The 288,358-nt window shown below is 44.5% G+C and overlaps 7 protein-coding genes and 1 pseudogene across 9 annotated transcripts; 3 read left to right on the forward strand and 5 right to left on the reverse strand.

The window, feature by feature from the left end:
* The first annotated feature begins 15,894 nt into the window (after positions 1-15,894).
* GJB3 (gap junction protein beta 3) lies at positions 15,895-19,491 on the forward strand. The gene is made up of 2 exons (XM_043996813.1): positions 15,895-15,956; positions 18,639-19,491. The coding sequence occupies exon 2, from the start codon at positions 18,670-18,672 to the stop codon at positions 19,489-19,491; it is 822 nt and encodes a 273-aa protein (XP_043852748.1). The 5' UTR covers positions 15,895-15,956; positions 18,639-18,669.
* Positions 19,492-31,579: 12,088 nt separating this feature from the next.
* Positions 31,580-34,748, forward strand: GJA4 (gap junction protein alpha 4). The gene is made up of 2 exons (XM_043991275.1): positions 31,580-31,703; positions 32,750-34,748. Exon 2 carries the CDS (start codon positions 32,765-32,767, stop codon positions 33,827-33,829), a length of 1,065 nt encoding a protein of 354 aa, XP_043847210.1. The 5' UTR covers positions 31,580-31,703; positions 32,750-32,764; the 3' UTR covers positions 33,830-34,748.
* Positions 34,749-42,514: 7,766 nt separating this feature from the next.
* Positions 42,515-43,029, forward strand: LOC122748117 (annotated as a pseudogene).
* A 36,912-nt stretch (positions 43,030-79,941) lies between these two features.
* SMIM12 (small integral membrane protein 12) lies at positions 79,942-84,761 on the reverse strand. 3 transcript variants are annotated; one of them, XM_043997855.1, is made up of 2 exons: positions 84,683-84,761; positions 79,942-81,061 (listed from the first exon to the last, which is right to left on the reverse strand). In XM_043997855.1, exon 2 carries the CDS (start codon positions 81,054-81,056, stop codon positions 80,778-80,780), a length of 279 nt encoding a protein of 92 aa, XP_043853790.1. In that variant the 5' UTR covers positions 81,057-81,061; positions 84,683-84,761; the 3' UTR covers positions 79,942-80,777. The 3 variants fall into 3 exon arrangements, with proteins under 3 accessions (XP_043853790.1, XP_043853788.1, XP_043853789.1); XM_043997853.1 differs by lacking the exon at positions 84,683-84,761 and adding an exon at positions 84,560-84,682; XM_043997854.1 differs by lacking the exon at positions 84,683-84,761 and adding an exon at positions 83,742-83,911.
* A 2,382-nt stretch (positions 84,762-87,143) lies between these two features.
* Positions 87,144-172,029, reverse strand: DLGAP3 (DLG associated protein 3). The gene is given in 13 exon segments (XM_043996127.1): positions 87,144-88,165; positions 96,856-96,999; positions 97,338-97,429; positions 102,489-102,979; positions 105,862-105,947; positions 109,189-109,520; positions 110,262-110,487; positions 112,312-112,384; positions 112,528-112,733; positions 135,437-135,688; positions 135,690-136,634; positions 142,090-142,176; positions 171,673-172,029. Coding segments are annotated over 11 exon segments (3,006 nt in total). The 5' UTR covers positions 136,575-136,634; positions 142,090-142,176; positions 171,673-172,029; the 3' UTR covers positions 87,144-87,946.
* A 4,359-nt stretch (positions 172,030-176,388) lies between these two features.
* On the reverse strand, positions 176,389-177,411 carry LOC122746278 (platelet-activating factor receptor-like). Its single transcript, XM_043991755.1, has one exon. It carries the CDS (start codon positions 177,409-177,411, stop codon positions 176,389-176,391), a length of 1,023 nt encoding a protein of 340 aa, XP_043847690.1.
* A 4,627-nt stretch (positions 177,412-182,038) lies between these two features.
* Positions 182,039-205,594, reverse strand: TMEM35B (transmembrane protein 35B). Its single transcript, XM_043995630.1, has 3 exons — positions 205,409-205,594; positions 187,835-188,018; positions 182,039-183,985 (listed from the first exon to the last, which is right to left on the reverse strand). Exons 1-3 carry the CDS (start codon positions 205,517-205,519, stop codon positions 183,873-183,875), a joined length of 408 nt encoding a protein of 135 aa, XP_043851565.1. The 5' UTR covers positions 205,520-205,594; the 3' UTR covers positions 182,039-183,872.
* A 33,056-nt stretch (positions 205,595-238,650) lies between these two features.
* SFPQ (splicing factor proline and glutamine rich) lies at positions 238,651-258,095 on the reverse strand. The gene is given in 14 exon segments (XM_043993261.1): positions 238,651-238,753; positions 239,749-239,812; positions 240,122-240,166; positions 243,308-246,627; positions 249,008-249,126; positions 249,214-249,259; positions 249,645-249,762; positions 250,266-250,350; positions 250,444-250,640; positions 253,997-254,092; positions 254,455-254,756; positions 256,208-256,396; positions 257,165-257,752; positions 257,754-258,095. Coding segments are annotated over 11 exon segments (2,112 nt in total). The 5' UTR covers positions 257,988-258,095; the 3' UTR covers positions 238,651-238,753; positions 239,749-239,812; positions 240,122-240,166; positions 243,308-246,489.
* Positions 258,096-288,358: the final 30,263 nt, after the last annotated feature.

A 288,358-nucleotide genomic window follows, 5' to 3' on the forward strand; every position in this document is an offset into this window, starting at 1 on the left:
CCATATGTTATGTCCCCCACCTAAGTAAAAAAGGAGGGGAGGTGCATTTTCTCACCTTTTGTTCAGAGACAAGCTTCCAACCCTCTTATAGAAGAAACTGAGACCCAGAAGAAGTCATTTGTCCAAGGGCACACGGTAGTAAGTGGTAGAGCCAAGACTTAAATATAGGCCCTCCTATTCAAAATCAGTCAGTCATTCAACAAGCACTTGTTAAATTCTTCCTATGTTCTAGGCACTGTGTGAAGCACCAGGAAGGCAAATGTAATGGGGACTGGCAAATGACTGGAGTGCCTCAGACAGCATCTACTCCTTTGGAAGAGGCTAGAAGCCCACTTCCAGAGCAGTCATGATGATGGGTAATGGAAGTACCTTGAAGAGACATTAGAGCATTTGTAGACATTTCATAACTGATTTTGGTTCTCTAACAACATGATGAATGGCAGCCCCTTTGATTGGTTGCAAAGCTAGAATTGATATTATCTTCAAAAGTCAACCAAAGTCTTGGACATTTTCCTTGGCTCCTCTCAGTTGGTGGATCTCCGCTCTTGATTCCACTCCTTTGCTAATGGCATCCAATGAAAAATGATGCTGTAAGGGACCTTCTCTCGAGGTCAACATGTGGCCCAATAGATATGGGTCATGATATTTCTGGTTTTGTTTTAGATGAAAAGCTTGGATACTACATCCCTATAAGTTTCAAAATGTCAGGAGAGTGAGCTGTCTGGTCATCCAGGATTCCTGGAGCTCAATCTATGCTAGGTTTTGCAGCCAGCCCAACATCAATTTGTATATGAACTTGGTGGAACCAGTGCTTTGTAGGAACCAAGCTAAATCTCAGCCCACTCTCTCCAGAGACTAAGGGAGAGGGAGAATGTGTCCCTGAGATACTGGGGGGTGGAGGGGAAATGCTTGTACTTTTGATATCGCTATATCTAGGAAGTAAATAAATATCCCTTGGTAAAAGCTTAATAATAAGAATGAACATTTATATAGTTCTAGGTACTAGGCACTGTTAAGCGCTTTGCAATTATAATTGATGTTAAATGGAAAAGGGATGTTAGTCATTGTTGGCTAACACTTGGGGGGGGGGTGCCCAATCAATGGGGACTCAAGCCAAGTAACATTAGAGGAAATTCACTCCAAACTTCAGGGTCCCTCTGATGCACTGAGACAAGCAATGCATGACCTGACTCTGAGTCACAGGATACTCCCTACATAAATAACTCTAAATAAGGCTCTCTGTCCATTGTACCAAAATTCATGGGAATGGGGAATGGACCCTTATAGTTCAAGAGACTTTCAGGTTAAAGAGATGATTTTTAAAATGAGAAAGAAGGAGGCCTATTGGTACCAGACTTCAGATTATACTACAAAACAATAACCATTAAAACAATTTAGTACAGGTTAAGAAATAGAAAGTTGATCAATAAAACAGATTAAGTACACAATATACAGAAGAAAATGAACACAGTAGCCTAGTGTGTTTTATCAACCCAAAGATTCGAGTTACTGGACTAAGGCCTCACTATTTTTTAAAAAAGGGCTGGGAAAACTGAAAAACAGACTTCCAGAAATTAAGTATATAGAGACCAACATCTTATACTACATATCAAGATAAGATCCAAATGGATATATGACATAGACATAAAGGGTGACATCATAAGCAAATTAGAGGAACAAGAGAGAAATTATTTTTAAAATACTATGGTTAGGGGGCAGCTAGGTGGCACAGTGGATAGAGCACTGGCCCTGGAGTCAGGAGGACCTGAGTTCAAATCCAGCCTCAGACACTTGACACTTACTAGCTGTGTGACCCTGGGCAAGTCACTTAACCCCAACTGCCTCACACACATACAAAAAAAAATACTATGGTTAGAGGAATAATTCATGACAAAACACAGACTAGAGAAGATCATAGAAGATAAAATGGACCATTCTAATTATATAAAATTTTAGAATTTTTGCACAAACAAAACCAATGCAGCTAAGATTAGAAAGGAAACAGTTAACTGGGGGGGGAAATCTTTGCAGCAAGTTTCTCTAATTAAAGGCCTCATTTCCAAGACATATTAAGGAACTGATTCAAATTTATAAGAACAAAAGCTGTTCCCTAATAGATAAATGATCAAAGCATATGCACTGAAAATTTTCAAAGAAAGCTACTAAGCTATCAACAAACATATGAAAAATGCTAATCATTAATAATAATGCAAATTACTAGTAATTAGAGAAATGCAAATTAAAGCATTTCTGACATTCCACCTCACCACCATCAGATTGGCAAAGATAATAAAAAAAGAATAATGACAAATGTTTGAAGGGCTGAGGGAAAACAAATACATTATTGCACTGCTGGTGGAATTGTGAATTGATGAGTTCATTCTAGAAAGCAGTTTGGAACTCTGCCTCAAAATTCACTAAACTATGTGACCCAGTGATACCACCATGAGGCCTCTACCCCATAAGTCACTTAACCCTAATTGCCTCACCCCCCCCACCAAAAAAAAAGATCACAGAAAGAAGTAAAGCACTCCCTTGTACAATAATACCAATAGCAGCTCTTTTTTTCAGTAACCAAGCCCTGGAAATAAGAGGTGCTCATCTATTGGGTAATGGCTAAACAAATTATAAGAATGTCATGGAATATTATTGTGCCTTAAGAAAGGATGAAATGAATGATTTTAGAAAAATCATGAATGAACTGATGCAGAATGAAGTGAGCAGTAACAGGAAAATAATTTATACAATAACAAAAGAATTATAAAGAAAAACATCCAAAGACTTGAGGACTCAGATGAATGCAATCATCAATTACACACAGTTGTAGTAGAGGACCAATGATGAAGCATGCTACTCACTTCTAGGAAGGAAGGAAGGAAGGAAGGAAGGAAGGAAGGAAGGAAGGAAGGAAGGAAGGAAGGAAGGAAGGAAGGAAGGAAGGAAGGAAGGAAGGAAGGAAGGAAGGAAGGAAGGAAGGAAGGAAGGAAGGAAGGAAGGAAGGAAGGAAGGAAGGAAGGAAGGAAGGAAGGAAGGAAGGAAGGAAGAGGGAGGGAGGGAGTATTGTTGAGGTATCTTTTATTTAATGCACAGAAGAAAGATGGAAGGTCAGAAAGAATCATAAATGACTTTAGAAGCTACAGATTGGGCAGGTAGGTGGTGCAGTGGATAAAGCACCGGCTCTGGATTCAGGAGGACCTGAGTTCAAATCCAGCCTCAGACACTTGACACTTACTAGATGTGTAACCCTGGGCAAGTCACTTAACCCTCATTCCTCCCCCCCAAAAAAAGCTACAGATTTAATGTATATTTAAAAAGAAAATAAGGTACACAAAATATAATAAAGACCTATAGTTTCATGTATGATTTTTTTCTATTCTACTATGAATATGGAAATACCCATTTTATTTGATGTTTCTTAAGTTCAGAATGAAATTTTTTCTCTCTTTTTTTTGTGGGGCAACAAGGGTCCCCTCTACTTTCCCTTAGTGTCAAAGAATCTGTCCCCCTCTTCACCCCTAGATACTATGGGTAACTGAAAGTGTCAGAAATCAACTGGGGCTTGGAAACCTTAGGTGAAAGCTATAGGATTGAGTCATAGCTTCCCAGCATTGGTCCCTGTCCCAGGCCAGGGTCAGTCTAGCCCCAGGTTTCACCCCTCAGGTCAGGGATTGCATCCTTCGCTTGAGGCTTTGCTTTTCCTGATGCTTCACTTCTGATTTTCCTTTAAAGACAAGCTTTCCCTGACTATGGTCAAGTAATTCTGAGCCTGAGGGGACCCTGAGTCATGGTAGACTCATGGCTTGGTCTATGTCTGGCTCTTTTTGCATCCCTGTTCCACCCTAGGGGAAACTCACTCTCCTGCTTGAGATGCAGAAGGAGGTGTGGTCTCAACAAAAGAATTTCCCCAGTCTGAATAAGGAAATGTGGCCCCAGCCTCAGGAACCCCCTCCCCAGGCAGATCAGATCGGGAACTTGGGCCCCAGACTTGGAGAGCCCTCAGTCTAAAGGACTTTGGGGCACACACAAGAAATTATTTAAGAACCTTGGAGCTACAGGGGTTCAGGTTTAGCATCATTTGCCCAACTTTCACTCATAAAACTAGTCTCTAAGGTAGCTTCAGGGCCCTAGCAATGGGACTTGAATCTAAAGACAGAGCTTTAACTAATATGAAGGGGCTTTGTGCCAGGTATCCTGAAGGGGGCACAGTGCCTCCTTTAATTTTATTTTTTATTTTTGCAGGGCAATGAGAGTTAAATGACTTGCCCAGAGTCACACAGCTAGTAAGTGTCAAGTGTCTGAGGCCAGATTTGAACTCAGGTCCTCCTGAATCCAGGGCTGGTGCTTTATCCACTGTGCCACCTAGCTGCCCCCACAGTGCCTCCTTTTAGCCAGTCTTCCATCTTGGAGAAGCGAAGGGAGACTTCAGGCCCCAAGTGGGCCTGTACCAAGAAAAGGAGCAGGCAGGGATGGGTCCACTAAAAAGAGCCTGTTTCTCTAGACCAGGTTCAATACAGGCAATTAGATAGATCAGCCTTTAGCCAGCCCAAAGGTGAGGAGCAGGTGAAAGTTTGGTCCCCCGGGCTACTTCCACCCTTTCTTGGGCCTTTCCTCTCTGGGGAATCAATCAACAAACATAGAATAAACACCTACTTTCTCTGAGGGCACCATGGCAGGCCCAGAAGATACAAAGACAAAAATGGGGCAGTGTCTGCCCTCAAGGAGCTCCTCTTCTATCAGGGAAGATAACATGTGAACATACAAGTAGATACAGATTAAATAGAAAAGAAATACAAAATCATTTGGGAAAGCAGGGCACTGGTAGGCAGTTGAGGGGATCAAGAAAGGTGTCAAGCAAGCAGCTGATGGAGCTTGAAATGAAGTAAGGGATCAGAAAGGAAATGAGGGATTCTGTGAGGCAGAGAGGAAGAAGGAAGGCATCCCAGGCATCAGGGACCAGCAGATGACACAGAGATGGGAGATGCGTGTGGGTACAGCAAGGTGGGTTGGGACAGAGCATCGTGTGCTTGAAGGAAGTGAAGAATGAACAATGAGCCTGGAAAGGTAAGTTGGGAAGGGGAATACTTTTCTGGACCTCTTATTGAAGAAAGTATTATAGGGGGGCCAGCTAGGTGATGCAATGGATAAAGCACCAGCCCTGGATTGAGGAGGACCCAAGTTCAAATCTGGCCTCAGACACTTGACACTTACTAGCTGTGTGACCTTGGGCAAGTCACTTAATCCTCATTGCCCCCCCAAAAAAGTGTATTATAGGGGCCCCCACACCCACCCCAAATAAATTTCCCTCAGATTCCAAAAGTCCTAGTTATGCTCTGTCTAAAGCAGAGTACATCGTGTGGGTGGAGTCAGTCCCTTTCTATGCAGTTACCTGAGGACAAAAGTGGAAGAAAAGGGAAATGAGTATGTGCACACCTGTCTAAAGACAAACTTGTCTGTACATCTGTAGATAAACATGCACATGTAGGTCTTTATTCCATACCAAGATTTCACATCCAGATGAGCGTGTTTACCTGGGAATGTCTGTATTCAGCAACATTTGTTTATAGTTACTGGCAACTAAATGACTAGTAGATAGAGCGCTGGATGTGAGTTCAAATCCATTCTCAGACATTAGATATCTATGTAATTCTAAGCAAATCATTTCTCTTCTTTTGGTCTCAGTTTCCTCATCTATAAAATGGGAGTGATTGTAGTGCCTACCTTACAGTCATTCAAATTGATAAAGTCCCTTGCAAACTTTAAAGCACCATATAAAATCTGGTTATTATCCTTATAGGAAAAGGAGAGGGCCAGACCACATGATAACTGGGGAATGAAGAGGCATTCTCCCCTTGAGTGACAAAGACCAAAGCCATTGGGAAGCATTTGCTTAATGTACAAGTCGCCTGGGAATCCAAGCGTTTGATTTCCAAAAATTCAGCTCACTCTCTCCCTGACTCATGTGGGCCTCAGGCACCTGCACCTGTTGCCTTCTAGAGAGGAGAAACCCTATGAAGGCCAAGAAGATCGGCACCGATTGTCAGTGGAGAGTCACAAAGTCCAAAATTGTGTCTGGGTCGGGTTGTAGGATTCCTCTGCAGCAGAGCCGGGCTCAAGGGATTGGAGTCGTGAGTAATTCCCAGTCCCTTTTCAGGCCAGCATCCCCACAAGTTCTCGGAGGGGAGAGACTCTGGGCTCACCAACCTCACCAGCCTCAACATCATTCTTCTCCCATTATCTCTGAGCTTGTCCAAAAACAGATGAGGATTTTTTTCCTCCTGCCAGCACCAACCTACCAGAGAATTATACCCTTTCCTGCTGCACTGAGCAGACAGGGGGTTATTTAGGATGCTGAATAGCTATAGACATCTTTTACCTACTTTGTTTGCATTTGATCACACACACACCCATTAGAATGTGACTTCTTGAAGACAGTGGCTGTTTGCCCCATTTTTTTTCAGTATCCCCAGTGCCTAGCTCCAAGTAATCACTTAATTTTTAAAAGCTTGTTGACTGACTGATTGACTAACTGACTGAGTAACATTTGGATTAGATAACCATTTAGGAATGGGGGCCAAGATGTTTCATGCTTGATTCCATTCAGTGGTATCAAAAACACTGTTTTATTATGGGGCTGGGGGGCATAGGTTGGAGCATTGGTGGAAATAGGCATGTGCCTTTGCCCTTCCAGGGGGCTACATATGCTCCAGCCCCTTGCTAAAGGACACTTTATGTTTACTTCTCAGTGTACATTCATACTATAACCCCCAAGGAGAGTATAAGCTCTTTAAGGGGAAAGACAATTTTGTTACCATCTTTCTATCTCCAGTACCTGGTACCTTTTGCTTAATAATATATGAGTTGACTTGTGTTGAATGTTATTGAATGCAACAGGCCTGGACAGCTTCTTTATACCTCGAGTCCTGGCAGAGCTGGGATCTAGGCCTGATGGGGGCCAAGAAACAGTTCTCTAGTGTGTTGAAAACTACCCTGAAGACACCGCTCCCTCCTGGGAAAGAGCCGCACCCAGCCCTAGCCCATACTCCTTACCTGAGTTTGGTTGATGAGAAAAACAAAACAACTTTTAAAATCCTAGCAAAGTCCTCTTCCTCCAGGTCCTGAAGCCTGAAAAAGGGGAGGGGGGCAGAGGCTGACTCACCCCCACCCCCTCAGCCCACCCCAGGCTCCATGTTTCCTGGGACATGTCTGGGACTTTCCTTTGAGTTCCTCACTTGTCTGCCCTTCAGTTCCTGGTTTTGTTGTTGCTGGGTCACGTCCTACTCTTTTGTGACCCCATTTGGGATTCTCTTGGCAAAGATACTGGAATGGTTTGCCATTTCCTTCTCCACACTCCCTGCTTTCCCCATCTGTAACCTCAAACACAGGGTCCTATGTTTGTCAGGGGAGGGGTTCTGGGAAAGAGAGAAAAGACAGTTCTCAAGCCTCCCAGAACTTTCTGATTTCCAGACATGAGGTGTGTTTGCCCCTAGAGAAGAGAGGATAGAAATAACTTTGAGTAGATCCTCCTCCTCTCTGTAGCCAATCTGGCCAAATGGACTAGACTCTGCCTCAGAGAACCCCTACTACATACCTGCCCCCAGAGGGCCCTCAGGCTGAAGGTAACAGTCCCTGACCTCTGGATACCCCCAGTGTGAGGGGGAGCTACTGCCCCACCCTTGGGGAGTCTTTGTCTTAGGGGGAAAGCTTCCAGGTCATGAGTTAGTATTTATGTGGGTGTTGAGGTACTCCTGAAAGGTACAACAATGGGAGGAGGCCCCTAGAACGAAGGGTGGGAACCTGTGAGTGAGGTCAGGATGTGGGGGTGGGCCTTCCTTCTCAGAACAGAGGCACACCCAGAACTGGGACTATGGGGAGTGGGAGGGAGAAACAAGAAATAGAGGGCCTCTCCATGCCCCCTGACTAGGTGTATGTGCCTGGGTCTTCACAGGGCCTACTCAGTATTCTCCTATCCTAGGAGTTATTCAGCTCCCTCCTGCCCCATTCTGGGTCTCTGTGGATGGAGATCAGGGTCCTTCTCCCTGACAAGCCCTGGAAGTTACTAAGGTTGTGAGGAAAAAAAGACTTCCACATGCACTGAAAGGCTGTACCTCAGTCCTTCCACAGAGGATGCTACATTTCTAACATAAGGAAGGAGTTGGGGCCCTAGGCTGGAAAGATTCTCAGGCCTCCTCAAGTGTTTGGACTCCCAAACACAGCCATTTTTATTTAAGTTAAGAATAAGAACTAGAGCCCTCTGCTTTATGCCTACCCCCTGGAAACCAGGGCAGCTAAGTGGCACAGTGGATAGATCACTGGCACTGAAGTGGGAGGACCTGAGTTCAAATCTCACCTTAGACACTTACTGGTTGTGTGACCCTGCGCAAGTCACTTAACCCCAATTGCCTCAAACATCTGAGGCCATTTCCAGTCATCCTGATGTATATCTTGCCACTGGACCCAGATGGCTCTGGAGGAGAGAGTGAGGTTGGTGAACTTGCACAGCCCTTCCTCACTTAAATTAAATTCACTGCAAGTCATGACAGCACCCTGATGTCGTGGTCCTATTTGAGAGCTAAGGACAAACACAACAACCCCCTGGAAGCCCTTGTCAAGTCAACTCAAGAGGCACTTTTTGAGTGCTTAGTACTGCAGAGCACTGTGCTAAACACTAGGGCTACAAAGAAAGGCAAAAAACAGTCCCTGCCCTCAAAAACTTAAGGGGTCTCTCTCTCTCTCTCTCTCTCTCTCTCTCTCTCTCTCTCTCTCTCTCTCTCTCTCTCTCTCTCTCTCTCTCTCTCTCTCTCTCTCTCCCTCCTTCCAAGTTCCAGCTACATGGGCCTACTTGCTACCTTGCTAGCTCACTCACTTGAGAGTGAGCACACACACACACAACACTACTGCATCTCCGGATTCCATGCTTTTGCACTGGCTGTACCCCATGCCTGGAATACTCTTTCCCCTCACCTCTGCCTCCCAACTTTCCTGTTCTCCTTCAGTACTCCACTCAAATCCTACTTTCCCCAAGCCCTCCCAATATAAATGCCTTCCCTCTGAAAACCCCTCCCCCTTACTCTTTATACATCTAATGTATACTGGATGATTTTAAAAGGCAGGGACTGTTTTTGTCTTTCCTTGTATTCCCAGCACTTAGCACAGTGTCTCGTTTAAAGAAGGAGCTTAATAAATGCAAATTAATGGACCAAGGGCCTCCTTTCCTCCTCTGGGTCCTGGAGAAACTGAGTTGATGATGTCTCTGTGCCTCATTTGGGGGCATCTAGATGGACGACAACTTCCCCGACTTTGACATTTTAGGGAGTCCCTGATTTTGCTGCCATGGGTACTCCCTGCACCAAGGTGGATCGCATCCCCTCCGGGTCTTTGTATCTGGTCTTGGAGAGTTGCTATGGTTGAAAAATCCATCTCGCTGCAACCTCTTTGAATTTGGCTCAGCTGCTCCTGTAGGACAGGTGTGAAGTCTCAACACCCAGCCCATCCTTTTCCAAGACTTTCCAGTTTGCTAAAACCTGCCACCACTTGCCTTGGGAAAGCCAGGGCCACCACCCTGATATAACAAGGCACCAGAAAAGGACTTCAGGGGATGAGGTCGACAACCACCCATCTTTTATAGTGTTTATTATGCACAGAAATACAACGTGTAGATAAGGCACAGTCTTTGCCTTCATGAAGTTCCAGGCATAAGATGCAAACACACACACAACTACAATACATTATGTTTCATGCTGGGGAGACAAAGACAAAAGAAAAAATAGTTCCTGACCTCAAGAAACTTACATTCTACTGGGGGTGGGGTTCAAAGTGGGAGGGAGGGAATAGTATTACATTTATATATAAATACACTTTATATGCATTTATTAAATTACCTACTATGTACTACTATCTACTACTACTACTACCTGCTATATGTTACCTACTATTACCTACTTACTATGTGGCAGGCACTATGCTAAGCACTTTGTAAATATTATCTTATTTGATCTTCATAACAACGTTTTGAGGTGAGTACTGTTATTAACCCCATCTTACAGCTGAGGAACAGTTGAGAAAACTAAAGTAAACTGAGGTTAAGTGACTCACTCAGGGTCACACAGATTTGTTGCTATGGTTCAGTCATTTTAGTCCTGTCTTACTCTTCGTGACCCCATTTGGAGTTTTCTTGGCAAAGATACTAGAGAATTTTGCCATTTCCATCTCTGGCTCATTTTTCCAAATGAGAAAACTGAGGCAAACAGGGTTAAAGTGACTTACCCAGGGTCACTCAGCTAGTAAGGGTCTGAAGTTGGATTTGAACTTAGGTCTTCCTGACTCCAGGCCCAGAGCTCCAGTCACTGAACCACCTAGCTGCCTCATTATTTTTACTTATCTCTTGTTATTATTTGGACCTATGATTTCATTGATGTGGGGAACACCGAGTAAGAAAACTCTTAGTCAGAACAGCAAAGTATATATCACCATTTTAGGTGGTGAAGACTAACAACATCGGGAATCAAGAATGGTCCCTTGTAAGAGGCCTTTTAGGGAGCTAAGGGATCCTAGCAGAGGAGGTGATAAGAGCTAGTATTCCAGGTATTACTGGGGAAAGAGGAGGGAGAGATGTTGTTTGTTAGCCCTTCTTTTTCAAAGAGGACCAATGACATCATGGGGTGATGTCTTGGCTTGCACATGAAGTGGATTAAGTGAGGTAGAGTTACACCAAGTTGGCAGCCTCACTCTCCCAGTCATCGAAATCCAGTAGCAAGACAAAAGTTGGGACTCCTGTCAAGGACCCAGGATGTGTCTTCCATGTCTGACCAAGATCTAAGAGTTCCACAGTGCCTGCTTCAGCTGACTTCATAGCTGTTGGAACGAATTGTTCTCATCTGCCCCTTCCGCTAGGAGAATTCTTCACATGCTTGGGAGTATGACGCTCCCCTAACTCACTAATGGGTTTGAAGCCCATCTGTTACCCTCAACCTGGCCTCTGCAAACACACACAGAGCTGGATGATTGGAAAGTGGGTTAGACCAGAAAAAGACTAAGTGCTATGGGAGGTCTGAGGGGGGAGGCTGTTACAGCCTAGAGGAATCAGGGAAGGCTTCCCAGAGGAGTTGGACTTTGAAAAATGGCTAAGATGCCTTCCACATCCCTGTGTTTTTGCCTGCTCTCCCCCACCCTCTGAGGACCCTCAACCCACAAAGAAACAAGGGACACCTCAATTTGAAATCAGCAGAATGATGTTTTGGGGGATGAGATTTCCTGGGGACTCCAACCAAGTCCCATCCAACTGGTGTTAGGCATGAGCCTACCAGAAGGAGATAGGGAACCCCAGGGAAAAAACCCTACCCTCCTACACTCCTGTTCTTCAGCCTTACACCAAGCATGTGAGATGCAGGTGGTCCCCACCCTGCCAAACAGGATGTAGTCCAGGATCTCAACACCTGAATCTTACCAACCCCACAGGCAGCCCACACAACTTTTCCATTTGTTGGCATTTCATTTATTTAATAGTTCCAGATTATTCTTGGGGAGGGGGGGGGAATCCTGTCCTTTATTATAAGATATTTAATTACCACTCCCTCCTCAAATCTCTAATTCAGTGCTGAAAAAAAAACAAAAAAAAGAATATTCTAAAAAGAAAAACAAACACTTAGGAGGAAAATGATAAAATATTTAAAGGGCTGCCATGTGGAAGAATGATTACATTTGTTCTGTTTAGCCCTAGAGGGGCTGGGTTAAAATCTTGCTTCTGGCACTTACCTGTATAACCTTGGGAAAACCATTCTGGAAAACAATTTGGAATTATGCCCAAACAGTCACTAACCTGTGAATACCCTTTGACACAATGACAGCACTAGTAGGTCTATACCTCCAAAGAGAGGAAAAGGACCTATATGTACAAAAATATTTATATCAGCTCTTTTTGTAGTTAGCAGAAACCTGGAAACTAAAGGCATGCCCATCCATTAGGGAATGGCTGAACACTATTGCTCTATAAGGAATGACAAAAGAGAAACCTGAGAAGACTTGCATGAACAGATGCAGAGTGAGGTGAGTAGAACCAGGAGAACAATTCATTCTAATAACAATATTGTAAAAATAAACAACTTTTAGCTGTGTGACCCTGAGCAAGTCACTTAACCCCGGTTGCCTCACTAAAAAAATAAAAAATAAAAAAATAAACAACTTTGAAATACTTAACAATGATGACTGACATAATGAGCAGTGATGATAAGAAAGAATGTTACCCACCTCTAAACAGAAAGGCAATTGACTCAACATGCAGAATGAGATATATATTGTTGAGTACTGCCAATCTGGGGATTTGTTTGCTTGTATATTTCATAGATCTTTCTTTTGTTCACTTACACATTTGTTACAAGGGTTTTGTTAGTGTTTTCCTTTTTCTTTAGTTCAGTAGGAGGAAGAAAGATTGAATCTTGGACAAATCATTTTTCTCTGGACCTCAGTTTCCCCATTCAGAAAATGAAGGGGCCAGAATAAATTACCTCCGAGGTCCCTTCCAGTCTATGGAAGTGATGACCCAGATCCTATTAACCAGAAGCAATAGGTAGAAATCAAAGAGAGGCAGATTTGGGCTCAATTCAAGGAAAAACTTCTCAACAACCAGAGCTGTCAGAAACTAGGTAAGACTTGTATGAACTGGTATAGAGTAAGGTCAGCAGAACTGGAAGAACAATTCACACAGTGATGATGATACATGTCAAGGAAAAATACATTAAAAACCCTCAAAACTCTTGTCAATGCAGTAACGACTCTTGATAGTGAAGTGTGCCTCCCACCCCTCAGCAGAGATCTGGTGAAGGAGAGACAGGAGGCAAGCATATGCAGGCACAACCAACATGCTGATTTGCTTTTCTCCACCATTTTTTTTGTTACAAGGGTAGGGTTCTAAGAAAGGAGGTGAGTCAGGAATTAATTAATGAAGCATAATTTCCATAGCACTTCAAGAACTACAAAGTGCTTTATATGTCATTTCATTTGATGCCCAGAACAATCCTGTGGGGTAGGTGCTATTATTGTCCCAATTTTACATCAGAGAAAACAGAGGCACAAGAGGTTAAGTAACTTGCCCAGGATCATCTAGTTAGTTAGCATCTGAGGCAAGATTGGAACTCAGACCTACCTGACTCCAAGTTCAGCGGTCTATTTATCTAACTGCCCCCATAATGTTAAGAGAGAAGAGAAGAGAAGGGAAGAGAAGAGAAGAGAAGAGAAGAGAAGAGAAGAGAAGAGAAGAGAGAAGAGAAGAGAAGAGAAGAGAAGAGAAGAGAAGAGAAGAGAAGAGAAGAGAAGAGAAGAGAAGAGAAGAGAAGAGAAGAGAAGAGAAGAGAAGAGAAGAGATGGAGGAAGGAAGGAAGGAAGGAAGGAAGGAAGGAAGGAAGGAAGGAAGGAAGGAAGGAAGGAAGGAAGGAAGGAAGGAAGGAAGGAAGGAAGGAAGGAAGGAAGGAAGGAAGGAAGGAAGGAAGATAAATAAAACATTTTAAATTTTTAAACAAATAGAACTGCCCAGCAGTAAAATGGGCTGCCTCTGGAGGGTAGGAATGAATTCCTAGTCACTTGGAGGTCTTCAAGGAACAATCAGAGTGGTTGCCTGTCAGGGCTATAGAAAAGATTCTTGTCCTACAAGAGAACAAGGTTGGACTGGAGATCTTCCGAGGCCCCTTGGCACTCTGAAGCTGAGGATGCTGATCTCTTGGCTCCAGAGACTTATGGAGCCAGTCCCCAGTTGGGATTGGTGAGAAAGGGGGCCACATGGGGGGGGATAGTGTAAGCTGGAGGTCCAGACTTCTGGGTCACACTCTCAATTCCACCCACCTCACCCCCATGCCTTTCCCCCCATGGATGTGGAACTCAGCATCTCCCCTGGCAGAGGAATGAAATCCTCCACAGAGTGGGAGGGGCTGGGGCCTCCAAGCAGTGCCAAGCAGTGGTGAAGGAAGTTTGGGTGAGGCATTTTTCCAAGGTAACAGGGAAGGAAGGGGGAGGGGAGTATAGATAAGTTGTTCCCTGTACTCTCCTCCCTATCCCTCTCCAGGGCACAGCTTGTTAATAGAGGTGGGCTAAGACCACCACAAAAGCCTCTCTCCCAAGCATCTATAGCAAAGAGACCTCAGGTTGGCCTGTGCCTGGGACAGAGAGGAAGGACTTCATCAGGAGCCAACAAGCCACACTGGGGGGAGGGGGTGTGAGAAGGGGGGGTCTATTTGTCCCAGAGATGGAAGCAAAAGAGTGTGAGGCCTTGACACTGCCCCCCGCCCAGTTGGAGATGCTTTGGGATGGAGAGACTAGGGGGAAGTTACCCAGATGTAATTATTACCTGTAATTATCTCTAAGTACTTTAATTCTGGCTGCTTGCTGGCTCTGCTCCCTAGAAGCAGATCCATGACATCCTGGGCCAGAAAGCCTGCCCTGTGTCCAAGGCTCAGACACCCCCTAACCACCTCTCCCAGGAAAGGGCCTAACCTGGGCACAGGTCATCCTCAATGCCCACAAGGATAGCTGCTCTGGTCATTCCTTCCCTAGGGCCCACAGAAGTCCCAAGCCAGGTCAAGCATTCTCTTTCCCATTCACTCCCTCTGAGTCTTGGGACCCCAAAGGAGGCCAACCACAATTCATTAAAGGGAAGAGTGAGATAGGGCTGGAGCCCAGCCCTACTCCACCCTCCATTACGCCAGAATGAGACAGAATAACTGAACTGTGACTAAGTTCAAGGCCAGGCAGGGGGCTCCTTCCAGAAAAATGGCTCAGCCAACAACCTTTGAACCTTACAATCTCAAGTAGGTGGAGAGTTGGAAGGGTTTTGCAGCATTTCCATGAGCCTGAGATCTCTGGGCGGGAAACTGGAGATACTGCCTGGGGGAGTCACTGGGGAGCCAGGGCAGCCAGCCTGCCCTGAGGCACCAGGGAAGGCTCAGAAATAGAGATAGGAGCCAGTTTTATTAGACCAGATCAAGCCCCTGAAAGAGAAAGTGGGAAACCCCTGAGAGAAGACCACCTGCCAGGATCTGATCCCTGAGTGACTGGCTGCCAACCCCTGAAAGAGGATGTAGGGAACTACAGAATAGTTATTCTATATTTTACATCTACTACATATATTACAGAATAAAGTGCCTGAATCCCCTTGGTTCAGGTGAAGGAAGAGAGGCAGCGAGTGCCAAAACCAGCTGCTGAAAAAGCCATCAATTTGAATCAGGGGCTTTGGCTTCCCATCCAGCCTCAAACACTTCCTAGTTTTGTGATCGTGGGCGAGTCATTTTAATTGAATCCTCATCTGGAAAATGGGGATGATCATTTTGCCCTACTGGCCTTAAAGGGCTGTGGTGAGAAAACCCTTTGCAAACCTGAAAATGCTTTGTGAATATGCTTAATTAAGGTAAAAGGGGCAAGAGGAATAGAATGAATTATCTCCCTCCTCGAAGTGGAGAAGTGAAAGACTGAGAATGCAGAATGCAGAATACACCATCAGGCATCACTTGAATGGGTCTCCTGGTTTTGCTTTTGTTTATTACAAGGGAGGGCTCGTTGGTTGGGGGGAAGGGGGATAGATCACATGATTATGACCTAAAACCCAGAAAGTATCAATAATTTTCCCCCTTTTCCAGTGCTAGAGGTCTAAGCTGAGTATGCCTCAATAAGCTGAGGAGAGAGGAAGGGGACTCAGACGTTCATTCTTAGAGAGGAGAGATGACCCCAGCTCCCCATCATCTGCACCCCCAGGTTGTGAGGGTCCTAGCCTGGGTTATCTCTCATGCCCATCAGCTTGCTGCCACTGTGGGCTGGCCCATTACATGCCTCCCCAATGGGCTGGGCAGATCAACCCCGCCCGGAGGAGGAGGGTGTGAGCTGGCTGAGAGAGAGAGAGGAAGGTGGGCGGGGAGTGCTTGTCTAAGTCTGTCCCTCACTTGCCTCCCTGCAGGGTTGGGAAGACGAGGAGCTGGTAGGTAAGTGTTACCTCTGGGATGGAGGGGGTTAGAGACATTGGCTGGGGAAAAGCCACCAGCTGAACCCAGCGGGGCATGGACACTGTTCCTGGCCTGATTAGGAAGTGGTTTCTGGATTACGACTGACTGAGGGGATCCTGGTCTCCTCCATTGGACAGGTGGGAGCAGAAGCTTCAGAGGATTCAGAGGGTCACGAGCCAGGCAGGGGCCAGTGCTCCTTTGCTTTTCAGTTCTTCTGGGAACCAGCAGGTCTCCATGCATCAGATTACAGGGGCTGGGGCTGGGGCTGGGGCTGGGGCTGGGGCTGGGGCTGGGGCTGGGGCTGGGGCTGGGGATGGGGATGGGGATGGGGATGGGGATGGGGATGAGACCGGAGAGGGGAAAAGGGGGAGGTGGAATGTTTCGAGCAAGAAAGGGGGGAGGAAAGATAGGAAGAAAGCAGGAAAAAGGGATAATGATTCCCCCCAAACCGAGGGAAGTGCTATAGGCTTCAGGCTCCTGTTCTTCCCTCCCTGAAGAAAGGGGAGCCCAGGTACTAATCCCCAAACTTTCAAGTGGGTAGTAGGGGATGTGCTGTGAGCCTGAGTTGCCATGCTTGGGGCTAGGGGGCTGAACTACAGCCTCTACACAGAGCTCAGTGCTCTGTCCCATTCCTAATTAGGGTCCAGAAGAGAGTAAGTCCAGGATTCTTGTTGATCTGTCGGACACCCCATCCCTTAGATACTGGCCAAAACCCAGAGTCTTCCCTACCACCCACCACCCCTGTCCACCACAGCTCAGTCGGAGGAGTCAGGAGCCCAGAACCTGCTCCTCCAGTCCTTGGTAGGGGTTGTAACCTTACTCCGTACCTCCCGCCTTCAACTTGAGGGAGGGTAAGCTCCGCCTGCTCCCCGCCCTCAGTCCAGCCAAGAAATTCTTTCCCCATGAATGTGGCTCTCAGTGATTCAGACAGTGTTAGAGTTTTTTAAAGGTGAGGGTGTTAAGGGGTGGGGTCTCAGAGTCAGGAAGGTGACAGGGGCTACTGAGAAGCAGTCCCCCTTTTCAGGGACAGCTCCTTGGGACCAAACCAAACCAGCAAAGAATGAGGGACCATGAAATAAGTACATGATCAAAATAAGACCAGAACCAGCCCCATTCACCTTAAGGTTCAATGACTTACTCAAGTTGACAAGCAGAAATGGGGATCATGTAGTAGCTCCCACTCTGACCCAGCCTTCTCCTAATAGATTTCCTTTTCAATGTGCACTGCAGGAAGTGCTAATGAATATTCATATCTCTAGGATCATAGATGTAGAGGGAAAAGGGATCATCACGTGAGAGGTCCAACTTTCTCGTTTTACAAATGAGCAAACTGAGGCCCAGAAAGGTGAAGTCCAACCCAGGTCATAAGTGACAGAGCCAGGATTTGATCAGGTCTTCTGATGCCAAAGCTGGTGCTCTTTCCATTGTATCATGTTCTGCCGGTATACCAGCTCAGGGATCACATGTCACAGTTAAATCTCAAGAGGCACTCCTACAGGACCACGTGCAGGAAATTAATCTTGAGGGCCACGTGGCCAAAGAGCACATACCTGCAGGCAGGGGAGCAGAGGAGGGGTTGTGGGGGGTGTAGAGGGTGAGTGCGGAGCTGACTAGAGGAGAGGAGAGACTGGGAAAAGAGAAGGGCCTGAAGCAACCTTTCCTCGCTCTGCAGGGGAAAAGGAGAGGCTGGCTCCCCCCCCCCTCACCTTCTCAGTTCCTCCTGCTCCTAGAAGGGGAGGAAGGGTGTTTCCCAAAATAAAGCCTCCAGAGAGATTGTTCCCATTGGAAGAATCTTCTTCGGGCTGCTGCTGCCGTAGGACCCCAGAATCACAGATCTAGAGCTGGGGGTGACTTTGGAGGTCATTACGTCTAACCCCCTCATTTTACAGATAAGGAAACTGAGACCCAGTGTGGTTAAGTGCCTTGCCCAAAGCCAGGCACAGCTAAGATTCAAACCCCAGGGCTCTAACTCCAAATCCAGTATTCTTTCCCCCTGCCCCATGATGCCTGCCAGTTTCACGGGCTGGTGCCACACTCCACACCCCACATCCGAAGTGACACATCACACACACACACACACACACACACACACACACACACACACACACCAGCCCCTACCCATGCACATTACACACATTACACACCACACAGTGTACAACGGAGCCTGGCCACATAGGAGACAACACACTCGATACTCTCTAGGTACATAGCACCCACCCACATATCCATATACACCTTTTCAGGAAAAGCAGCTTCAGGATGCCCCACAGCTGAACCCTCACAAGCATGCATACACAGGTGCATGCAGATTCACAAGCATACACCCAGATATATGCATGCACCGGTTCACGGACTCGTAAGTTCAATTGCACATGAAGTGGAGGAAGGGAGTACAAGCCCAGACACAAACATCCTTGGGCACTCAAGACGTTAGTGCATTTGGCGAGTGCCTGGTCACACGAAATCCTGCAGTCCTGGATCAGTTTCTATCCCTCTCAACCAGCAGCTTGCAGCCAGGGAAAAGGAATCAAGAAATCCAGAGCCGTCCAAGCTCATGCCCTGAGGCCAAACCAAGCCCCTCCCTACCCTGTGCTCTGTCCCTGAAGGAGGGGCCGGCACCATAGTCCCTCTTTGAGCCTCTCTCGTCTTTGACCTTCACAGGTGGGCCCAGCGCCCCCACAGCCCATGAGCCATGGACTGGAAGACTCTGCAGTCGCTGCTGAGCGGAGTCAACAAATACTCCACCGCTTTTGGACGGATCTGGCTGTCCGTGGTCTTCGTCTTCCGCGTGCTGGTGTACGTGGTAGCGGCGGAGCGGGTGTGGGGGGATGAGCAGAAGGACTTCGACTGCAACACGCGCCAGCCGGGCTGCAACAACGTCTGCTACGACCACTTCTTCCCCATCTCCAACATCCGCCTGTGGGCCCTGCAGCTCATCTTCGTCACCTGCCCGTCGCTGTTGGTCATCATGCACGTGGCCTATCGGGAGGAGCGGGAGCGGCGACACCGTTTGAAGCACGGGGACAAATGCGCTCGGCTCTATGACAATGCGGGCAAGAAGCACGGTGGTCTCTGGTGGACTTACCTGCTGAGCCTCTTCTTCAAGTTCATCGTGGAAATCGTCTTCCTCTACATTCTGCATACGCTATGGTATGGTTTCTCCCTCCCCCGCCTGGTGCAGTGTGCTGGAGTCAGCCCGTGCCCCAACACCGTGGACTGCTACATCGCCAGGCCCACGGAGAAGAAGGTCTTCACCTACTTCATGGTGGGGGCCTCAGCCATCTGCATCGTCCTAACCATCTGTGAGATCTGTTACCTCATCTCTCAGAGGATATGTAGAACCTTGCGCAGAGTCAAGCGCAAGGGAGCTGCTCTGCACTCACCCTCCTCCAGCAGGGCTTCCACCTGCCGCTGCCACCACCTACTGCCATCCCACGGGGGCGAGGAGGGCCTGAGCCTAGGCAAAGGGGCAGAAACACTTCGGGCATCTGCCCCCAACCTCACTCTCATCTGACCTTGAGGATGGGGGAGCAAGCAAGGCAAGGAGCCTGGGACTGCCCAGAATGGCTGGGATATGCTGAGCAGGGCAAGGTCAACCCATTTCTCCCCTGGCTCTTGTTCCTCTGGCCCCAGGAGCTGGAACAGTCGATGTGAGAGAATGAGGTTGAGGGACAGGGCTTGGGGAACATTCACTGGGAAGTGGATCCTCTTTGGGAGACAGCCCTACTCTGGAGGCCTCAGGGAAGGTCAGTGGGGGAGAGAGAAGAGGGTGGTTACTGTACCTAGCAGCTTCACCCAATTCTATTTCTAAGCCCATACCCTACAACTGGGGACTGGGGTGGGGTGGGGGAGAATTAATAGAGGCTGCAGAGCCAGATCAGTGTAATCCTCTGCTCTCCATAACCAGGTTTCTGTTGGTGGTGTTCTGGGGGGCTGGCTGTTAGTCCTGCTGCTCCCCAAAGGAGCCACCAGGGAAAAGGTTGCAAAGATGGGCTCTCCTCCCAAACCAGAGGTCACAGGATCATCATCTAAGAGCTCAGAATAGACCTCAGGATTGCAGGTAATATCAGCAGGCCACAAGGACTGAAGTGAGATTCGGCAAACCAGACCAAAGAAGAACCAGTAAGGATGCTTTGTCAGTATAAAGGGGCTCAGGCTATAGCTGCTCCCTCCAAGTCCAATCTTGTTCACCTTCCTTGCCCTCAGGAGAACTCTGTCTCTGTGTTGAAGAGACATGCTTCTTTTCCCCTGTCCCCAAACTCCAGAAGAACCCTTTAAGCCCAAGGCCATTGAGAGTTTTGTTCCCAAGCCCAACAATGGAGTCCCCATTCTGAAGCCTGTGGCCAGACTCACTAGGAATGCAGGTTTAAGGATCAGTAGAATTCACTCACCCTCCCATCCTTCCTGAGCCAAGGTTAAAGGCCAGAAGCCCACTGGACAACAATAGGTGAGAATGGAAAGGAGATGATCCCCTCCTGGAATTCAATAAAAGTCCTATTTTTTCTATAATCATGAGGTCACTGGGCTCCTCCAACCCTCCGAGGCAGGGAGACCTTGGAAATTTTGAGGAGGAGGGATGAGGTTGTGGGAATGGAGAATATTATTATTATTATTATTATTATTATTATTATTATTATTATTATTATTATTATTATTATTATTATTATTATTATTATTATTATTATTATGAGAATGGCAGACTTGTAAGCATGAGGAATGGGAAAATGGGAAATTGGGGGTATGAAAGGGAGTGCTGATTGTGAGAATGGGTCTATAATATCTGACATTTATATGGTACCTCAAGGTATTCAACACCAAGTTCAAAGAACTTGTAATACATTATCTCATTTGACATTGATAGCTTTAAGCTCTACAAATATCATCTCATTTTATCCTCACAACAACCCTGGAAGGCAAGTGCTATTATTATCCCCATTTTACAGATGAGCCAACTGAGACAGAGGTGAAATGACTTGTACAAGTGTCTTCGGTCGCACTTGAACTCAGGTCTTCCTGACTCCAAGTCCAGGGTTGTATCCACTGCACCACCTACAGCTGCCTTCCTAGAGGATGCAGGGATGGGAGATATGAAACTAAGGTCTTCGGCCAGTAGGCATGAGGGCTGTGGGGAGAGGGAATGTGGAACAAGCCAATTACAGATCCTGGTTCTCTTAGTTGTCCAGAAGAGGGCACCATCATCAAAGCTCCATGTCTATAAACTTGTGAATATGTACACAGCATCCAAATGGGAGAATTTGGGGAAACCATTATGCAAAAGTAGACGAACTCACCCTGTGTCTCCTTACACCCACAGATTCACCCAGAGACACAATCACTCCAAGAAACGCCAGCAATCCCACTACCACATGCACCCCCAGGAGGCAAAGACACTCAATCACATACACAGTTTATTTAATTAAACAACTGCCACTCTGAACCCCAGGCACTAAGGCAAAGGAATATCAGAGCTAGGAGATCCCCTAAAAATCTTACAGTCTAAGTCCTTCATTAAACAGATGAGGAGACCCAGAGCTGCCCATAAGATGTAAATGGATGGATGGATGGATAGATGGATGGGTGGGTTGGTGGATAGATGGATGGATGGATGAGTGGGTGGATAGATGGATGGATGGGTTGGTGAGTGGGTGGATGGATTGGTGGATGGATGGATGGATGGATGAGTGGGTGAATGGATGGGTGGATGGATGGATGGATGGATGGATGAGTGGGTGGATAGATGGGTGGATGGGTGGGTGGGTGAGTGGGTGGATGGATTGGTGGATGGATGGATGGATGGATGGATGAGTGGGTGAATGGATGGGTGGATGGATGGATGGATGGATGAGTGGGTGGATAGATGGGTGGATGGGTGGGTGGGTGGATGGATGGGTTGGTGAGTGGGTGGATGGATTGATAGATGGATGGATGGATGGATGAGTGGGTGGATGGATGGGTGGATGGATGGATGGATGGATGGATGGATGGATGGATGGATGGATGAGTGGGTGGATAGATGGGTGGATGGATGAGTGGGTGGATGGATGGGTTGGTGAGTGGGTGGATGGATTGGTGGATGGATGGATGGATGGATGGATGGATGGATGGATGGATGGATGGATGGATGGATGGATGGATGGATGGATGAGTGGGCGAATGGATGGGTGGGTGGATAGATGGGTGGATGGATGAGTGGGTGGATGGATGGGTTGGTGAGTGGGTGGATAGATGGGTGGATGGATGGATAAATGAATGGAATTGATTGGTGGGTGGGTGGGTGGAGATGGAGACAGAAATGGATTAGATGTTGAGAGAGCACTGGATTTGGATCAGAAGTCATGGCTTCAAATCATGACCTTATTTACTCTCTGTGTATCACTGGTGATATCCCTGACCTCTCTGAGCCTTCTTTTCTGCAGGCTAAACATTCCCAATTCTGTCAATAGATCCTCATAGGTCCTGACCTCAGGGCATTTCACCATGCCCATTGCCATCCTCTGGGTGCTCCCCACTTCATAGAATCATAAATTGCAAAATGTGGCACCCAGAATTAGTCACTACTCCAGGCGTTGTTTGAACAAGGCAGTGTATAACAGGATGATTCCTTATTCTTTGAAGCTGTACCTCTCAATACAGGCTCAGTTATCAAAAGAAAGAGTAGAACTAGATGGTCTCCGAGGTCCCTTCCAGCTCTGGATCTTATGAGCCTAGCCCCTACATAGAGAAGATTTCTGTATAACAAGGCAAGCGGGCCAGGGACTGAAGCTGTGCTGTCATTGATAGAGGGAGGGAAACTCCCTATACCAATGTAGACCACTCCACTCTCTGAAACTTACAGAGAGCCCTCGAGCTCTGAGAGACTTATTTGGCCAGGGCCACACAACTGGTGCATATCAGAGGACAGTCTTAAACCCAGGGCTGCCTGGCTCTAACCACTACACCACACTGTCTCTCATAACTGGGAGTTCAGCCAGCACAAAGTCCTCCTTACACAAAACCCCAAAGTCTCATACCACCTTCCCTCTACACTGCCTCTCAATGTCAGGCACACAGCCAGGCATGCACAGGTAAGCCCAGTGATAGCGTCTCTTTCAAGCATTTATACAATCACACCCTTTTCTTACACACGATGACACCCCGGACATTCTCATAGGATTTCACTCACAAATGCATGTAGTCTCTCTCCAGCTCTCTTCAATTCACATTCCCTCTGCCATGCTGACTCACACGCTCTGTCACACACAGGCCTTCTCATTCACTCACTTTGACTCATACAGTATCCATCCATCCCTCCCTCTTAAGAAAGCTTATCCTCCCTCCCTCCTCTCCCCTTAACCATGGGAATTCAGCCCAAGCCTCTGGCTTTTCCCCTTCAAAACCCTGAAGCCCATGCACTAAGGCATGGGATTCCCCAGAAGAGAGGGGGTGAAACCTGTATACAATCATTCTGGGGGCAAGGAATAGGTTTATCCTAGGATCCCTCTATGGGATCAGAATATGCTGCCATACCTTGAGAAGGGAGAAGCCTCCTTCAGATCCAGCTCAGAGACTAAACCTGCTATCAAAATAGTTAAGGTCCCAGTCACTCAAGAAACATTTATTAAGCACCTACTATGTGCTAAATAGTGTGCTAAGGACCAGGGATACAAATAAAAAGAAAAGACAGAGCCCAGCCTCAGGGAGCTCACAATCAAACAGGGCAGACAACACGCAAATAACCGGGTACAAACAGGTTAAATGGGAAATTATTGTTCATCCTTCATTCTCAGAAAGGATCAATGATATCAGGAGGGTGATGTCTTGACTTGCAATGAATTGAATTCAAGTGAGGCAGGGCTCTGCAAAGTCACCAACCTCACTCTCTCCTCCAGAGCCATCTGGAGTCACGATGACTGGCGAGGACCCCGGATGCAGTGAGGGACCTTATAAGCTAGGGTCTTTCCCAGGTCTCAGTTTGTCTGAAGCAACACCCATTCAGTGATTAAGGTTAGGTAGGAATTGAGGTAAAAGATGGTCTACTTTAAAATATTCAACAAAGGGAAGGTATTAGAATTAATGAAGATTGGGAAAGGCTTTCTGGAACAGGTGAGATTTTAGCTGGGACTTGAAGGCAGCCAGGAGGCAGAGATGGGCATAGCTCCATGGGGGTAAAGACTGTTTTCCTATTTCTGTCTTTGTACCTCAGCAGCTGGTACACAGTCTGACACCTTTTGGGGGACTGGCTCCTTCCATTATTGGTATAATAAACTTGCACCTCAGAAACCCCCTCTACTGATACAGATCAATACCTTCCCTGCAACTTAGTCAATAACTTCCCTGCAACTGGCCCTGGGACTCAGAGAAGTTAGGTTACTTGTTCAGGATTACAGAGTCAGTATGTGGCACAGGTGAGACATGATCCTGAGTCCTCACATCTCTGAGACCAACAGAATGTCTCCACTAAGCCAGACAGTCTGGCACTTAGTAGGTATTTAACAAATGTTTGTTAATTTTGTTGAATTGAACATCCAAATAGTCTAAGACTTTGGAAAACTGCTATACAAAGTTCCATTTAGCTATCATCGTCAATCATCCTCAGTAACATTTATATGAGCTTGCAGAGCACCTTGTATTCAGTATTTCACTGGACTTCTTCTAAATCTATTCTGCTGTAATAGGTGTTTAATAATTGTTTGGAAGGACTTAGGTGAGTACATCTAGGGAGGATTCCATGGGGTCATTTCAGTAGGTAGTGTTCTTAAGCCCTGGACTCAACTTCTGCCTCCAACAGTTGCTAGATATATGGACATGAATAAGTCATTGATTGCCTCTGTTCCTCAAGCCTCCCATCTGTAAAATGGGGGCAATATCAGTAGCACCTACCTCACATGGTGGGTGTTGGGCTCAAACAAGTTTGTATATGTAGAACACCTTGCAAACTTTAAAGCCTATATCAGTGTCAGCTGTTATTCTTTATTAAAAAGGGGTTTGGTGTTTTGTTTGGGGGTTATTGGTTTTTTGCTTTACAACAGATAGATAGACCGCGGAAACCAGGTGGAACTTATGTCCAGCCTCCTCATTGTACACAGCAGAGAGTGAAACCCAGAAAGAAGAAGTGAGTTGCCTGGGGGATAAACAGGGAGTCAGCCAGGACAAGAACTCAAGTCTCCTGACTCTTAGCAAAGGGGTCCTTCAAATACAGACCCAGCTAGGGTGTTGCTGCCCTCATCTTTCCCCTCTTCCCAACTTCCCCCAAAGGCACCACCACCCTTCCAATCTACCAACTCAGCACTGAGTTGCAACCTCAGAATTATTCTGGACTCCTCTTGCTCACTCCACAGACCCACTCAGGTACCAGATCTTGCCGTCTCTGCCTCCACAGAATCCCTAGCATCCCAACCCCACCTTCACTCCACTCACTCAGAAACCACCTTTGTTCAGGCCCCCATCACTTATCACCTGCATTATTGCAACAGCTCCATCCTAATGGATCTCCCTGCTTCAGGTCTCTCCCCATTCCTGTCCCTTCTACACAGTGCTGATAAATTAATTTTCTTTAAGCACATGAGACTCTCCTATTCAGTCAACTCCAGTGGCCCCATTTCTGCCTTTAGAATCAAATACAAGGTAGCAGCTAGGTGGCACAGTGGATAAAGCACCAGCCCTGGATTCAGGAGGACCTGAGTTCAAATCCAACCTCAGACACTTGACACCAGCTATGTGACCTTGGGCAAGTCACTTAACCCTCATTGCCCTACAAAGAAAAATTTAAAAAATTTTTAAAGAAAAAGAAAAAATAGAATCGAATACAAAAACAAAAATAGAATCAGATACAAACCCTACACACCCTAGGGCCCCATTCATCTTTTCAGCCTTATTGGACATCACTCCATCTCCCACACTCTTCAGTCTAGCCAAAGTGGCCTAGTCTCTGTTCCTCATACACAAGGCTTTACCTTCTCCCATCTCCACACCTTTGCCCCATACCTGGAAGGTTCTACTTCTTTACCTCTGCCTCTGAATCCCAATCTTCCTTTAATATTCCCATATGATTGTTAACTCCTTGAGGACAAGAACCCTCTTTTCCCCCTTTTTGTATCCCCAGTACTTAGCACATGGTGCCTTGTGCATGGTAGGTGCTTAACAAATGTCCATTGATTGATTGATGATTGACTGATTGATGATTGATTAATGAGATGTGGCTCAGGCACCATCTTCTGCCTGAAGCTTTTTTTTATTTACCCCTGGGACTACTAGTGTACTCCCTCCCAAACTATCTTTTATTTAACTACTTTGCATATATTTATGTTTATTCTCTTTATATTTATACTGTGTATATATATACATAGATATATATAGATATATAGATACACACACACATTATAGGCACTTTTCTCCCCCATTAGAATGTTAGCTCCTTACAAGTACAAATTGCTTTATTTCTTATTTTCCCAACACCTAGTACAGTGTTTGGTCCACGGTAGACACTTAATAAATTTTTATTGATTGATTGATATGGTTTATAAACATTTGGCTTATATATAATTTGTCAGAAACCATGGCCTGCATAATGGGAGGGGGTCACAGATGAACAAAGCCAAAGGGATTAGGATCAGAGACCCAAAGCTGGAAAGGATGATTCTCAGAGGCCTTCTCAACCCTCCTCCTCATTTTATGTTCTTATTTTTATTTTCTAATTAAAATAAATTTTCTTTCATTTTCAGATCTTCCTTCTCTCCCTTTCCATTGCCACCATCCCCAACTGAAAAAAGCAAGGAAAACAAAACCTCTGTTACAAATTTGTACAGTCAAACAAATAAGAGAGACAAAGACAGACAGAGAGAGAGAATGAGTGAATGTGTCTCAGTCTGTATTCTAAGTGCATCATCTACCTATCAGGACAACCTCCTCCTTTGACAAATGAGAAAACTGGAGCCCAGGGAGATTGGTTAAAAGGGACAAAAAGCCAGGATCTGAATCCAGGTCCTCTGACTCCCAAACCAGTGGAATCAATTTTCCATTGATAAAATGAGATTATATTTGTAAACTTTAAAGCACCATATACATGTTAGTTACTATTATTATTGCTGTTATTATTATTATCACATTGCTCTCCCTATATCTCACTGGGCCTCAATTTCCCCAGATTAGGAGGATGCTCTAAACTCTGCAAATAAGGACCACTTTATTCAAGGCCTGCACCTTTCTTCATTTCCTTGCCATGATGAATGGTGATTAGCAGACGCTGAGCAACCCTGAGGAAGATTTTGAGATCTGGAGATCTATGGAATAGGTCCTGTGGTCCCCTGGATATGGTGTGTGTGTTTGTAGCCCCCAAGAACCCTAATAATTTCTACTCTCCCCAAAACTTGGAGTTCAGTTCAGTAATTTTTCAGTTGTGTCCAACACTGCTTGACCTCATTTGGGGTTTTCTTGACAAAGATACTAAAGGGGTTTGCCATTTCCTTCTCCAGATCATTTGACAGATGAGGAAAATAAGGCAAACAGGGTGAAGTGACTTACCCAGGATCACACAGCTAGCAAGAGTCTGAGCCCACATTTGAATTCAGGAAGATGAGTCTTCCTGACTCCAGGTTGGGTGCTCTGTGCACTATTGGTGCCACCTAGCTGCCCATCCCAAATTGCAGAATGGGTCCTAAAGACAAGGCTCCCATAGATTTGATCTGCTCAGCTGTCGGGGGTAGTTACAGAGAGGAAGGTAGAAGCAATAGAGTGACAGATATGTAAGGAAAACCCTACCTAGTGATTAGAGCTATCTAAAAGCTGCATGGACTGCCTCAAGAGGAGTTTGGGGGGAATCCTTTTCATTGGAAGTCTCCAAACAGAGGATACATGGGCAGTGGTGATACAGTGGGGAGAATACTGGCTCTGAAATCAGGGGAGCTGGGTCCAAATCACACACCTCTGATACTTTGAGCAAATCCTTTATCTTCCTTTGGTCTCAGTTTCCTCACCTAGAAAATGAAGGGGTTTGGCCACATGGCCTCTGAGTTTCCTTCTTTTTTATTTAACATAATTTTACACCAATTACATGTTAAAACAATTTTTAAAACATTTTTAAGTTTTGTACAAACAAAAGCAATGCAGCCAAAATTAGAAGGGAAGTAGAAAGGTAGAAAACAATTTTTACAGCCAGTGTTTCTGATAAGGGCCTCATTTCTAAAATATATAAGGAACTAAACCAACTTTATAAGAATGCAAGTCATTCCCCAATTGAGAAATGGTCAAAGGATATGAACAGGCAGTTTTCAGATAGAGAAATCAAAGCTCTCTACTGCCATATGAAAAGATGTTCTAAATCACTATTGATTAGAGAAATCCAAGTTAAAACCACTCTGAGGTACCACCTCACACCTATCAGATTGGCTAATATGACAAAAAAATAAAATAATAAATGTCAAAGAAGATGTGGAAAAATTGGAGCACTAATGCATTGTTGGTGGAATTGTGAACTGATCCACCTATTCTAGAGAGCAATTTGGAACTATACCCAAAGGGCTATGGGACTGTGCATAACCTTTGACCCAGTAATAGCACTACTGGGTCTGTATCCCAAAGAGATCATACAAAAGGGAAATGGACTCACATGTACAAAAATATTTATAGCAGCTCTCTTTGTGGTGGCAAAGAACTGGAAATCAAGGGAATGCCCATCAATTGGGGAATGGCTGAACAAGTTGTGGTATATGAATGTAAAGGAATACTATTGTGCTATAAGAAATGATGAGCAGGCAGGTTTCAGAAAAACCTGGAAAGACTTAAGTGTGTACTAATGCTGAGTGAAGTGAGCAGAACCAAGAGAACATTGTACACAGTAACAGCAACAGTGTGTGATGATCAACGATGATAGACTTAACTCTTCTCAGCAATACAATGATCCAAGACAATTCCAAAGACTCATGATGGAAAATGCTCTCCACGTCCAGAAAAAAAGAACTGTGGATTCTCTTTTTTGTTTGGTTTTTGGGGTTTTTTGGGGGGGCAATGAGGGTTAAGTGACTTGCTCAGGGTCACACAGCTAATAAATGTCAAGTATCTGAGGCTGGATTTGAACTCAGGTCCTCCTGAATCCATGGCCGGCGCTTTATCCACTACACCACCTAGCTGCCCCAGAACTGTGGATTCTCAATGCAAGACTGAACTATACTGTTTCTACTTTTTTGGGAGGTTTTCCCCTTTTGTTCTGACTCTTCTGTCACAATGTGACTAATACAGAAATATGTTTAATGTGATTGTACATGTATAATCTATATCAGGTTGCTTTCTGTCTTGGGGAGGACGGAGGAAGGGAGAAAAATTTGGAACTAAGAATTTATAAAAACAAATGTTGAAAACTATGTAACTGGAAAATAATAAAATACTTTTATGATTAAAAAAACTTTTTTTAAGTTTCAAATTCCAACTTCTGAGGTGCCTTCTAGCTCTCTATATAAGACCCTGGAGTAAAAACCCATTCTGGATTCCAGAAATAAACTCGAAACCACTTTTTGAGCACACTAGAGAGGGGATTCCTTCTGGTCAGGAGTTGGACTAGAGGGATAGATGTGCTGGGACACTTCTGAAATTCTGTGATTCTCTGTCAGTCAGGCATTCATGGCTCACCTCCCAAACTGGTTTCCCACCCTTTTCAAGCAGTCTCTGCTCTCTCCCCAGTATCCCCAGGGATAGCATCGGGGTGAGGACAAACGTCATCCCCTCACTGACCCTGAGTAAGAAGCAGATTGACTCTCTGGGAATCCCCTAGGGAGGGACAAGGAGGAAGGGGTCACAAGGGAGGAGGCATGGCTGTGAAGCTGAGAAACTGCCGGCCATCTTTCTCAGGCTCCAGGAGGTCACTGAAGTAGGTTCCTCCACCAAGGTCAGGGAAGGCTGACTGCTCTTTTCCTAGAGAAGTTCTCACCACCCCCTGCTCCCTGCCCTGCCTCAAGGCTCCTATTGCTTCTGCACTAAAAATATAAACTCCTCAGGCTGGCATTTAAAGCCCTCCACAATCTGGATCCAACTTCTATTTCCTTTTTTATTCTCCCATTTCACCCCCTGCCTTGCCCAAGTCAGCCAAGCTTTCTTAATCCACCAAAACTTCCATCTCGAGGCCTTTGTATTGGCTGTCCCCCATGTCTAGAATGCACTTCCTCTTCGCCCCCATCTCTTCAAACTTTTTGCTTCCTTCAAGTCTCAGTCCAGGAGCCATCTCCTACAAGAAGCTCTTCCTGATGCTGTGGATGGTTAATGCTCTTGAAATTGCTTTGTATTTACTCATCTAGATACATGTTATGCCTTCACAACCTGAGAAGTATGCTACCTGAAGGATGCAACTGTTTTCATTTTTGCTTTCCAAATAGTTCAAGACATAACTAATGTTTGTTGAACTAAACTGGGTCGAACCAGAAATGGTCAGTTGTGAAAGAGATCTTAGAGACCACTTAGACTAGCCCCCCACACACACACACACACACTTTACAGATGGAGAAACTGAGGCATGGAGAAGGAAACTGACTTCTAAGGTGACATAGCCAGTTAGTGGCTGAACCAGGACTTGACTAAGCTCCTCCAGAGGAGGGACTGTCTTTTACTTTCCTTTGAATCTCCAGAATGTCACACAGTACCTGGCACATAGTCATCGACAACAATACTATCAGTTTATCAAGGACATCCTCATGGGAGGTAGGAGACCTAAGTTAGGTGTCATTACTCCCAGTTTTCCTACCTTCTCAGGGTTTTTTCAGTGCTGTTGACAGGACACAATGACCCGCAGCTTCTGCTGCCTTTGAGGGAGGACAGAGAGAGAGAGAAACAGAGAAAGAAAGAGACAGAGACACAGAGAGAGGAGGAGGAGGAAAAAGAAAAGGAAGAGGAAGAGGAGGAAGAAAGAGGAGGAGAAGATGATGATGATGATGAAGGAGGAGAAGAATGAGGAGAAGGAGGAGGAGGAAGAGGAGGAGGAGGAGGAGAAGGAGAAGGAGAAGGAGGAGAAGAAGGAGAAGGAGGAGGAGGAAGAGGAGGAAGCAGAGGAGGAGGAAAGAGGAGAAGAAGGAGAAGAAGGAAGAGAAGGAGGAGGAGGAGGAGAAATAAGAGGAGGAGGGAGGGAGGGCAGGAAGAAATGGTGCATGTTGACAGGTTCTCTATCTAGGAAATGAATACATGGCCACATCCATGGGAAGAACCTCTCTGTGGGGATCGGTCTATTCTCTCCGCTATGGGTATCCCCAAACTTCCCAATCCAGCCACCTACAAACTAGAGATGGATCCAGGACTAAGCAAGCTGTGGGAGGGGTCTGCTCCCTGGGCTATCTATCTGTAAGCCTAACAGGAGAGAAGCACGCTTGTCTGCTTTTCGCAATAGGAATGGGGCTCTAAAAGTGGGGGTTTTAGAGTGAGCCAGAGGGATCTGCCCTGATCCAGAAGTGTCCCTGGAACCTCTTTCTTTCAGCCTTTATCCCCTTCCCACCAGCCCTCACCTCATCACCATGAATCCTCTCCATCACCACCACCCCCGCCCCAACACGCACACCCTATGTCTTTAAAGAGTTCAGCCTATCGGGCCCCTGGCCCCCGCCCCCATTTCCTTCTCCCCGCCTTCCCCACTATTATTAAGCTCAGGACAGCTGCTAGCTCTGTCCTGCAGGGCTCAGGCTCAGACTCCCTCGGAGGGGCCACGGGAGGCCGCCTCTCCGGGACTTCTTGCTTCCTTTCCCACGTGTCGCATGACTTCCTTCCCTCTGTGGGCAGGTAAGAGATTCCCCAGCGTCTCCTGGGGGCGTCCTTGTGTCTCAGAAGATTTGAAAAACTGAGCTCACTCTGGAGAAGAAGGGGCTTCACTTCTGGGATATCAGTACTGATGAGAGTTCTAGCAATCTAGGTGTCCAGATGTGAGTTGTCTTAGTTTCGCAGAGCTGGTACCACCGCAGTTCCATCACCAGGCTGGGGGGCAGTATTGGTCATAGAATACCTTCCCCTTAACACTAATCCTAAAATGATGTGAGGGAAGGGTCAGTTTTCAACCAAACTGGGTTAGGTGCTGTTACCCCACCCTGCCCTCCCTGGAGGAGAGGAGAGCAATGCCAGTGTCATTACAGATGGTGGAAATTCTGATCAGGAAACTCCCTTTGTTTTCCCCAATCTTCCAGAGCTGTGCTGACACAGAGAGGCTCTGGAAAAGTGAGCCCAATCAGCACAGGTCCTTTCTCTGAGTAAGTGCAGGGACCCTCTGCTCAGGAGGGAACTCCTTGAAGATGCCCCCCTTGGTTGAATGGTTGAGGGGAACCCCTGGGTGAAGGCGCTGAGAAGTAGCTGCTTTAAGAACTTGGAGGTGGGAGAGTAACTAGTGACTTGGTCATTTAAGGTAAGCCCTGGTTCCCTTCTGTGGAAAGGGGCTCTTATGCCCACTACTCCTTCCCCGCCCCCCTGCTTTGAGATGGTTGGCAGGTGTGTGTCCCCTAACCATGTGGCTTCTTCATCTCTTTCTCCTACACACACAAACCTCTCTGGCCTTAGGAAGGTTAAGAGGAGGCACCGTGAACAACTGGGGATGAGCTTGCTCTAAAAGAGGCGTACCCTCCCGCCCACCTATAGTTAAAAAGGCAGGGGTGGGGAGCCCCAGGATCTCTAGAAGGAGCAATTTGAGCCTTTGACCCCTATCCCACATGCAGCTGAGTCGGGCTTACACAGCTTCTTCCCTCTGACCTCCTGGCCCCGGTGGGTAGAAGGGGAGAGGGCGTGGAGGTGGCTCTGTGTGTGTGTGTGTCCAACCTTCTCTGTTTCTTCTCCCCATACAGAAAGGCCAAGGAGCAATGGGTGACTGGGGCTTCTTAGAGAAACTGCTAGACCAAGTCCAGGAGCACTCCACTGTGGTAGGCAAGATCTGGCTGACGGTGCTATTCATCTTCCGGATCCTCATTCTGGGACTGGCTGGTGAGTCCGTCTGGGGAGATGAGCAGTCAGACTTTGAGTGTAACACAGCCCAACCAGGCTGCACCAACGTGTGCTACGATCAAGCCTTCCCCATCTCCCACATCCGCTACTGGGTCCTTCAGTTTCTCTTCGTTAGCACGCCCACACTGGTCTACCTGGGTCACGTCATCTACTTGTCCCGCCGAGAAGAGCGGCTGAGGCAGAAGGAGAGCGAGCTGCGGGCCCTGCAGAGCAAGGACCCACGAGTAGAGCAGGCACTAGCCTCCGTAGAGCGGCAGATGGCAAAGATCTCTGTAGCTGAAGATGGGCACCTGCGCATCCGGGGAGCACTGATGGGCACCTATGTGGCCAGCGTGGTCTGTAAGAGCCTGTTGGAGGCGGGCTTCCTCTATGGGCAGTGGCGGCTGTATGGATGGATGATGGCTCCTGTGTATGTTTGCCGTCGCCTCCCCTGTCCACACCTTGTGGACTGCTTTGTGTCCCGCCCCACAGAAAAGACCATCTTTATCATCTTCATGCTGGTCGTTGGGTTGATCTCCCTAGTGCTCAACCTGCTGGAGCTGGTGCATCTTGGCTTCCGGTGTATGGGGCACAAGCTGAAGGCCCGGCAGGCCCGGGCTCGGCCAGGACCTTACTCCACTGCCCTGGTGGATGGGGCTGGTGTTGGTAGTTCTGGGGACCCCTATTCAGATCGAATGTTCTTCTACCTCCCCATGAACGAGACCCCCACGTCGCCTCCGTGCCCCTCCTACAACAAGCTGTCAAGTGAACAGAACTGGGCCAACCTGAATACTGAAGAGAGCTTGGCTCCACAGAAGCGGGGCATGCTCCCTGGGCCAGGGCCCTTGCTGACTCATTCCCAGGGCCCCTACCAACCTCCCCAGAGTGGAAACAACTCCCCAAGTCGCCCTAGTAGCTCAGCTTCCAAGAAACAGTATGTGTAGGGGGCCCAAATCTTAACCCCTACCACCACAACCTCTAAGCAGAACTCTCCTTTTCAGGGAGGAGTGGTGGGGAGGTGTTTTCTCAGTCTCTTATCCTGAACTTCATCTGAGTGAATTCTCTCACTGTAGAGGGAATGATCTAGCCATAAATCTGTGGAGGCTAGCATTCCTGTGGACTGCAGAGCCTGGCTGCTCTTGGACCTCGGGCCTCCCCAGGGACCAGAGACCTCTGAGTAGTGGATGATCTTGGATCATGGCTCATTGACTATTCCTGGGACCAACAGAACTTTATCCTATCCTGGAAAGGCCAACAATGTTGACAGTACTGAGCCTATATAGACCCAGCCGTGGAGGCCCGGTGGGTCAGGCTTTCCAGATCATGTCTTTCTCTCCTCCTCACCCCACCCCCCAATATTGTTTCATTATGTCCAGCCTGTAGGTATATGGAGCGGTGGCTGCACAGAAAAAGGGACCCATTTCTATTCTATGCTATCATGGAGCAAAAAAGGGGTGGGGGAGGAGTGTGGTGTCCCTTCAGGATTGAGGTTTTTTGATGTCAAAGTGAAAGGTCCTGTTAGCCTTGGTGAATGAGCTCCTAGATGTGACTCGGGTTTAACAATAACCCCAGAGGAAGAGAGCTTGTTTTATTCTGTGTTATGTCAGCCCCCACCAAAGGGAGCCCCTCACCCACATATATATGTTGGGGCCACTGGGCCCTAGTCAGAAGCTGTGACTGCCTTGTCTGTGTCCTTACTTAGGGTTGGGTTAGCTGTGTCCTCACTCCACCCTGGAGAGAGTGAGTTAAGTCAGGGCTGGGAAAAGTGGGGTTGGAACCTTTCCCCCCCTAATGGTTCAGTTTTTTGTTCTTCTAAAATAAATAGGACTTGAACATGAGTTACAGCCTGTGTGACCTCATCTCATTAATGTGGGAAGAAAGGAGGGGAGGTGGGAAGGGAAGGTGGGGGGGGGGACAGAGAGAGGACATTCTTCACTGGCTTCTTCCTCTTCCCACCTGGTAACCCTAGGGGTATAGTTACCTCCCTCGAGGCTTTTTCCTAAAAGCTCTTCTCTCTCCTTTGATGATCTCATCCCTCCCCATGGCCTCCATCCTTACTTCTCAGATCTTACTTCCCAAATCTATCTTGATAGATGACTTTTCTCACCTCTAGATCGAGTCCACCTACATGTCCCACTGGCCCGAGCACTTAATCTGCTCAAATCTAAACACTTCTACTCCTGTAAACAATTTAATGGTGTGGTTTTTTTAAATCTTGTCCTTCACTCTCTCCCTCCTCCCCACCCCCAAATAGGAATCAGTTACCAAGTCTTATTGATTCTACTCTCTCCATCTTAGTAACAGGATCACAGATACGAAGCTAGAAGGAATGAACCTTAAAGCCATCTAGTCCAACGCTCCCCATTTTTACAAAGGAGGGAGTTAAAGGACTTTCTCAGTGTCCCCTTAGAAGCTAATCAGAAATCAGGTTTTTGAGCTCAGGGCCTCTAACTTGAAACAAAACGTGCTTTGAATTGTCATCTCAGCCTCTTAATCACCTCTTCTCCACTCTAATCCAGGCTCTCACTACCTCTCAATTGCCTACCAACAGGTCTCTCCTATTGCAGCTTGTCCCTTCTCCAATCCCACCTGTGAATTGTAAACAAATGCACGCGTGCACACGAAGGGAGGTTTCCTCAGCTGTGTCCCCCAGACCCCTTCTGAGACCTTCTGGGTCTTGAATCAACCACACTCCAGAATTACAGAACTGGGAGGGGAAAGAGAAATAGGAGATCAGGACCATGACTGCCCGTATAAGCCAAACCTGGACATCTTTCCCTTTATCTCATCTGAAACAATGTGTTGTTTTTTTGTTTGTTTGTTTGCTTGTTTTTCAAAAGAAACCTTAAGGTACAGGATTAAAGACTGAACCTATGATTTCATTGATATAGGGAACTCGGGAGAGAACTCCCTCTGCCAGTGCATGTCAGCACATTCTCAGCAATTTGTCTTAGAGTTACCTAGAGCACTGACCTACTGCCCAGCAGTGTGATTTGCCCAGGGTCATATAGCCAATGTGTAGGAAAGAAGAGATTTTTTTAGCCCAGGTCTTCCTAGCAACAAGGGGCGATGCCAAAATAATTTAATTGCTTCCTGGGTTCTAGCTTTAAAATGTTCATCTCCCTATAGGGAATAACACAGTCCTTGTTTCTGAAACCTCCGCTTGAGGGACTGGGCTGCTGGCCCAACTGCAAAGCTGCTGCCATGATTCCTTGGAATGACCCCTGTGTGGGATTTCCCACCATTGCCTTCAACACCCACTCAGTGGTTTCCCAATCAAAGCTGGTGTCCTTCCCTGACCCGAATCACCAAGTTCTGTCATCAGAGGCTTCCCAAAAAGCATTAGTCCTGTGTGATGAGTTAGCCCCTGGATGTATTCATTTCAGGTCTTACACACATATATCACAGGGATGGCAACATATGATCTCCAGTAATAGACTCTCCCCACACCCTCCCTCACTGTCAGAATTATTATCTTAACACATACACCTCTGACTATGTCCCTCCCCTGCTACAAACATACAGAAACACAAAGAAGTAACCCTTTAGAAGCTCCCACGTGCCTACTTAACCTATAGGTTAATAGGGCTTAACCTAGTTATATCATGGTCCCACTTGGGCAGGCTGGTGAAGTCCCCAGTCCATTTCTTAGAATAATATTTTTAAATGCAAGAAATACATGGGATTACAAAGGAACGCGATTATGATAAAATATAGTTATAAAAACATTTTATAAAACAGGTTCACAGACCTCAGGTCAAACAACCCTTCAAATGATCACTAAGGTCCTTTAAAAGTCTGAAAATCTGTCAGGCTATGGATAGATTAAAAAAGGAAACAATGAATAGTAATAATAAATGATAGCAGGCATTGGTATAATACTTTAAGGTTTGCAAAGTGATTTACAAATTTCTCATTTTATCAGCTAATATTAATTTCATCTCTTGTGATGGAGTTCAGATAAATACAGTACTGGGACAAGTCTATCCAGCTGTTATCCTTTTAGGTTTAATTTTTTGCCCATAGGTAGATAAAATTAATGCTTTTTGTTATCATTATTATCATTACTATTATCAATAGTAATGGCTAGTTTTGAATATGGTACTTCAAGGTTTGCAAAACACTTTACATATGTTACTTCATTCCATGCTCACAGCAGCCCTCCAAAGTAGATGCTATTATTATTCCCATTTTTATGGATGAGGAAACTGAGACTGAAAGAGTTCAATGACTTGCCCAGGATCACACAGTTGGTAAGTGTCAAGGGAAGATTTGAACTTGGGTAGACTCACTAAAAACATCTTCAGAACAATCCCAGTAACAAACGGCATGGCAGAGATGATATACACTTCATCCTATTCCCACATTGTTTTTATTTCTTTCATTAGATCTCTATATTTAGAAAGCTCTTCACTGCACATAACTTTGGAGATCAGGAGTATCAGGTATGGTGACATCTACTAAAGATGTTATTCTTACATTTTTTAGGACTAATCTCATATCTAGCCGATTGTGAACGACACTTCTTTTTCTGTGAAAATGCTCTGGCTCCAGTAAAATTTATTTGTTGATTTCTCAAGGATATTTTGAGCTCTATATTTATAGTATGAGATTTGTCACTTGTTAATTTCTGAAAGATAGCAAGCGTCCAATGTATAAGTCTAGATACCAGGTTGTGTTTTGTTAAGTATCTGCTAGGCATTAAATATTTTCAGCATGGGGTGATATGTTGCTCCATTTCTACCATTTCCTTGCATAATAATCCCTGCATTGATCACTAAATCCAGGGCTCCCCAAGGATAAACCTTCTGTAACTTCTGATATTAAAGAGCTGATCCTGAATTACATCATAAACCTTTCCATTTCAATGGCAGATCTATGTAACTCAGTTATTTGTTTGAAACTTCTTTAACATATCATTGATTGCATTCATTTGAGTGTTGCCCATGGAAGGCCTTTTAAATTCCACTCTTATCATCATCCTTATTAATGATAATGATAATTTTATTATCATTTTCATCCTATTCAATGGCATCCACATAGAAACAGTCTTGGGATATCAATATCTTGTTTTTTATATATTTTAATGTTCTACAGTTTATTGTGGTAGATTAAATGAGTGCCTTTTGTAGTTAAATAAAAGTATGAGAATATAGTGGATAGAGTGTCCTGGGGCCTTAAGTCAGGAAGACTCATGTTCCTGAGTTCAAATCTGGCCTCAGACACTTACTAGCTGCATGACCCTGGGCAAGTCATTTAACTCTGCCTCAGTTTCCTCATCTGTAAAATGAACTAGAGAAGGAAATGGCAAACCATTCCAGTAAAACCCCAGATGAGGTGACAGAGTTGGGAGTGACTGAAAAATGACTGAACAGGAGGATACATCCTAATATGCCTATAGACTTACTGAAAGCATCCTAGGTACAACCCTAGTTGCAAACAGGTAACACCAGGGATGATATGGATCTCATGCCATCCACACAATTTCAATTTTTTCTGCTAAGTCTCTATATTTTGAGAGTTTTTAGTCCCCTGGAACTTGGAGATTATTAGTGTTTGAATAGCAACATCTATTAAAAATTCATTGTTCTTAAGTTTTTATGGCTCAATGTTATATCCAGATAACCATGGGCAAGAGTTTGGTCTGTGTTAATAGTCCAGTTCCAGTTCAATTATTGATTGAGTTCTCTAAGATACTTTGAGGTTAATATCTTTAATCTGGGGATTTTTCATTTGTCACTCCGTGACAACATCTTTTGGTTGTAAATATGAGATGTCTTCTGCTAAGAAAAATGGGGTCAGAATGTGCCTAAGGGGAAGTAAAGTGCTCTACTAGTAATTCAGTGAACCAATTATCCAATAATTAGGGATCTTATCTGGCCACCCCGCTTTCAAGTTTTGCAGAGAAGTGAGAGTTCCACTCACTTCCCTTGACATAAATGTTCTAGCACTCATTATGTTAAGGATACACATGCTTTTTGTTTTTCATTTGATTCAACTGGTGTTTCCATTGTATTGGTCTTTCAACCATAGAGATAACCACATCCTCTAATGGTATCTCCTCACATAGAGATGCCTGCTTCTTGTATCCAAGAGAGTCATGATGACATGGAAATTTAGGGACTTGGAGAGAGTAGCGATTGTATAAACATTCTGTTACTTGTCCCATTCACCAAACCACACTTTGAGGAGGAGAAGGCTTTTTGATTGGCTGAGGACTCAAAGACTTGTCAGTGTCACCATCCTCCTCTGAGGCACAGTGCTCTTGAGGGAGCTCAGTAACCAGTGAAAGGGACTGGGGCGGGGTGGGGGTGGGGGCTATGAATATTGTGAGTTTGAATGGTCCAGAGGGTCCTTCAGTATCCCACCATTCCAGAGTCTGGGTTTCACAACCGGCTCAGTATTGATGTCCTATGGAGCAAGGATCAGCTTCTGGGATTAACCTTAGGGGCTTCAACCCTGTGATAGCTGAGAGGTAGGATCCCAGTAGTCATGCTGAATCTGGAAATAAATTTGGTAGGGCCAATGTTATGTAAAAACTGAGCTAAGTTTCAGGCTTACTCCACCAGAGACAGAGGAAGTGTAGGGGAACCATATGTCCTTGAGGTTGCAGAGAGGGAAAATGTCTGTCTATTTAATCTTGCTATAACTTTGAAGTAAATATTCCTTTGTAAAAACTAATACAACGTTAAGTAGTTAAATGAAATTCCTGGTGAGGGTTCAATCTGAAGGTACTGGAGAAAAAGAGGTGCCCCAATCCCATGGCACTCAGGGTACATTTAGAATTCTGAACAGGAGATGTAGCATCCTAGCCCAGAGAAAGTGGGGTCCGAGCAACCATAATATAGACAAGACAGCTAGATGACCTCTCAGTGGATGAAGCACTGGACCTGGAATAAGGAAGACCACCCTTGGAATCCTACCTATGACCCTGGGCATCTCTCTGAGTCAATTTCCTCATCTGCAAGATGGGAATAATAACTTTGTCACTTGCTACAAAAGTGATGGGCAGTTAGGTGTCACAGTGGATACTGCAATGGGGCCTGGAGTCAGGAAGAATGAAGTTCAAATCCGGACTCAGGTACTTACTGTCTGTGTGACCCTGTGCAAGTCACTTAACCCTGTTTGTCTCAGTTTCCTCATCTGTCAAATGAGCTGAAGAAGGATATGGCAATCCACTCCAGTATTTTGCCAAGAAAACCCCAAATGCGGTCACAAAGAGTGACTGAAATGAATGAACAACGCTCGATTCACAAGGAGTCTCTGGCCTAGAAATAATGAGAAAACCCTGACCTATTCTCATTTTCCAGTTCATTTTCCTCCAAGCTCTATGCAGACCCTACCTCTTTCCATCTGCAGTCACTGGCATTCAATTCCATTCAATACAACAAATGTGTATTATGTGCACCTATTATGTGCAAGGCACTGTGCTAGTGGGTTGAGATTAAAAAAAAAAAAACTATGGAGAGATGTGTAACAGGGAGTACCCAGATAAGCAGACAATGCAACTTGAAATGGAAGAGAATACTTGCCACTGGGAAATGAAGGGAGGCTTCCCCCGAGGAACCCGAAACTGATCTGAGCCTTGAAAGAACAAGGAATCTGAGGGGCAGAGATTAGGAACAATTGTATTCCAGGCAATGAAGGCGGCATGTCGAGTTCCCAGAACAACAATAGTCCAGTTTGGCTGGAAAGTTGATGGGTATGAGAGAGGGGGGATTTCCCAAAATAACTATGATGTAAAAACAAAAAAGCAGCAAACTTATTTTTTAAAGAAACAGAAAGGGGAGTAACATGAAATAGGGCATGAAAGGTACAATATGTTGGAACCAGATTATTTTATCCTCAAAGAAATAGGAAGTCACTGAAGGTTTTTGCACGGGAGAGTAAAATGGTCAGACCTATGCCTTAGGAAAATCATTCTGGCAGCTGTGTAGAGCATAATTTGGAGAGAGGAGAGATCAGGCAGGGACACCGACTAAGAAGTTAATGTGACAATATCTACTGGAGATTGAATTTGGATAGTGGTTGTATAAATTGAGAGACGGGGGTAGGCTTGAGAGAAGATGGGAAAGTAGAATCACAATGCTGTGCACATCTTAGAAACTGATACTGAAAAGTGAGAGAAAGAAGAGAATCAAGGATAACTCCAAGGTCATGAACCTAGGTGACTGGGAGGTTTTGTGGTACCCTGAACAAAAACAGGGGATGATCAGGGAAGGGAAAGGTTTTCCCACTCAAAGACTGCTTAGTTTGTAATTGGGGGGGGGGCAGCTAGATGGTCCAGTGGATAGAGCACCGGCCCTGGAGTCAGGAGTACCTGAGTTCAAATCCGGCCTCAGACACTTAACACTGACTAGCTGTGTGACCCTGGGCAAGTCACTTAACCCCAATTGCCTCACAAAAAAAAAAAAATGTTTATAATTAGGGAACCTGGGTTTGAATCTGGACTCTGCTGTTTCCTACATGTGTGTGACCTTGGGCAAGTAACCTAACCTCCCATGGCCTCAGTTAACCTATCTAGAAAATGAGGAAGTTGGGCTAGATGGCATCTAGACTTATGACCTGAAGGGAAGATGATATTTTAAAGATGTTGAGTCTGGGCTGCTTATGGGACATGGAGAAGAAGTAGAGCAGAGGTAACTGATGTTCAGGAGAAGGATGAGGGCTGGATAGAAATGTGAGTCAACTAAATCAGAATACTCATGGATCCTACATTTAGAGGTGGAAGGGGAGGTCACCAAGCTCAACTCCTTCAATTTACAAAGGCCCAGGGGGGTTAAGTCAAACAGCTAGTAAATGACAGAATTCAAATATAGGTCTTCCTGATGGAGAGGAAAAAAACAACCTTATTTTCCAAATGTTCTATTTAATTAAACCATCCCCACTCTTCTGTTATTTATTCCATTACTTATTTTTTTAATATTCTGTTACTTATTAACAAAACTTGACTGAACAACTAAATAACAAAATCTGACTCAAGCATCTCCTTTCTGCTTAGGCTGCCCATGGCACTTGTTAGCTGTCCCATGAAGGTTTGACCCAACCTGAACTCGGGGACATTCCACACCAGCTTTCCTGTAGGAGCAGACTGTGTCTCATTGGCCCCTTTAAAGGAGTAGACTGTTATTAATTTGTTGTGTCCTTTGAGCGACCTGAGGAAACTTCATAAGTCAAATCTGTACTGTAGGAAGTCAAAGCTTGGACTAGCAAGCAATCTTCCAATATGCCAATAAATTTCTTTTCCTTTCAGTTTGGCTTCTCACTTTATTTGACCTCTAGAACTTTGGAATCAATTGCATGACATGGAAGATGTTGGCAAAGGATGGCCCAGCATAGCTGCTGGGCTCAATGGGTGAAACAGAATTGCAGTAGCTCAAAGGAGACGTGAGATGTGCAATTTAGAGACATCTCCAGTCCAAATGTTCACTCGGACTGTCTGTGCCCAGCCTGTGGTAGGGCTTTCTGAGTTTGTATGGGACTGATCAGCCACAGTCAGAAACAATGTTCCTTGGTATCATTTTGGTCCTCTTCAAGAAAGAGGACACCAACCAGTCATTCAGGCCAGGTTAAAAAATTCCCCAACATTGACTCCTAGGTCCATACCCACTACACCAACTGTCTCTAAGATGAATATTATCCGCTTTTCCCCGGTCGCTTCTGAAGCATATGGGAGGCGCGAGCCAGACCGCCCCTCTAGGCAAAAATGTAGGTCACCAGGAGCTGCGCGTTGTCGCAAGACCGTGATGCCGCGGCGGCCCTTCAAGAAGTCGCGGTTTGACCAAGAGCTGAAGTTGATCTGCAAGTACGGGCTCCGAAACAAGCGCGGGTGTGGCGGGTCAAGTACAGTCTGTCCAAGATCCACCAGGCTGCTAGGGAGCTGCTGACTCTGGACAAGAAAGACCCGCTGGGCTTGGCCAAGTCCATTCACCATGCTCGGGTGAGGATCCGCCAGAGGCACATCAGGGTCCGAAAGCAGGTGGTGAACATCCCCTCCTTCATAGTGAGACTAGACTCCCAGAAGCCCATTGACTTCTCCCTACACCCACCCTACGGAGGGGGCCAGGCAGGCAGGGTCAAGAGGAAGAATGCCCAGAAGGGCCAAGGAGGGGCCGGCACTGGTGATGACAAGGAGGAATATTAAATGCGAGCCCCCCCAACCCTGCTCCCCAAATTTTGCTGCATTGAAATAAAGCTCTTTGACTTCTGGCAGGGGGAGGATGAATATTATCCAACTGATAACTGAACCCATGAGAACTGATGAGCTCACCAAGAAGAAATAATGTAGAGAAATAAGAGAAGGTCTGGGACAGAGCCTTGGGGGATACCCATACTTTACTGGGGAGGAGGATGAATAATCCAAGAAAGGGGATTAAGGACAAGGGAGGCAGTGAGAACAAGGACCAAAAGAGAGCAGAGTTACAGAAACAAAGGTGGGGAATGTCCAGTAGAACAACGTGGTCAATAGTGTCAGGTGCTGGGAGCAGCTAGGTGGCAGTGCATAAAGTACCGGCCCTGGATTCAGAAGGACCAGAGTTCAAATCCGACCTCAGACACTTGATACTTACTAGCTGTGTGACCCTGGCACGTCACTTAACCCTGTTTGCCTCAGTTCTTTGTCTGTCAAATGAGCTGGAGAAGGAAATGGCAAACCACTCCAGTATCTTTGCCAAGAAAACCCCAAATGGGGTCACAAAGAGTCAGACGCAACTGAACACCACCAGAAAAATAGTGGAGTTGAAAGCTAGATGGTAAAAAAGTGTTGAGAGGTGAGTGGGCAGTGAAGAAGCAGAGGCAAAGAGTGAAGATGACTCTTTCTAGGAGTTTTCAGTAAAAAAAAGGAGTCAAGACACAATACCAATTCAACACAACAAGCATTTGTTAAGTGCCTTACTATATACCAGATACCAAGCTAGGCACTGGAGATACAAAAGACAAAAATCAAAACAGTCCCTGCTCTCAAAAAGCTTACATTCTCCTGGGAGACCAGAATTGTACTTAAGAAATTTTTCCCCTGGGGCAAAAGCAGTTTGGGATTGGTTTTTTTTGTTTTTTGAGGGAAGAGCACAAGAATGCCTGTCAAGTGAATCCATGGGAGAAGTATAGCAGTCTGGACCTTCACTCCTCAGGGTTAGGGGAGAAGGTAAGACTCAAGAGAAAGGTGCCTTAGGAGACAGAACTCAGCCCAGTCCAGGACCAACTTGCCCCTCAAGTCCTGTGGTGGTGAAGAACAGGCCTCCCCTTTCCTAATGAGCCCAGGAGGAGTGACAGGCGTGGGTATGTCAGTCACCTAAAGGAGCCCACCAGGAAAGCAGCAAACCTGGCTTCTATCACCTTAGCATCCAGGCAGAGCCCCATTTGTCCTTACTAGCTGACTGTAGAAGAAAAGAGCTTTAGGAGGTGGCAGGGTCAAGTAAAGGTCACATGTCTGTTTTAAGGATGGACAATATCAAAAAATAAAATAAAATAATAGGTGATATCCATCACATATATTTGTAGACAGCAGAGAAGGAGATTGAAGGTCCTGGTCTTGCTGAGACAACTCTCAGCATAGTGTCACTCTCCTAAGTCCAGAAGGGGATGACTTAAGAGATTTCAGGCTACCTCTTTCCATTGAACCAAGGGGGTCTTAATGGCCAAGATCATCAACCATGCCTTAGAACAGGCATTCCAACCTGGGGTCTGTCAATTTGTTTGTTTAATCCTTTGATGACTGTATTTCGATATAATTGCTTTCCCTCACAACCCTATGTATTTTATTTTCTTCATTTATCATTATTCCAAAGAAGGATCCATAGGCTTCTTCAGAGACATCCACGATACAAAAAGGTTTAAGACCCCCCTGCCTTAAGAGGAAAAAATTTCAGGAGCGGCATCCTCTTCTCCACTTCATGTTGATTCCATAGGGTTTTCTGCCATCCATTGTGGCATTTGCTAACCCTGCCCTTAAACCATAGAAGTATGCCCTAAGCCCTGGCTACAGGAGGAGTCTCTGAATCCTTCTGTTTCCCCCTCCATGTCCTGGATCATAAAGTCCTTTGTGCAGTTCCTGACACCTAGTGGGTGCTTTTTTCCCATCCCTATTCCCTTCCCTATTCATTATCTTCTACATACTTCTCTTCGTACAGCTACCCATCCTGACCCCATTCCTGGCTTTCTCTGGATTTCAAATCCATGCCCCACTACAGCTGAACTCATCCTAGAACTTCCCAAAGTCCCCAAGGATCTCCTCACCCTGGAACAGCATACTATCCCCTGGCATGGCTGACTCATCCTGTTGGTCCCTCAGCAAGGCTCTCCCCACCCCCTTCTCCCACTGGTGAATTCCCCTGGGACCCCCGTTTTTTGGAGGAGCCCAGCCTGCCTGCCTGCCTGCCTTCATCAGCTTCTTGGCCCTGTTCCTGACTTTCCCTCCACTTTAAAATCCTGCCTTCCACAAGAGGTGGTATCTTCATTCCTCTCCCCTTTTCCATCTCCCATCTGTATGTCCTCTTCTCCCTTTGGAGTGTAAGGTCCGTGAGGACAGGAGACTGTCTCTTTTTTTTTACTTCTATTTGTACTCCATCCCTTAGCGTAGTGACTGGTACCTGGTAAGTGCTTAGGGATGGGTTGTTTCCTTCCTGCTACCCTAGTCTGCAGCGCCCTAGGTCATTGGATCACAGATGTATAGCTGAAAGGGATGTTAGAGGTTCTCTAGTTTAACCTCCTCTTTTTACAGATGAAGAAACTGAAACCCAGAGGGGTTAAGAGACTTAACCAAAGCCACACAACCAGTGTCAGGTACAGAATTTGAATTCAGGACTCATCCTCCAAATCAGCATTTTTTTTCTAGCCTGCCACATTACCAGGAAGCCCTTTCTCAGGAGACCCCTCGTGTAATGGAAGAAGAACTAACTAGACTTGGAGTCAGGGCACCTAGGCTCCAGTATAGTCTTGGACCAGTCTCGAAAAATATAAGTTCCTTGAGGGCAGGGTCTGGTTTTTGTTCCTTTCTTTGTATTCCCAAAATATGGTAATCACTTAATAAAACCTTTTTTAACCAACTGACTGTCTTGGTTTGAACAGCTGTTCTGCTACTTATTAGTCTTGTGACCTTGGACAATTTCTCTGGCCCTCAGTTTCTTCATCTGTAAAATGAGAGGGTTGGCCTAGATCAGGGCTTCTTAAACTTTTTCCACTTGTGGCCCCTCTTCACCCAAGAAATTTTTACACAGCCCCAATTATATAGGTATATAAACTAGGTATACACATCAAACATTTACCATTTTTTCTGAAATAGTTGGCAAGAGTAAAAGGATATGTGTACCTATTTTATATACCGATATACCTGGAGCGGCATAAAAATTTCTGTGGCAAAAAGGGGTCAAGAGTTAAAAAAAAAAAGTTTAAGAAGCCCTGGTCTGGATAAATCTCTAAGGTCCTTCCAGCTATAAATCTATGTTCCTATAATCTACCTCAATCTAAGCCTCACAGTCCTTGTCTATTAAAATAAAATAAAATAAAGAGGTGGAGATTTCCAGCTCTGGATGCTGTGACCTATGAAAAGAGTAGACAGACACCTTAAATCCAAGAAAATTCATCATTTATCTCAAACATGTAAAGGTTCTTAATTCTGTGCATGGGCGCTCCGCGTGTGTGTGTGTGTGTGTGTGTGTGTGTGTGTGTGTGTGTGTGTGTGTGTGTCCTGGACCCCTGAGGAAGTTTGTGGACCCTTTCTCAGAATCACGTTTTTATATACTTACAATAAAATACATAGCATTTAAAAGAAACCAAAGGTTAGGGAAAATAAAGATTTAATTTTTCCCACCCAGTTTAATGGATGGTCTATCCCCAGTCTCCTTGGTCTGTAGATCCCAGGGTTAAGAACCCCTGATCAAAGAAAGTTGCCATGAGAAAGAATCGACCAGGCTTAGGGAGTCCAGGAGAAGCTTCCATTCCCCTTCCCCAGGAGTCCCCATCCCTCGTCCAGAGCCCCCCATCCCTTCCCTGAGTTCTGCTGGCTCAGCCTGCCCTGGCTGCCGGCATGTCCAGGGCCATATCCTGCTCTCGCTATTTTCCTTGGCACAGATGGGGGGCAGGGGAGCCCAACAAGGTAGAAAACAAGGGATAAAGGAGGGGCAACACTGCACCCCTCCAGCAAATGGCCTCTGTTGCTAGGGCCAGGCCCAGTTTCACCCACCTCCCTCCCCCACAGCAACATTGTTCCCTTGTTATGACAGGGGGGGTGGGCCTCAACTGTGGCCCGCCATCCCCAGAGGTTTCCTCCCTGTCCCCTGCTTAGACAGCTGGAGGAAACAGACTGACTCCGGCTCCCGCTCCAACAACAACAGTAATGCTGGCCTGACTTGAGCACCACCAAGTCTGCCAGGGAACCTAGAGAGCCCCAGGCCCCTCCAACCCCGGCAAAACATGTTTGCTTGTTTTCCTAGGAGGAGGTGGACCCCCCTACCCATCCTGAGTAAACACCCAGAGCTGCTGATAAGGACAGACCAGAACAGGCAACCTGTCTGCTCTGAGGCACCCCAGCTCCAACCTGGGCCTCAAAGGCAGGGCATGGCTGAGAGAGACCTCAGGGGCCACCCAAGCTGGTCTGTCAGGGCTGTGATGAGGACGGAAGAAGGAAAGGTTCCAATGTTCCACTCATAGCCACTGGCCCCAGCTCTGCTTCCAAGGCCTAGCTACTCTCCCACCTTGGAACTCATAAAGAATCTGTTGAAGGAACATGGTTGACCTGGAAGAAGGTTGTGGAGGGGGGAAGGGGAAGGAGAGAAGAGGAGGGCTAGCCATTGGCAGAAGGATCAGAATAATTCTGTTCGACCCCAGAGGGCAGACCTGGGAGCAGCAACTAGAAGTTGTAGACATAGGGCATCGTATATAGGCTAGACACGTCCTAACAACCAGGACCAACCAAAATTGGAACAGATCACCTTGGGAGGTAGCAAGAAGCTCATCACTGGAGATCTTCCAGTGGAGATTATATAACCATCTGACCGGGATATTGTAGAACAGTGGTTCTCAAAGTGTCCCAGGACCCCTAGGGCTCCCCAAAACCCTTTCGGGGGGTCTTCGAGGTCAAAACTATTTTCATGATCGTAGTAAGACATTTTAATTTATAATACAGTAAATATCAGTAGATATATAAGCAACAGCTCTTTGGGAGGAAGGCTCCTCGATAGTTTTCATGAGTTTAAAGGGGTCCCAAGACCAAATAGTTTGAGAACCACTTCTATATAGGATAATAATAATAATAATGATAATAATAAGCATTTCTATGGCATTTTAAGCTCTGCAGAGTTTATTTCATTCTTGAACAAGGAAGAAAATTGTTCTAGATGTTCTCCGAGGCATCTTCTTACCCTGAGATTTTATAACTTCCTATTGAAACAAGGGCCCAAGAATGTAGATTTGTTGCTGTTAACTCTCTAATCTGTCCTCTCACCCTCTTCCGCTCCATATAGCACTAGTCATGTCACACTTACGGGTCAGGCATCCTGACATTCAAAAACTGCATTTGTTAGTGAGAAGATCTCAGGCCAGACTGGATCTTGGTCATCGATGAGAGATTCACAGAGCCCAGTCTTGTTCATCTAAGGAGACCAAGTCACTGAGAAATACTCCAGTCTTGGGTCCCTCTGTCTGGCTCCTTTCCAGCCCTTGGCCTTGTCTTCCTGATTCCTCCAGAAGGATGCCCAGGCCAGCTATGTCTTCATTCATCTTCAGACTGTACATCCTAACTCTCTGGACTTCCTCCCCACCCCACTTTCAATTCCCTTTTATGTCTTATCTTCTCCCCCTAGAATTTAAGCTTCTTGAGGGTAGGGACTATCTTTCTGCTTGTATTTGGATTCCCAGCACTCAGCCTTGTGCCTGGCCCCTAGTAAAGTGCTTAATAAATGCTTGTTGACTTGATTTGATTCCCCTGTCTGTCCCGGGCCAAAGTCTTTACACTAAGCTCTACAGGTCCTCAATATTAGAAAGTATAGCCTCATAAAGAAATTGTTTCACCAAAGAATGCAAATGGGGGAGGAGAGGAGTACATGCAGTCCCACCCAGAGGTGCATTTGTAGCAGAAAGAGAACGTGGGGGAAAAACAGGCCCAGGAGAGGGCTAATACAGTGGCTAGACTCTAAGGCTGGTGAGTGTGCTAGAAAATCAGCCTGTGTGGGACACTGGAAGACCACAAGGCAAGTGGGGAGTGTGGTCAGTGGGGAAGAAGCTGACCATACCTATGTCAGCACCACAGGACAAAGTCCCATTCACCTTATGCTAGATATGAATCTGGCAAAGGGCACTGGTTTTAGAGCGCCTACTCTGGCTCAAATCTTGCTACCTAAGGGACTGCAAGCCAGCAATTTCCCTTTCTTTGGCCTTGAGTTTCCTTATCAGTAAAATGGAAAGGTCAAACCAGATCAGTGGAGTCAAACTCAAATAGAAACATGGGGGCTGGGGCGGGGGACTATTGCATAAAGAGTATTCCTGTGGGCAGCATATTGACTTGGTTTTAAAATGTAATCTTTTCTATCTTTTATTGTATTTTTATTTATTTTGTCAAACATTTCCCAATTACATTTTAATCTGGTTCTGCCACAGGGAGTGTATGTCGCAGTCCTGGGTTTGACATTTCTGACAGATGATCTCTAAGGTCCCATACAACATTAGGTTGTATGCTAGGTCCTAGGAAATAAATTTCTCTCATGTACAAATAGTCTCCCTTTCCCCCAACTGCATCAAGTTGTTTTTTTTTTCCCTAACTTGTTTTTTTTCTTTTTAAGTGGAAATTTTTTGACATCACTATCACTTCTGACTTCCCCCTTCCACAAAACTCTTCCTTACAACAAATAAATACAATCAAGCAAAACGCAAAAACACATCATCCAAATCTAAAAACGTATATCTCACTTTGCACTGATGGTCTCCTACCCCACTGCTGAGAAGTGAGAGGCGTACTTTGCTATTTTTTAACATGTGGGATCTTTCCCTCTGCCTTTTACCTCCTTGAGCTATATGCCTGGTATTCTATAAAGCCTGTTCTTCCCAGGTTTTTATAAGGAAAGAAAAAATTAAATTGCAGAAAATATTACCATTACACTCTAGTCATTAAAAATGCATAGAGGGGGTAGCTAGGTGGTGCAGTGGATAAAGCACTGGTCCTGGATTCAGGAGTATCTGAGTTCAAATCCGACCTCAAACAATTGACATTTACTAGCTGTGTGACCTTGGGCAAGTCACTTAACCCTCATTGCCCTGCAAAAATAATTAATTGGTTAATTAATTAATTAGTTGATTTAAAAAATAAATATTTTAAACGCATAGAGACATCTAGGACACTAACCGGTTGGTTTCCAAGCTCCCTAATCTCCCTCACTCAAGTCTTTCCGCAAATACTTTGTGGTTTACTTCTTGTACCGTGTTGTATGGCTGCCTTCATCCCAGGTACAGACAGCATTACCTCTGTTCCTGACTCCCACTAGAAGTTCTCTCTGTCCCAGGATTCTTCCTGCATGAAGTTGACTCCACCCAACTTCCAGCCACCATGGTTTCCATTTGAATAGGATCAGGCTGGTGGTTACTAGTACCACTTAGTGGTTTTACTCCATACCTCAAAATTTGTCCTATGATTTTCTGCCTCCAAGTTGTTCCCTATTCCTGTAATGTCCTCCTCCCTTTCTTCATCTACTGAATTCCTATCCATCTTTTTGTAGCACCTTGGGACACTCCCCCAACTCAGAGAGTAAGTCCCCCAAGGGATAACTATCCCAAATTCAAGGGGAGAAGAGAGACAGAAGGACTACCATCCTACAGGTTCAGATTATCAACAAGGATTAAGTATAAACATATATTCTCATCCCCTAAAAAAAGAATGCTTACCCCCCCCAATAATGTTCCCCAAATCTCTTTGTAGCCATCATTCCATTGGGAGTCCCACAGGCAATTCAATTAAACAAGTACTGACTAAGCACCTACTATGGGTAAGCCAAAGTTCTAGGTGCTGTTGGGGATTTTTTTCCAGACGCATAATCCTTACATATAGCAAGGTCTTAATAAATACTTGCTGAAAAGGCATCAACACTCATTGCCTCCACTGCTCTCCTCACTCACCTTTTGACTCCTTGAAAATGGCTTCAGATTGTTTCATCACCAAATAAATGATCTGCTCTCACCACTCATCCTCCTTGACCTCTCTGCTGTGTCTAACACTATAGATTGCCCTCTGCTCCTGGATACCCTGTCTTCTCTGAGATGTTGTGACACTACTCTCTCTTGGTTCTCTTCCTCCTTATAAACTCTCTTTACTGAATCATCACAAGGGCCCTTTGTAGGAAGGGAGAGAGGAAATAAGCATTTATTTAAGCACTTACTGTGTACCAGGCATTGCACTAAGCACTTTATAAATATTGTCTCATTTGAGTCTCGTAACAAACCTGGGGGCGGTGCTCTTATATTATCCCCATTTTACAACTGAGGAAACTTGAGTCAGACAGAGGTTAAGTGACTCACCCAGGAAACCAAGCTAGAAAGAGTCTCAGAGGCTAGATTTGAATTCAGGTCTTCTTGACTCCAGGCCCAATGTTCTATCTGCTGCTTCAAATCACTGCTTTCCTTCCTAGACATTTACTGATCATTTCTTTAACTATCTGTTCTAGCATTTACCCAGGAATCACAATCAAGCTCTGTTCACAGTTTCTGGTCCACAGTTTCTCTTTCCTTTTTGTACATTTTTCCTTGTTCAGTTTTGTGGTATCTCTCCCATCCTTCCTGCACTGACTTCCCCTGAAGTATCTTACTCCATGGGATCCTACCTCTCTTTTCAATGAGCTCTTTGACATTTGCTTTTAGACTAGGCCCAGACCTCCTCTCTTCTATCACAAATTCTAGGTCCCTTCCGGCCCAAAGTTCCCAAAAGTTCTTCCCTGTTAGTCAGAATGAGATCCAGAATAGAATTTCCCTTTCTTGGTTCCTCCATCTCTAAGGTAAGACAAAAAGTTATTAGCTTCTCTGTTTTTGGCAGAGAGATATCTCCAGCAGATGTTTGGATAATGGATGACCTCAGTCATAGCTCTGTGCCAGATGTGATCTGTTTCCCAACCTCTTCCTCTTGTTTCTCTTTCTGCCCAGGTGTTGTATATTGTATAATCCAATGACAAACCACTCCTTTTTTCTCTCTCCTTTGGCCTTCACCCAAATACCCTCCATCTTGCTTCCCCTTCTGGTTCTTGGATTTACTCACATAAGTATACCTTCTCGCTATATACCTCCTTCCTTTTAATTAATCTGTTTCTTTTTAATAAAGTATATCCATCCAGAGCCATGGCCCAGTCATAGGTTTCATCCCACAAAGTTCTAGTAATATCTATGAGGGCAAATTTGCCTCCTTGAATTAGCACCTAGAGTATAGAAGCAGGGTGCAGGGCTTGGAGTCAGGAAGATCTGAGTTCAAATGTGGCCCCAGATATATGATCCTGAGCAAGTCACTTAACCTCAGTTTCCTCAACTATAATAACACCTACCTCCCAGGGTTGTTGTAAGGATCAAATTTGATAACATTTGTAAAGCATTTAGCAAGCTTTAAAATGTCATAGAAATGATAGTTATTATTTTTATAAGAGAAATTTGGAAAAGTGGAAGATTTGGTGGGGGCAGGAGGGAAGAATAATGTGTTCTGTTTTGTTGAATTTGAGATCCATCCAGTGTGAAATGTCCAATAGGTGATTTGAGAGTGGGGCTCAGAAGAAAGACTAGGGCTGCACTATTCACTGAGCCACCTTGCTTGTCCCTTTCTATCAATGGCTGCCAGCATTCTTCCAGTCACCCAGGTTCAAACCTTGGCATGATCTTAGAGTCTTCGCTCTCCTTTACCCCACGTATCCAATCACTGGATGAGTACTACTGAGGATACTTCCTCAGCATCTCTTGTGTCTCCCAGCTTCTCTCTACCCATTGGGCCACCACCCTCGTCCAAGCCCTCATTACTTGCAGCCTAGATGATTGCAATGACATGGTCGGTCTCCCTGACTCACACCACTTCTCTAATGCATCCTCCACACCGCTACCAAAAAGCACAGATGTGACCTATTTAGGAAAGCTCCAATGGCTTCCTATTCCTTCTAGAACCAAGTACAGAATTCTTTGGCACTGAAAAGGGACTGCAAGAAGCATTTATTAAGTACATAATATAATTTTAAGCATTTACTATGTGCCAGGAACTGTGCTAAGCACTTTCCAAATATTGTCTCATTTGATCCTCACAAACATTCTGGGAGGTAGGTTTTATTATTATTATAGAAAGGGGCAATCCATTTCACAGTTGAGGAAACTGAGGCAGAAAGAGGTTAAATGGCTTGCCCGGAGTCACACAGCTAAGGTCTAAGGCCAGATTTGAACTTAGGTCCTTCTGACTCACAGATAGTGCTCCATCCACTGGGCCAACTAGCTGCCTCTTAAAGCACTTCAGAATCGGACTCCAATCTACTTCTCCAAACATATTACTCCCTTTCACATACTCTGCGTTATTCTCAAACTGTCCTGTGGATTGTTCTTCTTACAGAACATTACTGGAGACTGGATCTCCCTATCTCACTCAGACTGGAAATGCAGCAGTCACCCGTAGGCCTGGATCCCCCTGCTGATCAGCTTGGGTGCTTTGATCTGTTCCATTTATGACCTAGGCTGGTTGGTCCTCATTAGGCAGCCTAACAGCCCCTGCTCTAGGGGATTCCCATAAATAAGTGCCAGACTCAGTGAGGGCACACCACTTTAGCTTGGTTTTAGCCCCATTGAAGCTAGGAATTACTGAAGTCAAGCAATCCACCAGTTAGCTTCCCCAGCATCAGGGATTATATACAGGTACACAACACCACATAGAGCAGAATTCCCTGCTCCTTCAAAATTCAGTTCATGGCATCTCCTACGTGAGGTCTTTCCTGATCTCACCCCCCCAAAAAAAAACCCTTACATAATGACCTACATTACTTTGCATAGCTTATATATACATATATGTGTGTGTCTATATATGTGCGTGTGTCTGTATATGTGTGTGTATTTCCCCCCAGTGGAATATAAACTTCTAGAGAGCAGGATTAGTTTCCTTTTTGAGTCAGAGTATTCCCAGAGTGTGGCATATCTTGGCACTTAATAAATTATTTTTGACTGATGACTTTGTTGAATTGAATTGAATTTATAGCCTTAGAGAGTTCTCTCAGGCACCAAAAGGTTAAGTGATTTGTCAAAGTTCACAAAACTAAAATATGTGCAAAATAGTACTTATGTCTTCCTGGCCCACTCTCCAACAGGCCAGGCTATCTCTCAGACACTGAGGATAAACACACACACATACACACACACACACACACACACACACACACCCTCAGGAACTTCTTCAGGACAGTCCTGGCTTTCCCAGGGCCCTGACCACCTTGCCTCCAAATAGGGAGAGGATGAAGCTGGCCCTGGAATGGGAGGGACTGGGCAAAGTCCCAAGTGAAATTCAAGGAAGAGAAGGTACAAGGCCAGAGTGGGGTTTAATTTTCCTATTTTGAGCAGTCTTCTCTGCCCATTTTCTGAAATGATCTCACTCCTCAGGTGCAAGTGAATAATTCCCTTCTCTCCCTCCCTGCCCCATCCCCCTTGCTTCCCCAGGAAACTCGTTCCCAATAAGAATCAGAAAGGTAGCCTCTAGACAAGGACCAGTGGCTCTGACTCCATCTATTCCTGAAGGCCAGGCTCTCTGTTCAAACACAGGACTGCTGGCAAGAGTGACATTAGTTAACCCAACCCCAGCAGTGATAAGCTCCAGACCCACATGCTGTCATCAAAGTCTAAGCTTTTAGGAAAAGGAGGAAGCAGGGCACATTCCAGTGGGCACTGTGATGTGTTAGCCTCCCTTCCTCTGATCTCCGCCCCCCAGTCAAAGACATAACTAGAACAAGGCAGCTGGAGCTCTGTCCTAGGGTACCATATTGAGAAGCACTCTGAGCGTTGCCCCTCAGCTCCTTAAATACAGCACAGCTTATCACCTAGTTAGCAAAAAGATTTAGCTAAAACAGCAAGCTGCTAAATGAGCAGTTTCTTCTCCACCCTTGCCTGGCATACCAACTGCCTTCCCTATTTGCCCCTGTGGAGGCCACCTTAGCAGCCAGTGTCCCAGTTTTAAAAACTGGTTTAAGGTTGAGTTTCATGCTGCTTATCCCAGGCAAGGTTTATGTTGCCCAGAAATGACTATTACTCTGTCCCCAGGAAAAATGATAGCAAAACCCAGCTGGTTTCTGCCCATTTTGGATAGTATGTAAGATGGGAGCTTCTTCCCTCTCTTTTGTAAATGTGTGGTTGAGGAGGGAAGGGTAAAGGTGGGCAGAGGAGAGGTAGTAGAACTAGAAGGGGATGAGAGGGAAGAGGAAGATACACCAAAGAGACAGATATAGACACAGACACAAATAGAGGGGAAAGGAAAGAGAGAATAAGAAAGAACCAAAGAAGGAGGCCAAGAAGAAGTTGGGAGTGGAAAGTGTAGCAGGCCTATTGCTACACTTTGGTGGTGGCACTGGGGAGACATCCTTCCCAGGAGCATTCTGACAGGATAGGAAAGGTTGGAATAGTCTACTAGGATCCCAATACCCAGACCTGGCACCATCCTATGACTACAGAAATAGAACAGGTTAGACCAGAAACCAGGAGGCCTTTGGAATTCCTAGATTTCTGGTCTCCATGTCCTAGGTCAGAGCTAGGAGAAGAGGAGACTCAAGAGGAGCTACAGGGGACCATGGGAGCCATGTCCTCCCCACATTCTGCTTATTCATGTCCTAGAAGGGATCAAGGTCTATTTGGGGGTTTTCCCGGGTTCCCAGACCACAGCTTTCTTGTCTTCCTTCCTCTGCACCCCAAATCTTATGTACACACCAAGGATTAGAAAATACAATGAAAGAGAATGAGGAGAGAGAGGGAGTTTGATGGTGATAGTGGCACATAGAAAAAAAGCAAATTTTTAAAATAGGGAATCTATGTGGGGGGAGGAAAGGAGATTGAGGGGAAGAGACAGAGAGACAGAGACAAGACAGAGAGGCAGACAAAGAGAGAGAGACTTGAAGATGAGTAACAATGTGTTAGTTGTAAAGCACTACAGTGTCTGGCACATAGTGGGCTCCTTACAAATGCTTGTTCCCTTCCCCTAACAATGGCAGGGACAGAGAAAGACTAGGATAGAGAAGCAAAAAGAAATAGTGAGATAGAGTGTCAGAGACAAGAGACAGAGACAGAGACAGATAAAAGAACCAAGAAAAAGAGAGAGATTAAGAGGCAGAGAAAACAAAAGAAGAAAAAGACAGGAGATAAAGTTTTATTTACTATCGGTCACAATCACTCTTTTGTGTTGTTTTCCTTTCATTGTTTTGGGGGGGTTGTACAATGTGAGGAATTATGTCAGACTTATACTGGGGGGGCGGGTTGTGCATAATGTATTGAAACAGAATGTTTCAATAAGGACTTTTTAAAACAAAAACAGAAATAGGAGAATAGAGAGACAGAGGGAGAGACAGAGACAAAGAGAGACAGAGAGGAAGAGGGGGGAGAAGAGAGAAAGAGAGACCAAAGAAGAGAGAGGGAGGGAATGAAGAGAAACACAGAGACAGAGAGGAGAGGAAAAACAGAGACAAAGGAGAGAGGGAAAAGACAGAAACAGAGAGAGAAAGACAGACAGAAGAGAGCAAGAACCTGACACAGGAGAAGAAATAAAGGAATAGACTTATATTTCAGAGATAACAGACAGATGGTGGGACAGAGACACTAACAATGGCAGAGAAAGAAAGAGACCCAGGACAGAGAGATGGTGACAGCCAGAAACAGCGAGACTAGAGCCTTAGTGGCAGAGACAAGACACAGAAAGGAAGCAGAGAGCAGCGGAGGGCAAAAATGCCTGTGACCAGCAGGGCTGACCTCCCTCAAGCCCTGGGACAGAAAATAGCCTGTCTCGTGCTGCAAAGCATTTCCTGTGGGGCTCTGGGGACCCCGAGAGCTGTACTTTCTCAGGGCTGGGGCCAGGCAATGGAAGTGTGTCCTCTTGCTGGGACCTCCTCTCCAATAAGGCTCAGGAGAGTGAATGGGGCTGAGGCAGGGCCTGAAATAGGCCCCGGCCCCCCCTCCCCTCTGCCCAGCATTCCCTTTCCTACCCCAAGCCCAGGGAGCTCTGTGCCTCAGTGCATGGCTGTGTAACCTGGGTAGCTCCATGCAGGAACCCCAGCCTGGGTGAGCCTAAGGTCATCTTAGTCATGCCCCTGCCTCCAAGAAGATCCGTACCTCCCAAAAAACAATCGCCCCAAATCCCACCCTCTCTGGCCCCTCTGACCTGCTCCCCAGTCCCCACTGGGGAGATGGTCAGAGGGAGAAGAATCATGGACTTGGAGTCAGAGGATCCGGGTCCAAACCCTGCCTCTGCTACTTGCTCCCCATGTAACCTTAACCTTGTCACCTCTTTCTGTCTTATTCCTCCCTCTATAAAATGAGGGGGTTGAATCTGATTAAATTTATGATCCTAAGACCACTGGACTTCAAGTAAGGAAATCAAGATTCAAGTGCTGGTTTCCCTTTGAATCAAAATTACTAGCTATACCGCCTGTCCAAGCCTCAGTTTCCCCTTCTGTCAAATAAAGGGGTGGAAGGAAAATTTAGTAACCTCGAGTTCTTAACCTGAGGTCCATAAACTTTTAAAAATATTTTAATAACTGTACTTGAATATAATTGATTTCCTTTGTAATTTTAAGGATTTTATGTTATACATTTAAAAACATGATTCTGGGGGGCAACTAGGTGGTGCAGTGGATAAAGCGCCATCCCTGGATTCAGGAGGACCTGAGTTCAAATCCAGCCTCAGACACTTGACACTTACTAATTGTGTGACCCTGGGCAAGTCACTTAACCCTCATTGCCCTACAAAAATAAAATAAAATAAAATAAACAAAACATGATTCTGGGCAGGGGTCCATAGGATTCACCAGAATGTCAAAGGGTTACAGGACACAATAAACATGAAAAGGTAGCCTGGAGCCAGGTTGGGAAGCACTGTACAAGTCAAGCTAAAGAGTTCAATTTTATTCTCAGGCACTAGGGAGCCATTGAAGGTAGCTGAATAGAGCATTCCATGATATGATTCCATGTAGTATATAGGAAGAGTATTTTGTTACCTGTGCAGAGGACAGATAGGAGAAGGGAGACACTAGAAGCCAAGAGGCCAGTCAAGAGGCTATTTCCAGGCAAGAGATGATGAAGGCCTGAAATTCTCCCAAATTAAAATAAATTGAAGGAGTTGGATATATTTAGCCTAAAGAAGAAAAGACTTGGGGTGGTGTAGAGATGGAGACGAGATTCAAGTATTGAAATATTAGACTTCCACTTAACCCCCAGAAGCCAGACCTTGGACCAATGGAGAAACTACAGGGAGATAGATTTCTGCCTAATAAAAATAATTAAAAGTATTTATCAATGAAATGGGCTATCTCATGAGGGAGTGAGTTCCCCATCTCTTGGAAGCATGCAAATAAAGAGTACTCAGTCACCTGTCACTTAACGGGATTGCTGCCACAGGCAGGAAGATGGACCACACAGCCTCTAATGGCCCTTCTGGCTTTGAGATTCATAATCATAGGCTCATAGAATCAAAAAAAAGCTGGAAAAGACCTCGGAGATCTAGTCCCACACCTTTATTTTAGAGATGAGGAAACTGAGGCCCAGAAAGGCAAAAAGATTTGCCCAAGAAATTAGCAGAGCCAGGATTCCAACGTCCAAGGCCTCCTTACTCCGAATCCAATACTCTTTCTGGCTCCTGCATCCCCATTCCTTTTATTCCAGGGAAATAATTTGCATTGAACTTTGGTGGTTACATATCACTCCCCTCTTCATGAACTCTTGGAGACTGGCCCATTTGCTATTCGCTTCTCACACGCAATATTCCATCTCCCATCTCTGCACCTTTGCACAGGCTGAGCCTCTCATGCCCAGAATGTTCTCCCTCCTCATTTTTGCCTCTTAGCATCCCCAGCTCTCTTCAAAGCCCAGCTCAAGTGCCACAGTCTACTTGAGGCCTTCCGTGCTTGCCAACCACCTCCACCAGACGCTATTGCCCCTTTCCAAGGTGGTTTTGTGTATGTTTGGTATTCATTTTTATGCCTCTGTGTTTCCCTGATAGAATGTCGGTTCCTCGAGGTCGGGCATTGTTGTTGTCCCTTTTGCCTCTAGATTTCCAGTCTCTAGCATAGAACCTGGCACACAGGTGGATGGTAAATGCTCGTGGATTGCTTGCTTGATTCCCACCAATCCCATCCACCGTTCCTACTCCAGCCCCCTTCTCTGCTTTAGACCAGAATCTCCCTGTGTTTCCCCACTCCATCTGGGTTCCCTTCTTGCCTGAGACTATATTGAGGACTTGAGTCAGTGCCATAGAGGGAATGGGGGGAGACAATGATGCATATTCTGGGATATCCTACCTCCCTACAGTCCAGTCACCAATGAATCAGTCTCTTTTCTATATTATAGACCTTTCTGAGGCCAAGAAAAGTAAAGTGCAGTTCTGCACCCGGAATCCCCTTAATCACCCCTGGCAGTGGCAGGAACAAAGGGCATCAGGGATTATCCCAGAGAAGGGCTCCTTGGAGCCAGCTCAGCATGTCCCTTGTACGGGGCACAAACCTTGTTTATTTCCTGACTCTGAGACAACTCCCCGGAAAAAGTTTCCCCTTGGGCCAGGCCTGGAAAGAATACCAATCTCCTTCAAACCATTCCCAGTACAGCTGTGCTGATTACAACTCTGGCCCTGACCCCAGCCGTTCAGAGGGAGGGGAGAGGACCAGGAGACCAGGAGAAAGTTGAAGAACAGCTTGTTCTGTGCTGAGAAGGAAGGGAGGATCTCAGGGCTCAGTTTGGTGAAAGTGCCAGAAGATATTCTACTGTAGCCCAAAGAGGGGTAGGAGTCCAATCCCTATTGCCCCCAGAGCAACCAGGACATGTGAAATACACATATGTGATGTAGCACCTCGGGTTAGCTGTGTGACCTTAAACAGGTCACTTCCCTACTCCATCATTCATAAAAGGGAAAAATCCTTCCTACTCCTTTTTATCTAAAGATGGGGAGAAGCCCAATAAGCCTGTCTTGCTGGAACAGTTTGGGATAACCTCTGACCAATGATAATTACAATGATATTAACTTTTCCTTTCAATTCCAGCACATAACGGTCTAGGAAAGCCCTTCTGATATATTTACTGATTGATGAGTTCATCAGCTGCATCCCTGTGACCAACAAATCAACAAGCACTGATTAAATCCCCACTGTGTGTCAGGCACTGTGCATGCTTGGGTACCTGCTCTCAAGAAGCTCTCTCTCAGTCTAATGGGAGAGCCAAAATGCAAACAGCTATGCACCAAGAAACAGAAAGATGGAGCTTCAAAGGGGAAGACACTAAGATTGAGGAGGCCTGGGAAAGACTTCTTACAGCAGGTGAGACTTTAGCCAGAAGACAGAGATGAGGAAAGAGCAATCTCCAAGAATGGGGGACTGCCCCAGTGAAAATACCTGGAGTCAGATAGAGTATCTTGTGAGAGGAACAGCCAGTGTCACTGGACGGAAGAGTTGGTGGAAGGGAGTAAGATATAAGAAGACTAGAAATGGGGGAGGGGGCCAGACAAGTTATGAAGGACTCTGAAAGCCCGGAGATAATAGGAAGGCATTGAAATTTATTGAATATGGGGTTGATGCAGTCAAATCTGCGCTTTACAATTTGGCAGCTGAATGTAGGCATGTCTGGAGTGGAGACCTGAGCTAGCAGCTACTGCAATAATCCAGGTGTGAGGTGAGGAGGGCCTGCAGCAGAATGGGGGGGGGGGGGCAGTGTCAGGGGAGAGGAGGGAGGCATATGTGAGGGATGTTACAGAGGTAAGAAGCAGAAGGACATGGCATTTGATCGGACATAGATGATGAGAGAGTGAGGAGCTGAGGATGAGACCTAGATCTGTGAGTCTGGATCACTGGGAAGATGGTGGCACCCTCTGCTGCCCCAAAACACCAAACACCTGAACCACCCAGCCCTGCGCTCTGCTCCCTTCTCTGTGTGGTCCCTCCCTAGCAGAATTCAGGATGCTTGAAGGCAGGAACTGTGCTTATCACAGTGTTCGACACATAGTGAGTGCTTAGTTCTTCATTAGCAATAACAATATTAATAGCTAACACTTAGATAGGACCTACTATGTACAAGGCCCCTTGCTAAGAGCTTTACAATTATTATCTCATTTGATCCTCACAACAACCCTTGGAGGTGGGTGCTCTTATCATCCCCATTTAAAGATGAGGAAAGCAAACAGAGGTCAAGTAACTTGCCCAAGGTCACACGGTCAGTAGTGTCTGAGGCTGGATTCTAACTCAGGTCTTTCTGACTCCAGGCCCAGCATTTTATCCATTGGGTCATTTTACAGAAGAGGAAACTGAGTCTTAGAGAATTTAACTGACTTGCCTGTGGGGATCCTTACAATGACCCTGTAGTGTGGCTTCTGATACACCCATTATACTGATATGGAAATTGACTCCCACAATAGGGAAGTGACTTGCCTAAAATTACATAGTAAATGTACATGGCACTCAATCCCAGGTCATTGAAGTTCTAGTCTCATGTCTTTTTCACTGCTGGCTTGATTTTTCCAGGATATTAGGAAAAGACACTGTGGTATCATGGTATAGAGACTAGTCTTAAAGCAAGGAAGATAAATACAACCAAAAAGGACTAGACTTGGAATCAGGAAGACCTGAGTTCGAATCTTACCTCAGATACACATACTAGCTCTATGATTCTGGGCAATTTCCCTCAACCTCAATTTCCTCTTCTGTAAAATAAGGGGATTGGGCTCCATGGCCTCTAAAGACCCTTTCAGTTCCAAATCTGTGACCCTGTGAATCAAATCCTATTTCTGACACTTGCTAGCTGCATCCCTACAGGCAAGTCAGTTAAATTTTCTAAGCCTCAGTTTCCTCTTTTGTGGGGAGAGGGGGAGGGCAATGAGGGTTAAGTGACTTGCCCAAGGTCACACAGCTAGTAAGTGTCAAGTGTTTGAGGCCAGATTTGAACTCAGGTCCTCCTGAATCCAGGGCCGGTGCTCTATCCACTGAGCCACCTAGCTGCTCAGTTTCCTCTTCTATAAAATGAGGATAATGATCTGTATTGAGAGATGGTACCGCATACAAGATAAAGAGCTGGGCTCCAGGTCAGGAAGACCCAGGCTCAAGTATCACACCTGATACCCACTGGCTACAAGTCACTCATTGTCTCAGGGGTCCCACACAACTCTCTAGAGACCACAAGCCACAAAGCAGGTAAAGCTATGCATCCAAGAGGGAGATCCTTACCAGGTGCATCCATCCTACCCTGACAAAATAACTCACAAGGATGTCATGAGATAATATGCAAAGTTCTGAAAGCCTTAATTCTATAGACATCGGCCTATGGGTTGGCTTGTTTGAGTTCCCTTGAGTCTGCATCCTGGATAGAGCTAACACTCCATCGAGGCCACAGATGGAGGAGAAATGAAACAAACAAGACAAAACCAACAGACAACTCCAAAATCTACATGATTTAGGAACATATTGTAATTAGTTGTGATCAAACAAGATAACACATAAAGTGCTTTGCAAGCTTTAAAGTGCTTTATAAATGCTAGTTATTACGATTTCTCTACACCCCCAACACCCCCACCCCTTTGCAGCACACTTCCCAGGGCACTGACAAAGGCAGCAGGTAGCACCCACCTGCTTCTGCTTTGCCGCTGGATGTGTCCCTGCTCCTGATGCTTCACATTCTCCATCTAGTCTTCTTTTACAGACTCTCCTCTGATTTCTGAGGAAGAGCTGGACGTTTTCCTTGCCACAGCTAACTGCTTGACCTGTGCCCCCCATCCCAATCCCCTCATGTCTTTTCTACGAACTTGCCCCATAAATCATCTCCTCTCTCTCATCTTCAGTATCTCATTGTCTCTTACTTAGGTGTTCAGGTCTACCCCATTCATAAAAACCCCTCATAGGGCCTTGCGATATGCTCGACAGCTCCTCCTCTTTTTCATGGCCAAACTTCTAGAAAGAATTGTCCACACTGCTGCTTCCATTTCCTCATCTTCCACTCAGCTCTCAGCCCCTTGCAATCTGGCTTCAGACTCTATCATTTGATGGAAACTGCTATCTCCTAGATTACCAAGGATCATTTAGGTGTTCAATTATATGTCGTATACATGTTTGTATATGTATAATGTAAAGAATTGTTATGTGAGGTTTTTATGCCTCCGTGCGCACTGGCCTGGGGCTCCGCAAACCGCACGGTGCTCCACCCACTGGTTGTAGTCATTGCCAGGGCTCTGGCACCTCATGTCATCACCACTTGCCAACACCTACATGGGCCTGGCAAAATTATAATGACTGGAAGCCTAGTGAGGGCAGTCATGTGATTGTCAGAGCGGCCATCCCATTGGCTGGGACTGTGTGGGGTGTTTCTAGGTTTGGGGGAGGAGAATTGGGCATTCTAGGTGGAAGCTGGAAAGCCACAGGCGTTCTGCTGCATATTTTCAGCTGATTGCTGGGCGGTGGTATTTTTTCAGGTATTATAATTTCCCTTTCCCCATTTTATTTCCTTTCCCTTGATCCTACTAATCCTGTTTGTGTGTGTGTGTGTTTTTTAAGTTCATTCTTGTTAAAATAAATCCTGTTCTGTTTTGAGGGAGGCTGCCGGTCTCCTTCCTTGCCCCAATATTGTGGCAAGCTGCTTAGCTAACACTCCCCAATTAAAAATTGGTCCCCACACTCCTCTGCCATCACCCTGGTGCAGGCCCTCATCATCTCATGCCTAGACTATTAACATAGCCCATTTATTGTTCTCCCTGCTTCAAGCATCTCCCAAATCAAGTCTACCACTCAGTTGTCAAACTAATATTCCTGTGACATTTTAAAAGGTTCAAGAGACATAGTTTCTGGGTAATTTAATCATTTTATTAATAAGGCCAGCAGGTTATTAAGTAAGTGTCTAAGGACAGATTTGAACTTAGGAAAATGAGTTTTCCTGGCTCCGGGCCCAGTGTACCACCTAGCTGTCCCATATGTGTATATATGTCGGTGTATGAATATTAGCAAGGATTGCTTAAATTCAATTCCATGTCAATATAGAGAGATTTTCCACAATGGCTGTGTCTTCTTGACCCTATTTCTATAAGCTCTCTTGCACCTGCCCCATTCTGTGCTTTCAAACAGCCACTGACTCAGTTCAAGTCCTCTCCACTCCTTGACTTTTGTAATAAATAACTTCCTAACTAACATGTAGACTTCCTGTCTGTTATCTCTAATTTACCCTCCACACAACTGCCAAAATTATCTTCTGAAGGCACAAGTCTGACTATGTTTCCCTGCTTGAAAACCTCCAGTGGACACAGCAGAGTAAAACACAAACCATCCTCTCCTCAATGTTTTCCTCTCTCTAGCCTGGTAAGCCCCCTACCTGTCTGACCACTCTTTCTCAGTCTCCTTTGCTGCATCTTCATCCACATCATGGATGTCTCCCACAGTTCTTTCCTCGACCTTCTTTTCTTCTCCCTCTGTATTATTTCACTTTCAGCTCCCAAAGATTCGATTATCATCTCCATGCTGATGATTCTCAGTCTTACTTAGCCAGCCCCCAACCTCTCTCCTAACCCTCAGACTTGACTCTTCAGTTGCCTACTGGACATCTCCAGTTGGGCGTCCCATAAATATCTCAAACTCAACGTGACCAAAACGGAACTCATTCTCTTTCCCCGCAAACTTTCTCTCTTCTGAATTTCCCTATTACTGTTGAGGGTATCATTAATATCTCCGTCACTCAAGCGGGAAAACTAGTTCTCATCCGTGACTCTTCAATATCTTCCCCCTGCCACATCCAATCTGGTGCCAAGTCCTTTCAATTTTATCTTCCCTAAATTCGGTTCCCCAGAATTGGACACAGAACTCCAGATGACCAGGACAGAGAAAAGCAGGAACTATTTTTGTCCATTACATGCCTTTATTAATGTGACCTAAGATCCAAAGAGTATTTTTTTGGCTGCCACCTCATAATGCTGACTCACATTTGCCATGAGAGAGGGAAGCCCTTTCTAACTAAAACACTTAACCAGGTCATTATTTCGGGAAAGATTAGGCTGGGACCAATAGATAGAAAAGAGAGAGAAAGTCAGCATGGAGAGGATCAGATGGGGCATTATGGGGAGAAAGCATGGGAATAAACCCTGGACACAGATGCTACACCCAGTGAATGGATTACCTGACAATAGTTCATTGAGGAGGTGACCCTTTCAGTTACATTTGGAAATGTGACTAAAAGTAGGATATGGCCCTACCTTCCCCCTCTGAGAAATCCAGGGTCCTTAGGGGAAGGGGCCCCTCTATGGAACTGAGGTCCATTGTGTAGCCAGAAATAACAACAACTGAGAACAACCACTGGGCGCCCGTCCCTCTCCCAGAGAGCTGCCAGCCCAGTACAATGATACATTGGGTCCAATAGCTATCACCCACCCCCAGAGTCCCTCCTCACCAGCTGGTCAGTCAGCTCCCAACCCCCTCAAGACAATGGCCAGGCCCCTAAGCCCTGATAGCAGCCGTGGACAAAACTGTATGAGTGTCTATTCACAGGAAGTAGCCTTCAATAGCCGATAACTTCCTGTATCCTGACATTGTGAAGGCCTACTTCCTGCCCACAGTCTCCCAAAATACAGCAAGGCAGAGTTGGGGCACGATGACAAATAGGGCTTTTCCCCACTACTCCAACCTCCAACTGCTGGATTCCCACCCCCCACATTACCCCCCATTCTTAACCAGAAGCCTTTTCCTCACCCATCATACATGCCAAATGACTATCCTAGGATCAGAGGTCATCTGGTCCATCTCTCTGTCTCCTGGCCAAATTTCCCACCCCTGCCTCTGACACAACCAGACCCATATCAGTTGTGCTTCTAAAGCTCATCTAGGAAGAGACTCTGTAGCAGTCAACCTGTTCCAATTATCTCATCAATGCCAGAAACATTTCCTTCAGGTCTAACTTAAATCCCTCCTGCTGCACTTTAAGCACTGTTCCCTTTGTTTTGTTCCTCCCTCTAAAAGAAGGGAAATAATCACATTCTTCCAGGTAATACCCTTTCACAGACCAAAAAAAAAGTTGTTATCACCTACCAACCTCTTCCTCTCCAGGTCCCTCAGCTTCCCTTGATCCTACAAATATCAGAGAGGGGGTCAGTCTAAGAAGAAAGTAGGCAAAACCTCTGGGAACCCTGGCCACCCCTCTTTGTTCCCCCATGTACACCCACTTTCTCCCATCCTGATGCCCCTTCCCACTTCTCTGGTGTAGTGGAACAAACACTGCCTCAAAGTCCCAAAGGTCACCCAATAAGTCAGTGGGGAACAGAGCCACAACTAGGGATTCTTGTACTTAGGATGTCAGGAAGCACAGGGAAATGTCATCTGATAACTTCATGTTTCCTCATTCTTGCTAAGTAAATTAAGCTGAGTTGTTTCTACAGGCGAAAGGAATGTAAATGTGGTCATCACCATCTAAATTTTAACACCCCAGGGCAAAGCTCCAGTCACCCTACCCTAGTCAGTTCTGGAGGAAAACTGGCAACATGAACCCAGGACCCTTGATTTCTAGAATCAGGTCTCTACCACTTCCCCAAGCCCCTGGTTTTCCATTCAAAGCTGAACCAAGTAGTCAAAATTACCTGCTACCACCTTAGTTCAGGCTGTCATTAACTCTCTCCTGGATTATTATGATAGCCTTCTAAGTGCTCTCCCTGCCTCAAGTCTCTCCCCACTCCTCTTCATCTTCAACTAGGACGGCAAAGTGATTTTGCACATCGCCATCACTTCCAACTCAAAAAATCCCAGTGGCTACTCTAGGACCAAATAGAAAATCCTCTGTTTGGCATTTCAAGCTCCTGATAACCTGGCTCCTTCCTACCTTTCCAGTCTTCTTACATGACACATACTACAATCCAGCTCCACTGGCCTCAAAAACAAAATACTCTGGCTCCAGTCGCTTTGCTTTTGTGTTGCTGCCCCTCACACCTGGTTGGTTCTCTGTCAGCCCCAACTGCTAGTACCTTTGCCTCTGATATTATGCTGCATCTACTCTGAAAATATCTGGGATGTATCTAGTGGTTCTCCTGTGTTGGGAAGTTTTGAGGACAGGGCTGGGTTTTTTTATCCCAGGCACTTAGTGCAGAACCTGGCACATGGCAAGCCCTTACTAAGTTCTTGTTGACTGACTTACTGCTAACCTCAGACCAGGAAATAGGGTTGTTGGAAACTAGTGGAAGAGAGGCGAGTGGGATGGGAGGAAACCCTGATTATCTTTGCCCTCCCATCCTCATCCTCTCCCATCTCAGGCAATGCTCAGGGCCTCCCCTCCCCTTTAGGAGTGCTGCTGGCCACATCTAACAGCTTGGATGTTGGACTTCTGGCTCCCCCTTGTTTTCCATCATCCTTCTGTCTCAGATTTCTACCATGAAATAAACTTTATGGTAGAAATGGAGTGAAAAGAATGAGGAAGGGGAAGGGGAGAAAGGGAGAAAAGGAAAGGGATGAGAGGAAGAGAAAGGATACGGAAGGAAAGGTATGGTGACAGGAAAAGAGAGACAGAAAAGGCTGCGAGGAAGAAGATGAAGAAGGAGAATGAGAGAAGGGGAAACAGGGAAATGATAAAGGGAAAGGGAGAAAACAAGAAGGCAAGAGGGAAAGAAGAGAGAGAAAGGGGGGAAGGGGAGGGGAAAGACAGGGAAGGGAGCCAGGAGGCCCACTCTTTCTTCCAGATATTGTTCTCTACTTTCTATGCCCCTGGCATTGAGCCACAGGCGATCCATTGTACAGGCTAAGGGAGGGAAGCCCCCAGTGGGCAGGGGCCCATTCATCCCCCTCCCTGCCAAGTGAGGGCTCTCAGCCTGCTCCTTGGTCAGACTGGAGCCTGAGGAGGAGAATGTCTGGAAACTACGGAAGAAAAGGAGCAGAGGAAGTCCCAGGGGAAGAAAGCCCAGTCACTTTCCCAGCCTCCACCCACAGCACAGCAAGGAGCTACAGAGGGTAAGGGGAGTCTGCAGTGTGACTGAGGACAGAGACCTTGAGACTTCCCTTCACTGTGGAGCTGAAGCCAAGCTGGATCTAGGTTCACTCACCACCCTCCGACCTATCTAAGCTGTGTGATCAGGGATCAGTCGCTGCACTTCCCTAAAGCTCAGTTTCCCTATCTCCAAAATAGGTGCAACATTTTTTTTTTTTTTTGCAGCACCATCTTCATGGGGATGTTAGGAGTGCCAAATGAATGGATAGAACGCTTTGAACACACTAAAGCCTTATATAAATGTCAATTCTTAGTCCAACTATCATCATTCCAGCGACTAACTGGGGCCTATTGGATTTCACCTAATCTATGATTCCTATGAGGGGTGGGTCTGACACCCCAAGGATGTTCTATCAATCCCTCCTCAGAAATAAAGCATAACAGAAGCCTGTGCCCTTGGCTACAGGACCTCCTCTCTGAGCTTGCCGCTGTAGGCCTCAGTTTTCCCATCTCTAAGATGGAAGGATTGAATGAAATAGTCTCTAAAGTCCTTTCCAGCTCTGACATAGATTCTATGGGGATCCTTGGTTGGGTGCTGGTGGTGGAGGGAAGACATCCCAACCTGAAAGGCAGCTCTTCATCCTGCTTCTCACACAGCCTTGGGTCAGAGGGTGCCTGAGGGGATCAAGAAACCAGTTGTGGGGCAGCTAGATGGCGCAGTGGATAGAGTACCGGCCCTGGATTCAGGAATACTTGAGTTCAAATCCGGCCTCAGACACCTGACACTTACTAGCTGTGTGACCCTGGGCAAGTCACTTAATTCCCATTGCCCCGCCAAAAAAAAAAAAAAGAAAAGAAAAGAAAAGAAACCAGTTGTGACCACCTCTGTCCACTCTACCACAAAGTGCTGCCTGTAGAGTAGGAGTTCTTGACCTTTTTTTTTTTTTTTTTTGAGGCAGCCAGGTGAAGAGTTCCGGACCCAAGTCAGGACACACCTAAATCTGCATGCGGCCTCATCCTTAGCTGTATGACCCTGAGCAGGTCATGTAACCCCTCTCAGCCTCAGGCTCCTCTTCTCTAAGATGGGGATAATCACAGCACCTACCTCCCAGAGTTGTGAGAACAGAATGAAGTAACATATTGAAAGCACTTTGCGAACCTTGAAGGGCCAAAGAAATGCTACTTATTATTGTGTCCTGGACCTGTGGGGGAAGCCTATGGATTGCTTCTCGGAACAGTGTTTTTAAATGAACAAAATAAAATGCATAAAATTACAAAGGAAGCCAATTATACTGAAAGTTATCAAAATATTTTTAAGTGACGGACCCTAGGATTAAAAACCCCTCTCATGGGGCAGCTAGGTGGCGCAATGGATAGAGCATCGGCCCTGGATTCAGGAAGACCTGAGTTCAAATCCGGTCTTAGACACCTGACACTTACTAGCTGTGTGACCCTGGGCAAGTCACTTAACCCCAATTGCCTCACAAAGAAAACAAACAAACAAACAAAAACCCCTCTCATAAGGGCTCCATCTTCCTTTAAAAGGAATCAGAGAGCAGAATCCCTAGGGAAGTTGCTCCCCAACATGCTGCTCCCAAAACAGGTGATGCAGACCCAGAAGGGGTCAGTACCCCCGCATTACAACTGGTAATAGAGATCAGCTTCCGAGAGATTCCATTCCCCTGCCAAGGAGTCCCAAGTCCAATGGGGCAATGGCCTGGAAACTCCTGGGTTAAAGATCCCCCAGTGAGAAGGAGCCAATGATATGTCTCCCTGTCCTAAAAACAAGCCAGTGTCTGGTGCTATGATGAGTCTTGGGAAGCTTTGCAAACAGCCTCAGGAACATCCAATGAGGCTGAGAGAGAACATGGGAGCCATGCACCAAGGAGACAGCTTAGCTACTACAGTCCCCTCTATCACCCAGGTGTGGGCTCAACTATGGTTGGTTCTGGATCCCAGGCACTTTGCTGGGCCAACCCCTCCACTGCTCCTCCCCCCGCCCCCATCCCCATGCCCACTGCAGTCAGATGGTATGAGTTCAGGGAATGGAGACTCACTGAGCCAAGTATAATTAGGAAGGTAAATTTGCTGGCATCCGCTGTTTCCCCCCTCAACTAACTGTAGGGATCCTCCAGAGGCTATAACATAACAGCCCATGGATTGTTATGGCCTCTTTAAAAGTCAGGCTGGGAGAAAAAAAATGAAAAAAATATATTTTTTTAATTAAAAAAAAAGTCAGCTGGGAGAAAGGAAGAAGCCTGGCCCTGATAAGGCAGGAGGGGAAAGAGGGAAGGACAGAAGTAGTGACTGGGCCCTCCGACTGTTCCTTCACCCAAGAGACCATGGCCTAATCAGGCTACCCCGACTTTCCGCCCAGGGCCCGGCTACCTTCTCCCAACCCTGAAAGCTTGCCCTAGCTGGGCAGAGGTAGAGAAAGCCAGCCCCTCAAGGTCCACTTCACCAAGACCAAGAAGACAGGTCTCCAAGGATTTCCCAGGGAAGGGCCCACAGGCCTCCCATTTTCCCCACCCGCCCCCACTCAGACAGCTCTCCTCATTGCACTCTGCAGCAGTTCTAAGGAGCAGCCTTTTCCAGATGTTACACACTAGTGATATGTCTATACAGCTAAGAGGTCTGTGGTAAATACCCTCTTCTCTCCTGCCCTGGGGATGCCAGGAGTTCCTAGAACTGCTAAGGAGTATGAGCCAAATGCGACTTCCTTCAAATGCGCCCCCCCCCCCCCCAAGCCAGGTCCCGGACACAATGGGAGAGGATCCCAAGGGCAGTGATAAGGTTGGGAGGAATTCACTTTCGACCCTTGTGACCTGATAAGACTCTATAGGTTTCTGAGCCTCCCCACTTCAACCAGACTTCTGTGGAAGGGTCAAGCTCTGACTGAACAGGGGCCCATGGGCCTTGCTGAAAGCCAATCAGAGACCTCAGAGGGAACCAGGGCAGAAGCTGACCAGGTACTCTGTACCCAAAGCAGAGCAAAGGGGACAAGGGGAAGAATGGATGCAAAGCAGCAAGGCACAGCCTAGAGGGTTAGAGGGAGGAGAGACTTTAGAAGTCATTTATTTCAACCACCTCATTTTACAAATAAGGCAACTGAGGTCAAATACAGGGAAGTGACTTGCACAAAGTTGCACAAGTGTAAATTGCAGAAGTGGGATTCAGACAGAGATTCCCTAGAAGCAGGTGGCATACAACCCAAGGGATTCTAAGGGTTTGGGTCACATCACACTCTTCCTCTTGCTCCCCAGCCTTGAACTTGCTTTGTAAACCTGCTACATCTACAATTCTATTTTCCCTCTCTACCAAGGGAATGGTCATGTCAGACTTCCTCCTATACTTAGAATCACTCCTGACTACCACCACCCACCCCCAACTCCTATAGCCTTTCCATCCCCCACACTGGTTCAACTTTACTCTTTTTAGTATCTCTGAGAGCAGGAAAAATAAGTGCTTTACAACTATGTGGCCTCGAGTAGTTCATTTCCACCCACAGGGCCCCCCTATATTTCTCCAACTGTAAAATAAGGGGTTGGAAAAGATGATCTCTCAGGTCCCTATGATTCTATAAGCTTACATTCACCTCCTGGATCCCTGAGCACAGGCAGAACCCCCAAAAGGGTATCATTAAGAGGAAGGCTGGCCAAGGCCAGGAGATGTAGGGGACGACATTAGGGGCAAAACAATCCACCCTGTCATCACCGAGTTGAAATCAAAACACACACCAGTCATGCCTGTGGGAAACACAGTGACCTCCCGGCCTCTGGCCGCTCAGGGAAACCAGCCCAAAGGAACAAAGCCCAGGAGTTGCCAGGAGAGTCCATCCGTCTTTGGCCTGAAACAATAAAGCTTCAGCCTTTGGTGGGGAGGAGGGAGCCCTGGGCAAGAGTTGTGGGGTGTCCTAGGAAGGACCTGGGTCGGGAACAGGGACAGGCAAGTAGAACCTGGTGAAGCAGTTGGAAGAAAGTTCTCGGGGTTCCTAGCCAGGGTGCTAGTGCAACTGTGACCACTCATGTATTTGAGCCTCTGGAGAAGCATCACTGGGCACAGCACAGGTGGGGTCTAATGGCTGCTAGACCAGCCAAGGAAGGTCAGGAGAGAGGGTTCTAATCTGGCTTCTAGCCCTAACTCAGAACCATAACTAAGAATGTCTGCACCTGAAGCAATCAGGAGCAAGACAGGCAGGGAAGGGAGTGCTTGGGGGCACGGCTGGCATAGGTGTGGATGAAGTAGGCCCAGGGACACAAAGAAAGCTTTCTACAATGCTGAGGGATTGGTTGCTTGGCTGCTGCTAGGAAGACTAGGAAAGCAAGGGACAGAGGGGTCCCACCAAAGGGGAGAGAGAACATGTACTCTAGGATGGTGCCTGGTGGCATCCCCAAAGCACAAATCAGCTCGCCCTAGCCATAGTTCTGCACTAACTGATGTGTGTCCTTGGACAAGCTGGGGTGCACCTTCATTCTCGAAAGAGGATTGATGATGGACTTGATATTTCTCTTTGGAAGACCCGAGCTTCCCCACCCATATCTTGAAAAGAAGTAGCATTGTTCTCTAGGGGAGGTTTTAGTAGCAGTCTTTGAGCTTCTTGAGGGTGATAGGAAGGCATTATGTAAATATAAGAAAGTTAATCCCAGATTTCCTGAGGAAATGGGGAAACTGGAGGAAACCAGGGGTCTGTCCCACCAATAAGGGTCCCAGATCTTTTTTAAGATTCCTATTCCTATGGGAACTGGAGGGGAGGAGTCAGAGATAGAGAGGCAGCCTCTCCCATACCAAATCATTCATTATACCTCTCTCACCAGAAAAAAGCAGGTAAGAAAATTGAGGCAGAGATACAGCAGAAACTGCTGACCAGCAATTCTCCACCTACTCCACCCCCTAGGTCCCAGAACCAAAAGCTATATACCCAGTGAGTTCACAGTTGGAAGAGACCAAAGAGGACATCTAGTCCAAACCTAGTCCAAACAAACCCAATCAGAAGCAAGAATCCCCAAAGAGTTTGCCTAGCCTTTTCTTGAACACCTCCAGCGATGGAGAACTCACTACCTGCTGAGGCAGCAAACTGCATTCTTGGACATCTTTCATTTTTAGGAAGTTTCTCTTACTTGAAACTCCACCATGACTCCTTGTAACTTCTACCACTGGCCTTACTGCTTGTCCTCCAGAACCAAACAGAATGACTCAGACATTCACCACCTGGTAAATGCATTAAGAGTCTCCTTGGGCTCAGGCCCAGCTCCTTGCTGGACTCCTCGGTGTTTCCCACAACCCAGACCCTGCTGAGCAGCCACAGACAGAGCTTTGATCACTGCTACACGAAGGGTTTCCTGAATACTTTCCTGAGGACATTGTTCCCTTCTGCAGAGTCATCAAGGTCAAATTCATCATGGGCTTCACTGGCTCTGGTCTCACCAGGGCCCTGGCTCAGTGGGCCTCCAATTCCTCATTTGTGGGGAGTTCAAGTCCCTGGCCCCCACAGAACTTCTTATACCGGCATACCTGGCTCACCAGCTGGGGCCTCCAGGCAGTCCTGAGTAGGACACTATCAAAGGACGATCATATCCCTCCAAGGTTTGTTCTCACCAACTACATAACCTGTCCAATGAGGGCTGTCCTTGACCCCAACTATGCCCCAGAACCAGCTGATTCAATGCAGCATCTGCCTTTGGGCACATGCAGAGTGGGGGGTCATGGGCCTTCCTCAGCCCATGCAGCCAGCACTGGGATCCTTCTGCCTAGAAAGTGGATTTGGAAACTGTAATAACAGGAATATTTTAAAAATAAAAACCTCATTGTACAGGATGCACTCAGTCAAAGCTTTGTGATTACTTGGAGACTGAAGGTTAGCCTTTGCAATATCATTGAAAAAAAGAAAAACATTGTGTTAAGCAGAGCAATAGTGTAAACTAAAACAAAGTCCCAGGGACAAAGTTAACCTGAAGCTCATTGTTTTCAAGTGTGTAAGAGCACTACTCCCATTACATTAACGACAAATCACACTTATGTAGTCATTAAAAGTTCCTGAACAACTGGGCAACATTTTGTACTTAAAAGTAACCAAATTTCATTTCTTTAAAACTGTTTGATACTTCAGACAAGATTTTACTCTGATCAGTCAAAATTAGTGAGGTTTTTATAAGTTGCAATAATGTTTGGTATTTTCAAAGATGGTACCTTTAATAGTTTCAAAATTATTAGCTCATTTTTCCCAGACCATTCTTTTGAGGTTGCCACAATTTAGTAGCATTATCCCCATTTTACAGAAAAGGAAACTGAGGGGCAGCTAGGTGGCACAGTGGATAGAGCACTGGCCCTGGAGTCAGGAGTACCTGAGTTCAAATCCGGCCTCAGACACTTAACACTTACTAGCTGTGTGACCCTGGGCAAGTCACTTAACCCCAATTGCCTCACTAAAGGAAAAAAAAAAGGAAACTGAGGCTCAAAGAAAATGTGGTTTGCCCAAAGTCACGCAGGTGATAGAAATGGGCACTGACTTCAACTTTTTACCTCCAAGTCCCAGCCTTTTTCTAGGTGAGCTGTTTCTCTCTCTTTCTCTCTGTCTCTGCCTGTCTCTGTCTCTGTCTCACACACACACACACACACACACACACACACACACAATTTATTGCTTGAGGCTTACGAAAACCCATCTTCCACAGTGTCCCTCTCCAACCTTTTAGGCTGCCCCTTTAGATCACATCCCATTCTCTGCAGGATCCAGCCCCCTGCCTGGTTGAGGGTCTTGAGGAAGGGAGGTTTTTGTACAACAAGGTATTTAGTCCTCCAAATGTTTCCCAGAAGCCATCAGCCCTAAACACTGTACTTGGAAACACTGAGCCCCAGCCTCCACCTGTATTCCCTAGGCCACCTTCTCCCACTCCTTCCCATTCTTTCTCTTTCTCTCCAGTTTACCAGGCTCAGAGGGTGCTGCTATTCCAGAAAAGTTTCTCAGCTTTCCTCATTCCACTCCACATTTACATATCACACATGTTTTTGGACTTTCTCAACGCATCAATCAGTTGTGCTGTTTTGTTTTGTTTTTCCTTTCTGAAAACAATACTATTTGTCATATGGAATGGCTCTCTGGCAGGGGGAGCAGAGGGGAGGGTATGTGAGATACTATGGTTATGGAAGAAACAGAATACATCAATAAAAGTTTTTGTTTTTGTTTTAAATACCTCACATTGGTATCCCTTTTCAAAGTACTTTCAGACCCATTACTTCATTTGACACAAGAAAATGTAATATCTTTGAGAGCAGGGATTTTCAATTTTGCCTCTGCATTTCTAATCCGTATATAGCACAATAATTATAAAAGCCAACATTAACATAGTGCATTAAAGTTTATTTATCTTATTTGAGTCTCACAACAACCCTGTGAAGTGCCTGCTATTATTATCTCCATTTTAAAGATGAAGAAACTAAGGTTGAGAAGCTAAATGTTCTGCTTCAGATCATACAGCTAAGTGTCTGAGGCACCATTTGAAAGTAGCACTGTCTTCTGCAGCTTTTTGTATCCCCAACGCTTAGTGCAGTGCTTGATGCATAGTAGGCACTTAATAAAGGTTTATTGATTAACTAAGTCCAAAACATATACAGAGTGTTACCTAGCTGCTGAATTTCTGGTACACACGAGGCACCTGACAAATGCTTCTTAGGTTGGATTGGTTTGCATTGGGTTAGAATCTGAGATTGGCTCCACCCCAGGAAAAAGCATCAATTGGACTTTGGTGAAAGAAAGGAAAGAAGGAGAAAGGAGGGAGAGGAGAGAGGGAGAGAGAAAGAGAGAGACAGAGACAGAAAGAGAGAGAGAATGAATGAATGAATGAATGAATGAATGAATGAATGAATGAATTTAATGTTGAAAGGGAGAACGTGGTGAGATCATCATGCAAATAAATGCTACGTGACCATTTGTTCAAGTGTATGGTAGAAAGAATTCTTGTTCAGATATGTATTGGACCACATGGTTCTTAGATTCTGAGAATAATTCTCTCAGTCATCCAGCCCAACCCCATTTCACAGTAGAAGCCTCTAAGACCTGGTCAGAAGCCAAGAAAAGCCAGGATTTAAACCCAGTCTTCTGATTCTCTATCCAGAGTTTGAGACAAGGCAAAGGAGAGGCTATTCTTTTAGGAGTCCAGCTGTCGGGCACTCCTCTGCCCAGGGGCAAAGGCAGAAGCCAGAACCAAGTCCAGAAGAGGCCACTCCCAAAGGCCATAGCCTGCAGGAGGCCTCCAGTGTCCCTGGCAGGTCTGGCCTGGCCACTGCCCAGTTCACACACTCTCTTGCTAACACAGCAGCAGGCACAGGAAAAGGACAAGAGACAGTGGAAAAGCACCAGACACAGAGCCGCTCAGAGTGTGGAGAAGTGATTCCTGCATGCTTCAACAGGATAACCCCAGCAGCAGCACCAGCTGAGTGACCAGTGCACAGTCAGGGGGAGACTGAGAAGAGGGGGGTGGGGAAGCAAAACAAACCATCCCTGATGTGTTTCCAGTGAATTGTGACCAGACCAGTGAGAAAAGGAACAAGGGCACCCAAGGGAAATCAACAGGCAAGAGAAAGCCCATTCTGATCCTAGCTCGTGCTCACACAAAGTTGGTACAATGGAAAAGACAATGGATTTGGAGTCAGGGATCTCAGCTCTCCTGAAGACTGCCTGGGTGGCTTTGACCAAGCCACTCAAGCACTCTGGGTCTCATCTGTAAAATGAAGGGGTTGGGGGAGATGGCCTCTGCTGGATCTCTTCTGGTTCTAGATTTATGGTCCTGTGGGTTCTGGATTTATGGTCCTGTGTCCACTCGGTTCTCTCATTCTGCTTCTCACATAAATGCATGGGAACTTTTGGAAAGGGACCAAACTGGAGCAGGCCCACGTTAAGTCAAGGATATAACAGCAGCATGAGATCCCAGCCAGGTCATGGGCTAGGCCACCTTAATAAAGAATGTTATTAGTGCTGGAGAGATTTAGGACAATTTGGATTTTTAACAGCCTCTATGGGCCTCGGTTTACCACCATTAGAGTGGAAAGAACACAGGATTTGGTAAGAGACCCAACATTGGAATCTTGCCTATGTCACTAGTTAGATGTATCATCTTAGGCAAGTGGCTTCCCATTTGGGAGCCCATCTTCCTCACCTCCAAAGTGCAGACTTTCCATCACCCTTGCATAACCCCTCAGAATTGTTCTGAGGAAACAGCTTGAGAAATCTGTGCTTTAGTTACAAAAGTACAGGGACTTTCACTAAGTTGTTGTTCGTCCTTCCATCTCAAAGAGGACCATGACATCGGGCTGATGTCACAACTGGCGATGAATTGTATTTTTAAGGGCTGTGCAAAGTCACCAGCCTCACCCTCTCCTCCAGAGCCATCTGGGTCCATTGCCAAGATATAGATCAGGACGAGATGGCCCTGGATGTTTTTTAAGGCAATTGGGGTTAAGTGACTTGCCCAGGGTCACACAACTAGTAAGTATCTGGGGTGAGATTTGAACTCAGGTCCTCCTAACTTCAGAGCCAGTATGTTACCTAGCTGCCCCAACTTTCACTAGTATAGGGAACTCCTAGGCGAGGAAATCCCTCTACAATGCAAGTTGACACCTTCTCTGTAGCTAATAGCTTGAATTGCCTCAGAGCAGAGAAAGGTTAAGTGATTTTCCTAGGGGCATACAGACAAGGCTCTTAAGAGGTGGGATTCCAACCGAGGTCTTTCTGGCTCTCCATCTGGCCAGCTCTCCATCCACTACACTGAAGTGTTTTCTATTTGTTATCTCATTTGATCCTGTAGCGCCCTGTATCCAATAAAGCTTCACCATTAATAAGGGAAATTGAGGCTCTAAGGGGATTCATTGACTTAGCCGAAGTTATACTATGAGCAGTTGAGCAGGGACAACGGGAGAGCAGCTTCTAGGAAATAAGATTCCAAAAGCATCAGAAACAATCTGGGGAGAAGAGAGAAGGGGAGATTCCAATCCCAAAGGTCCGATTGGCACAAAATCATCTTTCATCAAGGGCTGCAATCGGCAGCTAATCCAAGGTCATCATTCAGTGTCTAGCATCACCTGGTGTTTTGGCAGGTTCTCTCCCCCTCAAGCGGTGCTTTATTTATTAAGCTGGTATTCGGATGAAATCTCCTGTCCCTGAGCTCATGCTTGAGGGGGAAAAAGCTGCCTAGAAGTAGACCCCAATGCAGGGAAATCATCTCAACTAATCCAAAAAATGCCTAATCAAGGTCATTATGGCTTCCTTTAAGAACCAGTGTAACCTGGTAGACAGAGAGCAGACCTCAGAACCCACCTTTGACAGGAATGGTTGTGTGAGCACAGGCAAGCCACTTAACTCCTCAGTGCTCTAGGCCAGCGGGGCCACTAAACCCTGTGGAAGGATCCCTTCAGCCCCTGGAGCCAAGGACAGGCTTAGAGAACCACGCAGTGATGTTCTCTGTCTTTTATTGTATTTTGTTTAGTTAGATATTTCCCATTTACATTTTCATTTGGTGTGGCAGGCACCTGGGAGTATAATGGGTCACATGCAATCAGCACACTCAACCCCTCTGTTCTAGGCACAAGTTGCAAAGGTGAGAACCTGCCTTGCTTAGGAGTGCCCTCCATCAACTAAGTCGCAGATCCAGCCCCTAACCCTGAGCAGGCCATAGAGAACATGGCCCTTATAAGCCTGGTGAAGCATCATGGAGCTATTAAAAGAGCACTGGACTTTGAGTCAGAGGACTTGGTTTCAAAGCTCAGCTCAGCTAATATGTTCACATCTGTGAACCTGGACCCGTCTCATCACCTCTGGGTCTCAGTCTCCCTCTAAGGGGTGTTCCTGATATGATCCTATGTACCTCCTAATGAATGGTAAGCCTCCTGGCACTTGCTACCACCACAAGGGGGCAGCACTGGCCCACTACACAAACAGCAAGTGGTGGGGGATGTGGAGGACTGGTACAAAATAAATCTTCCCTTTGCCCCCCAGACTAACCCCCAGCTCCAGGGCCTAAAGAAGGCTCTTCAACTCGCGGCAGATTCCCTATGCACTCTTCCAGCTCTAACATACTTTATAAGCCCTAGGCCATGAAGGATCGAATGAGGTGGAAGGGAAGGATCGAATGAGGTGGAAGGTTCTCCCGGGGCCAAGATGCCCCCAAGAGCCAGAGGCGGAGCTCCCCAGATGATGATGCAAGGGCTTCAATGACTGGCCTGAGACCACATCCTATTTGAACAGAGCTGTTTGCATGCTGTCTACCCCCTGACAAGGTGAGCTCTTTGGGGGCAGGCACGTTTTTTCAGACTGCCAGAACTAAAACAGAGCCTGGCACAGGGTGAATGCTTAATCAACGCCTGCCATCTGCATGACAGCCTGCCTTGTGCTCTCTCAGCCTCTGCTTCTGCCTCCCTCCCTCCCAGAATACAGCCCCAGCCATGTCAAACTCCCCCCCTCCCCAGCCCAAATCTCCAGGGCAGATGCTAATTTGGGGCTAAGAGGCATCCCTTTGACTGCTAGAGTGCCTTGTCTTCAGATTTCAACCCCACCCCTCTGTCCTTGCAAATCCTGGCCAGATGGATGAAAAGTAGCATGGCTTGTTAAGGGCCCCCTCCTCCCAGATGCCTGACTCAGTCTCTGGGGTGGTGCTGACTGATGGGCTAACGTTACACACAAGAGTTGATCTTATAAAATCTGTCATCAAGTACAGCAACTTTTCAGCAGGAAAAACAATTTCCGCCATTTTCCCCAAGCCTCCCTCCAGGACCTTGGTGTGACGACAATGAGCATAAGCACCAAAGTGGTCAGAGCAGTTTGGGAACATCTGCCCCAGAGACCTACCAAGGGATCCCTGGAGAGATGGCCACCACTCGTCCAGCAGTGGGCTGCAGGCCCCCTCGGTCACCACAGGGCTTCTCCCTCGTGCCCTCCCCCTCCCCCCCCACCCCGCCCCCACCAGGGAGAATGGAGGCAGCACAGTTCTCAGGCTCCAGTTTAATTGGGTTTGTACTCTACAGGAAAGGGGGTGTTTCCAAGCCAATTCAGCAGAGACGCTCCCCCTCCTCCCAGCAGGAACAGCCTGGCCTCCCTCTAACAGCAATGGCTCTCCTTCCCTTGAGAATGCACTCCCCTTCCAGAGCACAAAGGGAGAGCTCCCAGGAAGAATAAGAACCGGGGAATGGATGGGATGGGAGAAGAGACAGACTGGTTTTAGAATTCACCCCAATGCATTCTGGGCCCAGGAATGCCAGTGACATCCCACAGACATCCCACTAAGCAGCCTCCAGAATGAGACAAAAGCCAATCCCAAACGCTGACTGTGCTCGCACGAAGCCAAACTCAAGACTCCCCCTGGAGACCGATAGCTGATCTTTCACTAGTCATCAAAGGGCAGTCACAGGGCCAAGGCCAACCTCGTACTGGGGGCACAGTAAGCCAACTCCCCCATCAGCAGAGTTCCAAGCTCAGGAAGGCCAAGCAGTTGTAGCCACCTTGAAACAAAGGGCAGCCTCCCTGGCCAGGAACATGAGTTTCCTTTGATAGTGTCTCTCCACAGGCTGGACAGCAGCATAATCATCGGGTGGTAGCAGCAAAGTGCCCACAGAGACTGATGGAGCCAACCTGGCAATCAAGAGGAGGAAGAGTGGATACAGGGGAGGAGGAAGAGTGGATACAGGGGAGGAGGAGGAGGGGGAGGAGGAGGAAAGAGGGCCAGAACAAGAAGCCAAGTAAACCAGATGCAGGTTCTAGGAAGGGTGGGGCAGAGATGGTGGCCGTGGACTGCCACTTATACAGGCCTTTGGAAGGGCCCTCCATTAACTCTTTTCAGGACGGTTTCTGTTCAATACAGCTTTAGGAGCAAATTCAAGCTTGTCCTTAAGGCTCACCACCTGCGTGAGGTCCTTGCCTAACAGCTCTTCCAGCTTTCGGTCTTCCCGACGCTCTGAGATGCTCTTCTCCTCCTCCACAGGCTGGGGTGACTTCCCCCTGATGAACCACTCCAAGTGGTAGCCCACAGCCCCCACCACAAAGGCCACAGGGAAAGTGACATAGGGGGCATAGGCACGAATCGCTGTCCAAAACAAAGGCCACATGGCATCTGCAAGACGGTATGAGACAATGTTAGGGACAAACCACCATCTGCTGAAGATGAAATAACAGACGTAAAGTACTTTGTAAACCTTAAGGGCTACATGTCACTTGCGATAACTATTAATACTAGGGTGTCTCAATCACCTCACTAAAGGAATTATTTTAGAAAGAAACCCACTACTCTCTAATTTAGCTGTCCTATAACTTCACATTTGTCAGGCGTTCGACAAATACTTTTTGATGACAGATAAATTCCCATTTATCAGAAAAAATTCAAATCACCAGAACTTGTGTTAACCTTTTACACTATATTTTTAAGAGAGACAAATGAAAGGTAAACAGCTAAGGTTTATTCCAAAAATGCAATTTCCAGGGTATGTCATGTGGTCAGTATAAGATTCAACCTGATCCCAATTCCTACCGTCAGAAAATACTGTCCTATAAGGCCTGAGCAGAGTAGGGTTGGAGACCCTCAACTACTGTAGTCAGGCATTTTACCATCCCCATTGCCCCTTCTCTGCAAGGGACTTTTCAGTCAATACACCATCCTCACTCTATCCCTCCCCTGTGAACTTCAAAATCACAGGGAACAAAGAGTCACTACTCTCAAATATAGCCCTAGTATATATGACCACTTTCCATTAGCCAGAAGGTAGAACGGGCCAGGACCCTAACCCACCTCTCAACCATTGTGAATACCAACCAACCACACTTACTAGACACCAAAGGGCTTGAGGTCCCCTGTCCTAAGCAGTGCTAGAAGGAAGAGGAAAAGGAGGGAGGTCTGAGGCTCTCCTAGAAAGAGATAGATCAGCCCCTAAGTGACCTAAGGGCACAAGAAATACCTAAATAGGTCATACCATTAGTCCATCCAGTCCACTGTTTTCTGACAGTAGGGCCATGAGATGATTTGTTCACCATGATAATTACCTCAAAAAGCAAAGGGCAGTTTCCAAATAACGCCAAAGTTAATTATGAAGCCACCATACAGTTATCTAAATCCTTCCGAAACCTAGTTTTTGGTCTATGTTGCTTGCTAAGGTAAAGACACCCTTAAGTTTACTATCGTTTAGATGAGTACTTCCTTCTGCCCTACAATCTGCTTAAACCCAAAGCTCCCTAGTTCTACTTTCCAGAACTTGGTGAACAAGCCCTGTTTTACCCCATCCCTTCTCTTCATGACTAAATAGCCTTCAATCACATTCCCTTCTCAGTCTCTCTTTTTAAGGCATTTAATTTACACCCTCCAGATGCTCCTCTACTCCCATAATCATTTTAGGGGCTTTTCCTATATCTTTTGCCAACTATGTCACAGCTTTATTCAGGTGCAGCAACCAATATCAACACAAGATCCAATCTCTAACACAAGATAATGCTATTTTGTTTCCAAACCCTTTTCTGGGGATGCACAGTATTTGCCCAACCTTCCTGACTCCATTGGGTTATAGTCACAGAAGAGAACTCAATCATGATTCCAAGATTCCCTCTGTATAGAGAGCATAACAAAGTAGTGGGGTTTGAGGTTCTCTCCTCCCAGTCCCACAAAGTTCAGCCACCACTTCTCATAGCCCGGGGAGATTTTCCTGATATTACCCCTCATCAGTTTCTGTAAAAGATTCTCCCGGGATAGAGCACGCTGAGGCCAACTTCATGGAATCCCAGGAACAATCCAAGGAATTCCTACCTTTGGCTTCAAGGTTGGGTTTTGTGTGTGTTTGGGGTTTTTTAACTATTTCCCACATGTCTCTGATCTCTAACCCTGGGTTAAGACATGGAATCCCTTGCATTCCTAGCACTTAGCCTAGCGCATAGTGCTTAATAAATTCTTGCTGACTGACTGGATCCTTGACTTGAGAACTGCTACACAATATCTGCGCTTTTCCTGCCAGTGTCCCCATCTTCAGCAACTTGAAAGCAGGAAGTATTTTCATTTTTTTCTTTGTACCCACAGCACCTAGCAAAAGGCCTGGCACATAGTAGGTGCTTAATCAATGCTTGCATTCAGTTTGCTTGGTGCCAGATTCTAGCACCCTTCTCTCCCTTCTTACTCTAGCCACAGTATATGTCAGACTACAAGAATAACCAGGGAATTGGGCAACAATATTTTGTCAAGGGCCAAGGATTAACCTGTCTTTTTCTACGTGAAAAAGCATAGATGGTGGGGTTTCCCAAGTACCTTCTTAGTCAGTATTTCTACAAATGACCCAGAAGGAGGACAAGTGAAATCTCAGATTATGGAGGGAGTGCTAAATGCTTTCAAAGCATCTGGATCCAATCATGGTCCTCTTCAAACAAGCATAAGGCAGCACCTTCCTTCTGACTTCCTTCTATGAGAAAGGAAGAAGTCTTTGTATGGTGCCTAGTATGTGCCAAACACTAGGTATCCCTATTCCCAAAAGGGTCGGGTTCACCGAGTGTCCTTAAGGAACAGGGAGGAAGAAATTCCAGTGGAATAGGGCTCTCTGATGTCCCCTTCTGCCCCCATCACCATAAACGTTTATGGTCACAGCTAAGGTCAAAACCCAAGGACACCAACACAGACCTGTGTTCTGCAGTAACACAGGGCAGAAGCATCATCCGCAGAAAGGCTGCAGGGTCCCAAGCGCCCCCTCCCATCATTTTAGGATCCCAAGACTCTTAGGATCTGAGTTGGAAGGAGTCTCATTAATCATCTGGTCCAGTCCTACCTGAGGAAGAATCTCTTCTATAAGATTCCCAACAAGGGTTCGTCCAATTTCCAGTTGGATACTTCCATCGATGGGGAGCTCACTACCTCATGAGGCATCCCATTGCAATTGAAGGGAGCTCTCCTCCCCCCCCCCAAGCTGGTTATGGCTGATCCTCCTGACTTCCGGTTTAAATGGGCCCTTTTGCCAATTCCTCCCGCCGCCCCGGCCCCAGCCCTGGCCCCGCACTTCCCACTGTTCCAGATTCCAGTCTCGGTCAATAAGCATTTATTAAGCGCCTAGGGTGACACCAGGGGCTTCCCTGAGGAGGTGCTTTGGCCCCACCAGACAGCAACAAGGGCGGCCCTGGTCCCCCACCCTCAGCCTTCTCTTTTCTGGGCTCAACAATTCCACTTCCTCCGAGGGCCTCTTGGAAGACGTGGCTTCTGGTCACCGGCGGGGCCGGGCCTTGAACTCTCCGGGTCTCTGGGCTGGCACAAGCAAGCCCGAGATAAACTGAGGCATAGAACTCCGGGAGCGTCCGGGCTTTGCCCCACCCCCTGGCGGTTGCCACGGTAACCGGGGCGGGTCAAGCAAACGTGACAAACTAGGGAGAGGGGAGAAGCAGCGCGGCAGCAGCTGGAGCTGGGAGTCCCTCGTTCCCCCCCACAAACTCCCCACAAATCCCCATAGTAGCCATGGTAACCGAGCCAGGCAAAGGGGCAAAGGTCATGAAGTGGAGTTGGGGGAGGAGAGGCAGTGCGGCTGCCACTGGAGTCGCGGCTCCCTCATTCCCCCGACACATACACTCCTCGCGCCCCGGGAAGCCCCGCGCTCACCTGTGACTCTAGGCCCCGCTCCGGGCCCGGCTCTGCACCCCCTCCACCCGCCAGCAGGCCTTGCGCAGGTTTCCTCCCCCCACCCCCCCACCCGCTCCCAGCGGCCCGCGGGGCCGGACCCACCCGCAGAGCACGGATTGGTCAGGTTCCGGGAAGCTGCGTGAGGAGAGAGCAGGGCGCTTGCGCCTGCGCCTGCGCCGGCACTGCCCGCGCCGCTCTGAGGGAGGGCGACAGCGCCACCTGACGGTGTGGCGTTGGGGGGGGGTTGCCCTTCGGAGCCCCGGGGATTTATGAATGGGTGTGCACGTGGTACAGCCCTCCCGGCAACTGGGCACCTTGAGCTGGAGAACCCTGGGCTGAGCGGGATTTCCCCGGGAGAGCGGAATGCCCGGTGCCTACCTAGTAAGCGCTTAAGAGGTGCCTACCAGCAGGGCATAGAATCCTCCAATATCTACGTACTGAATCGGGGTTACCTGGGGCTTCAGTAAGGGTTACCAAAGGTCATCACAGCCAACCCTTTGGCTATCTGTCCTAGCCTGCCTGAGGCGGGGGGGAGGGGGGGAGGGTCTGTTTGTCAGAGATCCCCTTCTCCCCGCCCCAGCAAAGCTCCAAACCCTGAGCCAACTGCCTGGACGGAAGAATCTAGATCTGAGCACAAAAAAAAAAAAACCCTCAATGGCCAGGTGTACCCAGGAAAATCGGGCTTCCCTAGAAATTTCCTACCTTGTAGAAAGCCTAGAATAAGAAGAAACAGGCCCTGGGAAATGGGCATCTGTCGCCCAGGTGCAAAAGGGACGCCCTGGACAATCCCAGTTCTCAGGCCAGGACTCGGATAGCCTGTGGCTGACAGCCAATCTGTACCCCCTCTTCCCTGAGGGCCAGGGTCTATCACAGGTCAGTCGCTACTGATCGGATGCACCCATCTGACTTCCTAAGGGGTCTTTGGTTTCTCTCGATATTCTACTATGCCCATCAGGGCTCCCCCCACAAACACAAGCACATGCCTATGTCACCCACACACAGTGTCCGGGTTTTCTCCTCATCCTTACCTCTGCCTCCCAAGTTTACCCACTCTCTGATTATTAGCTAAGTGACATAGAATCTAATGGATCACGAGTTTCCCAAGGGCAGAGACCTCAAGGGCAAAGGACTAGATCTTCATTTCTTTCTAGTCTCATCTCCCAAAGACAGCTGTGCACTCAGGAAGCCTCAGGAAAAGTTTTAGGAAATACAAGAAATGCATTTGAATTGAAACCCTGTTCTCTTTACACTCCTTCCAGCACTTGTTGGGTTTGGTTCTTCTTAAAGAATATATAGGGGCAGCTAGGTGGTACAGTGGATAAAGCTCTGGCCTTGGATTCAGGAGGACCTGAGTTCAAATCTAGCCTCGGACACTTGACACTGGCTGTGTGACTCTGGGCAAGTCACTTAACCCTCATTGCCCCACAAAACAAAACAAAACACACACAAAAAAAGAATATATAGGGGCAGGCAGCTAGGTGGCCCAGTGGATAAAGCACCAGCCCTGGATTCAGGAGGACCTGAGTTCAAATTCGGTCTCAGACACTTGACGCTAACTGTGTGACCCTGGGCAAGTCCCTTAACCCTCACTGCCCCGCAAAATAAAACAAAAAGAATCTATGAATGTTGGAGATGGAAGGGAACTCAGAAACCAGCCAGTCAAATCCCCTCATCGTAAGGTGCCTAGAGGGTAAGAGACTTGCCCAGGGTCACACAGAAAGGGGATATTAGCCAAGACTCAATCCCAGGCTTCCTGGATTTCTGAGCTAGAGCTCTCTCCACTGCATAAGCTGCCCCTGGCTTTGCCTGCTCTGACATGGGCAGATAAAGGGTTTTGCTCTTCCTGATAGAGGGAATTGGGTTGTAGCAGCAAGTTGACAAGGTCAGAGGCTGGGGGGGGGGGGGGGAAGTAGATTGAAAGTCAGGCTGGGGGCAGCTAGATGGCACAGTGGATGAAGCACTGGCCCTGGATTCAGGAATACCTGAGTTCAAATCCAGCCTCAGACACTTGACACTTACTAGCTGTGTGACCCTGGGCAAGTCACTTAACCCCCACTGCCCCGCAAAAAAAAAAAAAAAAGAAAAAAGAAAGTCAGGCTGACTGAGGATGTTAACCCCTTCCCACCTAGGCCGTTCAGGGCTTCCTGTGAAAGGAGGAGGCAGCATCCTTGTGGAAGTGTGGAAGCTGTAGGCCTTGGAGGAGAAGGGGTGATTTTTTTTTGGTAAAGGGATTTCTTAATCTCAGGGACCATCCTGGGACTTAGAATAAGCAGGGGATCCAGTCTTCAGCCTGGAGCAGGGATAGCCCTGTCCAAAGATTACTGGACTGGAAGAGGAAGGGGAGAAAGGACATAGGTGGGTTCCCATCAGGAGAAATATCTGCTGCCCAGCCCTTGCTATACCCCTTACAAACACACACACACACACACACACACACACACACACACACACAGACCCACAGAGCAGATGCCCTCTTCCAGATGCCCCAGGGAGAGGGGTGTAGGCTCCTCATTGAGAGAGGGAGGAAGGGTCCCTGCTGAAAGAGAGAGCAGAAGAGTGTGGCTCCTGTGCTGCGCGATGCTTCCACCGCCGCTTTATTCCTCCTGGTATAGTCAAGGTGGGTCCAGGGAATGGGAGTTGAGGGGGAGGGGAAGCCTCCCACCTCTCCCAGCACCCTCCCCTCCCTGCAGCAGGTGGAGAATGGGGCATGGCATCTCCTGGGTTGGTCCAGCCACTGTGGTCCCCAGCAGGCCTGGCAAGGGAGGGTGGGGATTGCTATCCCCAGCCCATTAGGGTAGATGGCTGGGTTTGGGGATTCCCCTCTGCTGGGGGGAGGTTCAGAAATCTTCATAAAAAGGGGGTGTTAAAAGCCACAAAGCTCGGTCCCCACGAAGCCCAGCCCCGCGGGGAGGGGGGGACACGGAGCCTGAAGGGCAGGGGGGCCTGGCCCGGCCCGGCCCAGCAGGGAAGGGGACAGGATGGCAGAGATAGTGCCTGAGGCAGCCAGTGGAGGAGAAAGCAGAGAAGGGGACCCTGGCCCAGAGGGGAAGGGAAGCAAGGGGGTAGTTCTAGGTGAGGAGGTGTGTGTTTGGGGGGGAGACTCCCCTCCTCCCCAAAGGAGTCTTAGCTTGGGACCCAGAAGGTAAAAAAACCAAACCCAGAAACTGTGATGGGGCCAGACCAGGCCAGGGTCTGGAAAGGCAAGGGGCCATGGGGCTTCCTGGGGTGACACAGAGGGCCGGGCCCACCTCTGCCCTGGGGGGCCCCGATATCACAGTGACCTCTACGCTGTGTATGTACAGTACAGATAGAAAACAAGGGGCCGCAGGTGGCAGGCGGGCAGGGCCTTGGGCAGGGTCTGGCAGGTCACAGTCTGGTCTGGGCCTCGGGGATATAGATCTCTATGCTGTCCGCACTTTCTGTGGCTGAGCTGTGGCGGAAAGAGGCTGCCCGCTTGGCTGCTAGGAGCCTCTTCCGAGCTTCCTGCCGCTGCCGGTCCACAGAGTCCAGGGAGCGATCCTTCACTGGGACCCCCCGCCCCCGAGAGGGCTTCTTTGGTATCGGGGGAGGGACCTTCTTCTCCTCCTGTGAGGGGAAAAAGAACAACATGAGTTGAGAGGCAAGGATTGGGATTAGGGGGAGGTTCCTAAGGGGTACCCAAGAAGGAAACCCAAGGGTTGGGGATATAGAAAGGGCACCCCAGTGCCTTTCCTCGACAATCACCTGCCATTTATTTATGCCCCACGTATCTTGTATATTCAGTCAGCTGAATATTGCTTCCCCCTTAGAACATGAGTTGCATGAAGGCAGAGACCTGAAAAGCAAGGATGGCAATGATCTAAGGGACAGAGATGGCAGAGAATGGGAAGGTAAGCAGAGAAGGAGAAGGACAACAAAGCCCAAGCACAGGAATGGAAAGAAAGCAAGAAGACAAGGGACAAAAATGAAGAAAGAGCTTAAAGACCCAAGGGAAGGGAGAAAGTGCATAGGAAAATATGAGAGCAGGGATTGAAGAGGGGAGAGAGTAGAAAGTCACACAGAGAAGCAGAGATTGGAAAAAATAAGGGAGACCTGAGATACAAGGATGGTACAGAACTGAGAGAAAATAGTGGCAGAAACTACAAGCAGGGATGGGGAAAGAGCATACACATGCAGAACAGGGTAGGGAGAGAGGAAAAGGAGAGTGGAGAGAGAGGGCCAGAGACAAAAAGACAGAGAGGAAAGGGGGCAAAGGAAGAAAGAGGGGAGAGGGGGGAGAGAGAGAGGGGAGATAGAAGAGAGAGGAGGGAAGGGAGGAGAGGGGAGACAGAGGGGGAGACAGAGAGGAGCAGTAAGAAGTGAGAGAGAGAAAGAAACAGAAACAGACAGACAGAGAGAACAAGAACAACTGAAGGGAAAAGATGAGAGGGAAAACTGGAAGACCTAAAGGGCAGGGGTGAGGGTAGACAGCAGGGAAACTTAATGGGAAGGAATAAGAAGGCTGAAAGATAGGAAAGCAGAAATTGCAAAGGCAGAGATGGGACAGATCTGAGGGGCAAGGACAGCAAAAATTCAGGAGACAGGAATGCAGAAAAGAGACCATATAGACACCTGGGTGGCAGATAGAATGAGAGCAGAAAGTCCTAAGAGTCAGGGGTGGGAGAAGAGGAAAAGCTGAGAAGCACAGATCAGAGGGAGAAGAACTGAGATAGAAGTAAATGGTGTGTTTGTGTGTTGGGGGCAGACATGAAGGGCAGGAATGGTAGAATTCAAGGGCTATGGACATTGCAGATAGAGACAAAGAAAGGGAGATAACAAGAAAGAGGGAACCCAGTACAGAAAAATATGACAGACAGATGAAAATAGGAGCTATAAATACAAACATATTGACCAAGATCCTCTGAAAACCATATCAATCCCAAGAATGACACATCAACTAGTAGTGGGGACCACCTGTCCCCACTTTACTACCAATGGAATGTCTTCTCCCATGTCCAAAGTATGACCCAGGATAAAGACTTGACCCAAGAGAAATGACCTTGAGACACCCCAGAATGAGTGGCTGTCAGTGGTAATGATTGACCCTAAGATATGAAGGGTCCCCCTACAACCTCCCAGAGAAGAGAGTCATTGTTGGATACCCATAACTTCTACTAGCTTCCCTTTAGAATGACACAAAAAAGTCTGATCCCTTCATCCCTCCTTCTCCACTCTCACCCCAGTGGCTTTCCTCTATGATTGCCTTCCATTTATTTACACCACCTATATCTTGTATATTCGGTCAACTGAATGTTGTTACCCCATTAGAATGGAAGTTCCATGAAGGCAAACACCATGTTTTGCCTTTCTTTGTATCCCCAGAATTAGCACATAGTAAGTAGTACTCAAAAAATGCTTGTTGACCTGACAACAGACCTTTGACCTTTTTTCCCCATCGACTGAACTGAGCTACAGGAAAAGTTTGGGACTAAGGTCGGGGACAGGCCCTCTACCTCACCTCCCCTAGGGATCAATGGGAATTGGCTCAGTTGAGGGCTGAGGAGCAAGGCAAGGAAGAACTAATAACCAGAGCTTTCTCAACCAAGAACTAAAGGTTGGCCATGTGGTCAAGAAAGGGGTGTCCAATGAAGACCAGGGTGTGGTCCTTTTCTATGACCAAGCCCACTGGGCAGGGTAGTGATGATACTAACTCACATTTTCCTGCCACTTTAAAGATGTCTCTCCTCACCACCTCTCTGTGAGGTCAGTGGGATGCAAATTGTTATCTCCACTGTACAGATGAGAAAAACTGAATCTCAGGAACTTGCTCACAGTCACACAACTGGTAAAAGCAGAACTAGCATTTGACCCCAGGTCTCCTGACTCCAAGTCCAGCACTCTCTCACATCACAACTACCCTACAGAGACTAGGGGAGGTGGATGTCCAGCCCAAAAAAGCTTCCAGGGTCAGTCCTCCTCAAATCCTACCATGGGCTCAATTGGGGTCAGTTTGGCGACAAACACAGTTCTACAAGTCAGTGTAAAATGACTGGGACACTAGGGCTGTCCCTCTCCTTGGTTGCCTCTCATCTCTGTAACTCTGTTTGTTTCCTCAATGCAGGCAAAGCAGGGCTCCATTCTGGACTCAGCCCTGGGCCATACTTATCCGTGTCTTGAAGAAAGGCAAGGCAGTTCATAGATTCTAAGCTGGAAGGAATCTTAGAGTCCAACCCCTTCAAAGAAATTAAGACCCAGAGATATTAAGTGACCTTCCCAAGGTCACACAGGTGGCAAGTAGCAAAGCCAGGTATTCAAATCCAGGTCTTCTTGGCTTCATGTCTAATAGTCTTCAAACTATGCCATGTATATAGATGCCAAGCTGATCAAAATCAGGGTGACAGTCTCAGGTTGGGGTAGAGGGAAATCACTTTAGGCTGAAATCATGGGTCAAAATCTAATAAGAGGATATTTGTGCCTTCATTTCAATACTTCAAGGATGCATCATTTCATCAGCATAAGTCCACTCCCCCCCCCTGCCCCATCCACAAACACAGATCTTTACCATTCTACACTTTGATAGACAGTTTTCTGGGTTGCTCCTCCATGGTACCCTGAAGACTTTCCACCGTGGTAGAACCTGCCAAAACCTTTGAGAGCCTGAGGTCACCTCACCCACCAAAACAGGACAAAGGAGGACTTGGAATTTAATAGGGATACCTGCAAACTCCTGCACTTGGCTTTGAAAGAAAAACAACTGTGCCAGCAGAGGGTGGGGCTGATGTCACTGGATAACAGTTCATGTGAAAAAGATCTCAAGCTCTTGCTGAATCTCAAGCTAAATTTGATTCTACTGAGTGATGTAGGCAAAGGATCTCCAGCACCAGGAGTAATGTCCAAAAGGAAGGAAATGTTTAACTTAAAGATAAGATGACTAGAGGAGTGAGGGTGGGGTGAGGGAAGTTACCAGAAAAGCAGAGCCCATTTCTTTATTATCTTATCTTATACTTCTGGGTTGTCCTAGGGTCAGGACCTGCAGGACAGAAAAATCAACTACCTTTTCATATGATGGTCAGCCTCCAGGTGTGTATGGGGAAAGACAGTAGCCTTCCATGGCTAAAACAGACAGGGATGAACCAGTGTACTGAGGGGGCATGGGAAAGAAGCCCGCCTATAGCAGAGAGATTAATCAGAAGGAAGCAAACTAAGAAAAAGCCTCAGGGCAAATTGGGTCCAGATGAAAACTCACAGAAGAATGTGCTGAAATCATCTTCTAACCAAGAACGGCTTGGAAGGTCAGAAGGAGGGAGCTACTGTGCTGATACAGGAGTCAAGCCCAACCCCACAGTCACCCTGACACAGATCCAGTCCCAGGAAGGCCTCACCAGAGAAGCAGACCCCCAGAGCCTCTGAATCAGCTAAAGCGCCAGTGTTGTCTGGAACTAAGCTCACAGTCTGGTGAGTGGGCTGAACCCTGGGCAGGGGGGAGACTACAGGGGTCTATGCTGATGCTAAGGCAAAACTTGGATTTTACACCCCTGCTGAGAACCAGGAGGTAGGCTTGAGTAGTAGTTGCCCAGGTGGGGGAGAGGCACAGGCTCTTTGGAGCTGAAAATCACAACACTCAAAGCTGGTTGATTAGCAAGTTGGTCTGGGGTCATCTAGGACCAGGAAACAGGCTGGGCGAGGGAAGAACCTGATTCTCCTTAAATCATACCACCTGGGACTTCTTAAGCTTGGGATACTGCAGCCTGGAAACAGTGCCCCACTTTAAGGAGCTAAAAGTCAAGTAAAAGGCAAGATGAGCAGACAGAGAAAGGTTAGGACCATAGAAAGTTTCTTCAGTAACAAGGAAGACCAAGGGGCACCCTCAGAGGAAGATGTCAACATCAGGGCCCCTATATCTAAAGCTTCCAAGAAAAATACGAATTGGTCTCAGGACATAGAGGTGCTCAAAAAGGACTTTGAAGATAAAGTTAGAGAAGTAGAGGAAAAAATGGAAAGAGAAATGAGGGTGATGCAGGAAAGACATGAGAAAAAAGTCAACAGCTTGAAAAGTCAAATTGGCCAAATGGAAAAGGAGGTACAAAAGCTCTCTGATGAAAATAATTGCCTAAGAATTAGGATTGAACAAATGGAAACCAGTGACTTTATGAGAAACCAAGACACAATAAAGCAAATCCAAATGAATAAAAAAAATAGAGGACAATATGAAATATCTTCTGGGAAAAACTGCTGATCTGGAAAATAGGTCCAGGAGAGATAATTTGAAAATTATTGGTCTACCCAAAAACCATGATCAAGGAAAGAGCTTAGACACCATCTTCCAAGATATTCTCAGGGAAAATTGCCCTGAAATTCTAGAAGAAGAAGCTAAGATAGAAATTGAAAGAATCCACCGATCACCTCCAGAAAGAGATCCCAAAAAAGAAAACTCCTAGGAATATTATAGCCAAATTCCAGAGCTCTCAGGTCAAGGAGAAAATATTGCAAGCTGCCAAAAAGAAAAAATTCAAGTACTGTGGAACCCCAGTCAGGATAGCACAAGATCTAGCAGCTTCTACATTAAAGGAGAGGAGGGCATGGAATATGATATTCCAAAGGGCAAAGGAAATGGGATTACAACCAAGAATCACCTACCCAGCAAAACTCAGCATAATCTTTCAGTGGAAAAAATGGGACTTTAACAAAAAAGAAGACTTTCAGATATTTGTGATGAAAAGACCTGAACTGAATGGCAAATTTGACTTTCAAATACAAGACCCTAGAGAACCATAAAAAATTGGAGCTGGGAGACATACCTGGGGTCGTACAGGAGGCGACTGTCTTGTGTTTGAGGCCGGGTTTTGGCTGGGATTCCCCTGGGTCCAGGGGTGATGCTTTGTCCACTGTGTCACTTAGCTAGGTGATAACATCTTTAGGGTTAAATTGAGGGGTGAAGGGAATTCACTGGGGGAGGGGGAAGGGCAGAGATGAAATCCTACATGAAAGAAACAGGAAAAGGCTTATGGAGTGGGGGAAAATATGGAAGATCAGGGCAGTAAATGAATTTTATACTCATCAGAAAAGGCTCAAAGACCTTAAAATCATCAGAGCTGCCTCAAGGAGGGACTAACAGACACACCCAACTGGGTGGAGTAATCTATTTAATCTGGGCAGTAAATAAACCTAACACTCATCAGAATTGGCTCAAAAACCTCAATCTCATTAGAATTGGCTCAAGGAGGGAATAATGGACACACTCAATTGGGTGGAATAATCTCTCTAACCCTGCAGGAAAATACATGGGGAAGGGGATAAAGAGAGAGGGGCAAAAGAAGAAAGGGCAGAGTGAGGGAGGGGACAGACAGAAGCAAATCCCTTTTGAAGAGTGATAGGATGAAAGAAGATGGATAATAGAATAAATATCATGGGGAAGGGAATAGGATGGAAGGGAAGCAGTTAACAATAGTAATCATGAAAAAGAGAAAAGGGGGAAAATTGTACCAGAAATATTTATAGCAACTCTTGGTAGAGGCTAAGAATTGAGAATCAAGGGAATGTCCATCAATTGAGGAATGATGGGAAAAGCTGTGCTATATGATTGCAGTGGAATGGTCTTGTGCTACAGGAAATGACAAACAGTATGATCTCCGAAAAACCTGGAAAGACTAATGAACATTGATGTATAGTGAAGTGAGCAGAGCTGGGAGCAAATTGTGCATAGTGACAGCAGTATTGTTCAATGAGCAATTGTGAATTACTTAACTACTCTCAGAAATGCAATGATCCAAGACAATCCCAAGGAACTAATGAGGAAGCTTACTGTGCACCCCTATAGAAAGAACTGATAAAAAGAACACTTGTGGATTGTACATATATAACCTGGTTGCAATCTTGTGGAGGAGGGAGGAAAGGGAGGGAGGGAGGGAGAAAAATTTGGAACTCTAAATCTTATCAAAATGAATGTTGAAAAGTACCCATACATGTAACTGGACAATAAAATAAATAAAGAGTATACCTTAAAAATAAATAAATATATATATTTTAAAAAAACAAATTGGGTCCAGATAGAATGCACTAAGGTCAAGAACAGTGAGGGGATCCAAAGGCACAGGTTACTGCATTCTAAGCAAGGAACACTGGTCTTGGAGCCAAAAGAACTGGTTTCAGGTCCTGGATCCAACTCTTACTTAGCAGTGTGACACTGGATAAGTCACCTCTCTGAATTTTGTTCTCCTCATCTATAAAATGGGGTGGGTGGTGTAATGCCAGGACTTACCCACCTCAAAGGATGAAGCCTATTGGAAATTTTCTGCAACTGTAAAGGGTTATCATTACTATCACCTGCATGAGCCCAAGTAGACATACCCTTTTGAACTGGTGATCACAACCTTTCCATTGGGCTCCATGAACTACGGATCCCATTGCAGATGGCCAAAGAGTTATCTTTTCTATCTCCTCAGAACCTACCTAGCACAGTATTTGGTACATAGTTGGTGAAATGGTTATTTAATGAATGAATTATATGATGCATTGTCTTCAAATACCTGAAGGCTGTCATACATAGAAAGTGATTAGACTTGTTCTACTTGGGGCCAGAGTTGAAAAATAGTAGCAAAGGCCCTTTCCCTTATTCAAATCCCAGCTTCCACCACTAACCAACCATGTAATTCTGGGTAAGTGACTGATTCTCTCCAGGCCTCAATTTCCCTATCTATAAAATGAAGGAGGATTGTGACTAGATCTCTAAGGTCCCTTCCAGTTCCAAATCTATGTATATCAGTGATGGATTTCAACTCAACATAAGAAGGAATTCCCTTACAATGAAAGTTATAATAATTGTTGTTTAGTTGTTGTCAGTCATGTCTGACTCTTCGTGGAGCCCATTTGGGGTTTTCTTGGCAAAGATACTGGGTGGTTTGCCATTTCCTTCTCCAGCTCATTTTATAGATGAGGAAACCGAGACAAACAAGGTTAAATGACTTTCCCAGGGTCACACAGCTAGCAAATATCTGAGGCAACTTAGGAAGATGAGTCTTCTTGACTCCACGCCTGGTACTCTATCTACTGTACCACCTAGATACCCATATAATAATAATAATAGCATTTCTATAATACTTTAAGGTTTATAAAAAATGTTATCTTAGCTGGTCCTCAAAACAACACTGCAAAGTAGGTGTTATTATTATCATCACCATTTTACAGGTGAATAAACTGATCCTGAGAGAGGTTACATGACTTGTCCATAGACATGCAGTTGTAAGTATCTGAGGCAGGAAAGATATATCACTCTATCTACATCTGCGCTTTGTAGTTATCCAACAAAGGAATAGGCTGGCTCAAGGTATGACCTTTGAAATTAGGAACCTTTCATTTAGGTCTTTGTGTCCCTAGTGCCTAGTAAACTGCCTGGCACACAGTAGGCACTTAATAAGTGCCTGTTGACAAAATGATCACCAGAAGTATTTGAATATAGAAATGGCATCTGGGAGTTGTCCGTGGTGCTGCTCAGAACTACTGTTATGAACAGCTCCTGAAAGGCAGAAACTGTGTAACAGCCACAGCACCATGTGCCCCAAGGAATACATGTTGAGCTTGTAAACAAATTGCCTTTGCCAGGCAACTTTCTGATTATCTTGACTGGCTGCTCCTGAGCTTAACTGAGAAATTTCATTAGAGCAGGACTTTGAAAAAAGCTCTCATGATGGAACCATCTTTTTGAAGTGTCCTATCCTTGTACTACATAGAAGTGAGTCTTGACTGAGTACATTTTGCTCCCAGTCAGAGTCCTGGGTACTGGTTCAGGGGAGGCATGATTTTGTCTCTTGTATCTCTGAGATGGCAGAATTCTTCTTCAGAGATTTATACATCTCTGTGCATAGGCATGGAGCTGATCAGGATGTCAGGGCTCAGACACGAGTGATTAGAACTGATCTCAGGCTTCATGATTCTGAGACCCTAAATCTCTTAATTGCTATGGGAAGCAATCAGGAAGAAATGAAACTAGTCGAAGTGACTGGATGACACCTATAAAGGAGCCTGTAGAGGACTTCTGCACTGGTAGGAAAGGTGGACCAGTCCCTTCCCCACCATATTCCCAAGTTCTATATAGCTCTAGGAAACCTTTTTATAAAAGCTCCCTGGAATGTGTATTATATGACAGGAGAAGTGAGGCTGTTTTCAGTGCCGCAGGAGATGAGAGAGAAGAAAGTCTTCCAAGGAAGTTGCTGGTGGTAGAAGCTCAGCAGGGGAGTAGGTAGCCTCTCCAGGGTATCTGAGAAAGAACCAGAGCCTCAGGAGGCTATCTCAGGAGGATTAGTTTGTCTGAGACCACCCACCTCAGGCTCCAGGGGTTTCCAGCTGTTGGCCTTAAGCTGCTGCAGCTCCAAAAATTTGAGGCTCACATCCTCGATGGCAAGTTGCAGAAGGTCCCAGAAGCCAGCCAGGTCCTGGGAGGTGGGCACAGGAAATGAGGCTGGGTCCTGCAAAGGTAAGGGAAGAGAGGGATGTCCCAGGCCCAGGCAGAGGGCAAAGTTGAAGAAGCCTTCCTCAACACCCATCCATCAGGAAAGTAGGAAGAATTCAAGGGGAACCCAAGCACTCCTTTTATAAGCTGGATCAGTCAGCCTGAGGGTAGTCAGAAGGGAAGCTACTCCAACCCTGATAAGAACTACACTTCCTGCTCAAAGGCTCTTACATCACCATGGGGCCCCTCCCTATTCCACAGATAGAATTCTCACATTTCCTTTGGCAAGGCATAATAAGCCTTATCTGATAGAGATTCCAAATTCTGGCCCTAGAAGAGAAGGAGGGCACTCACCATGCTTTGCTGGCACAGCCGGAAAAACTGCTGCACCTTCTGTGACATAAGCAGCTGGGCACTGCCTACTGCACTCCGGATCTTCTCTAGGACTAAGAAGGACAAAAATAAATCATCAATTTTTCTTAAAAAAAGATACCTTGAGCCCCAGCCTCAGGCATCCTCTCCCACCTATGATCTTCACCATCTCCAAATGTCAAGCTTAATTCACTAATGTCTACTGTTTGCCCCTATTACCATGTCAGTCATTGCTCACCACAAACCCTTGATTCTCAACATGCACCCATTTTTCAGCTAAAGGACCTCATCTAGTTCACTAAGAAAACCAAGGTCATTGGGAAGAGCTCTCCTGTCTATCCTGATGCTCATTTTTACCTCTCTGCCTATGTGGAAGATGAGGTGGTTTTCCTTTGTGCTAAGGCTAACCTTCTGCCTGCAGTTATGGCCCCATCTCCTGCTGCTTTCTATGAGACCTTAATCCATTCATCATCTCCTGTCTCTTGCACCCCCAATCTCCCCCTTTTTTTGGGCTCCTTCTCTTGGTCGACAAACATTCACATGTTCTGTTTATCTTGGAGAAGGGGAAAAAGATCATTTATCTCAGCTGCTACTATCCAGTTCTTTTTTATTTTATGACCACACTGGGGCAGCTAGGTGGCACAGTGGATAGAGCACTGGCCCTGGAGTCAGGAGTACCTGAGTTCAAATCCAGCCTCAGACACTTAACACTTACTAGCTGAGACCACCCACCCTGGGCAAGTCACTTAACCCCAATTGCCTCACTAAAAAAAAAAAAATTTAAAACTATTTTATGACCACACTTTTAAAAGTAGTATTCTAATCCCCCCATACCCTAATCCCTGCTGTCACATCTTCAACCCCTTGAATCTGCCTTCCATAGCCACCACTCTTTCTCCAAAGCCACTGATGACCTTCTAACCAAAATAAATGACCTACCTACCTTAGTTCTCATCCTCCATGACCTCTCTGCCACATTTGACACTGTTGGACGCTCCCTCTTTCTAAAAGCGCCTTCTTCCCTTGGCTTTGGTGACACTGATCTTTCCTGTCCTCCACCCTCCTCTTTAACCGTGATTTTTCTATTGCTTTCACTAGATTTTCTTTTCCTTCTTGGTCTCCCTGGCTTCACTGAAGACTCAGTTAAAGTCCCACCTTCTGCAGGAAGCCTTTACTGATCCCTCTCAGATCACCTTCCATCTACTCTGCATATATGTTGTTCTAACCTACTTATTTATGTTGCCTTCCCCATTAGAATGTGAGCTCCTTGAGGACAGGGACAATTTTTGCTTTTCTTTGCATGCTCAGTGTTTAGTGCTTAGTACCTAGCCCATAGCAAATGATTTTTGACTGAATGACTCCTCCTATCCCCTAAATGGCATCATTCCTCACAGTTCAGTCGGCAGTCACAATCTGCACATCTCTCAGAGGGAAAGTAGAACTCCCTCAGAGAGAAGAAACACTCTCTGTACCTGCATCCACAGCAGCAGAAGAGATTTTGAAGAAAAGTCCAGGATTGCAATTCAGAAGACATAGGATGCTGGTCCCAGCTTTGCCACTAATTAATGTGTGACTTCATCTTAAGTCTCTTCCTCTCTCTGAGCCTCAGCTTCCTCCTCAGTAGAATGAAGAAGTGGGAGTAGATGGTCTCTAAGGACTCTCCCACTTGTAACATGGTATGATTTTTTAAAAAACCATTTTATGTGTGAAAATCTTGTCTCCCAAATAGAATGTAAGATCCTTGAAGGCAGAGACCATATGGTCTTCCTGTGTGTCCACATGGGAACCTACAGAGGATCAGGCAGGGCGAATTATATAAACACTGGCTTCAGGGAATGGGAATCCTCTGTTTTATGCTTAGCCTGATTCTGCGTCATTCCATGTGCCTATGACCTGTGTCTCCCCTAAAATGGGGAAAGGAGGTTTTAAGAATAGGTGCCTGTAAAGAAAGAAGCTTTTTTCTTTGAACTTTTGGGATCAAGTGGGTATTAGGCTGATTTATCCTTTCTTCAAGTGATGGAAAACACTAATAAGATTTTTAACAAGGTCTCCTTTCTTCCCTCCTTTTTCTCAAAAAGAGAGGCAGTAATCAACTAGCAAGTGATTCTGTTGGAACTGAAAGCTATACTCAAAGCCTGCCATTAGCCAGAGGCTTCCTAATTGGCTAAGAGTAATGCTGGGATTATGAAGCTGGCAAATGAGTTTGGTCCAAAATAACTGGCTAAAGTCTAGCATTCAATAAACCACAAAACCCAAACTACTGGGGTGGGGAAGGACTTGGTATTCATAAGAACATATCTTCAGGGCTAGAAAGGATCTCACAGGCCATTTAGTTCAATTCTCTCATTTTACAGAGGAAGAAACTGAGGCTCAGAGATATTAAATGACTTGCCCAAGGTCACACAGGTAACAAAGCATCATAGGTGGAATTTGAATCCTAGGTCCTATGACTCCATAGCCAATGTTCTTTAGGAATTGATGGGAGAACTGGAAAGTAGTTTAGCATAAATTACATTTAGACAAGTATTTTACCCACATATTATAATGATCTCCAAATGGATATTGACCCAAATATACAAAGTGACATCATTAAAAAAAATTAGAGGAGAATGAGAAGAGATAATTTTTAGATCTGTGGTTAGGGGGAGGATTCCTAACCTATCAAAAGGTAGAGATTATCATAAAAGATAAAATAGACAGTTTGATCACACAAAATTTTAAAGATTATATATAAGCAAAATCAATGTAGCTAGGAAAAGAAGAGAAGCTGTCAATGAGGGAAAAATCTTTGCATGAAATATCTCTGATAACAGTTTGATATTCAAGATATCTAGAGAATTTATACAAATATATGAGTAGACTGCCTGGCTTAGTCATCAATCAATCAATAAACATCTATTAAGCACCCATTATGTGCCAGGCTAAGTGCTAAGCTCTAGTCATGTTAAATCACTAGGAATATCCTATGGAAAGAAAGGGTATTTTCATTTGAATCCATATTGAAGGAAATACATGATCCTGAGCTTCATATCTTGGGAAATCCAGCAGAACAATTTGGCAGAAGGACTATAGCTAAATAAAGTGGGAACTACTGAGTCATAACTAGGTAGAGTCTTTTATATATATTTATTATTCCCTTACCTTTCTGAATTTATGTTCTCTTATCTCTTTTTAAAGTAAGTTTTAAGAAGTACACATTTGGTCTAGAATTTGTGGTAGCCAGGAAGAAAGAGTAGGGGCGTAGGAGAAAGGATACCCAGAGGGAAGATGGCAGTGACAGAAAAAGGAGGGAATGTTATTATAAATTAGGTATGGGGGGGGCAGCTAGGTGGCGCAGTGGATAGAGTACCGGCCCTGGAGTCAGGAAGACCTGAGTTCAAAACTAACCTCAGACACTTAACACTTACTAGCTGTGTGACCCTGGGCAAGTCACTTAACCCCAATTGCCTCATGAAGAAGAAGAAGAAGAAGAAGAAGAAGAAGAAGAAGAAGAAGAAGAAGAAGAAGAAGAAGAAGAAGAAGAAGAAGAAGTTAGGTATATTCAGGGATCAACAAGGTCAGGGGCTTAGTGCCCCTCTTGCTACATGAAAGAAACCAGAATAGTTGAGTTGTGAGGGTGGGAGGGCAGCAGCCATGGCCAGGCTGCATCACACATACTCTCTAGTGCCATAATATTGCTAATGCAACAAATAAAGCAGGAAAAAGCAAAGCTTCTGAGTTGATATTATCAATTGGACTATTTCAGAGGTAATTATTTTCACAATAAGGGTGGGGGGAAGTCAGGTAATAACTCTGTGGCAGAAGAGTCTGGTTCCAGGGGTTCCCATAAGTCTCTTGTCCTTCATATGGTATATGTACCTAAGGATGCCGTGTGTGTCAGACTGTGCTGTGAATTGCCATGGGTTTTTTTTTTTTTGGACACGGAGAACATGAAAAGGTTTGGCAATGATGACTATATCACAAAGACAATGAGAGCTGCAAGAGGTATGACACCTTCTAAGTCCTTCCTCCATTCTCTTCAGTAGAACTATCTCTGAGATGGTGGGACTGGAACAACCAGAAATCACAGCATCCCATCTCCTCAAACCGGGTAAGGCTTAGATTACCGGAGGGTAAACTCCTTAAGGGCAGTGGTGTGATTTGCTTCCTCATTATCACCATCTTCCGTGCCAAGCACTGATCCTATACCTAATAAAGATTTGTTGAATTCAGTGGAATTTGTCAAATTGAAAGAATTTGTGAGGAGAAGGCACAGCCCCTCTGGGTCAAGTCCTAGATATGATTTTCTCAAAGCTGAAGCCCTCGGCTGGGCTGTAACCCTGGAAAATTCTTTATAGCGCACCTCAGACCAAAGGCTCTCAAAAGGTGTGACTTTTGGGGGCAGCTAGGTGGTGTAGTGGATAAAGCAGTGGCCCTGGATTCAGGAGGACCTGAGTTCAAATTCGGCCTCAGACACTTGCCACTAACTAGCTGTGTGACCCTGGGTAAGTCACTTAACCCGCATTGCCCCACTGAAAGAAAGAGAGAAAGAAGGAAGGAAGGAAGGAAGGAAGGAAGGAAGGAAGGAAGGAAGGAAGGAAGGAAGGAAGGAAGGAAGGAAGGAAGGAAGGAAGGAAGGAAGGAAGAAAGAAAGAAAGAAAGAAAGAAAGAAAGAAAGAAAGAAAGAAAGAAAGAAAGAAAGAAAGAAAGAAAGAAAGAAAGAAAGAAAGAAAGAAAGAAAGAAAGAAAGGAGAAAAATTCTCTGGTCAGAGATAGAGTGATACCTCCCCCAGTCAATGGAACCATAGTTAATCCATGTATCCATATGTCTTCATTCAAAGGACAACTGAGAGTTGGCTATAATATCATTAAAGTAATGCTAACATTCATAGCTTTATAAATATTATCTCATTTAATCCTCACAACAACCCTGAGGGATAGGTATTATTATTATTCCTATTTTACAGATGAGGAAACTGAGGCAGAGAAAGGTTAAATGACTTGTCCAAGGACATACAGTAAGTGTCTGAGTTTGGATTTGCACTCAAGTCTTCCTGACTTCAAGTCTAGTGCTCTATCCACTGTGTCACCTAATGAGATGCAAATGAGACCCCCATCACCAACCCATGGCAGGAATCCCCTCAGCCCACTTACTCTCCTCAGGCAGGTCATAGTCCTCTGCCTCCCGCTCCATCTGCTGGCACCAGTGCTCCATCTTCTCCACCTCTGCCTGCAACATCTTGATGAACCACTCCCCATCCCTGGGGCAGGGGGAGGCACGGCCAGAGTCAGGGAGGCTGCGGGAGCCACGCTCCATCCACGAGTCTCGACGACCATGGGTAGGGGCCGGAGTCGGGGCAGGGGCTGGGCCAGAACCGGGAGGCCCATCTGGAGCAGGTGGCTCATAGGACAGCGGGTAGCCCTCACGGTAAGCCCACTGGCCCTGCGTGTGGACAGTGCGGAAGACAGAGTAGGCAGGACCTCGAGGCCCCGGCTGGGGTTCAGAAGCATGCCGCTGGAAGGAGCGGCCGAACTGCAGAGCCTTGTCCTCTGTGGCCACGGTAGCCAGGCCAGCAAGGCCTTCCAGCTCCAAGTCTGCCTGGACTCCAGCAGTCACACTATTGGAACGCTTGAATCGGGCTCGCCTGGCCAGGGAGATGCGTATCAGTCATTGCTCAGCTGAGCTCTGCTCCCCCAAGGGCCCTGCAAATCTGCCCTTCTCTCTCCCTGGCCACCTAGTCTAAGTGCCCCAGGCCCTGCCCCTTCTTCCTTCCCACAGCGGCCTCTCAGTCTGATCCTCCTCATTTCCCACTCAGGTTCTTCCCATTTCATGCCCCTGTTTACCTAGGGATGCTCTCTTCCCATATTCTCCCTGTATCTCTACTCCACCTCATCTCCTCTCCTTTCTCTTCCCCCTCCAGCCACCTCCCTCTTCGGGCCTTGTTCTTTGCCCTTCTATAGCCAAAGCCCACTCCCACAAGTCCTAGAGACCCTTCTCCCTCTTCCCAGGACTCTCTCCAGCCAAAAGGAACAAGGAGATTGGAAGGAAATGTGCACCTCCAATGGAAAGAAAGCCAGATGGACTCTGCCTGACAAAGGTCTAGCTCATCCTGGTATTTAAAAAATCAGGCTACCAAAGCCCAGAGAGTTTCAGTGACGCCCGAAGTCACAAAAGCTGTAAATAGCAGAGGTGGAATTCAAACCCAGGTCTCCTGACTCCCAGTCAGGGACTCTTCCCACTACAACTCATGAATCTGAACTTCCCAACTTGAGTTCTCTTCTTATAAAACAATGGAAAGGTCCCTAGATCGGGAGGCCAGATATCTGGGTTCTAGTCTAGGCTCTACTAGCAACTCACCACAGGCACGCGTGAGTCACTGAAACTCTGGGCCTCAACTCTCTCATCTGCAAAACTGGAGGTGAGGGGGAAAGCGCAGGTGGATATTCCTTAAGGCCTCTTCCAACGGTGATATTCTGTGGTTTCCATTTCCCCTACAACGCCCAGCACTGGGTTGGGTGCACGGTAATTGTTTATCATATTGAATTCAATTACTGGAAGAACTGAAAAAGGACTTGGGAAGAACTTTTCCTAACAAACAACTCTCCCCTCCCCTCCCCTCCCCGTGGTAGGAGGGGGGGACCTCAAAGAACCTAAATTTGAATTCCATTTATGCCACTTGCTAACAGTGTTGTGACCTTGGGCAAATCACAACTTGTCTGGGCCTCAGTTTCCTCCTCTGTAAAATGAAAGCATTGAGTCAAGCCATCTCTAAGGGGCTTTCCAGTTATAGATCCTAGGATCTTATGAGGTGGGGACAAAGCCAAGGACCCAGGCTAGCGAGAAACGGGGGACAGGCAGCAACATAAGGGGGTGTCTGACTCCTTGGCCTCAACCCGACTGCCTTTTAGAAGAAAATGGTTTGGGAGCCAAACTCTGGGGCTCCCTTCTGCTCCCCACCCAGTTGTTCCCTCCCTCTCTCCTTCCCTCCCTTCCTCCCTTGCAGCTGCCTAGGAGCCTGTCACCATGGCGACCAGCCCTGGATGGAGGCCACAGAACCTAAGGAGAGATGTGCTGCTGGCATTCGGTCTCCAATCTCTGCCTCATGGTATCCCAACTCTCCCCCACACCCCAAAGCCAAGAAGATCCCTGGATCCGGAAATGGAAATGGAGTTGGGCGTGGGGGAGGGAAGACGGGGGTTGAGAGTGCAGAAGGAAGGGTCAGGTCTAGGACCATGGGAAGACACACAAGTAAGCCCATGAGTGGGACAGTAGCCAAGCCTGTGGCACTGTTGTGCTCCTGGTCACCTGCGCATCGTCACCGACCCCTCCCTTTCCCTCACCCTATGTGCCCAATCTGTTGCCAAGATTCTCCTTCTAAAAACACTCTCCCGTTCATGTCATCCACCCCCACCTCTCCACTCACACAGCTACCATTCCAGTATAGGGCTTCATCACTTCTGGCATGGACTAAGGTAACAGCCAGGTCCTAATTGGTCTCCCTGATTCAGTCTCTCCCCCTCCATTGCATCCTTCATGCAGTTGCCCAAATAATCTTGCTAAGGTACAAGTCCGACTATGTCCCTCCTCCACTCAAAGTAGCTTCTCATTCCCGACCTACAGGATAGAATTCAAATTTCTTAGCCTGGCATTCAAGGCCCTACGGGTACAAATTGTCCCCATCTTTACAGTTCTACCTTCTTCAACACTCGAATCCCAATCCAGGTTAAGTAGTCCCCACACTATTCTCTTAACATGCCATTGACCTTCTGTAGCAATGTGGTATAGTAAAAAGAGCCCTGGACTGAGAGTCAGTAGACCTCGTTTGAAATCCCAGCTGCTTAATAGATGGGTGGTATTAGACAAATGACGTCCTTATCCCACCTCTAGGAATCTCAATTTCCTCATCTGCAAAATGGGGATAACATCTGAATTCGTGCTGTTCCACCTACTCCCTATACACATCCACATCCTTCAAAGCCCAATTCAAATGTCACCTTCTCCTGGAAACCTCCTTTGACTACTCTCACCCACAGTCACCTTTCCCTTCTCAGGAACTTCATGGTTTCTGCTTATTTCCTGCCAGTAGATTGTGAGCTCTGGATGGTTACCATATCTGAATATTCTTTGTCTCTGGCCACATGACTGGGCACACAGGAGACATTAAAAAAAAAATGTGTTGATTGGAACTGCAAATAATGTTTTGTGGTGTCGTTGATGGTTATTCACTTTAGAATAAATAAAAATAAAATCTGTTGATTTATTAAATGACATGCCCACTGATGTCCTTGGCCATCATTGACTCCACACTGCCATACAGGGCCTAACCTCTTTTATAACAAGAGAGGAAGAAAAGTGAAGCTGACTCATATGTTACTGAGAAACTGGTCTTTCTCCATGCTTAGGAGTCAACTGTCTTTGCCCCAACCTGACACCTCTCACACCTTCCCTCCAAGGTAGCTGAGAAGACCTCCCAGGGTTAGAAGATGAAGAATGAGGAAGTGGAAGGAGATTCCCACATTAACTTACCTCTTATCCTCCTCTACCTGTACCCCAATGGAGTGGAATTCCCTCCGACTTCTTGTCTCTGTGTCAGAGTCTGAGATGGTCTCTACCTGAGAGGGAGAGTAGACATGGAGTAACAACTCTGCCCTGTATCCAACAGGTCCTTTCTTTGGGGGAGTAAGTAATTAAAGTTCCCTGGGGAAGAGTCAACTAGTTAGGGGCTGGTGCCCCAGAATCTCTCTGGCTAAACAGAATATCAAATGAAGATAAGACGTATGTGACAAATCTCTCATGATAGCCTTGTGGATGAGATGGAGGTATATAAGCTAAAGGAGCATATAGTGTGGCAGATTTGGAATGGATGGAATGACTGAATCCACTCAATGGTTGACCTGGAGGGAAGTTTCTAGTAGAGTGTCCTAGGTCTCTGCTCTTGGCCCCATTCTGTTTATTTTTTATAAATTAACTTTGCTAAAGGCACACATGATATACTTATTACATTTGAAGATGGAAGACATGAAACTGGGAGGGGCTGGGTTAGGACCCCCAAAATCTAAGGGCAAATGATGGTGGTAGTGGTGGTGGTGGTGGTGGTGATGATGACAACTGTAAAGTTTCACACAGGTTCAAAATATCAACTTCACAGGTATAACATGGGAAAGGTATGAGAAAATAGCAATTCATCTGAAAAAGATTTAAGGATTTAGTGGAATGTAAGCCAAAAAAATGAATCAATAGCAAGACATGTCAGCCAAAAAAGCGAAGAGAGTGTTAAAAGAGGCATGATGTAGAAAGCAAGGAGGTGATAATCCTGCTATATTTTGCCTTAGTCAAGCCATACCTAGAATACTGTGTGGAATTCTGAGCACTATATTTTGTGTGATGAAGGTTTATATCCAAGAATGTGCTGGAAACAAGCTCTAAACAGGTTGGGAGAGCCAATTGTTAAATTCCCAGTGTGAGCATTTATGTCTCAGAAATCGACAATTGCTACAAATCAAGATTTGATTTATTGCTTCATTATCTAGACTTAAGAAAGTATTAGTAATGAAGATTAAACTTAAATGTGTGGGTGCAGACATTTTTCCAAGAGAGCCTGGTTGTTAAACATTTACCAGCACACTCCTATGCTGCTCTATAAATATTGCTTGAGCCCAACAGGAGGGCAGCAGAAGGCCCAGGGAATGAAGTCATCACCAGATAGAAGGCCTGGTAACTGTAGGCTGAGAATAACAGTAACTGGTATTTATATACTGCATTAAGATTTGCACAGGGCATGATATCCATTATCTCATTTAAACCTTGCAACATCCCTGGATACACCTATGCTCCGGTTGATTGGCTATCAACCACAAATAGCCAACTATCTTCAATTATCTGAAAGGCTATAACAAGGAAAAAGGAACCAAACCAGAAGTAATAGCTGGAGTTGCCAAGAGGCAGATTTTTGAGCTGATGTACAGAAAAACTTCCAGGGGAAGCTAGGTGGCACAGTGGATAGAGCACTGGCCCTGGTGTCAGGAGGACCTGAGGTCAAATCCAACCTCAGACACTTGACACTTACTAGCTGTGTGACCTTAGGCAAGTCACTTAACCCTCATTGCCCAACCAAAAAGTAAAAACTTCCTAACAATTAGAGTTATCCCAATATTAAATATGTTGTTGCTATCATTCAGTCATTTCAGTCGTGTTTGACTCTTCATAACCTCACTTGAGGTTTTCTTGGCAAAGATACTGGAGTGGTTTGCCATTTCCTTTTACATATGAGGAAAGTGAGGCAAACAAAGTGAAGTGACTGGGGGCAGCTAGGTGGCACAGTGGATAAAGCACCGGCCCTGGATTCAGGAGTACCTGAGTTCAAATCCGGCCTCAGACACTTGATACTTACTAGCTGTGTGACCCTGGGCAAGTCACTTAACCCCCATTGCCCCGCAAAAAAAAAAAAAAAAAAAAAAACAAAGTAAAGTGATTTGCTCAGGGTCACACAGCTAGTAAGTGTCTGAGGCCAGATTTGAACTCAGGAAGATAAGTCTTCCTGACTCCAGGCCAAGTGCTAGCCACTGTGCCCCTTGTTGCCAGTAAGATACCTTCCACTCCCCATCATGGCTCATCTTCAATCAGAAGAAAAAAACCCACTCACCAGCTATGGTCACAGGGGCCTGGTCAGGAAAAGATTAGACTACATGCCCTCCAAGGGCCTTTCCAGCTCTCATATCCTATAAGTCATGAGGACCAAAAATCTAGAATCCAGGGAGAGGGAAGAAGGCCAAGGTTCTAGCTTTGGAAGCTATCTCAAGCTGAACAATACAAGAAAGGTACTTTCAGGTTGGGATAGGATCAGTTTGCTCCCAAGGCAAGATGGTAGAGTCATGGGTCAGTCAGGCTGAGATCATAGCCACTCCCATTTCTATAGCATTTTAAATTTAGGTCATAAAATAACCCCATTTAACATATGAGAAAACTGAGTCTCACAGAGGTGAAGTGACTTGTCCAAGGTCATACATCTAGAACATTATAGAGCCAGAATTTGAATATGTTATCTGACAACAAATCTAATAATACTCTTTCCACTAAACCAGGTGAAATGTAAGCTGGGTAAGAGGGATATTTAGTTTAGAAGTTGTGTTGGACATTAACGGTCCATAGGGATATCTCAATATGCAATTCCTAGACTATGAATTCAATTCGATTCGGCAAGAATTTATTAAGGGCCTACTACGTATGAGGCACTGAGCTAGGAGATGAGGTTACAAAACTGAAAAACAGCTCTCACATTCTGCTGGGAGTTAGAATATGTAAATAGATAAGAAAATACCCAAAAAAATGACACTATTTTTGAAGGCTATGAAAAATTGCTTCAGTCTGAGAATTATGTAACTAAGAGACGATCTTTAAAGTTGCTACATTTAAGGACTTATTAAAACAAGACACAAAGTGTTGGTGGCAGAATTCTTAGAACAAAATTAAGAAAATGCAAGACAAATTGTTGAGAAGGAAATTTCTAACTAGGGGGCTCAGGAAAGGCTTCCCATGGGTGTAATAGCTAAGCTGAGCCTTGAAAGAAGCAAAGGATTCTGAGAAGCACAGATAAAGAGGGAGTGAATTCCAGATATGAGGAACCAACTGACTGCCAACACACAGGCCCAGAGATAGACTGAATGTCAACTTCAAGGAAGAGAAAGGTGGCTCAATTGGCTAAAACACAGAGTGCGTGAAGAAAACTAGTGTCAAGTCAGGAAAGGTAGGCCAAAGCCAGGCTGGAGAGGGCTTTAAATACCATAGAACTCTTTGTATACTATCCTGAAAGACAGAGAACCCAAAATAAAATGAGCTCAGTCGGTACTCCCATACCTGTACCCCAATGGAAGGTCTCCACTTGCGCTGCCTGGCCAAGCTACGAAGCTCTTCCCTCCCAGGGATGGTCTTGATGATGAGGGTGGGGGGTTTGGGACTAGCCCGAGCCGGGACTGGTGCCAGCTCAAGGGTCCGGGTCCCTGCGGGGGGGCCGTCCAAGCCATCGGCCGAGCTGCAGCGCCGGGTGGGCTCGGGAGCCCAGGCGGGGCCCTCGGGGGGTGGGTAGCTCTCGTGGGCAGAATCAGTACTGCTCTGGGCTGTGATGGAAATGCGCGGTGGGGTCTGTCGTCCTGCAGGGACGGGTGGTGGGGCTTTTCTGAAGTTAAAGGCTGTGGCAAGAAAATGAGATTATGGACACACTGTTACCTGCCCAAGGAGGCACACGTGACCACATGGAAGAACACTCATATAACCCATGGATAGAAGAGCCAGCAACATGCAGGCCCCAGGTGGCTTAGTAAAAGATGTGGTTTCCAATTATGAAGAGCCACTCTGCTGTGACGCATCTTCCCACCCATACCCTCATCCGATCTTCACAACAGCCTGGTTGGAGATGGGGAGAAGGGGTGGGAAGGTCAACAAGACAGGCATGTTATCTCCAGGTGACAGATGGGAGAACCAGGTCTCAGGGAAGGGAAGTACATTGCCCAGAGTCACATAGCTACTAAGTAAAAGACATGGGACTGGATCCCAGTTCTAACCCCAGCAGGTAGGGGTGGCAGGTGTTATATTCCAAGAGAAGTCCAAGGTTGAACTTCTATTGGCCTCCATAGGCAGACAACAAGACCCAGCCCTGCAGATGAGTAACAAGCTATCCTTCTTAAATAAGTTGTCCAAGACACAGAAACATGCACATGCATAGCATTCTCCCGTTCTGTCCCCTTGTCATCCCTGGGAGGCAAGGGGGAGATTGCTGATAGTCTCCATTTTGCACATGGAGAAACCAAGGCTCAGGGAGAAGTTGCTTCCCATCACCACACAGCAGATGAGGGATAGAACTAAGTCTACATTTCAGGTTTCCTGGTTTTCAGCCCAAGGTTCCTTAATCATCCCCAGCTCATAGTACTCACAGGTGCTGGTCTTCAGGACACTGCTTGGCCCTGCTCCCATGGGGGCAGTGAGGAGGGGCAGGCAGTCGTCATCCTGTGAGCAGCCGGCCTGGATGGCCCGGAGGTAGCTGTGGCTCCTCATACGGAAGCAGCCGGGTAGGTCCAGGGCATCCACTGCCTGGGACTCAGGCTCCCCAAACACTGACCCACACACGGCCTCAAACTGCTGGCTCAGCTCCTCGCTGAGCTGGTGGAGGTAAAGGAAAAGGGGGGGGGTCAGGGAGGCAGCAGCCTGAGTAGGGCAGCCCATACCCCGACGCTCCTACAGACTGCAGTTGGACGTTGTTAACATATTCATGTTCACGGTCTGCATAAATTATAGATCAATCTGTACTCTTCTCCCCCATTTAGGTTACGCGAAATTGTTGGGGTTTTTTCCATGAAGAGGAGAGCAAGATTTTGCCTATCCCCGTACCCAGGGCAGGCCCATCTGCAACGAAGTCCCCGACCCCTCAGCATTCCCCTTGAGAGTGCCTGACCTCAATCAGGCAATCAGTACCATCATGCCTCCCTTTACACACACCTCCCAGGGCATCCCAATGTCCCATCTAAACTCCTGCCCTGTCAGAGCCCTGTTCTTAGTTTGCTGACCAGCAGAACACAAATTCACACTGAATCTTGAATGACTGATACCCTTTCCTTGACATAACATCCCTTCCGGGGGACCTTGAGTTTTAAAAGGCACTCCTTATTCTTAAACCCAAAGACATGAATCTCTAATAGTGAAAAAATCAAGCCTAATTTGGCAGGGAGAAATAATAGGGGCAGGTCTTAGCACTCCCTTCAAAATGATAATTCTGGCATGATTTGGTGGAGGTCTATATCCTAGAATGGGGTTTCATTACCCCTTAACCAAACACAACAGCCTTCTAATGAGTCCCCTCATCTCTACTGACCTTCCCTTGCCACCCGTCTTTAATGCTGACACCAAAACAGTCTTTTTTATGCAATGATCTGATTGAAAAATATTTGCCTTTTGGTAAAGTAAACTATTTACTGACATTCAAGGCCCTCCAAAATCTGGCCCCACCCTTTCTTTAGAGGCTTCCCCCTCCACATACCATGTTCAATTCCTGCTAATCCTTGAAAATCCAACTCAAATGCCATTTCCTCCATGAAGCCTTCCTGATTTCCTCTCAATGAGGACCTTCCCGCCCATCCCCCATAGATCTTACATGACATTTGGTCTGTACCTCCCTAATTATAGAGCAACGTTATGTCTTGGAGTGATGCCTGTATGTCTTATCCTCCCACCAGACTTTAAGTTGCCTGAGTGCAGGATCCATGTCCTATTTAAACCACTATATCTCCCCCAGCCGCCCAGCACTTTGACCTGCAAACAACAGATGCTTCATAAACGCTTGCTGTTTTCCACATCTAATCCTGTAATATTTTGGGAGGGAGAGGGAGGAAGGAGCAGAGGAACCAAGGTGAGTGGATGCCAGGAACAAAGGGGTAGCAGGTGGAACTGGACAAATGTGGCTGAATCCTGGCCTGGGGAGCTCAGCCTCAGATGGTGATGGGCCCAAAGCTTCTTGGGAACAAAAAAGAGGCATTTGTCATTTGGCCTGGGCACAGCTCCCAGATAGGAGATAACAGGTGTCGTTTGAACACAGGGGCCGGTCTGGCAGTCAGATGGGAGTGGGTCCCAACATTCAGTGACACTCGCTCAGTGGCAAGATTTGAAGAGGACACCTTTCAATCAGGTTCTTGAGACCCTTCTAGCAAAGGAAGTCTATCTCTTAAGTATTCCATAGCCCTCTGTAGAAGGTGTAACTTGCCCTTCCCTTAATGACCAGGGAACAATCTTAAATTTTTGTTTCTAGAAGGGAAGAATCCAAAAAGACCTGGAAAGGGGTTGGAGGAGGGTGTGAAACTGGAGGGACCCCAGCGGGAGCTCAAAGGCCTAGTTTACCCAGTTCTAACCTGACTCCTGCTGCCCACCAAGATGGAAGTGGCTTCTTCCTCCCTCTCTTAAGGCATCTATTAGGGGAGAGTCTCAATAACTTACCTGTCCTGTGGTAAGGGAGCGGCCATAGCCAGGGGCCCCAGTCCGGGGGTGAATCCGGGGTGGCACACAGCAGCTGGAATGGGTATAGACACAAGAGTCACAATGGGGTTTGATGGCAGGTCCCCAAAAAAGACCCCCACAGTAAAGAACCCAGAGAGAGCCCACAGAGGGGTTTGGGTTGCCTCCTTGCCAAACCCCTGTTGGCCACCTCCTTACTTGATCCGAGCCTGATCCACACTGGATGAACGGCGGTAGGCATAGCGGCGGGCAGCTCCCTTTGGAGACATCTTAGGGCTGCCATCTGAGTCGCCGCTGTCCTCATCCCCCATGGCCTTGATGTAGCTACCACTTCGCATCCTTCGACATGGGATCTCCCCATCCTTGCCCCCAGTTGGGTAACCCCCCCATTCATCATGGGGCACCTGTAAAGATCAAGGGAATAGGGCGCAGCTCCTTTAGAACAAAAGAACCTTCTCCTCCCTGCCCCTCCTCAGAGTTCATTTATTCTGCCCAATCAGAAAATAGGGGTCAAGGATCAAGTTCCTAACCTTGGATTCATTCTTCTTCCCTCCTTCTCCATCATCTCCATAATACTCATATGACAAATTATGTTAATGCTTCCTTTTAATCTTCCTAAGGCATAAGTCTGACCATGTCACTCCTATGCTCAAAAACCTTCTCTGGCTTCCTATTGCCTCTAAGATAAAAATTTGTTGTTGTTCAGTCATTTCTGACTCTTCATGACCCCATTTGGGGTTTTCTTTTTTTTTTTTTAAGTGAGGCAATTGGGGTTAAGTGACTTGCCCAGGGTCACACAGCTAGTAAGTGTTAAGTGTCTGAGGCCGGATTTGAACTCAGGTACTCCTGAATCCAGGGCCGGTTCTCTATCCACTGTGCCACCTAGCTGCCCCATGGGGTTTTCTTGACAAAGATACTGGAGTGTTTTGCCATTTCCTTCTCCAGCTCATTTTACAGATGAAGAAACTGAGACAAACAAGGTTAAGTGACTTGCCCAAGATCACACAGTTGGCAATGTCTAAGGTCAAATTTGAACCCAGAAAGATGAGTCTTCCTGATGCCAGGTACAGTGCTCTATCTACTTTGCCACCTCGCTGCCCCTCTAAGATAAGATACAAACTCCTTATCCTGGCATTCTAGGCCCTCCTGAATAAGATTCCAACTTTATTTTACCCTGTGCTCTGTGTTCCAGACAAACTGGATGACTCACCAACCTCTGGACACATCTGGTGTTTTTCTGCCTTTAACACTGCTCATTATGTGTCTTCCTCTATCCATTCACTCTCTTGAATTTCCGACATAGCTCTCTATGATTATCCATAGCCTACCCATCCTTCAAGTCTCAACTCAAGCCTTTCCTAATCACATTAGCCTTCTGCTATGTCTCTGTCTACAGACTCCTATTGTCCATATTGTCTGTGTCTCATAGTTGGGGACTTCACTTTTATCAGTCTCTGTTTATCTCTTTCTGGTCCACTGGTGTGACTCTTGTCACCCCATGTGGCTTTGAACTCCCTAAAGGCAGGATATGGATTTTATACTTCCCATAGCATAGCCCAAAACAGGACTGAGGACATTATAGGCCTTAGTAAAGGTTTCTTAAAAGGATGGATGGGCTGATAGTTGGATGATTGAATGGATGAATGGATGAATGAATGGGAGGATAGAGGGAGTAAAGGAGGGAGGGACAGAGGGAATATATCAACAGCAGTGAAGTCTCCATAGCTGATGACTGCTGTTCAGTTTTGGTCCAGAGAAGTCCCAAGGATTCCAAAGTGAAAACAGTCAGCTGTAAACAATCAGCCATAGGACCCAGCTGTAAGCCATGGTTTTAGTTAGTCGTCATCCACATCCAACAATAGTAAACCTGACACTATAATCCAGCACCAGGAACTTCGATAGTGCTGCTAAATGGACTGGCTGCTCCCCTGGCCCTGCTGGGAGAGTTCATGCAAAGTCGTGGATAGATCAAAGAGATTTATATAGGACCCATACCACAAAACATTCCAGCTCTGCAGTATTTTATGGTTGGCCCCGTTCCCCCCCCCCTTTTTTTAAAATAAATCCATGTTTCTTTTTAGGTCAGTGACTCAGACCTTTTTAGTCAAAGGAAGACAGAACTTGATTTCCCTAACCCTGGAAGAATGGCAAAAACTCTGTTGAGAGACCCATTAGTTTATGTATGTCTATGGATAGCAGGAGGGAATTGGGCTTGGACTGGGCCAATTAAAGGCAGCATGATGTAGTTGATAAGTGCTGAATTTGCAATCAGAAAAGCCGGTTCAAATCCCCATATGACCATAGGTAAGTGTCTAAGCTTGTTTGGCTATCTACAAAATGGGGATAATGTAACCTGTATTACCTACCTCACAAGGTTGTGTAAGGCTCAAATAATCTGTTCTGCAAACGTTAAAGCCCTATTTAATGTCAGTAATTATTTGTATTATGTTTGCAAGGGTCCTAGTTCTGATGAGAACCAGCCCCAGACTGGCCTTTTTGGACTTACATGTTCCTTGGTTCTAAGGCCTCAGCTATTTCTAATTGTGAATGAGAGCTATGAAGGAAGAGGAAGCCACTTCACAGAATGAAAAAATGAAGATCTGAAAAGAGTTAAGTTGGAGGTGCCCCTGGGGACCCTCTCTTACTCTCCAGGCCTTGTAAAGGGCTGACTGATACAAAAGAAGGGAGGACGAGCAATTGGGAAAAGGGGTACAATGAGACCCTTAATTATCCCAGGAGGCTGGAGCGAAAAATCACTGGCAGAAAGAAGGGATGATAATTTTTGTAGAATTGGAGTTCTCCCAGAAGTATCCAGGGCAAAAGAAGGAGAGTCTTAGGTTCCTTTGAGCCCCACCTCCACCTAGGACTGAATGGTTTCCTGCATCCTCTAAGAGGGAGTTTGCCCAAGAAAGTCACTAAGGAAATTGAGCACGTAAGCAGTGGGACTCAGCCCAGAGAGGGTGTCTCCGGCTCCCCTACTGCTCCCCACCAACTCACACCCATCTGGACTATGGCTTAATATACAGGAATGATGGGCTCTTGGCCACAGATGGAGTACAGCTAATGAGGGTTTGGAGGGATATATTTGCCTGGAGATTTGCTGATCTAGTCAAGAAAGCTTTAAACTGAAAATTGAGGAGGAGGAAGAAAAAGAAACTGCCCACATTCAACTGCTAAGCCAGACACTATAGAGAATGTAGGTATAATGCAAGAAGAGTGGTAGTAGAGGTTCTCTTTAATTCCCAGGAGACCGAGGGCATAAATGATTCTTATGGCCTCACTCAGTCATACACCAATAACTGGTGAATTAGAGATCTTCATAAAAAAAGGAAAATATGACCTAACATGTATCACTGAGATTTGACCAAATGTAACTAATGACTAGAATGTGGCAATAGAAGAGTAAATCTTGTTTAAAAAAAAAAAGAGGGGGCATCTAGGTGGCACAATAGATAAAGCACTGGCCCTGGATTCAGGAGGACCTGAGTTCAAATTCGACCTCAGATGCTTGACACTTACTAGCTGTGTGACCCTGGACAAGTCAGTTAACCCTCATTGCCCCACAAAAAAACAAACAAACAAAAAAGAAAGAAAGAAAGAAAATGGAAGAATTAATGATAAAACTGTGATATTTCAAAAAAAAAATTACTCCTATGTGAGAATCTACAAAACAAAATCAAGAAACAGTGAAGAGCATTCAGGTAAGACCCAAAAGAGGGAATACAGAAGCAGTATTGTGGGAGGAGTATGTCATAGTTCACTCAACCAGATGGAGGAAATGGATGATGTACAAATATATGGCAGACACATAAAGGTAGGCTATAATGCTGATGGGAAAGTACAACTGGAAATCTACTGGAGGGCTCCACCATTATTAAAAGCAGAGCAGCCATTGCTCTCTGTGGCCACTCTTTACTGTGTCTAGAAGGTAAAAGACACAGTTCACTCAGAGCAGGGACACCATGAACTGAACTGGTGAGAGAAGGACTTCATTCCCCAGCTCTCCCTCTTTTATGCCAGTTGGAAAAATGAGCCTGGTAATATCTGTTTCTGTTCTATGTCATTCATTATTCCTGGTTTTGGGTGCCAGAGGTAATCTCCATCAGACCTGGGAGTTAGAGGCATGGTGACCTTAAAGGAAGGACTCCAGAAAGGATGGTAAGTTAGCCAACCCAGGAGGGAAACCCTGAGAAACCAGGGTGCCTGGGACTCAATCTCTAGGTAGGTTTTGGACTTGGAACTGGGTATGTGCTCTCTAGGAAATGAGCTAAGCTATGAAGCTAATCCCCTTCCCCTTCCCAGAGGCTGATGTGGTACAAAAAGGGAATGAGGGGTAAGGGAGATTATGCCTCTCACATGTTTGGGGAGGGAGACTAAGTTTAGATGTTAGTGATTATACCTTCTGAAGTAAGTATATCTGTGTAAAAGCTTTAAAAAGCAGAGCAACTGATAAATTATTTTATTAGTGTGATGATAATTTCATTCTTCAGAAGACAGAAGAGATGATGAGAATGGTTGGAATGGCTATTCTGTATTTGATTTTGCCCAGAAAGCACACAGTGGTTACTGAAGAGAAAACAAAAGCAACTTGGAGGAAGTGACCACTCCATCTTAGAAATCATGATAGACAAGGAGGACAAAGTCTGACAGCCATATTAGGCTTTGGGAGAATGGATTTCTTAAAGTTGAATTTCATCCTGAGCCTGAGAGTCTAAAAGGGAAAACGGATCATGAGAGAAGGGAGAATATGGAGAACAACATTCTGGTGATGAAAACATAAGCCATACCAGACTGCACTCATTTCCATTCTTGATAGGTTTACCAGGCTGGTATATCAGGGCAATGACATTTAACATAATAAATTGGATTTCACTAAGATATTTGACAATATCTTTCTGGGCCAGATGACTGTATGATGAATTCAAACTCATTGAATGATTAGGTCTAAAGAATATTGATTAATGAACTTATTTAAACAACTAATAAGAATGCCACAAGGCTTTATACTTGGACTTCAACAATATGAAGGGTGTACTACGTTGGCTATGTTTAACTCTAGAAGGCTCCACTAGTACCAATGCTAAGAGAAAGATGGCAGCTCAATGTAAAGAGCAGCCTACTTATATTCCATTAGACTGCTTTGGGAGGAGTTCCCCCATCACTGGAGGTCTTCAAACAGAGGTTGGATGGCCATTTGACAAAGACGCATGAATCTTTACATGTGACAGTATAATAATAGCATTTACATAGCACTTTATGTACATGATTTCATTTGATGCTCACAACAACCCTTTGAGATAAGTGCTATTATTATCCCCATTTTACAGATGAGAAAACTGAGAGTTCGAGAAGGTAAGTTGCTTTCCCAGGGTCAGACAGCTAATAACTATCTAAAGCAAGATTCAAGCTCAGGTCTTCCTGACACCAAGTCTAGCATTCTATCCACTGAACCACCTAAGTGCCAATTTTAATTTACCCAAGAGATACGTTTTATTCATTGAATCAAATTCCTTTTTAAATCCAGTAACTAAGGTTCTATTTTCTACATCTTTCACTTTGTGTTATCATAAAGATGTGTTCTGTTTGAGAAAATAATTGATGAAAACATGCCTCTCACATTCCCATGTTTTAATCAAGGGAATCTCATAAAAATTGTGTAAACTTATGGGATATGTAAAATCACATTTCTAAGCATCTCACTGCAATAAGAAAAGCACAATGTGGGTCAATAGTGTTTGTCATCTCAGTTATCTTTTTAAAAAATGGTACCCTCAGTGACTTTTTCTATTCTTTTGGAATCTTCCCTTCTTTGAAAAATCTTAAGAATAGCTCTCCAAATGCCTTTAAAATTATATTCCCTCAAGCATGGGTTTCTCCTTTTTAAGTACTTGTTCAGATCCACTTTTCTTATCTTCATAGAATTATACATTTTCAGAGTTTGAAGGGACCTTCAGGTCATCTTGTCAAAATCATCCCTTAACAGGAATATTAGCGACAACATCCCAAATAAATGGTAAGCCAGATTCTGGTTGATGCCCTCCCAGAAATATGTACTTACTACCTCCCAAGGTCCCTCAGATTGTTAGAAAGTTCTCTGCTTTATTGACCCAAAATCTACCTTCCATCCATTGGTCCTCATTAGGCAAAGAAAAATAAGTCTATTCCCTCTTCCACATAGCAAGTCTTAAATGTTAAACAGTACAAACATCCTTTCAAAATGACATTAATCGGGGGCAGCCAGGTGGCACAGTCGATAAAGCACCAGCCCTGGATTCAGAGGTACCTGAGTTCAAATCTGGCCTCAGACACTTGACATTTACTAGCTGTGTGACCCTGGGCAAGTCACTTAACCCCCATTGCCCCACAAAAAAAAAAACAAAAAAAACAAAAAAACAAAAAAAAATGACATTAATCTTTCCTACAATGATCCAAGACAATTCCAAAAGATTAATGATGAAAAAATGCTATCTACCTCCAGAAAGAGAGAAGTGATGAAATCTGAGTGCAAATTGAAATATAATTTTCTCCCTTTTTCTTGCTTTTTTTCATATATGGCTAACATGGACATTTGTTTTGTATAATTTCACATGTATAACTAATATCATATTGCTTGCCTTCTTAGTGGGGGGAGGGAGAGAATTTGGAGCCCAAAATTTAAAAAGAAAAGATTGTTTAAAATAAATAACATTTTTAAATGACATTGCTCTTTATTCTAGTGACATTGCCAGTCTCTCACATCCCTTACTGAAGAGGGAGAGTCTAAAGGTGGTGGTTCCACTATGAAAATAGATATCCAAAAAAATACCAACAGATCTGTCATACTTTGTGTCTTTCTGTTGTCCTCCTTCCAGTTTCATCTATAAATGTACTCTAGATAATCTAGCTCAGCTCCCTCAAATGCTTTTCACTGTCTTATGAGGAATGTTATTCATAACTTTCCATCTTCCTCCTCTTTAAAGATTTGAAAATGAGTTTAAATTCTAAACTGGTACTTTTCTTGGATGCCATGTCACTCTTCCTGGAAAGGAAACCAGGTACTTGTTGGTGGAGGCAGTTTCTAAATTCTTCCAACCTCCTCATTGCTGATTGTTCAGTATCAGTTAAACTTCGCTTTAAAATGGCAATAGAGTCAATGTCTTTTCTTTTATCCATTTCCCATTTTTTGAATCAATAACTTGTTTAAACAGGTCTTTCAGGGGTCAAACTCCTATAATAACTTTTAATGTCTTTTTATCTTTATCTTTTTTTCTAAGTTGGTGTTTACTTTAACCTTAGCTCCAACAGGCTGTCCACCTGCAGTTAGCCATTTCTTATCTAATAAGATTTAATCATTTCTACTTTTCACAGAGTCAAGCGCTCAACATGTCCAGTATCCTATAATTCTTGTCTTTAAAAAAGTATGATAGGAGTGCTATTCCTGCTCAAAGTGCAGGTTGATTTCCCTCCTGAAAGATAAAGGGGCTGGAGGAATCATTTTCCATTTTCCATGTTATTAAAGAGAAAATGAAGAGAGAACAAATGTCCCTTTGAAAATGCAAAAGAAGGAATTCAAGGCAAAAAGTGGAAAAGGGTGTCTGAAGGAGCAGAGAGAAATTATTAGGAGGTTGGAGAATGGAAGAATATGACAGGTAAAAAAGAAACAGGAAAAGATCAGTGGATGATTGGAGTTGATTAATAAATAGATACTTCTTGTGTAGGAGAGACCTAGACCTTATGATAAAGCAGCAATTGCTTATACTCCAAAGAATAATATCCATAAGTACCATCAAGAAAGAACTCACCCTGTAAGGGTTAGGGGTAGAAGAGACAAAAGTGGTGATTCCTGGATGAAGAAAAATGTTGAACTGATATTAACAATAGTAATGTCCGCTGCCCTCCTGGGGCATGTCCTCAAGACATGACAAAGAACTTCACAACATTGATGAAGCCAAATGACTACTGCTCACTTCTGGTGATTGATGCAGATTCAAATGATACTTATTGCCAAAAGGAATCTAGAGAGCATTTTTTAGGGTTATGAAATCCTGGGCAAAACAAAAAACAAAAAATTGGAGACCTTGAAGGCATAGGTATGGCATTCTCATCACTGATGGTGAGCAAAGACAAAAACTTCAGAAGAAAAAGACAGTTTTGGAAAATGAACAGTTGGTTAAGAAGACAGTGTCTGGGAAAGGGATTTGGATTTCTGGACTATGGTTTAAAATACAGACTCTAGGCCAGGGATTTGGATTTTTAGATCCCAACCGAAATTACAGGCTTTTGGCACCTGACAAAGACTGGTAAAAATGTATTTGCTTGGAGTCTTGCAAATACAATCAAAAGGGAAAGAGTGATGGGGTAAAAGGGAAAGTGATGGTGATGCCAAAAAGAGAAGGGAGAGAGAAAGCGAGTGAGAGAGAAAAGAAAGAAAAGAGCATCAATGAATCATTTTCAAAATACATTGAAGAGAACAGAAGGAAGTTCAGAAGGGGACACAGATAAGCAGGGCCATGTTGCAACTACCATGTGAAATTAAATGTATACTTTAAAAAAAACAAACTCTACAAGATGAAGATTTGTGGTTTCATACGTAATCCATTTTTGTTCTTTTTTTTTGGCAGGGCAATGAGGGTTAAGTGACTTGCCCAGGGTCATACAGCTAGTAAGTGTCAAGTGTCTGAGGCCAGATTTGAACTCAGGTCATCCAGAATCCAGGGCCAGTGCTTTATCCACTGCACCACCTAGCTGCCCCCATTTTTGTTCTTTGAATAGAAATATTCATATCTGTTGACACCTGTTAAGTTCATAATAAAAAAGAAAATTTTAAAATAAAATCTCAGCAAAAGGCTTTAAATTTTCTTCCTGAAAATGGGGGAAAAAAACTGCCTATAAATATCTTCCAAGCTAGATGCTATGGAGATTAGCTACAATGTAGGAAGAAAACTAACAATAGGGATGTTCCAGCATTCCCAAGAGACAAAATTCAAGAAAAGAACAAGTTATGAAACCCATAGTTTCAGATGGTCAGATGGACAAAATATGGGTAACAAATAAGATGCACTCAAAATTCTAACACAAGGAGGCAACTCTGACCTCATAGTTACTGACCCACCTCCTGATAGAGAGGTGATGGAGAGGGGACAGATTGAGTCACATTTTTTTTTGGACATAGTCAATGAGGGAAACTGTTTTTCATGACTACACTATGTGTGTAATAGAGGTTTCGTTTTTCTTGATTTCTTATTTGGGGCAGAGGGGAGAGTAGGAAGGAGAGAGACTTGGTGGGATGGAACCCATGAATATAATATGGTTCTAAAACACCTCACTGTGGAGAGAGCAGAGTAGCATTATATATTAAGAAGAAATATTCATGTGAGAAAATCGAGGAATCAGAGTGAATGGGTATGATAAACATTCAAAGAAAAACAAGTGATATTTTCATTAGAGTATACTATAGTCCACCTGGACAGGAAAAGAAAATAGATGATAGAGGGCCTGTGTTAAAGAAGACGGATATCCATCAGAGATTCCAAACCTTAAGAAACCAGAGATACCAGAAGCCCTACCATCAGACATACCTAGTCCCAGAGCGCCAAAGAAACTAGAAGGTCTCTGCTTCCAAGGACTTAGAAACTAGAAGCTGAGTATTTTTTCCATCTTCTGGGTACCTTCTACATATGCTTCCTCCCTCTGCCATTTTGGGTTGAGGCTGCCTCTACCACCTACTTTCTCCATGCCAGCTTCTGTGTTGCTAGAGAAAGGCATACAACAGAGCTAACTGGATCCACTACTGTATGAATCTCAACTGAGCCCTCACTGCTGCTACAAGCATGCCCAGGTCTCCCTTGTCTTTGAAAAAAAAACAAAAACCAATATATATAACTTATATTGGATTGCCTGCTGTCTAGGGGAGGCGGGGGGGAGAAAAATTTGAAATTGGAAATCTTATATAAACAAATACTGAAAATGATCTGTACATGTAACTGGAAAATAATAAAATACTTTTATTTTTAAAAAAAGAAAGAAAGAAAGAAAAACAAACCTGTACTCTTCTCCCTTTCAGAGCCAAACTCCTAAAATTAAAAAAAAACAACCAACTATACCCCCATCTCCTTTCCATTTGCTCATCTCTCAACTTCTTGCAGTCTAGCTTCTGATCCCAGCCCTCAACCAAAATTGCTCCCTCCAAGGTTACTAATAACTTCTTAAACTGCTAAACCTGAAGACATTTTTTTCAACCCTTATCCTACTTGACCCCTCATCCACTTTCTCCTCCTGGATACTTCTTGCCCCTTAGCTTCTGTAATATTGCTCCCTCCTAATTCTCCCCCTATCCATCTACCTACCTACCTACCTACCTACCTATCTACCTACCTACCTATCTATCTATCTATCTATCTATCTATCTATCTATCTATCTATCTATCTATCTATCTATATCTATCTATCTATCCAACTGTCTCATTATGTATATCCTTCCCTCTAAATTACCAGTGTCCCCTAATGCTCTGTCCTCTCTCCACACTCTTTCTTGGTGATCTCTGCTAACATGGGACTAATGATTATTTCCATGCTTTAATTCGATATATGCAACACTAATAATTCTCTTGAGTTCCAATCTTGCAGTTGCCTGCTGAAAATTCCTACCTATCTGTCCCATTAGCATCTCAGATTCAACATTTCTAAAATAGATCTCATTACCTTCCCCTTAAATTCTCCCCTCCTCCAAACTCGCTTATTTCTGCCAAAGGCACCACCATTCTTCTTTATCACCTAGACTGGAATTCTCAGAGTCATCCTGGACTATTCCCTCTATTTCTTCCTCCATATCTAGCCAGTTTCCAAGTCTTATCTATCCTGCCTCCACTGTATCTCTCTTCACCCTCTTTCTCCCCACTTAAATGGCCATTACCTAATTCACATCCTCATCACCTCACCACTTCCTGATTGGTCTTTCCCTCCCTTCAAATGTTCCAAATCCACTTTCAGAGAACAAAGGTCTAGCCATTTCACTCCCCTCCTCAAAACCCTAAAACCTCTAAACCAAAATACAAAGGCCTTAGCCTGACACCCAAAGCCCGCCTACCTGGGGCAGCTAGGTGGCACAGTGGATAGATAGAGGACCGGCCCTGGATTCAGGAGGACCTGAGTTCAAATCCAGCCTCAGACACTTAACACTTACTAGCTGTGTGACCCTGGGCAAGTCACTTAACCCCAATTGCCCAGCCAAAAAACAAAAAACCAAAACAAAGCCCTCCTACCTTTCCAAATGTATTTCATATTCCTCGTTTTCCCATACTCCATGTTTCAGACAAACTGGCCTACTAGATAGAATCACAACTGGGAATGTTTGTGCCCAAGGCCAGTGCTATAAACTACGTCCAGGGAAAGGAACATGGAACACATCTTCAGCTGAGGTTGCATAGGTTGAGGGTTAGTACTGAACAAGACACTGTACTGCAGAAGGGAGAAAGAAGATAGGGCAAAAAAACGAACTCACCCTAGTCTATCCACCTACAGCTGAACCCTTTGTAAACTCTGCTCTCTCTAATTCTACTTTAACTATTAGTACAGACTAGGTTCTAAGCTCCCTTTGTTTCTATGCTGCTAAAGCATGCATATGCTATCAGTGTCCTTTAAATTCAATACCTTGGGGCAAAATTCTAGTCACTCCACCCTAGTTGTGCTTCTGCTAATAGCTATTTTCTGAATTTAGCATTCCCTTTTCCTTCAAACCGCCCATCCTAGATTCCTAAAGGTTCTCTCCTCACCTCACATTTTAAAATAATCCTTGGATTCTTTTAAGGCTCTTCTGAAGTGCTACCTCCCATACAAGGCCTTTCCCAATCTCCCCAGTACTTTGTGCTCTCTCCCTTCTCAAATTATATCATATTTACTTATTGGTGTAAAGGGCGTATCCCTCCAGAAGAATATAAGCAACTTGAGAGCAGGGACTATTTTTGTGTTTGCCTCCCCAGCACCCAGAAACATACTTTGCATATACAAGGCATTTAATAAATATTTCTTGGATTGAATTATGAGTTTGGGAACAGATTTCAAGCCTCGCCTAAGGGCTAGTAGTGGTGAAGAACTTCAATTATTCAGACAGCTGCAAGAGCTCTCTATCTTTGCACAAATCAGAGCAGCTAATAATAATTCTTTGACTTGCCTAATGATAATTTCTTCTTACAGAAAGAGGAAGAACTGTAGGGATAACTGCTATTCTGGACTTAATTCTGACCAAGAAGGAGGAATTGGGTGCTGAAGTAGAAATGATGGAAACTTTGAGGAGAAGTGAGTATTCCAATTTAGAATTCGTAAAGGAGAAAAGTTAGGCATAGTCTGACCCACACACTAGAATTAGAGAAAGCAGAGTTTTTGAAGGGTTCAGATGTAGAATAGATAGAATCCCATAGTCATCCTGGAAGGGATGGGAAGCTCTCAAGAATGAAATTCTGAAAACACAATAAACAATTCTGATTAAGGAGGAAAATAGGGAGTTGTCGAAAATGGCAATAGACTTGAATTTTTAAGATACGGACAAATGAATGAAATGGAATACTGATTTGTTAAACAATGTGGAGTTTGGGAGATTCAAAGAAGCATGGGTAGAGTTGTTTGTAGAGTGAAGCAAGAAAGGCTAGGAAAACAAGATAAACAATAATATAAATGGTGAGAACAAAAAAGAAGAAATTGAAAACTATAGGTATGCAATACTGTATATACTGTCAGACTTTCTGTGATGTATTACTTAATTTTGTTGAACTGCTTTTTTCCTATTTTTTAAAATTATTTGTTACAAGGAATGGACCACTGGGTATGGGAAAGGATATATTTGGAAATAAGGCAACATAAAAATGAAAACATCAATAACAACTTAAAATGTAAGATAAAAGAATAAATGTTATGGGGTTAGGACTATTAAAATTTAAACTGACCAGCTGACACAGATCTTCTCCTTGAGAAGATAGACACACCTTGAAGCAAGAGAGATAAACCCATTAGGCATAGCTGCTGCCTGAGATGGCTGGAGAGATCAGAGCTGCCCAACTTCCTCCAGCCACCACCAGTTGGGGACAGTCCTCCCTTGGGTGATCATTCCCAATAAGAAAACCTTCCAGAGTCAGATGATCACCCCATTGGTCCCTCCACCATCGGTCTTCTATAAAAATATTTGCCTTTCGGGGCAGCTAGGTGGCGCAGTGGATAGAGTACCAGCCCTGGATTCAGGAGGACCTGAGTTCAAATCCAGCCTCAGACACTTTACACTTACTAGCTGTGTGACCCTAGGCAAGTCACTTAACCCCAATTGCCTCACCCCCCCCCAAAAAAAATGCCTTTCTTCTGTTCAAGGAAATAGGTATCTCAAAGAACCAAGTCTCTGTGCCATGCCTTCTCCCCATGAGAAGTCCAAGGACTTCTCTCTTTCTTTCCTTTCTCTAGTGCCTAATAAAATATTATTTTATTCTAAATAGATTTGTGTGTGAGAGGGTGTAATTCTTTGAAGAGGAATTCCTAAGGACCCTTACCCCAACCACACCCCTACCAATTTCCTCTGTAACATAAACACATATTGGGCAAACTTAAAGACAGGTACAAAAGATGGAAGCAAGGGCAGGAAACAGAATGAATAACAAAGTATGGCAAAGTTTTGTTTAAAAAAAAAGTGTCAGCAATCATAAACAAATTAGAGGAACAAGGAAAAAGTCTAAAAGTAGGAAAAAAATTCATGGTAAAAAAAAAGGATCACAGAAAGTTAAATGGGCAATTTTTATTACATAAAATTAAGAAGTTTTTGAATAGACAAAACTAATGCAGCTAAAATCAGGAGAGAAGCAAGTAAAGGGAGAAAAATCTTGAAGCAAGTCTTTCTGATAAAGGTCTCATTTCTAAAGCATATTCAGATTCATCATAAGAAGAGCCATTCCTCAACTGATAGTCAAAGGCTATAAATAGGTATTTTTTTAAAGGAAAAACTCAAACTATCAATACCCATGTGAAAAAAAATGCTCTCAATCACTAGTAAATAGAGAAATAAATATTAAAATTACTCAGGTGCCACTTAATACCTATCATATTGGCAGAGGTAACCAAAAAAGAAAATGACAAATGCTAGAGGGGCTGTGGGTAAACAGGTATATTCATGCATTATTGGTGGAGCTGTGAACTGATCTGAACCATTCTAGAAAGTGATTTGGAACTATTCCCAAAAAGCTATTAAACCTATGCATACCTTTTGGCCTGGTGATACAAGGGCTATATTCCAAAGAGAGGGGGGAAAAAGAACCCATCTGTACAAAAATATTTCTGTCTAGCAGCTCTTCTTGTAGTGACAAAGAATTAGAAACTGAGGGGATGCCCCTCAATTGGAGAATGGCCAAACAAATTATTGTATAGGTATGTGATGAAATTCTATTGTGCTGTAAGAAATGATGAAGGGGATGGTTTCACATGGGAAGATTTGTATGAACTGATGCCAAGTGAAGTGACCAGAATCAGGAAAATGACATTTACAATAAATGTATACAATTTGTACAATAACAGCAGTATTGTAAAGACAAACAACTTTAAAGGCCTTATGAACGCTGATCAAGAAAATGACCAACCACAATTCCAGAGGACTGAAGCTGAAAAAGGTTACTCAGCTCCTTACATGAGATGATGAATTCAGAGACAGATTAATACGCATTTTTTTGAGGTGGTCAATGAGGGAATCTAATTTTCCTTGACTATATATGTGTGTAATAGGGGTTTGGTTTTTCTTTATTTTTTTAATTGGGGCAGGGGAGAGGGTGGGAAGGAGAGAATATAGAGCTGAACATTTTTTTAAATTAATTTTTTTTCTACCTTTTTTTTGGCGGGGTCATGAGGGTTAAGTGACTTGCCCAGGGTCACATAGCTAGAATATGTGAAGTGCCCCCCTAAAAATTAATTTTAAAAAAGGATAGTGGAGGCAGCTAGGTGGCTCAGTGGATAAAGCACTGGCCCTGGATTCAGGAGGACCTGAGTTCAAATGCGGCCTCAGACACTTGACACTTACTAGCTGTGTGACCCTGGGCAAGTCACTTAACCCCCATTGCCCCACAAAAAAAAAAAAAAGGATAGTGCAATATATTTGAGCACTAAAGCTCAAAAATGAGATTGGCAAAGAATATTAAAGACATCAAAAAAAAAAAAGGTTTTAAGCTTTACTGCGGGAAAAAAGAATAAGAAAGAAGGAAGAGACCCACTTCTTGACACAGATGAGATGATGATAATGGATGATGGAGAGAAGACAGACTCTTATTTTCCTTCTATTTTCTCTGCTAAAGATATTAATCTTTTGACTGGAAGAGACAGAATAAAAATGAATAATGAAGCATTAAAAACCCAAGTAGGGGAACCGTAAGAGAGTGCCTATATGTCTGTGAACTCAAGTCAACCTGGACCAGATGAACTATATCTCAGGGTTCTAAAGGAACAGGCCTAGGCACAGACTCTGCTAGCAATCTGTGAAAAGCTGTAGAGAACAAGAGATTCACTCTATGATAGAAGTGAAAATATGCTAATTTTTTTTAAAAAAAAAGCAAATTAAGTCTGCAAACTATAGTCCAATGAGCTTGACTTTGGCTCATGGCAAGTCTCCAGAATGTATTATTAAAGGAATGATTAATGAACATTGAAAAAAGGAAGCAGTGATTACAAAGAAAAAGCAGGACTTCATCACGAAGCCATGGGCAGCAAGGTGGCACAGTGGCTAGAGAGTCAGGCCTGGAGTCAGGAAGACCTGAGTTTAAATGGGACCTCAAACACTTACTGTGTGACTCTGGACAAGTCTGTCTGCTTCAGTTTCCTCAACTGTAAAATGGGATAATAATAGTACTTGCCTCCTAGGATTGTTGTGAGGACCAAATGAGATAACTGTCAAGTGCTTAATATGTTGTCTAGCACATAGCAGGTATTGCATTAATATTAGCTATTATTATTATTAAGAGAGGTAATATCAGACGAACTCCATTCACTTCTTTTACAGGGTCATTAAACTGAGAGATCAAAGAAATACTATTGTCTTCTGAGATTTTAGGAAGAGGGAGGGGAGGGAGGGAGGAAGAGAAGGAAAGAGGGCAAAGAAGGGAAAGAAGGAAGGAAGGAGGGAGGGAAGGAAGGAAGGAAGGACAGAAATTATATCATTTGATCCTGACAAAAACCCTGGAAGTAAGGTATTATTTCCATTCCATAGTCAAGGAAACTAAGACAAACAGAAGTTAAGTGGCTTCCCAGGGTCACAGGCTGGATTTGAACTCAGGTCTTCTGACTCTAGGCCCAGTGCTCTATCCATTGTACCACCTACCCAGATGAATAAAAGGACAAAATCTGGGCTTGATAAAAGGAAAAACTCCCAGAGAGTTAAAGCTTTTCATATATGACATGGGCTACCTGAGAAGCAATTGATTCTCTCTCACCAGAAGTCTTCAAGCTAAGACTGGATGACCACCAGTCATGGATATTATAAAAAGGCATTGTTGTCTGGGTAAAGGTTGAACTGGATACCTTCTGAGGTTCCTTCCAACTCCGATACTTTGCACTAAGCCAGTGCCTTCCTTCTTTCCTTGATGCTGAAGTGTACTTCACATATTTTTAAGCATCCATCCTTCCCCCCTGCCCTGCCCACACTTGGACTGACATCACCAAACAGAAGGGCATATGTTGGTGAGTTAGAGCATTTGGTCAAGTTCTTCACAGAACTTGATCACCTTGTCTTTATCCTCTTCAACAGATGTCAGCATACAAGCCACAATTCTCTTCAGGAGATTTATTCGCTTCCCCTATCAATCAAGATGACCCAGTACCCCATGAAGTAACACTGCCATTATGGCAAAGGATGAAGCCAACTTTGTCAGTTCCTTCAATGGACTCTCCAAGGAGAACTTCTTCATCCTTCCTTTGAGCTGTAACTTCATCCTTCTGGTTTCATTTGCAAAGCTACTGCCAACAGAGGTGGGTATGAGTCAGTCCCTCTAGTAATTTATCAGCCAGTTGGTCATTGTAGGAAAATTACACATTAAGAATACCAACAGTTAAATCGATGTATGTAGATGACCTTTTTAAAAAATGGTGGCCCCCTTTTCTGACATGCCCTGGAGGACTTAACCTTTCACATCTGGAACCTGGAGCCCAGCTGTCCTGAGAGCCATCTCACATTGACTCACTACACCCGAGTGTAGACTTCAGCCACAGTTTATTCCCCAGGCATCTTCTCCCTGCTACAAGCACTTGAGCCCTCCAGCCCCACCCCCCTTTTCTAGTTCTGGAACGCTAATCAAATCAATATCACCATTGCCTTTCCAAAGGATGTGTTCATTCCCTAAGTCTCCTCCACTTACCACTCCTGTAACTTTCCAAACCATAGCCTTGGTTTGTATTCCCAGCTCTCAGCAGTGCTTGGTATAAAGTAAGTGCTTAATAAATGGCTTCTTATTCATTCATCTCACCACTATGACTGTAGAAGCAGAAAAGGGACTCACAGGACCAGGGGGTCAGTTTAAATTTGTATCTGCTTCATAGGCAACTATGCCCAAAGAATTCATTTCTAGGTGAACAAATTTCTGCTAATGAGCCCTTCTGCATTTGTCCTCAAGTGGCAGACCGACAATCCATCACTGGGACTAGTACTTAAAGCCTATCCAGTTTGATAGGACCACCAAAGTTTGGAAACCAGGCTCACCTCCACGTTATGATAAGGCATCATTGGACTTTAGGTTTCTGACTGTATACTTCTATTATTCTGTGACACCCCAGAAAGACTGCCCTAGAATCTCTCCTTTCTGCTCTATGGACACTGGATCTTTTGGGTTATATTATCCAGGAAGGTGGTAGCTGATCCTGCCATTCTTTCCAAAGCAGAGATACCAGGCAGGCCTGAGGTTGAGTAGTTAGGCACAGAGCTGGGAATCAGTATGAAGAACATTTTTCAAATCTTTGGATTCCCACACAATCACCTCCTCAACTACCTGTTTATCTAATGGAGAAGAAGAAAAAACAGGAGAGGAGTAAGAAAAGGATGGGAAGGGATAGAGAAAGGGGAAAGGAAAAGAGGGTGAGGAGGAAGAGAATTGGGAGCAAGGGAAAGAAAAAGGGGGAGGAAGAGAATGGGAAGAGAGCGAAGGACAATGTAGGAGAAGAAAGAGAGGATGGGGAGGAAAACAGGAGAGGATAAGGAAAGAGACAAGGGAGAAGGAGATCAGAATGAGGAAGAGAGAAGGCATAAAGGAGGAGGAAGAAGAGAGTGGACACACAAGGAAGAGGAAAAGGTCAAAAGAGAGGAAGAAAAGGGAAAGAATAGAGAAGAGACAGAGGAGGGAAGAAAAGTTTCTTAGTTTACTGTTCTCTCTCTCTGTCCAAGGTGTCCAGGCATTTGGCCTTCCCCATGATCCCCCTCACCCCACCCCCCACACGTCCTCTCTTCCTTGCCTAAAACCCAGCATCCTCATCCCTGCGACTTTCTCCCCACGGGCCAGCGCGGTCCTTTATCAAACACATAACGATAGTAAATGGAGTTGGATTGCAAGGATTGAGGTTAGAAACGAGGAAGAGCATGAACGAGACCAAAGAGCCCTGCTAACACTTCTTCCCCAGAGATCTTTGGCAACAAGAGCGAGTCTGGGGGGGAGGGGGCGGGGGAAGGAAAAGATGACTTCAAAGGTCTTTCTCTGCCTGCGGACTGGGCATGTGTATCAGACCCAGGCCAGGGAGCAGGAGGAAAGCTGACAAGGTCATTAGGTAGGCTGAACATTTGCATATTTCCAATTTGTGTGAACTGGTTTGAGACAAATAGGGGGGTGGGGGATGGGGATAATTCATAGCCCTGGTAAGGCAAAGGGCCAAGGCAGCTCACTGAAGGAATGGGCACTAAACAAGGACATGTGGGCTGAGTAATGAGATAAGGGTCGGCTCGGCAAGGAGATGGGGGGATCGGTAAGGGGCTGATGTCTCAAGAAGACTTTTTTCAGGGAGCAGAGGGGGCTCCGTAAGCAGAAGCCTTGTGAGGGAGACAGTGAAGGGGATGGAAGAGACTGAGAAGGATGAGGACTCAGTAAGGTAATAAGGGGTACAGTAAGGTCATGGGATGTCAGTGAGAGAAATGGGGGTTTAACCAAGGGGCTCAATGAAAGGAAAAGGGCCACAGTGAGGGAGAGGGGGACTTAGCACAACAATGGAGGTTCAGTGAGAAAAAATGGAAGCCAAGGGGTGGGAAGGTGGCTCGGAATTCCAGATGGACCACAGGTTCAGTGTCGTCTCCCCCTCTTTGGGGCAGAGAGGTTGTAGAGAACAAGCCCACACTCCAGAGTAAGCTTGGGGGTCTGGATCAAAAGGAGCCCCACCCCGGAAAGGTCCTACCTCCTACTCCATCCTTTTCCAAAAAGGAAAACCTCATGGTGAGGGTGGGAGGGAGGGGGAGGAAAAGAGGGGGAGCAGAGACAGGCCAGACTGAGAGAGAGGGAGGAAGGGAAATCCAGGAAGAGAGCCGGAGCAGCCAATGTGTCCCCACTCCTCCCCGCTGCTCGGATCGCTGGCAGCTGCTTCTCTCGCTCCCCTCTGCAGGATCCTGTGAGGTGCATGTTAAGGAGGAGTGCCCGGGGAGACCAGGAGTCCATCCCCCCTCCATCTGCAAAAGGCCCTAGAGACAATCAGGAAGAGAGCCCCTCTCTCCTTCCCATCTCCCTCCCCTCTTCCCCATTTCCGGTGCTGGGGAAATCCCTACACAGCCCAGACTGCCTCTACCTGAAAGGTAAGGAAACAATTATGGGGGTGGGGGGGAGAGCACTGAGTATGATGGGGGGAGAGGAAAAGGGAAGGAGGCAACCCCCAAACACACTAAGAAGCCCTGAATCTCAGCCCACAAGATGGCCTCTGGGGATCAGGAGATGCTTCTGGTTTCCCATCTAGGACCTATCAGCCCATCCCACCTGACCTCTCCAGCCCCAGTAACCACCGGAATTCTTGCTAACCCAAGCACAAGTCTAACACAATCCAAAATACTTCCATACCCATCTTCCCATTCACCTGTACCTATTGTCACATGCTCAGCCTTGGCCCTGCCCTTTACCAGGCGAAGGAGCAGGGGCCCTCTGCTCTAGATTCCTCACCCAACACCTCTCTGTGGTCCTCTCCTACCATCTTGGGCCCCCTCTCCTCAAAGAGCTCAGTACCCTCCCTCTGGTCTTTCTGATGACTTGTCAGCAGCAAGGTGGGAAGCGTCTGCCACATGCATCCCTTATGGTCCCAAAGCAGGTTACTCCAGGCATTTCCAATCAACTTTGTTAGGCCTTTTATTTGACTAAAACACTAAACCCAAGCCCACTCGGTGTTTGGTCTGCTAATCCCTTGGCAAGGCTTCTGGGGCAGGCTTTAGAAGACCTGAGGCAGAGGAAAACAGCAAAAGGGGCCTCAGCAGGTCCTCAGGTCTGCCATCACCACTTAAATGATATGAACCATTGAGGAGGGAAGGACTTGCGATGAAAGCACCAGTCCCGTACTGTTGGTAGACTTCTGTCCTTCCTCCAGCTGTGTTGTTGTCACATTTGTGAATTAGAAGAGGAGAGAGTACCAGGTTCGGAATAAAAAGATCTGGTTTCAAATCCTGGCCCTGCCACTCGCTCCCCATGTGACCTTGGGCCAGTCCCTCCACCTGGCTAGCAGGCAAAAGAAGTCCACAGGCTTCACCAGTCTTCCAAAGTGGTTGATGTTAGCAAAGTCTAGGTATTTCTCTAAGGTTGCTTCCAGCTCTAAACAAGCATGCTGAAGCCAGCTCAAACCAGAGAGCCAAGTGTTACCTGAGGAATGGGTAAATGCTACAAATCAGCAGTGAGAGGTGGTAGAGGGCAAGACACTGTACCACAGAGGGAAGACAGAGAATAGGGCAAAGAAGCACTCACTCTTATCTACCCATCTGGTTGATTTCTACTTTAACTATTAGTACTAAGTAGGTTCTAAGTTCTATTGTTTCTATGCTGCTGAAGCACAGCATATGCCATTAGTGCCCTTTAGATTCAGCACTTTGGAGCAAATTCCTAGTCACTCCACCTTAGTTGTGCTTCTGCTACTAGCTATTTTCTGAACTCAGCATTTCCCTTACCTGAATTCTCAGGTGTTCCCCCTCTCAATTTCACATTAAAATCCTACTGTGTTTCCCTAAAACATCTAAATTAAAAGACAAAGGCCTCAGCCTGACACCTACAGCCCATCATAATCTGACTCCCAACTACCTTCCCAAATACATTTCATATTCCTCCTTTTCCTGTATTCTATGTTTCCTACCAGGTGGAATCATAACTGGGAATGTCTGTGCCCAACAAATGCCATAAACTATGCCCAGGGTAAGGAGCATGGAGCACACCTTAAGTTTAGGTTGGGTGAGTTGAGAGCCAGTTGTTAAACATACTGCTGGTTCTAGATCATATGAAATCATGACCCTTTCATTCTAGGATTCCCATCACTCACCTGCAGGAAAAATGTCTGTGCTTTGTCAGATTAGGACTGTGTGTGCGCATGCTTGCTGAGCCCAATCCTGAAACTAGAGAGGAACGAGGTGCGAGAGGGGTATCCTCTCCAAAGCAAGAAAGACCAGGGAGTGGTCAAAGATTCAAGGAGGAGAAGGGAATGCTACGTCTTCTGGCTGAAGCTGTGTGTTAGTGGTGGGCCTGTGGGAGGGCAAGGCCTGTCACGATTAGAAGGGAGAAGGGCTGATGAGACAGGGCATCTATGTTGAGCTGTCAGGGGAAGCCAAGGCATCTTAGAACAGGAATCCAGACTATGACTCAAGCCTTCTGGGGTCTCTAAGCTGGTCTAGTTCATTTCCTTTCCCCTCCTAAGGAAGGCCAGGTAGTAGATCAAAAAGCACTGCATCTAAAGTCAAAGGGCTTGGGTTCAAATTCTGGCACTGCCCTGACCTCTAAGGTGCTTTCTAACTCCAAATACTCTGATCCTTTAGAAATTAGTCAAAGCCCATCTGGGTGAGCTCTGGGTGGCTAAGATTAAGGAAAGGCTCCCTGGTGGCCCAGCTGGGACTAATGGGACTGAAGCCAGAAATGGAGTGTGAAAGCTCCCTCCAGAAGATCAGTATGGTAAAGTGGAAATAAGTCTAGATTTGGAATAGGACCTGGGTTCAAATCCCAGCTTGCCTCAGTTTCCACATCTGTAAAACTAGACTAAATGACATCTGAGACTGCTTCCAGCTCTAAGTCTGTGATCCTATGCTCCTTTCTACTTTAGGTTTCTTTAGGGTAGGCTATGGCCTGTGATGTCTGGACCTGGGATGGCAGAGACCAGCCTGGCTTAGCTTTAGGGGAAGGGGCTTCTCAGCAGCCCAGCCAGGGATGAACCAAACAGAGGCACAAAACCAGGCTCTCCCCTAGTTTCCAGTGGAGCTAGACTGGCTTTCCTCTCAGGAAACGGCACACTGGGTAGACTTGCCACAACCTAATCCAGATTACAGACCACCCCCCTTCCTGGCTGGGAGCCCCATTAGCAACAGGCAGCAAGTGGGGTTGGAGAGAGGTGGAGACTGCAGGGAAAGAGGGAATGAAATGATGTCACATCAGTCCAAGGATTCCCTTACTCCCAACTTAATCCCATCAGAGGCTCAACCCCAGTTAGGCCACTCCTTCACACTGAGGAGCCAGAAGGCCAAAGAAATTCACATCTGGGAAGAGCTGAACAGTAATCCAGCCCAGACCTCCATGTATTTTTTCCCACCCCTACCCCCTCCCAAATTCCTCAGCCAAAGAGGCCTTTCCTTTCCTCCTCCTGCCCCACCCAAACACACACACACACACACACACACACACACACACACACACACACACACTCCCAATCCACACTACCTCATCTCACACATATACCAGAAAATGCCGAGAGCACTGTTATTTTCATGGGAGGGGTAAAGGAGCCCAGACCAGTGGATATTTAAACTTTGCCAAGTGGATAATAGAGAGAAGACTATATCTGGAGCAGGCTCAATACTCCCCCTTCCCAAGGACAGGAAGTGGGAAACATAGTGGGGCGTGGGCAGGGAGGGACAGGGGTGGCTATATCCAGTACCAGCACATCTCCCCAACACAGGCCACCACCCACCCCACTAGAACCTCACCTGAAGGTAGTGGTAACTCCTATCCTTGGCCTTGGTCTCAGGCCCCAGGAGCCCCTTGCCTGGCCCGGACCCCTGGAACCCATCCCGGCCCTGGCTGACCATCATGGTGTGCCAGGCACTGCGCTTCACCGTCTGCCCATCCAGTGACATGGACATGCCGGTACAGGCCAGGCACCGGCCCTCAGGCCCGCCTGGGAGCCCCTTGAAGCTCAGGTCCCGGAAGGTCCCATCAGGTGCCTCTAGGCAGAAGGGGGGCACCAGCCTCTCCTGGGGGCCTCCCACCTGCCAAGAAGCCACTGTCGCTGTCCAAGTTGTCATCCGAGCTCCACCAGCCCATGGACTTGGGTGTGTGCCGCCCATTGGCCTTGCGGTCCTTGCTCTTGCTCCTTTTGCCATGGCGGGACTGGTGGTGGTGGTGGTGGTGATGGTGGTGGTGGTGGTGGTGGTGTGGGGGACCGTGTGGGGAATGGTGACCTGCATATCCCTCACTCCCCGACCCGGTTCCAGACCGGCTCTCTGCCTTGGGCCCATTGTAGTCCCGCTTCCCTGGAGCCTCCAGAGAATGGGACTTGGCAAAGAGCTTTTGAACAGAGTGGACCAGGTGGCGGATGCGACTGGGGCTCTCGCTTCGGGGCTCAGGGGCACCCCCACCGGTGCCAGAGCCAGCCCCAGTCCCACCGCTGCCACCCGCCACCCCACGTGGGTACGGCAGGGTGTGGAAACCGTCCTGCTGCAGAGGCAGCTGCTTTTCAAACTGGTCCAGGAGCGTCGGGGGCAGGCGGGCGGCAACCTTCCCTGGAGGGTGACCCACGCAGTCTTCACAGCCATCAAAGGGGGCCTGCCCAGGGAACATCCTGGGGAAGGTGCTGCTGCCTGCCCCGCCGGGCCCTGGCCCAGGTCCCAGCCCCCCGTCAGGACCTGCAGAAGGTGGCTCGCTCAGACTCAGGGGGCCGTCAGGTGAGAGGTGGCCTGGACCAGCCCGTGAAGGGCAGTATCTGGGGTCCGTGGGGTAAGGTTCGCCAGGGCCCAAGAGGTATGGGGGTCGGGAGCCCGGGGCCGTGGGGCCGTAGTCCATGGGCGAGTCAGGCAGGCGGGCAGGGCGGGGCTGGCTGCCGCGGTCGCCATGATAGCCCCTCATGGCCTCAGCAAAGATGATTCAGACTCTCCATGGCGTAGCAGGCCAGGCCCTGGGGGCCACCTGAGCATATGGGAAGAGAAGAGAGGTTAGTGGAGCCTGACATTCAATCTCCCCACTAACCTTCCTGTATGTAACACCATGCCCAACATCCCTACCACACACACACACCACAAATGCACACATTCGGCTCCCAGTTATCCATCCAAGGGCAACAACAGAAACCATAATGATATATGAATAATAATAGCTCACAGGAATGTAGCCCAGGTGCACACCTGCAATATTTGCATAAAACATCCTCATTAGTGGAGAGAATGATGACTCCATGCTATATGACACCAATGAGGATAAGCTATGCAAATGATTCAGGCTTGAACCTGGGTTACATGCCCAGAGAGCTTGATGGTTCACAAAGTGCTTTCCTTACAACAAACCTATGACAAAAGGAGTGAGCATATTTTTATCTGAATCTTACAGAAGGGGGAACTGGAGTCAGAGAGATTAAATTTGTCCAGAGCTGAGATGGTCTCTCAAGCTTCCTGACTCTACTGCACTGTTGTTGTTCAGTCGTTTCAGATATGTCTGATTCTTCAAGCGTGATCTCAGCTGGGGTTGTGTTCTCACCGCATGGTTAAAATTCACCAAAAACTCCTTTTCCTGGCCACAACTTCTCTATATGTCCTGTCGCCCCCTTTTAGACTATAAACCTTCTGAGGGCAAGTACTGCTTTGGTTTTAGATTTCTATTGGTGGGGGCAGCTAGGCAGCTAGGCAGTGCAGTGGATGAAGCACCGGCCCTGGATTCAGGAGGACCTGAGTTCAAATCCGGCCTCAGACACTTGACACTTACTAGCTATGTGACCTTGGGCAAGTCACTTAACCCTCACTGCCCCACCAAAAAAAAAAAAATTCTATTTCTATTGGTTCCCAGAACCAAGCACAGTGCCTGGAGCACAGAAGGCATTGAATAAATGCTTATTCATTCATCCATTCTTCCCCAAGCAACCTTCAACTTCACTCCCTCCTACTCCCAAGATGGATAAAAGTCTAAAGAATAAAATCCTAGAGTCCTGAATCAGAAAGACCTGGATTCAAATCCTGTTTCCAACTCTTACTCACTGTGATAAAGAGTCACTTCAACTCTGTTTCCTCATCCATAAAATGGGGATAACAATACCTATAGAACCTATTTCACAGGGTTCTTGCAGGACTCTAATGAGATTGTAAAACAGTTTGCAGACTTTAAAGCACTTTAAAAGTTTTACAGGCTATGTAAATGTCAGTTATCATTATTATCCTCAAGATCATGGGGCCTCTAAACCCTCCACATGAATCTTCCCCTCTCCTCCCACCATCCCTGGAAGACGTGATTCCCCACTTTACGGAGGAGTGTACAGATTCCCATAGAACAGGTGAGCAGCTGAGCACGTTTCCAGGAAGCCCCAGAGCAACACTGCATGGAAATTGGAATGGGAACCAGGCATCCTAGCCCCCGGGCTGTCACTCATAGGATCCTACAGTTCTAGGACCAGAAGAAAGAATCAAGCTTAACCTCTGGCTTTCCAAATGGGAAAAAGGAGTCTTGAAGAAGGGAAGTGATTTGTCTAAGGTCACATAGCAAGTTAGTAACAGAGTCAGTATGTGAACCCAGGTCTTTCGACTCCCAGGTCAGTGCTTTCTCCCAAAATGCTAGAAATCTCCAATGTCACTCCCCTTCCACGTTCTACCCTCCGACACGGTGAGGTCTTCTCAAGCTGGGGGGAAAAAAAGTAAAAAAACTTTTACTTTGCTACATAGTTCTTGTCTACTCTTGCCTTCCTTTCTTAAATTCTTCATCAACCTCACACCTCTACTTCTTGCCCATTTGTTCCATCCTCTGTTGTTGTTGTTTAGTCATTTCAGCCATATCATGGAGGTTTGGGGTTTTTTCTTGGCAAAGAAACTGGAGCAATTTGCTTTTTCCCTCTTCATCTCATTTTACAGATGAGGAAACTGAGGCACACAACACTAAGTGACTTGTCCAGGGTTACACAGCTAGGCAGTGTTTGAACTGAGATTTGAATTCAGGTTTTCCTGACTTCAGCTCAACGATGTATCCAATTCACCACCTAGCTATATACATTATCTTGTTTGAAAGTTCAAATCCTGTGAAATCAGGATAAAAATCTCCATTTTACAGATGAGGAAAGTGAGAGGAGCAAATGACCTAACCATAGTCATACAGCAACTATCTGACCTTGTGTCTCCTTGACTCCAAGGCCAGCACTCTATCGACTATGCTATGCTAATTCAATCACATTAGTACCTTGATGCTCTCTAAAGAGCCTTTCCAACTCTAAATTCTATAATTCAATGAAGTGACTTGCCCAAGGTCACTCTGGCGCAAAGTATCATTATTACCTAGGATGGGAGACCTATAACTTAAGAGTTCAATATCTCCAAGCTGCTCATTTTACAGATCAGGAAACTGAGATCCAAAGTTTCAGTGACTTCCCCAAAGTCACACAGGTAGTCAGCAGTAATAGATATTCAGAATCATGCCCCGTGTCTCCAACCACACTGCCTCTAAATAATACATCTGTGACTCGATCTATAGCCTCCTGACTCTAAGTTCAGAGCTCCTCCCACTACATCATACTGTCTTTCTAGTATATGACCTTGAGCAGGTCATTTCTTCTCTTTGGTCTCAGTTTCCCCATCTGTAAAATAAAAGGGAAGGACTAAATCTTCTAATGTCCCTTTTGGCTTTACTATTCTAGGATTCTTGTAATCAGCTTCCTTCTGATCCCAGTTTCCCACTTTGGGGGGGGGGGGTGATGTCACCATATTCCCAGTCATCCAGATTCAGCACCTCAGAGATTTCTTTGGTTCTGCCAAGTCTGGTCAATTCTCTTAGAATCCTCTCTCCAATGGCAAGACCACCCTCTTAGTAGAGAGAAGCAAGTTCTCAGTCCTTTTCTCCTAGACAATGGACAGAGTCTCCCAACTCCAGTCACCTCACTGGTCTGTCTCCAGTCTCCTAAATCTTGCCCCTCCCTGCACTCAAAACCCAAACAATCTCCCCAAAATGATGTTTTAATTGAGTTACCCCTCCCAGCTATATCAAGTCTCAACTCTTTGGTCTAGCCTTCAAGGCCCTACCTGACCTGACCCCAATTATAGGACTTTGGGATCATAGATTTAGAGCTCCAAGGGACCTCAGAGGTCATCTAGTTGAGTCAGGCCCAGAGAAGTTGGTCAAAGTCACACAAGTAGTGAATAGTAGAAGAGATATTCAAACACAGGTCTTTCTACTACAAACCCATCATTCTTTTCCCTGTTCCATGCTCCCTTATCTCCCATTCTTTCTCCCACCTTACCTCTGACTCAGTTTCCATCTTCCAGGACCTAATAGTGTAGGTTGAGGCTAACAGTTTGGGGGTAGGAGGAAAAGGGGTAAGCAAGACTTTCCCTTCCCTCATGCAATCCCTATTCCTTTTTTTTTTGGGGGGGGGGAGGCAATCAAAGTTAAGTGACTTGCCCAGGGTCATACAGCTAGTAAGTGTCTGAGGCCAGATTTGAACTTAGCTCCTCCTGACTCCAGAGCTAGTACTCTATCCACTGCAGCACCTAGCTGCCCCAATGATGTCTATTCTGCCCAAGACCTGCCCAAGGGTAAAAGTGGGCATCTGCTTCCAAGCTTCCACAGGAAAGAAGCACAGCAACAGGGTTGTAGGCCCAGGGGATTTGTCAGGGGTGGGGAGTGTGCTCTTTGGGGTGCAGGGGGGAGGGGCTGAGGAAATGGCATAATTGTTTCCCCTCATTAAGATGAGTATGAGGCCTGGTTTAGAAGCAATTTCATTATTCTCCCATGAAGTTTGGTTAATTAACAGGCTCATTAGCATACCCAAAGAGGGCCCAGGACAGCTCAGCTAGAGCTATTCCCCAGTGGGCTGAGGTCTCTGATCATCAGGGATGAGGAGAAAAGCTTCCTCTCTCCCTCCCCCACAGCCTCTCCCACTCCTAGCCCTGACCCCCATCGCAGGCCAGGGGCAGCTCACCCCCAAGCCAAGCCAAGCCCTTTACCCTTTACCAATGCTTTTCTCCTTCAGGAAGCCTTCTTGGATTAACCCTTTACACTTCCCATTGTGTTTCCTTGCAATACACTAGCAAGGACACTTCCTGCTACATCGATTCAGAACCACCTCCTCCCACACTCCACGGCATCCAGCCCCACCTGCCTCAGCTCTCTCCCTTTGTTCTTGAGCCTGGCAAGTTTCCCCAAAAGGCCCTTCCTTGGTGCTCCGTATCATCTGAGCCCCTGCAACCTGCCTCGACCTCCTCCTCTTCTCTTGGCCTCACCTGCTATCCAGCCTGAGTAGCTATCTCCAGCTGCTTAACCAGTCTCAGGCAGGCGGACCCAGGTCATACAGCTAGTAAGGGGCTGGGCCGGGCTGGCATTCAAACCCAGGCCTCTCTAAATCCAATTGCAACAGTCTTTCCACTGCACCACACTTCCTCCCAAATTCAAACCCAGAGAGGACTGATGATAAGGTGACCGATTCCATATGTTTGCCAGTCACATCACTTTCTGTTCACAATTCATCCATTTATACAAACACACACACACACACACACACACAAGCACATACTACACTGAGACAGAACATTTTCACCTGGGGTTCCCCCGATCTCAGTCTATCCTAAAAAGAATTCATCATCTCCACCCACCCATCCCCAAACCAATCCATCCTCCTGATTTCCCCATCTGGTCATGGCAACACCACCTCCCAGTCAACCTGACAGGAACCCTCAGACTCTTCTACCCCCCATCCCCTAAATGGATCATTCACATTCCCATCTTGTGCCTTTTGCTCAGGCAATTCCTTCTGCCTGAAATGCCCTCACTCCCATTTCTAAATCTTCCCTTTCCACTAGAGCCCAGAGCCACTCTCTCCTCCAGAGAGACCCACCCTCTTCTCTGAGATTGTACAGCCCTGATTCAACCATGTATTTGGACCCTAAAACATTGACCTTATGCTGTTTTCTTCTTCTTCCATGGCTCAGACAGGTCTTTCTCCCATCTACCCCTCAGCAAAGCCCACACAGGGCTGGGCACTCAGTCAAGACTTATGAAATTACATATTATCTTGTTCCTCCCTTCCTTCTTCTCTACTTTTTTCCTGCCTACCTCTGGACCTCCAAAAATCAGAGCATTAGAGCTGGAAGGGACCTTAGGAGTCACCTAGTTCAACCCCCTCATTTCGTAAATCATAGATTGCAGAGCTGTAAGGGACCTCAGAAGCCGCCTAATCCAACACCCCCAATTTACAGAGGAGGAAGCTGAGACTCAGAGAAATTAAGTGATTTGCCCAAGGTCACACAGGTAGAAAGTATCTGAGGTAAGATTTGAACCCAGTTACCCTGAGTCCAGAGACCGGTGTTCTTTCCATTGTAACACACTGCCCCTTCACTTCTGCCTGAGCCCCATTAAGCCCACTTTGTTCCTTCCCCCTGCACCATCAACAGCCCCTTACCATTCAGGGTGTCCCATCCTTGGCCACAGGGTCCCCACAGCTTGGTCACCAAGAAGCCTTCCTCTGTAGCCCCTGGTTCCTGAGGAGCTGAATACATAGGGATGGGAGAAGCAAAAGGTATGAGGTTAAGATGTGATATTCCCAGTCAGCACCCTCTAAACCCCACAGGCCCTACCCCTGATAGGAGCAAGATTATCCAAACAACTCTGCTCTGTGCCCCAGACTAGACTGTACAGGACCCAGCACAGGGTTAGGACAGACTGTACACTTGCCCTCAACTCAGCCAGGTACCCTCAACATCTGTGGTCTCAAATATCTTGATTAGGGATGCCAAAGGCCTCCATCTCAGCACTTTCACAGCCTCATACCTCATACCATAGACTCCCATGGAGGTCTAAAGGATCCACCCTGAGCTGTATGCCTGGCTAACCACTGGGCTTCAGGGAACCCTGAACCCAAGCCTCCCAATGCCATATCCCAATGCCAGGTCCAGTGCACTTTCCTCTGTTTCATGTAAATCAGACTTCAGGAGGAACTTGCTGTACCTCAAAGACAACCCTATGAAGGGAAAGCAGAACTCGCATTTGCTTTATCAAGGATGATGATATTCCATCTAGAAGTACAGAATAGAAATGGTTAACAGGGAGTTGAAACCCAAAATATGAAATGAGAAAATGGTCTGGGTTTTTTTTTTAAAGTATCTGGGTGCCCTCAATGATCTTAAGTCACCAGTTTCAGACAGACTACATCCCAGGGTACTGAAATATATAGACATGACCACTGAGCAGCTATGTGCTACACGGGATGAAATGGTGACATCTATTAGAGTCAGTCCATGAAAATGACTCCCCAGTCCCAACTGCCCAGATTAAAAAAAAGGGTTAGGAATTATCTCACCTGGGGGCAAAAGGTAGGACCTAATAGTAGATAATCCTAGCAGTCTAACCATCACAGACTGTGAGCTCCTTAAGAGTAAGGACTATCGAGGCGGCTAGGTGGCGCAGTGGATAAAGCACCGGCCCTGGATTTAGGAGTTCCTGAGTTCAAATCCGGCCTCAGACACTTGACACTTACTAGCTGTGTGACCCTGGGCAAGTCACTTAACCCCATTGTCCATTAAAAATAAATAAATAAAGAGTAAGGACTATCTCTTTGTTTTCTTGGGGTGGGGAGGGGGGGCGGTTGTATCCTCAGCACTTAGCACAATAGTAGTTCATAATACATAGTAGGTGCATGGCACAAAGTAGGTGTATAATAAATGTTTATTGGGCAGCTAGGTGGCTTAGTGGATAGAGCACTGGCCCTGGAGTCAGGAGGACCTGAGTTCAAATCCGGCCTCAGATGATTGACACTTATTAGTTGTGTGACCCTGGGCAAGTCACTTAACCCCAATTGCCTCACCCAAAAAAAAAAAATGTTCATTGATTGATTGACTGACTCTGAGCCCTCAAGGTTATATTCTCTAACTCCCTCTCTAAATTCTGCCAAGGACTAGGTCTCCCTATCTCACTCAGACCAGAAGTACAGCTGCCACTCCCATGCCTGATCCTACTTCTGACCCCAGAGAAGCTTTGATCCACTGATCCATTTCCAATCTGGGCCAATTCACCATTCTTCCCAACTCTATCCCCTCTCCCATTTCCAGGGGCTCATCATATTGGTTCTGCACTTAGTATATACATTCTATCAGCTTTTGCACTACTGCAGCTCACAACTCCCAAGCTTAAGCAATCCATCAGTAAGAGGGTTTATAGGCATGTACCACCACACCTGGACACAGTAGCTTTCTTAGCTGCCATGGCTTATCTTTGACTCATATTGAGCTGGCAACCTAGGTCTTTTTCACATGAACTAAACCTCTCTGTATTAGATTGACTTCTTGAATCTAAGTCTGAACTTTGCATTTATTTCTATTTAATATCGCTTTATTAGATCTGACTAGATTTGATTATTATGACCTTTTAGGATCCTGATTTTCTTATCCAAAGAGTTAACTAGCCTGCCCGGTTTCATAAAAATCTGCAAATCTAATAAGCGTACTATCTATTCCTTCATCCAAATCATCGATAAGAATATTGAACAGAACAAAAGCAAAGCATAGGACAAAACTGTGGGGCACCCCACTAGTGACCTCCCTCCATACTAACACTACTACCATTCTTTGGTCTGACCACATAACCAGTTCATCCATGCCAAAAGGACATCTTGAGAAACTAGGATAAATCTCATGCTGAAGTCAACAACATGTATGTACTATATAACATTTCTTTGGTCTATTAGTCTAATCAATCTATCGGAAAGGAGAATGGCCTTAATCTTGCATGATTTGTTCTTGATCAGTTGATGCCAACTTGTAGTGATTGTCTCTCTCCTTTCTAACTGCTCACCCACCATCCCTTTAGTAATATGTTCTAGAATCTTACCAAGAATCCAACTTAAGCTCATTATCCTTTAGTTTACAGAATCTACTTTCTTCCCTCCCTCCACTCGTTCTGAACATCTAGATAACTCTCTGTTTCCTATTCTGTGGTAACTTCCTTCATTCTCCATTATTTTTCAGAGATCTCTACCAACAACTCAGCAATTACATCAACAAATCTTTCAGTACCTTGGGATGTAGTGGATTTGGACAAGATGTCTGAAGCTCACTGAATGCAACCAGCTGCTCTCTTACCATTAAGCTGCTTTTCAATTCTCTGCTAACCATTTTTATTCTGTATTTCCTAAATGGAATATAACTATTCTTGAGAGAAAACAAGAAACATAAAGAAGCCGAGTTGTTTAGCCTTCTTTCCATCATACAATATCATCATAAGTCCTGTCCATCCCAAGCATTCATCTAATCTCTTCTTTGAGCTTCTTCTTGCCTCAACATTGATTTTTTTTTAAGTCGACTAAGCCTTCCCAAGGGAGCAAAAGTGATTCTAAGCTGAATTTTGAAGGGGGAAGGAAACTGAGGGAAACAGGAGGTTGGAGGAAAGGAAGATACAGAGGAAAAGACAGCAGGCCATGGGGATAGACTCTTCTGACTGGAGCAGTAACCAGTACAGGCTAAAAGAACAGAGAAGGGGAGGGGAAAGGGAGCCAGTCTAAAGAGTTTGAATCAAGCACAACAGACAATAGAAAACTTGCACAGGAGATGATGTGATGAAAAAAGATATTTGAGGATGATTTCTCAGACCAGGGCAGGGCCATGAGCCCAGCAGGCTACCATTCTCTAGTCTCAACAGCTAGGCCAGGTAGCTCAAAATAGAACAGCTTTGATATGGCAACCACTGCGAGGAGAATCAGCTGAAGAAGCACACAGCCTGAGCAACCATCTCCTCCCTTCCCTCCCTGCCTCCTTCCAGGAAGGCCCAGGCTGATGAGGGCCTCCTTTCTGTCGGGGGATGGGATTCCCTCTCATACCCCACCCCATACCCATTTCTGCTGGTTTGCTCAAGATCCACCTCTGTCAAATCAGACGCCTAGTACCTCTTCTTATCTAACCTAAATGGAGATTCAGACCACAAGGCCAGAGGACCAAAGATGAAACCCCCCCAGGCAGAGGGATGGACAAAATGCTGAATGAGATGCACATTTTTGGACGTGGCCGATGAAGGAATTCAGTTTTCTCAACTATACATGTTTGTGATGAGGGTCTTGTTTTTACCTTTTTTTAAAAAATGTGTTCAGGCAGGGAAGGGGGGGGATTAGTTATTTTTATAAATACGTAGATTTATAATTATAAATCTGGAAAAGGCCTTAGGGACCAGCTAGTCCAATTCCCTCATTTTACAGAATGAGGCCCATAAATGTTTTTGGTTTTTTTTGGTTTTGTTTTTTGTTTTTTCAGGGCAATGGGGGTTAAGTGACTTGCCCAGGGTCACACAGCTAGTAAGTGTCTGAGGCTGGGTTTGAACTCAGGTCCTCCTGAATCCAAGGCTGGTGCCTTATCCACTGCGCCACCTAGCTGCTCCAATGTAAAAGAATTTACCCAGTGACAGTCAGGATTCCAATCCAGGTCCTAACTCCCAGACAGTCCAGGGCCCCTTTGTACTGAACCATGATGGCAAATTTCCCCTGGGAATTGCTTTGGAGAGTAGTCTCTGATTCTTATATTGGAAATACAGAGGAAGCCCTCAGCCTTCTCTTCTCCGGAACTGTCATCACCACCCACCTTCTGCATCTGTAAGGTTTTCCCCTGGACCTCTCAACCAAGCCAGAACATAATATCCCTAACCATCAATCATCTACCTGTCAATTATTCCACCCTTAGGGAATGAATTATCTGCAGAGGATCATGGACTCTCAGATAGCCTAAGAACCACAGAAGGCATGGACTTCATCTTCTATCTTGTCAGGAAATGGAGCAAGGGGAAGGGTGCCAGACATGGAGTAAAGGAAGATCTGAGTTCAAATCCCAGCTCTTCCATTTGCTATCTGTATGACCTTGGGTGGTACCTGTCTGCATCTCAGTTCTCCTCCCCTATAAAATGTTGGGCTGGCTAACCGCTAAGGTTGCTTCAGAGTAGAATTCTGTGATTTTGGATACATTGGCAACAACCTCAGCAAGAAGTCATCCACCCTCTGCTTGAAGACCCTCAGTGATTCACTACCTTACAAAATAGCCTGTTCTACTTCTAAACAGCTGACTTTTTTCTTTTTACTGAGCCAAAATCTCCTAGATTCCCTCCCCACCCTCGCCCCCCAGCCATTGCTCCTAGTGCTGCCTTTGGGCCAAGTAAAACAGGCCTAATATTTCTTCCATGGGAAGCTTTTTAACTACTTAAAGACAGCTAGATGGTCAGCAGATAGAGCTCTGGACCTGAAGTCAGGAAGATTTGAATTCAAATCTAGCTTCTGGTACAGTAACTGTGTGACTCTGGACAAATCACTTATCCTCTCTATATAAAATGGGGACAACAATCAGACCTACCCCCCAGGATAAAACAAGGCATTTACAAACACTTTGTACATCTTAAAGCACTATATAAATGCTAGTTATCAAGACAGCTGCCATTGTCCCTCTAAGATTTTTCTTCAGGCTTAACACCCTGGCTTCTTTCGGCTTATTCTCATAAGATGTAGTCTTCAAATCACTCACCATTCCAACCACCCTCTGGTCTAACTTGCTAGTATCTTTCCTAGAATGTGGCACCTAAAACTGAACACAATGTTCCAGATGTGTTCTGACCAGGACAGAGTGGGGGGGGGGCACCATCACATCCCTCTTTAGACACTATGCCTCAACTAATGTCAAATGAACGTCAGCTAATGACACCCCAAACCCCAGCTTTCATGTCTGCATCATTCACTCCTGATTCCAACTGAGTCAGATCTTTTTCACCTAAACTGGTGTCTAATCCTATGTCTTATACTCAGTGAGGTGATTTTTTTTAACCCAAATGCAAAACTTTACATTTATTTCAAGACTTCAACATTTCCAAAGAGCCATGATTTAATTTGTGTGAGCCTTCTCTAACTCCACCATCACAGATCATAAATCTTCCATTGCTTTAATAGACAATCTCATGAATTGTTATGGCCAAAAGGACTTGACATTTATCCCCAACAATCTGGGATCAAGTCTCATCTCTGACACATACCAGCTGTGTAACCCTGGATAAATTGCCTAATTTCTCAGTGCCCCAACATCAGTGGAAGAAGCCCTCCCACTGCAAGTTCTCTATATGGATGAAAATCACAGATCTGGTACAAATTTTTTTTCATCTTTATTAGATTCAGTCTATCCCTCTAGCTCAGGAGTTCTTAACCAGGGGGGAGGGGGGAGGAGCCCACAAACCTTCAAGGGGACTGCTGATAAATTTCAAGGAGTCCATAAACTTGGGTGGGAAAAATTGTATCTTTTACTTCAACATAATTGATTTCCTTTGGAATCCTGTGTATTTTACTTTATACATTTAAAAACAGTATGCTGAATAGAAAGGAGTCCATAGGCTTCACCAGAGTGCCCAAGGGATCCATGACACACAAAAAGGTTAAAGATCCCCTGCTCTCACCTGTCAAGATCTTTTTGTATCATGACTCAATTTTCTGACATATTAGCAATTTCTCCCAGCTTTGTCACCCACAAATTTGGTAAGCATGTCAACACCTATGCCTTCAGCTAAGTCATCGATAAAAACGATGACTAGCACAGAGGCAAGGACAGATCCCAGAGGCTCTTCAGCAGAGAATTCTCTCCAGATTGATAGTGGTCCATTAATCACGATTCCTTGGGTCCAGCCATTCAACCAGTTCTCAATCTGCCTACCCATAACATCATCCAACCTTCATCTCTCCATTTTGTCCACAAAGACAAGATAAAGACTGCAGCTACAGACTGCATCAAATACCTTGCTGAAACCCCAATATGCTCTGTCTATGTCATTCAAGGACCTCACCAACCATCATTTTAATAATCTATTCCAGGGGATCCTCACCTGGGATCCATGAACTTGACAGTTGGTTTTTTGATAACTAGTTTGATCTAACTGGTTTCCTTTGTAATCTTATGTATTTTATTTTATTCACTTAATAGCATTACTGTGAGAAGGAGTGCATAAGCTTCTTCAGACTGACAAAGGGAAGGAGGAAGGAAGGAAAGAGAGAAAAGAAAAGAAAGAAAAGAAATAGAGAGGTGGAAGGAAGAAAGAAAGAAAAGAAAAAGAGAGGTGGAAGGAAGGAAAGAAGGAAGGAAGGGAGGAAGGAAGGAAGGAAGGAAGGAAGGAAGGAAGGAAGGAAGGAAGGAAGGAAGGAAGGAAGGGAGGGAGGGAGGGAGGGAGGGAGGGAGGGAGGGAGGGAGGGAGGAAGGGAGGAAGGAAGGAAGGAAGGAAGGAAGGAAGGAAGGAAGGAAGGAAGGAAGGAAGGAAGGAAGGAAGGAAGGAAGGAAGGAAGGAAGGAAGGAAGGAAGGAAGGAAGAATTTATTAAGGGCATATTATGTGCCAGACATGGTGCTAAGAACTTTAGAAATACTATTTCATTTAATAGGCCCATGGTCCTCATTTAAAGAAGTCCATGACATTAAAAAGGCTAAGACCTCAATCTGTTCTACAGAATTATTTAACACCATCCTGTCTCCCTGGCCCCTGGCCCCTGGCCCCACTCATTCTCCAGGACCACATTCCCACCTTCTCTCTAGATGCTCAGGGAATAGAAACTCAGTGAAAAACAGTCTGAGACAAGGGCTAAGAAAGCCAGAAATCTGGAACTAGAAAGGGTATCAGAGGCCATCTAGCCAACCCCCCCTCACTATACCAATGAAGAAGCTAAAGAAGTAGCCAAGGTTACAGAGGGAATAAATGACAGAGGCTGGATTTGAACTCAGGTCTCCTAACTCAAAAATACCAAGATCTTTTCCCCACTGCACTACACTGCCTTTCTAACAGGGAGGGAGCTCTCCATCCCTGAGGATCTTTAAGTAAAGACTGATTGCTCTAGTTCAAGGGTTCTTAACCTGAGGTCTGTGACTTTATTTTTTTTAATATTTATAACTATATTTCAATAGAATTAGTTTCCTTTGTCATTCTATATATTTTATTTATACATTCCAAAACATGATTCTGAGAAGGGGTTCAAGACACAAAAAAGATTAAGAACCTCTGCTTTAGTTATTGTTGATCCATCCCTCCACAAATTATCTTATATTTTCTCATCTGTTTACACATTTTATTTCCCACCCCACTCCCCAGAAAAATGTCAGCTCAGCTAGACAACCCAATGAGCAGGGCCTGGAGTCAGGAAGATCTGAATTCAAATGAATCTTCAGGCCCTTATGGCAGTATGACCTTGGGCAAGTCACTAGACTTCTGTCTGCCTCAGTTTCCTCATCTCTAAAATAACAACATAATATAAAACATAACATAACATAAATTCATATAGTATAATTCATATGATATATCATCTCCCTCTCAGGGCTGCTGGAACATAAAATAAGATAATATTTGAAAAGCACTTTATAAATGTTAAAGTGCTACATAAATGCAAGTTGTTATTGTTCATTTTGTCTTAAGATCTCTAGCAACCAGCACTGTGTCTTTGCAAACCAATATACTCTTTTTTTTTTGTGGGGCAATGGGGGTTAAGTGACTTCCCCAGGGTCACACAGCTAGTAAGTGTCAAGTGTCTGAAATCAGGTACTCCTGAATCCAGGGCTGGTGCTTTATCCACTTCGCCACCTAGGTGCCCCCAACCAGTACACTCTTAATGAATGCTTGCTGGATTGTATTAAATAAGATATAGACTCTTGAGGTGTGTTATACACTGGATTCATACTCCAGAGGGGTTAGACTAAAGTACCCTCTTTGATTCCTTGACACAAAAGAAGGCTCATCTGGTGCAAAAGACACCCACCATATGCATTCCAAAGCCAGATGAGCATTGCCTGGATTATCTCCTGTTTAAGGTTCCTTGTTCCATACATAGCTCTACAGTCATGAATAATTGAAAGGTGACCACGTTATTACTACCCAGGCTTGGAGTTAGCAGAAGAAGGAAGGTGATGGGTCTTGAGACAATTTGGGTGTGAACAGTGTGTGCCCAATTACTGGGTATTTTGTTCTGATGTATTAATCAAATCGATTGAGGAATGGGTGGGGAGGGAGGGGAGAGAAATGCTTACTCAGGAATTACCTGATTTAGGACACACTGCAGGATCCAGCCATGGTTTTCTCAAAGCTCCAGCTTGCTTAAAGCCTGGCCAGCCGCCCTTTCTGCTAATTGCACTGGGCAAAATGGCCGCATCGTTAGCCAGGAATCTGTCATCACCCTGAGCAATAACTCTCATTGGAAAGAAGAGAAAATGGCTCAGGGTGCAGCTAGGGAGGTGATGGGTTCAGGAAGAAATCTAGGTGATTCTCCACCCCCCCCCTCCTGAAACCTTAGGCCCTCCTTCCCACCCCCACTCAGTGTCCTGGCTCTTCTTTCCTTAGACCCAAATGACTCAGAAACTTCCCAGATTGTGATTCTCATTCTTTCTCGTGCACGACCCTGATGAGATGATTTAGACTCTTTTGCCCTATGTATCCTCACAGCTATAAACTGGAGAACATTCAGCAGCCCCAGGCACTGAGCTTGGGGAAAAATGAATACCTAGATCTCACCTGGGTTGGTCCAGCCTTAACACCTGCCACATCTACATCTGAGCCCAAGGTCCCTGCTGTGCCCAGCTGTGTTTGGCCAGTCAAGTCATCCTCGGCTAACTAGTTTATGAGACAAGAACCCAGACTGCTTGTAGTGGATCACCCCTCCCCCATGAAGCAGCCTGAGCTTGCTCCATACTGAACATGGGGGGACTGACAGCGGCAAGTTTATCCTGTACTGTTGCCAAGGAAACCCATCCTGCAGGATACTTGATTCCCAGTCTAAGGATCTCTCCCTTATACCATGGCTCATATAACCTCACAGCTGGAAGGGACCTTCTAGGTCATCAAGTTGGGAGTCATTCACTGTGGGAAATGGGGGAGAAGAAAGAAGAGTGGGGCATAGAGGAGATAATAATACCTATCATTTACATAGCACTTTAAAATTTGCAAAGCCTTTTTTATATGTTAATCCATTTGATCTCCACAGAAATCCTTTGGGGTAAGTGTTGTTATTAACCCTAATTTTTTTTCTTTTCTTTCTTTCTTTCTTTTTTTTTTTTTTGCAGGGCAATGAGGTCACACAGATAGTGTCACATGTCTGAGGCTGGATTTGAACTCAGGTCCTCCTGAATCCAGGGCCAGTGCTTTATCCACTTCACCACCTAGCTGCCCTCATTAACCCTAATTTTTTACAGATGAGGAAATTGAGACTGACATGGGCGAACGAACTTGCAAAGGATGACACAGCTAACAAGTATCTGAAGTAGGATTTGAATATAGGTCTTCCTGACTCTACATACAGCACTCTATTTACTGTGTCACCCAGCTCCTATTTGTCTAAGTGGGAAAGTGAAGCAACAAGAGAGCAAAAATGATATGCATAAGTCCACAATATACATTAGAGGCAAAAACAGTGACCCAGGAACCTTGAGCTCTAGACAGACATCCTACTTCTACCCACTCCCTGGAGAGTTCCTGGTCCGAGACAAGAGAAGAAAAGCCAGATGGTTATCCCATATCTCATGGGGGCTGAGTTTTCTAAGAGTAAACAGAAAATTATCACCATCCCCTGCCTGAGCCCTAAGACCACAGGCCCAACCAGCCCATCTCCTTGGGTGGAAGGAAAGAGGAAGAGGCATAAAAAAATACCGAAGCTGGCTTCAGAAGACCTAAGTTCAAATTCTAGCTCTGATTACAAACTTGTGTGACCTTGGGCAAGTCACTTTTCTTTTGGGGGCCTGAATTACCTCATCTATAAATGAGGGGGTCTCTAGACTAGAGGGGCCTCTGAGGTCCCTTCCGGTGCTGAAACTGCAATCTTACAAGGAAAAGGATTACAATTCAAGAATTGAGAAAGAGGGTTTTCTAGTTCAATTAATCTACCTGTTTCTATATTTGTGTGGGCTTTTGTTTGTACTTATGGAAAGAAAGAAAAAAACTTCCTAACAATCACAGCTGTCTGAAAATCGAATAGGCTGTCTCAAAGAGAAGTGAGCTCCCTATCACTGGGGTTGTTCAAGCAGAGGCTAGATACTACTTGCCAGGGATGTTGCAGAAAGGATCTCTGCTTAAAAGCAGCTCTTTTTATGGTGGCAAAGAATTGGAAATTGAGGGAATGCTCATCAACTGGGGAATGGCTAAAAGGTTGCAGCATTCTGATTGTGATAGAATACTATTATGATATAAAAATTATGAGCAAAATGCTTTCAGAAAAACCTGGGAAGACTTATATAAACTGATGCAAAGTGAACAGAACCAGGAAAACATTGTACACAATAACACCAACATTGTAACGATGATCAAGTGTGAAAGACTTAGCTACTCTGATCCAGACAGTGATCCTAGACAATTTGAAAGTATCCTTAATGAAATATGATATCCAACTCCAGAGAGATAACAGATGAATTTGGAGTGCAAACTAAAACATATTTTGTTTCACTTACTTTATTTTTCTTGCTTTTGGGGGGCGGGGGTGGGTGGAGGAACATGGATAAGGTAAAATTATGTTTTGCATTATTTCACATGTATAAGTAAAATCATATTGCTTATACTACTACTAGGTCTGCATCCCAAAGAGATAACAAAAAAGGGAAAAGTACCCACATGTACAAAAATATTTATAATAGTTCTTTTCGTGGTGGCAAAGAATTAGAAATTATGGGGATGCCCATCAACTAGGGAATGGCTGAACAATTTGTGGTAGATGAATGTAATGGAATATTATTACACAATAAAAAATGATGAGCAGGAAATTTTCAGAAAAACCTGGAAAGACTTAAGTGGACTGATGCTGAGTAAAGCAAGCAGAACCAGGAGAACATTGTACACAGTAATAGCAACATTGTGTGATGATCAGCTGTGATAGACTTGGCTCTTCTCAGCAATACAATGATCCAAGACAATTTCAAAAGACTCATGATAGAAAATGTTCTCCATAGCCAGAAAAAAAGAACTGTGGAATCTGAATACAGAATGAACCATACTATTTTCACTTTTTTTGTTTTCTTCTTTTCTTGAGGCTTTTACATTTTGTTCTGATTCTTCTTTCACAACATGACTGATGTGGAAATATGTTTAACATGATTGTACATATATAACCTATATCAGATTGATTGCTGTCTTGTGGAGGGGGGAGGGAAGGGAAGGAAGGAGAAAATTTTGGAACTCAAAATCTTATAAAATGAATGTTGAGGGGCAGCTAGGTGGCGCAGTGGATAGAGCACCGGCCCTGGAGTCAGGAGTACCTGAGTTCAAATCCTGCCTCAGACACTTAACACTTACTAGCTGTGTGACCCTGGGCAAGTCACTTAACGCCAATTGCCTAAAAAAATAATAAAATGAATGTTGAAAATTATCTTTACATGTAACTGGAAAAAATAAATACTATTAAGATAATATCGTATTGCTTGCCTTCTCAGTGGATGGGGGAGGGGTAAGAGTGCAAGAGAGAATTTAGAACTCAAAATTTTTTAAATGAATATTAAAAAATTTAATGCAATTTGGAAATGTTTAATAATATAAACAAACATATAAGTTACATTTAGAAAGGATTCCTGCCATCCCATACAGTTCTAAGGTTCAGGATAAAACTCCAGAGTCTGGGAATCAAGCATGAAATCCTAACTCTGGTACTAAACCATCATATGACCTTGAGCAAGTCTCCTCTTCCTGGACCACAGTAAAGTGAGGGGAATGGATTCCATGGTATCCCTCCCAGCTGTGGTAGTCAACATGCCATGCTCTAATGTCCCATGTTTCCTTTATTTCTTAATTTAAAAAACACTCTTTTGGAAAAACTCTACCCTGATCGTAGATGGCACTAAGAGTAAAATAGGTGTTTTTTCATTTCTATATGAGAATGGAGTAGAGGGGGAGGGAGCTGCCCCTCCCACCCACCCAGTTGGTGGCAACAAAGAAACTCTGCATTCAAGTCACAGAAGGTCAGGTTGACTAGAAAGGGAGACATCAGGATCTCACACCACCAACCATGGGCCCCAGCACCTGGCTTCCTGCAGAGGAGAACCAGAAAAGATTACTGGTGGGTGCAGGAGAGGTTGCCTTCCCACACCAATCCTAATTTGCCCTAGTCCCAACCCCCATCTTCTCAACTGTCTCTCCTTCCTCCTTTCTACTAATTACAAAAGACTTCCTTGAATCTGTGCAACCCCACTGGGGCCTTGGGACAGCAGGGGACACAGATGTCCTGAAAGGAGCACCTGGTAAGGACCCTGGAGGACAGATGTTGGACCTACCAGGAAAGGAAGGGCGTTATGGTTCTTTAAGGAGGGGAGAAGATAAGGAGAGGAAGAAGGGGAGGGAGGCTAGAAATGAAGAAACCAATCGGTCAAGCATCTTCTTGACTCAAAGACCAGGAACATTTCTTGGGAGAGGTTGGCACAAATAGGGTAGATGAGTGAAGAGGGAGCAGCTACCACCATGCCATTCCTTGGATGAAGAGACCGGCTCCCAACTTCCCACACCCAGCCCTCTGAGTCTGCTTAAGAGAGAGAAGAGATAATGGAGGAGAGAAACCTCTGGGATGGAGGCTCAAGGGAAAGTCCACTCTTCCAGAGACATCCCCCTATCTTACACACACACACACACACACACACACACACACACACACACACACTGACATCAATAAAAGGGGAGCCCAGTCATTTTTCTTCATTGGGCTCACCCTGACCCAGCAGGACCTGGAAGGGGGAGAGGGTTTGAAACAGGCAAAAGCTGAAAGGTGCGGGGGAGGGGATGGGGGAGTCTGTGTATTTTTACATCAAATGAGATGTAAATGAGATGCAAATAACATTCAGATCACCTTTTTAAAATGTCAACAGCTCAGGCACTTTTGTAATGGGGCAGCCACGCTGGGAAATGACTCCTTCCAAGCCCCGAGTTGATGTCACTGGCCTTGACAGCCTCCTGTCCCTCAACTCAGAAACTAGAGGGCCAACTGCCCCTTTTGCCCTGACCCCCTCATAGGCATGTGAAGAAATAGGGAGGCCTTTGACTCTAATGATGGAGGGGTCTGGAGATAGGTCTGAGGATGGGAATATTTAATCCTGGTGTAATCCTCTGGCCCTGCTTAGGTTCATTCTTCCCTTCTCAAAGGAGGGACAAGAGAAAAGTCCAAGGAACAGAACACCAAAGTCCCACAGAAGTTAATAGCTTCCTTCTATATTGGCTTAGAAGCAGGAGAGAGAGAGGAAATAGTGTGCACAAATTATCACCCGTCAAGGGGGGGAAAGCCCAGGGAAATAGGAGTCCAGAAGGACCAACCACAAGCCATAAGACTGTTAGGAAGGGGACTACCCATTTCAAGGAGTCACAGGATCAAAGAACATGGGAACCAGAAAAGAATTCCCTGATTAATTAGACCAGACAAGAGAAGGGACCTGCCCAAGGCATCCTGTGTTAAAGAGCAAAGGCAGTATTTAAATCTAAGTCATCTGACCCCAAATCCAGTCTTCTTTCCATCATATGATGACTTGAGTAGCTCCTGAAATTTCTCTTTATACGTCATAAATGAAGAGGTAGCATGGCAAAGGGACAGAGCCTCAAAGTCAGGAAGACCTGGGTTCAAGTGTGGCCTTTGATACATACTAGTAGAGTGAGCCAGAGCAAGGGACTTAGCCTTTCAGTGCACCCAAGGAAAGCCTCATAGCAGAGCAATTGCTAATCTACACTGGTGGAGAGAGTTTACCCACTGCAATGTCTCTATACCATTGAAACCACAGGGGAAAGGGAAATCCACTTCCCTTCTTCCCTCCCCTCACAAAAAATCTTTATATATAAATGCTTAGGGGCAGCTAGGTGGCACAGTGGATAAAGCACAGGCCCTGGATTCAGGAGTACCTGAGTTCAAATCCGGCCTCAGACACTTGACACTTACTAGCTGTGTGACCCTGGGCAAGTCACTTAACCCCCATTGCCCCGCAAAAAAAAATAAATAAATAAATGCTTAAATAACAATGATATGCACCGAGACAATTGTAAGGGCCTCCTGACAAGACTCCCTGCCTCTTGCCTCTGACTGATCCTGCACAGATCAGTGAATTAACCTTTCTAATGTGCAGATGTGATCCTGCCATTACTCTTCTCAAAAACTCTCAGTAGTTTCCTGTTCTGTATGGGATAAAATATTACCTTCTCTGCCTGCCGTTCAAGGCTCTCTACAGTCGGGCACCCACATCGTCAACATTCTCTTCCACAAACAAACCCTGCAGGCCAGTAGGTCCTCTCCTCAGGCTGCCTTGTTTATTCAGAGGATCATAGATTTAGAGCCAGAAAGACCATTAGAAGCTATTTGGTTCACCCATCTTATTTTACAGATAATGAAACTGAGGCCCACAGAAAATATTTAATTTGCCCTAGATCTCATCATAGGTGAGATCTGAACCCAGGTTCTCTGACTCCAGAGGCAGCACTCTTTCCACTATACCATAGTGCTGCAAACCACTTTGATAGCTATGTATATCCTACCCATCCTTCAAGGCCCAGGTCATGTTCCTCCACGAAGGTTTCCCCAACTACTCCAGCCCACACTGATTTCTCTCTTCTCTGAAATTCTACAGTGCTTAGAATTTGTAACACACATACACACACACACACACACACACACACACACACACACCATCTAGCAATTAGATTCTGTCCTGTTTTCTCCTTAATTGTTTTCTCCTTAATTGTTTTCTCCTTAATTGTTTCCTGTGTGTGAATCTCATCTCCCCAACCAAAGTGGGAACTCCCAGAGGGCAGAAGGGGGAGAAAGAAAAAGGAAAAGGAGAGAAGGGGAAAAGGAAGAAGGGAAAAAGAAGAGATGAGAGAGAGAGAGAGAGAGAGGTGTAGCAGGAAGAGAAAGGGAAGATGGGAGAAAGAAGCAAGGGCTGGGGCCAGATCATGTTTGGTTGGTCTCCCTCATAGCACCTAATATAAGGCTGATCACTAGGTTGGGGGAAAAGTGACTTGCTGGTCACCAGATTAACTTATTCCTTACCATCCTTATTTCTGATGCCAACTGGGAAAAGAGCAATGGTCTCCATCTCTGAAGTCAAAGTCAGAGTCAGCCCCACATCTTCTCTCCACCCCACCCCCAGCTTCTGCTCCCACCTGCTGAGGCTTTAGCAGCCACTGTACAGGGAGCAATAATTGGTGAGATAGAGGAGGAAACCACTCAGCAGGGCCAGAGTCAGATTGAGCTCTGGGGAAAAGAGCCCAGCAAACCAGCCAACAACAGAGAGCTCTCTGATCAGAGCCAAAGAGAAGAGGCAGCCCAGGCTAAGCCACAGAAGAGGGGGAGAGTGGAGAGGAGAGGGAGGGAAAGGAGAAAAGGAAGAGGAGAAAGGAAGAAAGGAGATGAAGGGATAAGAGAGAAGTGGGTGGAAAGGGACATGGGAATGGGAAGATGAAAGGGGAAAAGGAGAATGGGAGAGGAGAGAGAAAGAAGAGAAGAGAAAGGGATAAGAGAAGAGAGAAGGGGGAAAAGTGAAGAAAGGGGAAGAAATGAGTGAAGGGCAAGAGGAGAAAAGGAAGGAAGGAATTAGGAAGAAGGGGGAAAGGGACAACCAACGGGTGGGGGAAATTGGAAAAGAGAGGGGGGGTGAGGAAGGGGAGGAAGAAGAAAACAGGAGACAAGGAGGCAGTATTAGAAGGGCACTGGCAAGTTGTACTCACTTCAGAAACAGGCAGAAAAGGTTAAAAGAGGACAAGGGGTGAGGGTGGGGGAAATGGGGAAAATACAAAAAGAATAGGATGAATACAAAAAGAGGTAGGAAAAAAAGAGGTAGGGAAATATAGGATGGAAGGGAGAGAAGGGGATAGCAAAGCAAGGAAGAAAGGATACAGAAAGAATAAGAAAAGCTAAGGAGAGCACCCAGATGAGATGGGAAAAGAGAAAAGGGGGAGAAAGAAGATGGGGAGAGGGACAGTAAGACTGGGAAAAGAAGTGCAGGACTTTGAAGTTCCCTGTGATTCCCTCAGTCCTGTCCCACCTACCCTCTCCACAGAAGGTCTGAGAACCTGAGCTCTAGTCAGGGGTCAGAGAGTCAATATGACAGAGACAGGATGCTCCAGAGGTCCTCACATCCATCCCTCTACTTCTGAAGCAGGCCTTCCCTCCTACATCCATCCCACCACCCCCCCCACACACACACACACCCATCACACCCTTCATCTGGCACCAGAACAAGAAAGAAGCTGATGCAATTTGGAAGACCTCCCCGCTCCCAGGAGGTGGAAGACCTCCCCACACCTATTCCCTGCCAGCCAGCAGAGGCTAAAGCTTGATAAGATACTAGAACCCTGCCCATGGGGAGAGGGCATTCTGTTCAGAGAGAGGCCAGAAATCAATCCTGGCAGCAGGAACATCTGAGAGCCCACAGACCCCTCCCAAGGGAATGGAGTGGAGAGAGGATAGAAACTCACTTTCTTAACCACTTAGCTCTGATAGCTACCCCTAAATTAATGGCATTTAAATGATATGTAAAAAGGAATGTGTGTATCTGCAGCTACTGCTTCCATCCTGTGGGAGCCAGGGGACAGGTCAAAACCAAATTCTGGTCTCTAGATTGCCGCAGTTTCTCATGGGAATGTCACCGCAAGGGCCAATACCACAGATCCCTACATTTTTCTTCCTGCCCCATCCTCCCTCTTCCCTTTGTCTCCCCACCCCTCACTTCTTTCTCTCACTCCCCTGCTGCCTTGCTCCAAGGTCACTAGGGTCAGGACACACCTCCTTGGTCCAGTTCCTAACCCATCCCATCCCACAACCTGCGGATCAGAGACAGCCAGAGATTGTGACCATTAGAGGTAGGGCCAGAGTAAGAGAGGGTTATGCTCCCCAGGGCTTCCCTCACCATAAGTGCCAGGCAGGGACAGGCAGAAATGCTGCATGCATACATGTATATGCATAATCACAAACAGAACAAGACACCATGAGGCCTAAAGCATAAAGACAGATGGTGGTTCCTACATGCAATTGTTCAAATACCTTAGAGTCCCACCTTGCATGTGCACACTCATACACACATAGACACTCATATCCAGGTGCACAAAGTCACAATCACCCACACACATGCATAGCCCACACACACAACATATGTTCAGAGATACATAGCAAAACCACCCCAAACCAGGCTGAGGCCTGAGGCCTGCCTCACCAGCCCCCCATCTTTCCTACTATCCTAGAATGAGGCCCAGGTGAGGGTAGTCAAGTCCCTGAGGCTGTCCCAAGAAGGCTCTGCCTGTCACTGGTATGTGATGGATGGAATTAATCTGGAGCTGAGGAGAAGAGAAATAATTAAATCCTGCCAGGCCCTAGCTAATGAGAGGGGGGGTGGGAGAGAAGAAGGGAGCCCTGAGGCTCAGACCAATATCCCAGAGACATATGGGGAGTGCCCAGAACCTCAGCCCTCCGGGGGGCAGGGGGGGGTGCGTGAATCGAGAAAGGGAAGGAGGAAGCAAGAAGAGGGTGCAAAGGCTTTGCCCGGGAGAAGGGACTGAGGGTTTGAGGGATTGAGGAATATGGGTCTTTCATCTCCCCCCAAATCTTCAAATATCCACTTCAATGGGCAGGGAAGGGGAGGGGTTCCAGTTCCTCTGGGCTCTACATCCCAGGGATGAAGGGCTGAGAAGGCAGGGTCGGGGGAGTCAGTGGGGACCAGGCCGCTGCCAGATTGGCTGGAAAGTGGGTCACTTTCCTTTTGGAAAAAAAGAAAGAAAAGGAAGAAGTAGGTCGCTCTTGGGCCCCCTCAGCTCCGGCACCACCCAGAAGCTTAGCTTTTTCTCTCTCTCTGGTACAGGGTGGGGCAGGGTGGAGTGGGCAACTACCAGAGCCCCCTGCCTCTGCTTCCAATGCCCTCCAGGGGTGTCTATGAGCCCCAAGGGAGGAGGCAGGAGGCAAAGTTTCAACCAATTCCACAAGCATAGGTTGAATGGGGAGAGGTTCCCTTCCCCCCACAGGTGTCCCCAAAAGGGCAGCCTCAACCAGTGTCACAACTCAGGGATCCTCTGATCCCCAGGTGAAGAAAAGGTCCACTGGGAAGGCTTCCCTCTCTAACCCCAGGCTAGAGAAACCAGGGACAAAGAAGCAGGACCACACATGCACAGAGATCTCCCTCCTCCCCTCACCCCCTAGAGAGCCCTATTTGCCACTCTTTAGTCCCCTCATCAACACTGCTTACTGCCCAGGCCCCTCACCCACTCTTCTGCCACCCAGGCCCCTCGCCCACACTACCCACCCACCCTCAGAGCTGCCTCCTCTCTCTTCCTCATCTCGGTTGGCAGAGGCGTTGTTGCTATGTTACCGTGGATAGGACGGACAGACAGCAGCTCCAGCTGCTTCTTCCCCTGAGCTCCTCATGCTCTGAGTCCAGGGAGTGTGAGAAGCAAAAAAGGGAGATCCCCACAAACAGCCACTGAGTGAGGGCAAGGAGAATGAAATCTCTTGGTCACTACACAAAGAAGACATTAGAGGCTCCCCAGGGGTACTTTCCTGGGGAGCTAGAAAGGAGATTGCTTTCTGGACCAGAGTCCCTAGATGCTAGGTGCCAGAGCTCAGTGGCCCAGGGAAAGCCCAATGGGCTTGGAGATATCCAGTACACCCCAGAGAAGGAGTCGGGGTGTCAAATGAATCCACCATGACAGCCCCTCCCATCCCATGCCAAGAACAAGATGTCTAAGCCCTCCCAGGACTGAGAAGGAAGGTCTGGGAATACAAGCTAGGTCCTGGCTCCCACCTCCCTGTCGTTTTCTCTCTCTCTCTCTCTCTCTCTCTCTCTCTCTCTCTCTCTCTCTCTCTCTCTCTCTCTCTCTCTCTCTCTCTCTCTCACCCTCACCAAAGAACCAGCTTTTCCACTGATATGAGTTGAGAGTCAGGTGGCAGCAGGGGATGGGGATGATAGGGGAAACAGAGAGAGAGAGAGATGGAAAAACTGACAGAGATAGGAGGAAGACAGAGACAGAGAGAGAAAGAGAGGCAGAGAGAAGCTAGACTTAGTGTGATTATTTAAACCAGGTAGGAAGGGGCATGTATGGACATGTCTTTTTTTATAAGTGGACACAGATGAATATGAATCTGTATGCGGGCTTATTTGAATGTACATTGTTTTAACACTCAGCTGTTTGTTGTGTTACAGTGTGCACATGCCTATAACATGTATATGTGTTAGCATATGCATTAAGGTTAGTATGCATACAGATGCATTACAGTGTATGCAAACCGGAATGTCTGTGATGGCATTGCATGGGTATTCCCATGTGGTATCAATGGGCATATTCATGTTAGATGTGTGGTATCAGTACACATATACAAGTTGTGAGGGAACATTGGCATGTCTAACACCTCTACCCACTCCAGAAGGCTTAAGAACCCTCGGTGTCCATGAGATGTTAAAATCCCAACCTCACCACCCTTTCTAGTCACCTCCACCCAAACCACACTCCTACCACCCCTCTGTCCCCTCAGCCTTTTCTTTGCAATCTGCCCACTTAGGGTCAGACTTAGACCTCCAATGGCATTGAAAGTTTAATGAAATTCTGCCTCCTATACCTGATGAAGAGAGTAAATATTCCAAACAAACATGCATACATCACAAATACACATACAGAATAGTGAACTCAAATGTAGGTAAGCACATATATACATTCAAATACACATAGATATGCCTACTGGAATCATGGAACCTCTCAGGAGTCATTTAATTCAGTTTCTGCTTGACGTTTTACTTGGATACCTGGGGGTCTCTTCTGTCCTCAGAAAAGAAGCTGAGACTGCCTCTGCTCTTCCTACTCCTGTTTCCCCCACACCTCTCTTCAGGAAGTGCTTTCTAACCTTAACTAATCCTGCCTGACCATGGTCTCCTTAAGTGCCACCCAACTCCCAGGAAATGGGAATGACCAAAACTAAGGCCTGGTTGGGGAGCCTCAACACTTGAGCAAGCCCTGCTGTGATGATGACTGTTCCCACCCCCACATCTTTTCTTAAATTAGCTAATAAAGGGGAAACAAATATAGGAGCAAAGTCTAAGATTTGCCCCTCCTGTTGTCCTCTCTGGTACTCAGGAAACATGATGGGAGTGAAGGGTAATGATTTGGCTTTCTTCCCATCTTCTGTCCATTTCAAGATCCCCCAAAACCACTTCCCCACCAACTCTGGTAAGCTGTTGGGAAAGAAATTAAGGCCTTTTCTACTCTCCACAAAGCTGTGTAAGGAGACCAAGTCATATGCTCAGGAATTCTAGGCTCAAAGGTCAGAAACAAGGGAGTAGAATCATTAGGGCCAGGGTCCTACACAGACAGTAATAGAGAAAGGGAATCAGATATGAGCAAAGGCCATTATACAGCCCTAGAGGACTCAGTTAGGGGTCAAACTCAGGCCAGCAGAGCAGGAGGGACAGTCAATGAGGACCAATTCAGCTCAAAGGTGGGAACAGTGAGCACAAGGTGGGGGGTGGAGGTAAAGAAGATCAAAGATCAGCAAAGAAAAGGCCTGAGAACCACAGGGGAAAGAAGGGAGAGGAGGAGAGCAGGAAGCAAGACCCTTGAGCCTGGGCTTGTGAAGGTCTTTTCCAGGCAGGGGTGGCTTCCAACCTGAAGGCTTGTCAAAGCCATTATGTAACCAAGAGATGGAGGAGCAGAGCTGAGCACACATATCCTGCTCCCATACCACCCCACACACACACACACACACACACACACACACACACACACACACACACACAGAGTTACAAATATGCACATGCACACACCACCTCCCTGGTACCAACAGGACTGCAAACACTCAGCCCCTTGCAAAAACACATTATAAGAAGAGTCATTTGGGGGAGGGGCATACCAAAATAGGGTGGGCAAAGAAGAGACCTATTGGTTGGGGAGCCCAGGACCATAGCCCTCAAAATTCAGATATTCTGTCCAAAGAAGGATGGGGCTTGGATAGTAGTATAGGGCTGGGGAAATCTGGAAACCACATACCCATGAGAGGAGTGGGGAACATAGGGATTATGTTCATCATTTGACCTCCCTGACAGGCATGGGCACCTGTCCATCTAGGGGTAAGCCCCTACCCTCTCCCTGAGACTACCCACACACACACTTCATTCAACAAACCAGAACTCAGAGATCAACCCAGCCCAGAACCAATAATCCAGAAACTAGGACCCAGAGTCCAGCCCAGCCCAAAGTCCCAGAGCCTTCCAGCCCCACTGAGAAAGGATTCATTTGAATATTTGATTGCTCTCTTGGGGAAGGGGGCTGAGCTTGCAATCACTGCTCCTACCAACTGTTCCCCCACAGACTATTTTACATGTCCTGAACTTATATCACCCAAGGACAAAAACAAGACACCAGGAAAGCCCCAGGGACAATGGGAATGCAGAAACCAAAGGGGGCCCTGCTAGGGATCTATTTCCTAGGCCAGTAGGAGAGGCTGGAGAAGGATATGCAGAAGAGCTAAGGGCTTAAGAGATGGGCCTAGGCATCCCCCTCTCCCATTCCCCCAGCAACTACTCCCTAGGGGCCTCTATCTAGCTCTGATCCCCCATCCTCTCCATATCTCCAACTCCTTATCCCTCCTCCATGACTCTGAACCTCCCCCAATCCATTCTGATCCCTTGGCCCCTCCCCACCTCCAGTTTTCCCCAACTCCCTCCTCCATGACTCTGAACAACTTCCCGCCCTCCAACTCTCTGCCTAGAAATCCTACCTCACTCCCACCTCCATAAGCCCACCTCCCTCTCAGAAGCCACCCCTCCAAGTACATAGACTTGGCTGAACTCTCCTGGATGTCTGGGTCTCAACCAACCCAAACTTAACTTCTGAATTACTACCTCAGAGCTTTAAAGTCGACCCCATCATCAGGATTCATTGGATGGAAACACCTTGGGTTCAATGGTGCCTGTCACTGCCCTCCCCAACGTTCTCAGTATATGAAGCAAGAGCGTGAAGCTGGGGAAGTAGCTCCTACCCCATCCATGATCCCAGGGATTTTCCCTGGGATATAAGTGAAAACTAAGGGATCAAGAACTAAGCCACTTCCCTAGGGTCCTTTAGGGCATGATGGAGCCCGGTATCAAAGAACAGGACCTCTCCCTTTTTTTTCCTCTCCCACCTCACCCCACCCCCACCCCCGCCCAGTATCAGCGAAGGGTCCCTGCCTCCCAGTCACAGCAAGTGGGTCAAGATAGCAGCAAGACCTACCGGACCCTGCTCCGGCTTTCAATTAGTACAAGGGACAGCGGCCCTTTCAGCACCACGGATAGCTTCCAGTATGAACCAAGGGGCCTCCTTTCGGAGCTGCTCAAGCCTGGGGAACTATCTAGGGGAAAGGGAGCAAGGTTCCCTCCACCATTCGGCTCAGGAATACTTCTTTGTCGGGGCCCTTCCCACAACCACTGGCCCTGTCCTGCCCTCTCCCCTCCCAGTTAACCACATTCCGCCAACAGCCCAGCCCAGCCTGGCAATTAAACTACAGGAGACCAAAAGATATCAACGGAGGGGCTGGAAACCCGGATGCCTGGGTGCCCCTGCACGCACTCACTACCCACTGCCTTCAGGAACAACTCACCCCCGCTTTTCACTCCTCAGTCCCAAGGGAAGGACAGAAATACTCACCCGGTGACAGGTGTGGGCCTGGGGTATCCTGCCTCTGCTGCCCACACCCAGCTCCGTGGCCCCCTTCGGGAGGGAGCCTTCTCCAGTCTGGGGTGGGGCGGGCAGGGCGGAGCAGGATGGGGCGGGGCGGGGTAGGGGGGCGAGCCATGTGGCAGAGCTGAGAGAGCTCAGGAAGCCTACTGAGCCTAGAAGAGCAGCGGCAGGCAGGCGGGCAGGCGGGAGGGAAAGAGAGGGAGGAAAGAAACTGGGAGCCTGACTGGGAGGTGGGGGTGACAAGCAGGGGTGAGGGAATTCGCTCATTTCACTCCCCCCTGCAGCCTAGGTTCCTTCATGTTTGAGTAGTGCAGAGTGAGAAGGGGATGAGAAGACTCAAGACAAGAAGACCCCCAGCCAGTGGCTCTCCCTTAAGGCTCTTGGGAGCAGAAGAGTAGCCTAGGATCAACTCCCACTACCACCACCAACATTTCTGTCCCTTTATTAACCAGGCAGTCTGACAATGATTCCAAAAAGAAAGACAGTCATGTAAGACACAAACATATGCATATTCTTGCACATAGTTGCAGCACACAAGGCACATTCTCTTACATACACGTGCACCCTTGTATATGCACACTGACAGACATTCACATAGGTATGCACACTCACAGACACATGCCCACTCCCTGGCATACACACATTAATGTATGTCCTAACATACACACTGGGACACAGACATGAACACCTCCACAAACCCAGATTTCCTGGGTGTCCCAATTGCAGAGGGTATAGGTAACTGCAAGCATGTTCTGAGGTACATGAAACGTGTTCAGGTCTGTACCAGTATATGAAAACCTGTGTGCATCATATAGCATGTATACCACACACATGGATGTTCTGGCCATTAGCATGTTATATATGTGTAGCCACATGTCTACACACAGAGCCTTCACTAGCTGTACAGATGAGTCCCCAAAGGTAACCCCTCACACACAAAATGGGGAGAAGCTAAGGACCTCAACCATGATACCCCTTTACATGCTTTATTGTGCCTGCCTGGAACCTGGGCTGGGGTGAGGGCCCCAACCAGGTTATCACAACAGATGAGCAAGCGTTTATGCCCACCCAGAAACTAGCAGCCTGTTACCATAACGATGGAGCGGCTGCCTCGCCTGCTCAGAATCACCAGCCACAGCCCAGGCTCTCCAGGAAGCAAAGCTGCCTCCCTCCTAACAGGGAAGGGGGAGGGGGAGAAGGGAGAAGAGAAGGCAGGGTGGGGACAGCTGATCAGCTGTTCTCCACTCCCCTAGAGACATTTAGCCCCTCTGGCTGCAGCATGAGGGATTGAGGTTAGACTTCAGAGTGGATCATAGATGTCAGACCTTAGACATCATCTAGTCCCTTTTATGGTGGAAAACATTGAAGCCTCAAAAGGGAAAAGATTTTGCTCAAGGTCATAGAAGAAGTCAGTGGCAGATCCAAGACTAGAACCCAACCCTCCTAATTCAAGTCCAGGGACCTTTTCCCTACAATGGACTGACTTTTACTACTGTACAGAACAGTGCAACAGAGCAGAGGAACCCAGAGTAGCCGTGTCTCTCCATGAGGGGGAGATTGCTCTTCCAGGAGACCAGGGGGCCAGAGAGCACTGGAATACTTGGCCCAGCCAGGCCTGAAGAAAGACTTGACCACTTCTGGGTAAAGTTCTTCCTTAACCCCACTCCCTACACACACACACACACACACACACACACACACCACACCCAGGGCTGAGGATTGTTTGCTAAGTCCCTATAAGGCAAGATAATGATGGACATGAGGCTTCTGGCTGGACAGCTGTAATGCCCACTTCTGGAAATCAGGATGGGGATTAGAGACAGGTTGGATTCCTGACTTCTAATCTGCTCTGAAGCCATGCCCTTCCTCCAACAATCTTTCTTTCCCTAGGTTCCTGACCTTGCCCTTTCCAGCCCTCCCCCCAGCCCCAGCTCTTCCCAGCGTTCCTCCCTGGGGGTGTTATAAGGGCCTGGACTGGTTTAGCTCCCTTTATCCTTGATCCAATCCCATTTCTACTGGATTTTGCCAGAAGCTGGGCTGCCCATTTAGTGTCTCATTAGGCTTACGCTGAAGGGAGAGGCTGCTGCTCTGTTTGGGCCTGGGCCAGACTGGACTTGGAGGAAGGGTGGTATAGGGAGAGAAGGATTATTGGTACCATTGTGATCATAATCACAAAGACCTTGTACTTACTCCAAGCCCCATTCTAACAGATTCTCCCCACAGGCACAGATGCCAGTGATATTCCTGAAGAACAGGGTCTGACAACATTGCTACCCTGCCCAGTAAACCCCATCATCGGTCAGCTAGGTGGCACAGTGGATAGAGCACCAGCCCTGGAGTCAGGAGTACCTGAGTTCAAATTCAGCCTCAGACACTTGACATTTACTAGCTGTATGATCCCGGGGAAGTCACTTAACCCTCATTGCCCCGCAAAAAAAAAAGAAAGAAAGAAAAGAAAAGAAACCAGGGAAATGTAGAAGTAGGGAGTGAGAGGACAAGGCATTACAGGCATAGGGGACAATTGGGCCAAAGGCATGGGGATAGGAGATGGAGTGTCTTCTTGGGGAACTGCAAATTGGCCATTGTAATTGGAGGCAGTATTGATTAGTTGAGTTTTGGGGCAGCTGGGTGGTGCAGTGGATAGAGCACCAGCCCTGGAGTCGGGAGGACCTGAGTTCAAATCCGACCTCAGACACTTAACACTTACTAGCTGTGTGACCCTGGGCAAGTCACTTAACCCCAATTGCCTCACTAAAAAAAAAAAAAAAATCAAATACAAACTCATCTGTTTGACGCTGAAAGCCTATAAGAGGGGCAGCTACGTGGCGCAGTGGATAAAGCACTGGCCCTGGATTCAGGAGGACCTGAGTTCAAATCCAGCCTCAGACACTTGACATTTACTAGCTATATGACCCTGGGCAAGTCACTTAACCCTCATTGCCCCACCAAAAAAAAAAAAAGCCTATAACAACTTGGATCTGGTCTTTCCACCCTTGTTATGGCTTACTCCCCTTCAAGAATTCTACAATTCAGCCAATTTGGCCTTCTCACTGTTCCTCACATAAAACATTCCATCTACTATCACCATGCCTCTGCACAAACTGTACCCCAATGGCTGGAATATACTCCTTCACGACCATCATATCTTAGAATCTCTACTTCTCTTCAAAACTCAGTTAAATCGCCACCTTCTTTGGGAAACTTAAGCTGTCAGTGCCCCACTCTAAAATAACTTGCATTCATTTTTATTTATCTGTGTATACATTGTCTCTCTTTACAGAATGTAAGCTCCCTGAGAGCAAGAACTGTTTCATTTTTTTAATATTCCCAGGGCTGATACATAGTAAGCACTTCATAGAACTGTTTGTCAATCAAGTGATTCGATAGCCTGAAAAGGGCTACATAGAGATAGAGATGTGAGACCTGAGTAAGGGACTCTCAGTTGATCAGTTACGCTCTCCATCTCTGATTTGATTTTACCATTTGCTCCACTGGATATGGGGAGGTTGGTTTATAGGAGACAACATGGTACAATGCAAATGAAGCTGTTTTCAGAGAACCTAGATTTGATTCCTCCCTCTGCCACCTACTAGCTGTATGACCTTGGACAAGTAATTTAACTTCACTGGTCCTCATTTTCTTCATCTGTAAAATGAAAGGTTTAGACAGGATAACCTCTTAGGTCCCTTCTGGTTCTAAATCTAAGACCCCATAAGTCAGAAAGGGCCCCTGGGATGTGGGTTTGTTCAAGAGACCCCAAAATCACCCTTTACGGTGTCTCAAAACCCTTGTGCTCAGGAAGTTCTTCCTAAAGAGGCAATTCCTTTCACTGGCATAAATAATGGCATTTGGAGTCAGAGGACCTGAGTTCAAATTCTTGCTCCATTATTATTGCAAGCAAATCTGTTGTTCCTTCTCTACCCTCCACTTACCCCAAGCCTAAAATCAATCAGCTGGATAAGATGACCTCTAAGCTCCTTTCCAGCTCTGCATTCTATGGTCTGCTATGATATCTAACTTCACTCTCTCATGCTGCAGGCAGCACTCTCAATGGGAGGAGAGACCAGCTGTTCAGCTTTTGGTTATCTCTGCCGTCCTTTCCTTCCCTTACCCTCCCTGTTTGAAGGCATCCTTGATTGCTAAGGTCCCTTTCTAATATTCTCTGACTGCATGTGCCACCCTCAGGGGAAGTATAGCAGGTACTGAGCATCAGCAAACATGTAATAGTACACGTGTATGTTTATGTGCATGTGTGTAGGGAACACAAGTATGCATGTGAAAATATGAAAAAACAGATGAGAGTCCTGTTTCTAGACATATGAGAAACCAATGTATATATGCTGCATTCATATGTGTACATGTATGGTTATATACGTGCGTGCATGTTTTGTGTGTGTTTGGCCTAGGCAGGGGCTTTGTCTGTGTCTTCCCCACCTGTGCCAATGTTCCTTTTAGAAACACCTGCCCAACCAGCCCCTCCCTGTTCCCATTTTTAACACTGATTCACAGCCAACTTATGAGCCCTCTCCTCTCCTGCTCCCTCCCCTCTTCTCTCTCCCTTTCCCCCCTCCACTTTCTTAGGGCTCACTATGGACCCTTTCCCAGGGTCTCCTGGTCTTAACCAAGTACAGGGGGATAGGATGGACACCCACACACACACCAGCCATGGGGATTGACTTGTCAGAACAGAGGATGAAACCCAGATGCTTTCTTCCATTACCACTCAATTCAGAGGCAGTGGGAGACTCAGATCCTGACCTTCTAAGAGAATTAGAACACAGATCCACTGCCTGACCTAGTCCCAATTGTGGTCAAGAAATCACAGACTGCCAGAGTTAGAAAGGATAATCTGGTCCAAACCTCTCATTTTACAAAGAAAGAAATTGAGGACCAGAGAGAGGAAAAGACTTGCCCACCATCACAACAGTGAGTCAGTAGACAGAACCATACTCTTATCTGAGGAACCTTTTGAGACTCTCTTGATTGGGCATAGGAAAGACCCTGCAGTGGTGAGAAAGAATAATCCAACTCCTTTTAGTTATCTGGAGGGTGTAGACCTGCCTATTCGAGACAGAGCACTGTACAAAATGACTACCCATGCCTGAAGAGGTTAGGTAAGAAGCTTCAGATCTGCTAGACTAAACAGGGCAGATCAGCCTCACTGGAACCTCTGAGCTCAGAGACTCTGACACCCTGGGCCCAGGATCCCATTACCATTCACTCTCGGCTGGTGCCACCTGCTCCCATATAGCCCCTTCAGTCCTGTCCTGCCAACCCACTCCCCCACCACAACGACAACATCATCAGTGCTGCTTCAGATGGCCAAGGCCCCCAGTTTCTAGTCTTACACTCATTGCTCAAGGCCAGAAAACCAGGGAGAGGAGATAATTCAAAGCCTCACTCTGGCCCCCATCTCCCCTGTCCAGTGAGGAAATCCAGGCCTAGAACCTAAGACTCTGGGCTTCTGATCCACCAGAGAGGAAGGGCCAAGATGAGCTTTCACCATCATCTTGACAAGTAAGAGACCCTAAAGTGACAAGGATTCGAGGGAGCAAAGGTCCCACCTCCAAACGGCTCCGAGGGAGCAGAAGAGGCTGCAGGAATGACCTGAAAAGTCTAAGGCTCCCTCTCCCTCTCCCTCCTTCTGCCCCTCTCTTAGGAAATCCCCCTGGGAAAACATTACAGAGTGAATCTCGTTCACATTCACAAGCACACAGAATCACATTCACACAGACATAGCCTCACAGATACACTCACACAATCACACACAGATCGAGAAAACTTCTCTCCAGGGGCCCCTCCCCCGCTGCCCCTTCGTCCTCTCTGCAGGGGAGGGGGATCCCCTAGACTGGCCCCTGCAGCCAGGGCTCCCTCCACCCCCGAAGTGCTGAGATCCAAGTCTTCCTCCTTCTCTCCCTCCCTCCCTTGTGCGGAGGCGGGAGGAGGCGGGAGCTTAGTCTCCCCTGGAAACCGGGTCTCCGCCTGGCCCCTGGCGCCGCTGCCACGGCCACGGCCACGGCCACTGCCACCACGCCGCCCGCTGCCCTCCCGGGGCTTCGGAACAAGTGGTGATTTCGGAACCCAAGAGCTGGGACAACCAGCATCTTCCTCCCGGCCTGGGCCTGGGGTCCCTCCCTCGCCCCCAGACCCAGCCCCAGGCAAGGCTGCAGGGCTGCAACCCCCGGCGAAGAGAGAGAACGACCATAGAGGACCCTTCCCTTTTCCCCCTCCCCAGGCAAGGGAGGCCGCTAGCGGGGGAGGGGAGACGAGGAGGGGACGGGGGCTGCAGCCGCAGCTGTCCGAGCCGGACGGGGGAGGGCACTGCGGAGGGGGTGGCAGGCGCGGCTCTGGGACCCCCCTCCCCCAGCGCCGCCTTACCTTGCCCCGACCGGGCTGAGGTTGCAGTCCGTCAGTCTGTCCGGTCACACGGCGGCCCGGAGGCTGCCCGGAGGCGGAGGGCTGTGGAAGGGTTGGGGGGGGGGAACACGGCAGGCCGAGCCAGGGGGCTCAATTCAGTGACACTGAAGCCCGGAAGCTGCCCGAAGGCAGCAAGCTGGGATGGTTGAGGGGACCACCAGGCCGGGGACGCGAGGAGAAAGGGTGGGGGGGTTCCGGGCACTGCGGAGCCCCCAGCAAAGGGGCCGCGCCGGCTGCGGAGCCGGAGCCTCAGAGACTGGGAGGGAGCCCGGCAAGCTGCGGAGGGTGGATTTCCCGGGAACCCGGACGGGAGGCGGGGGGGATCCCGTCCGCTCCGCCCCCGCGCAGGGCGAGCCGGGGAAGGAGGGGGAGGGCGGGGCCGGAGCAGCCAGGGTAGGGGCGGGAGCTGGAACCCAGGAGGGCTCGGGCCCCTGCTACCGCTCCGGCCACCCGTCTGGCGGGGGTGAGTGCAGATCTCTGCCCGATAGGAGTGAGCCAGCCAATGTCCGAGGCTCTGGGGGCTGAGACCACCCTGGGGAGCGCCCCCCTGTGCCCAGGGCTGAGCTTGGCGGAGGCGGGGGATTTCCCTGGGTAGCCTTTAGGGATGCGAATGAGACTTCGCTCCACCTCCTAGCTTCGGGGAGGGGGAAATAGGTGGGGAAGAGGGACCTCAGCCTTCCATCCAGATACATAGTCACAGCCATACATAGAGACACAGTCACAACCACACACAAGGATGGTACAAGCTCCTAGTGTGTTGTACAAGCTCCTGGTGTGTAGACATACACCAGGCTCCCAAGCAGACAGTGTGACACAGGGTCCAGTCTCATGGTTACAGTCTTTATCACAAATAGTTTCTGCCTGTCTCTGTCTCTGTCTCTGTCTCTGTCTCTGTCTCTGTCTCTGCGTGTCTCTCTGTTTCTCTCTGTCTCTGTCTGTGTCTCTCTGCCTCTGTCTCTCTGTCTCTCTCTGCCTCTCTATCTCTGTGTCTCTGTCTCTGTCTCTCTCTGTCTCTGTCTCTCTCTCTCTCTCTCTCTCTCACACACACACACACACAGAGTTTCTTACAATCCCACTTTATCAGTCACTCACACATATATGCCAAACAGCTGCAACCAGAGACTGTGACACAGGACACAAGCAGCCTGAGACTCAGATATGGTTTCTCACAAAAGGTCACACACCAAACCCTCACATATAGCCTATCACATGTAGGGACACATAGAGACTGGGACATATGCACAGAGTCCCCTATAATCACACACCTTTACATCCCTAACAGATTTACAGACTGTTCTCCAAACCTGTCTAGACTTTCCCCTCTCTTCCGCAGCTGCCCCTCCTCAAACACTAAATAACCATCCCCTGGAAGCCGGGCTCCTCTACCTCTCCTTTGTCCCAGCAGTTAACGGGACAAGAGCCCAGCACAGTGAGCCCTCCCACCCTCACCCCAGCTCTTCAGTGAAAGAAATTAAGCTCTAATTAGAATCCTGAATCAGCTTGCAAAGCTGTCCAGATTTATGTCCTATGTTCAAGGGGTGGGGTGTGAGGAAGGGGCATGCTAGTCCTGTGATGGAAAACCACAGAGCTTAGACTGAGAAATGGATGGGGCTAGCAGGAAGCAGGGGAGCCAACTGCAGTCGCCCCTTGGAACATCTCCTTCCTGGCCCTGAATAATCCGGGGAGAGGGAAGTTAGTAAGTGAGAGAGCCCACATAGGCACAGCAGGCTGAGTAAGGGCAGTGGGGGAGAGGACCTGCCACAGATCTTTGCTCTTTGGCAGTCTTCTGACCCTGCTGAGAGTGGAGCTGGAGTTGGGGGAGATCTAAAGCAACTTTCCCACTGCTAATGCCCCTCACTATGGGCACAGAAAATTTGGCATCCCACACCCTAACTGAGACTTGACCCTTCCTCAACACCCCCCCAAAACACACACACAGGCACACCATTTCTTTGTATCTCCCTGGGTCAAGGAGCAATTGATTCCCCTTGTGTGAAGGGAGAAACTACAGCCTAGAGAGATGAAAGAAGGGGCCCAGGCAGCCCCCTGTTACATCCCCTTTCTTCCTTCCTATGCCCTCCCCATGCTGGGCTGGTTCCAGGGGGTACAAGAGGAAGAGGGTTGAATTTTAGAGTTACAGGACCCAGGGTTCTTATCCAATTTTTGCTTCTTACTACTCGTATGACCTTAGGCAAGCCACTCAAACTTTCTGAGCCTCAGTTTAATCATCTGTAAAATAGGGGACTTGAAAAAGAGGATCTCACTGCTCCAGATCCTGTGTTTTCTGTGGAGCAATTCCTTGGTACAAGAGCAGCCTGGCCAGGTGAAAGTAGCAAGCTTATGAACAGGACCTACTGTGTGTATGATCTTCGGTAGGGCGCTTCTCTTTGGGACATATGTATCTTCATCATTAAAATGAAGAGAAATGACAAGCACCCCCTGGCAGAAAATACAACCCAGACAGGAAATGAGCCTTGGAAGTGGACCTGGAGGGGCGGGAAGGGGAGAGACTGGGAAGTGGGGGGGGGGCAGCTAGGTAGAGCAGGGGATAAAAACACTGAGCCTGGATTCAGGAGGACCTGAGTTTAAATCCAGCCTCAGACACTTGACACTTACTAGCTGTGTGACCCTGGGCAAGTCATTTAACCCTCATTCCGCCAAATGCTTAGAGAAAGACTGGGAGAAGTACTGAACCCAAGGATTCTGAAGACACAGAGCCTCAGTATTGACCCAGAACAATAGGTGAGAAAGCCCCACTCCCCAAGGAAGTAAAAGCGGATAGAAGAACATTCTGATGAAAATGAATCGGCCAGACACTCCCCCTCCTCCAGGTCAGGATGATGCTGAGACAGGAGAGAGTCCTGGACTTGTGCTCAGACCAGGAAGGACTCCCAATGATGTGAGATCTGTTTCTGGAGGAACCCAGAGAAGATGGAAACAATGAGAAAAGGAGGTAGATCAAAAGTCAGGATGAGATTTGGGATGCAGACATGGATCTTCTTTCATTCCAGGACCCAGGAATCAGGATGGATGCCAAAATGGAAGCATAAACAGGATTAGAATACAAGTCCTTTAACTCTTAGAGTCAATTTCAGTGATCTTTCCACCACAGCCCAGCCTAAAGGCAATGGGGGAGGGGGAGAGCAGAGGTTAAGTTCAGGACAGGACCTCACGGAAAAGAGCAGGGGATGAGTAAGAATCAGTTCAAACCAGGCCATAACAGGACAGAGCATGGTCAAAGGAGAAGCCACTGGCAGGGCCTGGACCAAACTAAAAACCCAATTTAAACCCATTGCAAAGGGCACTAGACTTGTAGTCAGATAACCTGGGTTGGAATTTTATCCCTGCTACTTATTAGTCCTTCCACTCTCCATCTCTTGATCTTAGTTCAAGGGGTGCAGTAGGTAGAGTGATGGAGTTGGTCAAAAAGATCCTAGTTCAAATCCCAGTCTCAGACACTTGATAGGTGTGTGGACCTGCAAAAGCCTCACAGGGCTGTTGAAAGGACCAAATGAGATTGATAGATGTAAATCACTTTGCAAACCTTAAAAGTGCTACACGAATGTTAACTAATATTATTATGAAAATGGAGATAATAATACATTATTGACCTCATAGGGTTGTTATGAGAAAGGTGCTTTGTAAACCTTAAAATGCTATAGACATGGGAACAATTATTAATGAAATGCAAATTATTAAGACTGCCAGGGGACTGGGGGTGAACAGTAGGGATAGGTTCCCACATACATACAGCAGACAGCCACCTGGGCTCTGCACTAGTCTCCACCCACCTTGATGCAGTTACTGGGCTGTGGCACAATTTGAGGGGGGGATGAAATCAGGATAGAAGGTCACTTTGACAACTAGTTCAAGTCCCTTATGGTCTCCCATATTACCATCACCATTCCCCCACCCCACCATGATACACCTCGTGCATTGTAACTTGATGTTACCTATATAAGAATGCCAGGAGGTTTGGGTGGCAATTGTAGGTCTAAGCATGTGGTGGTAGCACAATGGGTAGAATTCTGGATCTGGACCCAGACAACCTGAGTTCAAATCCACCTTTGGAGACTTCCTACCCATGTGATTCTGAGCAAATCATTTAACCTCTATTTACCTCAGTTTCTTCAATGATAAAATGGGAATAATTATAGCACCTACCTCTCAGAGCTGTAATGAGGATCAAATGAGATATTTATTTTTTAAATAGAAAGATGCAGCACAGTGTCTAGCATATAGTAGGCACCATATAAGTGTTTATTCTCTCCCCTTCTCCCCAGGTACCTGATGTGTTTGGCCGACTATATCCCTAGAAGTGGTCCTGCCCCGAATGGCATACCTACATGATACAAACCTTATTAAACACTCCAAAACCCCCATTATTCCCAACCACAGCCCTTTCTTCCCCTACCCCCACCAGTGAAATAAAAACCAACACTTTGGGCTAGAATTTTTACTCCTCAGAACCCCAAATCACGGACACTGCCCTCCTGGACTCTATCTTGGGCAGGTACCCAAATCAGGGACCCCCAAATTGGACTGGGAAATAAGAAAATGCTGCCAAATTCCTCTTCCCTGTGAACCCCCAGCCCTGTTTACATCTCGCCACCCCCATCTTCACCCTCTTCACTAGCCCTGGAAAAAAGAGCTGGCTTGGGTGGGGCTGGCCATCCCCTATGAGGAGGAGCAAGAAGCTGCCTGGGCCTTGGTTCCTCTGGACCCTGGGCAGCAGCTTAGCCCCCGGCAGTCCTGGCGGAAACGACGTAATGAAAAGCAATAGACAAGGGGGTCCAGGCAACTGTTGAGACTGAGCAGGGCCAAACTGAGCGTATGCAGGACATCTAGGGTGGAAGGCACTGGACATTCACTATCCCCATTGTTACCCTCATCCCCATCCTGTCTGGCCACCCAAGGTGCGAGGATGAGATGGTATGGCGCCAGGCAGACAGCAAACACCAGCAACAGCCCCAGTACCATGGTCCGTGCCATGCGTCGGTGGGAACCAGTAGCTAAAGGACCCAGAGATGCCCTTCTTGATGCAGGAGGCACCGCCAGCACCCGAGCCAATGATATGTAGGCCCCGAGGACCAACAGGAAGGCAGCAGTGAAGAAGGCCACAGTGATATAGGCCATGTCTTGCCGGGCCCAGCCGTGCTCGAAACATCGAGTAGTGCCTCCTGGACCAGGGCGAAGAGCCCGGGCAGAGACCAGGGATGGAGCCGCACAGGCCAAGCAGAGCATCCAGGTGGCAGTACAGGCAGCCTGGGCCACTCGAAGCTGGTTGAGGGGCAAGCGGGTGCCAAAGCCAGGCTTGGGCCCCTGAACTGTGCAATAACGACTGGCGCTGATGAGGACCATGAAGGAGATGGCAGCATAAGTAGCAGCATAGTATATGGCTCCGGTAACATGGCAGACTGAGTCAGGGAAGGGCCAGTGAGCCCGGCCCAGGTAGTAGGTGAGCCAGAAGGGTAGCGTGAGGGTGAAGAGGATATCCGCCACAGCCAGGTTGAGCAGGTAGAGGCGCAGAGCTTGGCCCAGCCTTCCCCCACCCCTCCCAAAGACAGCCAAGGCAGCCAGGTTGGCAGGCAGGCCCAGACTCAGGGCCACTGCATAGGCTGCTGGCACCACGATGAAGCGGGCAGGATCATCCCAAGGGCCACATCCTCGAACGCCTGCACCTGCTTCTGTGTTGTTCATTGGACCCCAAGGAGAGATGGGTGGACTGTGGGAAGAAGGGAGGGTAAACTACAGGGAGAGAGGACCATGAAGGGTCCGGAAAGCAAACAAAGACAAAGGGAGGGGTTATCTCTTTTGTCCCCTCCTCCCGCCCCCTCCCAAGGAAACCAGCCTTCCTAAATCAATCAGCCACCCTTTTTGCCCACCAAAAACTCTCCCAGTCTTTTCTTTTCTCTAAGTCCTTCCCCCCAATATCCCCTTTCTCACCTCCACAGATTGCTCTTCACTCCAAGCCCTTCCTGAAGAATACCTGTGAATCTGAGGCCAGAAAAGGAGATATATGTGGGGGAATCTGCCCTGAGCCCCACCCTAATTCCCAGTCAGTGCCCACAGGACAGGGAAAGTAGAGACTGGAAAACGGAGGGTCAACATACCGGGATGAACAGTGAGTCAGCCCCTCCTTGTGTCAGCAAGGGTTGTCAAGGAAGTTCATTCCACAGATACAACCCATTGAGGCTTCTTGAGTCTCAAGTTTGGCATAGAAGGAGTGGGCAAACCCAGGGGTGATGGGCCCACTGTACCTCACCCTAAGAGAGAGCTTACTCCTAATTCTAGTCCATACACTCCTTCCACATCATCCACCCATACAGAGTCATATCTGCACATGTTGAGATGTGTTCACAATATACGAACTTACATAAACATTGACATACACAGGTACACATAGATATACATGTAAATATATGTTTCTACACACAAAGAGACCTAGAGGGTGTTATCCATATGCATGGACACAACTGTGAGGCGTACAGACATCCATTCTGAAATACATATACATAGGATAATGCCCACATGAATACATATACATATAAGATCTAGTAAATTAAGGAAGATGTATGAGGAAGAGTTAGTAAGTCTTCTTCAGAAAAGAGGGAGATATCTAGGAAGGGGCTAGGGTCTAAACGGAGGCCAGGAGGACTCATCCCCTTTGGGGATAGATCTCAGACTCTACCAATATGATTCAACTCAGCTCAACTCAATTCAACTCAACAAACATGAGTTAAAGCACCTACTATGTGTGAGGGCTGGGGATGCAAAGACAAAGGTGAACAGTCCCTGCCCTGAAACTCATAGGCTTAAACTGGTAAGGGACCTCAGAAATCCACTCTCTCGTTTTACAGATGAGGAAACTGAGGCCCATGGAAGCTAAGTGACTTGCCCAGGGTTACATAGGTAGTAAATGGAAGTAGCTTACATTCTACTGGATTTCCCAGGATTCCTGAAGAGGACATCAGTCAACAAGCATCTATTAAGTTCTCTCCATTTGCCAGACGCTGTCAAGCACTGGGGATTCTTTCTTTCCTTATCTCTACCCCTGGATTCCCAGGCTTCCTTCAAGTCACAGTTAAAATCCTGTCTTCTAACAAGAGGCCTTTTCCAATTCCCCTTAATGCTGGTGACGTCCCCTCTGTCAGTTATTTCCAATTTATCCCGTCTTTAGCTTGTTTGCATGTAGTTGTTTGCATGTTTTCTTCCCCACTAGAATGTGAGCTTCTTGAGGGGCAGGGACTATCATTTGCCTTTCTTTGTATCACCTCCAGTGCTTAGCACAATGCCTACCTAATACATAGTAGCTAACAAAAATAGCTAACATTTGTATAGCGCCTAGTGCATGCTAAATACTTAACAATTACTAACCATAAATAACATTTATATAGCACCTACTATGTGCTAAGCACATTACAATTAATATTTTTTTTCCGGGGCCATGGGGGTTTAGTGACTTGCCCAGGGTCACACAGCTAGTAAGTATAAAGTATCTGAGGCCGGATTTGAACTCAGGTACTCCTGAATACAGGGCTGGTGCTTTATCCACTGTGCCACCTAGCTGCCCCTCATTATAATTAATATTAAGAACTAACATTTATATAGCACCTACTATGTGCTAAGCACATTACAATATTAAGAACTAACATTTATGTAGCACCTACTATGTGCTAAGCACATTACAATTAATATTAAGAGGGGGCAGTTGGGGCAGCTAGGTGGTGCAGTGGATAGAGCACCGGCCCTGGATTCAGGAGGACCTGAGTTCAAATCCAACCTCAGACACTTAACACTTACTAACTGTGTGACCCTGGGCAAGTCACTGAACCCTCATTGCCCCACAAAAAAAAGAAAGAAAAACAATATTAAGAACTAACATTTATATTAGCACCTACTATGTGCTAAGCACATTACAATATTAATAACTAACATTTATATAGCACCTACTATATGCTGAGTACTTTACAATTATTATCTTAATTGATCCTCACAACAACCCTGGGAGGTAGATGCTATTGTTATCTCCATTTTACAGATGAGGAAACCAAAGTAAACAAGGGTTAAGTGACTTGCCCAGGATTTCACAGTTAGTAAGTGTCTGAGGAATAATTTGAACTCAGGTCTTCCTGACTCCAAGCCATCCACTGCACCACCTGCTTACTGGGTATACAAAGAAAGGCAAAAACACAGTTCCTACCCTTAAGAAGCTTACATTATTATAAAGGAAGCATATAAGTAACTGTGTACAGACAAGCCACGTACAAAGTAGATGGACCCTGATCTCAAAAAGGAAGACATTAGCGACAGGGAGGACGAGAAAGGCCTCCCCAAAGAAAGTAGGGATTGCTCGGAGTCTTAAAGGAAGTCAGGGGCTTTAAAAGGCAGAGGCGAGGAGGCAGCACATTCCAAGCATCGGGGCCAAAAATGCTCAGTCAGGGGACGGGAGTCTCAGGTTGGGGGCACAGAAAGCCAGGTGGGATAAGCCAGATCACAGGGTGTGGAATGAAGTGTGATGCAGAAGAAAAAGGGAAAGGTAGGAGGCTGCCAAACAGCACGGCCATGAGGGCACGAACTGTGTGTGTTTGTGAATGTGCTGCCCAACACACACATTCAACTGTACTCATACATGTGCACGCACATTTGCACTCAGGGCAAATACTGTTTCTTAATCATGTGCACATGTGAATGAAATCCATGGGTTTCATGTACATATACGTAGGTGAAGGCATCCATTCACATAAATCCACTAGAGAAAGCACATGTGACAGTCACAGAGATGCCTTCAGATATGGCCATAAACACAACCATAAAAGACAGGATGGGTCTGTATTTGCCCAGAGGCCTTGACTGAAAGACTTATTTAACGGGCCCTGGCCCCTTGGTCCTGAGCTGAGGGGCAGGAAGGGGAGAGGAGGGTAGGAAGAAGGGAGAGGGCCAAGTTCTCCACCCTGCCCTTCTGGACAAGGGAAGAAATGAATACTCAAGGTGCCAGGGCCTCTCCCACTCCACCCCTCATGCCATCCCATGACCACCCAAGGTCCCTATATGGGTCACAATTTAGGGGGAGGGATACACAGCTAGAGGGATCATAGCCTTAATTTCAGATTACAGTTTGGAGGGGGGGGGGGACCTTGGATACGGGATCACAGCAAGAAATGAGTACTGTCATCTGATGGGAAAAGAATGGTCTGTTCTTGTCCCCAACTACTTTGTCCCGAGGTCCTGCAGACAGAAACCCAGACTAGTTGGATTAAGGTGGTGAGACCATCCCAAACCATAAGGCAGGAGAAGATTGTTTTAGGGGACTACCAAAACTGAATGACCCTCCCCACCACCACGACCTCTTCCCCTTGCCATCGGACCCCCTGCCTTACCTAGCGCCGGATCTGCTGCTCCCAGAGCTATCGCTTGTGGGCCTAGGAGATTTTAAGGGGCCTGAGTCGGGGTTGGACAGCCCACGTTCTCTACTTCGGAGAGGGGCTAATCAGTCGGGCGTAGTCCGGAAATGGGTACAACAGCTGGAGGGGGGAAGGGGTGCACCTGTGGCCCTGGGGAGAAGGGGCTAGGGAGGAACGTCCAATCGTTCAATGTAGGGGAGGCGAGGGTCATAACCAGAGGGAGAAGGAAAGGGATAAGAGGGGAAGAGTAGTAGGATAAGGAGAGAGGGCTGCCACACTAACGAGAGGGGCTAGGGGAAAACCCCTCGAGGGAAGAAAACGTTAAGGTAAGAGTTCTCCCACTCGAGTAGGGAGAGACAAGGAGGCTGGTAGGAAACTCCCAGATCAGTCCCCCTTCCCCCTCCCCCATGAAACTTGGGAAGTCTGTGCCCCTCCCCGTTCTGCAAGAGCCCCCTGACCCACTCCGCCCGTCTGGCGCCCCTACATGTGACAATTCCAGACAACTGCTTCCCCGGGACCAGCTGGCCGTGGTGCCCCCTCCTCCCTTTCGGGTTTATCGCCCTCCTTCCCACCGCCCACCGCCCACTACATCTCCCACGGCCTCCGCAGCAGCTGAGACAGCTCTGACCACCAGGCTGGGGAGGTGGGAACAGCCAACCCCCTCCTTTCCTCACACACACATCAAGCTCTAATCCCTGGCAGGCCCAGAGGTTTTATTTTAAGGTCCGGGGAAGGAGACAGCCTGGCTGCAGGCTCCTCTAAGCCCCAGGGGGCTCTTGAAGTTGCCCCTCAAGAGTCGCTAGGGCTATTCTTCCTGCCTCTGTACCTGCCTCATCACCTCCCTTGCAGCCACCCACACAGGGAAGGAAAGACTGAAGACTAACGTCGTAAGAACAAATAAGGTGGGTTTTATTGAACACCCAACAGGTCCTTATAAGTTGGCACTCCACCTGCACCCCCCCAAAAAAAAAACAACCAAGGAACATGCCCAGTACTGCCATACCCAAACTAGTGTGTAGGGAGCAAAGGGTTAAACAATTATAATAACTCACCTATCCTTAAGGAAAGGTCCATCCTTCCCCCTCAAAAGCAATAGAGTAAAGGCAAATTAGGGATTAGCACTGATGTCTACTGCTTTGGCTGAAAAACTATTTCATCAATGAATTTTACACTTCCTTAAGGCACTTATCAAAAGCTGTAGTTTTCTGTGTGTGATCAATGACACCCTGCTCCTCGGCAGAGCTGACCCTGAGATCCGGAAGGTCCAGCTGGCTCCGGGAGTCTCTCATCACTGAAGGGCTGGCTCTAACCAAAGCTTAAATGCATTTGGAGTATAATGTTCACTTCTGGAAGGGGGTGGGGAAGGTGTCTTAGGAAGGACCTTGAAAATCTGGAGAGCATCCAAAAGAAGGTGAACAAAGATGTTGAGGGGCCTTCAAGACCAGACCATCGAAAGATGGGCTGAAGAAACTGGAGATGCTTGGCCTGGAGAAGAGAAGATTCAGAGAGGATGGGACAACTGTCTTCAAGAATTTGAAGAGCCATCACGTGGAAGAAGGAACAACGGGTGAAAGTCGTAGAGGGGCAAATTTAGCCTGAAAAACTTCCCAGCGACGAGGGCTGTCCCAACATGGAAGGAGCTATGTCTGTCAGCAGGTAGTAGGTTTCCCTTCCCTCGGGCATGTCTTTCCTTCAAGGGGAGGCTCAATGACCACCTGTCAGGGATGCTGCAGATTCCTTTCCAAGAATGGGTTGGGCAGGATGGCCCCTGAAGTGCCCTCTGACTCTAAAATTGAGTAAAAGTTGAGTGCCTCCTAAGACCTAGGGGGGCTCAGATCTGCATTGGTGGAGGAAAGACTCCGTTAGGGGTCTTGGGCTGGGGCTGTCATTCCCACTTTATCATTCATCTTTCCAACCTGAGAATCTCCCTGCTTCTGTCTTGTACCCTACCCCTTCCTCCCTTTGGATGCCCATCTCCTCTTCTGAGCTCAATGATGGTTTGAATTCTCCATCTTGTGGCTCTCTGATTTTCTCCTTTCTGACTGGAAACTTAAAGAGTTTTTTACTAGGGCTTTTCATATGGGAAGGAAGCCTGAGAATTCCTTAAGTGGGAGGCTTTTGGTTCTTTAAAGTGAGTCAGTGCCCTGCTTTGCAGGGCTGAATGCTGAATTTCTTCATATTAAGTTGACTCAGAATGAGGGAAACCAGTATGCACATATGCAGTTACCCTGTAAAACAGAGGTTGGGGGATGGGCCAAGGGTAACCCAAGGAGCATGAGTTAGAGAAGGCAGAGAAGCCTTTCCCACAGACAGATGGGGGGATGCACTGGGGACTGGTCCCCAGGGTGGTAAAAGAATAACACAGGGGGCAGCTAGGTGGCGCAGTGGATAAAACACCGGCCCTGGATTCAGGAGGACCTGAGTTCAAATCCAGCCTCAGACACTTAACAATTACTAACTTTGTGACCCTAAGCAAGTCACTTAACCCCAATTGCCTCACCAAAAACAAAAAAAAAAAGAATAACGCAAACCCAGAATCAGCTAGTTCAAGGCCCAAGGTTGGACTCTTATGTAGTTGCATTGTTCTGAACATGTCCTTGCTATCAAATCTACATGAGATGGAGGTCAGACTGCCAAGCCAGAGGTGCTTTCATACCCAACCCTTTGTGATCATCCAGCTCCCAATGATGACCCTGCACCTCTCTCTCCCCCCTCCCCTAATTCCTCTCCAACCCTTCCCTCAGCCTTGGCCTTGGCTCAAATTATATAGCAGACACGCATATTGAGCAGAATCAGGAGTCCCAGGCAAAGAGTTGGAGGTGCACATGTAGCCATAGGCTCCTTCAGCATCAGCAAGCTGTAGACTGTACCTGCAGAAGGAAGAAATAATAAGGCAGAACTCAATAAGCAAGCATTTGAAAAACTGGAAAACATAAATTACTTAAGAAAGAACTGGAAAGCAAGCTGGAAGAAATTAGGCTTAGATCAACACCCTATACCATATTCTACAATACATTCTAAATGTATATGTGACCTTAATATTAAAAATCATACTGTAAAAAAAAATAGAAGACAAGAAGGTCATATACCTCTCACAGCTATGGTTAGAGGTATTCTTTTTTTAATTATATTTTAGTTATTTCATTACATATTTCCCAATTACATTTTTTGGTACAATTTTTTTTCTTTTCTCTTTTTTTTTTTGTTTTTTTGTTTTGTTTTGTTTTTAGTGAGGCAATTGGGGTTAAGTGACTTGCCCAGGGTCACACAGCTAGTAAGTGTCAAGTGTCTGAGGTGGGATTTGAACTCAGGTACTCCTGATTCCAGGGCCAGTGCTCTATCCACTGCGCCACCTAGCTGCCCCCCAATTACATTTTTTAATTTTTGAACATTCGTTTTTTTAATAATCTGATTTCCAAATTCTCTCCCTACTACCTGTCCCTCCCCCCACTCATTAAGAGGGAAAGCAATATGATATCAATTATACTCGTGAAGTAATATAAAGCTTAATTCCATATTAGCTACACTGCAAATAAAATACCAAAAAGCAAGAAGAACAAAGTGAAAAAATGTTTTAGTCTGCACTCAGAGTTCATCAGTTCTCTCTCTGGAGGTGGACAACATTTTTCACTGTGGGTCCTTTGGAACTGTCTTGGATCATTGCTTTGATCAGAATAGCTAAGTCTTTCATACTTGATCATTACAATGCAGCTGTTTTCGTGTACAATGTTCTCCTGGTTCTGTTCACTTCACTTTTCATTAGTTCATGTAAGTTTTTCAGGTTTTTCTGAAACCATCCTGCTCATCATTCTTCTAGCACAATAGCATTCCATCACAATCATATACCACAACCTATTCAGCAATTCCCCAGTTGATGGGCATCCCCTCAATTTCTAATTCTTTGCCACCACAAAAAAAGTACCTATAAATATTTTTGTACAATTAGGTCCTATTCACTTTTCTCCGATTTCTTTACAATACGAGTAGTGGTATTGCTGGGTCAAAGGATATACACAGTTTTATAGCCCTCTGGGCATAGTTCCAAATTGTTCTCCAGAATGGGTATACTAGTTCACTACTAGGAAATGTATTAACTACAGAAGAGATAGAGGCAATTACAAAAGATAAAATAGATATCTTTGATTACTTGAAACTGAAAAGCTTTTGCACAGATAACATTAATACATATAGGATAAGGCAGCTAGGTGACGCAGTGAATAGAGCACCGGTCCTGGAGTCAGGAGTACCTGAGTTCAAATCCGGCCTCAGACACTTAACACTTACTAGCTGTGTGACCCTGGGCAAGTCACTTAACCCCAATTGCCTCACAAAAAAAAAAATACATATAGGATAAAAAAGGAAGTGGTAGAATGGGGAAAAAATCTTTGTATCAGATTTCTCTGATAAGGATTTGGCATCTAACATATATAAACATTTAGTAGATAAATACTGTATGTAAGACCAAAAGCCATTCCCAAATAGATAAGTGGTCAAAGGATATGAACAAATGATTCTCAAAAGAAGAATTATATACTATTAATAAGAACATGAAAGAATTCTCCAAGTCACCAATAATAAGAGAATTGAAAATCAAAACAATCCTGAGATTTCACCTCATACCTTACAAATTGACAAAGATGACAGATGATGGAAATAGTCGATATTGATGGGGCTGTGGGAAGATAGCCACACTATTGCATTGTTGATGGAGCTCTGGATAAGCATTTCCATTTTGTAAATTAATTCAAAATAAGGCAAATAAGGTAATTAAAATATCCTTACCATTTGACCCAAAAATTCCACTACTAGGCTTCTGCCCAAAGAGGCCACATATAAGAAAAAAGCCCTTGTATCTACTCATATCTCTATTTAAGCCCAAATTCTCTATAAAGCAATACTTTTTTGTGATGACAAAGTATTTTAAATACAGTAGATGTGCATCAGTTGGGGAATAGCTAAACAAACTGTGTCACAAAAACATAATAGAATGTTACTGTGCCATAAGAAATTACAAATATGATGAATACAGAGAAGCATGAGAACCAATGCATAAACAAGTAGACAGAGCCAATGACTACAATGTAAATGAAAAGAACCACACACACACAAAACCAACCAAAAGAGAATGATGCATATTCACTTTTTGTATCTGTGATGCAAAATTATAAAAAACAAGCATGGCTCCAAAACAGAAAACATTCCCATTCCACTCCTTTGCAGAGTTAGGAGGACCATGAGTGTGGTATATAGCAAATATTTCCAGATTTGATCAATGAACTGATCAGTTTTGCTTATTTCTTTTTCTTTTTTCTTTTTTTTTTTTTTTTGCCTTTAAAAATACTGTTATATGGGATGACTCTCTGGGAGGGAAAAAGGGAGAAATGCTGGGGAAAATTTTGGTGAGTAAAAGTCAATCAACAAGCACCGTGCCAAGCATTTTTTGATAAGCACTGGGGGTACAGAAAAGGGCCAAAATAACAATCTCTGCCCTCAAAGGCAGAAACAATAGCTCGCAGTTATAAGTCATATTCACGATCTACCTAGAGTCTCATAATAGCTCAGGGAAGGAAGTCGTGAGACTATTGTCCCCATTTTACAGAGTAGGAGCCTGAGGAGGGTGAGAGAGACTTCCCCAAGGGCATATAGCCACTCAGAGACAGAGACAGGCCTTCTGAATTCCAGTCCAGTGATCTTTACCTTTCACCAGAGCTTCCTTTTAAGAACAGCACCAAGGAGAAGCACAGTTAAGTGTCTGTGGTTGGGAAAAGAAAGTCACAAAAAGTCCCCGGTCTTTCTCCCTCCTCAGCCAGGAGACAAGTAGCACAGGAAATGCATTGGAGTGGGAGGGTCAGAGGGGAAGAGGGGGAACTGGGAGTGCCAAAACTCTAGGCCAGGAGACCTGGTCTGTGTCCAAGGGGCTGGTTTCCAACCTATCAATGCCTGTGCTAAAAGATAAATGTAATAAGTTGTATCATTGATATAATATTACTACTCACCTCAGTGCGTGGAGGAGAGACAAGGAGGGAGGGAGAGAATTTAGAACTCAAAAAAAATGTAAATGAATGTTTAAAATAAATAAATAAATATGGGGGGTGGGGCAAAAAGAAAAGATAAATGTAGCCATAACTGTAAGTTGTATGAAGCCCAGGAACCTCAGCCTAGATCTGGGCTTCTTAAACATTTTTGTGTCGACCCTTTGGAAGCCTATGGACCTCTTCTGATAATAATCTTTTTCCATGCATAACATATATAAGATTACAAAGGAAACTAATTATAATGAAGTACAGTTATCATAATTTTTTTTTGCGGGGCTATGGGGCTTAAGTGACTTGCCCAGGGTCACACAGCTAGTAAGTGTCAAGTGTCTGAGGCCAGATTTGAACTCAGGAACTCCTGAATCCAGGGCCGGTGCTTTATCCACTGTGCCACCTAGCTGCCCCCTAATTATCAGAATATTTAAAGAAACAAGTTCATAAACTCCAAGAACTCCTGACCTAGACCCTAAAGGGCTTAAAATGGGAGACAGGCAGGGCCACTCCAAAGGTTAAGGGAAAACACACACACGCACTCACGCACGCACGCACGCACACACTCCTTTCCCAGGTTCCTGACCCTGGGGAGAACAAAGTGAGGAGGAAGAAGAAGGGCCCAGTGCTCATCACCCATCCCCAAGCTTGGGCCACAGCCCCAACCAAACTTCAGCCCTGGCCCCAGCTTACCCATCGTAAGCAAGGTGAGCAAAAAGCTGCTGAGCTCCTGTAGTAAGGGGGGTCCCAGGGCCAACAGGAGACCAGACACAAGTTCTACCCAGCCTATTATAATCAGAAGATTTCCAGGATCTAGATCGCCACAGTTCAGGTACTTCAATGGTAACACCTCAGCAAACTTCACCATCTGGGCTTTCTAGAAGAGACAAGGAATGACCAGAAATAGTCAGTGAGAATGTACTGAGTCCCAGCTGCTAAAAGAGTTCTGGGAGTCCATCCACACTACTCACCATGGACGCGATACTAAGGGGAGACAAGAGGAAAAAACCCTTCATATCTCTGTTCTGAGACCCTTCCCCAACTGTGGAAATGGGTGCTATAAGGAAGGAAGGAAGGAAGGAAGGAAGGATGGATGAATGAATGAATGAATGAATGAATGAATGAATGAATGAATGAATGAATGAATGAAAAAGCACTGGGCTAAGCAATGGGGTTATAAATAGAAAAACAAGACAGTCTCTGACCTCAAGGAGCTCACAGTCTGGGGATCAAGGGGAGCAACATATATAGGAGGTTTCAGTTACAAAGCATGTGGCTTTAAAGGTATCGTAGAACTTAGGGTACAATAGCAAAGCACATAGTAATTCACCTTCTTTAAAATCATTTCCACTGATAAAATGGGGCAGCTAAGTGGTGCACTAGAGCACTAGCCCTGGAGTCAAAAGGACCTGAGTTCAAATCTTACCTCAGACACTTACTAGCTGTGTGACCCAGGATAAGTCACTTAATCCCAATTGCCTTAAACATACGGAGCCATCTCCAATCCTCCTGATCTATATCTTGCCACTGGACCTAGATGATTCTGGAGGAAAGAATGAGGTTGGTGACCTTGCACAGCCCTGTCTTATTTAAATCCACTTCATTGGAAGTTGTGACATCACCCCAATGTCACGGTTCTCTTCGAGAACGAAGGACAAACAACAACAACCATTTCTGACACTGAAACATTTGGCAATGCCAACAACCACTATTTTTTAATTGCCTTTCCTCACATTTTCTTAGCACTTTAAGGTTTACAAAACATATTCCTATTGGCTTCTGAATTGGTCAGCTGCTTCTGTTTAGAATGAGAGAATTTCGGAGTTGGAGGGAACTGTAGTGCAATTCATACCTGAGTAGGAATCCCCTCTACCGTGTATCTAATGTGATGACAGCATCTGCTCAAACATGTCCAGTGATGCAGAAGGAAAGCACCACTCCCAAGGCGGCCTGTTCCACTGTTGGACATTTCTGATTGTTTAAAAAAAAGCGTCAGCTTATACGGAACGGAAGTCTCCCTTACTGCTAAACTTGCCCCCTTTTCTCCTAGTTTTGCCCTACTGAGCTGAGCATAGTAATTAATCATTCAACAAATACCAGCCACTATGCTAGCCACTGAAGCTGAAAAGCAAAAAAATACAAACAAACAAAAAAACCAATCCTAGTCTCTGTCCTCAAAGGGGCTTACATTCTTTAAGGGAAAACAAATCCAATCTCACTCCCACCATGGTCCTCCTAATACTTGAAGGTAGCAATCGTGTCCCCCTTCACTGAGCTAGAACCCACGATTTCTGTCCCTTATTCCCCTCTCATTCCTCTCTCCTTCAGAAAGAACACCCCAGTTCATTCAATTGATTCTCATATGACACATTCTTCATGTCTCCCTCCTCTAGATAAACTCCAATTTGTCAAAAGTCCCTCCTGAAACGGGCCACCCAAAATTGAACAAAATACTTGAGATGTGGTCTGATCAGGGTGATGGAAAGCAGAGCTGTCATTTCCCTTGCTCTGAACAAATATGCTTCTAAATACAGTCAAAAATCAGTAAGTCTGTAGAGCTGACCCTGGAGTCAGGGAGATCCAAGTTCAAATCCTTCCTCAGACACTGTGTGACCTTGGACAAATCATCTGACCTCTGTTCGCCTCTATTTCCCCATCTGTAAAATGAGGATAATTATAGCACCTACCTCCCGGTACATAGTAGGCACTATATAAATGCTAGCTATCATTATTTTTTTCTTTCTTTTTTTTTTTTTTTTGCAGGCAATGGGGGTTAAGTGACTTGCCCAGGGTCACACAGCCAGCAAGCGTCAAGTGTCTGAGACGGGACCCGAACTCAGGTACTCCTGAATCCAGGACCGGTGCTCCAACCACTGCGACATCTAGCTGCCCCTTAAAATGATGACATTCTTTCCCCCCCCCCTTTTTTTTTTGCTGAGGCAATTGGGGTTAAGTGACTTGCCCAGGGTCACACAGCTAGTAAGTGTCAAGTGTCTGAGGCTGGATTTGAACTCAGGTCCTCCTGAATCCAGGGCCGGTGCTCTATCCACTGTGCCACCTAGCTGCCCTTGCTATCATTATTATTAACCAATATATCTGTAGAGCTGGCCTTGGAGTTAGGGTTCAAACCCCACCTTTGATTTATAATGGCTGTGTGACTGTAAACAAGTCACTCAACCATTTGGTGCCCCCAAGCAACTCTCTCTAATATAGTAGAACTGTCAGATTTGAAATGGCTGAGGAGTTTCCTCTTCCGGCATTCCCTACATCAAAGAAATCACAAGCATGGGCAAAAAAACTTTAATGGAGTTTTTTTTTTGACCACCACATCACCCTGTTGACTTAATATTGAGCTTACAGTCTACTAAAGCTTCAATTCTGCTTCATATTTATTACCTAATTAAGCCAGATCTCCCCTACCCTACACTTGTCCAATCGACTTTTTAAAATATACAAGTGCCAGATTTTGAATTCCTATTAAATTTTATCTCGGGGACAGCTAGGTGGTGCAGTGGATAAAGCACTGGCCTGGATTCAGGAGAACCCGAGTTCAAATCCGGCCTCAAACACTTTACACTTACTGGCTGTGTGACCCTGGGCAAGTTGTTTAATCCTCATTGCCCCACCCCCCAAAAAAAAATTTTATCTCAATAGTTCAAGCCTTTCAAGATCTCTTTGGATCCCAATTCTACAACTCAATAGCACTCCCATCGAGCCTCATGACATCTGTAGATATGGTTAACTCTACCATCCCTGTCCTTATCCACCAGTGCTAGCACAGGGCTGAAGGTAGAGTCCTTCAGGTGCCCTGCCATTAGGGAATTCTTTCTAGTTGGGTCGGCATTCAGTCTATTAAATTACCAAGGCAGAGAGCAGGTTGGTGTAATATGTGGTTCTCACTGGATACTAGCCAACACAGCATCAATGGATAAAGTTTCATGATGATTATAGCTAATAATAAGTGCAATCTTAGGATTACAGCTAACATAATAGGATAAAAGCTAAGGTCTGCAAAGCTCATTATATACATCATCTCATTTGGTCCTCACAAAAACCCTGGGAGGTAGCTATTACCTCCATTTAATGATGAGGAAAACTGAGGCCGATAGAGGTTAAGTGACTTGCTCAGAAGCACACAGTTAATAAGTGTCTGACATTGGATTTGAACCCAGGTCTTCCTGACTCCAAATCCAGCACTCTGTTCATTGTACTACCTAACTGTCTAGCATGATACTACTACTAATAATAATAATAATAATAATTAGTAGCTAACATTTATATAATGTTTAGCATGTGCCAGGCATTGTGCTAAGTGCTTTGCAATTGTTATCTCATTTGATCCTCACAACAATCCTGGGAGATAGGGGTTATTATTATCCCCATTTTATAGACAAGGAAACTGAGGAAAATAGAAATCAAGTGACTTGCCCTTGACTGTAGAACTAATGAGTTTCTGAAGCTGGATTTGAATTCAGGTCTTCCTAACTCCAAGCCTACACCACCTAGCCAGCCCTAGCAAGAAAAAACAAAAACAAACACACTTTGGGCAGTCAGAGGTCCGTGCCATGCACACTGGAGGAGTACAGACTGAGAGAGTCAAAGGAAACCTTAAAAGACCATCTAGTATAACCTACTCATTCAATTCAATAAACAATTATTAAGTACCTTCTAAGTACAAAGGAATACAATGACAAAAATGACAGTTCCTGACATCAAGGAGTTGACATTTGGGAAGTAGGAACTGTTCACAGTTTCCAGAGAAATAAATATAAAATATGTGCAGTGAATGCAAAGTATTTGGGGGGGAATATAACTAGAGGAATCAGAAAAGGTCTCTTTAAGGAGCTGATACTTGAGTTAAGACTTTAAAAATGCTAGAGGTTCTTTTAAAAAAAATTAATTCTCAAGTATTTATTTTTCTTCCTTCCATACACTTCTTCCAACCCCAAACTGAATGAAAAAGAAAAACTCTTATAACAAATACACAAAGTCAATCAAAAACTCCCATAATGACTATGTCCAAACAATGTATATCTAATTTTGCACCCTGACTCTGAGTCTATCTGTTAGGAGGTGGGAAGCATCATCGATCCTCTGGGATCACTGCTGATTATTGTATTCACCAGAGTTCTTAAGTATTCCAAATTGTTCAATTTTGTAATGCTAATGTTACTATGTAAATCATTCTTCTGGTTCTGCTCTTCATCACTTCATACAAGTCTTCTCGTGCTTTTCTGAAACCACCTCTTTCTTTATTTCTTACAACACTATCCTATACCATAATCTGTTCAGACATTTCTGAATTGATGTTTTTTAATACTACAAAAGGGCTGCTATAAATATTTTTGCATAGAGAGCTTTTTCCTCTTTCTTTGATATCTTTGGATTGTGGGTTTTATAGTGGTGTTACAGGTAGCAAAGTGTCTCAGTAAGAGAGCTGGATTTCAGGTCAGGAAGACCTGAGTTCAAATCTAGCCTCACATACTTACTAGTTTTGTAACCCTAGGCAAATCACTTAACCACTCAGCCTCAGTTTCCTCATTTGTAAAAAGAGATAGTAGGGGCAGCTAGGTGGCGCAGTGGATAGAGCACTGGCCCTGGATTCAGGAGGACCTGAGTTCAAAGCCAGCCTCAGATACTTAACACTTACTAGCTGTGTGACCCTGGGCAAGTCACTTAACCCCAATTGCCTCACTTAAAAAAAAAAAAAAGAAAAGAGATAGTAGCATCTATGTCCTGAGGTTATGAGAATCAAGTGAGACAACATATGCCAAGTGCTTTGCAAAATTTAAAGCACTATAACATTATCAAAAGGGTGCACAATATTCAGTAACTTTGGGGGAATCGTTCCTAATTGCTTCCCAGAATAGCTAGACAAGTTCATTGCTCCATCAACAATGTATAAATGTGCCTGTTTAGATTTCTAAAGCCCCTCCAACATTTGTCATCCTCCTTTTTTGTCAACACTGCCAATCTGATGATAGGCTCCACCTTACAGAGGAAGAACTATGGATTTCAAAAGTCAGAGGTGAGGAATAAGTGAATGTCAGGGATGGGACAGACCCAGGGCTGTGCTGGAGGTAGCTTGAACCAGCAGATTGTTAAATTTACATTATGAGTATTCACACCTTGGAAATCAGTAAATGCTCTAAATCAGGGCTTGATTTATTGTTTTGTTGATTTTCTAGACCTAAGAAAGTGAAGGGGAAAGTGTTAATAATGTAGATTAAACTAAAAAAGTATATCCTGAGGGGGTAGCTAGGTGGTGCAGTGGATAAAGCATCGGCCCTGGATTCAGGAGTACCTGAGTTCAAATCTGGCCTCAGACACTTGACACTTACTAGCTGTTTGACCATGGGCAAGTCACTTAACCCCCATTGCCCACCAAAAAAAAAAAGTATATCCTGTACACTTTTTAGGGGATTGCCAGTTGTTAAATATTTACCAGTATTCCCCTGGTATAGCCTGCGTGAACACATGGAGGGAGGAGACAGAAAGTTATGTATGGAAAACAGCAAACAGGACAGTCTGGCTATAAATTAGAGGAGTAATATGCAATCAAACAAGAAAGGTTAGATGGAGCCAAATTGTCAAGTCCCTTAAATCCCCCAAAAGACATTTCTAGTTATCCTAAAGGCATTGGTTGTTGTCCTTCATTCTTGAAGAGAACCAAAACAGCATCACTCTGTTGGATTCAAGGTACAGCGTGCCCCACTGTGGCTGATCAGACCAACATGAGCTCAGAAGGCTCCACCACAGGTTAGGCACAAATAATCCACATGAACATCTGGAGTGGAGATGGCTCTAGATTTGTGCACTTCACATTTCTTCACATTTCTACTGCAATTCTGCTTTGCTCATAGAGTACAATGCCTTCTTTGATGTGGGCATTCCATGCTGGGTATTCCTGTATCAGTGTCTCCCATGTCTCACAATAGATTCCAAAGCTCTTCAGAGACACCTTGAGAGTGTCCTTATATCACTTCTTCTAATTACCATGTGAGCACTCTCCCTGTTTGTGTTCTCCATAAAATAGTCTATTAGGCAAATATACATTGGGCATTCCAACAATGTGACCAGTCCACTGGAGTTTCACTCTCTGCAGTAGAATTTGAATGCTTGGCTGTTCAGCTCCAGAAAGGACCTCAGTAACCAGAAGCTTATCTTGACAGGTGATCCTCAGAATCTTCCTAAGACTATTCAAATGGAAGCATTTTAATTTCCTGGCATGATGTTGGTATACTCTTCAGGTTTCACAGGCATATAACAATGAGGTCAGCACAACAGCTCTGTAGACCTGTCTGGTGGGCAGCCTAATATCTCTTCTCTCCCACACTTTCCTTTGGAATCTCCCAAACAGTGAGCTAGCTCTGGCAATGCATGCATTAACCTCACCGTCTATGTGGACATAGCTGGAAAGTATACTGCCAAGATAAGTGAATTTATCCACAGCATAATGACTCCATTTGCTGTAACTGATAGTTCCACATATGGATGGTATGGTGCTGACTGGAAGAGAACCTTTGTTTTCTTGGTGTTAATTGTTGGGCCAAAATTAGTGCAAGCAGCAGAGCACTGATCCATACTTTGTTGTAACAGCCTCAGAGGCTGCAGTGAGTGCACAATTATCTGAGAACAAAAAGTCAGGCACGAACTCTACTTCTACTTTAGTGTTGGCTTGTAGCCTTTCCAAGTGAAATAACTTACCATCAGTGTGGTAGCTCACCTCGATGCCATTTTTGTCCTTGTTTAAGGCATCTGACTTCATGCTAAAAAACATGGGAGCAATCACATAGCCCTGCTTCACTCCACTGATGACTAGGAAAACTGGACAGCATTGCCTATTATCCAGAACCTGGTCAAGCATGCCATCATGAAACTGACGCACAATACTGATGAACATCTTCAATCAACCAAATTTTGACAATTTTCCATAAGCCCTCACGACTAACAGTATCAATAGCCTTGGTCAGACTGACAAATGTTGTATACAGACCTCTGTTCTGCTCCTGGCATTTTTCCTGGAGTTGTCGAGCAGGAAACACCCTATCAACCATTCCTTGGACTTTTCTGAAGCCACACTGGCTCTCAAATAGAAGATCATCTTCCCAGTGAAGGATCAGCCTATTAAGGAGGACTCTGGCAAGAATCTTTCCAGTAATGATTAAGAGAGAGACACCCCCACCCCTACACCATGATCATTACAGGAAAACCTATTTCCTTTTCCTTTATAGAGATGAACAATGGAAGCATTCCTAAACTCCTGGGGGAAGACCTCTTCTTGCCATATAACCCAGAAATCTTCAGTCAGCTTTTGTATAAGCAATGGACCCTGCACCTTGTAAATCTCAGCTGGAATAAAATCAGCACCAGATGATGTGCCACATGAGAGGGGCCTTATGGCACCCAGAGTCTCTTCTTCAGTTGGAAATTCAGCTAGAGAGGGGTTGGCTTCAGTCTGAGGCATACGATCAAAGGCTTCAGCACTGATTGATGATGGTCTACTCAGAACACAATGGAAGTGTTCAGCCAGTCTCTCTAGGATCATATTCTTATCACTAACCAATTCGGCTCCATCAGCACTGAGTAGTTGAGATGTACTATAGGTCTTTTACCCATAAATATCCTTCAGGACATCATAAAAGCACTTTTGGTTGTTTCTATCACCATAAAACTTAATTTCATCTGCCTTCTTCCTGAGCCAAGAATCCTGCATCTTTCTGAGTTTCACTTGAACTTTACTTTTGATGAAGTTAAACTTTTATGGATCCCTTTTTAGAGATAGATGAACTGTGGAGTTCTCATTTTTTGTTTAGCAGCTTCTGAATTTCCCCATCATTTTCATTAAAACCAGTCTTGATGTTTGCCAGTGTTCTGGCCCAGATGAGTAGATGCAGTGCTGTATACCAAATCTCTAAAAATCTATCCACTCCTTTTCTGCTCCTCTGTTGTCAACTGTGTGTTGGCTCAGCTTTCCCTCCAAGTTAGCAACAAACTGTTCATAGCAGGAGAAGCATGCTATTGATATAAAGTTTTCTGGCAGTCCTTTTGCCTTGAGGCCATTGCTTTAATTGAACATGACTATTTAGCTTGGAGATGATAAGTCTCAGATCAATTCCACACTCTGTACCACACATCACCTTCACCGCTCTCACATTCTATCTGTCTCTTTATATGCCAATGTTTGCTGTGATGGTGCATCCATGAAATTTTATTGCATTTAGGCAAATGCAGATAGTGTTGGTGATGAGGTCAAGAAATGAATAAGTCTTCAGCGATAAGTGACCTTTGCTGTTGCTGTTTCCAACTCCATTCCTCCCAAAGACTCCCTGCCCTATCTGGTAGTCTGAGCCTACTCTGGCATTAAAAGTCACCCAGAATGAAAAGCTTGCTCTCTTTGAGCACATTGATGATTCTTCTTTGACCTCGTCAGGGTTCGCCATGGTGGGAACACCTGCCTGGTGCGTGGTGGTGGTGGCATGGCACTTTCCTGCAGGTGACAATCGAATTGTGAGGAGCCTGTCATTCACTCCTTTTGGGAGGCATACAGATGTATTGACTAGATTAGTTTTGATTGTAAAATCTACACCAGATTCATGGAACTCCCCTTCACTGCATCCACTCAAAAAAAATGTGTATTCAGCTCCGTCTTCAGTAAGCCGCCTTTCATTTGCCAGCCTTGCTTCACTCAAAGTTGCTATTTGGATGCGATACCCGCTAGGTTCTCTCACATCAAGAGCTGTTCATCTTTCATGTTGTCCATAAGAGTGTGCGCATTCCATGTACCAACAGTGAGTGGAATCATCTTTGCAGAAGTTTTTGTACATTTTTTGGTTTCAAATGCAGACCAGAGTTGAGTGAAGCAGCCCATTTTTAGGGCACCTTTTCTAGCCCTTTCCTCATGAGGTGAACAGTGTGGTCCTTTTAAAAGGCTGCTCAGACACCCAGGAGCCCGCTGAATCCCACTGCTACTTTGGTCCGGTAAGAAGACTACCCTATGACCTAGGTCACCTGTTCGAAGGGTCGTGTCAACAGCTTCCAGTTATCTGCACCTGCTGCTTTGTCACTTGCCCATCACCAAACAACTTTGAGGTAGGTAAAAATGGTAAAAGGGTATGGGTAGGGGGCAACTAGGTGGCGCAGTGGATAAAGCACTGGCCTTGGATTCAGGAGGACCTGAGTTCAAATCCAATCTCAGACACTTGACACTTAACTAGCTGTGTGACCCCGGGCAAGTCACTTAACCCTCATTGCCCTGCAAAAATTAAAAACAAAAACAAACAAAAAAAGGGTATGGGTGATGCCTTTTTCCTTGCATATAAACTGAATTTGAGTGAGGCACAGTTGCATGAAGTTATCACCCTCACTCTCTCTTCCAAAGTCACTGAAATTCAGTGGCAAGATAAAAGTCAAGATGACTTGCAATGACTCTGGATACAAGAGATGACCTTGGAGTCTTTAATGTCTAACCAAGCTCTCAACACTCCATGGCACCAGCTTCTTCCACCTTCATGGCCCATTGGAATAAACTGTTCACATCTGTCCATTCCACCAAGGAAAGGAAAGTCTTGAGGCAGACATTACTCTAATTTACTGTTAGGGTTGAGGTCCATCCATTCATTACCCTCTGGAGCTGTCTGCTGAAATGGCTTGCCCAGGTGTGGCCGCTGTACATGCTACAGCTTCTTCTTCTTTTTTTTTTTTTTTTAAGTGAGGCAATTGGGGTTAAGTGACTTACCCAGGGTTACACAGCTAGTACGTGTTAAGTGTCTGAGGCCGGATTTGAACTCAGGTACTCCTGACTCCAGGGCCGGTGCTCTATCCACTGCGCCACCTAGCTGCCCCCATGCTACAGCTTCTTGAAACCACAGGTAAGAGTTGGGTGAAAGGTAAATGCAAAGATGGATAAGCACTCTTGAAAGGGGCTTGGTAGCCCTCATACCAGAGGTGCTAGTGTTCCCTGACACCCATACACCCCCCGCCAAAGGCAATAGGGAGTCACTGAAACAGCTAGGTAGCTCCACAGTACACAGATCATTAGTCCCAGAATAAGTAAAACCTAAATTCAAATCCTGCCTCAGATACTTACTAGCTGTGTGACCTTGGGCAAGTCACTTAGCCTGTCTGTCTCAATTTCCCCAGCTGGAAAATGGGGATAATAATAGTACCTCTCTCCTAGAGTTGTTGTGAGGATTACTTGTTGTTTAGTCATTCAATTGTGTCCAACTCTTTGTGACTACATGGACCATAAGCACACCAGGCCCTTCTATCGTCCACGATCTCTTCAAGTCTGTCCAAAGTTCATGCTCGCTGTTTCCATGACACTGTCTATCTACCTCATCCTCAGTCATCCCTTTTTGCCTTTTGCCTTCAATATTTCCCAGCATCAACATCTTTTCCAATGAGCCCCATCCTCTCATTAAGTGGCCAAAGTATTTCAGCTTCAGCTTCAGTATTTGACCTTCCGGTAATCTGAATTAATGTCTCTAAGTATTGACCGATTTGATTTCCTTACTGTCCAAGTGACTCAAAAATCTTCTCCAGCACCACCATTCAAAAACATTGATCCTGGGGCAGCTAGATGGTGCAGTGGTAAAGCAGCAGCCCTGGATTCAGAAGGACCTGAGTTCAAATGCGGCCTCAGACACTTGACACTTACTAGCTGTGTGACCCTGGACAAGTCACATAACCCTCATTGCCCTGCCAAAAAAACAAAACAAAAAAAAGAAAAACATTGATCCTGCTGCACTCAGCTTTCCCTATAGTCCAATTCTCACAGCCATACATTGCTGCTGGAAAAACCACAGCTTTGACTATACAGACCTTTGTTGGCAAGGTGATGTCTCTGCTTTTTAGTATGTTGTACAGATTTGCCATCGCTTTCCTTCCAAGGAGCAAACATCTTTTAATTTCATGGTTGCAGTTACTGTTTACAGTGATCTATAAGCCTGAGAATATAAAATCTGACAATATTTGCATTTCTTCTCCCTCTGTTTGCCAGGCAGTTATGGGAGCAGTCACCACAATCTTAATTTTTTTGATGTTGAGCTTCAAGACAGCTTTTACATTCTCCTCTTTGACCCTCAAGAGGCTAAGATTAATTTCCCTCACTTTCTGCTATCAGAGTGATACCATCTGCATATCTGAGATTGTTGAAATTTCTCCTACCAACCTTAATTACAGCTTTGATTCATTCAGCCTGGAATTTGCATGATATGCTCTACACATAAGTTAAAGAAATAAGGCAATGTACAGCCTAGTTGTACTCTTTTTCCAATCTTAAACCAATCTTGTTCCATGTTCAGTTCTTATTGTTGCTTTTTGGTCAGCATTCAGATTCCTCAGGAGACAAGATGATCTGGTACTCCCATTTCTTTGAGGTCTTGCCACATTTTGTTGTGGTCCACAGAGCCAAAGGCTTTAGTGTAGTCAATGAAGCAGAGTGGATGCTTTTCTGGGACTCCCTTGCTTTCTCCATAATCCAGTGAATGTTGGCAATTTGGTCTCTTGTTCCTCTGCTTCTTCAATAATCATCCTGCTCTTCTAGTAACTCTCGATTCACTTACTGCTGAAGCCTAGCTTGCAGAATCTTAAGCATAACTGTTGGCATGTGAAATAAGCACAATTTTTTGGCAATTTAAATATTCTTTGGCATTGCCCTTCTTTAGGATTGGGACATAAACTGATCTTTTCCAAATCACTAGCCACTGTTAAGTGATCAAATGAGATAATACTTGGAAAGGGTTTTGCACAGTGCCTGGCTAACATAGTATATGGTAGGCACTTAATAAATGTTTCTTCCCTTTTCCCCAGCTTAATTTTTTTTTAAATTCTGAACTTAAACATTAAATACAACGAACATTTCCAAATACAAAATAGAGCAAGAATGTCAGAACATGAAGCTGGGAATCTCTATTACTTAAAACTTGTCTATCCTTAACATTTGTTTTTACATATATTTTGGAAAATAAAATTCTATTCAATTAAAAAAATTTTTAATTAAAAAAAAGAAAGTGAAGGGAGACTGACTGAAAGGAGACTGAGAAAGGGGAGCGCTGACTGCAGGGGCAGCAACCAGCATACCCTCAGGTGAGAGATTTGAAGTGGCAGGAGAGAAAGTTTAAAAAGGTTTCAGGTCATATACTTTGCATTTCTTTACCCCTTTCTCTTATATTTATTCTCATAAATAAACCCTTTTGGCTTTAATTGAAAAAAATAAAACTTGTCTATCTTTTTAAGTAAATAATAAATTCTTGCATGTCTATATTTCCTCCTGACCCTCTTTGTTCTTTTTTGTGCATTTAAAAAAATGTTCAAATCATCTTCTTTGTTTTCTTTTTCTTCCTTTTTTGGAAACCCTTGCTCTAGCCTTCTTCTCCCTCCTATCTCCTCTCCCCCATTTAAAAAAAAAGAAGAAAAACAAAAACCTTGTAATAAATATGCATAATTAAGCAAAACAAATCCCACATTGACCACATCTAAAAATCTAGGCCTCATACTGCACCTTGAATCTATTACCTCTCCTTCCGGATGTAACATGCTTTATCCTTGATCCTCCAAAATCCTAGCTGGTCATTGCATCCATTAGAGTTCTTAAGTCTTTCAAAGTTGTTTTTCCTTTACATTGTTGTTAATAATGTGTAAATTGTTGTCCTAAATCTGCTTACTCTGCTTCATCGGTTCATTCTCTGAAACCATCCCTTACAACATTTCTTATAGTGTCACAATATTTCTGTCATCGGTTCAACCATTCCTCAAATGAAAGGTATTTCCATTTCTTTGCCACTATAAAAATTCCATAAATATTTTAAAATATAGGCCCTTTCTTCTTTCTTTGATCTCCTTGTGCAAGCCTTGTGGTGCTTATCACTAGGACAAAGAGTTTATGCATAGTTTAGTAGCTTTGGGGGCAGACTTCCAAATAGTTTTCCAGAATGGGTGGACCAATTCACAGTTCCACCAACAAAGCAATAGTGTGCCTGTTTTTCCACAGTCTCTCCAGCGACTGTCATTTCCCTTTTCTGCCATCTTTGTCAATCTGATGGGTAGAACCTCAAAGTTTTCATTAATATTATAGAACATTTTTTCCACATGGTTGTTGATAGCTTGGATTTCTACATTTGAAAACTGCCTAGTCACATTCTTTGAATAGGATATTCAAAGGAGAATGGTTCTGCCTCAGAAGCTTAAGTAGGAGAATTAAATGGTCTGCCTCAGTTTCTTCATCTGCAAAATGGGGATAATAATAGCATCTACCTCCCAGAATGGTTGTGAGAATCAGATGAGATAAATTTATAAAATGCTTTGCAAACCATAAAGTACTGCATAAATGCCAGCTACTGCTGTTATCATTATGAATATCAACTAAGCATCTATGAGGATTTGGGGGTTGGAGAGTAGATGGACTGGATTCAGGGAGAAAAATTAGGAGACTATTTCAATAGTACACATAGAGACAATGAAGGCACCAACCAGGGTGACCGTGGAGGAAGAAATGGAGAAGAAAGAAGTAGTAAAGATAGGATCCACAAGATTTTGCAATTCATTGACAATGGGAAGGAGTGGAGGCAGTGTTATTTAAATGAGCATAAAGAATTAAGAATGGTGCCTGAGTTGTGTATTTGGGTGATTAGATTTGTGTATTCTGCCGAAAAGAGAAAGTCAGGGGGAGGGGCAGATTTGGGAGGAAAGAAAATGAGTGGTTCTGTTTAGAACATGTTGAATTTAAGATACCTATGGGACATATAGGAGGAGATGAGGGGCTGGAGCTCAATAGAGAGATAAGGGCTGCAATTGTAGGCTGGGGAGTTATCTGCATAGACCTAAGAGCTAAAACCATGGGAATGGATGGAATCACCAAGAGACAAAACTTAGAAAAGAAGGCGGCCCAGGAGAGAGCCCTGGAGTAGACCCACACAACAGGAGCAGGAAGTAAATAATAATAATTGACATTATAGAAAGCTTGGAAGTTTGCTAATCACTTAACATACATGATCTCATTTTAGCCTTCACAACAACCCTATGAGCTAAGTTCTACAAGTCTCATTATATCCATTTTATAGACGAGGACTTCAAAGAGCATTTTTTCCCTTTTGTTTTTTTTCTTTTGTTTTGTAGGGCAGTGAGGGTTAAGTGACTTGCCCAGGGTCACACAGCTAGTAATGTCAAGTGTCTGAGGCTGGATTTTAACTCAGGTCCTCCTGAATCCATGGTTGGTGCTTTATCCACTGAGCCACCTAACTGCCCCCGAGCTTTTGTTTATGTAGATTATATCTAGAGATGTTTACCATATGAGAAATAAAACATCTTACTATTAAGAAAGTTCCTTTGATTTCACGGACCCCCAGAAAGGGTCTTGGGGACCCCTCCAACAGTCCCTCATCCACACTTTGAGAACCACTGTATTAAAGTTATCTCTAAGTTCCCTTCCAGCTATGACATCCCAAGATTCTATGTCCAAGGTCAAAAATGGAGTTATTGGCAGAGCTAATGACTAGAACCTAGTTCTCTTGACTCCCAGTCCAGGACTTCTTCCATATAAACAAAATCAGCCAGGTCTGCTATAAATACTAGCTAATATATCCTAGAGAGAGGATGCAAATGCTTCAACAGAGTTGGGAGTAGAATGGGTTAGAAGGTTCAAATGACCTACCAAATTCGTACCAACCCTTGGACGCCTCACCACTCCACCCCCGTCACTGGCCCCTTCTAAGACATGTAGGTCTTTTTCCAAACAGAGATGGTCCTCAGGAGCCCCTGGTACTGATGCAGGAGACACCATGAGTATGGTCTTCCATGGACAAGTGTTTCCGTCCCCTTTCTCTGTCACTCCCTTCCACTAAACCCCTCTTTCCTCTGCCAAGGAACAAGCACCAAGGCCCCTGACCCATCTTGGTTAAACTCTGTTGCAGCATTGCCTGTTCTGAACTATCCTCAATCCTGCAAGCCCCTCCACACTCCCTGGACTACCCAGCTTCCACATCTTCCCATAAACAAAGCCAGGAAAGGAAGGTCAAGGCCCAGGTGATTAGGTAGCATAGGAGGGAAAGACAATCTCCACCTCCACTCCTCAACTCCCCATCAAAGAACATGGCAGGAATGACCTTCCCAAGAACTTCTTTTTTTTTTAGTGAGGCAATTGGGGTTAAGTGACTTGCCCAGGGTCACACAGCTAGTAAGTGTTAAGTGTCTGAGGCCGGATTTGAACTCAGGTACTCCTGACTCCAGGGCCGGTGCTCTATCCACTGCGCCATCTAGCTGCTCCCCAAGAACTTCTAAAGAACAGAGAAATGAATCTTCCCCTCCTGTGAGGAGACCGAGGGAAGCAGTGTGGCACCCAAGCAGGAAGCCAAGAAAATTGGGTTCTAGTCCCAGCTTAACTTATGATATAACCCAGGAGGCAGCAGATAGGAAGGAAATTGCCCATTACCTCAACTCTCCAATGTGGATTAATAACTCCTATCCTACAGAGGTGTTATGAGAATCATAAATACACCCTGGAAGTTATGTAAAGGGCCAAACAGAAGCAAGGAGTTATTTTCAACATCACTGGGGAAAGACAGGGCCAGGACCCTGGCAGGAAAAGAGATCACTTCCCCATTCAAAGTGTGGGCTCTTCTATCACTAAAATCAGCAAAAAGACCACAGTGAACTCCACCCTCACCCCCAGTCCCCACCACTCCTAAGCCAAGGAAATTCACTCCAGAATGTATTAAAGGCTTAAGACAGGCACTGGGATAGATACAAAGATCTTCAGGGGATCCAATTCTTGTCCTCAAGGATCTTACAGTGGGGGGTGGGGGACAGAAGGGAGGAAGGACAACACGGTCACAGATAAGCTTACTCAAAATACATACAAAGGAAGTACAAAATAATTTTAAAGGTAAGGGAAATCACCAATAAATGGGGGCAGGGAGAGGCCTCTTATAGGAGATGGCATTTGAGCTAGGGAGTTAGGGATTCTAATAGGCATAAATGAGTTGGCAGTGCATTCCAGGAATGGGGGAAGAAGGGGGTGGGTGGGAAGGGGAGACAGCCTATGCAAAGACAAGGAGCGACATTATATGGAGAATACCAAGGAGGCTGGGGTAAGAGACTTTGCTCCCCAGCTGAGGGGTCTTCGGAAAAAAAGGGAGCAGAGATTATCATCCTTTCCTTTCCCATCAAACATCTCCCCTGCCCCGAACATGTCCATTACTGTCATTTGTACAGATCTGACCTAGGATGCCTGTACCCTCCTTTAATACCACCGGTCTTCGATCCAGTGAGGAGAGTATGTAGACAATTCCCAACTCAGAGTGTCAGTATCCCCAACTGTAAAATGAATGATAATACTAGGTGGCATTTCTATAGCTATATTTAGGTTTGCAAAGGGCTTCCCAAACATCTCATTTGATCCTTACAACAGCCCTGTGCTATTTATTATCCCCATTCCAGCTATGGGGATAATAAGGTGAGGCAAGGGCACTGAGGCAAAGAGACTTACTTCCCCAGGATCACACAGCTAGTGTCTGAGGCCACATTAGAACTCAAATCTTCCTGACTCCAAGCCCAATGTTTTATCGACCGTGTCACCTAGATTGGACTCACTATCTCTAGAATTTCATCTGCCTCTGATAGTTTTGGGCTCTATGGGCTTGCAAAGGTACAACAACATTCACTCGAAGTAATAGGACCCGAGTTAAAAATCCTGGCTCTATTGTGACCTCAGGTGGGATGTCACTGAGCCTCTGTTCTCTCATCTGTGAAATGAGGAGGGGGGATGCTCTCTGGGGTCCCTTCCAACTCCCAATCTATGATCGATCCTTTGATTCCTCCTCTCTCTGAGTGTCACCGGCAAAGATCCAGGTAATCTGAATTGCCCAGGCACCCTTCAGTCTCTGGAGGCACATCTCCGCCGATGCCACAGAGGCCCTGACCTCGTCCACCCAATCAACCGACCCCTTTCTCTCCCCTCTCGGTCACCACACCCAAGCCCCGGTTATATTCTCCCACTGAAATAGTCGGATCTCATAGTGGCTAACGCGTCCACGCGGGCGCAGGATCGGAGGGCTGCCAGTGTAGCCAAGGATGCCTCTCTGCGAGAGAGAAAGAGAATAAGGGGGTGCGGAAGAGCCCGGCTCCAGCCATGAGGACCCCCCCAGTCATGAGGAACCCCCATCCCTCCCGGGGGCGCGGCACAGCGCAGCCAAAACCCTGAGCTCCGTGGGCACGCGCGCGCCGCCCCCGCCCTTCTGCAGCCGCCCCCGGCCCCCGCCCGCCGCTCACCATCTGCGCGTACACCTGGGCCGGGATGTGACACTCCGAGAGCTTGACCGCCCCCGTGAGCATGAAGAACAACCCCAGCAGCATACGCATGCCCGCGAACACGAACGCCATGGCCGCACGCACCGGCCCGGGGCGACCCGAGCAAAGGGAGCGACCCCAGCCCAGCTGGGGGACTGCTCGCGCCCTGCCCCGCCCCCACCCTATCCCCCCCCACCCCCACGGCCCCGCCTCCCCGCGAGGGCCCCGCCCTCTGTTTCCCTTTCTGGCGCTGGGGACTCGGGGCGCGTCTCAGCCTCTAATTTCCCTGGGCCCAAACCGGGGAAGAGGATGGAAAAGCAAAGAAAGTACACCGTCCCTGCCCCCATTTCACCGGAGAAGAAACCGGGACAGGGGCCCCTAGGGACCAGAGGTCCCCGGCTTCCACACCGCTGCCCAGCCGTGCCCTCCACGGAGAAAAGAGGAAGAAGGGCAGCTCTCACCCAGCCCTGAGCTGACATGTACACACACACAGCTGCTGCTGTGGCTCAGACCGAGATCCCAAAGAGTCTAGTGGCAGCGAGACTCATCCTGTATGTGACCTCAGGTCAATCACGTCCCCATTGCCAACCTTCGTATGAAATGCACCGTGTGGTTTCTAAGTGCCCTGCAAGCTAAAACCTCTCCCTCTCACCTCTGACATGCTGGTCTAAGATCTCTTTCATCTTGGACATTCTACGCTCTAAGGCACCTCCCGTCTCTGACATTCTGTGATGTGTTCTCTGGTCTAAGCCTCCCTCCCTCTGACCTATCATGTTCTAAGACCCCTTCCATCTCTGACATTCTCTGTTCTAAGCCTCCCTCCCAGCCCTTCATTCTGTGTTCTAAGGTTTTTTCCATTTCTGACATTCTGCGTTCTAAGGCTCCCTCCCAGTTCAAACATTATGTCCTAAGGGCCCTCCCAGCTCTGACATTCTCTGTTCTGAAAGCCCTCCCAATTCTGAAATACCATCTTCTCAGATCCCTTCCATCTCTGACATGCTATGTTTCAAGAACTCTTCCAGCTCAGACCTTCTATGAGCTAAGATTCCCTCCCACCCCTCACATTCTGTGTTCGAAGGTCCCTCCCAGCACTGACATTCTGTGATTAAAAATGGGGATAATAATCCTTGTCCTGCCTCTCGAGGCTGTGGTTCAGAAAGCACTTTGTAAACTGTTAAGTGAGACAGAAATGGAAATGTTTATTTTTGTTCTTTTGTCTTTGCCTGAAATACCCTGATTTTCTCTTAGTTTCTCCTCTGGGTAATTAGGGAGGGGAGGATGTTTGGGGCCTGAAGTAGCCATCCCCTCTTTCTTTCCTTAGCTTGCTCCTTGATTTGCCTTTTTGTGACTGCACTACCTTTGGAGGGCTGGCCACTCCCTCCCAGCAGCCTCCTGGACCTCTAAGTTGGGCTACAGACCATGGAAAGGGATCCTCAGCCAAGAGCAGGTAACCAAAGGGCAGGGACCTGAGTCTTCCCTTCCTGGTGTTGGGCAGTCCCTCTACCAGGGACTGAGGGAGGCTGATTTCATTTTGGGGGCTTAGGATGCTCAGCAGCAGCTCTGGCTCCCAAAGCAAGCCCTGGGGGAGGAAGGCAGGAGACCTGGCTTTGGAAAAGCTACCTGGAAGCTACAAAGGGCCGACAAACCCAGCCTCCCCATCTTGGTGCCCCCTTGTTATTTAGTAGTCTCCTTTCCAGCTGGGTCTTTCAGTCCTGGCAACCTTGGCTCTTCTCTGCAACGGGGAGAGGAAATAATGAGTCACACATTGCCTGTCTCCATGGAAGGCCCCCTCTCCCCCCACCCCCTTCCACCCAAAAACCCCAATCACGTGGAACATCCTGCATCAAGGCAGGAGAGAGAGAGAGAGAGAGAGAGAGAGAGAGAGAGAGAGAGAGAGAGAGAGAGAGAGAGAGAGAGAGAGTTTGGAAAATTTATTTTGGGTGATAACTGCTGATTACCAAACCAACTGAGGCAAATGAAACTTTCCAATGTTCTTGCTTTCTCTCTGGGTCTGCCTCCCTGAGTGTGTCTGCCTCCTCTTTCTTCACCCCCGCCTCTAACAATCCCTCGCTTCCTTCAAGGCTCTCCTACACAGAAAACCTTTCTTGATCCCCCCTTTTGGGTTGTTAATGTTCACTCCCTCCTCAAATTATCATGTGGATGCTTATCTGCTTTCATGTTGTATCCCAGCCGCCCACTCTCACCCCCAACCCCAGAAGAAATGCAAGCTACTCAGAGGGCAGATCCTTTCCTTCATTATGTCTTTGCATCCGCATCACCCCAGCAATAGCATCTTGCGCACAGTGAGCAGTTCATAAAGGCTTTCTGGCTGGGGTTGTGTTGGATTTCTGTCTCGTTTTCTCCCTCTCTCTCCGGGTTGCTGTCTTCCCAATACCTCTGTCTCTCTTGGGGGACTCAGTCTCATTGTCTGTGCCTCTCAGAGTCTCCCTCTTAGTGTCTCCGTCATTGTCTGTATCTCTGCCTCTCCTTGTGGTTCCTTGTCTCTTAGTGTCTCTCACTGCCTAGTTCCTTCTCTTAGGGCCTGTTGTTGTCTGCATCTCTCAGGTCCTCCTCTCAGCTCGCACTCCCCATTGTCTTCAAGCCCCGGATTCAAGAACCTAAAATTACTTAGTGCAGGGTAATCGCCTGCCCCCACCTCAAGGGCATAGCTCACCTCTGAAGCTATTGCTCTGGTGTTTCCATGGTATTTCACATTTGCTGAGGGCTTCTTCATCCCTCCCTGCAGGGCTTGTAGACAGGCCCTGGGGTCTGGATGGCTGTCTGGCTGTCTGGCTGAGGAAAATACGATTTCTGCATGGAAAACTTGATGATACCAGCTAGGGCTAGGAAAGGGGGGTGGGGCTCACAACTGAGCTGCCTGGACTTAGAGGGATAGTCATTCCCTTAACTATTTGCACCTAATATAGTTTCTCACAAATCCCTGTTCTTACCCACTTCCAAGATAAGAAAACAAGGCTCAGGAAGAAAGCAAGGCCAGAAGGTATCAAAAAGACTACTAGAGGGAAAGCAGTGGATAGAGCACCAGCCCTGGAGTCAGAAGGGCCTGAATTCAAATCTTACCTCAAGCACTTACTAGCTGGTGACCCTGGGCAAGTCACTTAATCCCAATAGCCTCCAAAAAAACCAAGTCTACTAGACTTAGAGCCAGAATACCTGGGTTCAGGTCTCTGAAAGTCACTTCTTCATCTGTAAAACAAAATCAAACTTAGCTACTTTGGCTTCCAGTATTCTTTCCCCCACTGAGGTGAGACTTCCTTCATGAGATCTTCTGAGGTGATTCATGTATACCTGTACATGTTGTATGTCCTCAGTGGAATGGAACCTTCGGAGGTAGATGGTGAAGCAGAGAGTGAGTCAGGTCTAGACCAGATACTTACTAGCTGTGTGACCCTGGGCAAGTCACTTAACCCTCTTTGCCCCAGTTTCCTCAACTGTAAAATGGAGATAATGATCGTCCCTACCACCCAGAGTCGTTGTGAGGATAAAATGAGATAGATATTTATACAGCACTTTGCAAACCCTAAGGCACTATATAAAAGCAATCGTTATTAAGAGCAGAAACTACAGGTTGCCTTTTTGCCTTCATACCTCCAAGGGCCTGGCAAAAATGTCTCATACTTAGTAGTCACTTAACATGAAAGGGAGTTTGGCACATAAGCGGTTGAGAACCTGCTTCAGAGTTGGGAATACCTTGCACATACCAGCTATGTATGAGACTCCAGGCAAGCCCTCTGACCTCTTAGGACCCCCAGGAACTCTCTAAGACTAGGAACTGCTGGGCTGCATCAAGAGAAGATATGTCCTCATTGGGAGCTCCATTTACTCATGAAATCACAGGCCTGAACAACCACAAAAAGTTGAATTGAATCTCCATTGCAGGATGGTTGGAAGAAAGCATTTTTATAAATGTTAACAATGCTACATAGGGGGGCAGCTAGATGGCGCAGTGGATAGAGCACCGGCCCTGGATTCAGGAGTTCCTGAGTTCAAATCCGGCCTCAGACACTTGACACTTACTGGCTGTGTGACCCTGGGCAAGTCACTTAACCCCCATTGCCCCGCAAAAAAATAAATAAATATTTTTTAAAAAACCAATGCTACATAGATGTGAATTGTTGTTATAGGGACAAAGTAGAAATGTGACCTAGGAATTTGGGGACCAAGTCTCCCCATCTCAAAAGTGTGAGAATGTGGACGATCTCCCCTCCCCATTACATACGCCTTGTCCACCCCCAGCTTTCCAGCCTCAGACCCACAACTTGAATGGAACACTGTTCCACGAAATGGGGCTAAAAAGGAGACCTGGAGTGTTGTGTCCAAGCAGCTCTTTCTTAGGCCAATCCTCAAAGCTCTTGTCCAGGGATTCACTCTGCAAACCACAGGTGGGCATAGATATGAAATCTAGTCAGAGTTTTGCCTTGAGAAAGCTTCCAGGAGAACCCTTCCAGACAAGGATTGTACCTGGGCCCCGGAGGCTTCCTCTGCAGCATTTTTTCCAGCTAGATGGGAAGTGGATGATAGATGGAGAAGTACAGATATCAGTAGGTACAGCTTTCAGAAACATGTTTCTCAGGGCTGGAACATTCAGCTTCAGAAGACAGGAGAGCTCCCTCTTGCCGAAAAGGGGCAAAGGATGCCCACCCTTCCTCTGGGGAACTGAATACAATCAAGATCACCAATGCTACAGGACACAACACATTGGGGCAACAGCTGCCCTATACGTGCCCTTGTGAAGAACAGCTACAAATTCCTAAGCTGGTGATTCAGTCTGAGGGTCAACCCTGTCTGACATAAGTGTGTCAGAAGGAAGTTGGAAACCCATGTCCTGGAGCCTTTTCCCGGGGCTGGGAGAAAAGAGCTTGGACCTTCTGCCCATCCTGAATGGTGAACTCAGGAGATACTTCCTACCTGTAACCCAGAGAAAGAAAGGAGAAGGGTATGGGGGATAGGGAAGAAGAGGAGAGAAGAGAGGAAAGGTAAAGAAGAGGGGGCGGAGGGAAGGGAGGGAGAAAAGGAGGAAGAGAGGCGCAAACTGGCAATTCTGCAGTTTATACAGGGATGGGAGGGAGGCTCCAAGTAATTGCTTTAGAGGTGATCTGTGGATTTCATTTATCTGTACACAGATACCCCAAACTTGGCTGTGTTCCCATCTCCCAAACTCCTGGACAGTTTCAAGCTGCCCAGACTCTGCTGTAGCTTAAGCAAAGATGGTAAGCCCTGTGTTAACTAAACCCAGGCCATCCCAGGAAACTGCCCCTTCGTGGAGGACAATGCCACTGCCCCTTATCAGAGACTTGGAACATCAGTTCTAAAATGACCCTTGATGGATATGATGTCCTTAGCGGGAAAGGCTCTAGACTGGACTAGAGTAGAATTGAATATGGGATGTCAGAAGGGAACTAAGAAACTCTTCATGTTGGGGAAACTGAGGGCCAGAAAGAAAAAATTACTTTCCTAAGATCACATAAGGAATTAGGTAGCAAGACAGGGACCAGAGCCCCTCCTTGTTCACCTGAATTCCATCTCAGGGTTCAGAAAGTAGAAAGATGACATCAGCAATGTTTTTGGCACTTTACCAGTCTCAATTTCCATTAGTTGGCCTCTCTTCTGGTTTAAACCCATGGGTTAGAAATCATCACTGAACCAGAACAATTTCACCTTTTCTTGGTGCTTTTGAGACCTTCTCACTGAACTTACTGTCTTGTAATATTCCCTAGGTACCCTCCAGGGCTGATGAGGCAAGTAGGACCAAATGAGCACAAATGGGAGTGTTTGAGAATGAGTGAATCACAGGATCTGAGAATCAGAAGGTACCTCAGCAGCTTTCTAGTTGAACCCATCCACAAAAAAAGGAATCCCTATTATAACATATATCAGAGGGGTCAGACTCAAAGTAGCCAACTGGTACAGTCAGCCAAAATCCCAAGAGTCATAGAACCAGATTAAAATGTAATTGGAGGGGGGGGGCAGCTAAGTGGCACAGTGGATAGAGCACCGGCCCTGGATTCAGGAGTACCTGAGTTCAAATCCGGCCTCAGACCCTTGACACTAGCTGTGTGACCCTGGGCAAGTCACTAAACCCCAATTGCCTCACCCCCCAAAAAAAGAAGTAATTGGAGGGGGCATCTTGGTGGCGCAGTGGCTAGAGCACCGGTCCTGGAGTTCAAATCTGACCTCAGACACTTAACATTTACTAGCTGTGTGACCCTGGGCAAGTCACTTAACCCCAATTGCTTGACAAAAAAAAAAAAACGTAATGGGGGGGGAGAAGAAGAAAAATTATAAAATGTAATTGGGAAACGTTTTGTTTTTGTTTTATTTCTGTTTTCTTGGCAGGCAATGGGGGTTAAGTGACTTGCCCAGGGTCACACAGCTATTTTTGTTTTGTTTTTGTTTTGTTTTTGTTTTTTTGGCAGGCAATGGGGGTTAAGTGACTTGCCCAGGGTCACACAGCTAAAAGAGGAAACTGAAACCCCAAGAAGTTAAGGGATTTTTTTTTTTGCAGGCAATGGGGGTTAAGTGACTTGCCCAGGGTCACACAGCTAGTAAGTGTCAAGGGTCTGAGGCCTGATTTGAACTCAGGTCCTCCTGAATCCAGGGCCAGTGCTTTAACCACTGCACCATCTAGCTGCCCCCGGGGAAATGTTTTACAAAATAAATACAAATACAATGCAACTTGCTAATATGTGGTCTTTAAGTCAATATGCCCTACAGGGATCCATTTCTATTTGAGTTTGACCCCCTCTATAAATGGTCATTCAGCCTCTACTTAAAGAGGTCTGAGAAAAGAGATGCCACCACCCCTGAGAGGCAGCACATTCCACTTTGAGAAGGCAATAATTGTTAGAAAGTTTTTCTTGATATAGAGTTTAAATTTCCCTCTTTGTAATTTCCACCCATTGCTCTTTCCTCTGAGGCCAAAAAGAACAAATCAAATCCCTCCTTCATGTGACCGACATTTCAGATACTTGAAATGCTGTCATGAGTCTTCTTCAAGCTAAATACTCAGTTCCTCCAACCATTCCTCATGTGACATGAATCCAAGGACCTCCCCTCATCACTCTCCATATCCCCCCTTTTTTTAAAGTCAATGTTCTTCTTAAACCTGGTGCCCAGAAGGAAAGACATTTCATATGAGGTCTCATAAGAGGATAGTGCAGTGAGACTCCTACCTCCCAATTCCTAGAAGCTACGTTGCTATTAACACAGTCCAAGACTGCATTAGATTTTGTTAGGCACTGTTAGACAGTGGCCATTAGACTAAGTTCCTTGAGAACAGAGACTCTTTTGCCTTTCTTTATATGCCCAGGGCTTAGCACAATGCAAGGCATAGGTGTTTAATAAATGCTGACTCATTACACATTGCTTACTCATATTGATCTTGCAGCCTACTAAAAGCCACACATTTTTTTCAGAATAATTTCTGTCTATCCATGCTTCCCCCCATCTTATGTTTGGGTAGTTGCCTTTACATTACAAGTCATTGCATTTATCCCAAATTAATTAAATTCAGCCCAATGTTCTAGCCCATCGATATCCTTTTGGATCTGTTCTCTTCCACCATGAGCTATCCATCTCAGCTTGGTGTAATCTGCAAATTGGATGAATAGAGTGTCTTTCCCTTTATCCAAGATCAAGATGGTAAACAGGACAAGTCAAACACACTCCATTGGAGATCTTTTTCCAAACTAACATTGAACCATTAACAATGACTCTTTGAGCTAGTCCATCCAACCAGTTTTCAATCTGACTGTATTATTGCTTAACCCATGTCTCTCCATCTTCTCCACAAGAATAGTATGAGATATTTTATCAAAAGCTTTCCTAAAATCTAGGTAAACTAAAGCCACAGTTTAGGAAATCTATATAGTTTGGTAAACCTATCAAACAAGCAAATAAGGTTAGTTTTTATGATCTGGTCTTGATGAAAACATGCTGGCTCTTGGTAATCTCTTTCTAGGTGTTGACAACCATCCTTTTAATGATCTGTTCTAGGTTTTTCCCAGGAATCAGAGTCAAGTCCATTGACCTATAGTTTGCAGATTCTTTTCTTTTTCCTTAAAAAAAAAAGAATCAGGTCAATAGTTGTCCTTCTTTAATCTTATGGTACCTCTTCCATTGTCCATGATCTTTTGCCAAACCTTCCTTTCTTCCTGTTACCATCTAGAGTACTACACCATCTTCCAGTTCTTCCAATCTTGGTGTCATCTTTAACTCCTCACTCACATTCATCTCAGTATCCAATCTGACATTGAATCTCATTATTTTTACCTTCTGGTGTCATAGTGGATGGAATATTGAGCCTGGAATCAAAAAGATCTGAGTCCAAATGTGGCCTCCTGGGCAAGTCACTTAACCTCTGTTTACCTCAGTTTTCTCATCTATAAAATGGGAATAATAGTAGCACTTATCTCCCAAGGTTGCTATGAGGATTAAAAGAAAAAAATAATTATAAAGTATTTAGGAAAGAGATCCCAAAAGGAAAACTCCTAGGAATATTATAGCCAAATTCCAGAGCTCTCAGGTCAAGGAGAAAATATTGCAAGCTGCCAAAAAGAAAGAATTCAAGTATTTAAGCACAGTACCTGGCACATAAGTACTACATGTTAGCTATTGTTGTTGTTACTATTTGTATGAGATGATTATGGGTTTGAGTCAGATTAAACTCTGAGGATGGGGTCTGGAAGATACCCAGCCCTGCTCCAGTATAGTTAGTTCAAAAGTTTATTGCTGGGGGCAGCTTGGTGGCGCAGTGAATAAAGCACTGGCCCTGGATTCAGGAGGACCCGAGTTCAAATATGACCCCAGACACTTGACACTTACCAGCTATGTGACCCTGGGCAAATCACTTAACTCCCATTGACCCACAAAAAAAAAAAAGATGAACTTTGGGGCAGCTAGGTGGCACAGTGGATAGAGCACCGGCCCTGGAGTCAGGAGGAGCTGAGTTCAAATCCGACCTCAGACACTTGACACTTACTAGCTGTGTGACCTTGGGCAAGTCACTTAACCCTCACTGCCCAAACAAAAAAAAAAACAAAAAAAAAGTTTATTGCTTGTCAAATTCTCACTGTCTCCTTTAAGTTTTATTGCTAACTAACAGTATTTTTACTTCTGCTCAGTCTCCCCACTTGTCAGCTACATCTTAGTTTTATCTGGAATCCATCGTGTTAGAACCCCAGTCCCTGCTGAGAGGGTCGGGGAGTATGCCCACCAATTCAATACTCAGGACTCAAGAAGAAAGGGCAGGCGATCACCAGGCTCGGCACAGGATGCGGCAATTAAGTTGAGACCAGATGTTAAGTGACATGTTTCTTTTTCTCAGAGACCCTAGGGTCTCAACAATGGATTATTTTTTTATTCTTTATTCTATTTCTTTGATTTCCCAACATAGCCTAAGATAAATTTTAACCCTGTCATCCTTCTAAAATTAACATGACTACAAAACAATGCTGAAACACCTGAGTGACTCTTCCTGTTATTCAAGTTGAATATCTTTAGAGATAGGGGCCAGGAGAGGGGAAGGGGGAGTCAGTGGGAACTGTGATTCCTCACTGTCACTCCCCCATTCCCTCTTCCTTCAGTTTGACCTTGTTCCCCCTCCCCTTTTTCACCTTGTTCCTGGAACACATATGCATGTCTCCATACATTGATCACGAGCTAAGCACGCACCCTGGGTGAGACAGGATTGGATGTTAGATTGTGAGCTCACCCTAGTGTGCGTGGGGACTTCCCCCCCACCAACATTACTATAAAAACTCAAGGCATGTATTAGTTATGCGACTCAGTTATTGAGTTTGCTCATTCTTGTAGGAATGTAATAAATCTGTCTCTGCTTGACTTGGTGGTCTCCTCAAGTTATTTGGGTAAACTGAGGCAGTTTGCCCCAAACACTATTATTATTGTTATTATCTTTCATATAAGCCTTCTCTCCTCTCTAGCTCCACTAGGAACTAGGGAAGAGCCTGGCTTTGTGCCCCTGTTCTCTTCATCCCTGGCTGGGCTGCTGAGAAGCCTTGGACTAAGCTAGGCTGGTCTCTGCCATCCCAGGCCATAGCTCACCTTAAAGAAACCTAAGGCAGAAAGGAACATAGGATCACAGACTTAGAGCTGGAAGCAGTCTCAGATGTCGTTTAGTCTAACTTTCAATTTTACAGATGTGAAAACTGAGGCCTACCAAGATCATACACATAGGAGGAGGCAGGGCTGGGATTTGAACCAAGGTCCTATTCCAACTATGTACTATGTACTATGTAAAATGCTAGATATGTGCAGTGTAAATGGAAGGCAATGTCCAAGGGAAGGGACGGGAGAGAAGAGAGGGTGTAAAGTTGCATTTATTGCAATAGCCTTCCAATTGTTCTTCCTGCCTCAAGATTCTCCTCCCTCCAATCAATCATTCACTCAGCTGCCAACACGAATTTACTCATTTAATTCCCATTTAGCTCCAGGATCAAATATAAAATTCTCAGTTTGGCATTTAAGATCTTCCACATCCTGGCCCCTTCCCATCTTTTCAGGTTTTTTCCCCTTTATCCTTCTCTACACTCAACAATCCAGCTACACTGATCTACTTGTTCCTCACATAGGACACTCCATCTCCTGACTCCATGCATTTTCCCTGACTGGCTGCTCCTCATGACTGGAATGCCTTCTCTTGACCTGGAGGCCAAGGATTCAACTCAAATTCCACCTTCAGCAGGAAGTCTTTATACCCTTCTTTCTCTCCAGTCCCTTCCCTTGGACATTGCCTTCCATTTACACTGCACATATCTCACTTATACATCATTATTTGTATGTCGTCTCCTCCAATAGAATCCGAGCTCCTTGAGGAGAGAGACTGTGTTTTTGTTTTTCTTTGTATTCCTACCCAACGTTGCTTGGTGCAGTGCCTGGCCCATGGTAAGGGCTTGTTGACCAACTGATCGATGGTGACTCAGTCACAACTTCCAATTCTTCCACAATCTAGGCCAGAAGACTTGAATTCATCAGGGCACCTAGGTGCTCTCTTACTATCTCATTACATATTGTGGCCCAAAACTCCCTATTAGTCATTTTTGTTTTGTCGTTTCCAATTTAAAGGTCAGTTTCCTTTGCAGAGAAGACAAAAGCATTATAAGAATTGAGAAACTGTCTTCTCTCCATCATCAGTTGTCAGCATTCTATCTGCCCTGAGCAAACGCCCCGTGCTCTCTTTGATCTTCCTTTCTCTCCCAGTGTAGCTTTAGAAAAATACAAAAGGAAACAAAGCGCCTTTTGTTGTCCTGAGATTCAGTCACCAGTCTCAAAGTATCCTGACTTTTAGAACAGTCTTCCAGTTGTTCTCCCTGTCTCAAGACTATCCTCACTCCAATCCATTCTCCACTTGGTTGTCAAAGTGAATCTTCCTAAAGTACAGGTCTGACTAAGTCCCCCCCCCCTCCCCCTCCCCCATCTCAATAAACTCCAGTGGCTCCCTATTGTTGCCAGGATCAAATATAAACTTCTCGGGGCAGCTAGATGGCGCAGTGGTTAAAGCACCGGCCCTGAATTCAGGAGTACCTGAGTTCAAATCCGGCCTCAGACACTTGACACTTACTAGCTGTGTGACCCTGGGCAAGTCACTTAACCCCCATTGCCTGCAAAAAAAAAATATATATATATATATATATATATATATATATATATATATATATATATATATATATATATATAAACTTCTCAACATTATTTTTATAGGAACATGCTGTGCTCTTATATTCACCTCTGTTTTACCTAACCTCAATTAGTTGGTGAGTTCCCTGTGCATCAACATCTGTATCTTTAGACAAATCCCATTTTCCCCCTTTTCACTGAAATAGTTTCCTTTATGTCTTCAGAATTTCATTCTTCAGACTCTTCCATCCCTCCTGAGCCAACTTTCCCTATTCTGTGGGTTCCTACCTGTCTTTCCTCTGAACCTTTTGAAATCTGCTTCCCCAAAACCTATAGCACTCTTCAGACTGTACTCAGATTTCCTCTCCTCTATTACAAATTCTAGGAAGGGGTGATCACTCTCCCATCATTTCCATCTCAGCAACCAGTTCCTTTCTATTAGTGAGAATCAGATCCAGAATAGAATTTCCCCTTAGTGGTTCCTACACCTTTTAAAAGAAAAAAATATCATTATGACAATTCAAGAAGTTATTAGATGCTCTGCTTTTGGCAGAGACAGTTTGGACAACTGAAGTTCCACATCACAACTATATGATTCCTCTGTGTCAGATTTTGATCTGTTTCCTAAAGTTCTCATCTATTTCTTCTTTTCTGTCCAATGGTCTGTAGTATTGGTGACAAATTGGTGACCCCACTCTTTCCCCCACTCAAATACGCTCTATCTTGCTTCCTCCCTCTGGTTCTTAGATTTCCTCACAATTATACCTTCTTGATATACACTGCTACCCCACCTTCCATTCCCTTTTCGTTTGTTTGTTTGGTTTTGTTTTTTGTTTTCAGGGCAATGGGGGTTAACTGACTTGCCCATGGTCACACAGCTAGTAAGTGTCAAGTGTCTGAGGCTGGATTTGAACTCAGGTCCTCCTGAATCCAAGGCCAGTGCTTTATCCACTGCGCCACCTAGCTGCTCAAGCAGTATACTTTTTAGCAATGTGCATGTAGTTGATGAAGTTGATGTATACATTGCCAGAACTAACTCATTGTTTGGGAGGCTCAAGGAAAGTGTGGAAGAGAAGAGATAGTAGACTGCTCACCAAAATGAAGGTCTACAGAACTGTTGTGCTGACCTCATTGTCGTATGCCTGTGAAATCTGAACCGAACACCAGCATCATGCCAGGAAACTGAATGGCTTCTATTTAATTGTTTTAGGAATATTCTGAAGATCACCTGCCAAGATAAGGAACTGGATCCTGAGGTCCTTTCTTGAGCTGAACTGCCCAACATTCAAACTCTACTACAGAGAGCACAATTCTGATGGACTGGTCATGTTGTTGGACTGCCCAGTGTATATTTGCCTAAAAGACTATTTAATGGAGAACTCACACAAGGCAAGCACTCACATGATAGTCAGAAAAAGTGATACAAGGACACTCTCAAGGTCTCTGTAGAACTCTGGAATGGATCGTGAGATATGAGAGACACTGGCACAGGACCACCCAACATAGAATGCCCACATCAAAGAAGGCACTGTACTCTATGAGCAAAGCAGAATTGCAGTAGTTCAAAAGAAATATGAACATAAATTTACAGCCATCATCACTAAATGTTCATGCGAACTATATGCCTAACCTGTGATAAAGCCTTCTGAGATCACATTGTCCTGATCAGCCACAGTGGGACACATTATACCTTGAACCCAACATAGTGATATAATTTTGGTCCTCTTTAATTACAAAGGACAACCAACCATATGGAGTATTTAATTTTGGTGATATAACATAGTGAGTCTTCTCTTCATTCCATCCCTTTTAGTGTCAAACCTTTTTCATGAGACTTTTAAGACACCTGGCAAATCAACCTTTTGTTACGTGTACATCCTGAGGGGCAGCTAAGTGGTGCAGTGGATAAAAGCACTGGCCCTGGATTCAGGAGGACCCAAGATCAAATCCAGCTTCAGACACTTGACATTACTAGCTATGTGACCCTGGGCAAGTCACTTAACCCTTATCTCCCCCCCCCCCCCCGCAAAAAAAGATTGATCCTATATCATTTTCTTATTGATCTTATTTATAATTGATTGATTTTATCCTATAACTGGTTATTTGACTCTGAACTTATTTCATAGTTCAGCTGGCCTGTAATGGGTCAAATTTTTAAATCTGGCTTTCTTGCCAGGGGGTATCATTCCTAGCCCCCATTATCAAACTTCCAACCAATCACATTACTCCCTTCACCTCAGCTCCATAACCAATCATGTCGCCCTTGATCCCATGATGGCATCTACCCTGTTCTATTGTTCAGTCTGTACTCCCCAAATCCTATAAAAGGGGAACTGTCCTCTTGCTTGAGGTCTTCGGCATTAATGGAGCTGACCCATTGACCCATTTATTGACAAGTAACCCTGCTAACAAATATTATCTTTCTTGGAGGTCTGCCTCAACTTACCCTTTTGTTAAAACCTCAATCACAACAGTACCCCTGAGCAGGGCATCACCAACCATTCTTCTACTCTTCTTCCTCTGCCCCTTCCTGATTGATCTCATTCCTGATGGTTTCTGTGGTACCACCTTATTAGTGGGAAGAAAAGTCTCTTTCTCCTCAGAGCATCCAACTCCATCCTCCTCAGACTGTACCTCAAGTCTCTTTTAAGCTCCAATAGCATTTGTCCTTTTCCTTCTCTTTCTCCTCTATGTAACACTCTTTCATTCTCCATCACCATCCTCCACTTCAAAACCTTTCTTCTCCATTGAGGCTTTATTTTTATTTCCTTTAGAATCCCCTTCATTCTCCTTAACAACATGGAGTACAGACAGATGTTCTTGTCCCTTCACCCTTTTTCCTTCAGGAGGGAGATCAGCCCACACTTAAAACACAGATAACAGTCACTTGACTATGGCAGAAATACAAATGTGGTAAACTTGATACTAGTCATTGCAGTTTCTGCTACTATCCATAATGGTTGACATTTTAGCTTTGTTCCTTGAAACTACTTGTGGGTGCTTAAGCCCCAACCCTAAGTACCTAAGTGAAGTTATTCAGATCCAATTATTAATTTTTAAAAGTAAAACTCCTTACATCCAATTATTAATTTTATGGCAAAAACATTTTAACAACCAACTTGCCTGAACAATTAATCCACCCCATCACTCTACTTAACTCTCTATTTGTTCCACATACCCTTTCTTACATACCTTGCCTTCTCTCTCCAACCACCTTCTCCTTAACCCTGAATTTACCCCTTCAGGTTCTACTCCTATCCATTATCCTTTTTAATCCTTGTATATCCTCCTTAATTGTCCTTGATCTTGCTTTTCTTAGAATTTGGGCCATAATTTGGGTCTAGAAATTGTCCTCCTTCAAATTCCCCTCAATTTTGACAACTTTCGCCTTATCAAATTTAATCTTGGACCTGCTTCACTAAATGAGACCCTTCCAAGATGTCTACATGACTTTCTTCACTTTATGTGACTCAAGTCCTCTCTTCTGCTGCTTTTTTCTGCCCTGCCCTTCCACACAACCAAACCAGAATTACATTGGCTTGGAGGTTCCACCCCTCCCCCATGCTTCTATGGCTGTTGGTATAGCCACCTCTAACTGTCCTCTCCACTCATGATTTAGAATTCACTGCTTTTAACCCGCAGTAGGCTTGAAAAACAATTATCCAACTTGCTAGAATTATATTGGATAACTAAGAATCACTATTTTGTAAGTGCAGCCAACAATGCACATCATAAATTTAGCTCTATATATCTTTATATCTATATGTACATATATGTACAAATTTTATATATATATACACACACCTATACATATACATCTTTGAGGATTTTTCCCAACTATAACAGCCATTAAACCTAAATGTTTAAATAAACTGAGCATTGAATGACAATGTGTTAAACCAAATCAAAAATTAAAGATGTTTTAAAAAATTAAATTGAATAAATAAGCAAGGCTAAGGGGGATGGAGACTGTGCTCTCCTATCACTACAGTACAGTGCAGGGATTTTAAGATATATGACAGTACTTTTGGCTACTTAGAAACCCTTTTTTTTGCTTTCCAATTCTTGTCTAGCACCTCCCAGGGTTGTTGTGAGGATCAAATGGGATAATAATTATAAAGTACTTAGCACACTGCCTAAGACATAGTATGCAAATGTTAGCTATTATTATTGTGATAATTGTTATTATTGTTCCAGGGTTCCAGAGAACTCTTCCCTCTTCCAAACTTTCCTATTTCTGTCAAAGATACCATCCACTAAATCCTCAGTCTCCCTCACACCCTAATTCCAATCAGTTGCCCAAACTTGCTATCTCTACCTTTGTAAACTCTCTCACACTCCCTTTTCTTCATCTTAGTTCAGGTCCTCACCACCTCTTGCCTAGATCATTGCAACAGCTTCCTCTGCGCCTGGGTCTCTCCCCATATAATCCAGGGCTTCTTAAACTTTTTCCACTCTCCACCCCTTTTCGCCCAAGAAATTTTTACATGACCCCAAGTATATTTTTTCATGACCCCCACGTTCAGTTATACAACCCCATATGGGGTTGAGACTCACGGTTTAAGAAGCTTTGCTCTAGTCCATTCACCACACAGCTGCCAAGACAATTTTCCTTAAGCCATGATGACTATAGGAGTCCCCTACTCAATCAACTCCCAAGGCTTCTTATTGCCTCTAGAATAAAATATAAACTCCTTTTTTAGTGCTTAAAGTCCTTCACAACCTTGTCCCAACCTATATTTTCAACTTCATTTAACAGTACTCCCCCTCCCACACTTTGTAATCCAGTAAAACTGACTCTCCCTCCCTTTCCCTCTCTCCTTTCCTTCCTTCCTTCCTTCTCCTCCTCCTCATCCTTCATCTCTCCCCCAATACTCCATCTCCCATCTCCATGCCTCTGCACTGGCATGCCTAGAATGTACTTCTTCCCTTACCTCTGTCTTTCTCTCTAAGATGCACCTCAGACACTATATCTGCATGCAGACTCATTCCCCCCAGCTTCTGGTACCTTCTTTCTCATATTTAACCATTTTGTGGTTAAATCCATAATATTATAAATTCTAAATTAATATTATAATTATATAATATATAATGTATTTATCAATGTAGCATTATATATATACACATATGCATATATACATATATATACATGTGTGTGTATATATGTGTATATAGATGTATATAATCTGTGTTCATTGTCTCTTAGAACATAAGTCCATTGCAGGTAGGGATATGTTCCCAGTGCCTGGCAGATACTTAATGCTTAATTAATGTTTATTGACTGGTTGATTGATTGATTGATTGATTGATTGATTGATAAGTATGCTTCCCTCCTTCCCTTTCACCCCCACCCAAGGTTTTAGCATTGGGCTAAGTCATTTCACCTGTCACAGAATGACTTTCCAACATTCCGGAAATGGAAGGGGCTCCTGATGATGATAGTAATGACAGCATTCCTTCCCACAGCCCTTTAAAACTTCTGAGGTAAACCTGCCTAAACAACAGGCAATGCTGGTATTATCACCATTTTAAAGACAACAGAACAGAAGTTCAGAAAGATGAGGTAATTTGCTCAAGGTCATAGAGCCAGTAAGGAATTACTGACTTCCCCTTCCTTGGCGATCTTCCAACAAAGCCCAGCTATCATAGAGGGAATCCGGGTACCATAAGAGTTTGGGCTTGATAACTGTCTCAAGGAAAGCTCTTTGTATGCTTTGTACTGCTATAGACATATGCTTTAATATAATGGTGAACCTTTGATATCCCTTCCCAATCTGAGAGTTTATGAAGCCAAGAAGCTCAGACCCCCGAATTGCCTCAACCTTAATCATTCACAGCCTCCCACTCCCCAAAGAATAGCACGCCAACCAACTTTGGTAACATTCCATCCCAGTTTGAGGGTTGGGGGAGATATGCAAGCAGTCTTTTTTTTTCCCACATTCCACATATGGCCTGGAGCTGGTGCAGGGCCTGGAGGAGGAGAAGGAGGGGAAGTAGTTACCGTTGCCAAGTGGGCGTCAGTGCCAACCTCACACATTTACCGCCTGCCCGCCTGTTGCCAACTGCTGTGCAGAGCGCCCTCCTCTCCCCTGATGCTTGGAAAGCCATGGCTCAGACCCAGGGGGCAGAGAACAGGGCTTTGCAGTCAGGGGAATGCCAGCCGGGCAGTAACTACCTTTGAGGGCTCAGCGGTTTCCTCCCCAACTGCCCAGATTCTACTGAGCTCCACTTTCCACTTAGTAAAATATGGCAATGACAGTAGTTCCCAATTATACAATGCATTAAAATTGACAAGGCATTTTCCCCATAACAACTCTGCAAGGTAGGTAATAGGAGAATCAGGAATCCTCATTTCCCAGAAAAGGAAATGGTTTCAAAGGGATGACTTTCTATGTGCCCAGGGTCACTCAGTTTAGTGGACATCATGACTAGAATTCAACTTTCTGCTCCAAGGTCAGTGTTTTTACCATTATATCATACTGCCTTCTGTTAAAGTTAGGGGTTGACTACCTGAAACAAAATCCATCTCCTTAATACTAATAGATTTCCAGTGAGTGATGTGACTCAAACCCTCGCAATCTGCAAAAAAAAAAAAAATTTTTAAATGGTGGGTGTCCAGAATGACAAATGAGATACATGTCTGAATGAATGAAAAGCACTTATTAATCACTTACTATATGCCAAGCCCTGTGGTAAGCGATGGAAATACACCCCACAAAAAAAGGGAGACAATCTTAGCTCTCAAGAAGTCCACACTTGAATTAAGGGCTAGAACCTTTACAAGAAAGGTCCAGATGCAAGGCAGAATGAAAGGCCCAGAAGTCCTCAGGGTGCAGCAGTGGAAAGGGTAGCAAGGCCCAGATACCCTTAGGTTATATAAGTAGGTCAGATGACAGTACCAGGGGGCTGCAGGATGTAAAGAAAGGGCATTTGTAAGGCCCAAAGGACTTCGAGAGCAGTAGTTGCTGGTAAAATTTATCACCACCTCTCCCAAAAAAAAAAAAGAGCCACTTTTATGTTTAATCTGCATCATGGACATTTTCTCTCTTACTTTCTTAAGTCTAAACAATCAACGAAACAATAAATCAAGCCCCAGTTTTTTGCATTTGCCAGTTCCTGAAGTATAAAAGCTCACATTGGAAATTTGATATAAATGCCTGGCCAAGCAATGTAGATAAAGGGCAAAACCAAGAGGAGAGTGCACCCCCAGGGGTGGCAAATCTTCTGCCACATCTGGATAGCTTCTTCAAGAGCTAAGTAAACTTCAGGATTACCAATAATCATTGATTCATCTCTCTATGTATGATACATGTACGTATATATAATATATGCATGTATATTATAATTATATGTGCTTATATGTATGTTCATATATACATATACACATATACATAAGTGTATATGTATGTGTATGTATGTATACATATATATACATACACATATGTATTTATAAGTAAATAGGGCAGTTAGGTGTGTCAGTGGATAGTGCGTTGGGACCTGGAGTCAGGAAGAATGGAATTCAAATCTAGCCTCAGGTACTTACTGTCTGTGTGACCCTGGGCAAGTCACTTAACCCTCTTTTCCTCAATTTCCTTATCTGTAAAATGAGCTAGAGAAGGAAATGGCAAACCACTCTAGTATCTTTGCCAAGAAAACCCCAAATGGAGTCAGAGAGTCTACCACAACTCAACAAAATATATAGACATGTATAAACATGTATATGTGTATGTATATACATACAAATACACATGCATACTCACATATAGATATATATCATACAACACACTCACATACACAGTTTTATAAAAATCATATTGCAATTTAGAATTTTATTAGTTTATATTAAATCTTAAGCTTTAATGCTATAGGTGTATATATGTGTATATATAAAATATGTGTGTGAATATATATTGTTCAATGGTTTCAGTTATGTTCAATTCTGGGATCCCATTTGGGGTTTTCTTGGCAAAGATACTGGAGTGGTTTGTCATTTCCTTCTCTAGTCCATTTTACAGATAAGGAAACTGAGGCAAAGAGGATTAAGTAACTTGGCCAGGGTCACACAGCTAGTAAGTAACTGAGGCCGGATTTCAACTTAGGTATTCTGGACTGAAGGCACTGTACTATATCCACTGTACCACCCAACTGCCCTGTGAATACATATACACATAAATAAATTTTATTTAAGTATATAAATGTAAATAAGCATATATGCACATACATATATACATACTTATACATATACATACACATACACATAATTCTGGATCTGTGATTTCATCCGTGTAAGGCTCTTCTAGAATGTAAACTCTCGGCTCTGATGCCCGTCTGTAACAGTCTGAAAGAATTGCCCAGGGCCCTGTGAAATTAAGTCACATGGTTACACAGCTAGTATATGTATCAGAGCCAGGATTTGAAGACAAAGTGCTCCTTACTTTAAGCCAGCTCCCTCTCCACATTGCACACTACCTTGTGTAAAGGATTTCATCTATGATTTCATTAGAGAGGGATATATCAAGAGGGAAAGACAAGAGGAGAATACTCTTAGTGTGGCCATGGTCTGCAGGCACACAACATTAAAAATGTCAAGGAAAGCCTTCAGGCATTCACTGGGAAGATGCTCTATGGAGGATTGATGAGAAGATAGTAATAAGAATCACACAGAATGAGAAAATGTGGACAGGCTTCAAAAAGCATCTTCGGGGAGCAGCTAAGTGGTGAAGTGGATAAAGCATCAGCCCTGAATTCAGGAGGACCTGTGTTCAAATCTGGCCTCAGACACTTGACACTTAGTAGCTGTGTGACCCTGGGCAAGTCACTTAACCCTCATTGCCCTGCCAAAAAAAAAAAAAAAAGCATCTTTGGAGGGAGTACCCACATCAATGAGATCTCAGATCCATTAAAGTTTACCCAGGGTCCCCCCAAAAATTTTGAGTCATATTCACCCAACTCAGATGAACTCTCAAGACACTCATTCTGCTCTGTGCAGATGAAACTAATATTTGAAGAGTCTGTTACCTGTACCACCTACCAAAGATCAGCAAAGTCTCTACACAGAAATGAACTTAGCTCAACATTGAAGGTCCTCAGGCAGTCAAAAAGTATTTACCATTTTAAGAAATGTTAATAAAGTTTCTATCTTAATAATTATTTTAAATGATTAAAAATTGAAATTTAATAAATTTGAAAATAAAAAGCACATATTAAGCTCATTATATGCCAGTACTATGCTAAGAGTTGGAAATACAAAGAAAAGTGGAAATTGTCCCGGTCCTCAAGTAGCATACATTCTAACTGGGAAGACAATTCAATACCTACAAGATATATGCAGAGTAGATGGAATCCACCACACTTCCAACAGCTGGGAAGGGACCAGGAAAGGCCTTTTACAGAAGGTGGACTTTGAGCTGAGCCCTGAAGGAATCCAGGGAAGCTGAGATTGGAACCCCAGGTCCTCGGTTCCGCCAAATCCAACACTCTTACCACTACACCAGGATACCCTAAGTTTGCTTGCCTTTTGCCTTCATCTGGAGAATACTTTTCTGCCCAAGGTCTTCCACTTATCAAGACTCCTCCATAGCAGCTTCCCCAGTCCTAAAGAAGGAAGTCTCACAGCACTTTGTACTTCTGAAATGCCAAGTGTATGTAAAAAACATACCTTAAAACACTATGATTTCTCCCTCCTTCCTCTCTTTCTTCCTCCCTCTTTCCCCTCTTTCCCTTCCTTCTTTCCTTCCTTTCTTCATTTCTTTCTTTCTTATAAATTCCCTTTGGCAGCTGAGTGGTGGATGGATTGGAATGAGGAGAATCTTGAGACAGGAAGAACAATTGGAAGACTATTGTAATAGATGAGTCAAGAGATGGGGGGGGGGCAGCGAGATGGCGCAGTGGTTAAAACGTTGGCCCTGGATTCAGGAGTACCTGAGTTCAAATCCAGCCTCAGACACTTGACACTTACTAGCTGTGTGACCCTGGGCAAGTCACTTAACCCCCATTGCCCCGACAAAAAACAAACAAAGAGATGAGGTGGCAGAGAAACCTGGAAGGACTTGCATGAACTGATGAGAACATTGTACACAGTATCATCAACATTACGTGCTGATCAACTGTGATAGACTTGACTCTTCTCAGCAATACAACGGTACAAGATAGTTCCAAAGGACTCATGATGGAAAGTGCTCTCCAAATCCAGAAGAAAAAAAAAGAACTGGGGAATATAGATGCAGATTGAACTATACTATTTCTTTTGTTTTGTTTTGTGGGGCAATGGGTTAAGTGACTTGCCCAGGGTCACACAGCTGGTAAGTGTCAAGTGTCTGAGGCCAGATTTGAACTCAGGTACTCCTGAATCCAGGGCTGGTGCTTTATCCACTGTGCCACCTAGCTGCCCCCATACTATTTCTTTTGTTTTTGGTGCTGTTGTTTTTCTTTTTTGAGGTTTTTCCTTTTTGCTCTGATTCTTCTTTCACAGCAAAACTAATTCAGAAATATGTTTAATGTGACTGTACATATATAACCTATATCAGATTACTTGTCTTGGGGAGGGGGAGGGTGGAGAGGGAGGGAAAAAAATTTGAAACTAGAAATCTTATAAAAATAAATGTTGAAAGCTATCTCTACATGTAACTGGAAAATAATAAAATACTTTTACAATTAAAATAAAAAGAGATGATGAGGGCCTGTAGTAGGGTGGTAGCTATGTGAATGGAAAGGAGACATGAGATATTGTGAAAGTAGAAGCTACAACACTTGGTAACAGATTGGATATAGGGGTGGGCAGGTAGGTGATGAGAAGTAGCAAGGACTCAAGGATGACACTGAGGTTGCCAAGCCTCAGTGACTGGGAGAATGGTGTTGCCTTTGATGCTGATAGCTACGAAGAGGGAAAGACCTGGGAGGGAAAGATGGTAGAGTTCTGGTTTAGACATGTTGCATTTGAGATGGCTACAGGATCCCCAATTGGAGATATCCAAAAGGTAGTTGTTGATGGGAGACTGAATGTCAGGAGAGAGGATAGAACTAGATATTTAGAACTGTGAATCATCTGCTTAGCACTTGACTGCTGATTCCATGGGAACTGATGAAATTATCAAGTCATATAGCATGGAAGGAAAAGAGAAGAATGTCTAAGGACAGAGGCTTAGAGGATACCCACACTTAGGATTGGCCAGACAAGTAGGTGGAAACAGAGAGAGAGAGCTGTCATGAAAATCTAGAGAGAGAGTGTTCAGGAGAAGAGAGTGATCAACAGTGTCCAACGCTTCAGAGAGGACAAGAAGAGCATTGAGAAGAGGACATTAACTCTTTCAAAGAAAGAAATCCAAGCTGTCGCCAACCATATGGGAAAAAAAATGCTTCAGATCATTAACAAGTAAAGATATGCAAATTAAAGCACCTCTGAAGTTCTACTGATACCCATCAAATTGGCAAAGATGACAAAAAAAGGAAAATGAGGAAAATTGTTGGAAGAGCTTCAGGGAAAACGGGAATGTTAATAATGCAGTGTTGGTGGAGCTATGAAATGGTCCAGACATTCTAGAAAGCAATTTGGAACTGTGCTCAAAATGTCACCAGACTGTGCCATAAACTCTTTAACCCAGCTATATCACTATTCTCCATGTAGATCAAAAAGAGAAAAGGTCCTTTTATTTTTATTTTTTTTGGCGGGGCAATGAGGGTTAAGTGACTTGCCCAGGGTCACACAGCTGGTAAGTATCAAGTGTGTGAGGCCAAATTTGAACTCAGGTCCTCCTGAATCCAGGGCTGGTGCTTTATCCATTGTGCCACCTAGCTGCCCCAGAGGTCCATATTTTTACAAAATACCCATAGCAATTCCTTTATATTATCACAAAGAACTGGAAATTAAGATGGTGCCCATCAATTAGGAAATGGCTGAATAAAACATAGTAAATTAATATAATGTAGTATTATTGCACTATAATTAGTCGTGAAAGCTAACATTTCAAAGAAACATGGGAAGATTTATGAACTAATGCAAAGTGAAATAAGCAGAAACAGTAGAACAATTTATACAACATTAAAAAGAAAAAAATCTTTGAAAGACAAGAACTGACCAATGCAGTCACCATGATGCTAGAGGACTAATGATGAAGAATGCTACCCATTCTCCTGGCAGAGAGGTGATAGACTCAGGATATAGGAGACAAACATTTTGTGAGTCACTGAGTATTTGTTTTGCTTGACAATGCGTATTCGTTGCAAGGATATTCTCTAATCCAAGATGATGGTGGAAAGGAGAGGGAGTATAGGGATAGGGGAGAACAAAGAAAAAGAGGATCCTCAAAGCATCTTATTAAAAATATACACAGAAAAAATATATATACACAGAAATCTGGCCTTGGACACTTGATACTTACTAGCTGTGTGACCCTGGGCAAGTCACTTAACCCTCATTGCCCTGCAAATATACACACACACACACACACAGATCAGAAAGAAAAACCAGAAAGAACAGCTTTGCAAGTTGCATGCTGAAATACATATTTTTTAAAAAATCAAATTGTTCTCAAGAGAGATCTGTAGTTTTATGTATAATTCTTTTTTTTCTGTATGAAAATGCCCATTTTATTTGGTGTTCAGAATTTAAAAATTTCTTAAAAGCACATTAGGGGCAGCTAGATGGCGCAGTGAATAAGCACCGGCCCTGGATTCAGGAGTACCTGAGTTTAAATTCGGCCTCAGACACTTACTAGCTGTGTGACCCTGGGCAAGTCACTTAACCCCAATTGCCTCACCAAAAAAAAAAAAAAAAAAAAAAAGCACATTAGATTTGGCAATTAAAATAGCCTTAGTAATTTTGGAGAGGGTAGTTTCAGTTGAATAGTGAGGTTTGAAGTCAGATTGCAGGTTTAGAAAGGAGTCAAAAGAGAGGAAGTGACTTTTGGATCTTTTTCCCAAAGAAATCATGGAAAGGGGAAAGGGACCCACATGTACAAAAATATTTATAGCTGCTCTTTACGTGGTGGCAAAGAATTGGAAGTTGAGGGGGTGCCCATCAATTGGGGAATGGCTGGACAAGTTGTGGTATATGAATACAATGGAATACTATTGTGCTGTAAGAAATGATGAGCAGGAGGAGTTCAGAGAAACCTGGAGGGTCTTGCATGAGCTGATGATGAGTGAGATGAGCAGAACCAGAAGAACATTGTACACTGTATCATCAACATTGAGTGTTGATCTACTGTGATGGACTATATTCTTCTCACCAATGCAATGGCACAGAAGAGTTCCAGAGAACTCATGATGGAAGAGGATCTCCAAATCCAAGGAAAAAAAAAAAAGAACTGCGGAGTATAGATGCTGAATGAACCATACTATTTCTTTTGTTTTTGATGCTGTTTTTTTTCTATTTTGAGGTTTTTCATCATTGCTCTGATTTTTTCTCTTATAACATGACTAATGCAGAAATAGGATTAATGTTATTATGTGTGTGTGTATATATATATAATATAACCTATATCAGATTACCTGCTGTCTAGGGGAGGCGGGACGGAGGGGAGGGAGGGAGAAAAATCTGAAGTTGTAAAGCTTGTATAAACAAAAGTTGAGAACTATCTTTACATGTAACGAAAAAAAAATACTTTATTAATTAAAAAAAAGAGAGAGAGAGGAAGTGGTGATAACCTAGCATAGACGAAAAAAAAGACCTCAAAAGGCTAGAACAGTGGGCTAAATCTTACTCCAGTGCTCCAGTGGATAATCACCTTTATGTGGGCATTGCCTCCAGGGATGCAGATCACAGCCTATTAACATCTGTTTGTCTTGTGCAACTCTCATATACAACCTAAGATTTAATAGGGAACAAGTCATCAAGAGGAAATTGGGAGAAATTTAAAGTGTTATATTCAGGCTCAAAAGAAAAATCAGCTGAAAAAAACCCCAACAGGACTTAGGGGGTGAGAAGGTAGACAGGTTTGATATGAAAAAATTTCTGGGTGCTTGAGTGAAGTCAGCTCAATGTCATTGCAGCAAAAAATAAATAAAAAATAAAAGTAAATTGCACACTTGATCTTGGTATACATTAATAGAAGCTTAGTGTACAAAACTAGAGAGGTGATCACTGTTTTCTGCCCTGGTCAGTTTACACCTGCAGTACCAAGTCAACATCCAGCTGCCACATTTTTTTTCTTTTTTTCTTTTTTAGTAAGGCAATTGGGGTTAAGTGACTTGCCCAGGGTCACACAGCTAGTAAGTGTTAAGTGTCTGAGGCTGGATTTGAACTCAGGTCCTCCTGACTCCAGGACCGGGGCTCTATCCACTGCGCCACCTAGCTGCCCCCCAGCTGCCACATTTTAAGGCCATTGACAAACTAGCATCAGCACTTTGAAGAGTGGCCCAGGTTACAGACAACAGAAAGGCAATCCAGATGTTTCGAGGACCAAGGTGTAATTAACCTAGAGAAAAAAGATGGCCCCGATGGCTGTTTGAGTACTTAAAAGTTGTCTCAGGTTTTAGACTTATTCTGCTTATCCCGAAAGGAAAGATAAAGGAACAATGCAAAATTACAGAGAAGCAGAAGAGTCTTAATAATTAGAGCCATCCCAATATGGAATGGGATGACTTGGGAAATGGTAAATTTCCCATCACAGGAAGTTTTCAATGATGATGATGTCATTGGGAGGGATCCAAAGACTTCCATCTGCTGATGTAATTAGCCTAGGACTACAGACCATAAAATGATAGGCACACCCAAATTAAGCTAGGTAAATTTCTACGTACACACTTGTAATTATCAGTAACTATGATCATCTCTCTCCATCTACTCCATTCCCTGGTTAAATTAAACCTAGAAATAATACTTGGTGTCATGATACTGTATAGCATACTTCCACTGGGCTAGAAACAATAACCATATTTTATGTAAGTATAACTTTGAATAGTAAGAATTTCAGTACATGTGACTTTAAGGGATTCATTACTCACACTAATTGGGACCTAGCTGTAGAACAAAGGGTGAAAGGGCAAAGAAATATCCAGCCTAGACACAATAGTGGCAATTGGATATATTGTTACAAGTCCACCTAAAGGATCCTGGGAGGGTTCAAAACCAGCAATACTAGGATATATATATAGAGGTTGTTTGATTACTCCTTAAAGAAAGCTCATAGATTAAAGGCTCAGCAACTCAAAACTCGAGAGCCTTTGGAGAAGACCCCATTGCAAAAAGATTAATAACTGCCAGTGGCAGAACTCACATGGGCAAATGTACATTGGATAAGTCAAACACCTTCCCCACTCAGCTACTAAAATATATTATATATTGATTATATAGTACTTTTAAAGTTTGTAAAGCATTTTACAAATATGATCGCACTTCACAACAACCCTGGGAAGTAGGTGCTATTATCATCCCCATAAGATAAAGAAACTGAGGCATTGGTAAATTGACTTGGCCAGGGTCACAAAGCTAGTCTGAGGTTGCATTTGAACTCTTCTTACTCCCAGACACCCTAGCTGCCTCTTCAAGGAGTATATTTTCTACCACCATGGCTATCTAGCCTTAGCCAAATGGAAAAACATCTTTGTGAATGGGGGGAGGGGTCCCCTAGGTTCAGTGGTCTCACAAAGAAAATATAAGAATTATGGGCAATAGCAGTCACCTGCCCCTACTGCTCTCCTTCCCCTAACCTTTGCCCAATATGAATTGTGGTGCATGGTGAACTCTCTCTTCCTATTACCCCCACCATAGCGCACACATCACCTTTATGAGTAAAAAAAAAATTAGCACTCACCCCAATATACATATATTTATTTACATTTTGTGTATATAAAACTGTACTAATGTATCATATACACAAAAACAAAGTATGAGAAAAATGAAATATTTTAAAATATTTTATTTAACAATGGTACAAAAACTTTTCTGCTCACAAAATATATGCATATGTATTTAATAAAGACAATGTAAATAAATTTGCTGTTATTTTTGAAACTCGGTTTAATATTTGGGGTTATGGCAACTCAAAGGTCTGGTGGGGGCAAATTCAGTATGGGGAGTTAATTGAATGGCTTGCTGTAATATTGGGGTTCAGAAAATAATAGGGGACCTCAAGGTCCAGAGTTTCCCCTTCTCCAAACTGCCTCTTTTCCAGTTGTCTCCCAGACTAATAAGATTAACAGCCTTTTTCACAAATAAATCAGGTTTTATTAATGGTAACAAAATTTACAACACAAGTGAAGTTAATAAAGCCAGGGACCATGAGAAAGGGGATAGAGATAGTTAGAATCTAAACCACTAGGGTAAAAAGGCCCCGTTACCTCGATTAAGCTCTGCTTCCTCAGGTACCCTTCCTAGAAGCAACACAAACTCACCACCCCCTGGTATCTGTAGTTCTCAGGAGAAATATATATATATAGCCAGGCCCATCTAGGTTTCTTGGTGGTGGCTAGCCTTTGTCCAAGTTTTCCGTTGCATTTGGGGGAGTCTTGGGAGCAAGTAGGGGCAAAACTCAGAGTTCTGAATAGAATTACTTGAGCCCTACTTACACTGGGGCCATCTCACCTCCTGCTATGTGTGCCCTCCCAGGCTCTTGCTCCTCCATGGTGAGCTTCCTGGTTTCTCTTGCAGGAGAGCAGCAAGAGAAAAAAAAGAGCAGGGAGTTCACACACATGTATGGAGCCTAGGGACAGGAGTTATGTGAGGTGTATAACCCTGCTGCTGTAGTGGAGAGACAGGCAAGGAAGGCCATAGATCAGATGAAGAATAATTACCTGCCTACCTGAGAAACATGCAGTTCCTCTCAATTCTTTTTTCTTTGCATACTCCACAATCGATCATCTTGAACACCCCACTTTGGAGACCACTGCTCTGGACACTCCTGTCCTGGTTGCATCAAGCTGTAGAACACTGCAGAACCTCCAAAAATCAACCCACAAGCCATTTCTCAAGTGCTTACTGTGTGCTTGGCACTTGTGCTAGTTTACAAAGACAGATTAAACAAACCCTACTCTCCATACTTTGATTTGTTCACATTCACATAGGAAAAACTAAGGAGAATGCCTCTTTTCCATCAACTCAGAAATGGAATTTTAATGACATCGTTTCTTCACACAAAAATCCATCTTTTTTTTTTAGAACCAATATTCATCCGGTCATTCCTCTGTAACTGGGAATCATTATGGAACACCAGAGTATCAGAGGAAACAGCCAAAGGTCGATGGCAAGGTACATTGCTGGCAATAATCTGCAGATATTCCTAAAGACATATTAGGAACATTGGCAAAACTGTCATCAAAAAACCCCAGTGTTTGCAGGTTGGCAAATCCACTAAAGATATTCAAGATGCACACTAAAAAGTGGGCTTAAATAAAGTATAATAGACAGCCCATAAGATGCGTTAATCAAAGGACCCTAAGGAAGGTCCCCAGCACACCAAATGGAGTCTTTCCGGTGGACAAGACATGGTCACAATCTACCACAGGAGAGAAGACCTATCCCATCTGATGAGATCACAGATTCCGAAAAGTAGCTAAGAGAAGATAAGATCCCAGTGTTCAAAGAATGACCCATTTCAGATCTGGGTCCCATCAGATGTTCCCCAGAAATCAAGAGCAGTCTGGAGGATTCCTCAGAGGAACAGACTCCAGCCGCCCTCAATGTCCCACCAGCACCTCAAATTCAATGGCCCAAACCTAACAGTATTTAATACATCAAGCCTGCTGTTTCACCACAAAAGATCCAAGTTCCTACATTCCAAATGTTCTTTCCTATGCAGTTATTAGATCCTAATTGTCCCCACAACGCTCACCTGCTTCCATCTTCTTCACATGCCTCCTGAACTACGTACCCTAGGCACGGGCCTACTCACATCGGTCCCATGCTCAGTACAGTACTATCTAGTAAAATTCTCTCATCTGATTAGTCCTCTACAATCTTTTACCACACTGCCTGCCTCTATAATTACATTCCAACCAAATGGACTCTACCTACCTTTACTCATACCACTTCCTAAGCCCAGTGCTCCCACTCTCTTCTCCACTCTTGAAATCCTACCCTGTCTTTAATGTCGTTAAAATTCCATCTTCCATCCATGAAACCTTCACTCATTTTCCTAGTTTAAAGAACATTTAAGCTTTTTCCCCTTTTACTAGGGTATGAAATCTACCTCATCAATAATATGCTAGCATGCAGGTGGGTGAACTATTCTTGTTTATTAGATCATAGCTTTAGTGGTAAAGCTGACCCCCCATTAAGGGTGTGTGTGGCCAGAGCTCAACCCTAAGGAGATGCCCTACCAGTTCGGAGGAGAGGGATGAATGCATATTGGATTTGGAGTCAGAAGACAGGCATATGGTGATTACTACTTAGGTGACCTAGGAGAAATCACATCAAGTGCTGATATAGTACTTAGTTTGCAAATGTTATCTCTTAAACCCAAGGTAGATGATTTGATTATGCACATTTTACAGGCTAAGATCTGACTCCCAAGTCAGGCACTCAATGCACTGTGCCACCTAAATTTGTCCTCCTATATGGCCATTCCTTATTCTGTAAAATGAAGGGAATTTGATCAACTCCACTGCCCATTCATTCCAGCTCTATATACCAGGCAACCTACCTTCCAGGAAACGGTTTGGATCAAAATTCACAGGAAGAGAAAGCAACAAGTCATTGAAGGAAATTGTCCAGCCTGTCTACTGCAGCTGGCCACTCAGTCCCTTAAGGTGTATCGCACCTTGAGAAATGGGACCTAAATGAACTATGCCCTGTCAACAAGGTGCTTTTGGGGTATAGGAACATTCCAACAAGACAGGGCTTTACAGCTCTTGGACTCCAGCACAAACAGGTGAATGACTTAACTGTCAAAGGACGCCCTTGTTATTCCTTTTGTTACAATAATCTGCACCTCCTTGGGCCTTCTACTGTCCACATACTAATGAAATAAGAACACATGCCTGAAAACAGATGCATTCTAATGGTCAACTAAAAATTTTTTGGATTAACTTTCTGGTTTAAAAAAAAAAAACCTTAAGGGGAAGCTAGGGGGCAAAGTGGATAAAGCACCAGCCCTGGATTCAGGAGGTCCTGAGTTCAAATTCAGCCTGACACTTGACACTGTGTGACCCTGGGCAAGTCACTTAACCCTCATTTCTCACCCCCCCCCAAAAAAAACCAAAACCCTTTAGATTAAAAGTTCCATGAAAATTGTTTTTGTTGCTGTTATCTTGAGCCAATCATTTTTAACTAACTCAAAAAGAATGGTGGGAATGATAATGTAAATGAAAACATCACTAAAAAGAATTCAAACCACAAGCAACTGAAAAAATAAGGACTCAACTTAGAAAAGCAAGTTTTCCAACTCAAGACAGATATTGTCAGTTTTTGTTTTCAAATTTGAAAGGTGAATCAGGAATTTCTCCGCAAGTGACAAACAAGAAGAAAAATGGATTTGATGCCATCACCTAACATTCAATAAAATTTAAAATAGGTAGAAATTCCAATTAAACACATAAGGAAAAAATTCCTGACCAGTGGTAGTTCTTGTGACTGGGCTATCATGCAGAAATGATAAGGTTCTTTGTAGGGGCAATTCCTGGGTTGAGAGCTGGATGACCTCTAAATTTCCTTCCCTACTCCCCCACTTTGAATGTAACCACAAAATAAAAACATTCACTGAGGAAAATTAAGCCAAAGCCCCCCTATATTCAGACGGTCCTTTTTGTATCATATCACATGAACCAAAATTCATTAACCCAATACCCTCACACAAATATTCCTTTTACACAATCCCATTAAAAAACCTATTACAAGGGAAAGCCCTGTGGATACAAAAAGGCTGTATTTGGAAATGAAGGATAGACCACAAAAAATTTACACTTCTTGAAATTTGTAGTAATGGATAATCCTGACAGCCATTTGACCCTTAAGAGTTAAGACTAATGTGAAAATGTTAATGTGATTGTACATATATAACCTATTTCAGATTACTTGCCATCTTGGGGAGAAAAACTTGGAGCTCAAAATCATATAAAAATGAACATTGAAAACTATCTTTATCTATAACTTGGGAAAAAAATTTTAAGAGATTATTTTCTAAGATCCTAGAATTAAAGCAATCAAATTGGCCCCTCACCCTCATCCAAATCAAAATTACAGTACCTAATGTTGGAAGGAATCCATTTGCATAACCCATTAACTTTACAATTAAAGGCCACATGTCCAGAGTTAAAGTAGTCCAAAAGTTTAAACAAGTAAAAGCAATAAAAATTTAATGTTTAGCATCTGATGCAAAACTTCCCATTTGCTTAAAAATATTTTTAAAAACCAAATTTGAGTAAACCAGTTAAAATTCCCGTTGGAAAAAATTAAAATTTAAATGCTATCATAGAGACAAAGCAAATCAAATGTTGGGGGAAGCTATGTGCAAGAAACAGCAGGATGCACGTTATGTTAACACGGCCTACCATTTAGTCTGTAATTTATCTGGGCTGATAGGTAAACCAAGTAAAGCATACTTTGGTATAAAAAACTATATACAAAGGATCAGAACACTCCCAATTGGGGTGATTAGCACAGCTTTGATTTCATGCTTTCTGGATTTGACACTTGAAAAGGGACATTAGGTATGCATTAGTCAACTATCTACTTTGGTGGGCAAGCGGTAGTAATTTCCCCAATAATCAGTGAAATAGCAATGGAGAGTTTAGATTTAGATAGTGGATCAGCGGATCAGTGGCATAAGTTAACAATTTAGTTGTTGTAATAATTCAATGGTAGGGGGAGTGGGGGGATGCACACATTGTGATTTAGGGTGACTAGAAAACAAGTACATTTTGGGTAAATAGACCAGTTTGCCTAGAGAACATAGGCTCTAAATAGATAGTTTGGAGTGATGTATATTGTAACAGAACTAAGTGATTTCTGAAACTGCTTTTATAAAATTTTATAGTCATGATACTCTGCTTAAATACTGATTTAAAATCTTCTGCATCTATGGGATTCACTTAAAAAGAATTCAGTCCTTCAATAACTCAACTCTTACAACCCAAATACAACGTATGATATGAATGTAGCAAAACTTATGGCCAAACTCCTGACAGAAAAATGAAGGCATGCTCCATATTTTTAATTGGGTTGTTACTAGTAAGTAGTTCCCAATGGAGCTCCCAAATTTTAAAATTACATTCCTGAGGGCAAGCTAGGTGGCGCAGTGGATAAAGCACCTGGATTCAGGAGGACCTGGGTTCAAATCCGAAATCAAACACTTGACTAATAGTTGTGTGACCCTGGGCAAGTCAAACCCTCATTGCCCCACCCCCCAAAACAAAAACAAACATTCCTATACCTTCACCAGTTTCGATGTACAATATGGAAACACCAACTGCCAAGTTGGTTTTAGAAATACCGTAAACAATCAAAGGGGTGAATGGATTTTTTAAATGTTGGTATACAGAGCACATGAGAAGCCTCATGGCTACTAGGAATTGATGCTGCTTTTGTGCCACCTAGCAGCGAGCTCTGGAACTGCCAGGGGCAATATTGGACTAAGTGCTCTCTGCCAACCATGTTTACTAAAGCATGTTCTCTACTAAAAGCAGAACTACTAAGGTATGGATTCAAACTTTTTTATTATTAAGAATAAATTTCTTCAATAATCCTGGCTCCTCTTCATTGGTTTGTGGATTTCCAAAACACTGCTCCCTTCCTTGCTCCTGTAAATTCAAAAAAGGTACCATTATCCCAAAAGGCTTTAAAAACTATTAATATACTAATGTGTCAAAGGATTAACTAAACTCAGCTTTAAAACAAGCCTAACACCAAATATTAAGCTCTCATGCACGGGAAAGCTTTATTACCAAACAATTAAGACAAATGGCCAATAATATTTTCTATGATACTAAGATTGACAGCACAAAATTACCCAAGTAAGAAAGCATCTTCTAATAGACTGACCAAGTCCAGGATCACTGTGTTGAATATCTGGACTACTGAGGCTTCTTCTCTCCATCCTGAATCAGTCTGTTCACCTTCATCCTGTTCAAAATCCTTGAATGGCTTTTTAAACTACTTGCCTTAGTATCTGTCTTCCTTTAACTGATTGGAAGTTACCCTCAGCACCATAAACCCTAGTTTGAGACTTAACTGTGCCTGTAAAAAGTCCATCCCAAACCTGCTGAGAACTTTCTCCCCTTGAATTCTTGAACACATTAAACAGCATTATCATGCAGTTGTCCATTTCCCTACAATTTAAATTCATTATGAAGAACAAGGACAAAGAACCTTTCACAGTACCTGGTATCATGGGTATGCTGGGGGGAGGGAGGGGGGAGAGGAGAGAACAGGACCCCTGACTTTGACACTAAAATTTTAGTGTCTTACAGCATCCTCTTGGTGTATTTTTTAAGGACAAGAATAAGCAACTTGAAATAAGCTTTTTAAAAACCACAATTATGTTGACAGAAATAACAAGGAGAAATGGAGATTAATTTGAAGTTTCATCTCAAATTACAGCAAAGACAAGCAATTACCTAACTACATACAACAAAATTTTTTTTAAAAAAGGTAATACAGTTCCACTGAACCAGACCCCCCCCCAAGAGCTTACAACCTAATAAAAAAAAAAAGCAAAATTTGTGATGAATCCTCAGAAATGGGTATTCGACAAAAATGCTTTTTCAGAAAAGTAGGTCACACCACTTCTACTTACCTATTTAATAGGTTGGGTGGGTGACCATGGTTCACTCTGGATGTGCTCATGTTGTACTGGAAGACTAAAATTTAAAAAGGCAGTGTTAGACACTAAAGCACAAAACAAGTCATTATAAAAACATTACTTTCTAGATTGAGTAGCAAAGAAGGACCTTAAAGGGAAAAATCCTTGTATCCCTAAAAATTGGGATAAGCTTCGAATGAACAGAACGATATTCTATCCATTAGATATTAGTTCTCCTACCAAACAATGAAAACAAAGTTCTCAGAACTTAAAAGCTGAACACTATACTCTGGAAATCAGTAATCATATATAATCAAAAAAATTTGAAGACAACTCCACAGTTCAAAAAGGGGGTATATTAACTTACCTCAATGGATGAGCACCATTTTCAGCCTACACCAATCATTCTTACCTAAAGAATAATAAACAAAGTTATTATAAAAGCCAAAGATCCAAAAATGCTAGTAATTTCATAATTTAAAAGGTAAAAATTCCAGAGATAAAGATTGGTAAATTGGGGGCAAATTATGGCATATGAAAATAGGAGAAAGAAGCTCATGGGGCAGATAGTCTAGTTTACATAATTCTTGTAAAGAGATGTCAAAGAGTAGGCAACTGAATTAAGAGTGAAGAACACTTCCTTTTAAAGACAAAATCCTAAAACTGCTACTTTCACCAGTCTGAGCACAGTAAAGTTTGATTGCAGCCCAAAATATACTATCCCTTATGTGAAGGTATGTGACAACTTTTAGCCTAACCATTATCAAGCCCTGCTCTTTACTTAAGAAAGCACCCTTCCTGCATTATCTTCCATCAATCAGGCAGACTGACCATTCTCAGCAAAACCCATTCAAGAATGCCCTCCCGTAGGTCTGTGATACTTCAGTTGTTGCCCCTTCATTCTGGACAGCTCCCTTCTCCCCCTCCGAAAGTTCTCCCTGGGCTTTTATATTGAGGGCAGACTAACAGTGCCACACCAAGGGAACCTGAGTAATACATGGCCTTCCTCATCAGAGGGAGAGGACATCACATTCACAATGCAGGCCCACAGTGCACAAGAACAAGATCAGCCTTAATTCAAGTTCCAATTCCAAGCTTTTCTTCCTCCCTAAATTCCCTGTTGCACATGTACCATCCATAAGGGATACTATATCTTTTTGCATCCAAGCCCTCTCCAGATTGTCCTATTCTGTCCAGCCCCTTTCACCTGGAGGGGGGGGGAACCACCCGACTTTGTCAGCACTGGTGTTTTAAAGCAACATTTTATATATGATGGGTTTTACAAATGACTGTGGGGTTTCCACAGTTAAGTCTTTTAATTGCCAATCATTATCTAGCAGCAATGACAGATGAATAGGAGTAGTGAGTCCTCCAGATTCTTTCCCTAGTAGGCAGCCATTTGAGAACTGCACTAGCTGACAGAGCACTGACATATCAGCTAAAGGCAAAACACCAAATAAGGTCAGAACAAACAGCATGGCTCTCCAAAAACATGTCACATAACATTTTAGGGAAAGGCAACAAAACACAGGTCTTGCAAATCATGTCACTGCAGCTAACAATGATTAACAATAGGAGACATGCAACCCCCCCATTAAAGCTAGAGTCCAAAACGAGTCACACGCATCTGTTTAAGTATTGGGGAAACTGCAACCATCATCCATACTTTGTATGTAGCTTTACAGTATTCTCAGTAAAAGCACCCGTTGTATTTCATCTTTCAAACAGCACCATTATCTTGTTTCCAAGGGCCTAACAAGTACTGAAATACATTCTGGCATCACACCTCTGAGTTTCAGATTGTTTAAAATTTAAAAGCACCAGTTCAGTTTTGAAATAGTAATGTAAAACCATGAAATACAATGCAAACACCTTGGTATTTCCATTATTACTGAAACCCACTTATTCCCAAGTTTTTTGGCTGGTGTCTAGAAGCTTATTTTTTGGGGGGAGAGGAGTGAAATCTAGTGCACTAAGATTCACATTTGGAGACCCACTTACACAGGTTGCTTGTTCTATAAGAGTAAAAACCCAATCATCAGCTTCAAGGATGAAGAACAAAGCAAAGTGATAAACCCCTTCATGATGTTCCTAAAGTCCAAACTTATGTCAAGTATGTGCACTTAGAGCATACTGACTAATGAAAAATAAATCCCACTAAACTTAAAAATTCAAACACTTTTGATACGGTAGCAAATATGGCCACCGATTTAACATTTTCTTATGCACAGAAAGCCCCACAGTGTTAGAAGCCAGATTTAGTGACACTGATGTCACTTGCTGAGCAAGAGAAATACAAAAGCTACATCATGTTACTACTACAGTGAGCTAAACTATTCATTGAGACATCAAAAGTACAGAAGCTACTTGCTTGAAAGGATTAGAAAAGCAAAAGTACAAATCTGTCTCCAGTTTGGAAACTTTGCTAATGAGCAAGCTATTTTCCTGGGAAATACAATTGAAGAAAAATTCTCAAGTCAAGAAGTCTACACCAGCATTTGTGCAAAGTTGGCCTAACTTTGCAGTTACAGAACAGAAATCATTACACCTGAAACCTGTTTCTTATGCATTAGCCAAGAACCAGTTCAGGGACTTAAGTTATAACTTCAAATTCTAAAACAACAGTGGATACAAGCTGAAGTCCGTCCTTCCTAACAGTAAGGTACTTTGGAAGACTTGCATTTTCTGGCAATTGAGTTTAGAACCATCACATTCCTACAGCTAATCAGAGCCAAGTTCTGAAGATGATATTCACTCTACATCACGACGAGCTTTTTTGAACTGGGAAGCCATGATTCCCAGATTTCATTCAACTGTTGGCAATTACTGGGAAGCCATGATTCCCAGATTTCATTCAACTGTTGGCAAATAAACATGCCATACCAATGTCCTCCCACCCAACACCTCAGGGTTTAAAAGTATAGATAGGTTTGGACAAGCCACAAAACTAGAGAACTGTTCATACTGGAAGATTCCCACTTGAACCCATTATTAACAAAGCAGAGTTCCCAAGGAGCCCTTTAAAAAAAATGCACAATACAGTAAACTGTATTTTGTATCTTAATTCACTTATCCTACAGAAATGATTACACCAAGATGGTATAATGAAGTCTACCCATGCTGACCTGGTCAGGTCAGTTTGCTGCTATAGAAGGCTTACAACGTGCTACAAAGTCTATTTCAAAATTCTAAAAGCACTCAACTGTACCTAAGTATGTTTTTTTGGTTATGTATCCCCCTCTTCCCCAGAGCTGCAGTGTTCAATTTTATCTTCAGAGTTATACAAGGAAACCAAAGAAAGCCACACAACTTAGTCAGATACCAAGGCATCAGGTTTGCGGTTTTTTTATCTCAGGATTGCAATACAGCACTGAATTCTGCTTACATTACAGCTCTAACCCGGAACCCACGCAGTTTTGATGCAAACTAACTTCAACATACAAGTGTTGGGTGCTGCACTGTAATTTCATTATCAGAAGTGTGATGTCAGAATGCCCACAGAATAAAAGTACATAGCAAGTCACCAAGTTAGATTATATTGCTTGTTACCTACCTGTATGCAGTCGGCAATGAGAATCTTGGAGCAAGCAGGAATACTACATCCGGGTCCTAATGTCCATTGCCATTTGCGGTACTACGTTCCTCACAGTTACGCACTGCAGAAATGCTGGCTAAATGCAGTTATGTAGCAGGCCACTACTTGCACAATTGCAGTCCAAGAATACCAGAAAAACTTTCTGCCACAATAAAGTGGCTGCCAAGGAGAAGCCAAGAATCTAGATTTTAATCTACCAGAAAATGCCACGTAAAAGTCTCACAGATGTAATGTTACAATTTCTCAAATTGTAATCTGTTTATGTTAAATGGTATAATGCATCTATGCAGCTGTGGGATTATGTTCCTACAAGTTTAAAAAGGATGCTTAATGTACTAAGCAAAGAGGATTACAATTTCACGGGACTGTGTGTACAAACATCTTAAGCTTATTTACTACCTAACAGCTAAATCTACCCAGAATTGGGGGGAATAGGGGAAGGGGGGTCTAAGGGGGAATTTCCTACAGAATGCTGTAAGATTAGGAGGATTGAAGCGTACTTAAAAATATGCTGCATAGAAAACACCAGTGATCCTCTTAAAGCCCAATCCAAATCAAAATTATAAGTAAGGGAGAAAAGTGAGAAGGGAATGAGAAAGTTGGGGGGGAGAGGGTGTGTGAAAAAGGTGTGTTGTTTTTTTTTAAGAGAAAAATGGCTAACAATGACTATTAATAGATTAGAAACTGCCAAAACCCAATAATTATGGACTAGGCTAATCACCAACCCTTCTCCAAACCCATGTGGATCAAGCTTTTAGAAAACTTCCTTTTAAAATGATTTAAATTCAAATTAAGACTACCTTACACCTGTTTAGCACAAGGATTTCAAAATAACTTTTTGAAAGTCAATTTGAGCAGTTTACAACACTTGGTACACTGCTAACATGACAAGTCAAATGTCAGTTGAAGTGACAGCTTTGCTAAACTATGTTTAGCAATTTTGCTGCCCAAGATAAGGGTATCAAAAGCCACAACTTTCAGGTTATCCATTAGCATCCTTTACCACTCTTCAAAGGTACAGTACTACTTAAAAGCTTATTTTAGGGTCTGTGCCAGCATCTCTTTTATAAAGAAAGGCATGTAATCTGAAAAATAAACTGAAACATTAATTTTACAGGCAGACTTCCCAATTACCCCGCCATCCCCCACCCCCAACACAGTCAAGTTCACCCTCTACAGGTGTCCCATGAACACCCTTTGAATAATTTTATTATTAGTTGGGTCCTTACTACAATTCAACCAAGTTATAATGGGACTGCTTTCAAGCCAAAAGACATATGTCTAGAGAGAAGATCTCACGTGTCACTAACAGGGTAAAAACTTACTAAACTTAGATATAATGGCAGAAAAAGTCAACTGCCCTCTTCCTTATAACTTGGTGGAGAATAGGAACAATGAGCATAAGATTAGCCAATATCAAAGAGTCTACCTCAATTAAGCACATTGCATGTACCCAGTAACAACCAGTATTTTGGTGACAAGACTTGCTTTGCTAGTCTTTATGTTTGGGGACTTACTAACTCACCATTGCCCAAGTGCTAAATTCTTTTAACAAAAGGTCTGCCTTTATACACAGGCAAACAACAGAACTAAGCTTTAGCCTTTTGACAAAGGTTTGGCTTAGAATTTCACATTTGCCAATTAGTACCATGGGGGGAAAGGGGAAAGAAGGAGGCTGGAGAACAATACCATAGTAGCAGCTACATATGTACAAGTTTTGAAATATGTTAACTAAGAACAAAGCCAAATCAGTCAAAGCAGGATGGTCACACCTCTGCTAATGTATTTTAACACTGGGAAATCAGGCTCCCAGCACTCACAGGCAACCAACTACATTCATATTACATCATGAGATACTCTAGGGTGAAGGATTCAATGAAGTTGACAATTAACTGGCAACACCATTGAAACACTCCAAATGCTTTAAAAGGGAGTAACATTTGTACTGTGTAGCATGAGCCATGCCCTCCAGATTTAGTGCTACTTTATACTGATACACCAAATAGCAACTATAGGGATATCTAAAAGATCTACAATTGAATACACTAAATTTACAGCCCTAAATATAATCACCACTAAGCTCTCAGAAAGGAGAACTGCTAGGTTCTTAAAACTAGATTTAGTAGTCCTATGCTGTATTTTGCCCAACAGAAGTAGCACAAGGAGCTGTAAGTTACAGAGTACAAATTTGTATGGTTCTCCCTGCTTTCAACTACCTTGCAGGTTTTTCTGGTAGGTTAACTATTTCAGGCAGAACACACATTCCCTGTTTACAGAGCCACTTAAAAGTAATGCATGAAGTCTTCACATTTAACAATCTTTAATTTGGAAGAGAAGTCAATACAAGCCATTCTTTAGGGTTTGGTCTTGGGGTAAAAGGAGGGGTGAAATGACCTATTTTTCCCCAACTTTAAAAACTACCAAGCACAGGGTAAAAGTCATAGATAGGGCTATTAAAAAAAAAACTCAGCCAGCCCGCCCTCCTCCCCCCACCAACAGTTCTAAAACCCATTCCATAATCTTGATACATAGTCCTGCAGAAGATTTACAATTCTGCTTCAACTTACATCACCATCTCCAAAACTCAAAATAGCTTATCCTCATTGCTGTAGAAAGTGTAATGCACAGCAAGCAATTGCTATTCTTTCAGTAGCCGTTACTTCTTTAAAACTAGAACCATTTGTGGAAAGAAAACTTGCCTCTACATACATCTTCCCACAAATGAAAAGCACCTTTCAAAGGCCAAGAGTCTGAAACTTGCAAGGTGTATTCCCTGACCTAATATGATGGAAGCATGAATGGCAAAATTAAAGATCAAATTTATAGCTAGTTTTTTCTATTTATTTGAAGCACAGTAAAAAAAATTGGTACACTTTGGGAATTCAGTGGCACAAGGTACACTGCCATAACTTTAGGGACGTTATACATCAAAAAAAAGCTAGATTTTTTTTCCTCCCTTTTTGAAACACTGCATTACATAATTTTACTCGCCCAAACAGACCATTTACAAATATTAGGTCAATAAATTTCTAACATCCATAAAAATGTAGCTTTCTTACTAAAATGCAAGAATTAAAAAGATTGGTGTCTAAACAAGAAAAGACAAAAAACAAACTGGAATGAAAGCCTAGATATCACATCTAAAATCGGGGCTTTTTGTTTGGGCCTTCATATTCTTCTCTCCCTCTACCATATCCTGCTGGAGTTCCAGGTCCCATTCCTCTAGGGCCCTGCCCACCCACAGGCCCAGCTCCTCCCTGCCCAAAGCGCTCAGTACGCTATTGGAACAGTATTAACAGTTCATTATATGTAGTTGATGTCCATGTGTGTTAAGTAAATATTTTTAGAAGGTTCCGTAGTCAACGTTCGTCGATACAATCACCATTGAGTCGATCCACAGGTACCGGGAACATAGAAAGGAAAAAAGGGTAATTTGAAAATTAGTTTATGGTAATACATGCCTTGAGGTATGTTCCCACTTGATCCATTCTCATACACCTGTGTTTCAAAGAACAGATCTTCCCTGTAGTGCTAAAAAATTTAAGCATTAGTGCAGATGTGAATACCCATTCCAAAATGAGTTCTAGAAATTTTCACACCTAATTAACCCAGAGAAAGGCTTGCATACTCAAGGTCTGAGCAGAGAAATTTAGTTGACTCCAGTCAGTTTCCAAGAAAGCCTAACCAGAAAGATTGATTCAATTCGCTCAGTACGAGTTGACATGAAAGGCCTACTCACCAGTTAGTGGCATGTGCTGAATTAGAGACCTTGTGCTTTTCGAGATGGGCTTAAGACAGATCTGCTGACTAAGCTGCAGATGTCTTAAAAGGTTGAAAGTTTTAATACAGTGCTACTGGACTACAAAAAGAAAAAGCATAGGAGACTAATGGATTTAATGATTTAACCTAACCAGCACAGTAAGTAACTTAATAAAAACGTGTTGCCATATTCTCACTTCAGTCATAGCTACATAGCCAGATACAATTTCACAGTACTATCTGACTGGTTTTCAAGTTAACTAAAGACACAGGAGTGATGTGCATCCATTAAACAACCCAACATTTCCCCAGGTCTTGTGCAAGAGTCCACTTTGAGACTTGTGATTTCAAGGCTTTATTGGCATCTCCCACACAGCTCTACCAACAAGCCCAAATGTCTGCAAATAAAGCAGTGATTTCAAGACTGCATCCAGTGTCAGGTATTTTTGTACTAAGTAAAAAGGGTAGTCACTGAACAAAGCAGCAGCCCCTTCTATGGTTATAGGAGCACGGATCCTAACTTGTTTAGAGTTGTATTTCAAATAAAGTTAGAAGTCAACTACTATCCCACCGACTACTAAAAAATAGAGTAGAATCAGTATTTAATGGTTCTACAACTGATACCAACAACTGAGAAAAGAATCTTTCAAAATGCTAGAGAGATATTGAGAAGACTGGCTTCAGTTTTTCCAAGTAGTGGACTGTCAAAATCAGCAAGGTTTTCTGGCTTTTTGTGATTAATTTTAATTACTCCTAAGAACCCAGGAGCTACCAGTAAGTGACATGTGTTACCATGAACTATATGGAACACAGAACCTTGTCCACAGGGACTGCATTATCAAATTTTTACTACAAATTTGACAGGCACCTTCTTATCAGCACTTTAGTGAACAGTATGATGGTGCACTGAATTTACTAAATCACTCAAAATGTTAAACTATATCATGAAATATTTCCCTTTTTATTCTCCAAAGGCCATTTTCATTTTAATGTAAAGAGATGATTGTGGTAAGCCACAGCAGCTCACCATAGCCCAGAGGTCCTATGAAAAGTGATCTTGAATTATTTTTTTAAATCACCCTCTAAACCCTTCTAATGCCACAGTGCACTTATAAAGGATGGTGAAAGCCTAATGCAACCACTCAAACCAGTTCAAATTATTATTCCCAAGCATTCTTGTAAGCTATCGGTAGTAAAACTATATTAAGATAGCATCAAGAGTGCTCAGATCAAGAGCACACAATTAAGTATGCTAAATAATCTATAGTCTTTAAATGTACCCTTGAACAAAATGGAGATGTAAGTTGAATTAAGAGGCTGTAACCACAGACAGACCCAACAAGAGGGAAACGACGAGTCAGAACACAATCAGAATTCCCTTGTTATATGATAGAAGACACAGCAAATAGAGGCCAGAGTCCTATCACTACTAAAACATGCCTAAAGCTTCAAACTATGATTCTAATACATATGGCAAATACCAGTTTAAAAAAAAATGATACTTTGCCATGTGATTACTCACTCCCACTTAGATATAGAGTAATCTGGTATGTCCACTAACACTAGGAATTTGGGGTTGCCATGCACTAAATCAAAAGTGCATCAGCAACAGAATGCAGAACTTCAAACCTATTTAAATGCCAAAGAAAACTGCAGATATTCCAGAAAGCATATTTCCAATTCCCTTATTGGCAACCTTGTCTTCAGCTAAGTTACCGCACAGCTGAAAAAGCTTTCCATGTATATATGTATCGCCACACTAATCTTCCATCACTATTTACAAAGACTAAGGGAACTAAGAAAGTTCAAAGTCATCTGCTTAAAAAAAAAATTTTTAATTAAAAAAAAAAAAGGTGAAAATGAGAAATTCCCTCCTTAAGTCCCAACAAGATACATTACCATGTCACTTCCCATCATGGAACCACTCAGGGCTGTTGGTGGAACTCCAGGGCTGGCCTCATAACCTATGCCACCACCACCTAAAGGTGGAAATTTCTGGCTTCCTGAGCCATAGGGATCTAAGAAATAAAGACATTGGTTATACTTTTGAGCCCAATTACTCAGTCAACTAATGTTGTTAAATACACTATTTTCAATGTTTTTACCTCCCATGTTCATTGTTCCTGCACCCATTCTTATCTCTCTCTCACGCTGTAAAAAAAAAAAAAATGTAATGCTTAGTTACAAACATGCAAAAAGCTGTAAACATTTGGAAAATAAAAAACAAGACAAAATTTTTCAAATTGCAGTTACTAAAGAAATGAAAAAGCAGAAAAATGCCAAATGTTAAAAAGTATTAAAGAAAATGCCAAATATTAACTTTTATTTCAAGGTCCCTTACCTTTTGGCAACCCATAGGGCTAAAAAAATACAAGGTAAGCCCACTCTGCCTACTGAAACTTAAGCCAAAACTCCTGATAAGAGTTAGGCAAGAGCCTACAAATATGAAATAAAACCTGTAAAAATCTTATTCCATACTTCTATTACACTCTGGTTCACAGGTGTGCCAATTTTTAACAATCTCCAAAACACTCACTGGATCCATGTATCCCATCCGACTATAACTTTCTTCTCTTTGGCGTCTCATTTGCTCTTCCATCTCACGTTGGCGAATCATCATTTCTTCTTCTCTTCTACGCCGTTCTTCCTCTTGCCTAGAAAAATGCAATTGTTTTAAACCTCAAAGGCATTTACTAGATGAACATCCTAGAGGTCGTCAATATATAAAAGTCAACATGATGGGGGGGGGGGGACGACAAAGAAGGGAGAATTCAGGGAACTGAGCTGAGTGATGCCTGCTGACATTCAACTAGTGGTATAAAACACCATTCAAGCCATTCAAAATCTCTCTATGCCTCAGTTCGGTTGTAAAATGAGAGAAATTCTTTCCACCATCTCCTTGGTAAGTAATGCATCAAATTGTTTTAAAAGTACAGATTCCCTTAAAAATATAGACAAATCGGGGGAGCTAGGTGGAGCAGTGAATAAAGCACCAGCCCTGGATTCAGGAGTTCCTGAGTTCAAATCTGGCCTCAGACACTTGACACTTACTAGCTGTATGACCCTGGGCAAGTCACAACCCCCACTGCCCCGCAAAATAAATTAATTAATTAAAAAAAAAAATATATATATATATATATATATAGACAAATCCTACCTTAACTGTATTTCTTTGCGTTTCTGCATTTCTTGATTGTGAAGTTCCTCCATCCGTCTCAGCTCTTCTTGACGCCTCATTAGATCTGGGTATTTTAAAAATTAAATTTTCCCATTAATGTAGTCAAACACCAAATCAAGTAGAACCACCTCAAATTTGACCCCAGATGAGAACTTACCCTGGCGTAAAAGATTTGCCTGATGCTCATGATACGCATCTTCCATTTCACTTTCCAGTTTGTCTTTTGCATCTTTCATGTTTTTCTCAACCTGCTCCCTTTGCTGCTTTTCCATTTCATCTAAAGACTTCCATCTCTGGGAATATTCAAACTCAAAGGTGCCATGCTGAGCAAAACGAGGAGGATTCTCTCTCTCCCTGAAAAATTGCATTAAGTTTGTCAAGTCATCTGGTTGGTGCAATGTTATGATTTGGAGAATCTTATCAGAGCTTGTATCAGTAATCATTCAATACAGAGTAAGGCTGAGATTTAACAACCAGGCCAACAAAGTATCAGCACTTTCTCATTCACCTTCTGCAATCTCACATGAATATGGTATAGATCTTTAAGAAATTTGCACTATGTGCTCTAAGAAAACAGGCGATAACAGATCTGCAACACAGCAGATCAATCATACACAAAAAGATCTACTGATGAAAGGAGTAGCAATCACCTATAGAAGAGGATATAAACCAAAATTAGAGGTGCTTGGAATAAATCAGATTATAGATGTGTGCTTAGGGCAATATCAACAGAGGAAATAAAGGTTTTCATCAGACATTAGTAGGTAGTAGCAAAGACATCTCACAGAGGTCAGGGGCAGAGCTAAAACTAAATAGCTCAACTGGAGTAAGGGAGATGTTCAAAAAAGGAAATGGGAATAACAAAGAGACTTTGTGTATAAACTGAACTACTCTGGACAAGATGGGAAAAAGCAGTTCTACCAGAGAACAATTAGTGAGGAAAAAGTGGTATCCAATAAACATTCAACCCCTCTTTTTTGCCCTAAATTTTTTAAAGCCTATTCTTAAAGGTTGTTAGAAGTAAAAAACCTGCTCTTCTACTTTTGAACTAGTTATTTTTGTCTCTCTGGATGAGACCCACCTGCCTTTCTCTACAGCTTCTTTATATTCTTTGTTCCCTGGGCCTAAACAGAATGAAGTCATGGACACAAGACTTTTGGTTACACACACCCAATTTTTTTTTTAGTGAGGCAATTGGGGTTAAGTGACTTGCCCAGGGTCACACAGCTACTAAGTGTTAAGTGTCTGAGGCCCTATTTGAACTCAGGTACTCCTGAATCCAGGGCTGGTGCATCTACTGCACCACCTAGCTGCGACCCCCAATTCTTTTTCAACCCATCTCCATACTAGAATTCATGGTCACCCTCCTCTGGATGCACTCCAGTTCTCAATGCCCTTCCAAACTAACAATAGTATATATTCAGATATGATCTGACTAGAAGTTTTATAAACTCTAACTTCTCTTATTAGGAACACTATCCTCCTATTAATGCAATCTAAGACTATATCAGTTTTGGGGTTTTTTTTGTTGTTTTTTTGCTATCACATTAACTCACATTTTTACTCAATTTTCAATCCAGAGTCTAAGTTTTTCATGTGACTTGCTATCACATTTTACCCTTACTGTTAGCCTGAGAACAGTCTACAAACTGTAGTCAGAGGGCGTGGCTTGGTGAAGATGGAGATGTGTGGACTAGTTAAGAATAACTGCCAAGACTCCCAAGAATAATTGATTATCAGGGTTACAACTGGCCCTATGCAAACTTAATTTTATCTATCCTGTTTAATTTTTATCCATAATTTGGATAAAGGTACAAATGACAAGCCCTTCAAATTTGCACTAGACAAACTGAGAGGGACAGCCAATGAAATAAACGGAAGAGGATATCCAAAGATAACATGAAAGAATGGTTTACTAGGTTGAACTTAATAAAGACACATGTAAAGTTTAAAAGAATTCCATGGGGCAGCTAGGTGGTACAGTGGATAGAGCACCGGCACTAGACTCAGGAGGAACTGAATCTGGCCTCAGACACTTGACACTTACTAGCTGTGTGACCCTGGGCAAGTCACTTAACCCAAGTGCCTAATCAATCAATCAATCAATCAATCAATAGAATTCCACAAGTACACAATGGGAAGAAGCAGATTGTCTGAAAACATCAGGGAGTTTAAATCAAGACTGCAGAATTAATGAAACCAGCAGTGTAATGTAGAAGCCAAAAAATCGAATGTGGCCTTGGGCTGCATAGATTACATGAATAAGAAGATACAAATCTTTCTGTACTCTGGTTTTGTCAAATCTAATCTAGAGAAGTGCAATCAGGACACCTTGAAACCAGATCGACAGAAGCTAATGTAAAAGTTTAGCCTGGAGAAGAGAACAATCAGGGGAGACAGAAGTGATTTCAATTATGTGAAGGGCTGCCAAATATCAAAGAATGATTTGTTCTGTTTGGCCCTAGGGGGCGGAAAAAGGAATAGGGAAAAATAACAATTGACATGTAAGAGAAACTTCAACATTTGGAACTGTAGACAAGTATAGCAAAAAGCCATCTCAATGAGATTCAATTACCTCTAAGTTACCTCTCCCTACCACTTGTCAAGGGTGTTATAATAGATGCCCATTCACATATAGGTTAGATTAGATGGCTTGTCCTATGTTCCTGGGAGCAATCTGTAATACCTTAGAGTGTGAATTCTTTAAGAGCAACAGTGTTTTTTGCCTTTGTATCCCCAATGCTCTGTACAATGCCTGTTTTACTTAATGCTTGTTGGTTTGAATCTACAATTTGAACCTCAACATTGACTAGATGGCTACTGAGGTCCCTTTTTTTAGTGAGGCAATTGGGGTTAAGTGACTTGCCCAGGGTCACACAGCTAGTAAGTGTCAAGTGTCTGAGGCCAGATTTGAACTCAGGTCCTCCTGACTCCAGGGGCTGGTGCTCTATCCACTGTGCCACCTAGCTGCCCCTTGAGGTCCCTTTTCAACCCTCAAATCCTTATTCTGTGGATTCCTTTTATGTATGAGGAAGGAGGGGGGTGGTGTTAGGTGACTTCCAACTCTCATTTCTACACGATTTGTTTTGTTTTTTAAAATGCAAGAATAAAACTTATTTCACCTGCAACTCATTATCCTAGTCTGATGCAATCATCTGGATGAGATCTCCAGAACATTAGTCCAATTATTAAAGTGGGTCTGGATTAAACTGACTATAATTAAAAACATCTTTTTAAAATCACCTAGAATCTTGCCTGCAAGTCTAAGTTTGACTTCATTTCCCACCCACCCCACCGTTAAAAAAAAGGAAAATAAGATATTCCTTCACTAAAATACTTCAGTACTGGGAGCCGCTAGGTGGCCCAGTGGATAAAGCACAAGCCCTGGATTCAGGAGTACCTGAGTTCAAATCTGGCCTCAGACACTTGACACTAGCTGTGTGACCCTGGGCAAGTCACTTAACCCCCATTGCCCCGAAAAAAATTAAAATAAAATACTTCAGTACTTCTGAGATGTACAAAAGATCTTAAGCTTTTAGAAAGCTATTTAGGGACTCTGGAACACAGGCAGTTGGGGGGAAAGGGACAAGCAACTGTGTACTAATGACTTAGCCAAAACCCACGAAACTAAACTGTTGTCTAAGGCAGAGATGTATTTTGAAGGAAAAGCACAGTCCTTTTGAACTATTCAAGTATAAAATAGTTCTTACTTTTGATACATTGGATTCTTCTGTGCAAGCTTTTCAGGAAGACCATCTTCATCATCTAGTTGCTCAAGTGGTTCCACAATGACTGGACGAGGAGTTCTAATGGGGGGAAAAATAAATGCTGACCATTTGTTCAGATTTACAGGTCCACTTCAGATAAACTCTACAACATTAGTAGTACCAAACTCAAATATAAACAGGGACCACTACCACTGTACCCTAAGAATCCCTTTGCAAGCCACATGTTGACTTAGAAAACTACATATTAACATTTACCTGTGTTTTAGTTGTAGCTATTTTGTAAAAAATGTCCCAAGTACATTTTAATCTGGGTCAGGTTACACTTGTGGAGGAAGTGGAAGCTTCCACAGGAAGCTTGTGGACATATTTGAAATCTGTGCTATACATACCACATTCCCTCTACTAAATTTAAGATAACTTAAAAATTTGAGATAACTTACGTTGTCAACAAAAACACTCCTTCACTGCATCGTTCAAATGCTTTTCTTGCAGCTGGCTTAGAAGCAAATTCAACAATGCCTTTTCCTGTAGATCTTCCTCTATCATCAACAATTACAACAGCCCTTTCAATAGGTCCAAATTGGCTGAATGCTTCTTCCAATAATTCATTGGAAACATAGGGTGAGAGATTTCGTACAGAGAGGGCAGCAGCATGTGTGGCAAAACGTACACGAAGTTGTCGTCCTCTCATGGGTGTATCATCAAGTTCCGCTTTTGCAATTTCCGCCAGGGCTCTAGATTCCTGGAAGTTATCAAATATTCAAATCTGAATTAACAACTCTAGAATGATGTTGAATTGGGGATAAATTAATTTCCCAAGGATAAAGGTAAAGAAGGAACATGCTGATTTAAGAGTCAAATGATCCTAACTGGAACCTTGAGATCAAGGACTGCTATATTTTGTATTTCACCTCTTCAGAGTTGTATACTTTTCTTGTATACAAGTCTTAGGTTCAAAAGTCCTCAAAAATTTGGCCTCTGACATTAGCTGGGATTAGCTGGAAACTTAACATTTCAGTTTATGAAATTGACCTAACTATAGTATCTACCTCAGGAAGTTGTTGTGAAACTCAATAGAATGGATATAAATTGGTTTGCAAGTAGCACAAAGATTAAACCAATGGTTCATTTTTTAAGATTCACTCAAATATCCAAGTGTATAAAGTAGTGTGTATGATGCTGAAAAATAAAGTTTATATAAACATAGTGATGTCTGTGCTGGAACTTACTAAATCTACTGGATTAAGAAACAGTGATATATAGTAGCACCTTCACAGTTCGAAAAATGCTTTAAATACTTTCTCATTTGATTTGCTCAACTTCTTGTGTTCTTTTCTATAGAAAATGACAATCACAAAATAATTTACTCATGGTCACACAGGTAATTGAACCCAGATCCCTTTACAAACCTTAAAGTGACATGTAAATACTAAGTTATTATTACACTGCACTGCCATTCAGATCATTACATAAATACATTGGTGAAAACAGGCTGTGTAGGCAGAGGGGAAAGGAGGGTGTCTGGTAGAACTTTCCCCAAAACTCCATGCCATACTATGCATAAATATGAAACTATTAAATTCAGTTTCATAATTAAGGAAAATGAACTTCAGGAGGATTACAACTTACTTGCTCATAAACATAGAGCTAAAGTGGCAAAGCCTGGAGACCAACACCTGATTAACAGTTCCTTCTACCACAGCACACTGCCTCTAGTGGACCAGACTGAAATAGTCATGTTATTAGAACACCTTGAGGATGCTCACCAGCTATACTAATTGCCTGGATACCAATAATATGTATATTTTATATAATATGTATGTATGATAACATTTTTATTTTAAAGAAATGTTAGAAACATCAGCATGAATTTCTGCTAGCTTAACAGCTAACATTTTATCAAAGATGCATGAGCTGCAGACTTAAATCTCTATAAAGTTTGCATATAAAATATGTTAAGATGCAAAACAACTCCTGTCAAGGGACCATTCAAGTCACAATAAGGGTATGACTAAATATAACCTAGCTACACCCTAAACCAGAAAGGGTTCACATCTTTTAAGTGAATGAACACATGGTAATTAAACTTCTGGAGACTAAGTCATAAAGCCAAAGTGAAAAACAAGCAAAATAGAATGTGTTTTGTACCGTACTTCATAACTTCTAGTGACCAAAAAGCAGAAATACACTCACCAGTTTGATGAATCCAAATCCTTTGCCCTTGTTGATAAAGACTTCACCAGGTTCTCCGTATTTAGCAAATAATCTTTTAAAGTCTTCATCTGTAATATCAGCTGGCAGATTCCCAACAAATAACCTACAACGTTGTGTATAAGTTTTCTCTCCAGGCCTCCTCAATAGAGACAAATTTGCTTTAAAGCCCTACAGAAAAAAATGAGGGATGGGGAGTTCGTCAAGAACTAAGAATGCTTTATACTTTTTCCAGACTTGCCAACGAGGAAGGAAAACTTACTATGAACTGTCACTTCTGCCCTGGCAGAGAAAATGCCATTTCCCCAGCGAGGTGTCGCCTCGGGAGAAGGCGCCTCTTATTTTAGCCTCCGGGCTGGCTTTCCCTCCTTTCATCCCATTCCCGCTGGGGGGGGGGGGGGGGGGGGGAGAGACGGACAGCCAGAAGGATAGAAGCAGTTACTAAACTATTCTGGGCAAAAACAAAAACAAGCATCCGATGGAAATGAAACCTAACGGGGAGGTAAACTGAGGCACGGCGGCGGGGGTGGGACGCCCAAAGTGCCCCGGCGAGGACCACGGCCCCACCTCCCCGGCTGCAGCCGAGGCCGTGCTCCCCCCTAGCTCCTCCTCCCCCAGCCAGCGCCATCTTACATCCTATCCCGGCCTCCCCCGTTTCTCTGCAGCCACGCAGGAGCCCCATTAGGCTCCATTACACCCTAAGGTGGAGAAAATGGCGCCGACGCGTCACCGAACCACCGGGCGGTCTTCGTGCCCCCCGCCCCCGCCCGCTCGCGCCACGCGAGGCCCGGCGCGAGGCGGCCGGCGGGCCCTGCCCGCGCATGCGCCGAGACACCTCGCTGCCGACAAAATGGAGTCCGAGGCCCTGAGAGGGGGGAGGGGGGAAGAAGAGGGAGCAGGCTAGGGGCCCGCCGCCATCTTACCGCGGCACTCACTCACCTCCGAATCCGAAATCTTCTCTTCGCTGCGGCCCGCAGGTCCGCCGGGCGAGGGCCCCTGGTGATGGGGGGGTGGCGGCGGCTGCTGCTGGTGGTACGGCGGGTGGTGCTGCCGGCCCCCTCTGGGCTCCCCGCCGCCCCGGTGAGGCGGCTTCTGGTGTCCTCCAGGAGGAGTCAGGCCCGGCCCGCCTGGCTTGGGTCCGCCTGACTTGGGTCCTCCGGGCATCTTGCCTTTGGGGCCGCCGGTACTCGGCCCGGGCTTAGGCCCCGCGGCGCCCGGGGGCGGAGGGGGCGGGCCCCCGCTGGAGGCGGAGGACACGGAGGCCGGGGTGGAAGAGGTCTGCTGAGGCCCTCCAGGAGGGGCCGACGGTCCGGATGAGGCCTGGGAGGCCGCTGCGCCTGGACCTGGAGGCCCCCCCGAGCCCGGGGCCGGCGCGGACGGCGCCGAGACGGAGGCCGGCGCGGCGGTGCTCACCGTGGGTCCCGGGCTGCTGCCGGGGGGGGAGGCCTGGCTTCGGCGGGTCTGGCGACGACGCCTGTTGCTGCTGCGCCGCGGCGGCTGCGGCTGCGGCCGCCGCTGCAGCCGCGGCCGCCTGTTGCGCTTGTTGCTGCGCCAGTACCTGCGCCGGAGGCGGCGGGATGGATGGCTTAGGCCCGGTCTGGACGGGGCCCGGCCCCAGCGGCCCTCGATTCTGGCTCAGGCCCATGCCCGGTGGCGGCGAACGGAAGTCATGGCTTAGGCCGCCGCCTCGCCCGCCGCCGCCACCGCGCCGGTGGAAGCCGCCGCCGCCGCCCCCGCGACTCCGGAACCGGTCCCGGGACATGTCCGTGATCAGCGGGCGGGCGAGGCAAAAGCGGAGAAGTCGCTCAGGGAACGTGGAGGCCACCTTGCTGATCACAAAATGGCGGGGGACACAAGCGCCGTGCCGCCTTTGTCCTCCTCTTATATAGGCCGTCTGCTCTGAGCCCGCCCCTTGCGCTCCCAGACGGACAGCTAATGCAACCAATAGTTAGGCAGACGCACAATGACGCAATCCAGTCCTCCCTTACTGGTTCGCTACTAAGGGGTGGGACCCGTGCCAGGACCGCTTGTCTGAACCAGCCAATGAACAGCAGAGCAAGGGATTTCTGACTGCCGTGATTTGCTGGCGGAATTTGAATGAGCACTCGCGGACGACTTTTGTGTGTGTAGGTTGGGATGGTTGGAACGTCTAGTCTAGGAACGAGGCTGTATGCGTGTCAGTGCAATGGGAGCCGGGGTTCAGAGCAGGAGAAATCGTGGGGCTCAGAGTTTGTGACTTAAGTTGACGCAGGTCGTTAAATGGAAGGGGCCTGGTCTCCCGGCCTCCAATGCAGTGCTTTCCCAGCAGCCCACTCAAAAAGCTGTGAACCCCAGGAGACAAATTCCCAGGGCTTTCTCCGTGCCTTTGAACGCAAAAGAGTGAACTAATAACAGCATTTGTTAAGCACATACTTAGGGCCCTTCTAAGCGCTGAGCTTGGACAAATTTTAAAAAGAAATACAGCCCCTGTCTCCAAAGAGCTTACCTCTGACGAACTATCAGAGACAAAGAGCAAAAACTGAGTCTGAACGCCCTTGCCCCCCATCCCCTTCCTGGTCCAAAGGCAAAAATGCCAACCAACAAACCAAGAAGGACCTGTCCAGCGGCCCAGGGCAAGTGGGTGGGACATTAGAGGCAAAGCTCTCCACATTCCCAAACTTTAATAATAGGCTGTCATTTCTACCTCCCCCGATTCGTGTGCTTCTTGCGGGGAGGCGAGGGGAGAGGGCAGAACTAAGAGAAGCGAGTGGAAGTCTTCAGAGGCTTCCTTAAGGCCTTAACTTGGCATTCAAGGCCCTCCAAAATCTGCAGCCAGTTTACTACTCCTCTTTGTGTATTCTGCGTTCAAGCCAAATTCAACTGTCATCACGTCCTCTCATTGCTCTGACCTGTACTTACACACACACACACAGAGCATCCCTTCCTCCAAGTCAGTTTTCAGTTGTTCCCTCTATTTTGAAGCATTTCCTATCACGCTTAGTGAAAATGATCTCTCCCTCACTTTTCTCTAGAACATTCCCATTCCTTACTCGAGCGAGTGCCAGATCCCTCCATTAGGATGCTGTCTCCTCAAAGCCCTGCATATATTAGGTGTCTAATAAGTGTGTGTCCCAGATAAACATATTTCAGCGTAAGGAAAAACTTCCTATAACAAAAGTGGGAAAGGGGGACACTGTGGTGGTGTTGGCAGAAAGAGCGATAGATTGGGATTTGGAAGACCTCGGCTCTGCTATTTACAGTGGACATGATTTGTCTCAATTTACCCAGGACCTTAGGATCACCACATAATCTCTCAGGGTCTTGGTGTCCTCAAATGTAAAAAATAATCTCCAAGGTGCTTTATGGTCATAAACCCTGAGATCCTATTAGTGATAGTGAGTTTACACGTCATTAAAGGTTTTAAAATAAAAGGCGAGTCAACCACTAATCACCTATTATACTCCATTATGGAGCTGAGTATATTTCACTCAGAGCTGGTTTGTGTTTCTGAAATATGGTTTGGTGTTGTGGTAGTGTAAGGAATCCTGGACTTGGAGGCAAAGACACTTGGTTTGAATCCTGGCTGTGCTAGTCCATACCTTCTTCTGACCTTGGGTAAAGCCACTTTGCCTCAGTTTACCCATTTGTAAAATGAGGTAGTTGGACTAGATCTCTAAGGTCCCTTCCACTTCTGAATCCTATAGTCTCATTCTCTTTAATTGTCCAGCTAATGAAGAGATTTGTTTTGCTTGATAATAATATATCTTTGTAACCATTTTTGTTGTTATTTGTTTGTTTGTTTTCTTGATTTCTCAGTGGAGGGAGAATAGGTTGGAGATGGGAGGGAAAGAATTTAGACCTGAAAATAAAATGAAACTGAATTAAAAAAAATATTGCCTGGCCTCTCCATAAGGACCCATCATTTTGTAAGCCTTAAATTGATATATTATTTTGAGTTGTTTTTCATATTATTAATAGTAGCAGCAGGGGCAGCTAAGTAGTGAAGTAGATAGAGTACTGGCCCTGGATTCAGGAGGACCTGTGTTCAAATCTGGCCTCAGACACTTGATACTTACTAGCTGTGTGACCCTGGGCAAGTCATTTAACCCCAATTGCCTCACCAAAAAAAAAAAAATCAATTCATAGTAGCAGCAATACTAATAATTTGTTCAAATTTTAGTATTAGTATTGCTGCTACTATAATAATTTTATTTAAAACTCTACATACCATTTTATAGTTTTTAAGGCACTTTTTGGGGGCTGTAATTACTTGGGGTGGGGCCGGAACCTGCTATTTTATTAGCATAGGTCAGCAGTTCTCAAACTTTTTGGTCTCAAAACCCGTTTATACCCTTAAAATTTTTTGAAGATCTCCCCCTCAAAGGAACTTTTGTTAATGTGTTTTATATCTATCCACATTTCCCATATTAGAAATTAAATTGTCTTCATATTATTATGAAAACAGTTTTGCCCTCAGGAGCTCCCCAGACCACACTTTGAGAACTGCAGACTTAGGCTCCCGGCCTATGCCTGTCCAAGGCAAGGCTTGAGCCCAGGCCTTCTAGTTCCAAGGCCAGTCTTCCATCCACTACACCAGGCTCTGATAAACCGAAGCAATATTAACAAAGATGATAAATACCTCTTTGTATTCAGAGTCAGGGAAAAGTTTATTTCTCTGGTTGACCTTGTTGAGTCTTTTTATCATACAAGAACTACTCCAGGCAACATTTCCCCTACTTTTAGCTTCCATATAGAGGCCTGGACAGCACCAGACAGTAAAGAATACAAGATTTGAATTCAGACTTGGGTTGTAGTGCCAGCCATTTAGTACCAGTGTGACCAAGAAGCCCTTCCTCCTATTTATTTATTTATCTATCTATCTATCTATCTATCTATCTATCTATCTATTTGTTTGTTTGTTTATTTATTTATCTATCTGCGTACTTATCTCTTTGTTTATCTATCTATCTATTTATTTATTTATTTGCTGGGCAATGCCAGTTAAGTGACTTGCCCAAGGTCACACAGCTAGAAAGGGTCAAGTGTCTGAGGCTGAATTTGAACTCAGGTCCTCCTGAATCCAGGGCTGGTGCTTTATCCACTGCGCCACCTAGCTGTCCCCCTCCTTCCTCTTATTTAAAATGAAAAGGTGGGTCTAGATCACCTCTGGCCCTCAGATCCTTTGATTCTCAGAAGTTAAAATTAGTGCTTAACTACCATAATTATCTCATCCTTGTTACCCATTGACATTGATTTCTCCTTGTAAAAGGCTTCTTTCGGGTTCCACTTTATTTTTCTGGTTTTTTTGTACAGTGATAATTTCAGAATCCATTGCAGATTATTTTTGGAAATAGTAAAGTTTTAAATAAATAGATCAAGAGAGAGGTAAGGGGGCGGCTAGGTGGCGCAGTGGATAAAGCACTGACCCTGGAGTCAGGAGTACCTGAGTTCAAATCCGGCCTCAGACACTTGACACTTACTAGCTGTGTGACCCTGGGTAAGTCACTTAACCCCCATTGCCCCACAAAAAAAAAAAAAAGAGAGAGGTAAGAGAGGCAGAGTGTATAAGAGTGTTGGACTTGGCATCAAGAAGACCTAAGTTCAAATCTTGCTTAGGATATGTAATAGTTGTGTGACCCTGGGCTAATTAATCATGGCCTTAAGACTTATCAACTAGATTTTAAATTATAAACCAATTGCAATCTGTAGTTAAGTAAAGAGACAAAATGAACCCTTTCTCTTATTTCGGCACCAACTCCCTCTCACAGTCCTATCTCTGTCCACTTCACCACCTATTGCCTTCATATCCTCACCCACCCACTCCTTAAACATTTCCTCTCTATACCTCCTGTAATGGCACAGGGAGGTGGGCCAACCGCTTGGAGGCTAACTCGTCCAGATTGTTTGGTTGGGGGGAAGCCAGATGGCACAGTGGATAAAGCACCAGCCCTGGATTCAGGAGGACCTGAGTTCAAATCCAGCCTCAGACACTTGACACTTAACCCTCATTGCCCCACCAAAAACAAAACAAAACAAAAACAGATTGTTTGCTTGGGGGTCACTGTCTCCCAGGGTCAAGGCTAGACTATCAAAGGAAGGCACTGAACCTGGCCTTGTCAAAAAAAAAATCAGTAAATAACCTCTGAACAGCTTGAATAGAGGTCACTGCTCTTACATAATGACTCAGAGTAATGAAGTGCTAATTCACAGCCTATCTACATTTGCTTTAATAATACTAGTTAACATTTTTTTAGTGCTGACTAAGTGCCAAACACACTGCTCAGTGCTTTACAATTATTATCTCATTAAATCCTCATAACCCTGGGAGGTAGGTGCAATTATTCTCCCTGTTATACAGATGAGGAACCTAAGGCAAACAGAGGTTAAGTAACTTGCCCAGGGTCCCACAGCTAGTAGGTATGTGTGGCCAAGTTTGAACTCAGGTATTCCTGACTGGAGACTTGGCACTCTAACCCCTGCATTACATAAATGCTTTACACAATTTCCCCCTCCCTTTATCTCTTATTTATTTTCTCAATTACATGTACAAAAATGTTTTTAACATTTGTTTTGAAAAATGTGGAATTCCTGGGGGCAGCTAGGTGGTACAGTGGATAAAGCACTGGCCCTGGATTCAGAAGGACCTGAGTTCAAATCCAGCCTCAGACACTTACCACTTGCTAGCTGTGTGACCCTGGGCAAGTCACTTAACAAGGGTTAATGAAAAACTATATATAACTATTTAGAATGAAAAGCTCCTGGCAAAATTTTAGCATTATTGTAGTAACAGTTTGTTAGCATTTACAAAGGAAAGCCCTGGTCATTAAGTCTTCATCAAGAACTGGATTGGTTATGAAAGAAAGCTCTGATTAATTAATGAATTAACTGATTAATTGATTGATTAATAATAATAGCTAGTGTATTCATGGCTCTAAGGTTTGCCAAGTATTTTCCATAAGTTACCTCAAGCAAAAACCAACTGCAGCTTCTAGAAGACAGGAGGAAGAAACCTGCTTCCCCTGGTGTGCTGGTAAATGCTTAACAACCTGCTCTGTGAACAATAAAATTGCACACCCATATTTTCTCTGTTCCTTCATCCCAGCACTCCTAGCAACACCTGGTCCCCAACCCCCCAAAAAAGTTAACAAATGGCTCTCATGGACTCCTACCTGCTTCCGCCTTCTTGGCAGAGGGGGGATGGAACAAACATTATCAGACACAGACAATGAATGAATATGTTTTGCTTGACTATATTTTTATTTGACTCAAGGAAGAATTTTTGGAGGGGAGAGAGAAGAGAGAGGTATAGTGATGCAAAAAATAAATAGAAGAAAGGAAAAGAAAGAATCCCAATAAAAGAATAAAAATACACAAAAGAGTATATTTTTTGTTTGTTTTTTGGCGAGGCAATTGGGGTTAAGTGACTTGCCCAGGGTCACACAGCTTGTAATTGGTTAAGTGTCTGAGGCTATATTTGAACTCAGGTCCTCCTGAATCCAGGGCCCCTGCTCTATCCACTGTGCCACCTAGCTGCCCCAAGAGTATATTTTTTGTATAAAAATATACAAAAGAAGAAAGTTCAGGAGGGTACACACTGGTACAACAGTGTTGGTATTCTCATGTTAAGGTCAAGATATATTTTAAGAAAATAAATTTCACATCACAGAAATTCACCATTTTGTAGATAATGCTATTTTTCTGTTCTTTTTATAGAGAAATCCCCATATCTATGGGTATTTGTTCAGTTTCTGTCTCTCTCTCTTTCCTGTCCTGCACTTATGTCCTTTTTGTTGTATTAAATGTAAGTATATGATGCTGCCTCTATAATTTTGTCTGGTTAGGTTTAACCTATGGCTGTAGTTGATTGAAGTCTTGTTGTGTCAGTGCCCAGTACCCTTCCCAGCTTTGTGCCATCTATGTGATACTCAAGTCATTAATAATAATAATAATAATAATAATAATAATATTTTGTGCCATCTATGTGATACTCAAGTCATTAATAATAATAATAATAATAGGGGGCGGCTAGGTGATGCAGTGGATAAAGCACCGGCCCTGAATTCAGGAGTACCTGAATTCAAATCCGGCCTCAGACACTTGACACTTACTAGCTGTGTGGCTCTGGGCAAGTCACTTAACCCCCATTGCCCTGCAAAAAATATAATAAAATAAATAATAATAATAATAATAAAGCCACAGCACAGCAGGCTTGTTGCTCATCTCTGAACAGTTATTAGTGTCCTGCTGATGGAGGAGGCTAAAAGGGTTAACAGATAACCTATCAATAGTACCTAAAAGGGGTTAACAGAAAAACCTAATACCTGAGCTCTAATTTAGATCTGAGCTCCAAGAGGGGCTATAACTTACAGACCCCAGTTCTGAAAGGGATTAACGGATAACTTAAGACTTGGGCCCTCATCAAAGTTAGGGCCTAGTGGGGCAGCTAGGTGGCAAAGTGGATAAAGCACCAGCCCTGGATTCAGGAGGAACTGGGTTCAAATCCGGCTTCAGACACTTGACACTTACTAGCTGTGTGACCCTGGGCAAGTCACTTAACCCCCATTGCCCGGAGGAAAAAAAAAAGCCAGTGGAATGATCTCTCCCTGACTTGGATTCCTTAAAACAAACAAACAAAAGAAAAAGGGGGAGGGGGCAGCTAGGTGGTGCAGTGGATAAAGTACCAGGCCCTGGATTCAGGAGGACCTGAGTTCAAATTTGGTCTCAGACACTTGACACTTAATAGCTGTGTGACCCTGGGTAAGTCACTTAACCCTCATTGCCCTGCAAAACAAACAAACAAAAAAACCCAAAACAAACAAACAAAGTTAGGGCCCAGGTTCTTGTTACCCACATTAATTGCCACTCATAACAAGAACATAAAGATGCAGGTCACAGAGACCCCCAACTACAACAAAAACATAGAGCTAGGCTATAGAAATCCTAATTGATAAATGTTAATACCCAGAAACTAGGCCTGGGAATAAAAACCACAGGGACACTCTGACCTTGGCAAGTTGAGGTAAAATGTGCAGAAAAGGCCAAATTTGTCCCCAGCTCACCTTATGATGTGTAACCCCCCAAAACACACCTCCACAGAAAAAGGTACCCCGCTTAAGCCCTCAGGAAGAACAAATTAGGATAGACCCTCCTCTGTACCTCCCTAAAGGGGGGATTATTATGAGACTGATAATCAAGTTATCCATACTATAAATATAACTATCTTTTCTCCCCCTATTGGAGAGACACCTCCATGGTGCCCTCCCTGTGGTCACTCACAGTATTGCAATAAAACTTGGGAAACTGAGTCACTGAGTCTTCTCATTCTTTGTGACACCTCACAATCAATTTGATCAATTAATTACATCCCACATCACTTTGAGCTCAGAATCAGCCTTGTGCCAGAGAGGGCAAAATGGCTAATCATAGTGATAAGTTCCAATGTCCTTTGCCCTGACCAGATGACCTGTGGAGACTTCCATTCCAAGCAGCATATTTTAGGGAGGATATTGACAAAATGGGAGGTGGTTCCCAGGAGAGTGACCATGATTTTGAACGTACTAGTGGAGATGTCATGTAAGCATCTGTTGAAGGGACAAGAGATGTTTTCCCTGGAAAAGAAGAGACTTGGAAGGAATACTATTACTGTCCCCATTTCAAGGACTGGTGAATGGAACAGGGCTCTTCTTGGCCCCAGAGAGCAGAACTTGGATTCAAGGAATGTAGCTGGTAGGAAATAGTGGTAATAATAACTGGCATTTATTGTTATTATTATATTATATTATTACATGTGTTCTTATTATAGTTTTAAGATTTGCAAAGTGCTTTATATCCATGATTGGGAAGATTTGATAAGAAAGCAACCCCACCCCCCCACACACACCCCCCACTCCCGACACACACACACACACACACACACACACAGTGTGACCCTGAGCAAATCACTTAAGTTCTGCCTTTCCGTAAAATGGAGATAATAAAAACACCTACCTCCCAGGTTCTTGCGAGGAATTACAAATGGAATAACATACATAAGGTGTTCTTCACACCTGGAAACGTTATGTAAATGCTAACTACTACTATCATATCAATTTGCAACTAAGTTTTTCTATGAGTCCTACAGTGATTCATCCCGCAGTTATCATCACTAAAGCACCTCACTGGGAGTATGGCTTCATTCTTCCTTTCAAAGTCACTAAGGTAGCCCCCAGTCTTCTGCAACAGAGGTTAAACTTAAGCTGACAGACACCCCGCACCCACCCACGCATTGCAAATGCTTGCCCCACACAGTTCATTCCTCCATTTCTAAAGACTCCACACCGAAGGACTTTATATTCCAAAGGGATCATTACAAGAAATGTGGTATATAATTAATTATACAATATGTATTTATGTAATTCCCTGGAGGGCAAGCGATCTAGGTAATATGCAAGATGAAACACAATGAAGACACCTAAAAAATATAAGGGAGTATTAATATATGATTAATTACGGTCCTCTGCCTCAGTAACTCCAGCTACTCTTGCATCTGGGCTAGCTAGCTTCTTCAACTTCCTCCTCCAAAGCGGGGAAGATCTCTCACTCTGACAACACATTTCTCGGTAGCTCTCTCACATCTCTAGGTGGAGTCATGGGCTTGGTAAGAAAGATACAAACAGCCCCATAGTTCTTCCTCCTCCCTCCTCCCTCCTCCCTCCTCCCTCCTCCCTCCTCCCTCCTCCCAATGGGCAGCAGTGCACATTTCCACCACCAGGGGTCTCCATAGTCATAGGAGAGTCCCCCATCACACAAAGGCATGACTGACTCTGGAAGAAAGTCCAACCCTCTCATTTTCCTCCAACAAAACCATGCCCAATAAAAGTGAAATGACTCTTCCAAAGTCACATTAGGAAAGTAAAGAGAGGGGCTCTGTTTCCAAAGCCAGTACTTTCCCCACCATGCCATATTGTCTCCCAGGGTCTCAGAGCTGGAAAGGAAGGCCTATGAGGTCCCTTCGAGCCTCTCAGAAGGAGGATAAGAACCCCCTTCTTCTAGATCCTAGTCTAGGGTTCTTTCCACAGCTGTGAAGTCCATTCATTTTTCTCCTCATTCCTGAGCACTGCTCCAGGAGAGCGTAGTGTTCCTTCTCTTGTCATTGACCCCTCCATGCATATAGCCATTCTGACATGCCCATCTGATTCCAATGGTGCTTGTTTCTCAGAAGATATTATCTATTCCCACACAGCTTCTTTTGAAGAAAGCTCTTGGTGACCCAACACTGGAATAAACAAGATTTCTTGCTCTTTTCCTTTCTCTCTCCCTCTGTTGGTCAGCACACTGCCCTGGATGGCATATATTTTGTTGTTGTTGTTTTTATCTTGGCCATACTTAAATTTTACAGGCATGGCACCCCATTGTACTGTCTCACTTCTCATATCTACTGAGAAATAGGATCTAGTCTAATCTCTATCCAAGCAGGCTATTCAACCCATAAACCACGGTTAGCCATTACTCTAAGTAGTAGTAGACCAAGAGATGCATATGCACTGATAAACCTTGTTTAAAAAAAAAGTCAAAAGCAGGTCATGTGGACCAACTTTCTGTTCAATGCAGGAGTAATTCTCAGGCAATATCCCTAATAAAAGAATCTAGTTTTTGATTGAGACCTAGTAACTCAGAGCTCACTGGGTTTTTTGTTGTTGTTGTTTGTTTGTTTGTTTTTTGCTGGGCAATGAGGGTTAAGTGACTTGCCCAGGGTCACACAGCTAGTGTCAAGTGTCTGAGGCTGGATTTGAACTTAAGTCCTCCTGAATCCAAGGCCAGTGCTTTATCCACTGCGCTATCTAGCTGCCCCAGCTCACTGGTTTTTTAGGCAGCTCTTCCATACCTGGACAGAATGACAGAGTCTTCAAGTAAGAAGGGACCTCAGGGCAGCTAGGTGGTGCAGTGGCTAGAGCACCAGTCCTGCATTCAGGAGTACCTGAGTTTAAATCTGGCCTCATACACTTGACACTTACTAGCTGTGTGACCCTGGACAAGTCACTTAACCCCCATTGTCCTGCAAAAAGAAAAAAAAAATGAAGGGACCTTATAGCCCTTCTAGTCCAACCCATGTTTATAGTAGAAGCCCTTTTACACTATCCTCTAAAAGTGGCTCTCCACTACCTAGCCAACCTGTTCCAATTGGAGAAAGTTGGGAAGTTTTTCCTTACTCCAAGCAGAAATCTGAACCCTCTATCTAATTCTGTCAAGCAGACGTTGCAGAGGTGAACCTTTCAAATACAGCTATCATGTCCCTCTCCCCCTCCCCAAAATAAATCTTCTCCAGGCTTAGCATTCACATTTCCTTCAACTAAAGAATAAGAAAGGGCTATTGGTGGACCAAATGATCTCCACCAGAATGTAATCAAAAGATCAAATGTAATCAAAAGTTAAAAATGTAATTTTTTTAAAAGGAGCTCTTAATACCTAGGAAGTATGAAACCTCTAAATTAGAAGAAGTTGCCCATTGACTAGAAGAAGATGATGAAGCCCCCAGCCAATCAAACCAACAAGTATTCATGTAGGGCCTGCAGTGCTAAGGTGCTGAAGATAGAAAAGCAAGCAAACAAAAACCTCACAGTCCAGACAGTCTGAATTGGCTGGGGATTGTGACCCCTGAGCCTATACCTACAGAACAGCAAAGGAGAGAAGATCTCTTCTCATATCCCTTCTCCTCTCCACAAGCCATAATAGCATTTAGCAGCAAAGCTACTGGCCCAGGACACAGCTGGTTCAGGAGTTAGAAAGCCAGTTCCACAGAGTTTGTCCTTTCAAGAGTTTAGGGCACAGGTGAGGGAGCAGAGACATGCTACGGGCAGACATGAATACAGGGAGGCAGTCACTCAAGGCCAGAAATAGGTTCAAAGAGCAAGACCTCTGCACCCAAAGGTACCTAGCTATGGACTCAGATGGCCCTGGCAATGAAGAGTTGAACTATGGAGACTGGCAAATCCTCAGGACCTAGCTAAGCAGCCTGTTAGCAGAACACTGGACTGGGGTAGGGGAGCTTTCTGAGGACTCCACAAGAGAGAAAGCACTTTAAGACCAGAGGAGCAAAGTCTTGGCTGCATGCATTTCCTACCTATGCACCACTCCACGAGTGCACTGGATAAGTTTGTACCCGTTGTTCTTACAGATGCCATGAGTATTTGTGTGAGAGTATGCCTCAGTTTTTATGATGGGAATGTTTTACAGCTACCAAGTCATTTTAGTAAATGCTATTCCTTCCTGCTAATTGTTTCTGCTAGCATGACTGTTAAAGGTTAAAGGTTAAAGGTAACTTGCTAACCAGGACTTGGGAGTTAGGGCATTACTAATAGGGACAGCCCTACACGGTCAGTCAGAAGACCTGTGTTCATCCTTTACTTACTAGCCACGATGGGTTTAATGTAAGGAAAAATTTCCCAGTCATTGCAGCGCCTCAGAATAATTGATTTTCCCAGGAGGCAGTGGGTTCTCCTGCCTTAGAGTTGTTCAAGCCGAGGCTTGAGAGCACAGTATTTGGATTTTCCAGCTCATTCCACTTTCCTTCCATGGCTCTGCTGGGTTTCAACTCCACAGAGCAAGGTACCTTCCCCCTCCCACACCACCACTCTTCCAGCTTCATTTATGTGTTGTTTTCCCCAATTAGACTGTGAACTCCTTTAGGACAGGGACTGTCTTCTTATTTGTATCCCTATACACACTGTGCCTAGCACATCACCTCACACATAATAGGTGGTCAATAAATGTTTATCAAATTGAATATCAGTTGAATATTGAATTTGACTTGACTTTGGTCATATTTTATATAGCCTTTTCTGTGTTTCTGCATGATTCCCCCTCTTTGTTGCTCTTAATGATCTCGGACCAGGGGTCCCTTCCAAACCTGATACTGTGGATCTGTGGATGACTAAGTTCAAATTGAAGGTATGTACATATAGTAGTCCAGGACTCGATGAAAAATAAATTGATGAATATTGAAGAAATGGGATATTTCATCTGAAATTAAAACAGGCATGCGTAAATATTGGACTAGGAATGGCACAAGATAGCTAGGTGGTACAATGGCTAGTGAATATGCCTGGGACTGGACTCAGGAAAACCAGAATTCAAATCCAGCCTCAGACATTTACTAGAGTCATTTACTCATAACCCGGGACAAGTCACTTTACTTCCTGCCTGCCTCAGTTTCCTCACCTGTAAAATGAAGATAATAGTGGCACTTATCTCCCAGGGTTGTCAAGATCAAATGAGATAATATGTGCAAAGTGCTTTGCAAACCATAAAACACTATATAAATGCCATCAATCAATCAATTAATCAACATTTATTAAGCACCTATTATGTGTGAAGTACTATGCTAAGCACTGGAACGACAAAAAAAAAAAAAAAGCAAAAGACAATCCCTGTCCTTAAGAAGCTTCCATTTTATGGAGGAGATAGCATGTAAACAAATCTACACAAAGCAAGCTATATACAGGATAAATAGGAAACAGTTGAAAAGAGTAAAAGCAGGGGAATTAAGAGGGTTTGAGGAAGGCTTCCTGTAAAAGGTGAGATTTTATTTGGCACTTACACAGAAGCTAAGTGGGAAAATGTTCTGAGAGAACCTAACCATCTTCAGAGAAATCACCAGGCCCCAATGGCAAGCCATCTCTGCCAGGCATTGCTCTCTGATGGATTCCTGTGGCTTGTGCTTGAGAGTCCTCTGGTCACTGCTGGTTGCTGTTAGCTGGTGGCTCCACTGGGCATGAGTTTCTCTCTGCTTTTAGGAATCCTTAAATGAGGTGCTTCCTCTTCTCCATGAGCAGAAGAGGAGTGGGCTCTACCACATCTCTTGCAGCAAGTTTCAGCTCTTTTAGAAAGGCAGTGTCAGGGCATCTAGGTGGCGCAGTGGATAGAGCACCGACCCTGGAGTCAGGAGAACCTGAGTTCAAATCCGGTTTCAGACATAACACTTACTAGCTGTGTGACCCTGGGCAAGTCACTTAACCCCAATTGCCTCACTAAAATAAAAAAGAAAGAAAGAAAGAAAGAAATGCAGGGTACTCACTCGATGTTTCAAACTAAGGAACAAAACAAACAAACTTCCGGGGCAGCTAGGTGGTGCAGTGGATAGAGCACTGTTAAGGGTTAAAATTCTAGCTAGTCTGTCTAAAATATCTAATGAGTGGTCGCCAATAAATTATAAGCTTTAGCAAGAGTTAGACTTTTAAGCATTTATTAAGGAGAATAAGAATTTGGTAAAGAGAGAGAGAAAGGCCTAGATTCCTATCTATTAAAGGGAGAGCACATTTCTAGCTCCGCTCTCCGCCAGAGTCCAGAGGAAAGAGAGCGAGACTGAGTGCCAGTCTCTTCCTTCCTCCTCCCACTAGTCCGCGTCACTTCCTGACTCCTGAAGAAAAGACTCCTGGTCTTGCCCTCAAAGACCTTCCCTTCATGGGCAGAACTCTTCTACAGTAAGTATCCAGCAGGTGGCGTTATTCCAATCGTTACAGTCCCCCCTGTTGTTCCTCAAGAAACAAAATGTTTCCTTGACGGAACAGTAAAAAGAATATAATAACTATTGCTAACTAATAATATGTGAACAACAATATAGAAAAGGAAGAGAGGAAAGTTTTGTTCAGAGGGGCGATTTTTTTTTTTGTCCTCATGAACCGACGCTTTGACATTAGTCTTGCAAAGGGAGGGCCTCTGCAGAGAATACATGTTACAGATGGTGTATATTATAACAGAAAGAGAAAAACAACAACAAAAACAACAAATCAAAACTGTTCATTTAAAGTCTCTGAAAGTCTTTTCTCAGATGTCCTCTAGGTGTAGTCGTGGAATGGAAGTCTTTTCAGGGGTTGAGGTATGGATGCTGGTAATCAGCCAGGAAAACTTCCTACAAAATTGAGCTTAACACAACTTTAAAATAGCTTTGTCAATAATCAAATCAAACAATGAAAGTTCTCAAAAACATGTCTAAGGGAATTCAGAATCTTAGTTGTTACACATGAAACATATAATAAAACAAAAATTGAACCATTCTTTAAAATTATAATATTACTATAGTCCCCCCTTATGGAGGGTATTTGAGAAGACAATTGCTGCGATATTAATTTTTAAAAATAATTTTTATCTTTGTTTCATCACTTTTTGCATCATCTGCCTAATTATCCTCATGCCATTATGAGAAATTTAAAAATCTAATATAATTGGTAACAGGTGTCAAGGCCAAATTCAACACTGTATTTATCATGACACCTGAGATAATTATGGGGGTTACCATAAAAGAACAGAGAAATGATGGGATATGAGCATTCCCACACTTGAGCAATATGTACTGCCCATGCAGTATGCCAGGCTTAAAATAGGTGGATGGAATATATGTCCATGCCACCGAACATATTGGAGGAAACTGAGTCAGACTTAATCAGATGCATGGGATTGAGATGGTCCATGGCATCAGGCATATAGGAGGGAGCATAGAAGCCAGGTGTAGAAGTGAGATGGGTGGGATCAATACTTCCAGCCATCTGTACAATATTGTGGGGAAAAATAAAATAAAATATTAAACCAAGAGAATCCAACCTCAACATTAGTCAAAAGCCGTTCCCTCGGCCATACCTTGACTTCATGCATGTCTCCCCTCATGTGACAGTTCAGTGTCTGCTCTTGCATGTATTCCTCTTGTGATTGGATGGCATCTTGGCCAACTGGCATCTGATAACTCAGAATAAAGGCAATTAATGTCTTAAATGATAAGTTCCCATAATCCAAGTCTCATATGGATTTAAAATTGAGGATAATAAATGATTGCAAAAAATGTGAATACATCTTGACTCAAAATATAATATATAATTATGCAACAATTTCAAATAATACCCTTTTTTTTTTTACTTAGTATACAATTACTTTTGTGAAAAATCAGAACATACTTAAATACAAGTTAAAGCACAACAGAATCTCAAAGAACTTTTTTTTTTGAAAAAAGAAAACTTTTACAAATGTTCCCCTCTTTTTTTTTTTTTTTTGGAATATGCTTATCAAAAATAATACTTCTAGAATCAATTTACACTTGCCATGGCAACCAATTTGCCAGGGAAATGCTTTAAAGAGTTTGATCAAATAATCAGTTGAGAAAAAATAACAAAAACAAACAACTCAGAATATGGGAGCACAATACTCCTAGAATTAACATTGTATTATGAAATCAAAACCATCTTGCCATGTTTCAAAATTAGATAGACAAATGAATAGAAGAAAATACAAATGGAACAATAAAAGACAGTGAAATTCAAACTAAGGAAATCTAAATGAATATGAACTTAATATCAATAAGAGTATTATAAAATATAAACTTGATCACATGACTATAAAAAGCTTTTACAAATATTCTCCTTGTTTTAAAAACTAAGTATAAGACACAATCTCAAAAGCATGAAAATCTCTATGAAAATAAACCCATGCCATTAATTTCAAAATGTATATATAATAGCATAGAAATCCTATGTAACCTCTGAACTGACATTAATACTCTGAGTGAATTCAGAACACTTTTGATTCCGATATCTAAAATCCCCAACACTCGTATCAATACCTTGCTGCTTACTTCTACATTTCTCTAAAATATATACCCTTCCATGGCAAAAGAAGCAGAGTCTTGAACTATGTTGATGGTTGTCATTCTTATTCAGTTTAAGTTTTTCTTCTTTAACCCCTTTATATTGTCTGTCAGTCTTTTCACCATACAAATGCTTTATAAGATTACTAATTAAAGACAAAAGCAGGTTAGCAAAATTATGAACAAAACAAGCATATCTGGAATTTAAAGAGTTTTCTAAGATTGTCTCAAAAGCACAGCCAGGCCGGGGAAGGGCTGAGCCTGAATCTGCAAATGCAGGTAGAAAAAGTTGAGCATGCGCATCAGATCTCTGGACTTCCCAGGCAGGGGAAGCAATGGGCTTGGCCATAGGAGGAGTAGAGGGTGGGGTCTGGAGAGGAGGGGAGGGACCAGAGCAATTTGAATCAGACTTGATTTTGAACTCAGGCCTGGATTCCTCTTCCCCCACTTTGCCTCCAGGTGCTAGGGGATTAAAAGCTTCTAGAGGGTGGGTCATTGCCTCCAGGCATGCAAAATTAGAGCAACAATTAGTGTTAGAACTGGGAAAAGCTGCGGGAATCTCTTCAGGTTTCTCTGAAAAAGCATGGTTGGGAGAGGGAGAGATATTTCCTTGTGTGAGTAAGTTGCTGGCTCTTTTAACAAAAATAAAAAGAAAAATAGAAAATCCACAAAAACAAAGCATTAACATGATCTTATCTCCCATTTGTCTGGTTAAACAGACCAAAATCAAAAATAGGATAATTAGGGAGTTTAAAAGGTCCATTCGAAAAAATTCAAAGGAAAAACACAGCCAGTACACCAGTACTTAGCAGTTAAAGGGAGAGGGAGGGGAAATTTCTTACCCAACCAGCAGATCAGAAGAAGACTGAGGGTTAGCTTTCCTCTTCGTGGTCAGCCATCTGTTAAGGGTTAAAATTCTAGCTAGTCTGTCTAAAATATCTAATGAGTGGTCGCCAATAAATTATAAGCTTTAGCAAGAGTTAGACTTTTAAGCATTTATTAAGGAGAATAAGAATTTGGTAAAGAGAGAGAGAAAGGCCTAGATTCCTATCTATTAAAGGGAGAGCACATTTCTAGCTCCGCTCTCCGCCAGAGTCCAGAGGAAAGAGAGCGAGACTGAGTGCCAGTCTCTTCCTTCCTCCTCCCACTAGTCCGCGTCACTTCCTGACTCCTGAAGAAAAGACTCCTGGTCTTGCCCTCAAAGACCTTCCCTTCATGGGCAGAACTCTTCTACAGTAAGTATCCAGCAGGTGGCGTTATTCCAATCGTTACAGCACCAACCCTGGAGTCAGGAGGACCTGAGTTCAAATCTGGTCTCAGACACTTAACACTTACTAGCTGTGTGACCCTAGGCAAGTTACTTAACTCCAATTGCCTCACCAAAAAGAAAAAAACCAACCCCCCCAAAAAACAAACAAACTTCTTAGTTCTTTTCCTCCCCATAAGAGACTTGACTGCAATAGCCTTTTTCCTTTGATAAAAGAGAATTTTGTCCCTTGGACTCAAGCTTTTTTGGAATACTACCCAGCGAAATGAAGCCTACAGGCATGAAGCCCATTTTTTAAATCATAAAAATATTTTATTATTTTCCAGTTACATGTAAAGATAGTTTTCAACATTTGTCTTTTGTTTTTTGTTTTTTTGCAGGCAACATTTGTTTTTATAAGATTTGAGTTCCAAATTTTTCTCCCTCCTTTTCCTCCCCCCTCCCCAAGACAGAAAGCAAGCTGATATAGGTTATATATATACAATAACATCAAATATATTTCTACATTAGTCACGTTGTGAAAGAAGAATCAGAACAAAAGGGGAAAAGTTCCAAAAAGAAAAAAAAAGTAGAAATGGTATGCTTCGATCTGCATCCAAATTCTACAGTTCTTTTTTCTGGAAGTGGAGAGCATTTTCCATCATGAGTCTGTTCTTTACAAGTCCTTTGGAATTGTCTTGGATCATTGTATTGCTGAGGAGAATTGAGTCTATCACAGTTGATCATCACACAATGTGTTGCCAATGAAGCCCATTTTAAAAACTCAATCATGTTCCTCACTGAGGACATTTTCTCTGTCACAGGCCTCTTCTTTTGTACTTAGGGTTAATTACCAATACTCCAGAAACTTTTAGGATCTTCCTTTTCAACAAAACACCAAGGATTCTCTGGGCCTTTTTCTCATTATACTCTCTTTCTTGGTGATCTCAGTTCCCAGAGGTTTGATTATCATCTCTATATCGCTAAAATATCCAGTAAAGCTGAATCTCCAGCCCCCAACCCCTTCTCAAGTTCCAGTCCCACATCACCAAACGCTTTGTTAAACTTCTCTATCTATATATCTCATAAGTGTAGTGATAGGAGAGGCTCTGCTTGTGGTTAGGACTACTGTCATTGCATAACTCAAAGTGGGGAAGCTAGGTGGCATAGTAGATAAAGTACTGGCCCTGGATTCAGGAGGACCTGAGTTCAAATCCAGTTTCAGACACTTGATACTTACTACCTGTGTGATCCTGGGCAAGTCACTTAACTCTCATTGCCCCACAATAATAATAATAATAATAATAATAATAATAATAACTCAAAGGAAGGCAGCATAGACATCTCTAGCCTCTTTCCCCCCAGTCCTTCTCCAAGGGAGACTTCATTCTGCAAGAAGGGGAAGCAGGAGATGGGGGCCAGAAGCTGCCACTCTACTTTTCTTAGAGAGATGGGGTATTGGATTGGAATTATATCTATTTGCTCCCTTAAATATAATTTGTTTAAGGAATACAATTGGGTTTGAGCTAAATTTTGATTGTTTTGTCATTTGGGGGAAAAGGAGGACCCCAAGCTCTACACCCAAGGCTTGACTATTTCCAACATAATGCCAGTTCCACAATGAACACACATAAAGAATAACAAAGAAATCCAAATCAGAGCAAAACAGAAATCAGAGAAGGAATACATAGGAGAATACATACTAGACAATACAGAGTGAAAGGGCTCTACCAGTGGGAGCCAGATAACCCAGCTCAATAAGCGAGTCCTGGATCTCACTCATGGGGAAAATCACTGAAGTCTCTAGAGTAGCAAACTGGGAATAGGGACACTATGGGAGACTGCCGGCTCCTCTTTTCTTTCAGCAACCTGAAGTGGGATTGGCCTTTTCCAGCTTCTCTCTGGAAGATGGAAGCTGAGTAGATGCTAAGGTCAAAGACTTGCTCCCTCTTGAAGAGTCCTCAAAGGGGATGCTTGTTGAGAACTGAAGCTCTCTTTATGAAGGGCAGGGACTTCACCTCCACCAATAAGGAGGAAGAGCCATACCAACCGATAAACTTTGGTGTAGGGGTTACACAAGTATCTCAAATTCATCATGTCCAAAACAGAATCCATTATTTTTCCTCTTTGACTCGCTCCTCCCAATATCTCTCTTTCCGTTAAGGGCACTAGAGTTATTCCAGGCACTAAGGTTCACATCCTTAGAGTCATCCTCATCTCTTTACTCTTCCTCACCTGCCCCATACAATTATTTGGTAAGTCTTGTCAATTCTACCTCCATCAATCTCTTTCTCTCTACTCCTAAGACAACCATGCTAATTCAGCAGTATTCAATTCCACAAACATTTATTAAACACTTACAAAGCCCTTGTGATAGCCTTCCTGACTTTAAGGAGTTTGTAGTAAAATTAAGAAATGAGATATGGGGAGTATCTAGGTGGCACAGTAGATAAAGCACCAGCCCTAGATTCAGGAGGACCTGAGTTCAAATCCAGCCTTAGACACCTGACACTTACTAGCTGTGTGACACTGGACAAGTCACTTAACCCTCATTGCCCTGCAAAAAAAAAAAAAGAAAGAAAGAAAAAAGAAATGAGATCTGTACACAATTAATTTCTTTTTATTTATTTATTTAATTGGGGGGGGGGGTGAGGCAATTGGGGTTAAGTGACTTGCCCGGGGTCACACAGCTAGTAAGTGTAAAGTGTCTGAGGGTGGGTTTGAACTCAGGTCCTCCTGACTCCAGGGCCAGTGCTCTATCCACTGCGCCACCTAACTGCCCTCACAATTAATTTCAATAAAAGTTAGATATTTGCTTAAAAGTTTAATTGTATATATGACTAGTAGACAAATAACCATAATATACATATACACAAACCCCCTTCTATAGAAAAGGAGTAAAAACAATGTGATATATATGTTGTATATATATATATATATATATGTATATATATATAACCACACATATATTTATATGCATATAGATATATACACATATACATATATGTGTTATATGTACATATAAATATAAATATATACACAAACTCCCCTTCCATAGAAAAGGGAAAGAAAGAATGTGTCATGAGACCAGAACAAGGAGAGATCACTTCTGATTGGCATCAGGAATGGGGTTGAGAGGAGAAGGGGGTGAGTAGAGGAGCCTGGAAAATGAGAAAAACAGATGAACCAAAAATCCTCTCAGTAAAAAATGCACAGTCTAGCTAGTTATTAAGGAAATGAAAATTAAAACAACTAGAAAGTATCATTGTATGGCTACTGAACTAGAAAGAAAACTAGGATTTGACATAGCCTTTGGTGGGTTTGTGGGAGTGGCAGATTGACTTAAATGTAACCCAAGATTTTTTTTAATGCAACATAATTTGAAGGGGAGAAATATGAGACCTAGCCCAATCCAGTCCTATACAATCCAAACTAACAAAGATTTACCAAGAACCTATTATGTATAAGGTCCCTAAGGTAGGTTTTGAGGATAGCAAGACAAAAATTAAACATTTCTGACCTCAAGGAGTTGGAACAATAATAAGAATAGTTAGCATTTATATAGCACTTTAAGGTTTACAAAGTGCTTTGTTGTTGTTCAGTGGTCTCCCTCCGACTCTACAAGACCCTATGGACGTTGTCCAATGAGGTTTTCTTGTCAAAGATACTAGAATAATTTGCTGTTTCCTTCTCCAGTGTATTCCCTTTTTTTTTTTTTTTAAACGGGGCAATGGGGTTAAGTGACTTGCCCAGGGTCACACAGCTAGTAAGTGTCAAGTGTCTGAGGCCGGATTTGAACTCAGGAACTCCTGAATCCAGGGCCGGTGCTTCATCCACTGCACCACCTAGCCGCCCCTAGTGTATTCCCTTTTTACAGATGAGGAACTGAGGCAAATAAGGGTTAAGTGACTTGCTCAGGGTCACACAGCTACTGTGTATCTTAGGCCATATTTGAACTCAGTTCTTCCTCATTCCAGGCCCAGTGCTCTATTTATTGAACCACCTAACTTCCCCTACAAACATTTCATTTTATCCTCCCAACAACCCTTGGAATTATTATCCCCATTTTACAGATGAGGAAACTGAGGTAGAGTGACTTGCCTAGGGTCACAGAGCTAGCTAGCATCAGAGCCAGGATTTGAGCTCAGGTCTTTCTGACTCCAGGTATAGCATTCTATCTGTTTTGCTCTCTAACTGCCTACTGGGAAGGGGAGGAAGGGGAAGAAGGGGAGGAATATATGTAAAAAGATAAATTTATATTTCATCATTTAATAGGTAGAGAATACTTACAACTGATAGAGGCTCAGGAAAACTTCCTGTAGGAGGTGTCATATGAGATGAACCATGAATAAAGCTAAGGATTCTAAGAGATGGAGATGCAGGTGAAGTGTATTTCTGGAAGAGAGTCAGTTTATGCAAAGGTGGAGGTGGGAAAAAGAATGCTGAGTTCAGGGCTGGCTGCAGTGGAGAACTCCTGAAAGATAGTTATATCACAGAAAAGTCTGGAAGAGGGGTGGGTCAAGAAAGAAAGACAATAAGCTCTGTTTTCGCACATAGTAAGATTGAGGTGTCTGTCTATGGGACATCTATTTTGAAATGTTCATTAGGCAAGATGATGACAAAGGGCTGGTGCTCAGGAGAGAGACTGGGGCTGGATATATAGAGATCTATAAGTCATCTGCAGAACAGTGACTACATTGATATGTGTGGAAGAAAAGGTTCAAGAGGTAGGGTAAGCCCATGTTTTAGAAAGATTAGAATTAATAGGGAGGGGGGCAGTTAGATGGTGCAGTGGTTAAAGCACCAGCCCTGGATTCAGGAGTACCTGAGTTCAAATCTGGCCTCAGATACTTGACACTTACTTACTAGCTGTGTGACCTTGGGCAAGTCACTTAACCCCCATTGCCTGCAAAAACAAACAAACAAAAAGAATTAATAGGGAGGCATTAAATATTTAGGAGGGGAGGAGAACAATAAGACAACAAAGAAATATGGCTGCTCCCTTCCCAAAGATCATAAAGGAGGAATTGTGGTATGTGGGTCCATTCTCTTGTGAAGTCAGACAAATGGCTCTTTAGCAGTGTGAGAATATTATTACCAGGGGCACCCTGCTGTGAGAGCATGGATTGACTTTTCTAAGGTTCAGTGTCCCGAAGTAACCTCACATCAACATGAGACCACCCTCAACCAAACAGCTTGAAGCAGTGTGTGAAGCAGTTGGTTTGGTCAGTGGGTTTTGTGAGTTGGTGGTGGGAACTTTGTGGGGTTGGCAACTGAACTAGGAGTGGTTGAGGTAGTTAGGGTTTTCCTATTCTTTCAGAGACACTTGTTCTCTCTTTCTTGTTGGTTTTTGTTTTTTGTTTTTTGTTTTAGTGAGGCAATTGAGGTTAAGTGACTTGCCCAGGGTCACACAGCTAGTAAGTGTTAAGTGTCTGGGGTCGGATTTGAACTCAGGTACTCCTGACTCCAGGGCTGGTGCTCTATCCACTGCACCACCTAGTGGCCCCTTGTTCTCTTTCTTAACCTTTAATATATTTTAATAAATGTTTAATACCCACACTGTTAAACTGTTGTCCTAGTTAGCTTTCTTCACAAGGGGACAGAGAGGGTAACTACACACTTTTAGTTTTACCTGTCACGGCAGGAATTGTTGCTGCTGGTTGGAGATAATTTTTTTTGTTGTTTTGTTTTTTGTTTTTTTCCTAGGGGCAATGAGGGTTAAGTGACTTGCCCAGGGTCACACAGCTAGTTAAGTGTCAGGTGTCTGAGGTCATATTTAAACTCAGGTCCTCCTGAATCCAGGGCCAGTGCTTTATCCATCGTGCCACCTAGCTGCCCTTTGGAGATGGTTTTGTGCAAGAATACTGCATATGGAAACAGAAGACTTGATTTCAAATTCTGACTCTTATATTAACTAATTATGTAAATGAGTAAATTTAATTTACTCTTTGTTAATGTAAATTTACTAATTTTACTACTTATAAGAAAGTGCCTCTGGGCTTGTTTTGTTTTGTTTGTTTTAGTTTGGTTTGTGGGTATTTTTGCAGTGCAATGAGGTTTAAAGGACTTGCCCAGGGTCACACAGTTAGTAGGTATCAAGTGTCTGAGGCCAGATTTGAACTCAAGTCCTCCTGAGTCCAGGGCCAGTGCTTTATCCACTGCACCACCTAGTTGCCCCCTGGGCTCTTTTTGTTTTTGGTGAGGCAATTAGGGTTAAGTGACTTGCCCAGGGTCACACAGTTAGTAGGTATCAAGTGTCTGAGGCCAGATTTGAACTCAGGTCCTCTTGAATCCAGGGCCGGTGCTCTATCTACTGTGCCACCTAGCTGCCCCCATTTTGTTTTTAACAAATATATAAAATGAGTAAGGTGGACTAGATGCCCTCTAAAGTCACCCTCCAGTTAAAAATCTGTGATCCTAAAGTAACTGTGTCTGAAACATATATGAGAGAAGAGAACCTAACACATATCCTATCACATATCACATAACCTTGGCACCCCTTGAACTGTGTACCATAGATATTTCCCTACTATTCTGCCACCAAGGGTTCACCCAGCTGGCCTCTCTTTGCTACCTCTCCACACCTTAGAGGATATCTCTACTCATGCCCACTAGGAAGGAATAGCCACAGAGCAGAAGATTGGCCCAAAGTCACAGTGAGATCCAGCACAAATCTCTTCTAGGGGAAGCTATATAACATAGTGTATAAAAATTCAAGGGGCAGCTAGGTAGTGCAGTGGATAAAGCCTGGCCCTGATTCAAGAGGACCTGAGTTCAAATCCAACCTCAGACACTGGACACTTACTAGCTGTGTGACCCTGGGCAAGTCAGTTAACCCCAATTGCCTCACCAAAAAAAAAAAAATTCAAGACTTGGAGTTAGGAAGACCCAAGTTTGAATCCTGACAGAAATTTTTCTAGCTGTGTGACTCTAAACAAGTCACTTAATTGCTCTGTGCCTCAGTTTCCTCATCTGTAAAAATGGTATAATAACAATAGTACCTACCTCATAAGGTTGTTGTGAGGCTCAAATCAGTCAAAATATGTGACTCATATGAGTTAAAATATGTAAAGTACTATATAAATGCTTTTTATTATTCTTATTGTTGTTATTGCTATTTTTCTGTGATCACCAGCAGCTCATTAATGAGTACTCACTCTTACCTAACACTCTGGTTGCAAGACACTTTTGCTCCTATTTTCTTTTTTTTTTCTTTTCTTTTTTTTTTTGGTGAGGCAATTGGGGTTAAGGGACTTGCCCAGGGTCACACAGCTAGTAAGTGTTAAGTGTCTGAGGCCGGATTTGAACTCAGGTCCTCCTGACTCTAGGGTGGTGCTCTATCCACTGCACCACCTAGCTGCCCCTCCTATTTTCTTGCCTGACCTTCACAACAATCCTGTGAAGTAAGAAGTTAAGGCATTATTATCCCCATTTTATATATGAGTAAACTGAAAATCCAAGAGTCAAGAGATTCATTTATTCAGTGTTGAACTACAGCCCAAGTCTGGGACTTCCAATCCCTTCCTGCAATAATCAAATTGTTCCCAACAGCAAATAGGAACGGGCCACCCCAGATGATACTATAAAAATACAAATAGACAAGGTCTTTACATTTTCAGAGGCATTTTTTTTTGTCCAGACCTGCAATTTCATGGGTATAGGGAACTCCTAATAAGAGAACTCCTCCCACTGATACAGACTGGCAACAATTTTCCAATTTATATTCTTTTTGGGGAGGGGGGGCGGAGCAATGAGGGTTAAGTGACTTGCCCAGGGTCACACAGCTAGTAAGTGTCAAGTGTCTGATGTCGGATTTAAATTCAGGTATTCCTGAATCCAAGGCTGGTGCTTTATCCACTGCGCCACCTAGCTGCCCTGCCAATTTATATTCTTAAAGTGTTTATAACTGGGGTGCTGAGAAAGTGACTCAACCAGAATCACACGAATAGTAAGTAGTCCAAGAATGAAGAATTGAATTAAACTCATTCTTACTTTTAGTAGCTCTCTATCCATTGCCCTATGCTTCCTCTCCCATAATTTATTGTGGGTTTTTTTTGGGGGGGGTTGTTTTGTTTTGTGAGGCAATGAGGGTTAAGTGACTTGCCCAGGGTCACACAGCTAGTAAATGTGAAGTCTAAGGCTGGATTTAAACTCAGGTCCTCCTGACTCCAGGGCCGGTGCTTTATCCACTGTGCCACCTAGCTGCCCTCTTCTCCTATAATTTATACGCTTTAACAACAAAGTCAGCCTCAGTTTTCCCCATTTAAAAAGTGAGAATTAATTAATTAATCCTTTCTCTGTTACTTCTTAGGTGAGAATAGAGGTGGTTGTTGTTGAGTTGTTTTTCAGTCATGTCCAACTCTTCATGAACCTTTTTGGGGTTTTCTTGGCAAAGATACCATTTCCTTAAATTCATTTTACAGATGAGGAAACTAAGGCAAACAAGGTGACATGACTTCCCCAGGATCCCACAGCTAATAAGTTTCTGAAGCCAGATTTGAACTTAGGAAAAGGAGTCTTCCTTCCTTTAAGCCTGGCACGCTATCCATTGTGCCACCCAGCAGCCTGAGAACAGAGGAGATGGGTTTAAAAGAACTTTGAAGACTCTGGGAGAGATACAAATGCCTGATTTTTTTCTTTTTTCTTTCTTTTTTTTTGTGAGGCAATTGGGGTTAAGTGATTTGCCCAGGGTCACACAGCAAGTAAGTGTCAAGCATCTGAGGCCAGATTTGAACTCAGGTACTCCTGACTCCAGGGCCGGGTGCTCTATCCACCGTACCACCTAGCTGCCCCAATGCCTGATTCTTTTATTAGCATCCTTACAGCCTCATCCTACTTGGCCCTCACAGTTCTATTATGTGATAATGGAAGATAAAGCATTTCCTTCTGATTTAAGCCAATGTATTCCACGTGGCACCTCTTTATGATGGCTGGGTGAGCTTGCAATTCTGCATGAGCTGATCTGGACTGCTTTACATAGCCGCTGTCCACCTATTTCCATCAACATGATATTTCTTCCCTTCCCCCTTCCCCATGCATCACTTCACTTCAGGCTAAGTGCATTGTGGGTCCCTGTTGACAAATACTCCAAAATAGGCCACAGCTGGAAAGAGCACTCAGAATCCCCCGCAGGCACTGTGGGAGTCTGCCAGCAGCAGTGGGGTCCGGCAGCAGTTGGATATAAATTTGACTGAACAGGTGTAGATGAGCTCAACTCTGTGGTGAGAACAAACTGAAACAGGGATTTTTTTTTTCCCAAAAGCTTTCATTCCAGGCCCACTTGTTCCAGAAATCCCACATGAGACAACAGGCCATAAGGGAAAAGAACTGGATCTGATGTGGGGACTCCTGTGTCTGAGTTCCTCTTAAGATGCCGACTAGCTAGGTAACCATGGACAAATCACTAAGAGCCTCACTTTTCACATTGACAAAATGGTTTAATGCCTGAACTCTACCTCTAAGGGTTGTTGTGAGGAAAGTCCTTTCCAAACCTTTCTTTTTCTTTTTTCTTTTCTTTCTCTTTTTCTTTCTTTCTTTCTTTTTTTTGGTGAGGCAATTGGGGTTAAGTGACTTACCCAGGGTCACACAGTTAGTAAGTGTTAAGTGTCTGAGGTCGGATTTGAACTCAGGTACTCCTGACTCCAGGGCCGGGGCTCTATCCGCTGCGCCACCTACCTGCCCCAATATGTGACTTTTTAAAAAAACTTATGACAGGGGCAGCTCTGTCCTTCATGGCTGCCTTCACGGCCATTGGAAGAAATTATTCTCATCAGTCCATTCCACCAGGGGAAGTCTTCGTATGCTTGGGTAGATACCCTGCCTAACTCACCAATGGGTTTGAGGCCTATCTGTTACCCACAGTCTGGTTTGGCCCATCTGCCAAGACAGTTTTACCAGGGTGTGGCTGCTGCAAACACTACAGTTTTTTGGAGCCATAGGAAAGAGTCCGGTAAAGATGGACACCAAAGGTGGATGAGCAGCCCTGAGAAGGTCTTGGCAAGCCCTCACACCAGAGATGCTAGTCCTCTCTGAACACCCCACATATCCCACTTTAATCAATCTTATTCGATTCTCACAATAACCCTGGGAGGTAGGTACAATTATTATTCTCATTTTATAGATGAGAAAACTGAGGCAAACAGGTTATACGACTTGTTCAGGGACACATAGCTAGTAAGTATCTGAGATTGGATTTGAACTCAGATATTCCTGGCTCCAGGACAGTTAGGTGGTAAAGTGGATGGAGTGCTGGGTCTGGAGTCAGGAAGAACTGAGTTCAAATCCAGTCTGAGACACTTATTAGCTATGTGACCCAGGGTAAGTCACTTACCCCTGTTTGCCTCAGTTTTTCATCTGTAAAATGAGCTGGAGAAGGAAATGGCAAACCACTCTAGTATCTCTGCCAAGAAACCCCCCCAAAAGGGATTGAAAAACAACAACATCCTGGATCTAGGCTTAGCCTCTTCCACTTTACCATCTAGCTGCCCCATGATATTTACACATAAAAGGATCAAGGTGGTGTTAACACCTTGTTAGCACATTAAGACCTTGTCCTCTGCATGGCAGAGTTGGGGAACCAAAGCTCTGTCCTTTCATGGGGGAGGTGGGGGTGGGGGGAGTTGATCTGCATCTGGAAGGAAGCCAAGTATTCCAAGAGGGAGAGGAGAGGAGGGATCCCATTCTTGATATGGGGGACAGCCAGTGGAAAGGTAGGAGATGGAGCCAGTATGACTAGACTATAGAGTATGTGAAAGGGAGTAATGTATAATAAAGCTATTAAGAAGAGAAATAGGAAAAGATGCTAGTTTAAAAAAAATCAGCAGGCATTTCGTAAACACCTATTATGTGCCAGCCATACAAAGACCAAAAGCAAAACAGTCCTTTCTCTGGAGGATCATTTAAGATGGCTCCTAAGCTTTGAATCAAAAGGATTTGGTTATAAACTAAATATAAAGAGCAGAAAGACATTCAGGAAAAAATATTTTTAAAAAAGAGAAAAAATAATTATAATATAAAATAGAGGATATAAACCCTACCTCTGACCCTTGTTACCCATGTGACCTGGGGCAAGTTATCTGACCTCCGTAGGCCTCTGTTTCTTTATCTGTAAAACTAAAGGGGGGCAGCTAGGTGGTGCAGTGGATAAAGCACCAGCCTTGGATGCAGGAGGACCTGAGTTCAAATCCAGCCTCAGACACTTGACACTTAACTAGCTGTGTGACCTTGGGCAAGTCACTTAACCCTCATTGCCCTGCCCCCCCCCCCAAAAGTTTATGTGAATAAGGTCTAAATGTTTAAAAAAAAAACAACTAAAGGGAATGGCCTCTGAGGTTCCTTGGAGCTCTAGAGCTGTGATCTTACAACAGGCATCTTTATCTCAATTTATAAATGATTAAACTGAGACTGAGGGAAGTATTATGTGATTTACTGTGGACCACATAGTAAATGCTATATAAATGTTTACTACTACTACTACTACTACCGCCGCCACCACCACTACTGCTACTAAACCTCTTCAAAATTAATGAGACTAGTGTTTTGATTATTCATATAGCATCACTCACTGTTAGCCTTGACTCCCAGGAGGACCTTACCATGCTTGGGCTCTGTTGGCTCAGCTTTAGATGGGGACTTTAGACCTCATAAAATCCAACCGTCTCATTTTACAGATGACAAAACTGAGGCTGAGTGACTCGTCCAGAGTAACATAGCTAATATATGTCTGAGGTAATAAGGTAACATTTGAACTCTGGTCTTCCTGACTCAAAGAGCAGGACTCTCTCCATTGAACCACCTCGATGCCACTAAAGCAGGAGTTCTTTTTAAAAATTTTTTAATAAACATTTTTATTTATAGTTTGGGGTTCCAATTTTTATCTCTCTTTCCCTCCCTCCCCTCCTGCTTCCCCGAGGAGGCAAACAATCAGATAACCATGTCTGGTTATGTAAAACATTACTATATTTGTCATTTTATACAAGAAAACTTGATTAAAAGAAAAAAACGAAAGTGAAAAATAGCCTGCTTCAGTCTGTTCCATCAATATCAGTTCTTTCTTTGGAGATGGATGGTATGTTTCACTAATAGTCCTTTGGGATTGTCTTGGATTGTTATATTGTTTTTTATTTATTTTATTTTTTCTTTTTCTTTTTTTTACATATAAGGTATTTATTTTATTTTTTCCATTACATGTAAAGATAGTTCTCAACTTTTGTTCATACAAGCTTTACAATTTCAGATTTTTCTCCCTCCCTTCCCTCCCTCCCCCCTCCCCTAGACAGCAGGTAATCTGATATAGGTTATATCTATAGATCTATATACATATAGATATATCTATACACACATATATATACACATAATAACATTAATTGGATTGTTGTATTGTTGAGAATAGTCAAGTGATTCACAGTTCTTCATTGAACAATATTGTCTCTGTGCACAGAGTTTTCCTGGTTCTGCTCACTTCACTATACATCAGTTCATATAAGTCTTTCCAGGCCTTTCTAAAGTCATCCTGCTCATCATTTCTTATAGCACAATAATATTCCAAGAGAAGCAAGTACAAGAAGGAAAATAATGACTTATTTTGAACATAATAACTATAATTGGCACTTTAAGTCTTGCAAAGCACTTTCTATGCATTATTTCATTTGCTTCTCCTAATAACCTTGAGTACAAGGTATCATATGTAGAATTAGCCCCATTTTTCTGGTGAGGAAAGTAAGGCTTAGAGAGAGTAAGTGACCTGTCCAGGCTCACATAATGAGTAAGTGTCAGAGGTAAGGTTTGAACCCAGTTCTTTCCTGCCTCCAAGTTCAGAGCTCTTTCTACCAGCCCATATAGTAGTGCAACAGGTCATCTAGATAAGAAATGTTCTATGTAAGTAGTTGATAAACATGCAGGTCAGGAGTAGTAGTCAAAGTTATGGGAATAAATGATTCAGCAAAGGAAAGAAAATAATGAGGTCACAGAAAAGGCTGAGGACAAGTAGAATCTTAAGGAATTCCCAAATGAATGTTCTGAAACACTCGGTATTTACAACCTGGAAATAATCTTTCACCTTCTACTCTTCCTTATATCCAAATTGAGTTTTATGGAGCTGACCTCTTCAAATTCATTTATCCTAGTTCCAGTCCCCATGACCCCTCACCTAGACTTATCATAGCCTTCCAATTGGTCTTCCTGCATTTAATCTTTCTCCCTCAGTCTATCAAAAAATCATTTATTAAGTGCTTCTATGAACCAGGCAGTGCACCAAGTACTGGGGATGCAAAAAAATTTGCCTTTCAGACTGCTGCCAAAT

This window comes from Dromiciops gliroides, chromosome 3 (genome assembly GCF_019393635.1).
Source record: "Dromiciops gliroides isolate mDroGli1 chromosome 3, mDroGli1.pri, whole genome shotgun sequence".
In the NCBI taxonomy this organism is placed as follows: Eukaryota; Metazoa; Chordata; class Mammalia; order Microbiotheria; family Microbiotheriidae; genus Dromiciops; species Dromiciops gliroides.

What these genes read in the sequence shown, in the direction of transcription:
- GJB3 (XM_043996813.1), top strand. Translation starts at nt 18,670, where the DNA reads ATGGACTGGAAGACTCTGCAGTCGCTGCTGAGCGGAGTCAACAAATAC.
- GJA4 (XM_043991275.1), top strand. Translation starts at nt 32,765, where the DNA reads ATGGGTGACTGGGGCTTCTTAGAGAAACTGCTAGACCAAGTCCAGGAG.
- SMIM12 (XM_043997855.1), bottom strand. Translation starts at nt 81,056, where the DNA reads ATGTGGCCTTTGTTTTGGACAGCGATTCGTGCCTATGCCCCCTATGTC.
- LOC122746278 (XM_043991755.1), bottom strand. Translation starts at nt 177,411, where the DNA reads ATGAACAACACAGAAGCAGGTGCAGGCGTTCGAGGATGTGGCCCTTGG.
- TMEM35B (XM_043995630.1), bottom strand. Translation starts at nt 205,519, where the DNA reads ATGGCGTTCGTGTTCGCGGGCATGCGTATGCTGCTGGGGTTGTTCTTC. An exon ending in CCCAGGTGTACGCGCAGATG is followed by an intron (nt 188,019 to 205,408) that starts GTGAGCGGCGGG and finishes TGTCTCTTCTAG; the next exon opens with AAAGCCCAGATGGTGAAGTT. An exon ending in GCTCACCTTGCTTACGATGG is followed by an intron (nt 183,986 to 187,834) that starts GTAAGCTGGGGC and finishes TTCCTTCTGCAG; the next exon opens with GTACAGTCTACAGCTTGCTG.